This window comes from Micromys minutus (assembly GCF_963924665.1).
Source record: "Micromys minutus genome assembly, chromosome: 16".
NCBI classification, from domain to species: Eukaryota; Metazoa; Chordata; class Mammalia; order Rodentia; family Muridae; genus Micromys; species Micromys minutus.
In genome coordinates, this window is record NC_137985.1 from 35,297,489 (window position 1) to 35,585,846 (window position 288,358).

General features: G+C 45.0%; 1 protein-coding gene across 1 annotated transcript; it reads right to left on the minus strand.

Annotated features, from left to right (window-relative positions):
* Positions 1-12,695: 12,695 nt before the first annotated feature.
* Positions 12,696-163,080, minus strand: SORL1 (sortilin related receptor 1). The gene is made up of 48 exons (XM_080930526.1): positions 162,781-163,080; positions 146,342-146,458; positions 139,432-139,557; positions 132,316-132,477; positions 130,268-130,335; positions 122,585-122,765; positions 113,704-113,805; positions 112,547-112,716; positions 109,049-109,241; positions 105,679-105,796; positions 105,409-105,482; positions 99,624-99,712; positions 88,970-89,148; positions 86,109-86,295; positions 83,064-83,192; positions 82,496-82,581; positions 77,967-78,139; positions 76,508-76,639; positions 74,645-74,736; positions 72,817-73,063; positions 71,621-71,759; positions 64,695-64,868; positions 62,624-62,737; positions 59,411-59,533; positions 55,844-55,963; positions 49,506-49,631; positions 46,908-47,015; positions 45,213-45,344; positions 44,065-44,196; positions 43,115-43,249; positions 41,858-42,013; positions 39,095-39,244; positions 34,705-34,836; positions 33,991-34,117; positions 33,682-33,851; positions 31,655-31,767; positions 31,010-31,114; positions 29,941-30,013; positions 27,899-27,981; positions 26,758-26,857; positions 25,248-25,432; positions 23,039-23,158; positions 21,603-21,767; positions 19,828-20,002; positions 18,729-18,835; positions 16,309-16,501; positions 13,987-14,199; positions 12,696-12,839 (listed from the first exon to the last, which is right to left on the minus strand). The coding sequence occupies exons 1-48, from the start codon at positions 163,063-163,065 to the stop codon at positions 12,772-12,774; spliced, it is 6,648 nt and encodes a 2,215-aa protein (XP_080786652.1). The 5' UTR covers positions 163,066-163,080; the 3' UTR covers positions 12,696-12,771.
* Positions 163,081-288,358: the final 125,278 nt, after the last annotated feature.

Consider the following 288,358-nt stretch of genomic DNA (forward strand, 5'->3'; position numbering starts at 1 on the left):
AACACATCTGTGAGATCTAGCAAGGTGCACTTGAGCTTGCTCCACTTGACCTACCGATGACATTTCTTTCTACCTGTGAAAATCTCCTAAGTACTGTGACCTTGAGACATGAAATCAATGGAGGGTCAGGACCCTTGGAGATGACGTAAGAACCAGAGAAGCAAAGTCAAGATCTTCTGAGCCCAGACAGCCTTTCTAGGGGGCTGTGTAAAGGCAACCAGTTCTGCTGGACCTGACAGACTTCCACATTTCCAAAAAGACTTCTAGATTGGTTACAAGTTAGCAAGTCACATTTCACAGGCACACCTGGGTTTCTTCTGGTGTAACACACAAAGGGAAGACAACACAAACCAGCCACAGATTTCTAGGGACTTTGGATTCCTAGTCACTGTAACAACCTTTGTTACCTGGAAGGCTGGTGAAAGGAGGAGGACACATTCTTCCCACAAAGTCCCTTAATCCTTCTGACTCATCCTGAATTCCTAACCTTTTCTTGCTTACATGTGTGACTGGCAGTCAAACCCAATCTCTACACCTGCTACCAATCAACACACACACACCACAACACACACACATATACATACACACACACACACACACACACACACACACACACACACAGATACCACACCACATGCACGCACGCATGCGTACAAAGGCTTGCTGGATGCTGGGAGAAGCCAAGGCGAGGCAGGGATGGAGAACATCTGGCTTTTCTTTCCCACTCTCTGCTCCATCAGACGCTGCTGTCTAATCTCCTTTGTGCTGTCTTTGCTCAAGACCTGATGTCTGTGTTCCCCACACATGTATAGACTGAGATCGTGCTCCCACAAAATGATAGTATTGAGAGATGGAGCCTTTGGGGTCATGAGGTTGGAGCCTCATGAATATGATCAGCTCCCTCATTTAAGAAGATGTACCAGGGAGCTGCCACTCTTTGTTTGCTGTTTTGTTTTGCTTTTTTTTTTTTTTTTTTTTCTCCATTCAAGAAAGAGCAGGGAGTCTGTGAAAGAAGGAGGGGCCCTGGCCAATCGCAATCTCCAGAGTCTGGATTTTGAGCTTCCAGCCTTCCAGTCTGTGAAAAACAATATGGCTTACAAACCACCCACCTATCTTCTAACATTTTGTTACAGCCACCCTACTGGGCATCCCCAGCTGGCTTTTAATTGTTTTGCATTCTTAGCTGAAGCAAGGACACAAGTGTCTGTCTGGACCCGTCTTCCAAGTCCATGAAGCACTGGAGAAATGACATACGTGAAGATGGAGTGTCTGTGGCAGATGAATATTAGCAGCAGGACCACACATTTCCAAGCAGCAAAGGACCGGAGAGCAAGGCTGACAACCCACTCTCTAAGCACACCCAATCTCCTTTGTCCATTTCTACCAAGCACACTCCAGCCGCCTCAGACAGCGGGAGGTGGGGTGGGGGTGAAGGAACCTGACGTCACTTCTCCTTTCCCATTTTTTGTTCATCGTGTATCGATCTAGTCTCCAGGCATCCTGCATCCTGAAGATCAGGGACACCTATAACTTCCTCCTCCATAAATAAAGCATGCCTCTCCCAGAGCTACAGAGGTAATGCTGCTAGCAATAGATGCATTCTCTAGTGTTCCTTGACCTGCTATCATCCTTACTGTGGCCAGTTGATATATCGACAACTATATAAAACCTTTATATCGACAGGGAAGAAACAAGGGTGGGTCAAAGATTAAGATGCACAGCATCAAACTTCCTGAGCCAGGATTCTGCCCCGGACCCCCTCCCCCAAACCAAGTGTGATTCCACAAACAGACCACGGAGAAGTATGCCAGGCTCACAACTGAGCTCACAGCCTTCTTGGGCAGAAGTTGTTGGATGGAGCTGCATAGTGGTGAGTTTGTCTTTTACCCTCACTGTGGGTAACCCTGTAACCCCTGGGGTATGGAAAGCGCAGAGGAAGTCCTAAGAATAGTACATAAAGTCCTGTGAGTGTGTAGTGTTTGACATGGGAATAGCCATGTCAAGGACACAATGTCTCGGACCCATGGGAACAGCAAAGCCTTCCCCAGGTGGGGTTCAGAGGGATAGTTAGGCCTCCCTCAGCTCCCTCAGGACCAAGTGTAAAGGTTGACAGTGTGTACACTTTTTTTTTAATGAGCCCCTAACCAGTGTGTGCAAAATCTAGCAACCACAGCTTCCTTCTCCCAGATGACTACAACCTGAGGATGTTAGCCTACTAAGACCTCCAACAGAGACCAGATAGCCCCTCCTGCTGTGCTGCACATAATACATGCTGTGGTTCTGGCCTGTTGTTATATATCAGGTGTCTCCCTGCAGAAAGAACACATCTTATTTCATGCTCGCCTTTCTGTGTACTTGTCTCTGTGTCTGTGTGTCTGTCCTTTCTTCATCTCATCACCACCCAGCCATATTTTCAGGACCAGGCAATGCTAGATGTGGCACCCGACCTTCTCCTCTTTGATGCTGGGCCCTCAGAGTTGATGGTTGGAATGTGAGCTCCACATAGACTGCGGACTAGAAGGAGAACAGTGCCGGGGGATGGTGGAGCTGAAAGATGGAAAAGCTGGAAAAATTCAGTGTTATTTCTTAAATGTAGGTGATACATCCTTAAAAGCAGTAATGGTGATGAAAAATGATTATATAAATTTGAAGGAGAATGAGAGAAGGAAGAGATATAACCAGAACCTCAAAACAAAACAAAACTCTTTTTATAAGTAGAGGAAAATTAGGTTAAGCCATCCCTTCGTTCAGTCACCTTACAAACTGCCAAAGGCTGTCCCAAGCTTCCAAGCTTTGTGGAAATATAAGCATGAATAAAGCTCACCATGAAAGAGGTCTACATTTTCTACTTCACCTAGGATGCAGGGATGATAAATGACAGCGTTCATCTTACACTTTGGGTGAGTTCAGGGGTGTTCACTTTTGTGTTATCCCGTCCAGGTTCACCAAACTCCATGGTTAGAATGACTTATGCTCTTGAAATGGAGAGGGTCCTGCTAGTTTGGATCTAGAATGTTCTCCCAAGGGCCTACATTATTAAGTTATTAAAGACCTTGCTCCTTAGCCCTTGGTGCTATTGGAAGGTAATAAAACCCATGGGAAGCAGAGATGTTTAAAAGAAAGTTGGTTTGTAGTGGTGGTGGTGGGTTCTCCTCTGTGGGGAATTGAGAACTCGGTCCCTTCTTCTCTCTTGACTTCTGGGCCGAGCTTTCTTCTCTGCTGCATTCTGCATCCATGACATACAGAGATGCTACATTGCAAAGCATCAGGGCCAAATGACCATGGATTGAAACATCTGAAATTATGATTCAAACCTTTATTTTAAGTTGGTTTCCCTCAGGTATTTTGTCATAGTAACATAAAACTAAAGAACACTATCATACACTTGTAGCTCATGCAGGAAGAACTATCTCACATGAGCCTGGAATGCCTCTTAAGGAAGAAGAAGCCCCCAGAGGTCTACCAGCTCCAAGTCAAGCCATATGAACACAGGATACAGCTCTTTGTACCAATATTCCCGTGACTATGTCAAAGATAATGCAAAGGGGGGAATCCTATGATGGGGTTCAGCACGAGAAGAAAATAGCAATTTGTTAATTTGTGTTTTAGAGACTGTATTGCATGTTGACTTGCATTTGAATTGAAGACTAAGGGAAACATACCACAGATGCTTAGAAGGAGAGCCAGAGGTCTGAGGGTATAAACTAGTAGTAGAGTTCTTCCTTGACATGTACATGGCCCTGGGTTCAATCGCTAGGACCTGAAGGTGGGGAAGGGATGAGCTGCTACTGTTTGTGTACTTTATAAAGCAAGAAGAGTGGCTAGCTCTGTACATTTTACTGAGGTTGTCCAATCAGCTTTCAGCTCTTGAGCACAAAACAGAATAGTCCTAGGCTATGGGACTGTATTGGGGCACTGGACTTCTTTTATTTTTACCTCCCCCCTCCTAGTGAGAAAGACTGTACAATAAAATGGGTGGTGGTACAATCTGTGTAAGCAGCTGGCAGCACACTCTTCTACCCCAAGGTAGAGTTCAATACACTGGAGCCAGTGTCTTCACACCACAGAGTCGGGGACCACAAGCGTAGCCTCTGTCTGCTTCAGGACTTTAGGCTTCAGAATACAAATTTGCTGACTAACTGAGCTCTTAGGCAAGTCACAGAAGATCTTCAATCTCTATGTCTCCTTTTACAAAATCACATGGAATTCACAATGCCCCCTCGGCCCTCATGATTTATTTTAACTTGTCGCAGGGGGCAGGAACCATATCTGTCCTGTTCTCGATATACTCTTAGGTTACTGGATAGAGAATGCTCATGAGTTCTTGGATGGATATTACCATGGCACCCATGACCTTGGCTCTACCACCCAAGGGGTTTAATATCTTACCAATTAGAGCTTGAGACTTACTGGACCTTCATCCTTCCTTTCCCTCGTGGTTACCCTAATCTTTGGATTTTCTCTTCCCTTTCATACCTCTCTATCATAGAAACTGTAGGTCTTGAAGAGATTCTAACAGGGGATTCAGCATCTATTCGAGCGGACCGTGCACTCTATTACTTCCAATTCTGGCAGAAGCTCAACACCACACTGGAATACTCAGGAAAACCATCTTACTAAGTCCCTGGGCAGTTGGCACGAACAATATATTCACCAGCCAGCACTAAGTACCTACCGAGCTCCTTCCAATTCCTCCTCTCATCCCATTAGATAGATCCGTGGAGAAGGGCCCTCATCCAGCTGCTAGTATCTTTTAGGTAGTTCCTGTCTTTTCTGTAGAGTTGTGATACAACCATGGCTAGAGAGTCAAGTTCCCTTTGTACTAAAGTGACAGTGACTACCGTGCTTGTGACCCTGTGTGTGTGCTCATGCCTTCCTTATTCTTACCTGTCTGCTGATGTTCCCCGTTCTCTTTGATGTGAGGAATTCATCACTGACCCTCCTATCCTCTGAGAAACCAAATGAAAGTTTGTGGGGCTAGAAAGGAAAAGACTCAGAAGCTTCCTCCCGTGAGCTCCTCAGTGTGGGTGGCTATTCTGGCAGAAGAAGGGCGATGTGACCATAGCCTGACTGCCTGGTGAGTGACAGTCCCCTGGCTCCTCTTGTCTTCAAAGTAAGTCTGTATCAAAACTGCTTGTAGAAACTAAGGGGGAGAAGCTCTGGCCCTGCTTTGGACCTCTGAGCTCAGACTTGCCTTTTAGTTAAAGCAAGAGTAAGTAGTGGCAGTGTGGCCTTCTCCCCTGTGTGAATGTTTTCCGAGCAGAACTCTAAGTGCCTGCAATCACTGCAACTGAATAAAGCGACAAAAAGACACACACCAGATGTTGCCAGTGGTTATCTCCGGGATTACTAGGAAATCTCATTTTCTTCTTGGTGCTTTTATTCCCCCCACATTTCTATAATGAATACAAATTCCTTGTCTAATCCCCTTCTTACAAAGGAGCATTGCTTAAAATGGTAAACCAGCTGGTTAAATAATTTCCTGATGTACACACTCAAATTTGCTATCAAAAGGGGTCACGTGGAAGGGCCCTGTAGTAAGGAATGACATGGAGTCTGGAGCCAGGCTTCCTGGACTCCCATCTGGATTTTGCTTGTTACCTGATGTGACCACAGGCAAATGTTCTTTAGATTCTTTACTGCATGAGAATATCAATACCCTGGTTACAAGGTTTTGAGGGTTAAATGACTTTAAATAAGCGACCCTCAGAAGAATGCTTGGCCCTTGGCAATTACATATTTAATGCTGCTCTTCAGAGTAGCAGCATTGTCATTGATCAAAAGATTTCTGGCTCATGTTGGGAGTATTTTTTTTTTTCAGTCTTACACAAATTCCTTGCCACTATCCATGAACAGTTTCCTCTATTGCGTTAATGCTTGGAAGTAGTAGCTCAGTTTAGAGCCTTCGGTATACTTCTGAAGCCAAGAGCACGCTATTCTTGCGTTTCTTTACACTCCATGAAAACCACAAATGTTCAGACACATCCAGACAGCTCAGCCGAAACCAGGACCAATCCATCCCTGGGTAATTAATTGGCTTGGCCTCTACCAGAAAGAATCGAAAACTAAGTCTTAATTACAAATCCTCTTCCTCTGATCAGCCTTGAAGGCTTTAAGGAACTCACTACAACCAAAGGGCAAATTATAGAAAAGTCTGATTTACATTTAAATCTGAGTCCTCACCTCCCCCCTCAAAGTTTGCCAATGCCAAGTTTTAAATATGAAATAGCACTGTTTTCATACAGATATTACCAAGCATTGCCAGTTGTCATTTTTGGCCTTCGATAGGGTTATGATATTACAATGGCAACATTAGCATTTTCAAAAGTCTATCACTGTTGTTCTTATGTAAATTGTTGCTGGCTCAGATTACCCTGCACATAATCTTTTAAAAAAATAAATCAGTGGGTGCTAGTATCAAAGCCAGTGGGAAGGGTAGTCACCTCCTTTGTCTGGGACACTAATGGTCACATGTTCGCTTTGTCACTGCCCCAGTGGGAGATGCAGCAGCTCCGGGTGTCTCTGAGCCCACACTAGTGAACAAACCAGACACTGAAAACCACCCACCATGCAAAGGGGTTTGATAAAATTGTACTGACTTGCTGCAAAGCCAAACAATTTTATATCTTTCTAATCATGAAAATACCTACAAAACTACCCTTTTTCTTTTTTCTTTTTCTTTTTTTTAAGGTTTCATTGCTCTACTATTAATTGTGTGTTATATAAATAACTTGCAAAGAAGTCTGGGTCTGTTCATTTATTTATCCCTCTGAGTTGAAAACTTTCTAGTTGAAATGTTTCTAAAAATGCGTGACTTGTGACTGTTAAGAGTGTCCAAGTAAAGTCAGGCACGGGAGCACATCCCTTTAACCCCAGCACTCAGATGCACAGGTATATGGGTCTCTGAGTTTGAGGACAATTAGGTCTAGAATGTGAGTTCCAGGACAGCCAGGACTACACAGAGACATCCTGTCTCAAAAGACAAAAGCAAAACAAAGCGATAACGAAGAAAACGAGAATCTCTATAGACAGCATCACCCTTATGAGTGGGACAAGATAGCATGGCCAGTAACAGCGCAGCTTAAGAATGGAGTTTAACTAGCTCAACCTGACTGTCATGTTACTATATGTGACAGCTTGGGGAAGCTAAGACTGTCTTCTTTAAAGGAAAGATTCATACCTAATTCAAAGAGTCACTTTCAGAATGAAAAGCCTCTTCATGAATGGTTTAGTATAGTAACTAACAAATATAGATTCAAAAGAAGAAAATCAGGCTGGAGAGATGGCTCAGTTGTTATATCACTGGTAGCTCATCTAGAAGACCTGGGTTCAATCCCCAGCACCCACGTCACAGTTCACAATGATCTGTAACTCTAGTTCCAGGGGATCTGTTCTGGTTTCCTTGGGTATGCATGTGATGCACAGACATACAAATGTAGGCAAAACACCATACACATGAAATTACATCTTAATTTAACTATAATTATGCTATAAGTAGATGGGATACTTAATGTGTGAGACTGTCTGTCTATGCTAAGTGGCTCCAATAAGCTGTGTTGACTGGAATTCCCTTCTAGGAAACTACTGTCATTCTAAGGCTTTTTGCCCTTCTATTATTGTCATGGTTCTTGCATTTCTCTAGCATTACTTTTTGGTTTCAATTTGCTGTAGGCTCAGTGGAGATGGGGGCCAGCATCACACAAGCACAGCTGACAGATGAAATCAGAATAGGGCAGGAGTGTATAGAGATGTGTCCCTAAGAGTCAGAGAGTCTCTCCTCAGAGTTAAAATTTAAAATCAATGCATCGTGGGCAAGGTAATCTAGACATGAAATGACTCTCATGCCTTTCTATTCTAACACAGTCTGGATGTATTTATACCATCTACAGTGTTATACGGGAGGGAGGAACTGGCTCAAGAAGAAAGCAGACGAGTCAAAGTGGCAGCCATTGAGAGTATCCCAGCTCCATCAGCTTTAGTGCCCACCAGCAAGACCTTCCCAATAGAAATGGCTGCACAGAGCTACAACATTAAGGGTCCCAGACTCATGTTTGAAAGCTTGGGTTATAGGGAGTGACACTATTAGGATGTGTGGCCTTGTTTGGAGGAGGTGTGTTACTGTAGAGGTGGGCTTTGAGGTCTCATGTATGCACAAGCTATGCCAAGTGTGGTACAGTTTCTCCCTGCTTTCTTTGGATGAAGACAAGAACTCTCGGCTCCTCCAGCACCATGTCTGCCTGCACGTTTTCATGCTTCCTGCCATGATGATAATGGAGTAAGCCTATGAAATGTTAAGTCAGCCCCAATGAAATGTTTTCCTTTATAAGAGTTGCTGTGGTCATGATGTCTCTTCACAGCAATGAACCCAAACTCAGGCAGCAGGATACCCTTTGGAATTTCTTGGTACGATGTGTTAAAACATTGCCCCCATTCTGTCACTGAATGGCAGCTACATGATACTTGGCGTGGAGTTGCAGACTTACGGTCTAAGGTCAGAAGAACCTAATATGGAAGCTGGCTTAACCATTCACTCTGCTTTCCTCTAAACCAACTCTCCCAGTGCTGTGACTCTTGTGTGTAAGATGCATTCTTCAGCACCCAGCCCATCAGCACCGCTGTGCTTTCTTCTCTAAGATACAAAAATCACCTCCTTGACAGATTGTCCCATACACTGTTACAGTTCCCGGCGAGGCACTTGAGCCAACACCCCTCTGGAATAATTCTATTTACTTCAAAGCAGCCGCCACCCCCCTTCCCACTCATCAGTCAGCACAAGACACTGTGTGCTTCAAGGATCCGCCATCTGAGACTAGCTCCTTCATAACAAAATTATCCCAGGTCTTAATGTTCTCTCCTCTATGACATAAATACCCCCTTCAAAGAGACAAATCGGCTGCTGCTTTGGAGACTGTGTTAAGCTATCTTTATTGCACTCAAAAGAACAACTTTATGACACACACAGTGGATAAAATAGGTGATGGTGGTGTCTTTATTTATTTTTTATTGTTTTTTTTTAACCCAGTTAAATTTTTATTCAGTGAGAGATTGACACCAAGACAAAAAAAAATTATTTTAAAATTGTGCAACAATGCAGTAAAATCTTCAGCAGAAATCGGTGACTTGGAAACCTAGCCCAGGCGATCAAATTTATATAAATGACCTAACTTTACTTTGGAGAAAAGCACGTACCCAGTGTTTTGCTTTAGATGAGAGCAGATCGGGCCTTGATTTTGCCGCAGAGCCTTCTGAGTTTGCCTAGAGTATTTAGTGAGTCTCAACAAGAGTCTTTAAACGAGGAGTGACGTGGAACCTCTGGGTGTAATGATACTCCATCTGGTGTTCATGCTCAGCCCATTGCAGTCCTCACACATGAAACCACTGCCACCCTTGGGTTGTCACTCAGCTCCGGTGATTCAATTTACAATATGGCTGCTTGAAACGAGTGGGCGGAACCACATGCGACTGGTCCTCCCTCCGCTCTGATCAGCGACACCTTTCTGACTGTGCACTTCTTGTCTGTGTAGCCAATGGTGCTCGTTTCCTGCAACCTAGTCCATATCTCAGTCTTGCATAGAAAGTAGTCTATATAAACTTAATGCTCTGGCTTTTATTACACAAAAGTTGTACCTGAAAGGCAGCGCATACTCCAGCTAAGAAAAACGTCACACGGATGTTGAGATACAGTCCGGCAGAAGGAAGTTTCTGCAGGGAGTAGAGTCAATTCTTACAGTTGCTGTGAGGATGGTATTCAACTTAGATATATGTCTGAGTCGTTCCTGAGTGGACCCCCTCACCTCTCTGCTGAAGGAAAGAGAATTCTCAGGAACTCACCATGGCCCTGTTCGTGGGGCAGAGAATTAATGTATGAGATGGGTTTGGAACCATGGGACTAGGATCTTGGTAGTTGTGCTGACCACCAGGGACATCTGAAGGTAAGGTGAACAAAAGAGACACTGGTACTTATCTATCTGTAAGGGGTTCAACATACCACTGGCCTTCCTAGCTCACTTCCAGACACCTAGTGCCTTCTGAAGGGCCTACTCTATACGTTGGAGAGTATAATTCAGTCTAGCACACCTCCTAAAGTCAGAGTGTCAGCCAGTTAGATGCCCGGCAGTAGGCTGAGCTCTCTAGCTTGCCGGGCATCAAGCAGTGATGGAGATGTGGCCCCTCTCCAACAGTCCCTGGAGGAACTCTGCTCTGTCACTAAATCCACGTAGAGCCATGTCCCACAAATCTCAAAGGGTATTTATTCAATATAGACAAGAGAAAAATCAGTTTCCACACAGTACACAGGGGACCAAGTACCCGGTGTTCCCGTGTGTCTCACTTCCTGCGGGGTGGGAGCTTTTCAAGACTGCACATAGCTTATATTTTCATTTCCTATTGTTACCCCCACCTCTGGACTCTTGCAGATGACAGGGATACATCAAAACCTTCACAAAGCAGAGGGAAACAGGAGTTGCGTGCTTGAGAAGTTCACAAAAATATACAATTTACACATAGCTGCATCTATCTGCCTTGGTCTTCAGGACCTAAGCTCTTTTATTTATATAAAATACTCTAGCCTTAAATGGCTACATGTTTTCAAACAGCACAGTGCATCTTCCGGGGAGAGGGGTGATGGTGGGTCTGTACAGTACTATGTTTCAGCATCAGAGGCCCTGGAGACTGGTTTTGATGCTTAGCAACAACTTACATTGCCTGCCGGAGACATATGCTCCGTGAAAAGGCTTCACTGAGGAATAATAGAAAATAATGCCTCATAGCCTTGTATACCAGCTTCTACAAATGCCACCAAAAACTTGGCAGGAAAAGAAAAGGAGAAAATATACTTTCCTAGTGGTTCAATTCAATGGCTTGCCTCCCACAAGACTGCTAATCCTTCAGCTACTTAAAGACGTTATTTAAGGGGAAGTGGTAGGAGGGGAGGGACATTGAGCAAAGCTTCAAAGCAAGACAAGATAAAGCTGAGGAAATTCCAGTCTGGGGAAAAATAGTGAAAACGAGGATGAGGGAAGAGGAGAAAAATAATTGGTAAGAAGACTCCTTATTCCTAGCATTTGACACCAGGAGCTATGGCCACACGCACACTATGTATCTACAGGTTAAAACGCTCATTTAATATGCATATATATCCTAAGAAAAATTGGCTCTTGTTTTCCAAACAACCCTCAGGTAAACTGAGACCCTATTACCACCCAAGAATGATGCTTCTAGTTAAAAGAAACTAAGCACTTAGGAGGGACACATTGCACAGGAAGGAGGCAGGTTTCACAAAACTTGCATATAGAAAACGTGTTCAGAGGCGTAACTTTGGGATATATGCAGAGCCTGCTGCTTTTCCGCTGGGAGGATATCCTCAGTGAGGTTGTTCATACAGCACAAGTCATGACAGGTTGGACGTAGATGCCTAAAAGTCAGGCTGAAGGATGGGTTGAGACCACAAGGAAGTCCACAGGACTTTCAAGTGGCCACTGACATGATCCGAAGGGGGTGGAGAAAGGGGAGGGGCTTGTTTAGACAATCATGGAGTTTCACAGAGAAAGTGAATAAGCAAAGCTGCTGATGGAGAAGTCAAATGTTTAGATCACCTCCATCCCTGGCAGTACCTATAAACTCTCTGTGGATGACTGGGGGCACAGGCTAGGGAGGTGAACGGAAGGGGAAGGGATCCAAAAGAAGGCACAGACCAAATGCAAAATGACTGCATATATCAGAATGGACTTTTGTGAACGAGTCAGTGGTAAAAACCCAATATAAAATTTTACATTTGAGATTCTTTGGTGGTGAGTAAAAACAAAAGGAAAACTCAAATTTAAAATGGAGACACGGTATACATTTGCAATGTATATCTATCATGGCACAGATCTAGAACTTTCTCCCACAACCACAGTAATTTTTTTTCCCAAGTGACAATGATACCAGTGTATAAGAAAGCAGTGTTCAAGAAAGTCACTTGGCAGCTTCCAGAGGTACACTTTGTACAGAGACATGCACAGTAAAGGACCACGGGTTCCTAGAAGACAGGGGGCTATGGCTTGCAGGGTCTCCCGGGCTACAGGGCATTTGAATTAGAATCTAGCAGTAACCTAGAATTCTCTTCTGCCAAAGACCTGTCCCTGACACATGAGCAATAAAAACAGATTGCTCCTGCTCCCGACCCCAACCCTGTTGGGCAAGGGGCCCTTCACACATGGGGTTTCAGACAGCCACTAAAATATGGCCTTAAACAGAGTCCCAATAAATTAACAAAAACAATAGCACAGAACCTTCCCCCACAATTCACCCACATACTTATGTAAACTGAACTCAAACGAGATGTAAAATCTGAGCAGTTTTCAAGGAGAATGGTCTCCATATCCGAATCCGTTACTCTCTCTTGAAGGTTTAATTAAATACATTTCTTTGTCTTAGCAAAACAGAAAGGATGGTCAACTCGATGAAGCAAAATGATCTCACAGACTTAAAAGCATGCCCAGCGAGCACAGCCCTGTAAGACAACATCAATGTCAAATCAAATAATGTGGTTACTGAAATCAACCCGGTTTCAAGTTCACAGTCGATACTACAAAGTTTATTCATTCTGTTCTTTTCTCTTTTTTTCCTTTTTCCTTTTTTTTCTTTTTTTTTTTTTTTTTTTGTTTTTGTAGTTTTGACCCATATAAAAATAACATATTGCAACTCAAAGTGCATCTTTTAAAATAAACCATCAACTATCTTTATCAAATAAAATATTTACACCATTTGGTTTCTAATGAGAAAAGCTCTTCACGCTATCACCATGGGGACGTCGTCTGAGAATCCAGTAATCATGGGAGCATCTTCATCGTCCTCTCCTGAAGATAAAACAGTCAGATCTTGGTGAGTTCCAGCAGAGTTTTAAATGGCCCATATGTCCCCAATCTGCCCATGCCTGCTGAACCCCAGCTAAACTGACACTAACTAGTTCTAAACCCCAGAGGGGCTTACCTCCACCAGGTTCAGGTCACCCTCTCCCCATCCCTAGGTGACCACACTCATTTTAATAGTCATTTCAAGTTAAACCTGTGGAGAGATGACTCTCATCTCCTACAGCTAGATGGGATCTCTTACTGATCTCTGTCCAAGTTCTTGAATTTGAACTGCTCTGAGGAAATGGAGACAGGGGGAAGGGGTGTCTTAAGATTTCTGAAGGCAGCTTCCCAGGCTTCATGGGTGTCCCTTTGAGACTCCTGGTGATTACCCTCTAGTGACTATTGAATGGCAGCCTAATATACCAACCAAAAGGAGCCATGCTATCATTCAGGGCACTTCTGGTGCTTGCTGATTATCAAGAAAGGAAGCAGAGAAGGCACAGGAATACAGGTGACCTCACAGGATTGCTGGAGCAGAAAACACACTGCTCAATAAACAAAAAAGCAGCAACAACAAGTCTATGGGAGAAGTAAGCCCACAAACTCACGGCCGGTGCCTTGATGTTAGGGGAAGTCTTTTCCACACCCTCTAGATTATATGGCCTGGCTCCTAGCTTGTCAGCTTAGGGCTGGCAGCATGCAAACTTCTCATAGGGATGCAAAGATTTCCCTTCCCCTTACTGTGCAAAATCCCAGCAGAGTAAGAAGCCTGTAACAGGTTGTGGTAGTTATGGAGACAGGGTGTGGTTGACTGAAGGGTTTCACACAGAAGTTGACCACAGATGTGATCCTTTTGTTTTGAAGCTCTCCAGAAGAAGGATTAGAACCGGGGTCAGGTGAACATACCTGAGGATTGTTTTGAAATTTGGGGAGCATTCAAACCCAGGACCCAGCACTCCCTCTCACTTCTCCCCTGTTTGGTGCCGAGACTATACAACCACAGAGGATGTGGTGTTTTGATGAAAGAGCAAGAAAAGGCAAAGATGGCAGGATCGGAGACACCTGTCCTGAATGGATGGACTGAGTCTTTTCCACTTCCTGATGCTCGTTTGCCCGGCCCCACCACCCCCTGGGACCCCTGGTTACCTACCTAGGTCATCCCCAGAGGAGAAGATGGCTGAGCCCAGCCTGGAGCTGTAGTGGCTGTTGGCAAAAGCAGTGAAGCTGCTCTGTAGGCGGCGGTGCTTTGTATAGAGAATGGCAAAGCCCACACCCAGGCTCAGCAGGATCAGGAACAAGATAGGAACCACCACAGCTGCCACGTCGGTAGACCTGGCAGCCTGGACCACTGCCGTATCTCCACCTGTGGAGGTAACAAATCCTGGCCAGTGAGCCTCCTACCGGAGGGCCAGCCAGAAAAGGATGGACCAGGCAACTTCTCTGTGCCCCGCCCACCTGCCTAAACAGGAAGAAAGAAAGAAAAAAAAAAAAAAAAAAAAAAAAGCCCGGTGTTTACAAGGGTTCCAACAAACCAGTTTGCTTTTCTTGTGTGGCATGTTCCAGCACATGCATGAAGGCTGATGTTTCCCCAAGTACTTACCATGAGCCGGTAGACTGTGGGCCTTGCACATGCAAATACAGTAATTACATTAGACTCCTAATCACTGCCTTGTTGGTTATTTAGATAATCTCTTGGAAGGGAGACCTTTGTTGGGGCATCAACGCTGATTTCATTAGCATTATTACTTAAGGCCGCTTGCTTGCCTTACATAAGAGGATGTGAAATCAGACCACTAATTAACGAGATTGCAATTATTTCCCCTACTTGGCACCAAAGTCACTCTACATTGCAATTACCTGAAGCTCGGTTAAGTGATATAAACGAGATTCCTTTACTGCAGGGACTCAACAGCTCATGAAGTTTTATGGGTTACCCCCCTCTTCTCTTAAGTAAAAAAAGAGAAACAATGTTTCCATATACAGCTGACATTTTAAAAAGCTGGCTCTTAAGCTGCCCAGCTGTTTATAACCTCACAAGGATGCTGCCTTCTCAAGGTCGGAAACAGGGGCCAGCTTTGGCTTTAGATGGCTCACTGATCTGGTACCCACGCTTCAACTCCACACCGGGTATAGCAGGGGCCATTGTCTTGAGAGTGAGTAAACTTCTCTCGTTACAAATCTTGGGGCTAGCCTAATCTTGGGGCAGGGAAGTGGAGGTTTGGAATTGGTTCTAGCAAAGGGGACAGTCTTTGCTTAGGCATAAGTCTCTATAGACCTTGGGGTTGTTTTCCTGGTACGGTGGGAGATCCCATAGAGAAAACAGAGATTCGGGCAGACAGAATGCCCATTAAAATGGACCAGAGAACAGCCATTTCTTGTGGGTATAGCAATTCAGTATGTATGGTCTCTAATCTTCTTTCCTTTTCTAACCGGGAAACTAATACTAATATTCTCCAGCTTATCTCAGATGGTAAGGTGGTTAAATTAAAGAATCCTCCCCAGGTGGAGCGGCTAGATCTCTGAGATCCTGATCAGCTTGACTCCCTAAAAGCAGCTGTTGGGGACCTCTCGACTGCTTTTCCACGACTGCTTTTCCAGTGTGTATTGCACAGACTAATAAATGGTGTTGCTTAAAGCCAGGGCTTATTAAGGAGAAAGTCTATTATAAAGAGTTTTGCTGTATGTTTTCTACAGGACCTTCCCAGAGCCTTGACTGTGCCATGACTCTCCAGAGGGAGGTGAAGGAAGTATCCATTCTCTAAGAGAGCTTACTCGGGAAGTGCTAACAGTCCAAATAAGGTGAGCTAATTACAGGTGGAGAATTACACGTCTGCTAGCACTCGGAAGGCTCCAAGACGAAAGCGGCCAGCAAAACCCCTGTTCATCTAGTCCGATGGTTAGTCTGTTGGCTTGACTGAATTTCCTCTACCCCATGAAAGACTGAAACATATTTCTGGGTGTTTCTTTCTGTGAGGGTCTTTTAGAGGAAGTAAGTGAGGGAGAAAGACCCGCCTTTCATGTAGGTGACACTGCCACCATGGTCCTGGGGCTTGGATGTAATCGAGGAAGGAAAGGAGAGAGATAGCACCAACAGCCCACTTGTGCTTCCTACGTGCTAAATGAGCTCTAGGCAGCTGCCTCAGGCTCCTGCTGCTGTGCCTTCTTCTGCCTGATGGACTACATCTCTCCAAACCACCAGCCAAATCCATCCAGTCTTAGCTTGCTTCTTATATCTAGTCCCAGTAACAAAGTAACTAACACACCACTCAGTGGGGTACCTTGCACAATACCACTGGAGGTCAAGAAGTATTTATCAACTGCATCATTACCCAGCTAAACTGGCACCTAAGTGGCTTTCTCCAGCACACAGGCAGTACTTGAAATGTGTTTTAGAAAGATTATCAGAAAAGTCATCACATGCCTCTCCTTCCTCAGAACTGGACCCAGGGAGGACAGCCACATGGAGACTTACCCGAGCTCAGTTCATCGTACAGCAGCACGGCAGGTTCCCCACAGATCTGGCTACCAAAGAGACATCGTGCTTGGACCGTGAAAGTGTAATTATGACCCATCTTCAGGTTGGACACTTTGAAGAAATTGTCAGTAGTATTCCCAAGGTAAGCAGTGAGATTCACAGCACTGTCAAACATGTGTATCTCGTAGCCCTGTAAACAAGCACACGCTGGACCATTCAGAGGTTTGAATACCGGACCCTGATGGTTTCTGTTACCAGCTGCAGCTATAGGCGAGGCCTTATTGCAGGCTTTTATGGGTGCTAATTAATATACTTTGGTTTTCTTGCTAGTTCTTTTGATGATGTGATTATGATATTAAACTCAGAAAACAGGACTTACCCTACTTACAAAGTGCGGAAGGGGAAGAACAAGGCATGGCCAGAGAAGAACCATTTTGACCATCACATACTCAGAGTTCGGGGTGGCGGCTGCTTGTGCAAAGAGCCTGGGCATCTCTAATACTTTGCAGTAAGGGAATCTGACTAGTGACACCTCCTGGTGGCAGTGGGTGCAGGCAAGACTGGAGGTGGTGGTGGCGTGCAATCAGAAGGGGAGGTAGATGTCTCCCTACCATGGATTGTTGGAAGACCCCTGCCATTCATTTCCTGTCTCCCTGCTCCCTAGCTCTTTCTAGCCTGATCCCAGAGCCAGACAGCCTGATGCACTTAAGGCACAGAAGCACTTAAGCAGGTTGTGGGCTTAGAAGCACTAAGCTTTTTTTTTTTTTTTTTTTTTCTGATGATCTTTCTAAAACACATTTCAACCTGCTTAAATGCTTCTAAGGAGGACAGGATGAAATAATCTCTCCCCTCCTCACCTCAGGAAATTCTGACTGCTGTGCTAGAAAGTGACAGGCCAGACCCCGGATGCCAGCTGGGGTCAGGATGTTGGCTAGCTCCTCTCCAAACACTCCATTGCCAAACTCTGTCCACATTGAAGCCCACCACATTGTCAGTCTCTGCTCCTACGCCATGGAACTGTCTCTTATGCTAAAGCAGGAGGAGGAGAGGCGATAACATACACCCTCCACTAGAAATAGAACCCTGACCTGTACTCCCAACCACAGCTGGGCTTCTGCTGCTCAGATAGGCTCCCCTAGTGGCAACTGGCTGCCAAGCTGGGCTTCCCAACACCTACCTGGCATCCTACACCAATACCTCTTCTTACAAGCTAGTGATCAGTATTTATTATCTGGTGGGAATCCAGTGTGGAATGTTTGTAAAATGCATAACAACGAAACAATGAAAAATGATACAATGTATACAAGCCACCTCTACTTCCCTTCCTGCTAGGCATTTATCTTTCTTCTTCCTATCATGAAGTAGACTATATCAAGTTTTAATGCATTGCTTTTTCAGAGTAAGACCTCAGAATAACTAGATCAGAGAATGTGAACTGTTCAGTGTTTCTGATAAGTATTACCAAACAGCCTTCCAGAACTTTCAACTCACTTATACTCCCAGAGGGTCATTCCCAGCTGCTTCCCACACTAGCGCTACTCCCCCAAAGACCTTTGCAGGTTCCATGTCTTCCCTGTTAGCTTGCTAGGGGCTGTTCTCTTCCTGCTCCTTACTGTTCAGTACGCTTTTCAAAACTGGAGTATATCTGGGTGGATCTGATATTCTTAAGGAAATTTATCACATAGATATCACAGATAGGGGAGCTGTGATGCTTCTCCCGGATGGTGAGGACTTCCAAGGCCCTGGCCATCTGAGCCTGGCTCTCCTGTTACACTGCTTTAAACCTTTGGGCTCTTTGCCTGTACTGTTCCTCCAGGTAAGGAGCTTGATCCCCTCAGCCCTACTGTGTTCACACTTTGCTTTTAAGGGGATCAAGCCAGCTCCACTCAATAATGAGTCCACTCCCCTAGGTAAATTGCTTGGATCTCACCCCTCCTTCTTTCCCCTGCTGGACAGAGTACTGGCCCTCCCGATAGTAAAACAAAGGTACTTTTTTTTCATAAGCCACCAGAGTATCTTCAAATACTTCTTGCTCTGGAGAGATAATGACAAGGTGCTAGGTTCAGAGTGTGGCTCAGTTTCCTGGTGCTGGAACCATAACCTAGCTGTCCAAGGGTCAGGGAAGGGAGGGGCACTTGGTTCTAATGCTGAACACAGCCCAGTTTCAGGAAGCACCATGAGTCCCCCACCATTACTTTCTTCCGAGGGTGAGTGTGTGGCTACTGAGTGCAGGCATTCTTGTGCTTAATAAAAACATTTCACTCATCAGCATATGGTCCTTGCATTCCCGCGTACACTACTGCCTGGTGCACCCTTCCTTCTTCAGGCTTTCTGCTAGCCTGCTGCTAAGGAACCCATCTCTGAAGCGGAGTTACGGCTAGGGGTCCAGAGTCATTGAGGCTGTGTGAGGAACTTACCCTGGTTTCATTGAACTGCTTCTCCTTTAAAGCCAGGCTTTTCCAAAAGAGGAGCACATGATCGTTTTCGGTTATGATTTTTAAGGCGTCAGGTGCTGATAATGAAACTGAGAGCGAAAGAATAAGCAAGTCGAAGTCAGTAGGCGTGTATCAGAACCTTTGTTTCCTCATCTAGAAAAAGGCTAACGTTGTGCCCAGCGTCCAAGGCCTGGGATAACGGGGATAAAACACCGATGCTGCTCAGTATAACCCCAGTTGGTCGTTGTTATTAGTCCTCTAACCACGAGATCTTGGACCGTAGCTAAAATTATAGCCCCTGGGAAAGCAGATGGCGGGCAGAGGCAGCAAGGAACAAGGAGGGAGAACACGTTATATCCGGACACAGGGCCTTGAGGAGGACATGGAGACTGGTCTTGGTCCATCGCGTCATCACCAGGCTAACTGGGCCTGGATCCTGTTTGCTGCCGTGGAGGCAGCTGAGTTCACGACTCAGTCATCGGATGGGAGCCTAACCGACAGTCTAGCCTGGTCACCCTCCAGCCTAGCTGCCTGATCAACACAAGGGCCACTGGCAACTGGAAAATGCTTTGGGTTTCTTAACTCTCTTGAGTAAGCCTCTCCTAAGACACACTAAGGGAGGGTGTGAAAAAGACTCAGAGGTTGGATGTAGTCAGTGACAGAGTGGTGCCTAGTACTCTAGACACTCTGGGTTTAAGTCCTTGAAGTGCATATATAAAAATATATATGTATATATAAATGTATATATAAATATATGTATGAGACTATATGATGGATGTGTTATCTTGTTTTCTGTATTCTTGAAGTCTTTTGTAAATATACATTATATATTTATCATATATGTTACATTGTATTTAAATAGATGTATATATATTTACATACATGTATTTATATATATTTATACAATGAGTCTTTCTCAGCCCACTGAGCCATGAGCCCCTTACCCAGGAAAACCCACATCCTTGCCTGGGTCTGCGGTAGCAGGGGCAGAGAAGGAGAGCACGTGTGTGTCTTAAGATGCTATGGCCCCCCCATGCCCAGGCTGCAGTACTGTGGTCGCTGACTGTGTAGCAAGGCTTACCTGTGGTGATTTTTATGCTGGAATCCTTGCTCATGTTTCCCAGCTGGACAATGATATGGTATTTGCCTCCAGGCTCCAGCTTGCTAAGGCTGTACTCCACGGTACTGTTGCGGGATCTGACTTTGTAGCTCCTGTCTGTCTTTCTGATCAGATCTTTCACTGCAATGGCATAGAACTGAGACAGACAGAGGGAGGCCCTAAGTAGCAGTCAGAAGTGAGGTCTGGTCCTTTAAATCGGCTACTGATTATTCACAATGTTTGTATACAATGTGCCATTCTACTGCTGTGGAGAGACAACATGGCCGAGGCCAGTCTTATAAAAGAAAGCATTTACAGCTTCAGAGGTTAGACCATGATCATCATGGTGGGAGCATGGCTGTACAAACAGCGCTGAAGCATCAGTTGAGAGCTTTACTTTTGGGATTCCCAAACCTCCTGACCTCAAAGCTCACCTGTAGTGACACACTTCTTTCAAGAGGCCACACCTCCTAAAACTTCCAGTCCTTTCAAACAGTTCCACTCCCTGGTGACTGAGTATCAAATACATGAGCCTATGGGGGCCATTCTTATTCAAACTGCCACATCCACGGAACAGTTGACTACCACCTTGCTCAGGGAATAATGAGACAGTGTCTGTATGTGTTCCGTACGGATACAGTTCTCTTTCATATCCTTCCAACATGCAGTTAGATGTGGAACTCAGGTGTGGGGCTGACTATTCTAAACCTCATAGTTTTAATGCGTTTTGGAAGAACGTAATGCCCTTTGGAGTCTTTAGGATAGTCAGGGTTCATTTTATAACAAGTATGTATGCCCAGAGGTATGTGCATAAGCATCAGCTAGATGAGGGGTGGAAAGGGAAGGGGGGGAAGAAAGAAAATAAAACAGAGAAAGGAAGATAAGAAAAAGGAATAAAAAGGGAGACAGGGAAGCAGGACTGTGTAAATGGAGGAAGAAGGAGTGAAAAGCCGGGAAGAAAGTAAAACACCCTAGGGAAAGCCACATTTATCGTGGTGTTAGAAGCAAGGCTTCTGTCCCTTCATCCTGTCAACAACCTCTGGAAGGCCATGTTCAACCCAAGCTCTAAGGCACAAAGAGCCCCACCTGCTCTCTCCCAGGCTGCTTCTTATATGGGAGTGCAGAGGGCAGGGCACACACAGGGCGCACAGGAAACTTGATCACTAGGAAGAATATGAGGCTCAGCAGCCAAGAGGGAACCACACTGCTTGGGTGTAGGGAGTGGGGGACAGAGGTCACAGTAGTCCAGAGTAAGGAACAGTAAGGGTATTTCTAGGACCAGTGCCTTGTACTTTTATATTTAGCAAGGGATAGCAAACTCTCTGAAAAAAAAATCTAGATGGTAGCCATTTTAGGCATTGAAGGTCTTAGGATCTCAACCACATATTGCCAGTGGCACAAAACCAGGTCATAAGTAGGCAGATGCGTGTGGCCTGGTGCCAATTAAACATTAATTAAAAAGAATCCATTCATAGGCTGGATTTGGCTCACGGGCCTTCCTGCTGAGCTCCAGTTAATGAAGAAGACATGGACAGGTAAGAAAAGACCAAGAAATATGGTGGCAGACAGGGCCAGCTCAGAAAGGGTCCCTGTGAAGTCTGTCTTTGGCCACACAGACATGGGGACATGGCCTGTTGAGCTGAGCTACTGTGCCTGTGTTACCTGCTGTGTCACCAGACACTCTCCACCCTGCTCCCCTCCCCCAAAGCAAGCCAACAATAGTCACAGCAGCCTATATGCCTTGCCGGCTGGCTCACCAAGTCCTGGTCAGGAGAGTCATAGGGCGATTCCCACTTGATGACTGCTGAGGTTTTGCCTATTTGGACCGCGTGCAGGTGCCGAGGTGGAAGCCTGCTGTCTGGAATCATCTTCACTACAACGTAGTCAGAAGATGGCCCTTGGTAAGGGATCAACACCCGGACCTAGGGTCCAAGCACACACAGGAAAAACCATAGCACACCGCTCACACCACCACGGTTAAACTGTTTTTCAATAAGCTAGTGACACATGATCACAAGTAGAATTTGATTAGCACAAAATAATATAAAATAGTTCCCTGACCAGAAATGCTCTAGACATATATAAGCAGAGACATGCTACATAGGTACACACCTACACACACACACCACACACACATCACATATTCACACACACACACATCATATATTCACACACATTCACACCCATCACACACACACACACATACCCATCACACACACCCATCACACACACACACACACACACACACATACCCATCACACACACACACACATCACACACACACACACACATCACACACACACACACACACACACACACACACACACACACACACACACATACACCCATCACACACACTTGTGTGTAGCCTATCTTGGAAAAATCTTTTTCATACAACTATGCTTTCCCTCCTAAAAATTAATAAGAATTTGGATTTTTTTCCCATATGGGTACAGTCAGCACTACCTTCTTTCAGACAGTTATTCTATATTCTTCTACTCCATGGATAAGCCATACTTTATTTTACCAATCTTTTCTTGAAAGATTTAGGTTGCTACCAGATCTTTTGTACTCATAAGTAATCCTGGCCAATGGGCGAGCTTCATTTGTATCCTGATCTTTGCACATGTCAGAGTTGTCTGGGAAGAGGAAATGTCAGGTGAGTTATCTCCACCATTTAGCCTGTGGGAAAGTCTGTGGGGCATTTAAGGTTGATAATTAATGTGACCAGCCTGGGCAGGGTTCTATAAGAAAGCAAGTGTCAGGAGGGGAGCCTCTGTGACCTCTGCAGCGACTCCTGCCCCTGTTTCCAGCCTCAAGTTCCCTCAGTGACAGATGTAAGATGAAACCACCCCTTTCTTCTGCAAGTTGCTTTTGGTCATGGTTGTTTTTCATCTCAGTAGAAAGCAAAGCAGGACAGCCCATATCCCTTTCCCCACATTGGCATATGTGCAACATTGCTAGGAGTGGGTTTGACAAAGGCATTTTATTTATCTGAATCTGTGATCCATTTGCCTAGTGACCAATGCTCCACTGCTAAGCTGCACTTGGGAAACTGCTGGTGGGGACTTATGCAGAAGATGAATCCAGGTCCCCCAAGTCCCCCAGTCTAGAGTGGAGCTCAAGAGCCCTGAGGCTTAATAAATCTCCTTTAAATACTGGAACTCATGTTCCCCTGGTGTAGAAAGCTTACCAGAAACAGATACTGCTCATCCTTGCTGACGATGACTGTCTTATTGTGGAGTGAAGTAGTTAAGCTCTTGGGGTTTCGGTAGAGGTCAAGGAAGGATGTGGCATAGAAAATACCATACACCTAGTAAAGGCAGAGAAGGGGAAAGGCCATCAGCTGATGGGTCGGTGTCCTCGAGGTTTGAAATTGCTAACTTAAAACTTTGGAAGTGCTTTTTAAAGTGGCCAGAAAAATCCTCCCTCAACCTTTATTAAGTTGACAATGCTTAGGAACGGGCATGCCCACTTGCAAATGCTCCATGAAGCAGCTCCTGTTCACACAGAGCTTCTGCTTGAGGACGGATGGGCAGAGAAGGGAAAGAGAACCAATGCAGCCACAGGAACAAACAAGAAGCACTGGATGTTGTCCCAAGGCATGTCTGAAGGGTCCAGAGAGGGACTCATCAAGGAGAGGTGACATCATACAATCAAACAGCAGAGACAGGGGAGCCGAGTGACACTGTGGGGTGGGAAGCTGGGGAAGATGTCACGTGAGCATGGGAATCTCAGCAGCATGTGGACCGGACACAGGAGGAGAGATGTGGCCAGCCTTCCCAGCACCCCCATTTCCCTTTAGCAGAACCCTGCTTTCTCTAATACCAGGGAAACTGGAAGAGCCAGTAACAAGGTGTCTGCTAGTGAGATACAAGCCTCAGTGCCCTGAAGGTTCTTTGAATAGCAAGACAGCCTATCTTCCGGCCCTCCTGCTACCTGGAGAGCAGAAAGTGAACTGGGACTCCAGCAGGCCATCTGCCCATGAGATGACCTCGAAGATGCACACCATTGGCTGGAGATGGCAAGGCCTGTGCTCCCTCCAGGGTGACAGTGTATTGCTGAAGTAGAGGCCTTGCACTTCATGCGACCCAGGGTATGTGTAAAACACATTCTACGGGTCCAGGTAGGAAGCTGAGGGAATCTCACACAGGGGAAGTGGGAACCGGGCTAAGCATACAGGCAAGGAATGGCGGCGGAGTTCATTTACACGGAAAGGAAGGAGCTGAAGGAGATAAAGTGGGATCAGAATACTTCCTCCCCTGAGTGTATGCACAGGAGCCCAGGTGCCTAAAGAAAGGGAGCACATGGCTGCAGGTGTCCTGGGCACAGAGAGGGGACTGACAGAGAGAGACAACAGAGCTACTTCCTGTAGGGCTTAGCAGCTGAAAGTTTGGAGAAGGGAAAGCTTAGGTAATGAAAGAGGAAAGGCGGCCTCCAGGGGGATCAGTTAACTGAAAGGAGCCGAGAGGATAGAAAGATAATGCACCTGGGAGACCGAGAAAGGAAGAAGTGAGCCACATGGCTTAAATGGGAGGCCTGGTGATCAGGTAATCGGGAGGAGAATCTGATTATAATAGGGCCTGTGGAGCATGAGGTAGAGTGATTAGCATGGGGTCCCAGAGCCATGGGAGTTGGAGGAGAAGAAAAGTCCCTCACAGATGGTGAAGAAGACAACCGTGAATGCTTGCTCAGGGGCAGGACATAGGAGCAGGACATGGCCGCCCATAGCTGGCCTCACTCACTCATCACCTATCAAAGGTGGCTGTGTGTGACCAGTGAATGCACAAGCTGGAGCATGGCACAAGCAAGTCCACTTTTGCAAACAGAAATGTAAGAGAGGCCCTGGCTCTGTGTGCTACTCCACTGTTTTGAAAGTTACACCTTATTTATTATGGAGGGCTGCTCGTCCGGACAAGTGGGCTGGCACCAAGCTGAGCTTCTTAATAGAGAATAGTGACTGTTTGTGGGTTGACTCTCCTCAAAGTGCAAGGGAGTGCAGAGGGGGGGGGGCTGGGGATCTTTGTCACTGTCTTTTGGTCAGTATCACATGGTGGGCCATACAAAAGAGCTGAGGCTATTAAATTAAAAGATGTGACCAAGCCTACCACTGAGTTCCTTAGTGCATAAAAACAGCACTCCAACGCTCCAACATGTGTGGTCTACCCAGTGACAAACGTTGGGGATTATCTCTGAGGACAGCAGAGTGAGGTCAGGGATGCAGGGGGATGGCTGGGATGTCCGGTCCCTTCAGAGGGCAAGCCCATGCTTTCCTGAGCAGGGAATTGTGTTTGGAGAAAGAAGCAGAGCAGCAGAGAAAAAAAAAAAACCCTTGGCTGTCTGGGGGTTTAGGCTTGGGGAGGATGCAGACTGCCTCGCGATGGTTATTCTTGTCTACTTACCACGTTCTTGGGGCCAGTCCAGATGCACTCCACTGCAGTCTGGTTGATGGCCTTGGCTTTGAGACTGGGAGCAGGTGGACTGATGCCTCTGGTCAAGATGTGTTCAAAGGCCAGAGGACTATCCCCCAAGTCTGTCTTGGCCCAGGCAGAAATCTCATAGGACGTATGAGCTGTCAGATTGCTGACTGTGAAAAGAAGGAAGGGGGCGATGCCATGGCTGGATGGATGCGGAGTGACAGCCAAGGATTTGGTTGGGTTTACAGGCACCCATTTTTCAATAATTTCCAGATTCACTTACTATTTACTAGTATTTAGTGATGTAAGCCCTAGAGACTGGATAACGTCCAAAGCTAACCGTGTGGGCATACAACCCGTGTAACACCACAGCAGTTATTTGGCCTTATGTGTCAGGAGGCTTGAGACTCACACCCATCAATCCAAACATCCCAAGAAACTAGAGAAAGTCTCAACATCAGTGAACAAGGACATCCATGGTCTGCTACAGTAAACACCAGCTGGGAAATGGGGAGTCCTTTTCCTCAGTGGTGTAGCCACTGATTAGTTGCCCTTGCCCCAGGAAATGATCAACCAGTCATGTTCATGAGAGCAATCCTAGTTACAGTCAAACTCAAGCACCCAACTGGTTAAGACAGGAGAACTGTCAACAAGAGGTCAACCTGAGCTATATGGTATATGAAAAACCAAGGGCTGTAAGCTAGCTCAGTTGTAGAGGATTTGCCTAGCATGCCCAAGGTCCTGGGTTTAATCCTCAGCACAGACAAAATGTAATAATAATTAATAATGATGACAATGACAGTGATGTTTGACAGCACTCGTGTGATTTACTTCAGAAGGCTGAGGAAGAGGGGATAAGCCTGTGGTTGACAGTCCTTTTCAAACAGTCTGGAAGAAGAGGAAGGGAGAAAGCTCCCAAGCCATTTACAGCACCCACAAGCAGCCTTTGGTATTGAAGGTTTTCTCTTAGAAATACACTAAAATCTTCCTGTGAGACCATCTTCAGACTAAAGAATTTTAATAGAGCTCACACTTTGCACAGAGTAGAGCAAGGACTGGAAAACCCTGCCTTTCAGTTGTTTGTTATGTGTCGTTGACAGATCTCTGTTGAATGTCAACCATTTAGCAAGGCTTGTGCTAGCTGAGGACGAGTCAAACAAGAAAGGAAGCAGGTAATGGAATCTGAATGGATTCTTACACAGTGCAGGATCACCTATTGGAGTCAATCTGGCTCCTTAGAGGTTCTTCCTCTTCTTGTTCTAACTTTCAACTTGTTTAGAAGAAAGCTCAAGGAGCCAACAAGTAAAGACTCTCTACCTGGCTCAGGAGGATGCAGATGTTATCCTCAATGGGCAAGGATTGCTTATATAAAATCATTTCCAGAGAAAACCTTCTCTCATTTCCAGCCCCACCCCACCAAGCTCCACCCCAGGAAAGCACTGATCTAACCTACTCCTTCCTGCCCACATAGCAACAACGTAGCTCAGGGTGTTACCTTTGTGTGACAGTGAACTCCCTCCTCGGAAGTTCAAGGTTATCTTTTCTTGTTTGTGGGCATCAAATGACCAGAAAAGGTTCACCACATAGCCATTGACCTGCCAAGAACCAGAAAGTGTAAGACGTGATCAGCTGACACAGTCAGAGGACATGTGACTACACCAGGCACAGCTGGCCTCTTGCCTTGTCTCTATCAATGGACAGGTGTTTCTTCTAATTTTTTAATAAGGTTCTATTTATGCTACCATTAAATACATTCAGTTACTTATAGTAAGATGAAGTTAATGGGATATCTCAGTTTAGGTTGTCCTCTTAGTCATTTGAGGTCAAAAGGTCAATATAAAGGCCAATTTATAAGAGCCAACCCCCCAAATCAGGAAATGTTACCTTCCCCAAGTTCTCCATTAGAGAAGGGTCTGAACTAAAAATCATTACATATGGGAAAACAAGAAAAAGTCTTGATGACCAAACACGAGTGACAAAGGTCCACTCTAAGGCATCTGTTCTATTAGCCCTCTTTGAAAACCAAGAATAGACAGGATTGTAAATGTACTTAAGTGAGTGGCACAAGGACTCTGAAGACCATCCTCCCACAACATCATAGATGGAGAGAGGAAACAGCACATGGGAAATGGGTATTATTAAACCGGGTTTCAAGTCACAAGATCACAGGGACAAATAACCGTGGTGGAGCGGGTTATGCAGATGGGTGCTTCAAGGGACCAGTGGTAGCAGAGGAGGAGAGACACAAAGCATGTGGGTTTCCAAAGCATCTCATTGTCCCCAGAAGCTTGCCCTACTGCAATGGGAACTTCAGCATTAGTGCGAGTACCAGGAAATCCAATAAAGCTGAAAATTACAGGGTACACATATTCTCTTAACACCAAGTCTTTCTATGCACTGGAGCTGTGAACCATTTAATTATACGGTTAAAGAAGAAAGGCACCAGGCTGAGGCAGAATAATTACATGTGGAGACTCAAGTTGTATTTCGTTGGGGAAAGAAAACAACCTAGGTCTGGTATTTCAGCACCACCAGATGAGGTCCTTCAATGTCTCCTAATCTCCCTGTACTAAGACATAGGAGTTCTGCACAAAGGAGAGCCCCACCCAGCTGCCAGTCTGAGAACTCTGAATCACCTTGATGTCACCATCCATGGTCAGGGTAAAGCTCAGAGAATTTTCATCGTAGCTGTCAATGTGGATATTTGGTGCTTGGATCACTGAAAAGAAACAAGAGTCAGAGAGAATCCACGCCGTGGAAAGGAAGGAAGGCGGGACTTCACAGCTTCCATCTCAACAGACAAAGTGGCCTTTCAGCCAGGGAATATAGGGCACCCCAGCTGCCTTTAACCGTCTATCTCTTTTACCACCATGTCCCTGACTGAGGCTGGGCCTACTGTTGCTTGGTGAACACACAACGAACTTGGCTCGGTCAGAAGGCCTGGTAATTAGGGTGAGCAGATAAATTTCATTGTACCCATGTCCCCACATAGCCTGGCTCTTGAAGAGTTAGGACCCCTGTGAGTGATGCCTCTGTGGGGAACAATGTTGCAGCCCCCTTTGTGTCCTTTTTGAAGGACAGCACGTGGCGTTGTGGAAAAGTGGGCTTGGACTATAATCGTGACATTGGGTACCTCACAACTCTCCAAAGCCCAATCCCTCAGCTAGAGGATGAGGACAACATTCCACTCCCAGGAGTCACATGTGTGTGGCAAGAAATAAGCATACCACACATGGCAGCCTGCTCACTGGTGCCAGTGCTAACCTGTGCCATCCATCATGAATGAACCTGGCTGATACATCACTGTTCTTTGTCCTCCATCTTTCTTCCAAAGTCACTAAGACCCCAGGTCACAGGTATCTCATGACAATATTCTTTGGTGCAGTACAGAGCTACCCTCTACACACTGCCCTAGCAAAACACACAAGGAGCTGAGACTTGGCCGAATCACAGGAAATGAAGGAAACCACAACTCAGGTTAATTTTCAGAGTCAGATTTGACTTGTGTTAATGAATTCGGGAACAGGGTGGATGGTCTTCCAAACTCCCTTCTTTTGGATTTGGATAGCCTCTATACTTTGGCCCGGATTTTCTTAGAGAGAGAGCTAATAAGACATTAGGCTCTCAAAAACAGTAGATTCAGCACAGCCTCTTTATAACCTGCCAGCATTCTGCCTGCTGATTGGCCGGCAGCATTAACTCTGACTCTTACCCTGACTGTCACAGTCCCACAGAATTTAGAGTAACTGAAGAGTCTCTCAGAACTTCTTACAGATTTGTGAGAAACTGAAATCACCCAATAGCATCCCATGACACAGAGATCACTTGGTTTTAATATCTGCCAGGCCATGGGGTGGAAGTCCACTGGGCCACAGCTATGCTAAGAAAACCACTCAGGAGGATGAGCTTCCCTCCAGGGCTCAGTGGGTACCGGGATCCTTCATCCAGGTGCTCCAACCCACTGACCCTCCAACTGAGCTTTCTCTTCCCACTAGATACCAAGGATAACTGAGATTTCTCGTCCCACTAGATACCAAGGATAGAGTAAACCAAACAGCAAAGATCTCAGTTCCCATAGGCCCACATGCAGGGTGGGGAACAACCTCTTGGCAAGCAGTGCACCCCAGCAGGCCCAAGGAGCTCAGCCCGGGGAGGTTAAGAGCCCAGGCTTTGGAGCTGAGCATGTACAGCTCTAGCCCAAGTGTTGCCATGTATGTGTGTCCTAGGGCAAGTGACACATCTCATCCCACTCCCTTGTCTCAAAGCAGTTCTGAGGGACCAATTAGATAAACTCATTGGTGTCGAGGGTCACCCCTAGCCCTGGCATAGCTTGTGTAACCAAGGGAGGGGCCACAAACATCATCAGTGAGGTGTCTTAGCAATTCACAAATGAGTGTGAAAACTGTGTCCAGCTTTAGTGAAAAGGGACTCCTGTGTTAGAAGTTGCACAAGCTCACAAAGGGAGCTGGCATAATGACTTCTGTCAATCAATGTTTAGAGGAAAAAAAGGCTGCCCCCAAAAGATTTCATGTCTTTGTGACCCCAAAGGGTGCCTGTGCCGGGGAAGAGGAGGCCCCGAGGAGCTTTCTAACCTATGCTTCTCCTGTCCAGCTCAATGAAGGTCATTCCAAAGGGCTTCCTTCTACCTTCTATAAATCCACAAGTGCTGGAATCATACCTTTTCCTCTCATGGTGGTGATGGATTTGGAATCGCTCCAGTTTCCTATTCCGCGACTAGTCACCGCAGCCACCTTTTCCAGTCAGAATGGGAGTGAGTAGGAAATAAAAGTAACGTACCATACAGCAAGTATTCTGAATAAACTAAATGAATAAGACTTTAGCAGTGAGGGCAGAAAAAAATATATAGACAGAGTGACCTGTGGGATGTACAGAGGTCCCAGCAAATGATATAAGAGGGCCACAAGGCAAAAAGAATTATAATAGTCCTAAGAATATAACATTTCCGTTTTATATTTAATATATCCTATTAATATTCAGATTCTTCTAAAGGGTGTGTGTATGTGTGTGTGTGTGTATGTGTGTGTGTGGGCATGTGTGTATGTGTTTGTGTGTGTGAGCTTGTGTGTGTGTGAGTGAGTGTAAGCATATGAGTGTATGTGAATGTGTGTGTATAAGTGTATGTAAGTGTGTATGTGTGTGTAAGAGTGTGTGTATAAGTGTGTGTGTATATGTATGTATGTGAGCATGTATGTGTGTATGTTTGTGTGTGTATGTGTGTGAGCATGTGTGTTTGTGTGTGTGTAAGTATATGTGTATGTGTGGGTGTGCCAGAGACCTTTAAGCTCTATACCCACAGACACATGTACACCCACATGAAAGTCCTAGAGATATTATCAGTACAGGGGGTCTCCAGAGGGTGTATCTTAATGGATTTAGTAAATACTCTTTACATAAAATCTTCCTCCTTTCTGCTAAATATATTAATACTGCGTTTCATAAGAACCTTACAAAATTGGTTTATAAATGCCACTTAGCACCGTATCGCCCCACAGCTAACGATAAGCAAAAAAGAGGCATTCACAAAAGTACAGAGCCCAGAGGCAGCAGAGTGTCTGGTTCTTGATTATCTCAGAGGGAAGCTGGACTTCCCTCTAAAAGACGACAAACTAGGTATTATGAAGAGCACCAAGACTCATTTCTTAAATGTAATCGTAGCGATGACAAAGGGGGGCCATCTCCCTGTGCTTTAGGACTGGCCAGTGGCTGGAGGGGATGTAGACACTCACTCTGATGGTATAGAGGGCATTGAGCAGTAAGTTCTTTATTTCTGTAGAGTTTTTGGCAGCTCTCTGGGAGGCCCACATCTTGGATCCACTCCGGCTGTATTCCACCTACAAAGAGAAGTATCAGTGTAAGGAAGAGGTAATCAGAGGTCTGGCCTGTCTACTACCTTGTAAAGACGCACACAGGGGAGGGAGAGGTAGGGCGCTGTGAACACTGGTGTTAATTGACAACTTTCGAGGATCTAGACTCTCCTGGGAGAGGAGGCTGTGGGTATCCCTGCAGGTGTTTATCTTGATTAGGATAAGTGAGGTGTAGCTAGCACATCCTTTTCCCGGGCTGGATGCTGGACTGTACAAACAGAGAAACTCAGCTGAGCACAGGCACCCATTGCTGCTTCCTGACCATGGATGCAATGGAACTGGCTATTTCTACTCTTAGGTCCTCTGCCATTGTGGACTGCATTCCTGAACAGTGATTAAATTTGCTCCCTTGAGTTGCTTTGTCAGCATATTTTATCACTTCGACGAGAAAAGAAGGTAAGAAGTGTGCAGTGACCTAGCAGATGGGGTCATTCTCCACAGCACCAGATCATATCCTACTGACCTGAAGCTCTCTGACACCCACACCAATGTCTGGATAGTACTTACAATGTACTCACGGATGAGGCCATGGGTGTGGACAGGAGGAGCCCAGTGCCCAAGAATCACACCTTCCTCTTCACTGTTCAGGGAGAGCTGGAGATTTCGAGGGGCATCCGGCACTGGAAAACAGCCAAGCCAGAAGCCACGTTTCAAATTACTTGGTCATGTGCTTAAAACAAAAAAGAAAGACTCTACCAACACGCAGTTGGGACTGATATACAAATTCGGGAAATTAAATGACATAGGAATTAATAGGTAAATGATGAAACGAATAGTTTAACATCATTAATCACAAGAGAGGTGCAAATCCAAATGATGAAATATCCTTTAACCCAACAATGGCGGCTAGCATCAACCGGAAGGACAAGAAGCCAACAGGAGCTTTCATGGTGGCAGAGAAGAAATCTACTACTGGTGAGATTATCACCTGCTACAGTGTCGGGGTTTTTCAAACTCTATCATTAGTGCTACGGTATAACTCAGCATCCCTGCTATGACTCAGCATCCCTGCTATGACTCAGCATCCCTGCTATGACTCAGCATCCCTGCTATGACTCAGCATCCCTGCTATGACTCAGCATCCCTGCTATGACTCAGCATCCCCAAGACTGGAACCATATATCTAAAGAAATCTGTATACCTATATTCCATGTTTCTGCAGCAATTCACAGTGGCCAAGATGCGAAATCAACACAGATACACCTCAGTAGACAAACAGAAAATGTGGTACATATATAAGGTATAATAATATTTAATCATATAGCATGATACCCTGTCATTTGTGGCAGCATGGATAAACCTGGAGGGAATTATATATCAAGTGAAATAAGCCAGGTCCCAAAAGATGAATCCTGGCTCTTCTCACTAATATGGAGAGACTGTAGAATGATCTCCCAGCAGTGCAGAGACCGTTGGTTCAAGGGTGGACTGGTAGGAGAGGGTTGAGAGATGGGTGTAGTGGACAAATGGAAGAAGGCCTGGTGTTAAACAGCACAGTGGGACATTTAATATTTAAATGCTCACTGGATATCTTAAAGTAGATAGTGGAGAGGAATTTGCTTATTCCTTATACAAAGAGCCATCTATTCTGAAGGAAGGAGCAGGTGGGAAAGCCTCTTAGAACCCGTTAAGTTTTTGAAAACGTAGCAACAAACCGCTCACATGCTTGTATTTAAGGGACAAGGACAGTGCAACTATTGGGTACCAGGAAGTACCGAGAAAAGGAAAACAGAAGCAGGAACTAGGCAAGAAACAGTGAAAGGAGTGGGAGTGACGACAGGAAGCATCTGAAACTCACTTCACGGGTCAGAGCATTCTGAGCCGTGGTAAGGAAGATTAGCTTCGACGCCTCACACCAGACTGGGAAGCCTCGGCCTTAGCACGACAGCACAAGTAAGGAACGGGTGTGCATCCTCACACACGTGGAGTGCGGAGCTGCACTTGCTCAGTCCATAGGATGTTCTAATGATTACATCCTGGGGGCTGGGGAAATGGTTCAGTGGGTAAAGCACTTCCTGCGCAAGCATGGGGGCCTGAGTTCAGATCCCCGGCACCCGTATAGAGGTTGGACGCGGTGGCAAGTGACCACGGCCAGCCAGCTGAGCCCAAACAGTGAGCTCCACGTTCAGTGAGAGAGCCAATCTCAAAAAAGGGGGAGAGCATGACAGAGAGACCCCAGTTGGCCTCCAGTCTTCACACAAGCATATAAGGTGTATACACATGTGAGCATGCTCACTCACGCCTCCGCACACCCCCCAAATACCACGAACTTTAAAAATGCATTATAAATGGGTGTGACAGCGCCCATCTGTCATCCCGGCTATCTGGGATGGAAAGACAGGAAGACTGAAAATTCTGGGCCCGCCTGCGCTGCAGAGCAAGTTTGAGGCCAGGTGCAAATTAGTGAGCCCCCATCTCAAAATAAAATTTAAAAAGGACTCAAGGTGTAGCTCAGTGGTAGAGCGTTTCCAGAATTGTGCAAGGCCCCAGGATCACACGTTCATACCTAAGAACAAGTCAGCTGTGATACTTACACCCCTCTGGAGTCCTCAGGGTCACGAAGTCATTGGTGTTGTGTACTTTGCTGAGGCAGTGCACCTGGACCTTAACCTGGTATGTGGTGTCTGGTTTCAGGACCTTCAGCACAGTGCTTGTTTTATTGCTGTGGGTTTCCAGGGTCTTCCATATGCTCTCCCCGACCACCCTGCCCAAAACAAAGAGCACATTGTCACAGAGACGCAGTGTGGGGTGACAGAGAGGCATGGGCCCACTAAAGAAGAGTTCTCCATGCACATCACAGGAGAACTCGCAGGGCATCCGTGTCTGCGGCTAAAGGGACCCACCTGTAGTAGACGTTGTATACACAAGAAGCAGATGGCATTTTTTTTGGCCTCATCCAGGTCAAAGTCACATCCCCAGAGAAGTCGGCTGTCCACTGAAGATTTTGGACTTTGTATACAGTTAATTCATCTACAGAGAAAGAGAGAGAGAGAGAGAGAGAGAGAGAGAGAGAGAGAGAGAGAGAGAGAGAGAGATCTAAGAAAGTTGTATCTTATATATCCTTGAGGTTCAAAGATCTCCTCTGAGGTGGCACCACCACAGACTAAATTGTTAAGAGGACACAATCATCATCTGAAAAGATAGCCCGGAAAATGTGCCGGCACCCATAGTCCCTCTCCAAGGCTCTCCTAAATTTCCCACCGTATTTCCCTACGCCTTTTACGGCCCCTGAACCTGATCAGTTTTAGGCTTTGTTCCCAATAGAAGATACTACAAGGTGAAGACTGTCATGCGCTCTACACTACAGGCTCGAGTTAGCCCCACCTGCAGCACAGGGCTCTGTGGGAACAACGGTGTGTACTTCTGTAGAGGTAGAGATGGTAAGGAACACACACCAAGGCTTCACTGCCAGGGACGAGCTGGCTGTGTGCTCTGTCAGAATCTTACCACACCTCCCCTCAGCTGGTGCTCCTGGGTTGGGCACAGTCTCAACTGGAGACAGAGTTCTGAGGGTCCCAGCTAGAAGCCCCCACGTGTAGAGCGGGGCTGTGACTCACCGCTGCAGGCCTTCTCGTCGCTCTCGTCGGAGCAATCCAGGAAGCCATCACAGCGCTCCGAGAGCACAATGCAGGTCTCGCCGTCCTCACACTGGAACTCCCTGCTCATACAGGTCAAGGTGCTGTGAGTGGCTGAAATACAGAGGACCTCCTTCAACCCAGAGGCAAAGGATATGCTGTGTGCCCTGGCTGGGCCCAGGGTCACCACATTTAAGGAAAGTAGGCTGGCTCCTTGGAACTACTGGTGTCCAAGATCCTCTGGAAGGAGAGGCCGAATGGTGCTGGGCATGCAGTAGCTGTGTGTTTAATTCCTGCATCTCCCGGCAGGAAGACTGGGAGCTTCGGAGTCAAATAGACCAGAAGAAGGTTTTGCTTATGCTTGTTTTTGAGACAGTCTCAAGGATTTCAGCCTTCCCTGAGAATGACTTTGAACTTCTGACTGTCTTGTCTCCATCACTTGGGTACTGCAATTACAGACATGTGCACCTCTGCCCTAGTTTATGCGGTGCTGGGAATCAAGCCTGGAGCTTTTTGCATATGAGGCTCCAGGCTTGGAGTTTTATGTCAACTGGAAAGATTGTGATGGAGAATGTTCAACCTATATTATCTACTATCAAACTGGGCTAACGCCATGAGTCCTTCAAAGCAGAGGCCTTGACTGTTGCTGCCGGAAAGAGAGCCAAAGGCAGAGGACAGACAGATGCAAAGCTGTCGGACTTGAAGGTGGGGGAACCATGAGCTTCTGGGGAGGGGTTGCCCAGATGCCGGGGAAAGTAAAGAATCAGCTACCGCAGGAGTGCCCAAAGGGATTAGCTAGTAGAATTGTTCTTTCCTCCCAGTTATCTTAACCTTCCTAATGCCTCTGCCCTTTAATATAGCTCATCAGGCTGTGGTCACCCCCAACTATAAAATTATCTCATTACTACTTCAGAACTGTAATTTTGCTACTGCCGTTAATCACGAGATATAATAATATAATATATATAATCTGATATACAGCCCTGAAGGGGTCAGAACCCATAGGTTGAGAACCACTGGCCTCTGGAGCTTCCTTTGGACTAGTGGTGAGCATAGTGTGAGACCCAGGAAGAAATGGGCGGTGTTCCTCCAAGCAGTCAAGAGGCTCAAAGGGAAGGCAGAGAGAATCCTCAGAGATGTTTCCAGATTGTATAACATACAGGATGGGCCAGGGAGGAAGGGAGTAGCAAAAGAGGTTAAGGATATTTGCATCAGCTCTGTTCAACTACTGGTTCTTCACTGGGAGGGTTCATTGTCTTTACAAGGGTGTCTAGGATGGAGGAGCAAATTTGTTTGGTACTTGGAAAACGTGAACTGATGTAGGGAATGGCTGGCTCCAGCATCTCTGCGACAGGGTAACAAGCTCTCTCGTTTCAATATTGAAAGCAAAGCATAGCCTATGGGCCTCTGCACATACTTCAAGTAATTTCTAGATGACTTACAGTGCCAGTAGGGTATAATCTGTGTAAGTAGGTGTGACACTGTTTTGTGTTGGGGATGATACAAGAAAAGAGGCTCTACATGTGCCATTCAAGGGCAGTTTTGAAAGTTTCCAGCCCACTGGAATGCATAGGCACAGAATCCATAAACACACAAGGGAAAGGGAAGGACCAGAACCCTTTATAAAGGTGTGTGTGTGTGTGTGTGTGTGTGTGTGTGTGTGTGTGTGAAAGCGCTAGTATTGGGTATCTTCCCCAATCAGTCTTCACTGTGTTCATTTTGGTGGGAACTCTCAGTTGAGCCCAGAGCTCACTGATTGGTGGAGACACTAGACAGGGAGCCTCCAGATCCCTCGCTCCGCCTTCCAAATGCTGAAATTACAGAGGAGGCTTCCACACCTGCCAGCTTTTGTGTGGGTGCAGAGGATCCAAATTATGATCCTCACACTTTCGTGGAAAGTGCTTCACTCATGAAGGTGTCTCTCTTGCAACCCTCGTGAAGTTTTTACAACTAGAACCCCCCATCCCCAGGAAGTGGGTGATGTTACAGACGTCTGTTATACCCTGAGCAGAAACTGTTCTGTCTTGGGAAGCAGAAGGCCATGTGTCCTATGCAGGTGACTTAAGAAGAGGTTTAAGAACCGTTGCTGCCATCATCTCAGCAGCTCCAGAGGGACTCGCTGCATCCACTCAGTGAGCACGGGCACTATGTCTATGACAGTGACATGTCACATGGCCACAGAGGACCTGCCCTCACAGGCTAACCTCCAGTGAGGAACTGCAAACACACGTCACTCTGGGGAGTGCAGGAGACAAGGCAAAGGACATCCTTTTGTAGTAGGGGGTGCTAAAGGGAAGGCTGGTGACACAGCGTTGCCAAGCTGTTCTTATGGGAGTTATCTTGAAAGACCACAAGATTCCTGCCACAGAAATCTCCCACCGGATGCTAACTCGAAGCAACCTCGGAGGCGACAGTGAACGGGGCAACAGGGAATCTGAGGCGGTTTTGTGAAACGTGTCTTGAAACTTTAGGAACACAAGATAGCTTTAAAACCCGAAAGTAAGACTGCCGTTAGTATTTGAATTGATTAACAAACACGTGACTGCCGGGCACAGAGCACAGAATATGCTGGAAACACGTTTTCTCTTTGATAAGGCGATCACAAGAGTGGAACAAAGGAGGTATGGGTAATCGTACATTTGATTTTTTAGGACCCTTAACTAAGAAACACCCCTGTGAGTGAGATAGATTTGGAACAAGTTGAAAACAGCGATTTAAAAGGATGCCAATTAGCGAGTTCTGATCACCCGGGTCGTGGGGGGATGAAGGGAGGCGCAGCTTCTTTTCTTTCCTGTTAATTATTTTTAACATTCACCTGATGCCGCAGCTTGCTCTTGGCTAAGCTGTTCCCACTGTGGTTTTGGTGAGTGCGAGTATGAGGTAAACCCGTCCTGCTATCAGAATGTCCCAGGGGTTCGCCTTCTTCACTCTTTCCCTGCAAATGTAGGAGTTCCCACTGACCCGTATTTAATTTCTCTGTGTTGGGCTTGGTGTATTCTCCCTTGATGAGAACATTGAACTTGGAAGGACAGCAAAGCCACAGATAAGGCCCCAGTGCTACTTACTGACCGGGGGAGGCGAGGGGTGAAGGGTGAGGGGTGAAGGGTGAAGGGTGAAGGGTGAGGGGTGAAGAGTGAAGGGTAAGGGGTGAAGGGTGAAGGGTGAGGGGTGAGGGGTGAGGGGTGAAGGGCAAGGGGTGAGGGGTGAAGGGTGAGGGGTGAGGGGTGAGGGGTGAGGGGTGAAGGGTGAGGGGTGAAGGGTGAGAGGTGAAGGGTGAAGGGTGAGGGGTGAAGGGTGAGGGGTGAAGGGTGTAGGGTTGGGTTCTTCTCTTGAAACTTAATCTTCCTTTTACTAAACAGGAGATGATAGCAATATTACAATGAGATTTGGACTCTGGAGAAACCTAAGCACAGGAAGTGAGAGTGGAGCATTACAAATTAAAACTCAAGACAAACATGTTAATGTGCCTTCCCTTTTAGGTGTGAGCACATACATGGGTGTGGGCAGGAGAGTCAGGGGACAAACCGAAATATCATCCTCATGAATGCCATCTGTCTCCCTTGAGACCAGGGCTTCCACAGGTTCAGAAGTCACCAACTGGGCTAAGCTGGCTGATCGGAGATCCTCCTGCCTCTGGCTCTCCACTACCAGGAGCAGAAGCAGCATCTGTCTGATCTCTCATTTCTCATGGCTTCTGGGCACTGGTGTTAGGTCATCAAGCCTGCATATCCAGGCTCCCTACTTTCTCCCCTGGCCCCTGAGCATCAGTTAGCAGGACAGCCCATGCGTCTGTCCATCTATCATCTACTCCATGAAGCTTCCCTGGGTACATCAGGGGAGCAGACAGGGGGACAACTGCCGGTTCAGAACATAGGCATCACACCCGTGTTACTTCCCATGGAGGTCAGGTCCCTTGTGTGGCTTATTGTTTCTCCCTTGGGATAATTAATCACTCCAGGGCTGAAGCCTGAGGGTTAGGGTTAGGGTTAGGGTTAGGGTTCTGACACAGGACTACAGGTGATCTGCCCAATAGAATATTCTACATGCCAGAGATGCTCACTGAATATTTCCGAGAGGCCACAGCTTTACCAACAGGTGCCTTTAGGACTTAATGTATGTTCAGCAAAAAACAAAAATAAAACCGACAAATGACAGCAAACCTCAGTGAAGATACTGTTCTTCCGCTCAGAATCTTTCTACATGTTCCTGGTAGTTAACACTCAGGCAGCTTATGAAATCCAGCATCACCATCATATACTGTGACGTTTGCCCTCATAGACAAGGCAGTAGACATGGTTACCCCGGATGCCCACAGATGAAGCAGAGGAATAGGACCCAGGGCTCTGGAAAGTGGCCGCGAGAGGATACTCACGGCAGTTGGCTTCATCCTGGCCATCTTGGCAATCTCGGTGACCATCACAGCGCTTCCAGTTGGGGATACATTTCTTTGGTTGGTGGCACTCGAACTCAAATCGGTCACACTGCCCAAGCTGGGTAGGAGTGGAGGCAGCAGTGGAGTTTGCTAGGAAAATGTTTTTAAATTACTTTTTGGTATGGAGGAAGCTTGCCTGTAAGAGCAACCATTCAATGTGGTAGGGGCGGGGCACACCTGCCAGCTGAGGACAGAGAAAGCAAATGGGGGCGCTAATACCTTATGATGCTCCTCACAGGGTCCCACACAGTCTTACTGGAGATTCCCTTTAAAGACAGACCCAGGCATGGATATGAAGGAAAGCATAAGTCCAGGGAAAGTGACACGGGGAGTCTGGAGGGGCTGCATCCCACCGGGTGCTACTGGAAGAGAACACACTGAGCCAGCCAGCTCAGTATCACAGGGCCCTCCAAAGGCTCAGAAGTCATCTTCTCTGAGGGAAGCCCATATCTGAGGAGGGCAGAAGCCTGGGTGACTGTGCTTTGCAAAGAATCAAAACAAAAGAGCTGTCTAAGCGGCCATACTTGAGAAAGAAAATGCTACGGTCTACATAGCTAATTGCAGGGCTGCACGGTGAGATTTTGTTTGAAAAAATACAAACAAACCAAACCAAAAAGAGCATGAGGAAAATTAATCAACAGAGAGTGACAGACAACAAGGTCACCAGAAGAAGACTGAGGCTTGCGTCACTTAACCAAGCAGCTCCAGGAAAAATCCCTCAAACCCCAACACATCTCCACACCAGATGGAAAAAGGATGTAGATCAAAGAACGTCCTAATAAAAAGTCAGAACATGGGAGCCAAGTGGAAGATCTGATAAGCGGGTGGAAAATTTAAAATGAAACCACACACGGACCATTAGGCCAAGCTGGACCTGGCTTTCCTAAAAGCTACTCCAAGGACAACCACAGACGCCCCAACAATTCTAAAGAAAAGTTATTGACACGCCAGTGTTCTCAGTCCAGCTCCGACGTCAATCGGACCCGAAGATGGGACAAAACTGTTTCAAACATGTCGTGTCAGTCCCCGGGTATCTTTTCTACACATTCTCTTCCGGGAACTTTCAGTATTAAATGGGAGAGAGAAGAGAAAGGAGAAAAATCGAGACATCGTTGTGGACAGCTTTACAAAGACAACTGTGCTGGAACATGGAGGTAGGAACCACAGTAACAGGGCCCGAAATGAACATGCTGAGATGCTCCTACTGTGTTCTCAGCCGCTGCAGCATCAGCTCCACCCAACACGGTCTCTGCAGGCTGTGCTACAAGCTCCGAGGCTGGCCTGGGATGCAGACCGAGGGCCTCTCTCCAAAAGAAACTAAGAAAGAGGGGGTAGAAGCAGAGGAACAGGAGAAGCAAAAGAGAAAAGAGAAGGGAACGGGGTGGGGAGAAGAGGAGAGGGATGGGGAGAGGGATGGGGAGATGAGGAGGAAGGACAGGAGGAAAGAGGAAGGGGAATGCTGGGTGTTGCGATTTGCTCTCCTGGCCTGGGAGAATACCTCAGTGGATCATGTGCTCCCCTCACAGATGTAAGGCCCTGTAATCCCGGGGTTCCCAGGGGGAGATGAAAATAGAGAATTCCCAGAAGCTATACTGGTGTATGCAGAGCAAGAGAGCCTGGCTGTCTCAAACAAGTTGGGATGCAAAAATCACTGCTGTGGTTGTCCTCTGACCTTCACACATGGAAACATGCATGAACACATGTGCGTGCGTGCATGCGCACGCGCACACACACACTCATGCACACTGACATACACACAAGGAGGATTAAAAAAATTACTGATCTTCTACAAGACCACTGGGAGAGAGCAAGGCGGCAAGTTGAGAAATACTGTGGGTGGCTGTGATCAAGACACATGGTCTACATGTATGGAAATAATATAATAAGACCCACTGTTTTGTACAATGAATATACACTAATGCTTTTTTAAAAAACAAAATTGAAAAGATGAATTAGCAATTGTTAAGATATCACTTCTCGACCTTTTGGCTGAGATCAAGTGTAGAAATTGCTAAGATATTTGCCTAATAGTCACAGAACACCCCCCCCCCCCAAACCCTTCTCTGATTTCTCAGGCAGGAAACCACTGGTGAGTTTTTTAAACGGGAACAGTAGGACGGCACAGAGGGAGAGGCTCTCTGCAGACCCAGAATGGGCTCTGAAGAGCACTGTGCAAAGCATCCCAAACAAGTCTCAATTCTCCTCTCAAAAGCAAGCTTGGAACTGCTTCCAGTTCAGGGAAAGCCCCAGCCTCCCTCACCCCAGGTCTGTCTACAGGACAGGTGACTTCTCAAAGGTGGACCTCCAGCATCACAGTGGCTGTACAGCCCTTTTAGCTGTTTCTGTGATCAACCACTAGATGGCAGTGGTCACCCTTCTTTTAGAAGGAATGCCAGTCAGCCAGCGAGCATAAAAATTGGATCCTCTCCCTTAAGTTTTACACACACACACACACACACACACACACACACACACACACACACACACACACACACTGCCTTACTACCCCAACAGTAATTCTCCATTGCAAGGGAAACAGGGTTGGCGGGCAGAGTAGCTGGCCTTTTCAGACAGTACGCACACAGAGCAGTTTTCAAAGCTCAGATGCTTCTCTCGGGTTGCCACATGGTCTTGGTGCTCAATGCTTCCAGAGTCCCCTCCACAAAAGAAAATGCCAACTGAGCAAAGAAGGCCAGGACTCACCTAGAGAGGGGCAGGCTTCCTCATCTGAGCCATCAGCACAGTCCCTGTAGCCGTCGCACACCCAGGTGCCCATCACACAGGCCCCGCTGCTGCAGCGGAAGTAATTGGGTAGACATGTGGAGGGCCCGGGGGTGGGGGAGGGAAAGACATGAGAATCTGAAGAAGAACAAGCAAGGAGATCCTAGGTGTTAGTAGAAGCTTGATCTCCAGTGAAAATGTGTCCCAGACCTATGCCGACGTCCCTGTTGCACCCAGCTGAAGGAGACCAGTGGCAGACACAGCCCTGAACATCGGCCCACGTAAATTGCATTTATATGTGGGCAGGGAAAAGGGTTTCTGAAGAGATGGCAGCTTTTCCATACTACTTAGCAGATTTAATAAAGCACAACGCCTGCAACAATGTAACAGTTGCATGCCTTTGCCCTTTGCAAGGGCTCCTGACTGCTACCAGAGGAAGCCAGTGGACAGACACCCAGGAAGGCCCAGGTGGCTGGAGCAGTCTCAGGGAAGCCTAGCATGGCTTTAGCTAAAACATCACAATGACCCAAGACAAGAAGGCAAAAGGCAACAGAAAGCACATGTTCTAAACCAGGGCAGAAACTTATCAGAGCGCACTGGTATGGGGTCCTCTGACATTTTAAGACATTACAGAAAAATGTGGGGGGTGGGGGGGGGACCAGGGGGCTGCTGCTGACCAAATGTTGAGAACCAAGGCTCTGGGCTCCTTACCCCCAAGAAGCCCTTCAGGACCAGGAAGGGGTAGTCTTGAAGACAGTGGAAACCACACACAGATTGGAAAACGGAAAGTGGAGAACCCGGGGCTGAGGGCCTGAGTTCAATCCCAGAAGCTACACAAAATGCTGAGCATAGTGGCTTACACTTTTGAAACGCTAGTGAGGGGGAAGGCAGGCAAACAGGCCTCTCTGGAGTTTGTTGGCTAGCCCGCTCAGCCTAATTGGTGAGCCCCAGATCCCCAGTAAGACACTGTCTCATAAACCAAGGTGAAAGGAGACTGAAAACTGACAGAGGAGGTTGACCCCTGACCTCCATAAGCACCTGGACAAACATGCAGAATGAAGAGGAAATAGGAGGATGACATCACTGAAGCACTTGGTGTCTCTCACACACACAAAAGCCAAACCATAAGGATTAAGCCAGGCACTCTAAAGAGGGTGGGAGTCTTCAGCCAGGCGGAGCTGTCCTACTGAACAGGTGGCAGGGTGGGGCTTGGGATGACACAGTCCCCGGGGTTCTCACCTCCACAATCCTTCTCATCAGACCAGTCCCCACAGTCATTCTCTCTGTCACATTTCCACCTGTTGGGGATGCAGTGACCATTCTCACAGTGGAACTGAAAGTAGCGGGAACAGTTTGGGGCCTCCGTGGGGTTTTCTGCAGAGATCAAACAAGCCTGTCATTTCCACTGCACCCGATGTGAACCCGAGGCTTCACCTGTGTTCATCTCCCCAAGGGTACCTGCCCGCCTCTCCCAGAGAATATATGGTATCTTCACAGATCCGAGAAGAGACAAAGAATATCTGCAAACTCAGCAGCACCCCATCTTCCAACTCCCATTTCTCTGACCTATTCTGGCACCCTGAGAATGGTCACTTCAAGTTCTAATTGTGACACTTTACCAATAACTTGTGGAGACAGCCCAAGGATGCTGGTATGTTCTGGACCTGCTGGAGCGAGGTACACTCCTCAGCACTGGCCGTCAGGACAGTTCATCTCCACTGTCAACATACAGTGGACTCAGAATTGTCATGGAAACATGCCTCTGAGTGTGCCTATTAGGGCTCTTCCAAAATGTTTAATTGAACAGGAAAGACCCATGCTAAGCCAGGGTGACATGTTCCATGGGCTGCAGCCACGGGCTGGATACAAAGGAGGAACTAAGCTGAGTATCCGCACTCATTTCTCTCAGCTTCCTGACAGTGTGGCTGTCTCGGGTTGCTGTTGCCACGATTCCCTCGCTGTGGCAGATTACACCCCTACACTACGTGCCAAAAAAAAAAAAAAGTTTCTTCCTAAAGGTGGCTCTCTTGTGCATTCTGCCACAAGGTAAGTCACCAAGACACCGTTCTCCCTTACGCATTATCTCCTGTACGTGGGCTGTGGTCCTCGATGCTGAGGAAGTGTGAGAGGCCCCTGAGCATCCCCATCACTGTAACTGGAAGGCTGGCTGAGTGAGGCGGGCTTCTTACCACAGTTGGCCTCGTCAGAGTAGTCCCCACAGTCATCCATCCCGTCACACTTCCAGATCAAGCTGATGCACACGCCATTCTGACACTGGAAGCCGAACTCATCACACTCCTTGTGGAACTCGGGGTCTTGAGCTGGAGGGCAAGAAGTATCGGTCAAGGCCAGGGCACTTCCAAGCTGGGGAGCTCAGAGCCGCAGGGCCCCGTGGTAGCGAAGGTCCCACACGTAGAGCTCAGGGAGCCCTGAGAAAGGCGGGGCCCAGTCTCAGCAGAGCACTGTGTTAATGAACCGGATCCCCGCACTCACATGGGACACTAGGATCCTTAGGAAAGGATTGTCACTTAAGCCCAGGTTTTTGGTGCCAACCTGGGCAACATGGCGGGACCCTGTTCCTTTAAATAAAAATATACAACAGTGGAAGTTTAAACATAGATACGTACAGGAGAAAGATCGTGGGATTAGACATAGATACGAATAGGAGAAAGATCACGGGATGAGAGAGGCCCCAGACCATGCTCCTAAGACCTCAAGAGTGGTCAACAGAGTTTCTGTTGGCTGAGGCACCCAGTCAGTCTACTGGATTTTGGAATATAGCTTAAGACATGCACGGACCAAAGCTATGCTTGGAATATGAAATGCCCCTAATAGGCTTATGTTTGAACCCCTGCTACCGCTATTCTAGGGGGCTATGGAAACTCTGGGAGGTGGAATGTAACTAGGAAAAGTAGCAACTGAGGCTGGGCCTTTGAGGGTTTGCACTGGGTCCGCTTTTCACTCTGCCCTCCGTGTGTCATGCGGTAAAACAGTCACAGTGACACAGAAGCAAGGACTGGGGAGATTCTGCAGCAGGGGAGGCTGGCTGGAGAGTATACAAAGAAGGGCTGGCTCTGTGCTAGGAAGACCACTGGACTGACGCTGTGCCTCAGAGAGATTAGCCCGTCAATATAAAGGGGGGACCAGTCTCTCCCATAAGGTGACACTTGACAAGGCCCTGGTCACTCCCCAGCCTCATCACATTCATGTATAACCAATAGGGGCAAGGTGTTGGTGCTTCTATGAGAAAAGGAAAAGGACCTGCATCCAAGTCTTGGGTGCCCCACAGAGTGGCCAACTTCCGTGTACACTCGACCTCCCCAAGCCGCGCACTCACAGCATCCGGCGAAGGCGGCATCCTCGTCAGAGCCATCTCGGCACTGGACAATCCCGTCACACACCATGGAGTGGAACAGACACTGCTGACGGTTCTTACACACAAAGTCCATGAAACGCGTGCAGAAGGGCTCTGAAAGGGAGCGGCGAGGAAGGGCCGTGAGCAGCTGCGGCTGGCAGGAGGGCTCTGCAGCCCTGAACAAGTGCTCCTGGACAGGATCCATGCACGGTGATGGTGACAGGCACTAGGGGTGGAGCACCTCTTTCTGCAAGGCCCTGAGCCACTGGGGGTGCAGTTTATGCCACTGAGTGAAAGCACTTGTCATAAAGAAGACCGTGAAAACCCCGAGACAATAGTAAACGGGGCATCGGAATAAGAGATTTTACTGTCTCTGCATACATGTGGAACAAGGAAATGAGGGGGGCCAGCATCAAGTACTCTTTGTGCCTAGGGCACAAGGCTAATGAGCAAGAAGCTCAGACTGCACCCCAGAGGTGCCTGGCACAAAGCCCACACCTTAGCCATGATTAATAGGACACCGACTCTCTGATACAAAGGTCAGCAATTATTCTCTACAAGAAGCCGGCATTACAGGCCGAATCGCACTCGCCCTGTTTCCAACTCCTCTGTGGAAACCCTGAGACCAATGTAACTAACTCTATCGGGAGACCAGTCCTTTAGAAAAGCCAAAAGCCACTGGGGTTTTAAAAACAAGGTCACTAGAATGAGAGAAATCACAATAGGTTGTGTCCCTGTGAGGAGAGACATTGGAAATGCTTATGAAGAAGAGATCATGGAAACCCATAGCAAGAAGGGATCTGGATGTGAGAAATAACTGCCTTTTAATAGTTTTCATACTCTTGTACACCAATTCCTTATCATATGCCCTCTCTCTAACTTGTGTGTGTTTAAACATGCCAAACCTAAGATGTTGTTCCCATGAGAACCCCCACACCTTTAGAGAGAGGTGTTGGCCTTTGTTTTATAGAAGCCTAAAACACAGTGTCTTCTGTGTGCTCAGTTTCACCACAATAGCACAAGAACAGCCACATGCAACACACAGTGTGTTCAATGTGACTTCAGAAGAACTAGGATGAATCTGGCCGTGGGCCAGTCTGCCATGCCTAATACTAACACACGCTTTTGAATGATGGGCCGGATCCTGCCTAGGGGCCAGGTCACACCTGTACTAACACATCTGTTCTCAACCTGTACTGCACATGAGAATCGTGTGGAGCACTGTAAAAACAAAACCAAAACACCAGAAAGATCTCAACACCCAAGCCACACTCAGTGCTACTCAGAACATCTGAGGTAGCTCCCAGACACTGTGGCTTTTAAAAGCCCCCAGCTATTTCCGGCACCACCACAGATGTATACTACAATCTTTTTAGGATTGAAATGGGATAGGAAACAGTTCCAGTGATATCCAGTGATAAGCTTTAATGAAACCAGGCAAGTGGAAAAGGTAAGTGCCCAGGCGAAGAGAACCACGCGGCTGACGGTACACACGGCAACCAAATGGCCACGTTTACCTAAGTGTGCTCTAACGCCCCAATCACCCTGCTCAGCTCAATGCATCCTTTCTCCCCCAGCCTTGTATCCTTGCCTGACCCATGCCCTTAGGTCGAGAACTCTGGGGCCAGGTACCAAAGAAGAGGTTGGTGCAACCACCAGGGCAAGGACTGGACTTACCACAGTGCTGCTCATCGGAGCCGTCGGGGCAGTCCCGCAGCCCGTCACAATGCTTGCTGGATGGGATGCACGTGCCGTTTGGGCAGTGGAATCCGTTGCATTTTTTCTCTGAAATTCAAGTCAATCATAGAACAACAGTGAAGAAACAGGCAGGTGCTCACACTTGTTGGCCAAGGGCAAGGCCACACCACCTCCAGGGTGATTTGTTACTGGCTAGCAAAGTTACAAACAGACATATATATGTATGTATATGTAAGATCCTGCAATTCCAAAAGCAGATGTGCATTCTGTTTACACAACTCAAAAAAAAAATGCAGGAACAAAACTACAGCCTTAGCAGAAGCACAAATGTTACATTATAACACATTGTAGTTATAGTTAATGCGTTGTAGTTACATTGCAACACATGGTAGCAGGAACCAGCCACTTGTATGGAGGGACTGTTGAACAAAAGGCTACATGAGTCTGGAGAAGACTATTATTTTAAAAAAATCATCTAGGATATACCACTATGTAAAAAAATTTACAAGGTACAAAATACCATTCATGGCACATTGTGTGTCTCTGAGAGGTATAAAGAATATATGTGCCTTTAAATTTATAATCATAGTTCATATAACAATGGGGTATGTGCTAAGAAGTGTGTCAGTGGTTAGTTTTGCTACTCTGTGAACATCCCAAGACAGTGGTTAGACAGACCAAGATGGCATCAGCAGCTCGGTCACTTTACATGCTCTGGAGAGACAAGGTAAACAGGAGAGGCAGTGGCACCTGGTGAAGTGGCCCGCAAGGATGGCAAGAAGGATATACATAGCAAACAGGCAAACAGCAGCGCAAGTAAGCGTTATCACCTTTGCACCACACATAGTGCTCAACCGTGTGTTGTATACAACTGGCAGCACTAAAAGCTGATTGACCCAAACACCGCCACAAACCCACAAGTGACACATCCCACCCTGATGTTAGGAAGCTCGGAGTCACTGCCCAACAAAAACTTCACATCTCCTGTGTTATCTGTAGGACCACTGTAATCAGAGCCCATCACTGACTGAGACAGCCTGATACAGCTATGTCTGCCCAGCAATATTCTTAATCATTTAAAAACACTGACCAATATGTAAAACCATTAAAATATGGTTTTCTACAAGAATGGGGCAGAAAGTATGCAGATGGGGGTGTGGGTGTGGGTGGGAGCAACTTTTACTCTAGACCCCTTTGGGCTTTTTCTATTTAGGCTTTTTTCTCCCCGACTGTACTATTAAAATAACCAATATAAAAAGGAAGAAAGCAAATGAGTTTTGTAAGATAAGACTCCACAATTTGGCTTCTTTATTAGACATAAGAATTAAGGATCATCCTAGATTAATAGCAAATAAATTCGGAAAGTGCTGTGAATGTTAGTGGATTGTTTATTTAAAAACACCTAGGAAAAATTCATTATATTTTTATAAGAAAAGTTTCAGCAATAGGAACAAAAAAGGATGCAAACTCTTGAGTTATTAAATCCAGGATTTTATATGCTCTAAAAATGCTTAGCACCTCGATTCTTACTCTTCGGGAATCCTAAGGCAAAGAAAGCCCCTTTGGAGTATGTTTGCTTAGAGACCTTGAGAGTCTGGTGTCTCACAGCCATTTCTGGTGAAACTGAAGCCAGAACTAAAGCATCCTGGCGCCAAATCCTCACCGAGTCTCTCTGCCTAAGTGGCCAGCACTGCTTGGAAGTGAGGGAGCCAACAGGGCAGGCGCAGTCTTTGAGAGCCCAGCACCTTGCGGACGGTTCACTCTACAGAGACTAGATTCTAAGGCAAGGAAATGTGCTGCAGTTGGTATTCCTGGAAAACTAGTCAAAGAGCATCACTCAGATGGAGGAAAGGTCCACACGTCTATGGCTTGGGAAAAGGCTTAATGCCGCTATGTAAAAACCATGTTGGAGAGAGAAGGGAAGAGAGTCCTGAAAACAAGTGCGATGATGACGTCATCAGGGGAGGTGACGGGGAGTGTGCAGCTCAGGATGGGCAGAGAGCATTTACGACAATCTAGCAGCAAAAGGGACCATGGGAAGGCATGGCAACCTCTGCCACCATGAGTCCATATTGTACAAAGTGTCCCCCAAAATAGCACAAAGGCGAAACAGGCCTTCTAAGCATCTTGCTGCTTTAAGAGGGAGAGCAGAACATTCTCAAATGCCCAGCCAGGATCAACTGGATAAAGCAGATCACAATTTCTATAAGATAAACATGCATCTTTCATTAAAATGCTCACTACAGGAAATGCTGGCATATGGGAGAAGCTAATTTTAAGCTTTGGAATCTGAAAGGAGAAGTGTGTGTAAGGGCTTACAGAATGATATTTGACCCCAGCGACTCCACATCTACGAAAATTCAGAATGTCCAGCAAAGGAATGTTAGCTATCTAATAGAGAAAGCACTGTATATACGGTTCTATGTGTGTTTGTGTGTGTGTGTGTGTGTGTGTGTGTGTGTGTGTGTGTGTGTGTAACTGCTAACACATAAGAACAAAGTTTCACCTCCTGCCTCATTGGCTGCCCCTCCCCTTAATGACAGACCCCAGGGAAGGGCCAGGGAATCTGAATTTTACCACAGCTGACAGGATCTTCATCAGAGCTGTCTTGGCAATCGGCATCACCGTCACATGCCCATCGCTGGGGGATGCAGTGGCCGTTATGGCACTGGAAGTTGGAGGCCTCACAGGTGTGGTAGATGGCTGCCAACAAAAAGAGGGACAAAGTCATTCTTCCTTTTCCACTTTCCCCTGTTAACTACCAGAAGGAAGTTCTCCACTAGATGTCAAGGTGTGGACTTAGGGAGCAGCTGAGGTACAAGTACTTTTGTCCCTTAGTAATATCTTTACTGCTAAAGAGACAGGTGAGGCCATGAGACAGGAGACCGGGGGGCCACTAAGGGTAGGGAGCACTCAGAATTTGGGGAGCACTAGCTCTCTCTACCACCATGTACCACCAGTGAGATAGCATCATGTCTACCACAATCACTTAGAGGAAAGAGAAGGCAGCACTAGAGGAAAAGCTACCGCTATACAAATGGCTCTTTTGCACAAGGGCCAAGGTCACCAAGAATTAATTCAGAAAGATCTCAACCAGCACTGGCGGGTTGCAGTGTGGCAGAAGTTAGTGGACAGATCTAGTCACCTACAGAAAAGACTCCTCACAACACTGGAGCATTTCACACAGGAGGAGTGGCTGGGAGAGACGGTGTCTGCAGTGGGCCCTTCCTCTTCAGAGTGCTACCACTGAACACTCTCACAGAAGTCTCCTCCCTACAGATGCCACGAGATAAGAGGCGCTGTGTGTTCTGGGGGAAGGGTTCTAGACCTTCCCCAGCAACTGTCTTCAGAGTTCTGCCAAGTTATAAAGTGACATGATCCTATGTAATTTTAAGTAACACCACCCCATTTGAAATCCAGAAACTTCCAGACCCACAAAACACAAGGAATTCAGAATCTAAAAGAAAGCAAGCTGGGAACCAGGAATGATTTAAATCTTCTACAAAGGCAAGAGCGACACCTGACACACTCAGCATCCAGGGCAATCACCTAAAACAGTGATTCTCAACCATCCCAACAATGTGACCCTAACAATGTAACAATTCATGTTGTGGTGACCCCCAATCATAAAATTCTTTCATTGCTACTTCATAACTGTAATCTTGTTACTGTTATGAATTATAACGTAGATATCAATTATGCAGGATATCTGACATGGGGCCCTGTGAAAAGGGTCATTCGGACATCTACGGGCTCACAGGTTGAGAGCTGCTGACTTAAAAGAAGGCAATGAGACAAAGAAATGCAGTTTCCCGTTTGTTTTTGGTTTACCCATTTATTTGTTTGCTTGTTTAGTTTGAGTCAGGGTCTCGCTGTGTATCCCTGGCTGCCTTCGAACTCACTGTTGACCGGGCTGGCTTTGAACTTGCAGGGATCACCTTTTCTCTGGCTCCCAAATGCTGAACTTAAAAGCATGCAGCCCTAGAGGTGCTGTTAGAAAGTAGCGGCTTCATTTGCATACAAAGTCATTAAACTTAACTCCAAATCTCAAAGGTCAGCCCAAGCATATAACACTTTGCATGAGCCCAAACCAACAATGTAATGTTTCCATGAAGAAAGAGGAAGTTGTTTTTTATCTGTTCACTGCTGAAGGAATGTTCAAACCTGTGTTGTTCACAAGTAGCATAAATAAGTACACAGAGAGCTCCTGATTTACAGGGAGCACACCTTAAGACATTTCATGGATATCTAGAACTTTAGAGACTACTGAACACTACATACATATGTTCTATGTTCTAACATGCATTTCTATAACGTCTGAATCATAAAAATAGAAACCATAAATCATAAAAATAAATTAGTTAGTAATAATAAAAAATAAATTAAAAATAAAGTCATAATAAATTAAAAGTAGTTAATAATAAAATAGAACAATTAAAACTTATTTACAATGTAAAAATTATTTATTTATGAAATTTTCTATTTAACATTTTTGGATGGGATAGGCTATTGGTAGCAAGTCAAACAGTACAAAGCGAAAATATTGGCAAGGAAATATTGCAACCTAGACAAGTTCCTGTGGCTCCTGTAGTGGGAATAGAGATCCTCCCAAAAGAAGGAGAAAAACCAACCAGAAAGAGCTGTTTCAAGCAAGCTACAGTGTTTTATTCAGATCAGATGACTGGAGAATTAGAAAAATGGCCCATGTCTGCCAGAATCCCTACTGAACTGAAGGCCACTCTTTCGCAATGCTCAGAAATACCGAGAACCTGGCTCTTCAAACCATTTTGAAACACGTACAATCCATTATCTGTCTTTTCATCTCTGAAGACCAAAGAAGTAGGCATGTGAGTCCACAGGGATCTTTCAATGTTTACAAGCCAGGGCACTTAAGAGTCCATTAAAGGTTTTTTAAAATATACTCATGCTGAAAAGAGGAATCTATGAATGGTGCGTGTTACGTGAGTTTCTGTCTAGTAACAACCATTGCCTATACTCTGATTTATCAATGCTGAGAGTCCGGCGTCCTCTAACCAATTTCAGCCTGGCTCCTTTTCACAGAGCGTAAACTCATTTAAGGCTCTTATCTGGAGGATCTACTTGTTATTCGGCTTGTGCACTTTGTTTTAATTGATAACAATTTCAAAGTGGGGTTTCCAAATGACAGTCTAGGAGAGTGTGTCTGAGATCCCCAGATTTTAGCCCAGAGGCAGGGATCAGAAGGATTAATCAGCTTTCAGAATTTTACTCAACTGACCAGGCATGCCTAGAATGTGTAGCCTTTTCCTTTTCTGGATTAAAAATAAATCTTCTGAGTAATTCGCTAGTCATCTGATTTTAAGTGTCTGAGAAATAATATATGCTCAAAAATAATACTTCAGCAACCCAGATGGAGAGACTGACTGATCCAGCATTTGAAGACTCAGGATGACGGGATTCACTGGAACTGTGGGGTCAGTTGGGTGAGTATCAGTTTAACAGAGGCGTCCTATTACTTCCTCTCTGGCTTTGATTTTTCCCAACTTATCAACATCAGTTGGAACGTCTGATTAGAATCATTACCACACAAGTGGGCTTAAAGAGATGGATACTAAAATCTACAGAGGGAGATCTCTGTCTCACTTCTTACAAAGCACTGAACTACTGTGGAGTGCACTGGAGGAAAGACTTGTGACTGGAACTAAATTTGAATAATTGATGATATAAAATTAAAAAAAACATAAAGAGAACTAGGAAGAATTACAGGTTATCGCTGGGAAATGACTAGATGTTTTAGATACAATATTTATTTTAAAATGTATTTATTTAAAAATAGTTGTTTTACAAAAAGTATCTATAGCCCTAGAAACCAGAATTCGATTTAGATGAAAAGAGAATTTAAGAACTGGAAGGCAGCTCTAAAGAAGTAACTCAGAGTTTAGTTAAGAATCCAAAGGAATAAATATAAAAACTGGAAAAGAGATCAATAGGATGATGTTGCCCAGTGAAGGGCTGAGAGTAACTGGTGAGTACCAGGGACCTTCACGAACTACTCAACTGTAAGATCCAAAACCAATGAAAAGCATAAATTCTCAGATCTTGAGAAGAAAGCAAGTCTCCAAAGGAAATAAGTGAAATTTCATAACAGTAAAAACCATAGAGACAAGGATGTCAGTACTACAGATACTCTGAGAAGAGAATTAAAATGGGCACATGAGTCTATAAGAACTAGAATAACTCCATCAATAAAACTACAGGAACAGACTTTAAATGAAGAAATCCAGACTCAGCTGGATCTGAGGCTAGTGACACATTAATACTCACAAAGCCCTGAGTCGTAAGAACAACTGAAGGGACACAAGACAATAGCTGGTAAAGTGACATACTGGCAAATGTTTGGTCACTAAAAGTAGTAAGTTGGGGAGCAGGCAAAAGTGTTCAACAGGTAGAGGCACCTGCTGCCATTCTTGACAACCTGAGTTCACTCCCTGGGATCTACATGCTAGAAGGAGAGACTCCTGAAAGTTGTCCTATGACCTCAAAACATCTTCACAGGTGTGTGCACTCATGCTGCACACATACTAGACAGACAGACAGATAGTCATATAGACAGACAGACATATAGTCAGGCAAACAGACAGACATATAGTCATGTAGACAGATAGATAGTCATATACACAGACAGACAGACATATTAGTCAGGTAGACAGACAGACATATAGTCAGGGAGACAGACATATAGTCATATAGACAGACAGACATATTAGTCAGGTAGACAGACAGACATATAGTCAGGTAGGCAGACAGACAGAGTCATGTAGACAGACAGACATAATCAGTAGACAGACAGATAGATAGGTCATCGATAGGTGATTAATAGAGGATAAATAATAGATAAATAGATGGTAGATAGATAGGTAGGTAGGTAGATAGAAACAAGTAATAACTGATTAATTTTAGATATTTACTATTTATTTATTCATTAATTTAGAGGTGATGGGAATCAAACCTAGGGTCTCAGTCATGCTGTGCAAAATCACTGACCTACATTCCCAGCCCTAATGTTTAAGGTTTTAAAAGAAAAAACTAGAATATTACCTATCCAGTGCTTTAAAACACTCAATAGTTTACTAAGCATTTTAATTTTCTAGTTGTGGGCAAGAATTTAAAGTGCTTAAACACCTATGAGAGAGGAAGGATGTTATGAGTACAAAGAAATTCTTTCTTAAGTGAACATCAAAACAATTAGGGTATTTTCAAAGGAATAAAGACCCCAAACGAACCCTAGGTAGCAACACAGAGGATGAGAATGAGGAATACTCTCAACTCAGAGAGCACAGTGACACCAGGACACCAGGGCAGACAGCCCTGACCCATCTCTTTGTCTGGATTCAGTAAATCAGGAAATGAAGCGTCACACCTAGGGCAGAATGAGCTGGAATCCACCCTCTAACTACTCCGAGATGGCAAGAAGGAGAATCAGTCTTAAAGGGCTTTGAAGAAACACTGGCTCAAGGTACAGTTAAACGGCAAAATGGAGTTCCATCACTGTCAACAGGAAAGTACAGGCAAAACCTGGAGTTTATGACACGCCCACCCATGGTACTGAAGTGTTAATTCATTCCAGAAGTCTGGCGCAAGCTGCTGCAAGCTGGGTTGGTCTAAAATGGCAGTATTAACGAGGTGTTCGACCATGCTGCAATTTACATCCTGGATGCCTGAGTGCACCCTTCTAAGAGGTAATTAATTATCTATCCAAACTCAAGCCTACAGACGGCCTGTATGTGCTTCTTGGCTCCTAGCAGCTCCTAGGTTTCCCTCTTTAGTAGGCCACACACACTGTAGAAAAGAATTGTCCTGCACCCTTCGAGGGGAGACTACACCCCCAAAACGTGGCCTTCTTGGAGCTGAGATTGTGGGGGCATTACTGGGCATCCTAATAGTACACAGGACCATTGTTTTGGAGTGCTTAGGACCAAACTGAATTCCAGCTTCTAGAGGAATCTGGGAATTACGAAAATTTTCTATTCTAATTTTAGTTCTTGAAAAGTTATAGTCACATAAAAACATAGGGTCAGCAGGAAGGATAGTAAAACAAGACTTGTTTTCACAACATTCCCAACATCTTGAACTACCCAGTGTTCACCATTCCCATAAACTCTGCCAATCACTCACAAAAATAACGTAGGCATGCGTGAAATTAAGAGAGGAACTGGAACGTAGCCCCTGTCTTTTAGCATCTCACACTCCTCTCCCACCCATGATGTTCCCAAGGATAAAATCTTAACCCAAGAAATGCAAGCCCAGCCTGTATTTTAACCCTCTTAGAGAACCCTTAATTGGTTTAGTGCTACTCCAACCATGGATTTGACAGCTCACATCCATCTGTAACCAGTTCTAGAGGATTGGATGCTCTTCTCTGAGGGTACCACATACATACGGCTCAAATACATACATACAGGCAAAATGCCAATACACATAAAATAAAAATAAATCTTAAGAAGACATGGTTCTGGGGCTGGAGAGTTGGCTCAGTGGTTAAAGGCACTGACTGTTCTTCCAGAGGTCCTGAGTTCAAGTCCCAGCAACCACATAGTGGCTCACAACCAACTGTAATAAAATCTGATGCCCTCTTCTGGTGTGTCTGAAGACAGCTACGGTGTACTTATATAATAAATAAATAAATCCTAAAAAATGACATGGTCCCTAGACCAACAGTCTATCTATATGAAAGGTTTCTTACTAACTGGTCCCAAAGAATTAAAAAGATGGATCTAGCATATAGAGCCCCCAGAACACTGTGGAGTTCTACTCACAGCTCTACCTTGTTACACACAAGCTCTGAGGAAGGCTGACCTGGCTCTTTCTAACACTAATTCTCAGCATCTAATTTCTATGCTCGCTTAAGGCCCAAATGCTAGATAAGCCTTGCTTACCAGTACAGTTGGCTTCATCAGACCAGTCCCTACAGTCGTTGTCTCCGTCACACACCCAGGAGGACCGGATGCACATCCCGGAGCTGCAGTTGAACTCGTCGCTGCGACACTGGTGCATCTCTGTGGGGAGAAAAGCACAGCAGGGATTGGAGGTCAGAGACTGGGCATGCTCAGAATTCTGCCTCTGACATCCCAGAAGTCAGAAATGGACACACGCCAACCATTTTTTTTCAGACTATGTAGACACAGAGACCTTTACTAGGAGCCATCTATCCTGGATCATCCACAGACATGGTGGAAAGAAAGACCTCAAACCAAGGATGTAAGGTCACCTAGAACAGTTCCCATCATGCATGATGCAAATGGGTTCTAGATGTGCTAAGATACTGACACCCAGAGACTCTGAAAAATAAAAAGCAACCTCTCCCATTTATCATGACATTTGCTATGGACTCCACAAATATTTCTGCACCTGCTATGGCAATGAGACTGAAGTTAGGACACAATGATGAGAGAGGCCAGAGAGCAGAGGTTTCGAGAACCGGAGATCCTAGACACACAGCCCAATGTTGAGGGAGAGCTGTGGGCTGCTCACTGGAAGATGCTCACCTCAAAGAAAGTGGCTCTAGTGTTGAGACTGCTGAGGAGAAGATAGAGCTCAGGGATGCCCATGGCTTTGCTCCCCAGAAGGAACAGTTCCTAGAGCCAATGATTCAGTGCAGCTTGGCCAAAAGAAGCAAGTATTCCCCATATCATCTTTAGGTCTTGGGGAATCACAAAACCCCATGGAGGCCTGAACATACCCCTACCTCCAAACCCCTACAAGGAATTCACTGATGCGGCAGAACAAGATAGGACCTTTAAAAGGTGGTTAGGGGAGGGATCTATGACCTCACTGAGGGAGAAGGTAGGCTCTCTTCACCACTGCTGCCTCCTGGGGACACAGAGAAGGTAACCATATGATAGACTAGCCTCTCACGAGATGGCAAATCTTCTGGTACCTTGATCTGGAAACTCCAAGACTCCATAATGAGGAGAAATTAATCTCTACTGTTTATAAGTCATATGTTTATAAGTTTATTTTATTTTATTTTTTACAGAAGCCTAAAAGGACTGAAACACAGAACTTCCAAGTGGAATTATCTTAAGCCTCAAACATACAGGAGGAGTGGAGTAGCTGACCGGCTTAGTGCAGCCGAAGAAGGTACTTGCTGTGTAAGTTTGCATATGCTTAGCCCAGAGAATAGCAGTATTAGGAGGTGTGGCCTTGTTGGAGTAGGTGTGTCACTGTGAGGATGGGCTTTGAGACCCTCATCCTAGCTGCCTGGAAGCCAGTCTTTTCTTGTCTGCCTTTGGATCAAGCTGTAGAACTTTCTGCTCCTCCAGCCCCAGGTCTGCCTGCATACTGCCATGCTTCTCACCTAGATAATAATGGAACAAACCTCTGAATCTGTAAGCTAGCTCCAATTCAGTGATGTCCCTTGTAAGAGCTGCCTTGGTCATAGCAATGAAAATCTTAAGACATTGTGTAAAAGTGGAGGGAGAGAACTCATCAAGTTGTCCTTTGACCTTCACGCGTGTGCTATGGTGCATATACACATACACGAAAACACACACACACACACACACACACACACACACACACACACACTATTAGAATAATTTGAAAAATGAAAACAAACAAGGATAGCCAAGCATGGGACCCAACACAGATGTCCAACTTGTTTTCCTCAAAGACCTGCTGATAGCAAAGGTGATGAATGAGGTGCTCATGAGGAGTCGGAGGCTTATGAAGCAGCCCAGCATTGAAGAGTTGCAGTAAGTAGGATCTTGTGATGGTTTCAGGGCCAATGAGCAGGAGAGAACCATGAACCAAGAATGGGGGTGGGGAACAGAGGTGCTGAGCTGTCAAAGATTCAACTGGTACCCAGACAGGGAGCTAGATGAGCACAGGGACTTGGAAACATGTGGGGTTACATTTCTTCCAGGGGAAGGTACACTCCTACTGTACCCACAAACGTCATCCTCTGAGTTGTGGGGCAGAAAGGAAAGAGTGCTAGAAAGAGTTGTAGATCCCAAGGCCATTTTGATGGCATTTGATAGAAGAATTATTATGGAACAAAAATAAATAAATAAAACAAAACCCCATTCCCTCTCTAGCCAGGCCAAGGTACACCCTATACAAAAGTGGCCCTAAGTGTGTTCAATTATTTGTTTGTGCTAAAATGATTTGTGAAGAGCCCCTGTTCTGCTAGGTCTAGCCCCTGTGAGTCAAACCACCTGCTCATAGCAAACAAAGCCAACCCTGTCCATGTGCACACTCAACAGCTTGCCTGCCCTGACCTTATAGACAGAAGGGAGGGTCGGCAGGGTCTCAGCAACTCATCACCATGTCTGGGTTGGCGTCTGCCCTCCAATTTTCCTTTCCCTCTAGACTGATAGGTCCTCGGGGCTTGTGCGCTACACACACTGATAAAATCTTCAACAGTAGGTAGCAGCTTCAGACCAGTGCCTGCTCAAAACATTGGCAGGGCAGTGGGATACAACAGAAAGGAATTACAAAAGAGGAGGTGGGAGCCCTCAGCTCCCGGCTCTGACATAAAGTGATCCTGTCATATTGGATAATCCCGCTAAGGAGATCATTAAGGTGGATGCCAGTCAAAGAGTAGATGAGGAGGCCCCACTAGTCCCGGCGATGGCAGCGGATTAGAATTCCAGACACAGACACCTTCATTTAGAGAGCCAGGGTTACCTCAGTGCGGCCAGCCGGCTCCTGACAGAGGGTATGGCATTGGATTGGTTTGAAGAGAACAACGATACATCTGTGCAGCAGGGCACGCATCTGTAGCCCCAGCACGCAGGAAGATGAGGCAGGAAGATCTGGAGGACCAAGCCACCCTAGGCTCTATGGTTATTAAGAATGCAGTGGGGTTTGGGGAAGCATAAAGATGGCTCAGTGGGTAAAGTGCTCTCCATGCAAGCCCAACAATATGAGTTCGATCCCCACAACCCATGTAAAGGTGGGAGGGTGAGAACTGACTCCACATTTATTCCTCATCCATACCCACACATACATGTCCCCCACTCAGACAAACTATGGTGCACACATTCACATGTACATCATGGCCACATATAATAATGATAAAATGAAAAACAAAAGGACTAATTGAATCCACTCAGAAAACACACACCCTTGACTTCACATCTCAAGTATACATTGTCTAAAAGAGAATAGAGGGCCCATTTTTTTTTTTTTTCTTTTTCAGATTGGAAAACAAAGGCTGATCAAGAATAAGTGGGGGTGGGGTCTAGATGCCACCTCCTGACCATTATCCAGAGATCGGTGATTCCAGAGTAACTGAATGCTCGTGTAAAACAGTGAAGTGGTCCTACAAACCTGAGCAGAGGAGAGAAATGGCAGGCCCCTGATATGAGGGTAGAGGTGGGCATGCAGGTGGGAGATGCCAAGTCCCAAACTGTCTAACAGCAACGCTTGACTCCAGCCCACCCCTCCATTAGCAGAGCCCTGTGAGCAGCATGAGGACCCTCCCAGGAACACCCCCTTACCACAGTGTCTCTCATCACTGTTATCTCCACAGTCGTCTTCAAGGTCACACTTATAGGACAGTGGAATACAGGTCCCCGACTCCTGGCACCGGAACTGGGTGTCTGCATCACAGACTGTGGTGGCTACCATGAGAAACAAGCTACACGTTGATACCTTTGTTTGGTCCAGTTCAGAAGCGACACATTGATACATTTGTTACGTCCAGTTTATCCCCTATCCAGCTACAAACCTCCCCACCAAAATAGCAGTTAAAACTAGAGGGAGGCAGACTTTAATTATAACAAGAACTACACCCAGACCTCATGGCAGAAACAATCACACAAGAACCTGAAACACCCATCCAAGGTAGAAAAGAATGTTTTCCAAGGCTGGCTGTAGATAGAAATGGGGCTCAGAGGGTGAGACACTGCTGTCTGGATGGGAGAGCAAGGGCAGGGCTGAAGTAACCCCTAAAATCCTTCCAGACTGTCAAGCACTCTTCCCAAGCAAGCAACATAAACTCCATTGTCTGCAAGGGATGCCCCTTCGCCGACCAGCAGCTGGCACACATCGCACAGGTGACCCAGAATACAGACAGAATCCTACAGGCAGAAATGACTATTACATCTGCACCCAGTGAGGGCTGGGGTTTAAATCCTCCCACTAACTCCCTAAGCTACCTCTGTTGTAAAATGAAGGTAAAGTAACTGTGGTACAATCAGCCAGGACTCTCTCTCTCTCTCTCTCTCTCTCTCTCTCTCTCTCTCTCTCTCTCTCTCTCTCTCTCATCTTATTCTTTACACCCTCTTCCCTCTAGTATTGACAGAGATGACTATCCTCTGGTACATTATTATGGGTACAGAAGAGTTCAAGGTTAGGGCCACACCCTATCAAGCTGACTGTAGAGGTAATGGACTCCCTTCTCCCTCTGCATGCCTCACCATCATAAGGATGGGTCTGAAAATCGATTAACTCGCTCTCCTGAACAGAAACGTCCTGGCTGACCCAGAAACCTGAGGCCCAGGGGAAAGGCCGTCAGGAGAAATGAGGGGAGGAAGACTGTTCTCCAAGCTGCTGAGGCATCAACACAGAGCAGAGCAGCGTCCTGGGACAGAGGGTGGAGGCTCCCGGTATAATAAAGCACCAAATGTCAACCTTGTTGCTGGATGTCCCAGCAGCTCTTATTTGAGCTTCCGTTTCTTCTCTGTAACCTAGCTCATGGTAGGAGGCAGGGAGTGAACACAAAATGACAGGGCCGTAGGGGATTCACGTGAAAACCTGGGTTCTGGCGCCCACCCAGCTGGAGGAGTCTGTTTAACAGGGAGGAAAAGGACTGACAGCATCTTTCCCAAGTTGCCTGCAAGCCCCCTCTGCTCTTCTCAGCAGTCACCCCATGCCACGGCACCCTACCACACCTGCCCTGTTCTGCAACCACGCGGACAGGACTTTGCTCACTATCTGGATAGGCAGACCGGACTCCTTGATAAGGAGAGGCCACGAGAGACAGATCTGGCCCCTCTGTTTGGTTCCCAGGGGAGAGCTTTCAAATCCCTGGCATTCTTTATCACTTCACCCCTGTCATATGCGACATGGGGAGACCTAAGCCAAGTGGGTTCAGACATGTGAGAGTTGGGGAAACAAAGGTTGTCTAAGGGAGAGATGGGGGTGGGGGTACTGTCAACCTCAGCTGACAGACACCAAACCAGGAGGACAGAGCCAGCCCCACATTTCACCCACTGCAGGGGTTCACACTGTGCAGAAATCTGTGAGACCAGTCACAGGGCTAGGGCTGTGGGAGGCCAGTACTGAGGCCAGTAGCCACCTGCGCAAACACAGAGGTCAGGACTTCTGTACACATACAAAGCTGTTAGGAGACCCTGAGTGCGGGGCACAGGAACACTAGCTCACTTTTCTTTACTTCTGCTTCAACTAATGTTTGAACTATTTCCTACAACCCTATATGGAATAACCATCCCCCACTGTCTCCTTTATGTACTGGATAATATTTATTAATGTTGTAAAAGAGCTTTGCCTATCCCTTCACAAGCACCACAGCTTCCGGCAACAACATAGATAAATGGGAAAGGCCTATTTAAAAATAATAATAAGGACAGCCAGAGGTACAAGCTTTCACCAACCTGCCTCTCAAGATACTCCTGTGCACCACTACAACACGGCCCACAGAGTCAGTTAGCCAGGGCACATAAGGGCTCACAGAGACTGAGATGACGGTCAGGGAGTCTTGTGCATCTGACCTTGTTCCTCTGAATATATGTTATGGTTGTACAGCTGGGTGTTCTGTGGGACTCCTAACAATGGGAGCAGGAGCTGTCTCTGACTTTCTTCTAATTTGGAGACCCTTTTTCCCCTACTGGGTTACCTCTGCCACCTTTACATGAGGTTGTGTGCCTGGTCTCCATATAACTTGTTATGCCCTGTTTGGTTGATATCCCTGGGAGGCCTGCTCTCTTCTGAAGGGAAATGGAGGAGAAGTAGATCTGGGGGAAGAGGGGAGGTGGGAGGGACTGAGAGGACAGGGGGTGGTGTGGAGGAATCTGGTGTTGGGGATGTAATCTAGGAGAGAAGAATTAATACAGACAGTTTTTTCCTCGAATGGGGAAAGCATACACTGAGGTCAAGGGAACATGGGAATATATATAACGACTCATACGAAACTTCCAACAAGCCAAAGCAGGCAGGGAAAGGCATTGCAAGGTCCACAGGAACCTAATGAGTCACACTAGATGCAAACTGGATAAGCTTGCTGTAAAGTTGCTGCCCGTGTTAAGGCACTTGGGGCCCCAGCATGTGCTCCATGGAAGGCCTACACACATCTGTCAGAGCCCACAGGCTTCCCTCTGTCCTACAGTGCTAATGGTGAGAGAGCCTCTGGGTAGCCAGGGGTAATTGGTTTGAAAGACAGGTCCACCGTGGTCTGCGTTCCCTTCTCTCAGCCAGTTCATTCTGCTCACTGTCTATCCTTCCAAAGGCCAGTCCTTACCACAGCACACGGGTGGTATAGATGTGACTTAAATTTACATATGGAATGTTTACATATGGAATGAACTGATACATAACATATGTTTACATGTGATTTTCCAGCCCAAATCCCATCCATTTAGATAAATACCACAGTAGTGTCCAGCCAGAACCTCAGACTACAGGCTACAAGCCAGAAGGACCAGCCTGGCCCCCCAAGCAATGGTCTGCTGTCCTACGCCCGGATGACTCACGGCAGTTTCTCTCGTCACTCATGTCCCCGCAGTCATTGTCGAAATCACACCACCAAATGCTGTTGATGCAGTTGCCGTTGCTGCAGCGATACTGGTTGCGAAGACAGGTGTTCTCTAAAGTGGGGGGAGAGGGGAGCCAGCATTGTTATTCTGACCACCGGACCGAAAACCTTTGTCTCCTCAGTTTCCTCTTCTCTTCCCTCAACTGTGTTCTGCAGCAGATGGGATGGGGGGAGGGGCAAGTAGGTCCACATGCATAAGAAGCAGGAAGCACACACGTTTGTAAACACATGCACACATACACACACACACACACACGTACACATACCCACACACACCCCTCATGAGCCTCTTTCTTTCCTCTTGAAATTAAAACTGAAGATGAGGCAGGCTGCAAGTGTTTAGAGAGGACTACTATGAAGCAGAGGAAAAGGCCGACGCTGGCCGTGTCGATTGGGAAACAAATCTCACCATCAGCAAAACTAGAAGCCTTCAAGAGGCTGTGTCCACAGAGCATCAGACACACCCAGGCCATACATCTACAGCTATAATATGTACCTGGTTGGCTCTGTGTACTCGTGGCTTCCACGTTCAAGATTCAGCTAACCAAACACCAGAAATACTCGGGGCACGAAGGGGGGGGGATTGCATTGTACTACACGCAGATGAACTTTGTTCTCTGTGATATCACTCCTCCCTGAACTGTAGAGTGTAACCCCTACCTATGCAGCATTTACACTGCAGTAGGAATTACCAGCAGTCTAGCGGTGGCTGAACGTATACAGCAGGTTGGACATAGGTTACATGCAAATCCTATGCTCTTCTATACAAAGGAAATGTATACAGCAGGTTACATGCAAATCCTATGCTCTTATACAAAGGACTTGAGGATCCATGGAATCTATTATCCACAGAAGTCATGGATTTGGCATGAGAAAGGGATGGTCGCATGTAGTTAGACAATAGTTATAGATCCATGTAGTTACTAATTTAAGAAACTAGCAGCTTACTAAGATTTCATGATTTTTTTTTTTTTTTTTTTTTTTTTTTTTTTTTTTTTTTTGTTTTTGGTCCATAGCTTCTTTAAAGCAAGGACCTATAGAGGACATAAAGGCATTGTTTAGCACACTGGGTCAAGGACACCGGTGGCCTGTGTGGACAATTGAAAGCATTCCAATGGTGACTGGAGAAACCTTTTTGCCCTCTTCTTATAATTTACTGTTGACTTTCTTTCCAAATAGCTTTAAGACGCCATTGAGGGCATGAAAGGAAGCCTCCTGTTTCTGAGGACGGGAGAGTCATCTTTTCCCCATTTGTATTCTTAGGGAAGCTGGCCCATAAAGCTTCCATTGTACACTCTCCTGCCCTGGCCTCAGACAAGTGTGGTTAGGATTGCAAAGTAAATATGTCCTAGAGAATAAGGAAAACACAGGAATTCAGCCATCAATTCACAGACTTCATGCCAGACCACCTCTCCTGGGCCCTGGCTGATAGGACTATGAGGCTAGAAACTAGGGGGTGGGGGTAACAGGGTGGAGGATCGGGGAACCTGCAGGAATGAGGGGGACAAGACAGATTCTCTCTCTTTTTTAAAACCATTTATTCAAGTTCAAACTGGCTAAAGACAAGGCTCCTACTGTCATTGACTTGCTCACAGCTCAGAAGTCAAGACTTTTAGACCTCTGCCATCCCTGATCCCAAATATCTGGGCCATGCCAAGCTCTGTGGGGGCAGACAGAAAGCAATCTGCCCTGACAGAGTTTGGACAGCTATGTTTGGAAGGCAAGCTGCTCGGTGGTTGCATAGAGAAATACACAGAACAAGAGGAAGGTGGCCCTGAGGGAAGCTGTGTCATTTACTATCAAACCAAGGCCACAGCCATGACCTTTGTGTGAACAGCCCCAGGTCTGTTGTGAAGAGCCAGAGGCCTTACAACCTGGACCAGAAAACAACCTCTCAGCATCTAACCAGTATCATTTCCACCTGGAATATTTCCTCATAACCAAACTTAGCAAACACTGAGATCAGAAGGGAAAGAGGAAGAGGGTAGGGAAGACCAGGGATGCACCACCTTCTTTGACACAGGTGTTGTTCTTCCTCTGATAGCCCTGAGGGCAGTCACACATCAGGTCCCCAGAAGGAAGGACACTGCTTGTCACACCTTCTGGACACCTGCAACTTTTACTGTTGTTGGCCTTAGGGAGACACAGTAGACTGCAGGGATGAGCAACGCAGGCATTGCTTCCTAGAGAGAAAACACAGAAGGCAAAGTTAGGTTAAGATGTGCCATAGGTAAAGAAAGAATTGAAGGAGCTGAAGGGGTTTGCAATCCCATAAAAACAACAATAGTAACCAACCAGAGCTCCCAGGGACTAAACCACTATCCAAAGAGCACACATGGACAGACCCATGGCTCCAGCTGCACATGTAGCAGAGGATGGTCTTGTTGGACATCAGTGGGAGGAGAAGCCCTTGATCCTGCCAAGGCTTGATGCCCCAGTGTAGGGGAATGTCAGGGTGGGGAGGTGGAAAGGGGTAGGTGGGTGACTGAAAAAAAAAGTAAAAAAAGAAAAAAGAAATGCAAAATAAAAATCTAAACAAACTAAAAAAAAAAAAAGTGCCACAGGGCAGCCAGAGAACATGAGCCACTGAAAGTCATCTTACAGATGAGGCAGTGGGGAGCTTAGAAATATCTCTGAACCATCAACCACTTTGACAAACCTCTGTTCAGAAGCCAAAGTAAAAGCCTAATCCTCACAGTGAGAGCTTTTCAGTGGCTTGTCTCTATAAGATTTCGTGGGCCTATGGGACTGAAGAAGATGGCTTAGCAAGTAAGAGCATTTGTTGTTTTTTTGTAGAAGACGCAGGTTCCATTACCAGCACCTACATGGTTCACAGTCAGTTCACAATCATCTGTATCTCCAGTTCCACAGTTTTGACCTTCTTCTGACCTCTGTGGGTACCAGGGGCACACATTTTTACATGCAGACAAACACTCGAACACATAAAAATAAAGTTAAAGAGATGGCTGGGGCCCAAGGCAGGTGCTGTGAAACTGAGTTACTGTTGGCTTAGAAACCACCTGTTAAGTTTGAGCGGAGAAGCCTAACCTGTAGGTAAACCGCAGCTGTGGTGGATCTGCAGTTACAGTCTGCAGAGTCAGGGTGCCAAGAGAGACATGGAGACTCTTCCCCTTCAGGAAAGGTGGCTTTGTAAACCCATCAGCAGTCACCTGAGGGTTTAGGCAGATCTTCCAATTTAGAGATCCTTACTGTTAAACTGAGACAAACTGCTGAGGTGCCTATTTTACATATCAAAGTGGACACTGGACTCAGGTTCTCCCTGCTGGATTCAGGTTCTCCCTGCATCCCCTTCTGGCCACAGGGTCCTCCTGGCTGGTATAGCCTGCCCCCAGTCCTGAACTCTGCAATCCAGGGGCTGGGCTGTTCTCCCTATATAATCTAACCATTTTGGCTACCTGCACTCTTTATACATTTGGGCCTCTTGGCTGCTGCGGCTTGTCCCCACCCTCTTCCTCACCACCATTTCCTTTCCCTCCTCCTCCCCTCTCCAGGCACAGTTCAATCTGGTCTACTGTGCACTCGCCCAAATGTGTCTGCCTCTGGCTGTGCTTTCCCACCTATCTACCGGGAACCTTCTCCTCCACCATACCTAGGACCAGTCACGTTCCTTTTCTTTTATTTCTTTTCTCCATTCACTTACTACCTTCCTTGTGTTTCAATAACATTTTTTACCCGTTCCAGCTCGAATGGGATTTTGCTCTTCAGAACCGGAAGGCCCTTTCACTGAAATATATACCTAGATAATGGTCTCTCCTTCCCAAGTCCTTTGTGCCACAGCACAGCTAACAGGCTGAACGAGAGACCACACATAAATCTGATTAGCCACTATCCTGCAATAAATCCACAGAAGGGCCAGGTACTATACTGATCTAACTACTATTCTGATCTTTCCCTTGGGTCAGCTTAGCAAAAAGAATGCCAGAGAAGATGCGCAAAATGCTACACCACACATGCACTCGGGCTCTCACAGACTGAAAAAACATGGCAGAATTGCTTTCCTGCCCTTCCACCCTTCTCCCGGTAGAAGTAGAGGATAGCACACTTATTTTGTAACAATGGGAAGTATGACACAGCCATGGAGAGGCATAAGGCACTGAAACTGTGAAGTGTATACATCATTTTCTTTTGCTCATGGGTGTTAATCATGAAATGGGAAAATAGAGGGCTGGAGAGATTGCTCAGTGGTTAGAGCACTGACTGCTCTTCCAGAGGTCCTAAGTTCAAATCCCAGCAACCACATGGTGGCTCACAACTATTTATAATGACATCTGATGCCCTTTTCTGGTGTGTCTGAAGACTGCTACAGTGTACTTATATATAATAAATAAATCTTTAAAAAATGAAATGGGGAAATAAGCATGAAAATATTGTCTGGTTCTTTTATAGACATATATCCTCCCACACCTCCCAGAAATCCATGTGATCTGTTTCCTTGCGTACAAGACTTAAGCTAGGCTGGGAAACGAGATTCATAGATAGTTTAGCATCTTTTTCTGTTGCTGACAAAAGCAACTTAGAGGAGAAGGGATTTCTTTGTATTCATCCACAGTTCCAGGGCACAGTTCACAGGGTAGGGAGCTGAGGAAAGAGAACTTGAGGGAGCTGGGCCTTTATGTTCACAAAGACCAGAGAAGGATGGAGGTAATATTGATGGTCCGTTCCATTTGCTCATTTATATGACCCAGGACCACAGCCAGCGTATGGTGACATGCATCCTGTGCAGACTCTCCCATCCCAACTAATGTGAAGAAGATAATTCCCCACAGATATGCCTAGAGCCCCATCTGGAATGAGATTCCAGATTCTGTCATGTTAACAGTTGACACTAACCATCACAATAGATGGCCATTAGTATTGCCTGGGGCTGCAGGTGTTATTTAAGGTGGTGTTGCAAATAAAATGATTTAGTGATGATATCATCTTGATGCTAAGAAGAAGAGAATAAGGGGCACTGTACATACATACATATATATGAATGTATATATGCATTATATATATGCATGCACAAATAAGCATATATATGTATACATACACACATGTAAACACATGTGTGCTCACCCAGAGGGAGAAATTCACATAAAAAAACATTCAAAAAGACTCCAGCAAATGACTCAGTCTACCCTAAGGGCCTCATTGCCAACTTTCCAGAGCAGAAGCCTTAGATACCAGTTTACCCTGACATCTGTGGCAATCAGGGGGTCCTTTACCTCAAATCCCACATCGCTCACTATGGGAATCGACATGGGTCCATTCCCAATGACAAACAACTCAAATTGTGCTGTGTGTTTAAAACACTCAGTGTTCCAAGGAAAGGGAGGGTTGATGGACTAAACATGTGCAATTACAGGATGATGTGCAGAGGAACTGTGTCCATAAAACAACAGGACCAGCATTTTCACATGCAGAATGAATGTCCCTAGGTAAACTAGGACACATGTGGGTCCTATGTGAGGCTGATCCAGGCAAAGCTGTACGGTACTGCGGTTATGAAAGCTCATACGGGGCAAGACCAGGCAAGTCACCAGGTCTGAGGACGAGAATTGGGCGGGGAAGAGCATTCCAGCTGCCACAGAGACACAGAAGAGAACATGGGTGTGCCACATGAGAAAGCACAATGGAGATGAAGGAAGAAACCACCACAGACCCTTTACCCAGGAAGCCAAAAGTATTTGGTGTGATGACCATTATCCCAGATGAAGGAAAGACAAATGCCCACTTAGAAGACGAAGCCTACAACTTCCTCACAAGGCACACTCAGGACATTTCTTGATTTTTCTCTTTGGGAAGTTCTTCTGGAATCCATTTGGGAACCCCAAACTGCTACCATCTCACTTAAGTGTCTAAATATTTGGCAGTTACCAAATTCCTGTTTCCTCAAGTAACAGATATCCACACCCACTTTCGCAGGTGCTTGGAAACCTGTATTTCTGACAGGCTCTGAGGGAGAATTAAAAGAATTCCAACATGCTTCAAGCCATGGCGGCACCAACTGAAGAGACTCATAATCTTGCAAAATGACCTCTGTAACTGAAGAAAGAGAAACTTCCTACTCGGAGAAATACTGGTGGCTCTGCCTAAAAACCTGCCAGATAGCAAGAGCAGAAATGCCTTCACTAACAACCAAGCACCCCAACACCCCGAATTTTCCATGCAAACCAATTTTTTTATTACATTCTATTACAGGTCAGCACCTGTCAAATTGTCATATCATGAGGACACTGCTATTCAAGGCATGGCTGGCTGATGGTATAAGGTCTGATGGCTGCACTGAAGTTGAAGTTTCAAAGGCAACCTGACTCAGATTCTTAGCAGTAAGCATATCACCAGACAAGCCGTCGAACCTAGCTTTCATGTAGACAGGGAAGACCATGGGAGTATGGGGAGGCACATGGGCTGGGGAAAGATCAAAGCCTGTGAAATACATAAGTGTGGTGTGGGTGACAGAGCTATCCCCTAATAAATGCACCTACCATTGTTTCATGCTTGGCTGATAGAAAGTCCTACGAGTGTTGGGAGTGAATAGCAAAAATAACAAAGGTGGATGGCCTGGCTCGCGGGGTTCCCCATATGCATCCCACACTGGGTGCTACAGAGCCAGGGAGGTTAAAGTCAACAAGCTTATGGATAAGGGGTCTGAACATCACTGGTAACCTCACCACTGGAGCATTAACTGAAACAGGCTTGTCTGAGAGACCGGAAGCTTGCTTTTGTCACCCCGGAAAAGTCCTGCCTGATCCTGAATTGAAATAAGAGGATCCCAAATGTGGAGAGAAGAGATACATTAAGTGCCCCTGCAGGCCAAAGTGACATTCACAGCTGATTGTGCCTCCCTGTCTGTGTCCTTTCCACCAGTACATCCCCCTCAAGACAGCCCTTCCTCAGGTCCAGGCACCACCGCACACCCCTGAATCGATCTCTAGCTAGTTTAAAGTGACAATCACTCTTTGGAACATGAAGGGGAAATGACACCTATGCTGAGAATCTATTGAGGGTACAGAGTATAGGGGTTCAGCTGCAAACTGCACCTCACTGCTCCCCACTGGGTGTGACTGCCCCCTCGGTTGTGCTTGAGCTGCTGGCCTAAGAGGCAGGCAAGGTGGGAAGTGGGGAGCCTGAGACAACCAGACTCACTGAAACGGTGCTACAGAAACGGCCGGGGTACACACCCGACATGCTATGCGCACCCAGAGAAATGGAGCCACACTCTTCTGGACGAGGTGGCATCTTAGAGAACATTCAGCAGCCTGCAGAAGTGGAGCAGCAGGGGTGGTGTCCCTCCTCACAGGCCCAGAGAGAATGGTGCTGAGGCTGAGAAGCAGGGCCCCATCACCCTGTCCTACTTTAAATCAGTTATCTCTCAAGGTTAGCTGGAACTAATGTCCTATCTCAAAACAAAACAGAACAGAACACACACACACACACACAATAAACCAACAAAAATGCTAAAACCACAAAACCATAAAAAATGGGTGCCTCCTCTTTAAAAAAAAAAAAAAAAAGTAGCTTCTCCATTTAGTGGCAGCTCTCACACTGGTGGAGAACCTTTGGGAACACTAATTAATATCTAGGATTTCATTCTTTGATCTGCAAACCACAGATCGTGATACCAACCCCCTACTGGCTGAGAAGGCATACAAACAATGCTGACTTGGATTTGCACCACACTCCTTGAGGGAGTTCTCAAGCTATCTTCCTTAGTTCCAAAGGGATAACAGTGGTTATCTATGACTGTATTATTTTCCTTGTCAATTTTCTCCTCCTGCGGTGAGCCAAGAACTGCAAAATGGTGCCTATCAACCCTATAGTCAAAACAGGAAACCCAGCAATGTGTCAACAGAGGGGAGCCAGCAGACCTGGGGAAGCTATTTAATCCATAGAGATAAGGAAGGTGTGCTTAAAGGGACTATTCTTCCCAGCAAAGCCTTGTCTTTCTCCTAGAGAATCACGAGTCTCCTTCAAGATAAGCAAACAGGCAGCCAAGGAAGAAAGGATGTTCCCATAACTACAATCTCAGCCTGCAGGACTGGCTGACAGTAGGTCCTAGAATCCTGAGCCAATAGTTTTAGAAAAAAGACCCTTAGCCAGGAGTAGTGGTGCACACCTGAAGGACTACTGCTCAGGGAGTTGAGGCAGGAGGATTGAGAGTTCTAGAACAACCCAGGTAACACCACAAAACTCTGCCTCAAAGAGAAAAAACAGAAACAATTAGGCATGATGGCTCACACCTGTAATTTTAGCACTTGGGGGGCTGAGCAGGGGGATGGCTGGCTTGGGCTCCTCGGGAAGTTTCAGGCTAGCCTGAGATGCAATGTGAGATTTTTTTTTTTTCTAAATATAAATAAATTCTGTTCATCCCTTCTTTCTTTCAACAAATAAGAACTAAGCGCCTACTAAGTGCTAGGCACTGGCAAAACACTGAGAAGAGAAAACAAGACATTCATTTTCCTGAGGTTCACACATGCAATGTGGTTTATGAATAAAAACCCTGCCCAAAGTGTGGCCACAGAAGTAGGTATGTTCAAATGGGCACTGAAGCATCTGAGCATGCCAGCATCCGAGAACCCAGCATGCACCATTCCTTGTGAATGTTCCAGAGAGGGATGAAGCACATGATGGGCCTCTCGCAGCTGTTAGCAGAAACCCATACCACCCATCACCAGGAGCCAAGGGCAGGAAGAGGGCGTAATCACCCACTAAGCACCAGCACTCCAGCAGGCAGAACTCGCTGTCTTCCAGCTGTTTGTGTATCATTAGAAAAGAAATTAAGATGCCATTAGGAAGAAATTAAATAATGTGCATGTTGTCGTGACAACAGAGAGGCAAAATGCCAGCTCTTGCTCTGTGCCGAGATTGCCCACACACAGCCCCTTTCTGGAGACCAAGTCTGGGGAGACAGAAGAGGACACGGCCTTACCAGCATTCTTTCCTTTGTAGAAAATCTTCAAGTCCATCAGGCCCGTGAGCTGGCTTGCTAGGATCTCCATCTGGGATCTGCTGTACTTCGAAGCTCTGAAGATGCTGAGCTGGGACCAGTCATCCCAGTAGATTTCATTCTAGAGAGAAAACCCTTGCCTGTTAATCTAGCTCAGTGATCCGTTGGGGACACTTGAGGAGGACAAGGACCATTCCGTCCTACCACTATGCAGGGACAACAAATAATTACTGAACAACAGGCCTGGTCAGAATTTCACTCAAATGCAAGTATCAGTGGCTTTTTATTGAAGCCTCGCCGACAGGAAGCAATGGCCTAGAAAAGGCTATCTAGTACCCATTTAGTGGGACCACAAGAAGGTGACTCAGTTTTGAAATATGCTTTCCCATTGTACTGGCTAGTTTTGTGTCAACTTGACACAAGGTGGAGTTAATCACAGAGAAAGGAGCCTCCCTTGAGAAAATGCCTCCATGAGATCCAGCTGTAAGGCATTTTCTCAACTAGTGATCAAGGGGGGATAGCCCAGCCCATTGTGGGTGGTGCCATCACTAGGCTGGTAAACCTGGGTTCTATAAGAAAGCAGGCTGAGCAAGCCAGGGGAAGCAAGCCAAAAGTAACATCCCTCCATGGCCTCTGCATCAGCTCCTGCTTCCTGACGTGCTTGAGTTCCCATCGTGACTTTCTTTGGCGATGAACAGCAATGTAGAAGTGTAAGCTGAATAAACCCTTTCCTCCCCAACTTGCTTCTTGCTCATGATGTTTGTGCAGGAATAGAAACCCTGACTAAGACACCCATTCTTGGCAAACACATTTGCTCCCTAGGGGGAGAATAACTGGAAGGCTATGTAGGTGGTACACAGCCTCAGTCAGCAGGGAACAAAGCAAGGGATGGAGATACTGAACTGAGACAGGGCTTTTACAGTGAAAAGCAAAGAGATTCACTCGGAGGAGGAGACCTCAACCTCCAACCTTTCGAAAAGTGAGCAGTGGTAGATAGAAGGCTACATCTCTCCATGAAGGAAGCAGACAAGTTAGTGCAAATTTGGAAGGCAGAGAGTTTTCAAGACCTCAGACAGGCTCTGCAAAAGTCCAACAGGCCTCAGCTCTGCGCCTACCCATATTCTGCCCCTTCTCTGGCAGACTTCACCCGAGAGTATGGCAGGCCAGGAAGGACTCACCTTAAAGACAGCAATGGCGTAAGGGTGTGGGAGGTTGTCAAGGATGACCGAACGCTGCTGGCCGCTGAAAGTGACGCGCTCTATACAGTCCAGGTAAGCATCTGTCCAATAGATCCACTGGCTGTCCACAGCGATACCATTGGGCCACTTCACGTCCTCTGACACAAGACGATAGGCAGCAGACCCATCCATGTTGCTCCGGTAAATTCCAGGCTTCAAGTCTCCCCAGTCAGTCCAGAACATCACCCTGGTCAATACAGGGATCACACGATCTCATCAGAATGACACAGGACAGCCTTGATTCTACTTCTCAGAGATAAGAAACACTCCCCCAGAGCAATCATTATTACTATCATCTGTCATAATGTTTGAGATTCATTCAGAAATGTAGTTGAACTTGACTCAAAAATTCACCTACTGAAGTCTGCCTGTAATCACTCTATTCCAATACTATACACGGAAATGCACATATATGCATGTTAATTTAAATGCTAATTGGCAGAAGAAGTGATCTGTAGTATTCTACACCAGAATATGCCTATTGCAGTGCCTCCCCCCCCAGAATATTGTACACAAAATAGTTTAAAATCTGTATATTGCATGTGCTAATTAGTTTTTGTCAATGATACAAACTAGAGTCACCTCAGAAGGAACAACCTCAATTAAGGAATTGCCTTCATTAGACTGGACTGGAGCAAGTCTGTGGGCCATTTTCTTGATTCATAACTGATACAGGAGAGTCCAGACCTCTGTGGGTGGTACCACCCCTGGGCAGGTAAGGAAGCAGGCTGGGAGAGCCACTGGGAGCAAACCAGTAAGTGTGGTCTATGTTTCAGTTCTTGCCTCGGATTGACTCAGTGAGAGACTATATATAACCTGCAAGAAAATAAACTCCTTCCTGCCTGCCACCTCAGTTTTCAGCCATGTCTTTATCCCAACTAAACTGCCACATGGCTTCAATGCACATGTCCACTGATGGGCCGGAAATCACAAATCCACTATATTCTATCTGACAAGTCATGGGTGTCACTAAGGGGCACATATTTAATGATCATGATCGAACAGCAGTAAAACAGACTCTGAATAATGCAAACAAAGAATTAATAGTGGCTATTATACATGACTAACGGTGACTATTATGTAACAGTGATGTGATTGTGACCCTAGGATGTAGGAGGATAATGGGTAAAGAATGAGAACAGGGCGGACTTAAGCATCCTTTCAAGGTCTTCTGTTCTTTTTTTTTAATATCTCCAACCAAACCCATAGATTTCTTTTAGGCTGTTCTTTTTAAAATTTAGTTAATTCTCAATCATAAATACACATGGAGAGAAAAGTTAACGCAGTTTCTTTCTCAGTAAATGTTGGCCGTGAAGAAGCTAGTGAATAGCAGCCATGCATACCCCGAGTGCATATTAATTTTAAATAAGATAATTTTAAGAAATAAGAAAGCCTGCATATGCTGGGAGTTCTGTGTGTGATTGATTGAATTAAATGTTTGGGAGATTAATGGAACTCAAGATAAAAAATATCCTTACAGTTTATTCGTGGCCTTGCCTGGTTTACAAAGACTCTCTTTCATGTTACCTTTTCTGTAGAAACATGACACAGATGTGAGACATCTGGAGACCATAGAGAGTTGGATGCTTTCTAATCAAATACACTCAGAGTTATCGGACCACAACAAGCAAGCTATGGCTTCAAAAGCCTCAGTCCACCGGTTATCTCGCCCACGATCGCTACAAGCAGAAACTTTGCCTCAAGCTTTCAGTTTTATGTGCATCTTGTTGTAGGCACAGCACTGACTTCCCATAGGGAACACACTTACCCCTCTTGGGGTACAAGGACTAGAGCCCTGGGTCGATCAAGCACAGAGGAATTGACGATTGTCAGTCGGAAGTCACCATCTGGATTAGCTACCTGACAAAACAAAGCAGGAGTGGAGGAGACAGGGAGGGATCTAAGTTCCTTACAAAGCCCGCACACCCAAAGCCCTCCATGGGCCCTGCCCATAGCACACTCTCCACGTCTGCCCTCTACTCTCGAGTCTAAAACCATTGGGAAGCCTGCCTTGATTCCCAGTCAGAAGGCACTGATCATGTTCCTAGCTGAGATAATTTCCACAGGGGCTGAAGGGGAAGCTAGAACTGTGTGCTTCCTGACTCCAACCCCAGGGAATGACAACTTGCACAAAGGTAACTGTTGTGGTTCCCCGGAGCCCATGAAGCTCCGTATGTGTCCTCAGTGCTTGCACATAACTCACACACATCTCCCTGACTGCTTTAAAACAATCTCAGGTCAACTGTAGCTTCCATGATAGCACAAAGTAAATAGTTGTTCAGGAAACGGTAACAAGAGAAGACATCTGAACACTCAGTGCTGTCTTGATTTTTTCTCTCTCTCTTTCTTTCTTTTTTGAACTATTTTCAATTCATGCATGTGAAACCACAGGTTTGGAGGGGCGACTGAACTATGCCAATCACTTCTGCCAGGGTTCTGAGAGGATTCCACTCCAGCCTCCGGCTCAGCTCAGAGGCAGTAAATTTCTCACTGCTCTTCTCCACACCATCCATTCCCCAACCAATGATCGCATGACTTGCTTCATGTTCTTAGCAGAGGGACAGGTTTCTTTATCTCCTTTCCACTGAACTACTTCCTTTGTGCGGTTTCTATTTGCTTTAAGAAATATCTCTGTATCTGCAGCTGATCTTTTAACTTACTATGTAGCCTAGGCTGGCCTCAAAATCTTGATCCTCCTGCCTCAGCCAAGTGCTGGGATCATAGTCGTACACAAACATACCCGGCTCCTCTAAACTAGAAGCCAATCAGAAAGAGGCTGTGTATGTCCTTTCCACCCCTCGCTCACTGTATCATTGAACACAAGACCAGGATTGGCATATATCCTGTACCAAATGGCTCTTGTTTAATGTCTAAGTAAATAAGATTTGTTCTCGACTTGAAGAAGAAAGGTTTCAGGAAGCCCCCTGATGCATGTGCCTTGGCCAACAGGATGACACATGGATCCAGGGCAGCCTCCTAAGCCTCAGTCTCCATCTCTCTACATGTCACAGAGCTCTCTGTGTCTCTTGACTTTGTGCTTTCCCATTAACCTGCATGTCACATCCCCATACAGTGCCAGTACCAAGAGCTACTGGGCTATATGCCAGGGCCTCGGCAATAACCTGCAAGGTAGGGTGAGCAGGTAGTTCCTCAACACGGTACTTTGGGCAGTTCATAGGCCCTTCATCACCCTCATGTAACCATGGCTACACAAGTTAGAACAGGTTTCTGGGAAGCCAGTAGGTAAGAGATCCATACAGATAATCATTGGGACATTGTTGGTTCTGGTAATAGAGAACTGTTATCGTTATGATAATGGCAACATTATGGAATCAGAAATCATCATCACTATTGTTAGCATAGGATGCTTCTGTAACCTGAAGTACAAACGCTCATATATCTTAAATGGCACCTCGGGACTTGTGTCCTCACATGGGTTCCTCAAGGCTGTAAACATCTTGACATGACTCCCCTTTCCTCCCTTCAGAGGTTCGGCCAGCCTTGGCCCTGAAACCCCTGGGGAAATTTCCAGAGTGATATGACACACTGCTTCCTATGTTTGAGTCTAATCTGGCTCAGCGCCCAGCTGCTCCACCTGCTTGCTTAATGAAGAGCACAGGGATCTTCATACCTCGATCTTTTTAAAGCCAGCATCCACCCAGTAAAGTAATTGGCTGAGGGGCTCGAAGGCCAGAGCCTCCACGGTCTCCAGGCCGGAACTGATGATCACCTCTTGTCCGGTGCTCCCATTCAAGCAGAGACGCTAGGAAGAGAAAGGTGTAATCAACACCTCGAACCATCCAGCTGACTCAATGCTAGGAGTCCCTCAGCAGGAACCCTGCCTCTGGCTAGCTGCTTTGCCAAGGTCACAGGGCTTTATAGGAGTAATGGTGCAGATATAAGATGATGTGTTAACAGAGTGACAAACAGAATCTAATCCGTTTCTATTACTGTGTGCAATTACAGATTGCTAAAGTATGGCCCATCTCAGAAGAATGATCTTTCTACTGAGACACAGGAGTCTGCTGTTTTTAAAATAAAAGGGCGGGGGGGGGGAACTAAAACTACTTTTTACTTCCTCTGTCTCCTTTTATATAGCTTTTGTCCCTTGCATGGCTCTTGGAAGCCCGACCCTCTTAATGTAAAGCTTACATATGGATTTTGGAACTAAGGATTCAATGAGTAAATGTGATAGAGCTCTCTCTCTCTCTCTCTCTCTCTCTCTCTCTCTCTCTCTCTCTCTCTCTCTCTCTTAACCTATGACACCTGGCTTGCCAGATAAATGATCTAACCTACTGAGCAACATTCCCACGTTCATTTTCAGATGGAGTGATAGCTCAGTAGTTTAAAGTGCTCCCTGCTTTTGTAGAACAAAGTTCAGTTCTCAGCACCCACAAGGCAGTGAGCTAAGTGTCTATTCCATGGTTACAAAGGATGCTTCTCCTGACCTCCCCTGACACCATGCACGCAGACAGCATACAGACATACATGCCAACAAAACACCCATCATACACATAAAGTAAAATAAATTTGAACGTATGAGTGCGCAGAAAATGACTAACCTATCTACAGATCTTTAATACCAATAGCCTTAACCTGGTATGTGTGTGATTCTGTGTGTGTGTGTTTGCTGTTGTTGTGTGTGGTTGATTTTTGAGTCCTGATAATTGATCCCGGGGCTTTATGTACACTAGGCAAACATGACCCACACAGCTGTATCTGGCCTGAGTATCTGGGCTCAACCAATTCTCCCACCCCAGCCTCCCATCATGACCAGACACTTACTGCTTCTTTTCTAAGTTCAGGAGAGCTAGGGTGTGTAGTTATGTGGACCGAAGGTACCTGGATTGTCGTCACACTTTCGAATGGAAGGGAAGATGCTCACAGGGAAGGTGGCAACTGACAACCCCATTTCACTGGCCCCAGAATCTTTCTAGCAGGAAACTAAGATCTCAGATGCAAAGATTCGAATTTGGGGCATCCTTTATCTTTCTCAGAGGAGCAGAGGTAGGCAGGGAAAGAAAATTACAACAGAACGCTGCAGTCAAAAGACACCGTCTAAAGACTTACCCAAGGGCTGACAGACTTACCTGGATGGTGTCCAGTGCCAGGTCAGACCAGTACAGGCAGTTCCGTTCATAGTCAAAGTCCAGGGCCACAGCTGCCCGCAGCCCCGAGAGAGGGAGCTGCTCTGTGGCTCCAGAGGCCAAGTCGTAGCGGTAGATAGACTTCCGCATGGCATACAGGATGAACTCATTCTCCTCTGCAGACATAAAGCAACCAGGATAGTCAGCGATGCTGAAGATTGCCAAGCAGGCCTGGCCTACTCCTTTCTCATTCACAAACCCTAACGCACTGTCGCAAGGGTAGATCAAATGCCAGAGCCTAGCAATCTAGACTCAGGACATAGAACAAAAAAGCATCCCTAACCCAGTAAATGTGTTTCTTTATCTATATTTTGTTACAGTCCAAAAACAGCAACAAAAACATTTCCACATCTACATTTGTGAGCTCTGCCTTCAGCTTTCAGTCACACTTGTCAATGTAAGTGACAGATCATTCCCTATCATATCATGTGACTGTCCCATAGCACCATTACCTTGGTGACTACTTGGTAACTACTAAAGCTTTCTAACCCAGTTTCCCACCCAGTATGCCCACTCATACATACTACTCACAAAGGCCTATTATGCTTTAGGCGGACCTGATAAGTTTCCAAAGCAACAATATATTTCTCCTGGAGTGATTACAAAATGTTCGACAGAGTAATTACTGTTCAGTTTCTGCTGAACAAATGTTTGCACAGTGTACTTACTATGCACCGGGCATGGTTTAATCCTCAAAGCTCTCGTGAGATAGAAGAATGAATATTAATTTGTTTAAGGACACACAGCTAGGAAGCGAGTAGTCCAGATCCAGGGTCTAGGCTTTAGCCTTCATACCACGCTGCCTTTAATGGCGTGAATACTCACGATGCCATTTTTGAAGGTATACAAATCACAGTGCTTTAGAGTTTTACCTAGTATTGGACAACCGGTAATTTAAGGCCTAATACCCTCACTTTCTAATTAGAAAATAGCATGGAAGTCATCAAGACTCTTCCACGGGAGGGCAGATGAGCAGTGAGTGTCTCTAGCCATAGCTCATGGGACCTCTGGGTAGCTGAACACACAGAGGTATGCAAGGGTGGCAAGACAAGGAAGGAGGTGTAAGCTCCACGCCCTTCAGCATCGTTTACACACCACTGTCTACTGGCTGTCCACCTGTATTGTTTGCAATGCCTTGTGTAGCAAGTAGATTTAAAAAAAAAATCTAGATGCTGGGGAGAAGACACACAGTGTCCAGATGCTGTCCCTTGAGTGTAGGACTGTCCAGGTGTTTGTTACTTGTGTCATCTCTCCAATAGACTAACAATAAAAAAAAATATCTTTAAAGAATTTAAAGAATCTACTGATGCTACGCTACATGTGGGATCCTTTGATTTGTGCTTGAACTGGTTGCTGGTTTTTGTTTGCTTGTTTTCTTCCTTTGTTTTGTTTTGTTTTTTGGCTTGTTTTCCCCTGTCTTTCTCTCGTCCTGTTAATTCACTGAACTCACATATCCATATAACCTGCCTTATATGAACCTCAATACTGGGCTGGCAAGACGGTTCAACAAAAGGTACTTGCTACCAAGCCTGATGAAATGAGTTCAATCCCCAGGGACCTACACAGTGGAAGAATAGAATCAACTCCCAGAAGCTGTCCTCTGACCTCTTCACCTACTCTGTTATACAAATGCTGCCCCCCTACCCCCACATACACACAAATAAATGTGATTTTTTAAAAAAATCCCAATACTGATAACACATTGAAAGCAAACCCACTAAGTCTGAGTAGGCAAAACACTTTGTTCACTATGTGGGACATTCTGTGCCTGGTTCCTAGCATTACTCCTCAAAAGCTTCAAATAATAAATAAATCTACATAATCTTGAAGAAGAAAGCGTTTGTTTCTTTTTCTTCATTTTCACTTTGTTTCAAAAATATTCAAGGTACCATCACATGGTAACTAAAAGTCACCTTTGGGCTGACACTAATTCCAAGGCAGGAGGCAGGAAGATACAGGTCACAAGATGCAAGTCACATCCCTCAGCAGCCCCCAGAACCTTGACTGACCCTTTGTTTCTTCTAAGAAACTAGTGCCCTTACAGCACAGTACAAGACCTGAGAAGTTTGTGTGGGAGGCAGGCGTGGAGTAGCATGCAGTGCTTCCATGTGTGAGGGTTTGGCTGGCACAGTGATGTAAAAGCCAGCCTAGAAAGATACATTGTTACCATAATCATAAAGACATGAAGACATCACTACATTTTACAAATCCCTCCAGATGCCTACATTACCTCATCTGTGCAAAGATGGTGTGGTTCCCATTAGGCCTAGAAAACATGTTTCTCTGAGTATGTCCCTGCTCGCAGTTAGGGGATGACCTACTCTAAATGAAACTTTTCTATTTCATCCCTTGCTCTCTCCTTTTCTATCAGAAGAGAAAATAGCTTTCTTGCCTGTTCTGACGGCTTTAAACAGCAATCTTATCCCTTGCTGAATTGTCCCTGAAGTATTTATGACGAAAGTCCCTACTCTAGGCCCTTAAGAGCAACCACTCAAACCCCCCTTACCCAAGCCCTCATCACAGCAGCTCTATGAAGGGAGCACTATCTGCTCACTTGTAGGAATATGCTGAATTAGTGGTTCTTTTTACTTCTCCGCTGTGAGGTATGTTAATTACTCTGGTAATGATGGAAGATTAAATTAAGGGACTAATGAGCTTAGCAGCACGGCACGCTGACCAGAAGTGAAGGGTGGGAGGCTGCCCTGCTCTGCCTGCCTGTGGAAGATGGAAGGTGGCATGCCTGGGTCACGATTCGCTGGTTAGCTCATGCCACTTTCACCAAAACAACACTGCTGATGGACACCATTCATTGGCCTCAGGAAGAGGAAACCTCAGGGGAAGGAAGGAACCTCTGACTGAATAAGTCCCAGAGGCCAAGTAACTACTTTTTGTGGTGTGTGTGTGTGTGTGTGTGTGTGTGTGTGTGTGTGTGTGTGCATGCATGTACATATTTATGTAAAGGTATGTGGTTGATATATATGTGTGTGTGTGTGTGTGTGTGTGTGTGTGTGTGGTGTGGTGTGTGTGTGTGTGGTGGTAGGGGTATGGGGTATGTATATATGAATGTGCACATGTGTGGATAATTGTGTAATTGTATTATATGTGGGATATATGTGTGATGTGTATGTCTATTGTGTGTTTGCATGTATATGTGTATACATGTATGTATAGTGTAAGTGTGCTTGTGTGTGTTATATGTGTACAAGTGTGCATATGTGTAGTATTGTGTATGCACATGTGTGTATGTGTGTATATATGTGTGTGGTGCATGTATGGTGTGGTATGTGTGTGAGTGTGATATATATGAATGTATGTGTATGCATATATATGTATATGTGCATGTGTGTATATTTGGTATGTGTGGTATGCATGTGTATATATGTGTGTATATGGCATGTGTGTATATGTATGTATGCAATATGTGTATATGTGTGTGTGCTGTGTATGTGTGTAGTTCATTTATGTGTGTATGTGTGCCCAGCGGAACACCACATGTCCCGCTTTATTGCTCTCAGCCCTACTCCATTAAGACAGAGTGCTCACTAACTTGGAGTTATGCTGGTCAACAGCAAGCCCCAGCTTGCCTCTTGTTTTCACCTGTGCACAGCACACATGTGATTGTGCCTTGCTTTAGCGTAGGAAACTTGAACTTGGGTCTCCATGCTTACATAGAAAGTGCTCTTGTCCACTGAGCCGTGTCCCCAGCCCAATCACATTTTTAAGGTATCATAATTTTGGGCCTATATTACAAATAACTCATATTACACCACTACCGAATAGCTTTAAAATGTCTTTGAAATACAATTATATCTTTATAATCTCTCCAAAGAAGTTTTTCTCCATCATTAGGCAAAGTGACTATGGGAAACAGAACTGACACTTAGATGCCATTTGGATCCTGGACTTTCAGGTGTGAGTTACTAGATACATGATTTTAGGGACATCTTTCCCCTGGAACCTGCTTGCTTCCTCATATAGATGCACATACAATATGTTGTAATGGAGCCGATGATCTCTGAATCAGTGGGCTATAGAGGCAACTAAACTACCACCACATGGGCAAGTGAATTGAGATCTATAAAATTCTAATAAAACTAGTATTTATTATCAAACCAAGATAGAGCACTTATCTTAGAAGGAGCCCCGGTCTCTTCACATTCAGCTTTGACAACTGACAGACACACCAAGGTCTGTGGCTGCTCCTCAACCCCCAGTGACAACATTCAATAGATACCAAATAGACTACCCTCCAAAAGCTGACCTACCAGCAAACAGTTTGCTTTCCCTCGGGATGTGAAGCTACACAAAGGCTCCATGTGCCTGTTGAGCTTAGGGAAGGAGGCGCCTTCGTGACACCTAAACTCTCTGAGTTTACCCCCACTAAGTAAGAAGAGCCATATGCCTAACTGGATGAGACCAGAATAACCCAACCAGGACACAAGAAGGCAAAAGGAAGAGACCACCTGTCTTACCTGCCAGGGGGCAGGGGACCAGCTCCCCTTCCAGACGTGCTTCAACGTCTCCTCCACTGCACGTGTCCCCAGAAATCTTCCGATAGCTGTTAACACCCCCCACCAAAGCAAGAGGTCAGAAATGTGGAGCAGATTCCTGGGTCATGGAGGCACCCCAGTTGAGCACATATCCCTGACTATGGACAGCATAGTTGGAAGGGTGGGGTTTGGCTGCTCTGAGTCAGGTTTGCTTGTGGTTATTTAGAGCAGGCAGACCCAGGTGGTTTCGTGCACTGCCCGGGGAAACACTTAACAATCTCTCTCTCCCCTAAACTCCTCCCCCAGCCAAGGTTTCTTAAGAGGTTCTCAGCCTTGCAGCAAAGCTTGCAGACTCTCCTCTCTCACAGGGAATAGGAGACTGCAGACGCCATTAACTTAAAAAGCTGTTCAACCACCTGCAGCCTATAACTTGGGGTTTGAGAATTTAGGGTGTTGGCAAAGTTGAGTGGTTCTCACAGCTCTCTCCTTCTCCATGCATGCCCTTGTGAGCCTGACTCAGCCAACTGTATGATACGATACATATGCATACCCTCTTGTTCTCCTGTATGAAGAACCCACAGGGCAAGGCACCGGAGGGCTGTAGGGCTTCCCAGAAAACTCAGGGTCTGGAACACAAACCTCTAAGGAGAGGTCTTCACTCATCTTGAAGCCAAAGTCACTGAAAAGGCAATTAGAGTCCATCAGGGGGCAGATATGTACCCTCCACCCCAGAGCCGACCCTGCCTCCTCTGCACATAGCTACTGCTTACATTCTGTGGGCTACTCCACAGGACCTTTAAAAAACAACTACTCTGTCATCCTAAGCTACACCTACAAAAGAAGCCACGCGTCAGAGCCACATCTGGAAAGACACTGCTACGTCCCCTAAGCAGACAAAAGGGATGTAAGTCATTATGCCAAAGCAAAAACTCATCTAGACTCAGCTGCCTATCCAGACTCTGGTCTTCTTGGATAAAAGGGAAGGGTGAGGTTGAGGCTACAATTCCACTGGTAGAGAGAGTGCTTGCCTGGCATGGACAAGTTCAACAGCAGCACTAGGTGTGGTAATACAAATCTGCAATCCTAGCTCTTGGAAGGCAGACACAAGAACTTCAAAGTCACCTTCCACTATACAGTAGTTTTGAAGCCAGCCTGAGGTATAAGCCTCTATTTCAAATAAATAGACAGACAGACAGACAGACAGACAAATAAAATGGAGGTGGGGCAATGAGTAGTAAAAGCTCCTACCCACAGTGTGAGTACCGTGTGAAATGTCCGCTGCAGTGGTACCCAGCTGTAACCCTAGCACTCCTGCTGCAAGGGAGGAGCCAGGAGAACTGGTTACAAGCTGAGTGAGTCAGCCTGGCATAGACAGAGCAGAAACAGGAGCCTCACCTCAGAACCAAGGTAGGAAAAGAGCCAACTCCCTGAAATTATCTTCTGACATCCCACATATGCCATCACAGGTACACATACACATGCATACACACACATACTCACATATACACTCATACACATGTACATACAAACACACACACACACACATATATACATACATATATATACATACATGCACACATACATATAATGGATTACCCAAAGTTTGAGAACTATGATACTTTTTCTTTAACTCATCAGAAGAACTATAAGAGGGATTTAAAAAGGAAAAAAAAACCAACATGTTTTTGTTTTTGTTTGTTTGAAGTACTGAGGATTAAACCCAGGACCTTGTCCATGCAGGGTAAGTAATCAACCGTTTCCTAGCCTTAAAAAAAATCATTATGACTAAGAATTCAGTGTCACTTAAGAGCCTGGCCCCATACTATCTAATGTGCCTCATCCTGAACCTAGGAGATGACAATTTCCTATAATCTGGGGACCACATCAGCCAAACTCACAGCTTGTGGGGTAATGCAGGCAAATACTGGTTAAACTCTAAGTCTTTCCCTCACTCCATGGCTTCTCCAATCTACATTCCCCACACGGAATCTAAGATATTTGCACTGTGTTTCCCAAGACTTGATTCAGGCTACTAGTTCTTTAAGCCATAGGAATTTTTATACTCATGAGCTTGACCCAAAAATCTTCACCTTCAGACACTGAATTGAACATTTATTGAATATTTCCTAGAATCTTTCCCTGGATGAAAAGTTCAACCAAACCACAAAACAACGTAGTTTACACTGCGTGATCCTCACTTAGCGGTCTGCAGAACCGTCCCAAAGGCACCCTGCAGAATCCAGATGTTGGATTCTACAATAGAAACCTGCAATAGGAGTGAATGTTAGTGACCAGGCTCTAGCCCCTGGAGCCTGGTAGAACTCCTGGGGCAGCATTTGTGTTTTGTCAAGACTCATGAGCATTTGGCCAAACATAGCCGGCTGCTTTTGTAAAACCAGGATTTCCTGGCCCAAACCAGATCCCTTCAACCAGATCTGCAGGATGTCTTCCAGGCATCCGAGGAAACTACCGTGGGTGTAGCTGAGCATCACCGTCTGAACCATATGGCTTACAAAACCTAAAATGTGTGCCACAGGTCCTCTTCAACCTCTGGTCTATCATGGATCAGAAGGCTCTGGCTTCAGCTGGCCAAGGACAATGGCACCAAAAGTAAAAAGTCTCTGGTGCCTCAGCAACCACTGAGACACATTTCCTGTGTGGGCTGAGGGACCAGGCTCTAGCTGCACCTGACAGAAGAGACTGGAGAAAGCTTGATAACACTGTGTGCTTAACAGCAGGAGCCATTTATGGCTAAACTCTGCTCAGCTCAACTCTCCCCAAAGGCCTGTGAGGCTCCTCCTGCCTCCAGCACGAATTCCCTCTCTCACAGAACCTCCACTTCCTTCCCTTGCCTGCCATGTTTTCCTCCTCATCTCTACTCCACATCCCCAACCCAGTCATCATAAACACAGGCAGAAACAGTCATTCCCCTGCAGTGACGTCACCACGCCATGCCACCACAGCACGGCCTGAAGCTTCCCTGGCCACATAGCTGGATGTTTCCCTATGAACCGGCGCAAACATCTCTAGGAATCCCGATTTTCCTCCTGCAGATCAAGGTTCACCCTAAAGGCAGCCAGATCTCCTGTCACTGGGATTTGTGCAGATGTCATTCCCACCTAATACCCAGACACACCTTGGACAGTTTCCTCAAGAAATAATAAATAATACAAAAATTGGACATATGAACATCGCCCCATTTCAAATTGAAAGAAAAAGAAGTCCTCTCGGGTGAAGGGGAGGCTCAGATCCAAGCCCATGAAGGGTTTCCTGTCTCCCCACCCTCAGTGAACCTATAAAAAACAAGTTTCCCTAAATGGAGCTTTCAGTGTATTCCCTTCAGGGGTCCTCCTAGAACTAATAAACCCTGAGCTAGGAGTTCCTACAGAAATGTCTGCACCTCTGCTGAACTGCACAGCTGGGATGAAGATAGCATGAGTTGAGGGAACCTCACACAGTCCTGGATCGTACAGTGTGCTCAAGGAATTCTTATCCCCTTCCTCAGAGAAAGAGAATGTGTTCTCCGTCTTTTCACCTCACACTACAGAGCAGATCTGACACAACTCAAGAGCCTGGGCCTGGAGGAAGAACAAACCATTCATAGTCCTCCCGGGTGCAGGAACAGTTGGACACGACCACCGGCCGGTCAAAGTCTTCCCCGTTAAAGCATGTTGCGTGAGGGGTCCTCCTTTTGAAAACCGTCTTGTGTCCTAGCAAACACTCGTTGCCCCGCTCATCAGATGGGGACCACAGCTTGTAGTCGTTTTCTGTGCAAGGAACCCCTGAGAAGAGAAAAGGGCGGGACGATGCATCAGATCCAGGCCAGTGCAGGGTTTCCTGTCTCCCCACCCTCAGTGCAGCCCTCTGCTTCCGGTGCCTCTGTAGCCAGACAGCAAGTGTAAGGGCTCAAAACAACCCATCTCTAGTAACCCGAGGAGATGTAGGACCACGAAAGGCACCCAGGTCCCTGGTTGAGATGAGGCTTGAGACTCTGGTGACCCTAAAAGGGGATAGTAGGAGTCTCGCTTTACTCCTGAAACCAGGCCCCTGTCACTAGCCACAGCCTTCCATAGATTTGTGGCCATCAGTCACGTAGGGCAATGCCCCAAGCCCCTCCACAAGTAAGGACATGACAACAGGTCACATAGGCTCAAGACAGATCTTCATTATAATGAGGCACCTAAAAGGCCTGGAGGCTTAGACAATAAACTTTCCTTCCCAGACACTCCTCCCTGCAAAAGGTATTTAACCTCAGGCCCACCCTGAGAAGTGGGTATGGTTTGACTCATCGACTTCCCTCCATGACATAAAAGTCTCCAAGAGCCTGAGAACCAGATGACCCCAACCTCATCGCAGGCCCAGGGACCCCCAAGTGAGCTCCGGCTGACCATCCCTATGCCTCAGAGGAAGTGGTCCAACTTCCAGCATCCTGCCTCCCCCAGCGGCCCGAGCCCTGTGGCGGAATGGACATGAAACCCCCAAATTAACCCAACACTGAGGGTGGGCAGCACCCCTGTAACACAGCTCCTATGAGAAAGCTGTGAAGGTGGAAGTCACATTTGATACCATCAACTTCTGAATTATAAAATTTGAGGCACAGGGGTGTGGGGAGGACTGCTGTTTATTTCTGATGATGCACTGTGCACGCGTGTGATGTGCCAACCCGTGTGCACAATGTCGGTCATTTTCTTTGGTTTGAGACTGTGTATTTCAAACTTATTTACTGTGTGTATGTGGGGGGTGTTGTGTGTGTTCTTTTATTATTTGTTTGGTTTAGAACTGTATTTTAAACTTAATTATTATATTACATATATACAGACTTATGTTTGTTTGTATGTGTGTGCTGATGCACATTTGGAGGTCAGAGGAGTTAGGTCTCTCCGTCCATCTTTATATGGGTGCCCAGGATTGAACTGGGGTCTCCAGGCTTGGCCATCAAGCACATTTACCTACTGAACTGTCATTTCACTGGCCTGGAGTTCTGGGTGGCTTACTGGCCTGCTTGCTCATGCTTTATAAATGAGAAGATATATCTAGAGTTCTGGTGAACCCCAAACTCCTGATTCCTCTGCCTCAACATTCCTAGTACTGAAATTCCTCCATATACCATAAAACTCAGCCAAGTCTCTAAATTATTAGGGGAGTCAGTAGGTCCTTTTACAAGTAGGTACCAGAGGCAGGGGGTGAGATAGGGCTGGGTTGGGGCTAGGGTCTCTCCTGGGCTACTTTGGTAGTGATGCAGGGATGCTGTTGACTCATCCTGCTTTATTAAGAAGGGAAGCCCATCAGGTAGTATGAGCTGAGAGCACTGAAAATGTGTTTGCCCTACTTGATGGTACAGGATCTTTACATAGAGAGACTGGAAATGACAAGACAACTTCACACTTCTCTCACCAGCCCACATCCACTTAAGATGTCAGCAGCGTGCCTATGGGAATTCTCTGCTTACATCTAATTGGTGCCTCGTAACTTCTTTTTATATGTGTGTCGGATTAAATACTACCCAAAGCTGATGCGCACCTGTCAACACAATGCCACTCAAATTAGCAAAGGATCATTAAAACCCTACTGTCTATGAGGCAATAAAGGTGCTCTGTGGGTGCAATGAAGATATGCAAGAGCCTTCTAATCAGGGGGTGGGACATGGTACCTAATAATCTGCAGGCACAGATCTATAATTCAAGGTGTGATGGACAGAGGAGAAACACCCTCCGGCTGAGATACCAGCAGCACATCCTGAGATGCTAGGTCCTGAGGCTGAGGTTGAATGGCTCGGGTAAGAAGACAGGGGAAGCTTCCTGAGCCTGAAGTACATCATTGAAGGAGAAGTGAAAGGGCAGAAGTCAGCAAGGCAGTCTGAAGGAGCATTCCGTGCCCATCCATCCTCCGGCAGGCAGCCTCGAAAGGACCCAGCACCAAAGCTGTGCTATTCTTTGGATCATTAATGCTCCCAAAGACCCATGTGCTAGTCCCTGGCCCATGGCACTATAAAATGGTGGAGCTTTTAGGAAGTAAGCTCTAGAGGAGAGAAGTAAGGTCATCAGGAGTGTGACTTTAAGGAATGCATTGGGGTCCCAGACCCTCCTCCCCTGCTCTCTCTCTTTTCTTTGAGTCCTAGACACCATGTGATAAGCAGACTTCTCCCATCATAATTCCTAGTACAGCTACAGGAAGATGTCAAGGAACTATGGACCAAAACCATGAGCCAGAACAAAGTTTTCCTCTTTTACCCTAATGGAGAGCTAATACAGCTATACCCATTTGAATAGCCCCCTGAGGAACCTCTAATTGGAAAACTTGCTTTCACTTTCATCCACCTATCTATCCATCCACTCACACTTTTAACATATATATAGATATGTAATAGACATAAATATATATCTAAGCTGCCGCTCTGTCCACTCCAGACAACCAGTCATTATGTCTGCAGGCAGGGCTCAGGACGCAGTGGCTTACCCAAGGCATCAGTGGCATTGACCTGCAGGATGAGCCAGCTGTGGACACTCTCCTTGTTAGAGCCAAAGATGGTGAAGACAGTGCTCTTCTCGCCAGGTTCTGTGAGAAGTCCATACACAAACACAGGCTTTTCAGAGAAGACGAACGTCTTCCAGGTCTCCCCTTCATTGGTGCTGTACCTGCCCAATAAAAGCAAAAGGAGCCTTGAGGTTACAGTCCTAGAAGGCTGGCCTTAGTTTCTACATACATCACTAGGGGCCATAACCAGCGCTTCGGAAAATGGTGACCGCACAACAGGTATTATGGTTGTGCCAGAAAAGCAAGGAAGTGTCAAGGACCAATCCTGTCACCTAAAAAGAATGCAAACAATAGAGTGTCACTTATTGCTAGAATCAATCTCTGACCTTCCCTACTGAAAAGTAAGATGTAGGAACTAGCTGATAAGACTCTGAACAGCCAAATTTAGAAAAAAGTTGACAAGGAAGAAAAAGATAATGGTACCATTACATAGTGAATAAAAGTAGGGTATGGATTACTTTCAATGATGAGATGGATGGAGAGAGGAAAGAGGGAGAGAAAAGGAAGTCTACTATTCTTATACTGGCACATCACCAAACACCATTAACAAGTAATAACAGAATTTGAGGCGTTACCATTCTGTAATCCCCACTGTAGTAATCAAATCAGACAAGGATCATCACTGAATGCTGAGATTACCATGTAATGTTAACGGACTAGGATGCCCATGTGGTCTAAAGATATGAACCTACAAACCAACCATTCATTGGTAGGGAAATGCAATTTCATGCAGGACAGTGAGCCATACCCTCATCCACACTTAGCACCATCAATACACACCACAGGCATCTGGATTCAGCCCAGTCTCTCAGTACCATTTGATGCAACTGAACAAATCTAGAATGTAGGACAGTATAGATGACTACACTGTCATCTATATGTCATCCATAGTGTATGTGTGTATATATGATATATATTATATACATATACATATAGAACTAGACACGAAACTTTTGACCATCTCATTGAATCCCAACACTTCTTCTCATCCTGAGATTTGTGAAGTGACTTCTGTACACCTAGTGATGGATACTAATAACAGCCACCCAGGCCACTGAAGGACCAAGTACCTGCCCCCTACCCAGCACAGGTCATATGTGGAGGCAAATTCTCAACCAGTTGTCATGCTTGGAGTTTAAGTGAGGTTTAAATCAAATATGATTAACCCATTCAGTCCCTTGCTTTTTACCAATGTTAAGAAGCTGAAGGCTCAATACTACTCCTAATGATACCTTTTGAGCTACTCCATTAATCAGACAAGCTTGGAATGGCCCAGCTGTTCAATGGTGATACAGGAAGTCTATCTATTTTTACATGGACTAGCTAATTTCATTTAAGAGAGCATCCAACCAAAGATAACCCCAGGAAATGAATCATTTCTCTAAAGATTCCCAGAAGGTGCAGACAGTAAGCCATTAATGAGACGAACCAGCAGGTGTGTGGCCAAGCATAGCCTTGTACCTGAGAACACACTGCTCATTTAGAACATGGCATTTTTCAGGAATATTGAAGAAAGGATGTTCATCTAACAATAGCAACAGCTAAGGGAACATCCATGTTGGTCTGATCTCAACACTCTGAAACTGAAAAGAAGAGTCACTAGTGAAACTAAAATGACAAGAGGCAAGACAAAAGCAAATCGGAATCTTTTTTCTTCCTTTTGTATGTCTCTCTCCGTGTGTGTGTGTGTGTGTGTGTGTGTGTGTGTGTGTGTGTGTGTGTGTGTATGTGTGTGTGTGTGTGTATACCTACTAGGGAACAAGAAGAAATGAAGATAAAATTATTGGGTCATTTTGGTAATTTCTCCAAGAGTCAGGCAGAATAGATCCTACAAACAGAACAGAAACAGTCACATGACCTATAGGAGAAAAGGTACTTTTGAGAATAGATAATAAAAGCACTCAGGCAGAGTGAAAGCCAGCGCTGAGAACCCAATGGTCTCTTGTCACAACACACTAGCCCATTTCCTTTCCTCCTGATTATTCTTGATTTGAACAAGAGATTTGTATTAGTTACTTATGTTGCTATAACAACACACACACACACACACACACACACACACAAAAAAAAAAAAAAAAAAAACAAGCAACTTCAGGGTGGATTGTTTTAGCTCCCATTTTGAAGGTATAGTCCACCGTGGCAAGAAAGTCATGCTGGTAGAACTTTGGGGCATCTGGTCACATTGCATTCTCAGGGAGCAATGTTTGCTTATGTCAGATCACTTTCTCCTTTTGATTCAGTCTAAGACTCCAGGCAATGAACCGGTCCTACCTACATCAATTACCCTAATTGAGCTAATCCCTCTTACATGCTCAGAGATTTGTTTCCATGGTGATTCCAAATCCCATCAAGTTGCTAACCAAAACCAACCGTGAGAAGGATAATGATGTGAGAGATTTTTTTTAAAATGATATCCTTGAGGACCACATATATAAACATTTATTCATTGTTGGTGAAATAGTATGAAGTGGCTGATATATATTTGATCACTAATCAAAATAAAATTTCAGTTTCTCACCAAGCTCTACACTCCAGTTGGCAATTTAGACAATGAACTTGAGACCCATTTGCAAAGGGCACAGGGCAGTTGTGCACACATATATGCATACGTAGATGTGGATATAAATGTATGTGGTAAAATTAAATTCAAATTCAAATGATATTAAATTAAATTCAAATGTTTTCATGCATCCAAAGACTAGGCAAAAATGAGAATATAAACAGTCACATGATGTTTCCAAGACTTAACCTACTGGAATTTAGGATACAGGATGCCTGGGCATGTGTCCTTTAATAAGAGCTATCAGATAGTGGACTTCTGAGAGTTTAGGTGAGCTGAACTTAGCAATTTACAAAAGTATACGGTGAACAAACCTGAAATGCTGGGCCAGGGAAATGAGTCAGTAGTTAAATCTCATGCCATCGCAAGAGGACAAGTTTGGATACCCAGAACCCATGTAAATGCCATGTCTGTGTGGTGTCTTTCCCATGATCCCAACCTCAGAAGGCAGTGAGATGGGATCCCTGTAGCAAACTGGCCAAGGAGATGGACTGTATTGCCAAGCTCCAGGGTGACCTGAGAGACATTGCCTCAAAGAACCAGATAGAAGCACAGATGAGGAAGATTCCTGCTTCTGACCTCGAGCCTCCATATGCACAGGTACACATGCTTACACACAGGTTCACACAGATGTGCACATGAATACATTCCATACATGTGAACACACATATACAACATATATATACACACACACATATATATATAACCAAAAAGAGAAGAAAAATAGAAAATTCTATATGTCTACATGAGTAAAGGAAACCAAGTATAAAAAAGAACTGCATAGTTGCAAGTCTGGAATAAACAAAACTAACCTCATGGCAATAACAGGAAAATCAAACCAGCAGCTGCATGCAATGGGCAGGAAGACTGGAGTGAGGCACTGATGGGCTGGTGCCTGCAGGGGCATCTTTGGGGTCAGGGAAAGCATCTTGGTACAACTCCCTAAAGACTGCTTAAGATCTAAAGATCCCATGCTATGTAAGTGGTTTCTCAATAGATAAAAATATTAATGGGAGTCACCAGTTTGAAAAAGCCAGGCATGGTGGTGCACATCTGTCATCTCAGCACTGGAGAGGATGAGGCAGGAGGATCTCAAGTTGGAAGATAGCCTGGGATACACATCAAGAAACTGAATCTGGGTGGGGGCAAGGGCAGAAAATTGCTCTTAACGTTCTCATCTGTAGAAACGGTGTCCAGAAACAGTAGGTATTAATCCTCCTGCACGGTTCACACTGTGGAGGTCAGATGTGAGACCTGCATCCTAATGCAGTGATATTATAAGGGGGACCTGGAACAAAACCTATGTGAAGATTGGGCAGCAGATAAGGGAAGGAAACTGGGGTATTTGCCATAGAATGGTAGGTACTCAGTATTATAAGCAGGAAGCCATCAGTGTCTGGATGACTTGTCAAAAAGGAAGAGTTCCTCTTACCAGAAACCTACACTCCTCAATGAACAAATAAACACCCAAGCAAGCGAATGAATAAATAACCAAAGGAGTAAATCCAACTTCCCAGAAGAAAATGGCCCCCATCATAGGTGGCAGAGGGCAAAACCACACTAGACACATGGTCAACCACATGTTGAGCTCAACCTTGAAACCTAAAACTGCCACCTGGTCCTCCTTGACCAAATCTGCCTTGAGGGACTGGCCCTGCTCCACGCCTCCTATGCCTCTGTTTTCTGTGAGTGGTAGAATCACCTTCCAGCTAACCAGATACCATGTCCTTTTCACACAGGGTGCGCCCTTGAACCCACGAGCCTTCACTTCCAATCTTCTGTGGAATACATGTATCCCCCTCATTCTTCCAAAGGAAGCCATGCCATTCCTCCATGTAAAACCCTCAAAAGCAAAGTTCCAGTCTTACCCAATTATGACTGGTCAAACTACAGTTCCGACCTGCAGAGCAAGAAGTGCCCACTGGTGCAATGATGGCAGGACCGTTATGAGGGCAACCAATTGCTTTCTGATTAGATTTGAGGCCCCCCTGGGGGTGGGGGAAAATCCCTGCCTGACATTGCAAACCTTCTCAAATACCAAAGACCATAGGAAGAAACCTTCCAACCTGCCGTTGTCTTGCTAAATGGGCATGATGTCAAAGTGCTTTAAAAATATTGATGTTTATATTCATAGGTGAGTGCTGCTCTCAGCCTGGGCCAAAAAAGGTTCTCTTTACTATGGGCAACAATCAATACAGTGACTAATATGTCTTCTAGTGCTGAGAGTGCCCAGGTCCCCCAGGAGCTCTACATCACCCCTCTAAAGCCCAGGGGACAACAGCAAAGACATGAGCGAAGGAATGTAGGAACTGTGACTGCTGTGGAATACTATCTCCCCGATTAATACGGCCATTTTTTTATGGACTACCAGCTGCTATGGATACATTTACAAGACTGGGCCCATGGAGATCTCAACTGAGGGACTAGTGAGGCCACGCCCCTCCGGAAGAAGCTATTGGCAGCTAATTGGTAGCTTGAAGAAGGGGGTGTTGTTTCTGTCTTCTGTGGTACCACCTCTGGTAAGTTGTCCGTGCTCCAGAAAATAGCCTCACACCTGTGTTCATGTGTCATCCTTATTTGAACTCAGGAAAAAAGCAAAAACAAACAAACAAAAAAAAAAAAACAAAACAAAAGAAAGGAAGAAAAAGACCTATCTGTAGAAGAGCCATCTCTCAGAAGAGCAGCTTAATGTGAACGAGATAGGGTGAGAGTATAATGGGGGTAAAAATGGCCAAACTTCATGACACACATATATGAAATTGTCAAAGAAAAGCAATAACTTTATTTAAACACACAAACAACAATCCAATCTCTCCAGTGAGAGCAAGGAAAGGGCCCACAGGACTGGTGCTTGTTTAATGCCTGTCTCAAGCCTCATTTCTCACCACTGCGTTTCTCAGTGCATACTGCGTTCACGAATGAAGGCCTCAGGGACCGCAGACTCACACTGCCCCCTTTGCTCAAGTTGTGTCTCTTTTTGTATGTGTATGTGAGAGTGGATGCCAAGCCTGCAAGGGTACCACTCCCCCACCCACCATCACAATGCCACCCATCCCCGACTCTCCCACCAAAGTCAGAAGAAAGCCTCAGACCACCCCGGAGCTGGAGTTACCAGCAGTGGTGAGCCACCTGATGTCAAGGCTGGGAGGTGAGCACAGGTCTTCTGGAAGCACAGCAAGCTCTCTGAAGTGCTGAGCCGTCTCTCCAGCCTTGCAGACTTTTTCTGACACTGGGACTGTATGGCAACTTTTTAACCTCACCTCCTATTTCACCTCTCTTGGGAAGCCTTTCCCGACCTCCCAGTTGGCACTCTCTTCGGCCAGCTCAGACTAGGCCCTGCACTAGACTTCACACCCTACCCTGCTGTGTTTACGTGACCAGACAGATCCATGAGTGTCTTCTACACTGTGTCTACACTGTGGCTCGTCAGTAATAAAACCTCCACCCACTTCCCTGTCCCCGAACCTCACACCTCTTCTACCACCGGAAAGAAGAATGATCAACATGTGCTGCAGGAAATTAAACAACCCACACTGAGTTTCTCTTTAAAAAAAAAAAAAAAAAAAAAGCCTGCCCTAGCTATGCAACAGTTAAAAGGAGATAAGGACATCTGTTGCTTCTGCCTCAAGGAGCAGGGGAAGCCACACAGGGTGAGACAGGTGGAAATGGCTCTCTGTAACTGCCTCATGTTAATGTCACTTAGCCATGGTGTAGAAGCCATGGAAGAAGCCACTACAGCTCCCTATGATCTGGAACCATGAGGCTGCACCTAGAAGGCTCCAGAAAAGACAACTCCCACTGAGCTGCTGCATGCAGCCTCTGCAGGAGCCTGGGGGATTCCCAGGGGGAAGCCCTGTGAAATTGGAGATCCCTTCACGGAAAAGATGCTTTGGGACAAGTCCAAAGTATTAGTAACTATCAACATTTCATCACACTGACAGGCAAACTGCCAAGAAAAAAAAAAAGGAAATTGATCTCAGCCCTTGGGATCCAGCTCACAAACTGGTGCTTGGATCTTCTCTGGTCAGGATCCAGAGCACAGCAGCCCCTTCTCGGTAGGATGTGGTGCATCCTTAAGAACGGAAACCGCTACTTGGCATTCTCCAGGCAGGTTTCTGGTCAAGCATGCTTGAGTGGATGCAAAAGCAAATCCCTAGCCCCTTGGGCTCTCCTCTGCTCACTTCAGAAAAGTGGACACAAAGGCAAACCAAGGCTTTATACTTCTTGCTTTTGGTTAACACCAATGATATAGTCTCAATGGAAAAGCAAAGCAGAAGGCAAACAGAGGCATCTTAGTTACTGTGCTGATCAGAGAGACAATGCCACAAAATAGTAAAGAAGTGGAGGGATCAAATACCCCAAATTCTGTCTTTGACCACCATTCCTGTCTCTACCATCTAGGTGTCTGGCCTCTGATTAGAACAAAAGACTCTGCTCCATTTGACCATCTTTGCCTATGTTACAAATAAAGGGTAAGATGCTTAAAGGCGAGGGACCACATTCTAGTCATCTCTAGATACACAGAACCTCCTGTTCTCCCTTCAAAACAAGCTCCTTCCTTCTCCCAACTAGCTTAGATGTCCCAGCACTACTGAACCAGGCCTCACTTGCCTCCCATCAATGATGTCTAGCACAACATCTGGTTCACTGTAGTTGTTCAGCAAATGTTTGTGTAATTGACCTGAAATGATTCCTAGCAGAAATCTGTTCATGTTCCAGTGTGGGCGCTAACTCCCACAAATCATATCATGTCCTCGTGTGGAAGATAAGGAGGGTGGATCAGATCTTCTCTCTGGCCGTCTGGCTGCACACATTCAGGAAGCCCCCACTGCTCTGGGGGTTGTTATTTACACAGAACACAACAGCAATGGTCTCCCTGGGAGCTGTGCAAATAGCACCCTACCCAGATCACTTCCTGATTTTTAATTCGGTGTTTAAAAAGGAAAAAAAGGAAAAAGCAATCTCAGATGCCCAAGTATGCATGACCTATTTATTGATCAATCAAATATTTACTAAGTGCCTGCTAACTTAGGCATACGGGCCTGCAAAAGCCTTGCTAATGAGTTGAAGAATGCAGCCATAGAATGAAACGCAACTAAACCATGAAGTCTGAATACAATCGATCTAAATGAATAGGATGGCAGAGAAATTCTGAGGTTCAAAGGACAGCGCAGTTGCTACGGTTAGGGAGGTCAGAAGCCCAGAGCCTGAGGCCAGTTTTGGCAGCATGAATGGAACGGCTTGGTGCTCTCATGATGGGTCCCATCACTGAGAGGCGACCATATCATGAGGGCTCTGACTTTAGTCCCTTCCTGGGCTCTTACCATGGTAACATTATCTATCAGGAGGTGTTAGAAAGAAGGGGGTGGGGCTTAGCTGGAGGAAAGATGGGCTGCTGAGGGCATGCCCTAGAAAGCTATACCTAGACAGCTGCCCACCCTGCTGAGTAGCTCTGCGGAACCAGGAGCTCCCTGACAGGGTGCTTCTGCGTAGCCTCCCAAAGGCAATGGGACAGCCAAGTGGGACTGAATCCTGTGACACTATGAACTCAAAACGAACGCTGCCAGCTTTGTCCGGCGTCTTTGTATTCCGCACAACAATAAAAAGCTTAGCACGCAGCCTCGCTCACACCTGCTTGGCACAGGGAATCGTTGTTCGTCTCTGAGGACTATGGAATAACTTCACTGTCATCCTCTGCTTTTCAGAACAGCAGAAGGATGAGCGAACACCTCTGAGAACAACACACTCAGTCAATACCAGGTGGCGGGCGGCACAGATCCCAGCCGGGTTTGACTTGGTTCTTGGGACCCGTGCAGCTGTCAAAAGGAGGCCAGTCCACATTTATTTGAACTATGTGTTGCATACTCTCCCAAATGATTCGTGCCGACAGAAGAACACGGCCATGTCCACAATGTCCACCACCAACTCCCCCAAACCATTACAAAATGCCTGGGGAGGACATTGTGGTTTTCAGTCATCAGGTTTATTTTCCTGGCCATGTTTTGCCGCAGCGAGCGCAGAACAACTCTGAGTTCCCTGAGCACATATGCACCGACAGATGGTGTAAGAGGACTAAAATCACACTAGCTCCTTCAGAGGAGCCAGCTTGGAATGCTAATGTCATCGGCGGAGAAGTTAAACAAGGAAAATTGAGAACCGACTCCCAAATCTGAAAACTAAAACCATCCAAAGAATGAAATCTATGCCCAGGAAACCAAGCCCCGGGCCCTGTAGGCCTTCCTCACATAGCAGTTTACATAACCAGGACAATTACCTCCTCGCCTACCTTACAGCCAGAGCTCGTGGGGGTGAGAGAGGACCACAGCATCCTGTTCCTCTTTAAGACTCCCAGTACCTGGCGTAAGTATCACTTGCTCAGTGTGTGTGGTGTAAGTTAAATGACTAGACACACAAACACCAGCAGATCTGGGGAAGCATCCTCTGTGAGCATCATCCTCTGAGCAAAAGCTAACGTGAACATGGATGCAGGTACCGTGTACAAACACAACCACCCCTGCCTCTAGGCTGTAGAGAAGCAGCTGCCCCGTGCCACCCAAGGCCAAGAGCAGCCAAGTGAAAAGCCAAGACTAGACCTTTGCCTCTCTCTACCTCTTGGAGGCTCAGTACATGCCCAGTTAAACACAGGGGGGGTAACCAGCTGTTAAAATCCCCTTTCAAAGCACCTACTTCTTGCCCCTGGCCAGTTCTAAGAGGATCAAAAGCAGGGGAAACTTCTTCCCACTGCACAGTGTGATTGCGGTCGCCCTCTCTGCCTCCCACAATCACCCAGCTAAAGGGTTCAGGGCAAAAATAAGCAGAAATAAGGGTCAGTCTGGCTTATCCAGTGGTAACCGTGGTTCAATAGCTTCGTGAAAGGAAGCAAAGAGATTATTCTGGATAAAATCAAGCCAGAGGGGGAGAAAAGCTACAAACTCCCGACGGTTTGCGTTTTTCTTACACATAATCCAAGACTCGCTCTCAGGAATGGCTCTACGAGCTAATGGTTACTTCTTCCTGAGCCTCAGTTTCCCCGATTGTAGAATGAAGCAGTTAACCCCTAACAACCCTTCCAGCTCCATCAATGACAACGCCCAAGATGAAGTGCAACATAGCAGAAGTCACCTGGTTACCAAGTGACATACACTCTACACCACTATTCACCTGTCACTGTTTCCTGTCTCTTTAACTATTAGTCATCTTATGCACAAACCTTTGGAAACGCCACCTATAAAAGCAAACACAAGTTCAAAGCTCTCTAGTTACATGTAATAAGGAAGTAGAAGGAGGAACTGTCTGGGGGAAGGAAGAGAAGTAGTCAGGATGAGAAGGAGACGGCAGACAAGGCAGTAGGAAATGACTGGTTGAACAAAAAATGATAATGGTGAAGATGTTGATAATAATAATAACAATAATAATTAATATTAATAGTAATAATAATATATGTTAAAAAGTAAATGAGTAAAATTACCATAATAAAATTCTTACTTTATATGATAACCCAAAACAATTAATTAAAAGAAAGACGATAGTTTTTATTCAAAGAACTAAACATTACTTCACTTGTTTCTCCTAACCCCCTCTAAGACAGAAGGAATTAGTTATGTCATAGACATAAAAAGTTTAAGTGATTTGCAGAGGTCTCAGTTCTCTGTCCTGAACCTAATGCTGCAGAGAGCATCCAATGGCCACCACAGACACCAGTGTGAAAGAATGGTTTGATGTCCAAAGAAAAGGAATAAGCAAGGCACAGTACCTGACGCCTGCAATCTCAGCTCTTGGGAGGCTGAGGCAAGATTGCCAAGTTCTGCACCAATTGGAGGTACATAGTAAGTTTCAAGACAGCATGGGTTACATGGTGAGACCTTGGGTTTTGGGGTTTTTTTTTTTTTTTTAAGAATAAGAAAGGAAGGAAGGAAGGAAGGAAGGAAGGAAGGAAGGAAGGAAGGAAGGAAGAAGTAGAGAGAAGGGTAGAAAAAAATTTATAAGAAAAAGAGAAAGATAACCAGAAGCACTTACTTCAACTCGTTGGTCTCCATGCCCTGGGCAATAGCCATGATGATGCCTCCATGGTCACCCCAAGTATAGTAATGAGGTCCAGGAAGAGCCTAATTAGTAAAACAAACAACAAAAGAGAGGTGATGTGCTGCTGTAGAGGCAAATGTGGAAACAGTGCACTCTCCTCCCCCAGACACGCACCACCACAGTGGCAGCCACTGCAGGTTCTTACCCATCTTCTCAATCATGCCTCACAGATCTGGGGTCAGAGAGAGAAAGCTAAGTTCTACTCCTCAGAGAGAGAGAGAGAGAGAGAGAGAGAGAGAGAGAGAGAGAGAGAGAGAGAGAGAGAGCACTCTTCACACGCCTAACACAAAGTTGCCTCAAGGGAAGGCCATTTATGGAGCACCTCATTTCCAACCAGGGATCTTAGAATTCCACAGAAAGTGTTTTTTACAAGAGGAACTGGTAAATGACCCCTTGCAGGCTGGGGAAGTGTGGGAGGAATCCCAAAGCACGAATCCCTTCATTGGACTGTACCTCTCTACATTAGCCCCCAAACTACATTTGAATGAGGGGTTTTGGACAGAACCTAGAGGAAAATGATGTAATACACATACATGAACAGATATGCTTGTGTGAAAGCAGGCTACTACTTGTGCAAATTATACAACTGAGGTGGTCACGGGTTCTTCACCCGAGCCTGGGGAGACAGAGGCCAACAAAGCTTATGAAAGGTCCTATAAACCCAGATGACCACTGGCTGAGATTTCAGCAGTAGAGGAAGCATGGAGCCTGGGAATAAAGAAGAAATGAAGGATTCCCAAACAAAGGAAAGTCAAGGGAACCCATAGCCAGTGGTGGCCTCTGCACCAAATGCTCAAGGTATCTCTTTAAGAAATGTGTATCTACCCAGGGATCATTAGAAGCCACAGACAAGTAAGAGAAATTACAAATAGGTCGGGAAGGGGACACAGACCCACATGATAAAAACGTTCTGTATTTTTATTTTATGTGTTCAGTACCAACTCAGTAAAGGTTATGAAAGACTAAATATGTACGTTCTAATTCTCAAAGAAGCCACTGAAAGAAAAGAAGGTAAGAGAGAAATACTAAAAGACAGAGTCTAATATATCTTGTGGATAGGGAGGGAACTTAATGGTAGAGCACCCGACAAGAATGCTCAAGGCTTTGGGTTCAATACCCGGCACTGTCACAAAACAAAAACCTAAATAACGCAAAAGGAGATGCAAAGAGAGAAACAGAAGAATGGATACAGAGGAAATAAGTAAACAAACATTACATTAAAGGCTGAATTTTAATAAATAAAGGCCCACAAGCAGAGCCCGGGGCCAGTGAGACAGTTCAGTGATAAGGGCACTTGTCTCCAAGTGACAACCTGAGTTTGCTCCCCGGGACCCAAAAGGTGGAAGGAGAGACCCAGTTCCCACAAGTTGTACCCTGATCTCCACATGCACCTACCAGCTCCCCCCAAAAGTAAAATAATAATAATTTATAAGAAAGCAAGAATGTGTATGTTGCCTTCATAAAAGTCTTTAAACACAAAGACACAGATAAGCAGAAATAAATGGACAGCAGTAGATGTATCCAGAAGAAATTTTAAAGCCTTACATGTTTATACTTAGAAACATCTAAAATAAATAGCTATGGAAACACAGAAAGAGCAAACAAATGAGGAAAATCTTAATGACATAGCAGAGAAAACAATCAGGTCATTCCTACCAGGAATGAAATTATCTCTAAAGCTTCCTCAGATGTTAAGACGGTAGCAAGAAAAATTCACTAAATTTGAAAATCTCAAGAGTTATACACCAACTGGAGAAATTGAATTTCTTTCCAAAAATATTCTAAGAAGAACATTCCCAGCCCAGTGGTGAATTGCAGAAGACATAATGCCAACTTTTAACACAGGCAGCCAGAAACAAAGGGAGAGAGACCGAAAATCAGCTGATCTTATGAGACCAGCCAGACCCCCAGACTGACACTCGCCAAGGACACTGCAAATAGAATACTAGTCTTTCTCACAAAGAGGTGCCTATCACTTTTAGCACATCAAACCTACCTATATTAAATAGGACAATGTATCATTACCAAGTGGGACTTATTCTGTAACTGAAAGTTAGCTTAATCTTCAAGAATAAATTAATACAATCCATCACAGTAACAGAATAAAGAAACTCTGTATCATTACATTGATATAGGAACAGCATGTGATAAAAAAATCAATATCTGGAAGTGATTTTTTTAAGGGTTATCAATAAACTAGGATCAACAGGGATTTTTCTCCAGGCTGATGGAATATGTATACATATGCATATACATCACACATAACCAAGAGCATATTGTTTGGACAGGTGCACACCTATCATCCCACTATTCAAGAGACTGAAACAGAGACGAAAAGACTAGCCTTCCCAGATTACAAAAGAGAGATGCTGCCTTTAAAACACAAACAAGGAGACTAAAATGTGTATCTTTCAGACAGGGAACAGGCTGGAACGCTCACCCTTCCTACATCTATTCAACAGTGTTTGGAGATCACAGTCACCACAGTAAGAGGAAAGAGAGGAATAAGAGCGCAAAGGGGAGAAGCTGTAGAGAGAAGCTACCTCCCTTTGCATCTGTTATGACTGTTTATAATAAATGCACACACAAGCTAACTGAAAAGAATTTGCGCCTTTGACAAACTCATTGAATGCAGAAAGCATTGTTATATATAAATAAGCATAAAAATCTAGGAATGAATCCAGGCATGGTGACACATGTCTTTAATCCCAGCATCAGGAGTCAGAGACAGGAGTATCTCTGAGTTCAAAGCCAGTTTGTTCTTTATAGCAAGCTCCAGGTAAGCCAGGGCTACATAGACAGATTCTATCTCCAAAAAAAAAAAAAAAAAAAAAAAATCATCAACAACAAAATTTTAGGGATAAATGTAAAAGAAGATTTGATTTGCAGTAATAGCAAGCTCAAATATTTCAGAATAACACACATATACATGGACATTTCTGAGGTTGTAGCTCAGTGAAGTGCTCGCCTAGTATGTTTAAGACCCTGGATTCATTCTTCAGCATTAAGGAGAAAAGTAAGAGAAAAGAAAGGTTAGGTCAGGCATGGTGGTATATGCTGGCAATCCCTACACTTCAGGCAAGACCATGAGTTCCAGTCTGAACAACTGAAGGGAATGACTTACAAGTCTACATTGGAAATGTGAAGATACCAAGAGAAACTAGAGAAGGCATGGAGGGTCAGCTGTGGTCAGAAGACTCAGTGTTGCTAAGATGTCAATTTACCCTGACATCAACTTAGGAATTTAGTGCTCTCACAGTGAGAGTCCTGCAAGACTGGCAGGATAAGCAGCCACACAAAGGACTTCGGGTAATGTGAGCAATTTTGAGAAAAAGCAAAGGGCTTACCCTAATTGATTCCAACACTGGCTATAAGGTTTTGGTAATCAAGACAATCTGGTAGTGGTGAATACAGACACTTAGCTCAAAGGAACACAACAGAAAACCCTCCCAGATACACACACATACATGACAGATTGATTTCCAGAGGGGACCAGGGCAACTCAATAGAGGGAAGAGAACTCTTCTCAATAGATGGATAGAAGTAGATATCAAAAAGTGGTTCAAGCAGATTAAAATATGAAAACCAGAGGGTGGTGACCATTCTCTTAAGACACATCGAGAAACTAACTCTAAATGGATCACATGTGTACACACAACTTAAAGATATAGAACTCACACATGCACCAAGGCAAACACACACACACACACACACACACACAGGAAAATAAAGTACCAGACATTAAAACAGCTTAACTGTTCCAAGCAGGTAGAAGCATTAAAATTTGATCAGATAAACAAAAAAACAAAAAACAAAACAAAACAAACAAACAAAAAAAGCCACAGGCAACGAAGCCTCTTAAATGAGCTTCAAATTCTCAAGAGTGACAGAATCTAGGGGAGTTGAGTAAACAATCTATTCATAGAAAGCAGTCCTTACAGAGAATCCTGGACATGCTAACACTATATGGAGGTAGATGCAAACAGTGAAGAGAGGAGTGGACACCACAAGAGTATTCAGAGATGCTCGTGGGGATACTCAATATTTTGAATGTATGGAAATGAGGGATGGCTCTCATCCACGGAACGCTGTAGCAGAGATTTGCTGTGGTTCACAGCTCTCAGTGACGTTATGGAAGTAACAGAAGAAATGGTGGGGACCAAAGAATTTACATAACTAGCTAGTTGGAGGGAAACCAGAATCTCAGTCACCACTATTCCCTACAACAATCCGTCACCTGTATCTTTCATCCCCCAGTGCAGGTGATGACTGGTCCCCTTCCTACATGGGGCCTCTGTGGTGAAGGCCACCCACAGGGACTGTGACCTCCCTCACAGGTAATCTCCAACTCTCATCCCCAGCTGCTTCTCTGCTAGTTCCCAAAACAAGGTCCCTTGGGTGCTGAGTACTTCCTGGCAGGTATTACGTATGTCTGGAGAGAGTCTCCAACAGCTACCCTGGCAACAGCCAGGCAACGCCGCTCTAGTGGAGGAGGAGCAAGACACAGCTCTCCACCCAGAGGAAATAACTTGCGGATGTTCCTGTCCCCGTTGTCTCCAGCAGCAGAAGGTACTAAAAGCCCTCCGGCCTCTCTGCTGGTGAGAGGATGCTGGGCTCCAAAGGAAGCAACAGCTCTGTGGATGGAGAAGCAGCTGTTCCATCTTTCCCCTGGGATAGGATAAGGGCGAATTCCAAACCTTCAACTCCTATTTGACTATGCTGTCCTGATCGCTTCTTTTATCTGAATACAGACTTGTATTTTCTGCCATTGTGGGTAGAACCCTTAACTTATGTGCCTGTATGCATATATACACACGTGCATGGAAACACACACACACATGCACACATGCATGCATGCACAGACTTTTCTTCTATCTCTCACTTAGAGGGATGATAAGCCTCGGTCACATAAAGTATAAGAGCAATGTTTACAAATTTCCCAGAGCCAACGGTAACATGATTGCTATGCATACTGCAGATTAAGTGTGGAAGCATGCACACTACATTCTCCACAGGAAACACTGTGGGGCTAGAAGCTAAGGATACTGAGTTTTCAAGCCTGCCTGTACAGTGATCTGCGGGATGTCAGCACCCATCCTCAGGGTCAGCACAGACCAACTACCTACAGAATAAGACCACAATTTAGGCTGGAACAATAGCTGACTCTTGAGAGTGGGTGTGGTCAGTGTTCAAGATTCAAATGGGTTACACAGTGTTAAAATAATCCCCTCCCATAGCACAGGGAAGATGAAAAGGACCAGCCAGCAAGACTCAGAAAAATGGAAAATGAGCAGTGTCAGACCCACCACAACTGCATTGTAATTCACTGACACATTCGCCAAATTTTACTGGGCATTTTCTCTATGCCAGACACTGTTACAGCCCAGGGCTGAAGAAGTAAGCAAGACAGACACTGTATTCTCCCCCTCATGGAATGCATTATCCTGAAAAACTTGGTGAAATTCACAGTTGTTTCTAATAAAAACTGAAACCGTCTGTTTTTTATTTAAAGTGATATTCTGGCAAAAATCGCAAGTGCATTATAGGGTGTGAAGACACGAGGGTGCAGCTAACTCTTCTGTGAGGCCCTGGGTTTCTGTATACACATGCGGATCATAGAGAGCATCACAGACCTCCACCAGGGACCATTGTGTCCCTGAAACGTTGGTTCATGGCTCACATGCTCACACTAACAAAAGCTCCAGGACCAGACACTGACCTCTCTCCACCTGGCCCCGGCACTGCTAGAGATGTACACGTTGGTCTTGCTGGCCAGGTTCTTTCCCACGGAGCCTGAAACACAAAAAGGAAGAATAAGCCAGAGAAACATCTGGCCCCACCAGACATCTCGAATAGTAGCTAGTCACTAGGATAATGTCATAAAGCCACGAAGAGGGGTCACTACTGGAGGTGTAGATGATCACTGAATATCTCTCTGGCTGCATGTGACCAGCCCACCCAAGCCCCTGGGATAGCAGGGTACACTCACCGGTGGCAATAATGAGGCCAGGGGCTGATTCCTTGGACAGGATAGGCATCCTTCGAAGTTGGAGGTTGAGCAGTTGACTGAGGCGCTGGGCCAGGTGGAGGGAACAGCCCTGAGAAAGCTTCAGAAGGAAATTTCCAGATTAGATCAACATATAACACATGCCTAGGACTCAAACCTAAGGGTCCCTCTGAGGACCCCATAGCAAGACCTAGAAGAGGGTCCGGTCCAAAAGAAACCAGACTTACCACCCAGTGGTCTCCAAATCTCCCTAGACAGAGCATATCTGCTGAACCAGCATAAACATCTATCATTGAAGAAAAGAGGAAGATAACTTAAAGTTCTGGGACTCCCAGAAATAACAACTCAAGCAGAAAAGAAAGGCAGTCCACTACTGGTGCCAAGCAGGGACTCAGAAGAACAGAATTGAAATGTCCTGTTGACTTTATAAGTCAGAGTGCATGTGTGCAAAATACGATGCTAGAAGTTTTGTCAGGAGAAAAAGAATCGGAAAGCCAAAAGTCTTGCTGTAAAATGACCAGACGGGTAAGACATGTGATCAGAATGCCACAAGAGTCCTGTGGAAACTAAATGCTCATCCATGTTTGCAGAAAAATGCAGGCTTTAGTGGTGAAGAAACTGGCTTGTTCGCTGTGAGCAAATGCCTGCCATTCCGTGGACCACCACAAATGCTTCTGCCTTAGTCTCCTGGCCAGAAAAAAATGATGTCTAAAGTATTTCAGACACATCAGCCGGCAATCAGAACAGGGGACTCTGTGATCCTAGCACAGGGAAAAATGCCAACCGATCTTGCTAGCACCCCCGGTTTGGTCAATGAAGAACAGGAGGAAATTAGGTTGGCTTGTGAAAGGTTTCAATTCCAACTTCCTCTTTCACTCCTTTTACTCTGCCTACAAGGATGTCTGTCCTTACAAGTGCTTTCGGATCCTTGAACCATCATGTTTCAACCATATGCATTACTAGACCCTCCTTTCTTCACCTCATGGTTTTGGACTGAAATATTCCCCAAGGGTCCTATACTAAAGATTTGAGTACAAGGGTTTGGTACTTCTGGGAAGTGGCAAAATCTTTAGGAAGTGGGGTCTAGTGCTAGGAAGTTGTCATTACTCGACGACCTAATGCCTTTGAAGAGGACATGGAAACCTTGGCCTCTTCCTCTCTGGGTTTCTTCTATCTCTTCCCCCTGTCTGCCATGACCACTCAGGCATATTCTATCACATGTTCAGCCTGGCCACTGGCCCAAAGCAGCGGAGCCAAGCAAGCGCAGACAAAAGCTACTGACACCTCTGAAACCACGAACCAAAATCAGCCTTTCTGCCCCATAAACTGATTTTCTCGGGCATTTTGGGATGGCGACAGAAAGCTAACATACCACATACGATGGTTAATGCTCATGGTCAATTTAATTGGATCCAGAATCATCTAGAAGATATACCTCTGGCTAGGTCTCTTAGGGAGCTTCCCGAGGGACTAAGCTGACGGGGAAGAGCTAGAGCCCCCATGACTGTGGCAGTATCATGCCCAGGTCTAGGGGCTCCAACCGAATGAAAGGAGAAAAGGAGGAGAAAATAAAACTAAGCATCAGCCTTGAGCCTTTCCCACCTTGAGTGGATTGTACCCTCCCAATCTTGAGCCAATGAATAAACCCTTTCTTTCTAAAGTTATTTCATATTCGCTACTTGATCCCAGCAAAAGGAAGAGGGACCCAACTACCACCTAAACTAAGAATCAGAAACTAAAAGCTGATTGACAACCCTGCAGTTACAAGCTGATCAGTCTGAGAAATAGTAATGCCACTGAATCTGTTTCACCAACTTGTCCCCTGCCCCAAGGCATGTTCAAAACTGCCTAGACACATCTACATCAAGATGGGCCAAGCTTCTGAGGTCCTAAATACTGAGGAAGTGGAACTGTCTACGTGTTTGCCCATGTCTGTTTCTAGCCCGCTTCTTTTCAAAGTTCGATTTCATGTGGTAAATCAAGGCCTATGGCCAAAAAAGAAATATAGGGAAGTATGTTCTAGGACAAGACTCTCCAAAAGGATTTTTCCAAGGGGAGAAATACAGATATGAAATGCAGGGAGGTAACATAGGTTAACATGAACAAACAATTCAAAAGTCCAAAAGATTAGGTGACTGACTAAAAATGATTGCACCCAAAATTAACACTAATTTCTTCTGGTTTCTTTCTGCCCACTCAGGTGAAATAGAAATACAAGTGTGGCTGTCCCAGATGACCAGGGGACACAGCAATCAATCCAGAAGAGCACTTAGTGGGACCGAGCAACACAGCTTTAGATGCTTGGCTTCTCAGACAGGCACATAAACAGGGAACACTATACTCATTCTTAAACACTGTTGGCTTAAAGTAAAAATTGGTGATGTCATTTTTATAGTAGTTCCAGACCAGAAGAAATAAAATACCATCATGTATTATTATTTTAGAGTTGAAGACTAAACAGTGTACGTGTGTGGGGGGAGTGGGTGTGTTCTACTAAAAGAGCATCAGTTTGAAACAGTTGTATACATAAAGTCGGGGGTGGGGGGGAAGACATGTCCATTTCATGTTTGATTCATCCCCAGTCCTGCTAATGGAGTTCATGTACCTACTGGGCAGAACCTCTCAAATTTCAGAGGCCCATGTAACACTTCCACCCTTATTTTCTGTCCCACCCTGATTTTCCCACTGTGTTTTTCTCATCAAATTTGCTCACAAAACTTCAGCTTCCCAAAGATGTGATATCCTCAGAGGACATGTGTTACGCCCTCCTGTCAGAGCCGTGAGCTAGCTCAAGCTCATCTGTCAAGCAAAAAACGTGATGCCAGGCAGATGTTGTACATTGTGGTACTTCCTTCAAAACTTTCAAATTAAGCTGGGCATGACAATAGAGGGCATAATTCTGGCACTCTGACCACTTAGGAGGCTAATGTAGAAAGACTGAAAGTTTGAGACCAATTAGGGCCACATAAATTCTAGGCCAGCCTGACCTACATAGCAAGAGCCCATCTCATAACAAAACAAAAGTTAAGATATTAGGCTAAAGGTATAGCTCACAAGTCAAACAAACAGGGACCTTATGTAGTTCAATCTCCAATACCTAAAAGATAAGTTTTAAATATCCCGTGGTGCCTCTTTCTAAGCTGACCCCAACCCCCACCATGCCTTGGTGTGGAACCGGAGAACTGAAAGGGCAGATGTGCATATGGAAGTTTGTTCCCTGTGTTCTTAAGAACGTGCTCTATCTGCTTGCATGCTTCCTGTAAATATTGAATTTAGAAAACTTCCCCAGACCACAGCTCTCTGTTTTGTATCCAAAAAAAAAAAAAGCCAAACAAGATTAAAGCTGCTGTACCTCACAATTGATTTTCTCTCCATATCCTGTGAAGGCTGGGGCCTGAAGAAATTCCCAGGTTCCCCCTTTGTCAAAGGTGATGACCGACCTCATGTTCTCCTCATTCATAGAACCATTAATCAGGGTGGCAATGTAGACTCCTTGTAAGCCTTCCACTCGGTGGAAATCGGCAAACGGCTCATTTGCAAAATACCTGCAAGCAAAGAAAAGCAATCGCCCATAGCCCAAGATTGGCATTTGCTTGGCATTTTACATGTGTGCTGCATAATATTGAACCATCTTAAAGCACACAATATCATGGCATTAAGTACACACACAGTGGTGTGAAATGTGAGTTCCAGGACATTTTCATTATTGGCAGGCACTGTCTCTGTCTGCTTTGCTTTCAGTTCCAAGGCCTTGGTAACCACAGATCTGCTTTCTGTCTCTACAGATCTGTCTCTGTGGATTTGCCTGATCTGGCTGTTCTGCGTAAATTGATTCATGCAATACCCTTTTATATCTTGTTACTTTCACTTACATGTTTACAAGGGCCACCCATGTAACATGCATAATACCCCATTTCTTTAGAGTTAAATAACTTGCTCTTAATACACACACACACACACACACACACACACACACACATACACATGCAAAATGGTTTTTAAGGGCCAAGGTACTGAGCAAACCAACAACTCCTCAAAGGACGTTTAGAATGTAGAAGATGTCTTAAAGAAGTTGACAGAGCTTCATCCATTTCTTTACCATGAATATTGATCCAAATCTTTTAAAAAGCCTAGACAAGGGCTAGAGAGATGGCTCAGTGGTTAAGAGCACTGACTGCTCTTCCAGAGGTCCTGAGTGCGATTCCCAGCAACTGCAGGATGTAATGAGATCTGATGCCTTCTTCAGGTGTGTCTGAAGATAGCTACGGTGTACTTATATATAATAAATAAAAAACAAACAAATAAATAAATAAATACATCTTTAAAAATAGAAAAAAAGAAAAAGAAAAAAACCTGGACAAGTGGGAAGGAAGCCTTGAGCCAGGTGTGCAAGACACTGGTAACAATGCTGAGGCTACCGGTCTAATCTGGTCTCTAGAAATACAATTATTAAACACTAAACGCAGGGTCCCCTGTGAAGAGTTCTAGCAGCATCCATTGCTGGTTCGCGGTGACTCTGTGCAGGCAGTGAGGACAGCTCTAGAAAGCCTGAGGCGCTCTGGCTAACAGGACAGTTTCAATTGCTACCCTAAGAGCCCACTGGGAAGGAGGTTTTCGCTAACCCCGCACACTCATTGTGAATATAAGATCTATGAGAAATGGTCACCATGGTTCATATGTGGCTTTTAAAACTGAACGTGTGCCCTTTATGTCAGGGTTTCAGAGCCATGGGCTGTACAATAAAGCTCCCAAGTCCCCATCATTTGTGGTAGGAATCCCCTGAGTTGGGTGAAGGTTGTACCACTTCAGACAGGGAGACACACAGCAGCCTCTGCTTTAGGAATGAGAAGAAATACGGAGTACCAATGAAGCTGTTCTTGCTTGGCAGGATGAGAAAGGCACCCCCTCCCCCAATACTGGGATGTAGATTAAACCTTCTGATGTGAGATTCCTTGGGTCTCTATTGGGGAATGGGGTAATGGGCTCTGGCTTTCTGCACTGCTCACCTCAGCTCTCTTGCCTCTGTAACCTACCTGAGGCTCACTGTTTGCTATGCCTGTGTGGGAGGCCTAGGTTTCTCTCAAGACCTGGTTCTTTTTCCTATTATCTTCTGGAGGTTTTAGAATTGACTTTCTGTCAGCTTTTGCCTCACAATCCTCTGCTCTAATGTCAATCCACGCCTTCATTTCCCTCTTCACCTTGCACAAAAACAACAGATCCCATGGCTGCACCCTCTTCTGAGAGCTTGTGCCCTCCCATCGTCACCACCAGCCCACTCCAAAGCATTTCTCCCCTCCTTTCCCAGGTGCCATGGGCTGAAACTTGCCAGAAAGTTCACGAGGGTTCCACTTCAGCCATACCCTGTGCAAGCTACACATTGGCAATCATCCCCACGAGCTGAGCCAAGTGTTCCCTCCTAAGTTGTCCCTACGGGTCTACCACATGGTTAGCTCATTAGTTCCTATAAGCATCCTACAACTAGCTATGGCTTCCCATGAGATTCCTCCAAGCACAACCCACAAATGCCAGAGTGAGTTCCTGTTAAGAGTTCCCAGTCCTCATTTTTAAGGTAAAGAGAGCCAGTTTGTCAACATGACACTGCCCTACTCAGTTCAGAGTCATTTAGTCTAAGCCAACCTCCCCACGTATCTGATAACTCACTCTTAGCCCATTTCATTTGGCTGAGAAGGAACCATGAATGGTAACAGCTCATCGAACTAAACACATTTGAACTCCCTGTCACCCTGAGATAAAGCCTGACAATATAAAGAAAGCTCAACAGGATCTTGGCCTACCATTGTTAACATAAATCTCTTTTCAATATCTCAACTGGATGACACATGGCAGTCTCAGGCACCCCAGGAGGAAACTGTCACACGTCAAAGGCAGTTTACAGGTGTGAAAAAGCCGTATGGTCACATAACTGAGGGCTCCTTTCTGGGTAGTCCTCTCCAGGTGGGGCTCCCACTCTGTCCTACCATGAGAAATTCATCTGAATATCTGACAAATGAATAAGATGATAAAGTCATCAGCAAGCTGTGTTAGTCACTCCATAGCCATGGGTGTTCCTGAGGTGGGGGCAAAAATTAAAGTCACTGAAAGACCTGAGGGACATTGGCTCATGAATCTTAATTATTAAAACATGTAAACTATATTATTCACCCAAAAAGAATTAAAAAAAAGAAAGAAATGGGATACTAACATTCAGCCAACGGGATGAACCTTGAACATTATGCTAGATGCCAGACCCGCATGGTCACATACCATTGTATGATTCCATATATGCCAAACATCTAGAAATTTAAACCCAAAGTCCTCAGCTGTACCCAAGCCCCTCTGAGAAGTTAGCATTCAAGAAACACCTAGGACGACAAGTACCAAGCAGCCCCACATTTATGATTGCCAGTTAAAGGGGCAATGACATTGGGGCCTTTTCTATCACACACCACCTTATAATTACCTCTAAGAGAGGGTGTCAATCAGTCACTTGGAAGCAGAGTCCCTGTGTTCCCTGAAGTGATGGTATCTTCCAACTGTTCTTTCCCATTGGCTCGGATACCACAAAACCCAAGGGAATGGTTAACTAAGTAGCTGAGGTCCTAAGTGTCACCTAGAAGAGTAGTTCTCAGCCTTGGCCACACACAAAAGTCCCATGGGGGACAAACTGAACCATAAACCCAGACCAATTCAAATGCAATCTGAGGACACCTGATCCAGGGGTTGGGGTGGTGCACACCTCGAAAGCACCTCAAAGAAGGTCATGTATACAACTAATATTGCAAACCACTAGGGTAAGAAGTGGCAGGGGGCCTAGCTGGCCCAAGGGTGGGGGGTTGGGGGTTCTCCTTACCTCACCAGGGTGTCGCTGCCAGCTCCTCCTGGGCTATAATACAGCACATTCTCCAAGGATAGGGAGAATTTCAGCCCCTCTGCCTCTGAGATGTATAGATTAGTGCTGTTGTTACTGTGACTCACACACACGAACACCTGGTCCTCGGAGGCATCAGCGATGTAATATTCCTTCAGAAGCCAAAGTCAGAAAATAAATTGTCAACAACACAGTTATCCCCGTGGGTTTTTCTGCACACATGCAGGCAATGACTCCACAAGTCCCAGTGATGAAAGTGGGTATAAAGGCAGTAGCTAGGGCCCGACCTGGATAAAGAAGCTGAAATAATATTCCCTTCCAAGTATCTATGACTGGTCTATGTGTAGAGCTTGCTGGTAAAGTATAAGAAAAGAATGGCCCTCTAACCTCCATAAACGACCTAGAAACCTCTTTTTGGCAATGATATCTCCTCATTTCCCCCAGCAGACCTTTTATTAGCATAAGGCACAATATAGATTAACACACCTTTCATTTCCTCTTCTTTTCCCTCGGGAGACTAAGAGAACCCATAGAAACTAGACAGAACTGATCATGATTCCTGTTGCATACCTGCTGAGTTATCAACCACAGGCTGATGCCAAAGCCTACCAAGGCAACCTCCTCGCTGCCGGCTATACCTTGGTGGTCCACTCTGCCCCTTCCTAGCAATGGGTATGTACTAATACTGAATTCATTTGAGGTATGTACTAAAATTGAATACTTCCTCCACTCTGTTCTTGGTCTTTCTAACATGTCTGTTTCTACAAAGCAGAACTCAAATATATCTCCTTTTGGAACCTTAGCTATTTGCAAGGAATATAGTATGTGGTTAACAAGTAAAGGTCATACACATTATTTCCCATTGCTTGAGGGCTGGCATAGGAAGCCACTGACGGGCACTGACCCTTCTGCCAATCTCACTCCACTTAAAGCAGGCAAAAGATTCCCATTCAGCTCCATTTCCAACAGTGAAGTGCACAACAGCAGACCAACAGGCCCAGAGTATAACAGGTCTCTTCAGAGGCCTCTCTAGAGGGTGCCCACGGGGAGAATGTAAAATGCTCACACCAGCAGGACATTCCCATGATGCCTGGAGACAAGCATCCTCCCCCTCCCAGCCTCCAGGAGACCTCACTCACATTAATAGGATGCTTTGTAACAAACTGGGCTGCTCTCATAGGCTTCCGGCCAAAGGAGACCCAGAGCTGGACAGATGACTGCTGCTGGCTGCCCGGAAGATGCTGCCAAGGAAGAGGAAAGGAGAATTAACTGTGCCAGATGATAGTCTCTCAAAACATGGGGGAAAGAAAGCAGGTCAAACCCCTCTGATTCTGCTGAGAACACAAAGCAGTCTGTGACTCCGTTCCCTCTTCTGTTTTTACAGTGTCATCCCAGAGCTGAGCTGTTTAGTTCAGGATGCTCAATTTACAATTCCTACAGACAGTCTGAGGGTATGAGAGGAAGAGAGACAGTGGTATGACAGGGGAACTTGGACACGGGGGCAGGGGGCACCAGTGTGTGAAGAAGAACAGTAGGAAGGAAGAAAGCCATGGAGTTCAGACAGAGCAGAGCCTGCAAAGCTAAGCCTGCACAAGTGAACTCAGCCATACATTATGCAACGCCCAAAAAGGCTTCAACTTGTAATACTTGGCAGAATGCTTGGTAATTCTATGATCCAATCTCTGATTATTTCCAATCATTCATATATACATGTATGTGTGTGTATGTATGTATGTATGTATATATATATATATATAACATATATCTGTGTGTGTATGTATATATATGTATGTATGTATATGAAGAGAGAGACTGATAGAACAGAACAATGCTGGGTACCCCACATTGCATTAGAGATTTTAAGCCATTGCTGGGTCACGAAAATATTAAGGTGTCCTGTGCATACGAGATCTTCATAACTACCAAAGAATACCCAAGCCCATAAAATACATATATGCTATGTTTTTCTTCTACTATTTTAAACTCTGTTCCCAAAACAAGACAATTTCCAGTAACACCAAAAGCCCAACGTCAGCTGGAAGTTTCAACAGAAGAAATACAACACCCAATAAATAAATTCAAAAGGGTCTTTAGCCATCAGGGAGATGCAAATTAAAATTGCTTTGAGATTCCATTACACACCATCAAGAAAATAAATGACAGCCAGTGGGGGTAAGCCTGGGGAGAAAGAGCCCACCTGGTGCAGAAGTGTGAACTGGGGCAGTCAGCTACTGCTGTCAGCATGAAGGTTCCTTGAAAGTAAACATAAACCTGCTCTGGCCCTGCAGAGATCCTTGCACATCAAGTTTATACCACAATAGCTAAGAAAGGGAACCAGTCCAGATGTCCATCAGCAAAGGATCAGATGAAGAAGATTTGATACATTTATACAACAATTTTTTATCCAGTCCGACAGAACAATTAATTATTTGTAGAATATACACAGCTGGAGATAAGCCTCACTCAGAAAGACAAATACCATGTCGTGTGTGTGTGTGTGTGTGTGTGTGTGTGTGTGTGTGTGTGTATCTGTGTACACATATATTTGCATGCCACTCTTATCCCATGAATCCAAATTCATAGACTACTATACATCAATCTCTTTTCAAAGCCTCAAAAGGCATTCTTTCCCTGGTTCTGAGAGAATTATTCCTTACCGAATTCAGGTTCAGCCTAAGGTCTTGTGAAAGTGTTATTGTATTGTTTTATGGCCATCAAGAAAAATATTAGCAATTAACTCATGAAAAAAATACTGACTGTGCAGGGCACTGTCAGGCTCTGATGCTTTTCTTAATAAACCACAGGGTTTTGTTAGTTCGCCTTTTTATTTTTTAACTCTTATTAGTAAGCCCCGTGGATCAGATGTAACAGTACAAATCAGTAAGAGATAAAATAAAGAGTTTTGTTCCAATTGTCCTTCCCTGTCCCCATTCCACCTTCCAGAGTCCACTGGCAGAAGCTCTATGCACCTGCGTGGTCACACACAAACATCCTAATACACTGACAGACAGCCTTCCCTTAACCCTGAGCCTCCCTTTTGCCCTAAACAACAGGGTCCAGACTACCAACTGGAGTAAAGATCTCTGTCTTTATCTTCTCTTCAGCATAGGCAGTCACACAGTCAAGCACTGGCTAATGAGATGCCAAGAAAGCTATCGTGTTGGTTTGGGGGGAAGCTACTTGGGCAAACCAAATCAGCTGCTGGACTTACCATTTTGGCCATTCATGTTTGCCTTAGCCTTCCTACCTGGGTAGGAACTCAGAGGCCGGTGAGCACATGTTAAGAATAGAAATAATTCTACAGGATATGGGATTGGAAAGACACCACAATCACAAGCTTGCTTGTCTACCTGAGGCAGCACAAGAAAGAGACACAATGCCCATGGTAGCTGTCACTTTGATTTCTACTGGCCTTCTCGGTGGCCTAAGACAATCCCAACCTGACGTGTGCAGTCCAATCTTTGGCACACAAGCTGGGTCACGAGAGAGAAACTACTGAGCAACTCCCTCATAAATGGTGCGTGTAAACCTTGCCAAAGCACAGTTCAGCCTCTCTTCATTAATCATACATCGCAGACATCTTTCCATTTCCTCATAGCTGATACTGGACACTGGTGATTCCCAGAAGCACTTTCTAATAAAACATGTGGGAATAGGCTGCCCCCTTCACACATGCATGCCATTTCTAGGCCGCACAGAATCTCATGTAGCTCAGGCTGGCCTCAGACAGTGTCTAGGTAGAGATGGATAGCCTTGAACTATCCTCCTGCTGTACCTTCTAAGTGCTGGGGTTGCAGGTATGAGTCGCCACGCTCAGCTTGCCAAACTTTCATTCCGCATTGACATCCTGACAGGCTGCATCCCTTAGTAGACCTACCAACGTGTGCAAACACTGAGGGCTTATTTAAATGTGTTCATGTGGGTGCATGGTACAGAATTTGATATTCATGGAGAGGGTGATTTCTTTTCCTTTTTTTCTTTTCTTTTTTGTTTTTCAGTTTTGTGTTTTCGGTTCTGATAAGCAAATGGTGTGGATTCCAGTGTATGTCTGAGAAGACAGCAAAGCAAGTCATGGACCATCAAGGAGCATCTGGGAAATGGTATATTCTCAGCCACAAAGGCCAAGGATGCAGTGTCGAGATCTTCAACTTCAAGTCTCATAATGGTAGAGCTAGAATGGGAGGCCTCCCAGGGTGTGGGGTGACCTGAACAGTAGCTAAGAGCTGCAGTCTCCTCTGGATCAATGACAAAGCTTCAGCCAATCATCACGGGTGTTCCCGGTAAGGAACATCAGACGTAAAACACAGAAACCCAGCACAGGGCCCAGGCCCCTCCTCCCACTCAGTGACTGATCCCCATCAAATTGATTGCACTCGGAAACATCTAAAGGATCAGGAAAGCCCATCTCTGGGTGTGTCCCTGGGGCACCACCAAAGAGAATTAACAAAAGGAAGGTGACCTACTCTGAACACACGGAGACACTGTGCTGCTGGGGACCCAGATGGAATAAAAAGAGGGAATGGAGCAAGCCCTGGAGTGTAGGCTTCTCTGCTCCAGAGCTTCCTGCGGTGAAGTGAGCTACCCTGCCCTGCCCCACCCTCCGCAATGTTACACACAGAAAGCCAGGAAGTCCTCGGCCAAAGCCAACCTTTCTCTTTTAAATTCTTTCCCTACCATAGTTTGTCCCTGGAACAGCACTAACCAGGTTGACACATTCCAGCTACTCAGGAGGCTGGAGTAAGAGAATCACTTGAGCCTAGGAGTTAGCGACCAGCCTCGGTAACCTAGCAAGACCCCATGTAAGGAAACAATAAATAAGTAAAGCACAGACAAACTAGGACCAGCTTTCACAGTACCAGAGGATGTATGACAGTCGCTAAGGAGGAAAAGTCACCCCACAGTCCCGTCTGGCTGTGACCTCTGTGAGTTAGAAACTGATCAACATGGCAAGAAATGCCTGTAGGTGCAATGGTGGAATGAAGGTTATCACAGTAACCAATGGCTTTCTGCTTAGACTTAAGAGGCCTCCACCATTCAGGAAATGCTTACTTGCCTGATACTGTAAACATGACCAAGAACTCATAGTGGGAAACTCACAGGCACAGGGGCAAACCTACCTACTATTATGTTGCTAAATGGATAGAGTATTAAAAGTGTCCTACAAGGAGGCACTTCTACATCCATAGAAGTTGACATAGAAACTCACAATTGGTTAAAGTGCAGGAGACAAGCATCAGAGGAGCATCAGCCATAAAGGGCACTGAGCCTCCCCAAGGTTCAGGGAATGTTGCAGAAAAGGGGCAGACAGATTCCAAGAGCTGAGGAGGACCTGGGCAAACAATGCCTTCTGGACATAACAGGACCAAAGAATTCATGAACTCAAATAGTCATGACCATATGCACAAGCCAAGCACCACATCGAGTCAGCGGACGGTCCAGCACAGGGATGAGGCGCTCATGAGCCTCTGTCTGTAGAGGTGTGGATGGCTTCTGGGAGACAATTGGTGTTCTCCCGGAGTGTGGTTCCTGGTAGGTCAGCCATGTTCCAAGGGGATGGTCCAGCACTCATGGCAGTGAAAATTGGACTCGGTGAGTTAAAAATTAAAACGAAACAAAGAAAGGAGATGAAGTTATAGGGAATGTGGAGGTGGGGAGGAGGATCCAGAAAAAGTTAGGGGGAGGAGCAGGGAAAGACTATTACCAAAATACATTGTATAATGTGTATGAAATTATAAAGAAATCGATAAAAATGCATAATTTTTAAGAAGTGAAAAATGATCCCGAGAAAAATAGGTTAAATGTAGGAAAGGTAGGCAGCAAGTGGGACTGGCATCTGTAAGGAATGCTGAAGACAGATGAGAGCAATGAAGAGTTTGCATCAATATGAACCATTCTTCTTTATAGACTAAAAAAGGACTGAAAAAAACTATAAAGTTTATGAAGTTGCTACTAATTAAAAACATTTCCTAAAGAGCAAGGTAAGGAGCTCTAAAACTCTATCCCAAAAAACAAGAAACACATAAACACTCTCAAAAAATCAACATTTTCTGGTTTCTGGGGACTACATAAAGGTTTGGCAAAACTCCAAGCAGCATTTATTGAACAGTGCCTGGGTCTTGGTGATCGTGGTGAATTTCAGTGCACTTTCCCTTGCCGGACTCCTATCTGTCTCTCAAACGCCGAGGTAGCCTTGGAAGCCCATAACCTCATAGCCATAATGGCTAAATGGCCACTAGATAGGGCAGCCCCCCACCCCCAAAATCCAGTCAGAAAATTGCCAGTACTTCATCTACCTCAGAGAAAAGGGGTAGGTCTGGGCTCATCTTCCTAACACACACACACACACACACACACACACACAAGTCTAATGTCCAATAGCCAGTCAGGGTGTGCCTGGGGGACAGTAACTGACAACTGGCACTTTAACGTCAAGATTGCCAGAGGCAGCATCCACAGCTGGGGCTAACCAAAGCTTAAAAATAAAATCCAGAAGGAAAATAGCCCTAAGAGGCACTGTTTGAAAAGCTCTGAAAGATTTCTAAGAATCTTTAAGGCTGAGCTCATAAGGCTCATTTCTAAGAATCATACGGCTGAGCTATGAGTACCCCCCAGGAAGAACAAAACAGAGTCTGTCTCACCTCCAGCTAACCTGGAGGACGCCAGAGAAGGCAGAAATAGGGGGTAAGGGCAACTATAGCTTGCCAGGCAGACAACAGGAGATTTTACCCCACACCAGAGCCCATTAGGAAGGGCAGAGACTTGCTACTTCAAAGTACCCAAGGAAATCTAACAAACACTGGCTGTCTGTTAAACTAAACCACAGACAATCCTGTATATGTGCAATAAAGATCACATCACAGAATAATAGCACAGACCCAGAAGTAGTTATCAAGAGGCACAATGACTGTGTAATTTTCAACAAAATGTACTGGTGGGCTTTAGCTGTCAACTTGAAATGGCCCAGAGTCATCTGAAAGCCTTCATTGAGTGGCTGAGGAACTGCCTCAATTACGCTAGCCTATGTGCCTATCTATGGAGAATTGTCTCGATTGTTAATTAATATAGGAGGGGCCAGCCCACTGTGGGCAGTCGGCTCTCTATTCTCTAGGCTCTATAGGAAAGCTAGCTAAGCCTAAGCCTGTGAGAAGTAAGTGGACAAGTATTGTTCCTCATTTCAAGTTCCAGCCCTGACTTCCCTCAGTGATGGACTGGCTGTATCTTGGAAGTATACGCCAGATAAACTTTTCTGTCTCCTAAGATGCTTCTGGTGAGAGGGTTTTATCACAGTAAAAAAAATTAGTCTAGAATAGAGGATGAGCCAGGCATGGTGGTACAGGCCTGCAAGCCACCACTACAGAGGCCAAGGCAGGAGGGCTAAACCTAGGCTGGACCTATATAGTGAGATGTGCCTAAAATACACGAAGCCTTGGCTTCCAATTGTCCCCAACTCCACTTCCCCACACCCACCTTAACACAAAAAGAAAATCAAAGGACAAAAAAGGAGAGCTATCCATGTAAACTATCCATGGGAGAGTACAGGTATTAGAATCAGCAAGCCAAAATCAGGTACCACAAATACGGTTAAAGAACCAAAGAGTATTAAATAATGGCTCAGCAGACATGACAAGACACACCTATCACCTAACACATGGAGAGTGAGGTAGGAGAATTAACAAGTTCTCAGTGAGCCTGGGCTATATAGAGGCCTTGTCTCAGAAAAAGATTTTTAAAGGGCAGGTCATAACTCAGGAAAATTACCTCCCTGATCTGAAGGAAACCCTGGGCTCCATCTTTACCATGTGGGCCTGCGTTCATGCATTCTATAGGATTTACTTTCCTGTTGTTGTGATAAAATACTCTATCCAAGGTAGGTCCCAAGTCTATGGGTATGATGGGGGTCCCCATACCTTCTCTCCCATTTAACCCTTTGTGGATATGTCCCAGAGTATGCATCACTATCTCCTAGACTTCTTAACATGATCAACAAGGCAGAACTATACACCCTTCCAAAATTTAAAAATGCACTTGTCTGGGTTTTCTTGCCCTTTCGTTTTTTTAGTTGTGTGGTTCCAAGGCAGCATATGTTTAACTCTGCTTCATACCTGCCACTGGGCCTAACATCAGTGACTATCAAAACAGACATGACCCCAGGAGTAACAGGAACTCCAGATTCTCCTTTGTGCCTCATGCTAGACCGCCGTGGAACAGACAGCTCCCGCCATTAGTACAGGCTGAGAGCAGGAACAACAGCCATCCCCTTCTGGCCCCACATAGGCAAATGCAAGAGCAAGCCAGGGCATCACCAATGTGTGTGAGAACTGAAAAATTAAAGGCGCACATTAATTCCAAGCCAACGACTTCAAAGAGAAAAGGCCCATTGCCTCTAGGGAGCCTGAGATAAGATTGCAGGCTGAGAAAGAACTCAGGGTTATTCGATCTGGGTCACATAGCATCAGTGCTGAGGCCTGGTTTCTACTTCTGCCTGTTTTCAATTTCCCTACTCATTTCCAAGGTAACTGGGGCAGGGTAGGTTCTTGAGCTACTCTGAAAGCATGTATGTATGTATGTGCATGTATAGGTGTATATACATACATATATATGTACATATACATATATATATATATATGTACACATACATATGCATATAAGAAAGCCAAATAAAGCAAGAAAGGGATGACCTAGAAGTCAATGTAAGCAGAAAAAAATGGCCACAATTCAGTGGTTTTAAAAAATCATTTGTAGGGGCTGGAAAGAGGGCCCTGAGATTAATAAAGTAAGAAAACACATTTCTGCAAGGTACATACTGGGATACTGGGGACTGTCTATAGCTTTTACCCATCTGTCCTGTTCTTCCAGCCCTCTTCCCTGCTTTCCCTGCTTGTGAGCACCCTAGAACCCTATCAAGGAGGTTGGTTTGCTTCTGCCCGCCTGCTACCCACTGCAGAAATAGGTGAATGAGAATCTGGAGACAGACTCTCCCTGGCTTCAGTCTCTCGGGAACAGTGACAGAAAGCATCCAACCTCCTGGGTACCAGAGGCCCTTCCGTGGTCAGTAAGCAAAGCCACAGCTCTCAGGAGCAAGGATTCAAGGTGCCCTTGCCAGAGCATGCTCAGTCCCTTAGAGCAGAGTCACAGAGTCCCAGCTAAGTTCTGCTCTGGACTGAAGCTTCCATTTCAGCAGCTGGCTCTTGCACATCAAACCTCCTCAAGGCTGAGCATTAAGCGACATGCTGACAGCTGGAAGCTTAATTACTCCTTTTCTTTGAGAATTAGTTTCCATTTGGGAATGACAACATATCCTATGAGCCACGTAAATGAAAGTATCCAAAAGTCTCAAACAGATGAGTCTAAATTGAAAGAAAACCAGGTAGTGGGATTTAAAGAACAGTAGCTCCCAATCACCATGGCCCCTGTCCATACTCTTTTTACTGTGAGTACAAAGAAATGTGCTTTTAGGAGATGAGGAGATGGCTCAGTTGGTGAACATTTGCTGAGCAAGCGTGAGGTCCTGAGTTCAATCCCCAGTACCCACTGTGGGGTGAGGAACCAGACACAGTAGTTCTGGGGAAGCTGAGATGAAAGGTTCACCAGAGCTAACTGGCCAGCAAGCCTCTAACTGAACTGCAGTAGGGGGGGGGGGGGAACATAAACAAACAAAACTTGCCCAAGGTCAACCTTTGTCTTCTACAACACACAAACACCCCCCCACACACACATACTGACATATACATTCAACCACACACACTGAACAAGAAAACTGTCTTTGTCTGGGATGCTTGGCTACAGGAAGACAAGCAGATTTCTAGATTATCTGATACTCTGAATGCCTGCTCTCATTTTCTCCATTCTGACCTTCCCCTTCCGGTGCCCTTCAGGCATGTTTGCTGACAACGGAGATCCTTCAGCCAAGCTACCTCAAGTATATCATCAGGCTGACGCCATGCAAGCTCGCCCAGATAGACGCCAGACCCAGCAGAGGAACGGCTTGCAGCAGCACACTGCTGAACATCCTCAACTTACCACCACCTTTGTAGCAAACATGTACTTGTCTCGAAGCTGAAAGTCTCTCACTTCCTCCAGGATCACTTCCTGGTTTTCCCGGGACTGGAAGAAGTCTGTACTGCGGAACACTGTGGAGAACCCAAAGGGTTCATGGCGCTCAATGTAGATAGTGTTTGGCTGGTCATAGGGGTCGATTCCCCTGGAAGGAAGAAGCAACTGTTACCATTTCCTACTTGATCACTAGCACGGACATTTCGCTGTGTGGACAACCAGGCAGGTTCAACGTGGTGCCGGTCGTCTACAAACAGCACTCTGCCTCAAGCATGTGTCTTTGGTTGGTCCGTAGGTGAGAGACAGAGGTTGGGGTTCTGACACTCACTTACAAGGTGTTTTACTCTGCTGTGGCTGTTTCCAAAACGTCCTGGGATTAGGACACAGCCATCTCCGGCCCTACTGTAAAATAAAATGGGTAAAGCGAAAGGTGGAGAGGCTCTGAATAAATAAGCATTGGGTTCATGGAGGTAAGAGGCAAGTTCCTGGTGCCAAGCTCAGAACCTCGGGTGAGCCTCCGACTCAGCACAGACAGTACAGCAGCAGACAGGGAACATTAGAACCTCAGAGCCCAGTGGCCTGTCCCTCGGGTGTCCCTGCCTGTTCATTGCAAGCATCACTAATCCATGCCATCTGGAATCCTACCAGCACATTGCAGATCCCATGAGGCACCTGCTTAGCTATCATGCAAGACATCCTTCAGAGAGGTTAGGCACTCTTGTCCCCTCATGCTTCTGTGAACACCTCTGTGTAGAGGCACCCTTTGTACAAACTCAGTCCTCCCACCTACACCCCCCTCTCCTCTGAAATTAAGTTCAAACCACCATCCTCCAAGAACCCTTCCCAGTGCTCCTATTTCTCCTCCCAGTCTTAGCTGCACACTCTCTCTGAACACTAGCTATCAAGGTTTTCATAGGAGAGTCTTTAACCCAGCTGAAAGTATGAAGGTACTGAGGGTGGGTGAATGTGGAATCAGTCTCACTGCACTAGAGTGGGGCCTCTTACCCACTGTGCCACACGCTTTTGTGCAAGCTTCTTGGGCGTGTCACATGGCCCGGGGAGACTGAGATAACAGGATCCTGGCTGAAGAGATGCTCACTGTCTTAGATGCCCAGACCACCACTTTAGATACTGGCCCCAACAGTAACTTAGGAGTAAGGCCAAAACACAGTGGAGATGCTCTAAGCTAGAGCTCTCAAATAAAGCCCCAACAAGAAACTGGGAGGACCACTGATGTGCCCAGGTTTTCTCACACTCACAAGACATATGCCAAGACTGGTGAACCAGCAAATGAAAAATTAACTGGGAAGTCAAGAAAAGAACTCCACAGTAGCCATGCGGAGATGTCTTGGGCATTGAGCTGAGGGTGTCATTTCTGCAGCTGCCCCCACATGGTTTCACAACGCCCTGTGGTTCTCAGCATGATGGAGGTGAGGAGCATTTCCAATTCCAAGGCCACGTTCGTCCAAGAAAACAGATGCTTTTAAGAGGAAGAAATAGAACTGGGAGCATGGTACAGCCAGGAAGGCGGCTAATATACGAGCGTGAGGAGCTGAAGCTCTGTGTGAAAGGCATGGTGTGGCCTCCTACAATCCCAGCACCAGGGAGATGGGAACAGGATCTAGCCAATGAGTTCCAAGTTCAATGAAAGACCCTGTCTCAAAAACACAAGATAGACACTGATACACATATGACAAAGAAAGATGAACAACATCAACATCCGGTCTACACACACACACACACACACACACACACACACACACACGTGAACACACACAGAAAGCTGACAAGAAATAGAAAGGGGACAGACTCAGTTCACACTACTGGAAGGCGTGATGCCGGCCCTACAATCTGGACTCCGAGCAGAGTGACAGAGAAGCCAGCAGCCTGGTCCCGGCGTGGGAGAAATCCATTCTTCCCGATCAGATGCTCGTGTGGGGGCGGCTGGTGACATGTTCTTTTCTCCACAATTAGAAGTACTGATTAAAGTACTTCCTCTAGCCTGGAGGATATGCAAATGACAAGGAGACTGCTGGGTATTTTTAAAAGACAGAGAGGAAGCAACCCTTCTTGACATATTTTGAGATGAACTCTATTTCTATTATCCCTTGCTCTAGCCAAAAGAGGAAGCCGAGGTCTAGAGACAGAAGGCCTCATACCTCTACCCCAGTTCTCTCCTTTCATCCATATTTGGACCTCCTAATTCTGAAATTGGCTCCACCTACAAATCCATATATTCTGGCATCTCCTTGCCTTTCAGCTTCTTAGATACTTTTTGTTCTGTCTTCCATAGTAAAATTCCATCCATTGGCTAGTTCTAAGCATAGTCACCCACTGGGCCCCACCTGCCTTGCCCACAGCCCCACGAGGAAGCTGCACAGGTCACCTTTGAATGTGCTCCCCTAACCCTGTCTGCCAGTCTCTTAACACTGCAAGGTCTTTACTAGCTTTCTCTGCCCAGGCTCTTTGCCTCCTGGCATGTTGTTCCCAGGTTGCCAAGCATGGTGGATCAAACTTATGCTAATTCTCTGAAAGACTGGTTCTCACTGTTTCTTACACTGAGGGAAATTTATGAAGAAATCCCTCCAGCCACCTTAAATCCCAATCCTAGACATCCAAAGATCCAAATTAAAGTGGGCCAATCCCTTCAGCACACCCGTGTGCCCGCAGAAGCTGCAGAGCAAAGTCCTGTGCTAAATAATCCGGCATTTAGTTATCCTGCTGACTTGTCCTCTCAACATGCTGCTCATTCAAATAGTAAAAGATAGATCTGGGGGTTTAGAGTACTGGCTGCTCTCACAGAGGCTCAGGGCCCGGTTCTCAGCATGCATGTGGTAGCTTACAACCATCTAACTCCAGTGATCCAATGCTCTCTCTGTATGTACCAGGCATACTTGGGATGTATGCATATGTGTGCAGGCAAACCACTCTTACATATAAAACTAAAATTGCTTTCAACCGCTACCTCCTCAGAAGGCAAGAGGAAGGCTATGGTACTCCTGGATGGAAGTGTTTCTTTCATGGCAGAATGATCATAATTTTCCTAAAACACCCACAGCCTCTGCCCAAGGAAAATCGAGAAAGGATCAGGAAAGCTGCCCGCTATGACAGCCACGTCCTTGTGAACTTGGAAGACACTTGGCTATCCTCTTTCATCACCAGCCTTAGTAACTAAAGAAATAATACCAACTCGAAAATATTCAGTTTAAACGCACGGCCAAAATAAACAAGGGCAGAATCTACATCCTCTTGGCCCACTATACTTAATATATACTAAAACTAAATGCTAATCTCAGAAGACAAATTATAACTGACAAACAGAAGCATACATTCAAACTGTCTTATATGACACCCAAAAGGCCTAATCTTAACTATATAAAGAGTTCCCAGAAATCAACAAGAAGATTAATGATCAGAAAAGGGACATTAGTAGACATGCCCCAAAAGAAGGACATTTTACTTTGTTCTTATTTACTTATTGAAATGGAATTTCTCTGTGTAGTTATCGTAGCTGTCATGAAACTTGCTAAAAAGAACATTTTTTTTAAATTCATGCTTGATTAGGAGTTCATGATCCTTACCAAATACATAAAGAGTTCAAAGCTATCCCATATTACATGAGGCTTATATTACGGGAAGGGGGAGTGTTCGTAAGCAGACAAAGACATTCAGACTCATTCATACTGAGAAAAATGCAAATTAAAGCTAAATGAGATGCTGTGCCCTTAGCTGTAGATAAAGACACTATTCTATTCTACCGAGATGAAAGTAAATTTGACAATGTCCATGGAAAATTTGGCAATGTCTACCCAAGTTACAGTTTCCCCAGGGACTCAGCAGTGCACAAGCCTAACAAAATCTCACCCCTGTGATGTTTTCACCCTATCGAAGGCAAGCAGTTAATATGCCAGACAACTGTATGCTAGAAGGTAAGAAAGGGTGACACACAAAAAGGATGGTATGCAGCTGAACTAACAGCAGTAGTTGCCATTCTAAGTAGAGTCTTTAGAAAGCGCCCTACAGGAAAAAAAAACAGCTATCTCTTAAAAGACAATAGACAGAGGTGTTGGGAGAATGTGGAGAAAGGTGGAATCTGTGTGTGGCAAGCCTGGGGAGGATCCTGAAGACACTAAAAGTAGTACTACCATGACTGTGCAGTCTGGAAATGAACCCCAACAGAGATGAACTCACTGCCCCTGAGGTCTGCACCCCTGTGTTTACACGTTTTGAGAGAGCTGAGATGCCTAAGTGTTCACAGAAAAGAGAAATGCATGAAGAGGCCGTGGCATATAGACACAGTGGAATATTAGTCAACCGTTAAGTGAAGCCACTGCGTGACAATACGGAGAGACCTAGAAGATATGCATTAAGTCAAACAGGCCAGACACACGAAAAACCACAGTAATGTTCTCACTTCCAGTTAAAAATGAAAAAACTCACATGGGGGGGGGGGTGGAGACAGAAGAGGAAAGTAGGAGGAAGTAAAAGGAGAAGGTTCGGAGAAGAAAAGAAGTCTAGAGAGCCAGTACGCAGTGGATTGGGCTGCGTAACCGTAGCTGGTGTTTGGGATTTTTGCTAAATGAATAGATTGCAGCTGCTCTTGCCATGTGCACAAGGACAACCATGTGTGACCAGACTGATAATCTGCTTTGCTGTGGGCATCACTGTACTAACTACATCTCTCCCACGGAACATAGTACATACTCTAATAAAATGTAAGTAAAGAAGTAAGATCTGGTGAGCAAGTCTCGGGGGCTGATAAACTCAGAGGGAGGGCAGGAAGGACAAATTGGGAAAGAGGAAAGAGCAAGTGCAAAGGCCCTGTGCCCTGTGGTCCATACACACTTCATCTAAAGGATGTGGTGATGCCCTGTGGTCCATACACATTTCATCTAAAGGATGTGGTGATGCCCTGTGGTCCATACACACTTCATCTTAGGGATATGATGATAGATGCAAAGGCCCACAGGAGGCCTGGGGAGATGGTGCGGCAGGTGAGCTGCTTGCTATACAAAGCTGAGGCCCTGAGTTTGGTGCTCATGTAAAACATGGCTCCTGTCTATAACACTAGTGTCAAGGAGGGTGGGGTGGAGGAGACTCTGGCCAGCCAGTCTAGTCAAATTACTGAGCTCCAGGTTCATTGAAAGACCCTGTCTTAAAAATACAGGGGAAGGTGATGGAAAAAGACAGCCAGCATTAACCTCACACGAACACGTACTTGTGCACATATGTGCACACAGACATGTGAACATTACGTGCCACACATACACAAAGGTTAAAAAATTAGATACGATCCAACCTGGCTTAAAAAGATGGTTCTGCCTGGGTTTCTGGGGCTGAACTGCCGGAGGACAAGAGTGACCCTGGAGAGACAGCTGAGACCGTGCGCTAGAGGAGCAGCTTCGGGGAAAGCCGTAGTTGAGGCAGTTCTGGGTATATAAAGAAGGTCACTTAGGGGCTGGGGAGGTGGCTCAGTAAAAGCTTAAGGACAGGCATTCAGATCCTTCACAGGAAAGGAAAACACAGGCAGCTGTGGAGCTCCACCCTAATCCTAGCACTTCCGGAGGCAGAGAAGGTTCCCTGGGGAAGGAGTGCTTTGGGGACAGGCCAGCCAGGATGGTGAGCTCTGGATCCATGGAGAGCCTCTTTAAATAGATGGTGGAGAGTAATGTCGGAAGACATGGATGAAAAGTTCGAGCCATTTACATGTACATACACCAAAACAAACATGTCTACCCACACATACATGAACACACACCACACATATATATGTGGGTCATTGAGTCCACAAGATATACAGAAAGAGAATGTGTGGAGCTTAAAGCAAATGTAGAATCAGTTATTGCTATATCTCCCCCTCCCCCTCTCCCTTTCTCTCTCTTTTTTCCCTCTCTTTCTTTCTTTCTAAAGACAAAGTCTTACTATGTAGCCCTGGCTATCCTGGAACTGGCTATGCGGCCAGACAGAATTACCTCAAACACAAAGATCTGGCCTCCTATGTAGCCTGAGTGTTGGGATCAAAGGTGTGCTCCACCACACCCAACCACAATGTTTTTAAGCTGATCCTAGACACTCTGGACGAAGTGACAAGGATCCCAGCAAACAGGACGATCAAGAGTCAGTTCCATAGACATCTCTGGTACTATCTCTCTGCTATCCATGGGAACAGAATGACCAAATAAGACAGACCCACTTGCCCTAGAACCCAGTCCAAAGATTCTGTTCCCACTTTCCATACATGTGCAAATACCTGTGGTCAAGATCTTACATTCCACTGTGGCCACAGTACAAGGTGACAAGTGGCAGTACTTAGACACAGGAATCTTTGATGGGCAGTCTCTCTGCCTCACTCTCTTCAAAACCCACAGTGGTTACCTAGTGTGCTCAGAATTCCTCAAACGTTGCATATTCTTTAATTTTTGCTTTATATCTTTGTGTGTGTGTGTGTGTGTGTGTGTGTGTGTGTGTGTGTGTGTGTGTGAATGTGTGCAGACCACAGTGAAAGCCCTGTATGGAGTTCAGAGAACAACTTATAGAAGTTCTTCTTCTACCTGTGGCTACTGGGTATTGAACTCAGGTCAAAAGGCTTGGTAGCAAGCACCTTTACCTCCTGAGTCATATGGCTGTCCCTCAATACTAAAGAGTCTTACACAATTTCTCTTCACAAGCATGAAACAACACATTGTCCAAATATGAAATTTAGTATTCCCCATCCAAGTACCACAACAATCAGCAGCTGCTTCCAGCCAGCTAGCTCCTGCTGTGAAGTCCCATTCTCTACAACTATCTACAGCCTGCTATTTCCTGCTTCCCACTTGTCACAGCCTGGATCAGGGGCAGCCAGAGCTGCCTGGTTCTTTCAGGCTTCCACCAAAATGTGCAGTATGTATACCAAATGCCTTTTCTGACCTCATAAACTACATTCTCCTCCACAACTGTATCCAAAGATTTTGTTTAGCTGGCATTGCAAAAATAAAAAAATAATTTTAAAAAAATCTTTAAAAATGTAATAGATGAAACAAAGTCTGGACTTTTATACCATGGAGAATCGCTCTTGTGATACAGTGCCCTGAATGCAGAAGTCTTTAGGGACTCGAACACATCCAAGAGCCTCAAAGTTACCCCAGGTTTTCTAACCAACTAAAAAGCATCCCCTTCCTCACCACCACCAGGTAAATTTGTTCCATGTTCTACTTCTCAGGTCAGAACAGCATATTGCTGGGTCCAAGTGCCCCACACTTCACATGAGAGCAAAGTACCCATCCGCTGTCCATTGGCACAATTTAAGTCTGTTGATTCTGAACACTGTTCCCAGCTGGAAGGGAGGGCCCGGATGGCAGAAGAAGGTGACTAGGATCAGAACTTTGAGGGTCATACCCTGTCCCTAGTTCCCTAGTTCCTTCCTCCCCTGTCTCCTGGTCCACTGTGATGTGAACAGCCTTGTGCAGCCTGTCCCACTGCCATGAGATGACCTGCCACCCTTCCCCAACATCACAACCCAACACCTCTGACACCATGAGCTAAAATAATCCTCCTGTTCCTGTCAGATATTTTGGTCACGGTCATGCCAATGAACTAATCCAAGCTGAAGGAGCTAAGAGACAGGAGACTTTCTTTGTATGCCAGGATTTGCTATATGGCACAACTTACCAAGAGAAGGACTTCACATGTTCCTGAATCATGATCCAGGTCTGACCAAAATCATCTGACTTCCATAGCTGTGGAGACCAAAGTGACAAGAGACGGCCATGATGTGAGAAGAAATGTGTGTCCCATCATACATTGACATCCCCCCCCCCCCCCCGCACCAACTGAAGCCCAGCCCTCCACGGGTACTGTAAAGACCTGCACTCAGGCACATCACAGCAAACAGAGCAGAAGGATGGACAGATCTGTTTTCTAGAGCGGCTGGGAGGAAAACTGCCACGTGTGGGTTGTCTCACTGCTTGCCTGAGAGGGGAGGTGTCAGAACAAGGGACTTGCCTAGCATGTACAAGGCCCAGGGTTCCTTCCCTAGCACTGCAAAAACAAACAAACAAACAAAACACAAAGCAAAAAATGGGGAAACATGGCATGTATCCACTAAGGGACAGATGGAGAGATGACATCCTTGCAAAAGGAGGGCGATCCTGGCACACAGTGGAGACATCTATCCCGGACATTGAAAACACTGTGCTCAGGGAAGTCAGCCAGACACAAAAAGACAATCCGTGTGGCTTCACTTCTCTGAGGGATCCAGGGGGAGCCAAGATCAGAGACTGAAAACACAATGGTGGCCAGCAGGGGTTGGGGGGGGGGGGTGCGGGGAGTAGGGATTTAACATAGGCAGAGTTCCGGAACTGGGTAGTGAGTGTGGCTATTGCGCGCCATAAAAATGTGACCCATATCCGTCAACTGAACATACAAAAAAAAAAGTTAAGGTGGGAAAACGCTCTAAAAAAAGAAATATACACTTAAAAAAAAAAAAAGAATCAAAATACAATCTGTAGACTGTGGGAAGGGCTTGACAGCAGAATATTCATCAGCCATGTAAGAAGCCCTGGGTCTGGTACGGAGCATCAAATAAAATACCTTGGTCACTTCAGCTGACTGCAGAGGGCACTGGCTGAGCCCAGAGCACAAAAGATCAACTGAACGTATGAATCTGGTCGGTGAGCAATTAACCAGTTCATCTTTATCAAATCCCCACAACCTATAGACACCAGAGGCTTCCAGGGTCCCTGGCAGAAAGGATTAAGAAGCCTGAGACCAAACCTAACAATAGTCCACCTCTACTGGTAAACTGACCCTGCCCCTAAGCTTAGGTTACTCCCTAAGGCTTGCAAGGGTAAACAGACCTGTATTTTGGTTAAACAACCACAGAGCAAAAGAACTGTTTCAAGGCTCTTCTGAGAGGATACATTCAAGCCTTTCCAGCCAAAACTTATGCAGGACCTGCAGAGCTCACAGGTTTATGCCCCACCAGAATTTGTAACATGACCCACTTGAGCCTTGAGACAAAAATTCTCCACAGGCTCTCCCTCCCCTGTTGGTTCCCTTCAAACTCCATTCAAAGTGGGCGATAAACATCATTCACTTTAGAACTCATGAGCATGCGCAGACACAAAGGGAAAACTATCGGCGTTTGATATACTATTAACGTTTATAATAACTTCAAATGCAAGAGCAGTGTGCCTAAGGTGGGGCCCGGATGAAGCTGAGCAAGAGGCAGGAGGGCCTGGGTTCAATTCCAGTTTGCCCAAAGTCAAACAAAAATGGATGCCTCACAGAACAGAGAAGTCAAACAGGAGTATGCACTAAAGCCACAAAGGAGCTCAGGCTCCAGACTTCTCATGTGACTCTCTCTAATCAAATTTCAGGGCCCCGACTTATTCCAAGGACTTGCAAAGATGCATATACACACCAAGGAGGGCCTGCCTAGTGTTGAAGTCAAAGGACCTGCCAAGTGTTGGGCCCTGGGTGCTGGCAGGGACCAGGAGAGAGTGCCAAGAGAAGTATACCTTTCCTCAGCTGTGGTAAGTGAAATAGTAGCTAAGACGGCTAAGCCAAGAGGCGGGAGGAGGTAAGGTCACGAAAAGGACACGTAATCCACCCAAGCACAGCAGAGGATTTCAAATGATGTACATGTATGTATGCATGCACGCGCGCACACACATACATACATACACACTCCGGTCTGTACTCCAGAAGGCTCTTACCTGCTTGTTGGGGTGGGACCTGTCAAAGCCCAAGAGGAGATTGGAGGCCTTGCTGTGGAGAAGGAGATCAGCTGCTCGGAACGGGATGGAGAAGCCATGGATGGTGCTGCAGAAGTCAAACGTGATCCAAAGGTACTGGGCATAAGCATCTACAAAGATGTACTGCAAGACAGAACAGGCAATCTCAGAGCAGCATCCGGCCAGAGCCACCAGACAGGTCCCCAAACCATGAGCAAGTACCCTGTGTCAGGGCATATGGCACTAATAGGGTTTCATCTTCTTTCTCTATATCGCCTGACAACTAAACGATGCTGCTGGGTGCATTAAACTGGGTTCAGTCAGGATGGGGGCAGGGCAGGGAGATAGCTCAGATGGAAGGTTCATGGTTCCTGCCTTGCACACATCAAGTCGTATGTGTGAACAGTGCCTTCGAGCCAATACCAGAGGTTGTCCCCTGTCCCTCATGTGATACACATGGAAAGGATTGCAGAGACAGACAGGCCAGGTAAGACCACAAAGGAAGCTTGTTTAACCAGGCCATGAGGCTGGCAAACTTTTCTGGTGGGTTTTTTTTTTTTTGTTTGTTTGTTTGTTTTGTTTTGTTTGGTTTGGTTTTCCTTCTCATTGACTTAGCCAACTTGGCTACTCTTGCTCACTGGCAAGCCACTCATAGTCAGAAGGTGGCTACTGGCAGCCAGGACACAGATATCCTTCTTATCAGATTAACTGAACCCAGATGGAACTACCATCCCTCCATACATCCTCTGAGCAGCCATAGGTCACACCTTTCCAGAAAAAAACATTATAATCTCTATATCTAAGATAAGCTCCTCCTCCTCTTCTTCCCCTTCCTCCTCACCCTCCACCTCCTCCTCCTCTCCCTCCTTCTTCCCCTCCTCCTCCCCCTCCTCCTTCTTCTCCTCCTCCACCCTGCTTTTATGCCAGGTGACTGCATGACCCCCAGGAACCAACAGTGCTGCTGAAAGTCACTGTGGGAAGCAGGGACCATGCCTTATTTTACTTCTTCATAGGTCAGTGACTTTAAACAAGTTCTCCTTGGATGGCAACAGCTGCCACCTTGAGACTCGGTGAGGACCAGACTAAGGTAGTACAATCTACCATGTGAATACTGCAGACGCCATCAGCCATATGTCAGGTGTGCTGCAGCCAAAGACCAGAGTCCTTTCCTAGGTGGCAGAGCCTATTTGAGAGGTGGACATGCCCACAGTTAGCCACACCCACAGTGACCGGTGACCCAGATGGACCACTGTGAGAGCCTGTCATTAGAGGTAACAACATAGGAGTGCTCACTGAAGAAGAGTGCTTGGGTATATATATTAGTATGCTTTCTGTTGCCATGGTAAAAAAAAAAAAAAAAGCTTAGGGAGGAAAGGATTTATTTGACTTACACATACATCCCAATCATAAGTCATCACTGAAGAGAGTCAGGGTAGAAACTCAAGCAGGAACAGAGGCAGGAGCAGAGGCTGGAACCATGGAAGAAAGCTGCTATCTAGCTTGCTCCCCATGGCTTGTTCAGTTTGCTTTCTTATACAACCCAGGACCACCTGCCTAGGAATAGCATTGCCACTTATAGCCGGCTGGGCCCTTCTGTATCAACTTATTAATCAATAACATGCCCCGATAGACTTGACCATAGGCCAGTGTGATGGAGGCAAATTCTCAGTAGAGGTTCCCTCTTACCAAACAACTCTAGTTTGTGTCAAGTTGACCAAAACTCACCAGCATAGAAATAACATCTACTGCAGGTCTGGAGGAATGTGACTTTGGGCACAAAGTAGGGTTTGATGACAGGCTCAGAGGCCTAAGAAAAGATTGGAAAACAAACGTGGGAAGTTCAGGAGATGAGACAGGAGCCTGGGGGTGGCAGGAACAGCCATGCTCCCAGAAGAACAAGAGTGGCCCCAAGGACCAGACAATGAATCAGTGCTAGAGTAGAAGGGACCTGGTACCACCCACGACCAATTCTTCACATTCTACAAGGCAGCCAATGTAAGAAAATCAGTCCAAGGACATTTTCCTACATGACAGATGAGCTTCCAGCTTCCAGTCCCTCCCATCAGCCTGCCCATGAGAAGCTGCCCTTCACCAGGCCCCTCCTTCCCTCTTCTCTGCATGTCCCTCCTGTGTTCTTTTTCCTGGACTTCCTCCCCAGCATCTGATGTAAATTTCACACTCTGCAGAAGCCTCATTAAATCTGAGAAAAAAGGTAGTAAATGTTTTGAGAGCAAGAACGACTCTAAGCAAACCCCATGCAATGAAAACAATTATGAACCTAGCAAGAGCATCATAATTTGGCCATGGATGTCTTCTCTAAAAATAGCCCGCCTCCCTGCTCCCAAAGCATCCCGGCTCCTTGGGAAGGTGGTGCTTTTGATCAGAAAGAATTGCTCCAGAAGTCATGCCTTCCTACAATATCACATTTGTAAATGTAAAATACCATAATGATTATGGTAAGCTACATTTTTTTGTTTGTTTGTTTGTTTGGTCTGGTTGTTTTTGAAGAACACTTGCTCCACGATAGGCAGAGAACTAGAAGTTTCCCAGGCTGTGTCTTGTTTAGACTGTTCCTCATTCACAGTGACTCAGTGTTTTGGGTCATCTAGTCACACACCCCCTTTTAATAACGAGGACACTGAAGCTCATGGCAGCTAAATGCCCGAGATGACGCAGGAGCAGAGTCACATCCAGCTGGTGCAGAGCCCAGTTTTTAATAGTCCATCAATCCTCAGTGTTCTCCAAACCAGAGGCAGCATTGCCTGATCTCAAAGCATTTCCCTGTGGGATTTAACTCACTTATGTGCTTCTTCCCCTCAAATGCCCCTCAGGTTTTCCCTGAAAGCTCATCTTCTTTCACCTTCTGTACCCCCTCCCTCTAATGCCCCCATGTTTCTCCCATGACAACCTGGACTTCTATTCTTTGCAGATTCCTCATCCCCACCTCCCTGCTTGGATGCTTAGAGTCTCCTGTCCTTTACCAATGCATTATTTTTCCACACAGCCTCAACCCTGCCTTTACTACTAGATGCTGGATGCTTGCTACAGTTCAGATGTGGTTGGTCCTATCCAGGTTTACAGATTTGAAGTTTTACCCTTGGTGGGGAAATGTTAAGTGGTGATACCATTACGACACAGCTTCTCTGGACTGGGAAGATGAGTCAGTCAACAAAGTACTTGTTGTGCAAGCATGGGGAAGCATCGGATCCTTAGCAACCATGCAAAAAGCCAGGTGTCATGGTTCCTCCCTCCAATCCCATCATCGGGGACCAACAGTGTTTCATTTTCCAGGTATTTCTCTGTTCTTTCTGCTCTAATTCATCACTGATATTAGAAGGAGCCACACTTCCCAACACATTCCTGCCCACCACTCTCAGACTCAAAGATTCTCTCAGTGTTCCCCACAGTCCTCAAGGTGGAAGTCAATCCCTTCTACCTCCAAATGGCAGTCAGGGTGGGCATGCAGAGGATCCTGCACAGATGCCATAAGCCAGCCCCTGGAGTCTCTTCACCCATACCTTCCTCCTACACATAGGGTTCTACCAACTCCGCTCCCACTTCTGACACCAAATGTTACCCTAAGCCCCATTCCTAATCCGCAGCACCCCAGTGGGCCTTGTCACCTCAAATAATCCCCCTGTTCCACCTAGAAACAGGCTTCACTCAGCACCCACAGCATCTCGTACAGCTTGATGCTTGGGCACATGATAGGAAAGAACAGACTGTCCTCCCTTAAGTCTTATGAGGGCTTAAGAGTCTTAAGTCTCTAAATGCCTGGCTGGTAGGGTCCATGGTGAACAACCACATGGAACGGTCAAGGGACCTGACCTACTTGCTGCTTCCTAAATTGAAATCTCAGAAGCATCTCCGCCTACTCTAAGTTCAGCAGCCTGTTTGTAATCTCTTGACATCGCAGAGGTACTTTTGCGAAGATAAAGTAAGTGTACTGGATAGTTCTATATCAATTTGTCCCGAGCTAGAGTCATCAGAGAGGAGGGAGTCTCAATTGAGAAAAATGCCTCCATCAGATGGAGATATAGGCAAACCTATGGAACATTTTCCTAATTAGTGATTGATAGAGGAGGGCCCATCCCATTGTGAATGGTTCCATCTCTGGGCTGGTGGTCCTGGGCTCTATAAGAAAGCAGGCTGGCTGAGCAAGCCATGTGAGCAAGCCAGTAAGCAGCGCTCTCTGTGGTTTCTGCATCAGCTCCTCCCTTCATGTTTCTGGCCCACTTGAGTTCCTGCCCTTACTGTCTCTGATGATGAACTATTATTTGGAACTGTGACTAAGATAAACCCTTTCTTCCCCAGGTTGCTTTGGTCATGGTGTTTCGTCGCAGCCATAGAAACCCTAACCGGAGACAGTAAGTTACAGGCTTTATTTACACAATGGACTTTCTCCAGCTTTGATGCAGGAACCCAGTTATGATGAGTTGGAAGCACAGAGAAGGCAAGCAGGCAAAGAAAGTTTACTACTGTCTCCCTACGTCCACCTGGAAAAGGACTGGACTCATTTGCACTCCTGATAGGGTTAGACTGTAAAAGCCAACCACATCTCCATGGCCCCTGTTGAAGAACCCAGACACCGAAACCAACTGCCGGCATGACTGTGGGTGCCTCCAAGGCTAGGAGGGCTTCCAGATGGCCAGATCAGGGAGCACACACAGGACCAGAAAGCCAGCAACAGAATATGTGCTTGTGCCTCCATCACATGGCAAAGGCAAAGACGATCCTCCCTCCCGTTGTCACCTCAACCCGTTCACATTGTCTCTTCCTGCCGTGCAGGCCTTCCATAGCTGCTGCTGCTAACCACCTGAGACACTCTCAGCCCCACTGGGCATTTTCACATAGGTGATGAGCCTAGGCTCTGCACTGTACTCTTGACACCAAGGCACCCAGCCCTGTGTGGCTTTTCTCAGGGAGCGGTAAGTCTGGTGGGGCAGTATTTGCCTCCCAGGGGACAAAGGTAAAAGGAGCCCCACCAGTACAGTAAATGTCAACACTTCCTTCCGGGGCTATCTGGGGAGTGTGACAGCTTTGTCTGGGGAAGTAGACATGCTAAGAGAAGTCTGCTTGCCTTCCTCCTCCCTCCTTCCCATCCCCCCCCCATCTTCGGCTATAGGTCTCACCTCCAACTGTCATTCAGAAAGGCAACTCCCCCCTGCCACCTAGTCCACATCCCTGACAGCTCCAGAGCATACATGGCGAGCTTACCATGAGAAGCCTGAGATGCACAACCATGCACCTGAACTGTAGACACCCCGCACCCCTACTTCTCCAGGCAATGCTGAAGTCTCTTTACTGTGACCACCATTCAGGTACCCTGCTTCCCTCTTAGCCCAGTGTGTCAGGTGCTCTACCCCTTCCGCAGACCGAATGCTTCAAAAGCTCAAGTCCCCCGTCTGCTGTGAGCGTGTTCACAGGAACTCAGAGCATCCTTCCTGTCTTCAGCATTGTGGTCTGCCAGCTGTGGTCTAATCAGAAACAGGTAGGAAGCTCAGTTCGCCTACATTTGGACCCTAAGCTGGGGAGGGGGGTGCATTCTGGCACTAAAAAGAGGAAGAGTGCAGGGTGGGGAGGAAGGTTTCAAGGCCAGAACTTCAGCCAGAGCTGTGAGATGAGGTGGAGATGTAGCGGCGACAATCATCGGGGAAGCCCAGCTTGGTGACATAGAGAACTATCTAGAAAAAGCAGCCAGCCCCTTAGCATCCTGGATATAGCATCTCGCTTCTTACAATCCCATAAGCTGGCCACTCCCCACCTCTAGAACCCTCAAGACCAGCCTGATTCATCATAAGGTTGGGGCACGAGGGAGAAATGTAGACCAGAGCCAGTTCCACCAATTTCTCCTTTGCTTTCCCCTTGGGAAGTGTATAGCTAACTTTCCATTTTCTTTGAGGTCACCGGGCAAGACTGTTTATTTATCCAGCAGGTACTAGTAACAACTACGCAGGTAAAAAACCACTACCTGGAAACATATCAAGTAAGCACTTCCTCCTAAAGCATGGGTGGCCAGGCCCCCAGGAAGGAGGGAAGGGCAAGTGGGGTGAGGGGGACTGGGAGAGTGGAAAATGACAGGACACCTTCTCCACAAATCCAGCAACTAAAAGGACCCTCCCAGACCCAGCTCCCTCTAGAAAAGGTGTGTTCTGATTGATCAGGGAAACCACATGATGCGTTAATTTTTTTTTTTTTTTTTTAATGCAGCCTCTATTAAGAGACCCAAGGCAACCTAAGAAACCAACAACAAGGCCTTGGAAGGATTCTGTGGCCTTGGCCCAAGTGGGTCCTTTCTGGACAGGCAGAACGCAGCAGCTCCCTTTACCTCAAGAAGCTTTTACTACCTAGAAGAAGCCATGAAATCTCCACCTCTAGAAACATAGGGTCTAATATAACTCCCAGAGCAAAGCGATACCAATGGTAAGGAAGCCTAGTAGGCTGTCAGGTTCCCTTCATGCTCTGCCAGCTCCGTCTGCCTATGGCTCAGGGGAGAGGTCAAGACTTTCTCTGAATACAAATGCCTGGGGCTACTAATCAAAGAGGCAAGGCAACTGGGCTAACAGGAGAAGATATGAGGTATTCATACCGGCTTCTTAGTTTAAGTTCCAAAAAGGATGTGTGTGTGCCCCCGCCCTCCTCCCCCACGCTCTTTCTGTGTGTGTGTGTGTGTGTGTGTGTGTGTGTGTGTGTGTGTGTGAGTGTATGCACACATACACACACACACACACACACACACACACACACACACACACGGTGAAAATGCCAACAAAAGCAATAGTTCAGTAGCCACTCTTGGAGGCCCCAGGATTAGCACTGTGTACCTAGGAAATCCTCCAGCCACCAGTGAGTCAGGCAATTTATTGGTTGGCAGATTTACTGTGGTTGAACCTGCCCTTGTTTGTCCAGAAATCCTGCCTGACCAAGTACTCTCTCTGATTATGCAAAGATCTACCTTGAGAACTGTATTGTCACCAACTCCCAGGTCAGACTGAAAACAGTAGCTGGTGACCCATATTTGCTGCAAAAACAGGCCCAGTGTCCTTCACTGCAGCCATCTTCCCAGAATGCAATGCCCCAAAGCCAGAGCCTCCTTACCCTCTTGTTGTCAGCAGGGCTGTGGTAGAACTGGGAGATCACAGCTTCACTGCTGTTTCCCACGCCAAAGTTCAGCTTCTCTGTAATCTTATTGAATGATTTCCCATAGTCATAGGACACATACACCTGGAACACACAGACGGGGAGAAAGAACACAGGAGTCAGTGAGGTGCTGAACAGAACAGCCTCTACCCGCACCTCCACGTGCTCGCTTCTTACTCCCGATCCTGAAAGCATGGTCCCTTGGGGGAGTCCCTGATATCACAAACTTCTGATGAGCCACATGACCCACAAAGGAGAAGCAGGTGACTTCTGTGGCTGTCCTCAAATTTAGGGTGAGCCAGGGCAATAGAAAGCACGAGAGCTCTGCAGGCACCCCTGCTCCTGGACCACACAGCCCTCTCACAGTGGCAAACACTGTCACTGGGACACCCTCCTCCTGCCAGTTGAAGGGTTCCAGGCCAGACGCAGGCAGAAGGCACTCTGGGAGGAAAAGAACTGGAAATCCATTTTTGCATCTGCTGACATGTCCCCCAAAAGGTAATCAGGACAACTGAATTCTTCATCCTTTGGCCAGGAAGTTGGCATTCCATACCCGAAGAGAGAAACCCACCAACGGCTTCCAGTGAGTGAAAATGGAGAAGGTGCTGAATGATGATGAAACATGCACAGAGGCTATAATGCCAGCAGGCTGGACGGGGAGGCTTGGGGGTACAGCGTCTATCTACAATACACGACCCCCAGCACAAGCGTCTACACATATGCACCATCAGTATCAGAACCCACCAGTGTTTTGTGACTCAATAGCGTGGGAGACCATAGCAACAGCAGCAGGAGCAGCAAGATCCTGGACCCTGCCAACAACTTGCTTTTCCACTGACTCCTAGCTTCTAATAGCATAGTAACCACAGAGATACAACATCAGAACAATGGTCATGTGCACGCTATGCTGCACAGAGGCCATGTTGATCAAGTCACAGGGATGAGCACAGGTCAGCTGCACGGCAGCACTACCGAGAGAGTATAAAATTGCAGAGTCAGCACAGAGAAGACCACAGGGTTTATGAGAGATGAGGGACTTGCCTAGGTATCAGCAGAGGAAGTCAACAGGCGCGGGGGGAGGGGGGGGCTGAAGAGAAGGCCCAGTGGCTAAGCTAAGGGCACTTGCTGCTCTTCCAAAGGAACAGAGTTCAGTTCCCAGCACTCACAGAGAGCTCATAACCAACCACTTAGAACTCCAGCTCCAGGGATCTAATGCCCTCTTCTGGCCTCCACAAGTACCTGCACATGCATAGGTATACACATAAATAAATTAATAATATAATAAACACAAAAGAAAAATATTAAGGGAAAAAAAAAAAAGACCCAGGAGAGAAAAATCCTGACCCAGGCTGTTAGTGATCTGAAAACCACTATTACCTCGGGTCATGAAGAGTAAAATGGAAGTTGTGAGGTATTTGTAACCTAGACTTTACTGTCTGTGAGATATGAAATATTAATATAATCAAGGGATGAAAAACAAACCCGACAGATGAACATCACAATGTTTTTTTTTGTTTTTTTTTTTCAGTTACTTATGGGAAAGGTAATTGAGGGAGGCATGAAAGAAAAACAGCAGGCAGTTTCCAAGGAGAGACTGGCTGGACTCAACCCGGGAGCTGAAGTGTCATCCCCACCCATTTGATTCAACTACAAATAAGCCTTGAGGGTGTAACAGGAGCCAAGTCCAGTGCTGGGCACCAGACACAGATAGACACAAAAGACACGGTCATCAGACAAGGATGGGCCTGTAAACGTGTGAATGCTTGCTTGTTAATGAAACCATGAACATATAGTTAAGGACCGGAGCTTGTACACAGGAAACTGAGAACGAGGGGTCATTACCATTTAATACAGGTCAAGGTGAAAGGAGGCAGGGAATCTCTGCCTCTAACTGGGTGTTCATGGTGCTGGCACGGGGCCAGCTAGCAAGTACCTAGTTCACAGATAACCTGAGCTATCAGTGAAAGACCAAATGGGACCCTCTTACATACTGCTTGCCAAGAATGGCCATGGGCTTCCCAGAAAGGTTGGGAAGCTCAACACTGCAAATGAATGGCTTCTTAAATTGGAAACTAAGCAAGGACCCTTCTAACTCCAAGATGCCGTGAGGTAATAATCCACTGTGAGAGGCACAAACAGGGTCCTGTGTTTACATCAAAGCAGGAAGGTTTAGTGTGCAATGTTCCCTCCTACACATTTGGCCTCGGCCTCTGCGTAGCTCCGGGGTAGCTAGTGCACTCAGCTTAGTCAACAAAGACTTACGTAATGAACAAATGTGATTATAAACCAAAGAATGAGTAAATGGATGTGCAGAATCAATGAACAAAGTGAGCTGAATTAATTGGTGAGTCATGGAGAAGATTCTCAGTATCTGCAGTGGATTGGTTCCAGAGTCCCCATGGATACTAAAATCCGGTGACACACGAGCCTCTGAGAGAAAATAGCAAAGAACCTACACAGATTCTCCCACATACTTGAAACCATCTCTAAACAGCTTACCATATCTCAGATAATATTACATCTTATAATATATGAATGGGTACTTGTTCTTACTGCATTGTTTTAACAATGACAAGGGAGGGGGGGAGTCTGTTGGTGTTCAGAATGGATACAACCTTCTGCCCTCCCATTTTCAGCTCACAACTGGCCGAACCGTGGCCACATAGCTCACAGACACAGCCGATCTGCTGTTACTGTTTCCTTCTGAGATAATAAAACCTAAGCTTCCCAGCTGCAAAGGACTAGCCCAGGGTCACACTGGTAGTCTCTTAAGATGCCAAGCCTGCTTGTCTTTTCTCTCTGCAAGTCACTCTCATGGAGATGGTCCCCTTCTCCATACTAAAGCCAGAAAGTCTAGCTAGAAGGGAGAAGAGACCTAGGCAGGCAGAATACAAAGACGTCCTGAGATTCTTAACAACAGGGCTGTCACGGCACATGTGGTGGTAAAACGCCCGCCTCATGACACCTGCAAACAAGCCGAGCTGTCTCCTGAGTCTTACACTTAATAGAGGTTAAGAGGAAGTTGACAAGAACCCACCCTATCTCAAGACACTCATCAACCTGCCTCGCCATGTCTGGGTTGAACAATTCAAACAAGCTATTTTTATCCTGTCCTTGTAACTTCTTCCCTTCTCTTTGGCCGACATAGAGCATTCTCAGGGCTGAGGTACAGTTATCCCTCCACAGTGATGGCCCACAAAAGGCCTCTGAGGGTTGGGGTAGTGCTAAGTGAGATGGTGGCTTTTCAGTTTCTGTACTGTGCCCCAAATTCTATCTGGGACTGTCTTCGGCTCAGGGCAGCATGATGCCAACTACACTGCCATTACCAGATGAACCTGGGCAGACCACTGAGCTTGCTGTCTGAAGCCTGCACAGGGTTTTCTCTCAGATGCAGGTTTCCCCACTGATTAGTTCATCTCTGACCTCAATATGACACTGTTCCTCAAAGAGAAAAAAGAAAAGAAAAAAAAAAAAAAAACCTAACATCCTAACATTGGAGGGTTACTAAACTGCCCCAAGGTCCCAAGTAGATCATTTCCTTACTCATAAAGATGATCCTTTGAAGTGAATGACGTTCCATGTAGTTCAAAATTATATAATGATAATGGAAGGGAGGAGGAGAAACTGAAATGTCAGAAGGCATCCCCTCCCCTGGCACTGTCCCAAGCCATTTAGAACAGGACTATAGTCTTAGGGAGTGTAACAAATGCCCAGGGAACACTACAGTCTTAGGGGGCATAACAAATGCCCAGGAAAGACACTGGCCAAGACCCTGTCTGAGTGAAGTCTAGGCCTGGCCTAGCAACTCACACCTATAATCCCAGAATGAGAGAGAGGAATGTAAGAAAAAAGGAGGAGTTCAGGGCTAACCTGGACTACATAGTAAGTCCCAGGCCAGCCTGTACTACAATGTGAGAACAAGTCTCCAAGAAAAAAAGCAAAAGAAAGAAAAGACAAATTGCCATAAATTTTTAAAATTAAAAAAGGAATCTGGGTGGTACCTGGCACTGTAGTTTTGAGCAGCTCCCAGAAAACACTCATGCGGATGACCTACAGACCTTGTTTGATCACCGTTCTAGTTTGCTTTCTGATGCTGTCATAAAAAAGCATTGGCCAAGAGTAACGCCTTAGGGAAGAAAAGCTCTGTTTGGCCAATAGGTTATAGCTCAACATCCAGACAAGCCAAAGCAGGAATTCAAAGCAAGAACCTGGAGGAAGGAGGCCATGAAAGAATGCTGCTTACTAGCTTGCTCCCCATGGCTCCCTGAGCATGCCTTTCATACAAACCAGGAACCCTGTCCTAAGGTGGCTCTACCCACAGTGTCCTGGGCTCTCCTACATCAATTATTAATCAAGAAAATGCCCCCACAAAGTAGCCCAGAGGCCAGTCTGACTGTGATTTTTTTTTTCTCTCAGTTGAGGTTCCCTCTTGCCAAATGACTCTAGCATGTATCAAGTTTAGGAAAAAAACTAACCAACAAAGACACCAATGTTTGGGAATCAGGGAGCTGTTTGTTTTTGCAATACTGAGGATCGAACCCAGAACCTTGTATGCCCAAGCAACTATTTCAGTAACACTGTCTGCTGTTACTGAAATTGCACTAGGCTGCTGTATACACAGCATCCAAACCAGAGAACCGAATACAATGGGATCAATAATCATGAACCAGAACATCTAAAGCTGTCAGTCAAAATAAACTTTCCTCCTTATAAGCTGACTGCCTCAAATAGTTTAATATAGTAAAGAAGAAGAAGAAGAAGAAGAAGAAGAAGAAGAAGAAGAAGAAGAAGAAGAAGAAGAAGAAGAAGAAGAAGAAGAAGAAGAAGAAGAAGAAGAAGAAGAAGAAGAAGAAGAAGACAAGGATAATGTAATTATCTAATTATAAATGGCAGAGCTAGGATTCCAGCCCAAGCATTCTGATTACAGAGGTTCTCTGTTCCATTAGCAAGGATGGGAGTTCTGCAATTGGTTCCAGGAGGGAACTAATCATAACATCACACTGGTCCACCCACAAGGAGAATGAGTCTTATTGTTCACAGCATCTCTGGTGGATAAGGTCCCTAGATAGCATTTATGGTCAATTACATTGCACCTGAGTCATTTGTGCCTGCTGAGTCTTTGTGTCTGCTGGTGCTTGGTTGATTATTTGTTTTGGGGGATGGGAGGTACCTTATTTGTTTTTTGAGACAGGAACTCACTCTGTAGCCCAGTTTAGGCTGGAACTAACAATCCCCTTGCCTCAGCCCCTTGAGTGCTAGTATTGTTGCCTATTACGGTGGCACATGAGTACTTTCTGAAATGTATCATCAGAAAGCAAAAATGAAGAACTGGGCAGAGTTGGGATGAAGTGCCCCCCCCCATGCTTCAGTTCTTCATTGCGGAAACAAATCACCTTTGCAGGAGACCATCCTCAGCTAATGATGCCTGATGGCGGTGGTTTGGTTTGGTTTGGCTTTTGCTTAAGAGCAAGCCATCTGGGATCCCAGTATCCAGGCCCAGCCTTGTTTACGTACAGAATACTCCTGACCTCAGCCATCCTCTGCCCTTCAGGCAGGTCCTTACCTGCACACAAGCTCTGTGCCTTCAGATGCGGCCTTTCTGACCCATGCTTCCAGACCTCTTTAAGAAACGTTCAGATGTTCCCTTGCCAGCACCACCGACTCGGCCTCTGAGTCACAGTTTATTTTTGCACTGACTTTTCACATCCGAACATCTCGAACATCTCCTTTTCGGTCTCGGCAGCCAGTTCCTTAATGCAGTTTGTACATGGACAGAGGAACATTCTGCCGTCTGTATTTATTAACTCTGGACATTAAGTTTCCTTTCCATTTAATCTTCTCTCATAGGCCACTGTATAATAATGGCTTCAATAAGCCCTTCAAAACACATAAACATTTCCGCAAAGAGAGAGCTGAGTTGAACAGGCCAGTGATACTTGGGTGGTCAACACTCCTGGTTCACTTAAGACTGAGAGGGTCTCAGATGTGACCTTTCAGTGTTTGGCACAGAAAAACAGGTCTTTCTGGTGATTTTAAGTCAAATCCATGATAGGACCTCCATTTTCATGATGCTGCTCCCCCACTGAATGACCCGTTGTGAATTCATGTGTGTCCTAAGCCCCTTTGCATGTCTAACCAAAATAGAGATGTTGTTAGATATATGGACAGACAGATGATAGATTAGATGATTAGGTTAGATAGACAGACAGACAGACAGATGATAGATTAGACAGAGGTAGGTAGATAGATAAATGATAGGTAGATGATGGATGGATGGATGGATGGATGGATGGATGGATGGATGGATGGATGGAGGGACAGATAGAAAGATAGATGGATATGATAGATGTTAAACAGAAAATGAAGAGATAGATGATACAAGATAGATGATTGACAGATACATAGGAGATATATATAGAGAGAGAGCATAGATTTACATGCAGAAAAAGGAATAGTATATGATGAGCAAAGAAGAAAGAAACTGTCAACAGCTCATCAACCTTGTTGGCATAAGAGAAAAAGAGAAGTTTAACTTGATCTGGACCATCTCCAAGTCGTTCAGCCCTGGAGTCCTGCTCTTTGGCTCTTTGTGGAGCTATCAGTTCAGACCACCTGTGAGTTTTGGAACTATCAAGGCAGACTACCTGTGACTTCACAAAAGCCACCCTACACCGTACGCATCTCCTTGGATGCCTCCACCCTGTGTTCACAAGGGGTGCACTCATTACTTTTCGTATCTCTTCACTGTAGTATAGTTCATACCATCCATCCCCTAACTCCCCGCCATTTTTTCCAACATGACAACCTAGATGATAGGAGGGGGCAGGTCAATGATACCAGGAGGCCCCAGAGCCACACAGATACTCACATCACTGCTCTTGGGCCTGGCCAGTGCCAGGCTGTCTCGGGCTAATGCCACAATCACGTTGCTTTTCTCTCCAGCCCAGTGCACCACCATCTGATTGTGGGAGTCATTCAGACTGACCTGAAAGAGACCAAAGGGAAATAAAGACCCGTGGTGAGTGACAGTCACACACACACACACACACACACACACACACTCCAAATGGAGACTCTTGGTCCTCCTCTGTCACTCACACTCTGAGGTGTGAAGTGTGGGGCCCAGGGAGACTCTTCTTACTTCCCTGCAAACTCTACCATGTGCACCTTCTCCGACCCCGAGAAGAAACACCAACCCCTTCTGCAATCAGTGACCCTGTGGATTTAACCAGACTACAGAAAATCTTCCTGGGATAGCACTACCCAAAGGACTCCTTTGCTTTGTTTCATCTTTGCTGACGTCAGTCCCCAGCTACACTGAACTTACTCTGTTTGTGTGATGTGCACCTGTAAAACTGTAAAGGAAACACTGTTCAAAAGAAATTCCCCATAGGCTAGGAATAGTGGGATAAAGGGGCGCTAGGTGGTTGAGAATGGGCAAGGGAATGAAAGGAATGACTGATCTTTTAAATTCTATATTTGAATACACACACACACACACACACACACACACACACACACACACACACACACGTGCTCATGAGTATACTATAGAGCATGTTTGGAGGTCAGGGAACAGGACAACTTCCTTGGAGTCAAGACCTCCCCGTTCAACCATGTGGGTTCTTCCAGAAATTGAATTTAGGCTAACTGTCTTGGCCACAAGCACCTTCAGTCACTGAGCCATCTGAAGGAATACCTGATGTTCCACAGCACAGTAGGATGGCCATCCTCGGCAACAACAGTTAATCAGATTCAAACTGGAGATTTTAAATCCTCTCAATGCAAAGAAACAACTGACTCTGTCTCTCAGTTCCCTGACCATTACCTGGATGTACTGATTATCTGACCATCACACACACACACACACACACACACACACACACACACACACACACACACATGCTGAAACAGCTTTACACTGCACCCCAGGAACACAAACCCGTGTGTGCCAATTAAAAATAAACATGCAGTCCTGTTTTCGTTCCCCATTCACAGGTGGCAACTCTGGATCCTAATGACCCAGATGCAAGCAGAGAAACAGGGCAGAAAAAGATCGGATCCCTGATTGATGGACAGGCGGGCCACTGATCAGGAACACCCCCTTTGAACTGATCAGAACTGATAGAGATATTGACGACAGAGCTTTCAGGGTGTGTCTGTGAAAACTCAGAAAGGTAAAAGGGGACTAAAGAACCATTCATTCTTTCAGCTCACTCTGACCTCATGGAAAGCTAGCATTGTGACCTTTTTTCTTTTCCCCATTGTGCCTGTGGCTGCATCACTCTGAAAGCATGTGCGTAGTTCACCACGAAAGGACAGACGTCAGCTCCAAGGCTCACTCCAGAACACCTGAGCTCTACATGTCCCTCAACTGATGGGGACACCGACAAGCTCCAGGTGCATCACTGAGAAACAGGACAAGGCCTCTCCAAACCTGCAGAGTAGTCTGAAATAAGCCTAGTCTACCAGCCTCCAGAGCCATCTCAAACCCACAGGCTTGGGGGTGGAGCTTAAGGGGCTCAGCTCCAGGAGAGCCCCGCACCAACACCAGCACTAGGACTAAGGAAAAGTACAAGCTGAGTGAGCCCACACTTCCGGCTGCAGAGCCCTAGCAGAAAACCCACCCCTCCCCACAGCTCCACCCTCTTCCTTTCCCTTCCTCCTCCACCTACTCCATGGGGGTGCTCTCAGATGTCACAAGGGAGAAGAAAAACACCTGGGCCACAAACTTGGCAGCCAGCTCCACCAAGGAGCTAACTAATCTGTAAGGGCCCTGCTTTGCCTTTTAAGCACCTGCATCCAATTTGATCCAAGAACCAAACGTTTAAAACCCCCTGAAGAGAGACCGCTTCAAATAAAAAGACACTTGAGATATACATACATACATGCATACATACATACATAAACACACATATACACATATACTTATCAAAATCTATGTCATTCTGAACTGTACTTCTCATTCCCAGTAGATAAGTCCAGGCAAGCATCAACAGAAATGTGCAAACTAAAAACAAGAAATAAATTAACTAAAAAAAAAAAAAAAAAAAAGGACCAGCTAAGAGATTCCCCCATGCCCTCTCCTGCGCCCCCAGCAACTCAAACGTTCCTGTATCTTTCTCATCTCTTCCCCCTCCCTTCCAACCTAGGCTTCCAGGAAATTCTGATCAGAAGCCCACCAGCACAGATGCCACAGATACTCAGGCTAAAATCCACTCACCTACAAAGCCATCTGCACCCTGGGAACCAGAGAAGAACAAACGAGGCACCTATGTAAATGGCACCCAGAAAGGGGGGTTAGGAACCTAGGAGAATGGCCAGAAGTTCACATGAGGTCTAAGATGAAAAGAGCCATCATGAAACCTGGCCTCAAAGACCTGGGGAAGCCCTCCCTCTGGCAGGTTAACAATCAGAGGACACTTTGAAGAGGTTACAAAGTGTTACAGGATCAGAGTGGGGAAGAGGTCTGACAGCACTTGCTGGGGCTTTGTAGCAGAGGACATAGGTTTTGTTCACTGGCCCTAAGGGATGAGGGATGAAATGGGCACAAAAGGAGGCATCAGAATATTCCAGGGTGTTCTTAGAAAGAGAGCCTCTGAGTGGTAAGCTTGGTAGAGCAGTGTCTTTTTAAATCCTTTCTGTCTGACGTCCCCTTTATTCCTAAGAGCAGACTGGGAAAGGGCAGCCCAGCTAAGGGAAAGGGATGGCTCCCTGGCAAGCAAAGGCTTGTCCAAGGGTCACCAGGCACTCACACAAACAGTTCAGTTCCTTGTCTTGGCAAAGATGTCGAACATACGCAGTCATGAGAATAAGTCCCTGGTGAGTCACCACTACTCTTCAAGGCTGCCCATCCCCCTTCCCCAAAGCACAGGACCCAAATCAGTTGCAGGAATCGATGCACCCCCAAGGACAAGCAAGGCAGCCAGGAGAGGAAGGCAGGCAAGCCATAAATTTTATTAAGGTCATGACACACACTCTCTTTTCCTCCTGTCCATAGCCACACTACAGAGAAAGGCAGGATGCAGTCCCCAGAGGACTGTGACCAAGAAGCCAACAGCTCCGCCCCCCCTCCAGGGCAGCCCACAACACTGAGAACCCACAGATTCCTGTGGCTGGATCCCCTTGGTGATTTCTGGTGTGCTTGGGTCCTTTGCCAGACTCCGTTGCCAGCCCTCCTGGTCACCTGCCCTCTATAGCAGCTGCGGGCTTGGCAGACTGGTTCCACCAGCCTCTCCCATTTAGTTCCACAGGCTGATCTAGGAGACACCAGCCTGCCAGTGGGTGGGAGAAGGTGGGAGTGTGACTTTTCCAGGAACATAACCTTGATGTGTAGTCAGTCATAACCATAACCCCAGGGTGTGAACAACCTTCCTTCTCTCGTCTCTGGCTCACAGGGCATAGCTGGAGCTGATAAATGAGGCACGATTAATTGGGGCCGTAAAGGCAACAGGGAGGAGCTGACTGCCTCTGCTGGGAGGAGGGGGTGGAGATATGATTGCATGCTACAGGGATCTCTCCGAGTAAAACTCCATCTTAGATGACAAACTAAATCTGTAGGCCTGTCACACCTCTGCTAGGCTCATAGGCAAGGATTTAAGAGAACCCCAAGAGGCCACCTGGTCAAGGTTGAAAGCCCTGGAGGTAATTCATTCAGGATCAGACCTCCAGAAGCTTGATACTTACTCTAGTATCAAACCCAGAGGTCACCTGGTCCATAACCAAAACCCTAGAAGCCATGTGGCCCTGGACCAGTATCCCAGGATTCACCTAGTTAAAAAATAGAGACCTAGAGAGCCACTACCCAAGATCAGAAACCCTGTAGGTTCCATCCATAGGTACTTATTTAGAAGACCTAGGAAGGTAACCCACGAATGACCATTTGGAAACCACAGAGAAGTCTATAACTCATTTGGACTATGATGAATCTGGCCTTCCAGGTAGCGAGAAGCAAAGAAAACACTGTGTTGGTGGGTTGAAGAGAAACCAGCAGTCTTTGATGGGGAGGCTGTCTTTTGGAATTTGGCATGGTTGTTCATGAAGACTCTATGCAATGCTAATTCATTGCTTTAATACAATGTGCCAGGCACAAAAGGTCACATGCTGCATGACTCAGTTTATATAAAATATCCTGGGCAGGAAAATCTACAAGGACAAAAAGCAGATGAGTGGCTGCCAGGAAGCTTGGGGAAGAGGAGAGGAGGGAATATCTAATTTTCCTTGGGATGTGGAGAGCGTCATGAACCCGGACAGAGATGACAGACGCACAATGCATGGATGTACCGAATGCCACTGGATTTTCAATGTCTGTTATGTAAATTCCACCTCAGGTAAAAAGCTCCTCAAGTGCAGATCCAATACCTGGGAGCTCCTACTTGTAAGAAGTACTTATTTCCTTTCAGCTCACAGTGAGCCCTGATGCTACCAAAATATGAGTCAAATGAGTCATAATGGAGGCCGGCTGGGGACAGGGTCTCTGGCCAAAGCAATACTTCAAAGTGCTGTAAACAGCGTCTGCCAGAGCACAGCATCCACATCAACCTTGCTGTCCCCAGCTGAAGTGACAGTCACAGGCTCCCAGACCATCAGCCACTGCAGGCTCTCAGCAGTCACCCACTCCTTGACATAGCTCAGAGTCTTTAATATCACCATCCCTTCTGGCCATCTCTCAGTACCTCAGTATGACCTAAGGATCCAAGGGATATGAGGAGGTATCTTAGGGATATGAAGATTCCATTCTTATTATTCAGAGGGGGGACAGGGCAGAGGAGAATCTTCTGTTGTCTACTCCTTGGGCTCTGAGTTGTTAAAAATTGAAGGGAGGAAATGAATCACTAGGTTTGCAAAGGGAGTGTACCACATCCCCGTGAAGTGTGCACTGAGGTCTGCTAGATGCCAGACCCCCAGTAGGCTCTTTACTCATATCTTACCTCTGAGAGCATACCAAGGGCTTCTGGGAGAAATTAGGGTTGCAGGCCTGAAGGCGGGATGAGGGATTGTCAAGAAAGCCACCAAACTCTGTATGGTCTCGGATGCTTACTCTGGAAGATGGAGCCCCTTCGTGGAATGGGCCCCACCTCGCTCCATTCATTTCTTCTGCCATTACCTCCTTCACATTGGCCAAACACAAAGCTGAGCGGGTCCTAGACACCCCCAGCTCAACAGCATCATACCTCCTACATGCTTCTTTCTAGAACACATCTTGAGGTGTTACAAACAAGACGGCCTGCTTCCGTTCTCTGCCTCACTGGCCATGGAATATAACAAAGTGGTGGGGGTGGGGTAGAGGTGGGAGTGGGGGGTTATTGTTGTTTTAACTGAACAGTGATATGAAACCAACACCTTTATCCTTCAACTCTGAGGACTGAGTCAGTACTCCCTGAGTCTCCCCTCCCCCCAACTGACCCAAGTACTTGATAGCACAGGGCCCTCGGAAACCAAAGATGGACTGCCCATGTCCAACAACAAGGTTTTTTTCCAACCAGGCGACCTAAATGTGAGGTATGCAAATCAGCTTCCAGTGTCCCCTTTCCAGACCAAGTCTCCACTATATTTAGAAAGCTCATTACACTCCCTGGACTTCCTACCTCAGGAGAACTGAAATCCAGCGTCTGAGTGATCCCTGAAGACAGCCCTGTCTGTGGGGTCGGCACACTCACCTGACCTCGGAGCTGGCTCAAGATGTGGCCTGTACCCACAGAACTTGCTAACCACTTAGCTGACAAAGTCATGCGGTACATTTTTTATAGATGAGGCAGCAAAAGCATGACCTTGAACTAATACCTGACATTTCATTGCCACCTTCACTAGACCGAGAAGGTTGCCATAGACAGACGGGAAAGAGAAACAGGAAGAAAGTGTTTCCTCCTACCACGCCAGGACAATAACCACATTCTTACTAACTTGCAGGATCATCCCTACCTGTCATTCATTGCCACACACCACACCCTCCAGGTGATCACTGTCACCAGACAGTGGTATGTCTTGTTCCAGGAGCGCTCCAGAGGAAAATGAACCCAGAGAGGAAAAAGCTGTCCCTTCCTTCACTTGTGGCTACGACACTAGAGGAAATATTGGAGCCAGAAGGAAGCTCAGAGAACATCCAGCAACTGCTGGCTGGAGAGACTCTGCTCTGAGGTTTACAGGGAGCATTCCATACTGCCTTTAGATGTGACATACAAACACAGGAAACATCCCCAAAATATACAACCAAAGCCATGGTTCAATGTCTCCTGTGAGGATTTCCCAATAGAACCCAAAGCTATGCACTTACTCCTTTAGAGGTAAGCATCTACCTCTGTAACCCAAGCTGCCCTGAGACTTACAAAGCAGTTCAGGCTGACCTTGAACTATCAATTCCCCTGCTTCAACTTTCCTCAAAGGCATTTCTACTGCTCTCAGGGGGATTCCAGACCACCCACTTTCCCCAAACTCTCTTATTTGGCTCCCACAGCTTTGCTATAAATAGCTGCTTACTTTGCTCATTCAATAAATGTTTATTGAGCATTTACTGTAACCCAGATGCTGTACTAGGTGTTCGGAAAGCACCAGATTTCTCTGTCTTGCCTCACTTCTCTCAAATTAGTAGAGAAAGAAGCACCAAGTAAGGAATTTAATGAGTGCTTAAACTCCAGTTGTCAAACAGAGGCCTTGACTTCACATGGAGAGGACAATGAGGCTTCCTGGAAGAGTTAATAAAACCAGAGATGGGGAGGGAGCAGTTAGGGATGAAAGGCCAGGACAGAATGAGAGGCACACAAACCTAGGAAAGAATAAGGGATAAGGCTCAGGGATCGAAAGAGCCCTAAAATCCACCATCTTCTGGAAAGTTAAAACACCAGTGCAGCCAGAACAGCCTAGGAGAAGAGGGGATTATATGAGAACTATAGGGTTTGGGGAAGGGAGGGGGAGGGAGAGAGGGAAAGAGGGAAAGAGGGAAGGAGGGTGTGGAGGGAAGGAGGGTGGGAGGATGGATGGGAGGGAGGAGGGAGAGAAAGAGAGGGAGGGAGAAAGGGAGAGGAAAAGAAGGGCAAGGGGAGGGAAAGAGGGGAAAAGAGCAAGGGGAGGGAAAAGAGAGAAGGGGGAGGGAGGAAGGAAGGAACAGAGGGACTGAGGGGTGGAGGGAGGAGAACTAGAAAGCAGCTGTGACTCTCAGCTCAGAAGGACCCCCTACGTATTATGTATAAGAGACAATGGTGTCACATAAACTGGAAACAAATCAGAAGCTCAGTTTGAGTCTTGGTCTCCACAATTCACTGGCTGTCTAACCTGGGGAAAGTCGCTTCTCTTTCTGAGCTATAGGATATTCATCTGGGAATGGAGAAGAACAGTAACTCTTCCCAAGTTCACACAGGACTGCTGCAAGAAGCAAACAAGATAAAAACCGCAGATGCGCTTCATAAACCTACACATCTAAAAGTGTCATTTATTTTCTCGTCCCAGTGACTTTCTGCCCAATCTAGCCATTCTTTATAGCATGGCTCCACATAAAAACTTAACACTGGCATCACCGCGCCTGGAAACTAAGAGCAAGACATGCCGAATGTCACATGGTAAGACAACACATACTACACTGACTTTTGGACTAGTGGCCATTCACAACTTGCCCATGCTTGACAACAAGGCTCAGAAAGCTGGGGAAGTCCAAAGTCCAGGTCCCAAGTTGTCACCACAGGGGTGACACTACTCCCTAACAAGGTTCTCACCGAAAAGACACAGACGGCACTTGAACCTGTCATTCCAGAGCAGAAGACCCCGAGACCTCATTGCCAGCTGCTTTTCCACACTGAGTGGGAAACACACACAAGAGAGTATCTTGTAATCCAGAGGGCACATTGCAGCTCAGACCCCCAAAACCAAGGAAGGCCAAGTTCTCAGTCACAGAATTTGGCATGAGAACTCCCAGAGGCTCAGTCTGGTGACAGGAGCTGGCCACACCTCTCTGCTCCTTGCCTAGCTGTTTTAACAGCCTCTCCCCAACCCAAGCACACCTAAGGCTTCTCCTCCAGCTTGGTCTCTGCAGTAACCCTGCCATCTCTGCCCCAGCATGCCTTACCAACTCCAGCAAACCCCCGTGCACAGTAAACTGCAAGATATATTTTTATAACTACTCACTATGGGACTTCCAAGGAACACAGATGAGGGAGATTTTAGGTATGGTGTCACGTTACTCAATTAATTGGGCACAGGTCTCAAATATTCAAATTCCTTCAAACAGCCTTAGCTTCCAGATAGCTTACCCAGCTCTGCTCTGTCCCCACTACCTGGAATTAAGGGTCCCTTCTTCTAAGATCTTGGACCTGGACCCAGGAGGCCAGTTTTGACCTTCCTAAGTCTCAGGATTGACAACTTCAGCTGTCAGCCATGAACATCTTAGTTAACAGACAAACAAGGTTCCATGGGGTTCAGGTCCAACAAGCATCCAGGATAACAGACTATGAGCCAGTTTCTTTCCCAAGTGGCTCCTGAAGTGTGTGTGTGTGTGTGTGTGTGTGTGTGTGTGTGTGTGTGTGTGTGTGTGCTGTACTGTGAAATTTTATGTGTGTTTTGTGTGTTTTATGTATGTGTGCATATACATATGTGTGCATGTGGACACGGGTGTTCTCATGTGTGTGTGTTGTATGTATAATTGTGTGTGTACATGTCTGTGTGTTTTGTGTGTTTTTTTCATATGTGTGTGGCATGTATGTGCACTTGCATGTATGTGGTTCCGTGTGTGTGTGTGTGTGTGTGTGTGTGTGTTTTAGCAGGACATCATCCCTCAGCTTACAAAGGGGGATGAAAGATGAAGCATGTTTAGAGCCCTACAACCCTCACTAGCTCTTAGCCACTTAGTCCACATAAAAAAATTACTCTAGCCACTTCCCCAGGTCTCCCTTCGGTCAGCAGTAAGGGGCAAGCTGTCCACACCACATATAAGTCTTCTTTCAAAATAAATAAAGGCCTTGTCATCCTCTTCAGGTGTTTTGTTTTTTTTTTTTTCTTTTTCTTTTCTTTTTAAGGGAAGGGTAACATTGTACATTGGTCTCTACATGACACAAAACGCGTTTGATACCCTACGTCTTTTTATTGCCCTTGTCTGCCGCTCAGATTTGGGATATAATCACATCAGCCTGCCTTTCTGAGAATTCGTAGCTGTGTTTTTAATCTAATTCAGGGGCCTGGAGATAAATCATCCTGAAGGGTCCCGATTTTCCAAGCCAAGAGCCTGCAGCGGCAGCAACAGCAATGGCATGCTAAGTTAAAGGGCCAGCGAGGAAGGAGGGGGATTTCAATACAGTGATGAAGACCACACACCTCCATTGTTTGTCTTTGTGCCAGCCTGCAGGGTCCAAGGGATGAAAGGCAGACCCAGATCCACTGGGCTAAGTCAGGAAGAGCACAGGAAGTGAGGAACAGGGACAAAGAGGCTGTCTCACTGCTAACATCTCCCTGCTAGTAGGACCCGAAAGATCTGCACACCTCTGCACAGCTGGGGTAGCCCTGGGCTGTTTGCACGAGCACAGTACAAGAGAAGAGACACACAGGTTTAAAGAGTTTGTCTGAAGGGCCAGCCTTCCAAGGGTCTAAAGGAAGGGGCAACTGTGCAGAAGCAAACCCTCCAAATGAAGAGTTTCCACTTGTCTTCTCAGTGGCCCATGCAGCCTGCCCTAGCCACTGCAACTTGGCCATCAGCAGCCTCCAGGACCTAGGGTTTGTTCAAAGCACTCAACTCTTGTTTTAACTTCCCCTGCCTGTGATTAGCCTCTGTCTTGGGTGAAACAGAAGATGCCTACAGCTCAAACATCTAGGACCCCTTCCACTTAACAGAGGTCTGCAGGCAGGTAGGACAGCAATAGCCTGGGCCTCTGTATGGGCATTCAGCTTTAAACTCATTAATGCTATGTGAAAAGAAATTCAGCTCTTCAGTCACACTACCCATAGTTCAAGTGTTCAGTGGCCACATATGCCTAGCAGACATGCTGAGCACACAGATGTTCAGCACCACTGAAACTCTTACTCTGTAAGAAGACCGGTTTCAAGGCCAGAACACAGGCTCAGATAGCAGATAGCTCTCTGCTAACGGTAGTGATGGGGTTTGGAGTCACCATTTGATTTAATAGTTGCTGAGGGTATATCTCTTATCAAAGCATGTGTTTAACATGCATCAGGCACTGGGTTCAATCCTCAAAAACACACTCACACACACACACATACATACACACACACACATATACACACACACACACAAAATTACCAGTGGACACTTGAATTTTGTAATTACTCTTTATTTCACAATTGTAGTTAGGACTGTTACCAAGTCCCACGCTCATAAAACCCACTCTACTAGGCACAGAGCATCGCTGTCTTCCAATTTGAACTCCCAGCATCTCCCAGTAACATGGGACACACCCCATGTCTTGACCCCAAGCAGCAGCCCACCCTGGTTTTCCAGCTTTTTGGCATCATCAGCTGCTTTGTTGCTAAAGGGCCACCCAGGCCACTTCTTCGAAGGCCTGAGGTTCGCAAGTCGATAAACCAATAAATTAGGTCGAAATTAACTGTGACTCATTTTAAACTGGGAGAAATTGATTTTTTGCATGTACGTGGCTGGACTGAATAGACCATCTGCCGGCTGCTCCTGGCCTACCTGGAGAATGCACAGGAAGGCTGTGTTCTCATTAACACCTCCTCCCTGGAATTCCAGACAATTTCCAAAGAAATACCAATCCCCAAATGTTCACACCAAAGGAGATGGAACTTTCCTTCCCATCATATAACTCTAACCCTGGGGGGAAACAGAAAAGAAAGGTCTGCATAACACCCCAGGTTGAAAACAGCTCTGTGCAGCCAACCATCGATTATCCGTAATTGTCAAATATTGTAAGTGTTACACTGGCTTTCCTGGAATACATTTATGGGACCATTTCCCCTATCGGTAACACAAAGAATGCAGACTCATTTCATAATCACCTGAGCAAATTTTAATTAAGAAGGTAAACTGGTGCTTTAAAAGGGAAACTAAGTAAATATGCAAAAATCAAATAAAATTAGTTTGGCTATTTCGTGCTTTTCAGAATGTTAGACGACCCCTGCATCTCTCTACAGTGGACCGGACAGGGCTGGCTTGCTCTATGGCTGTCTGGAATAAGAGGGACACCACAAACATGTCTGCGAGCTCTAGGGAAGAAGACTCCAGTCGGCAGAGCAAGGCTCCCACAGCAGCTGCTCTTTGCTTCGGAATATGCAGTGCTGTTAGGCGCTGCCTTGTGGATCCAGGTCTCAAAGCAATTTACTAAGCAAAGCAATGACTTCATTTTACATAATATGATGGTAAGAGTGTCAAAAGGAACACAAAGCTAAGGTTTGTAACGGGCCCCCTGTATTCTGATGTCCTCACAAAGTGGGGTTCCCCTCGTCTAGAGGCTGTTGCATCCTCTGCAAGCTCAGAGGAGGCTCTGCAGTGGTGCCCTTCTGGCCCAGGGGAGAAAAGGGGGAGGTCGCTCTCACACCTGGCCTGAAAAAGGAGTAATCATCTATTTTATATGTAACACTTCAGGTGACATCCTGACTACCCATGGTCACCACCCCACATATATATTTAGAGTTTAAATTAACCTCATTATTCAGGACACCAAGGGGGCTACAGGTAACAAAAGGCAGCTGATATCTTAGTTGTGTGCGCCTTCATGTTATATGTCTGTTAGGAGCTTGTAACAAACACGTGGCAACAAGCCTTACCAACTGAGAAGGGGCCTGTGATACATGGGACCTCAAAAAGATTCACCTGTCTCCACACATTCCTTCATATCGATGGCTTTGTTAGCAGGCATTATCTGCTGAAGGTAGCTCAGTGGGTAAGTTCTCCTCCCATCCCTTGGGCTCCTTTGCTCCATCCTTTCCACCTCAAAGCCTCTACTGTTCCGGGCTCTAATCTACCAATGACCCAGTGTCAGACACAGCCCAGAACTCAACAGCAGGGATTCAGGTGCACCCAAGAGAGGCATTTCAAGGTCACATCCCTCCCCAACCCAAGAGGCCAGCCAGGTCTTCACCTATGCAGGACTCAGCTTGGCACAGCCAACATGCTGCCTTCTCAGCCCACAAGTCAAGCACCCTAACTTCAGACTCAACCAATCAATGCTTTCCCAAGCAAGTATATCGAGTAAGAATCAACACGAGTGATCTAAAGCCAAACAGTGTTCTTTCCCCAAAGGAGGCCTTTTGTCCAAGGCCCTTGTGCTGTAATGGACACTTTGTTTTTAGTCTCAAACCAGGACACTATATCCTCTCCGTCCTCTGAAATGCAAGAATTATGAACAAAAAGCTTGTTGCAAGCAAAATAAACCTGAAAATCCTGTTAGGCTTTGTGCCTCATTCCAAAGGATCCCCCAACTCCCCATCACCACAAAAAATAAAAATTAAAAAAAAATTGCAAAAACCAATATGAGAGCCCTAAAAGGGAGAACGCTGTAAAAATAGAATCTTAGGTCTTTATTCGAATTACCTCCCAGATAGCACAGGAAAACCAGGGCTACACTCCTAAAGGGCCATCCCACTTGCTTCAGCACAATGGAGTGAGCCAAAGCGTTTTGTCAGTTCGTGGGCTCCCCTTGCTGCTGCTTATAAATTAGTGTGCTCCCTACTTTCTACACCTCTATTCCAGGTAGAAAACTGGTCCACAGGTGGTTATCAAGGGCCTCCCATACAGTGCAGCACAGGAAAGGAGCAAACCCAGACCCCCAAGGAGCACACAGGGAGGCATTAATTATAACCCAGGGTGGTAAGGGGTGGAACTAGGCATAGAGCTGTTCCCACAGAGCTAGGAATATTAGAGGCCTGGGGGGACTGGAGAACAGAAAGGGGGGGTCTCTCAGCAAAGAGAGGAGTTGAGGAAGACCTTTGAGGAAGAGCACAAAGCAAGAGTGATTGCAAAGAGCAGGCAAGATGTCAGTGTGGCAAGAGCTATGGACTAAACTGGGCTTGGCCACACACTTCTTTCACCCCAGAGACAGTAGGAGCACCAGTTAGAGGCTAGCCTGGGCTAAACAATTCAATGTACAAATTAATTAGATATATTTAAGTATTATTAAATCACTAATATGAATAATTATTATCAATAAATTCATTAATGACTATTGTCAATAATAATTAAAAATCTATTTAAAAGCCATTGCTTCCTCCATCTTTAATTTGACCTTTTAAAGAACAGGCCTTCCTTGTAAAATTTGAACTTGTATACAAAAGCCCTAATATGTGATCTGTTGGTCTCTACTATTACAAATGTGTTTCTGGGTGACCATGTCAGAACCAGTCTCCCCATATTAGAAAATCTTCCTAAGAAGAAAAATCCTAAGAAGGAATATTGTCGAAGTAACAAAATCCTTACCCCATGAAGTGAGGAGGGTAAAAGAAGAGACACTCCAATGTGACATGCCAACACAGGCTCCTTTCTTGGCCAAATTTTTCCTGGCAAAGTCTTCCTTCTGTCCTCTCCTGAAGCTAATGATCTTCCCACCGCCTCCCTGGCTTCCACTTCCATCCCTGACAAGTGTCCCCCTACTCCCTTCCTCTCACCAAGGCCCAAGGACAAGAAACTGCAGAGCACCTAAATCTCCCTGTCCCCAGCTACCACTGTGTCCAGAGCCACACTTAGCCATGTAAGCCTGCCAGTGTGGGGTAGGGGCTGCCTGAGTGTGCACAAGTCTGCTGTTACCAGCTGTTCGTCTACAGTGATCTCTCTCACCCCCTACAACTGTTTTCTTATTGGCTTGTTTGTTGGTTTGTTTGTTTTGAGAAACACATCCCCTTGAGACAACTGTTAACTGCCATTATTCGGGTTTAAAAGTCAAACGGAATGTGTATAACTTAGTGCAGAGCAAGAGTTCAATCGAGCCTACAGATTAATAACACAGTTGCATTTGGGGGTGGTGGAAGCACTATTCCGACCTGGGTACATCCCAAAAAAAACAGAGGCACGTGGCTGCCTTTGCTACAGAGGTGATTCCAAATAGACATGCATTACTCCAGAGACCCAGAGACGAGCCCCACACCATCAGCCACTGCTTCCTGAGCCTGTCATCTGAAGGGCCTGCACCAGGTTAGAGCTTGTGGTCAAAATGCCAAACCATAAAGTTCTTCCTCCTGTCTGAGTCCACTCAACAATGAAGGTTAATGCTATTTTTCATTAGCCTGCAGCAACAGGGGCTGAGGGTGCAGGAAGGCAGCTCTAGAGAGCAAGGGCACAGGAGGGATCCTCACTGTTCTGTGGGAATTCCTCATTCTGAGTTCAACTGTTGGCTGGATCTGCATCCTTCAATGGAACCAGTCTGGCTGGCCTGGGGACATGAAAGCGAAGCTCGGGAGGGGGTGCTGGTGGTGTTTGGAGTGGCTCCCAACAAGAACAGAGTTCATCTCTAGCTTGCTCTAAATCCCTGGGAGAGTTTCACACAGCAAACCGAAAGGGAAGAGAAAATAAACAGTACCTGCATGAGTAGTGTAGAAGGTGTCTCTTTCCACCAAAACTAGGCTGCAGGGGACCTGAGCATCCAGGGTCATTGTCCCCTCACTCCTCCCACACCCAGCAGACCTCAGCAGGCTGGGGAGACCCATCCTCAGCAGTTCCAAGCTGCCATGCTTGCCAAGAACAATCTCCCTGACTTCCAAATTACAAAAAGAAAGTTTCAGATGGGGGTAAAGAGGGGGCCACAAGGATCTGGGCCCAAGAATGGGGCAGGTGGACTTCAGTAGTCTGAGCCCTGCTCGCGCACGCGCGCGCGCGCGCGCGCACACACACACAGGCACGCACACACTGGTGTGCACACGCCCACACACATGCACAAAAGCATAAGCACACACATACACCATCAAGCAGTTTCAGGTCATCTGGTATACACTCCTGCCCAGAAGCAGGTGGTCCGGTAGCGGACAGATGTCAGCTACTCCCACCCACAGACCACCATCCTCTGTCTTCATAACCACGAACATTTTATTTCGGAATGGAGATGTTTAGGAAGCACTGAGCAGAGACAAGATGAAACCCCCCCCCCCCCCAGCCCAAAGGTGAGACCCTGCAGGTGAGAAACTACAGCACTTACAGCCCTTCCCTGTGTGACCTTGGACTAGTCACTGCACCTCTCACCGCTCCGATTTCTCCGCTCGGAATATGACACAATAGGGTGGCATGTTTCATGCAGTGCTTGCTGGCTTCAGGAGTTGACGGTTTAACTCTGTACATGGCCTGAAGAAAGACTTCGCCATAGCCAAAATTGGTGAAGACAGGCAGAACCCAGACTAATCGCTTAATTTGTACTTTAGAAAGCAATAGTCACCCTGGGATTGTGTTGGTCGCCTCCATTGGGCCCACCTTTTCTCTCCCACCGACCTTCTAGTTTTGCTGATGTCAATCTTAACTGAAGGACAAGGGAGTTTCTGAGTAGACAATAACACAGGGCAAATTAATTCCACCATCGCCGATACTAAGGGACAAACTCGGCTTGGCATCCCTAGCAGTCAGCGGGAGCCATGTGTGAAATGTATGTTGCTTGTGACCTAATAAACCCATTGCCAGGATAGAAATAAATCCTTTAACGAATATTAAGCCCAGCGAATATCTTGCAGGACTCTCAAGGCCTGAGTGTCATAAGAGATAGTTTCTATCTAAAATAAAGCCATCACCCTGAAGGGGTGGGAAGGAAAGGGGGGTGGGATGGTATGCCATACTCCCAATGAAAATAATCCAGCCTTACACACAGATATCCACGAGTTCACATGCACACATACATCTCCTGGAGACACAAGGGGCAGTGGTGGCGCTCTGAGAGTTGCCCACCTTTATAGGGGTTCACGAGGATATCCGTGGAAAGCCATCCTCTGCAATTCCGTTTAAGCGCTTTACAACCGCAGGGTTCTTGCCCCAGCTGCCAAAGGATGGTACGGGGTTGGGGTGGGGGTGGGGTGGGGGGTATGCTCGTTTTTATCCAGACCTTAAAATTACGCTGTACCCCTCTAAAACCTGCCAGAAACTACATTGGTCTGTCGGCATACTGGCTAGGGAAGAGAGGCGCTGCACCCTTCGAGTTACCTGGAATATATTTGCTAAAATCGACAGGAAGAAGGAAAGGACCTATGCGACCAGAGTGCTGACGGCTGTACTCATGTGATGTACGGTGGGGAAAGGAGAAGAAAAAGAAATGAAACAAACGTGCCAACGGGGAAGTCCCCAAGCGGTGCCAGCACCTGGGAAGCGACTGCAAAGGATGGGTGCGGGGGTGAGGAAGTGCTGGGAGAGAAAGGGGCTGGAAGGAGGTGGCTTGCAGAAGTGCTCACCTGCCCATACACCTGGATAGGCTGGGGCTGCAGAGCAGCGCTCCGCCGGGTCCTGAGTGGCTTCCTGGCCGCCGGGCTCGCCCCCCGGGCATCCCCGTGCGTTTCTAGCCGCAGCTCGCGCGGGTCGCCCTGCACCACGTAGAAGCCCCGGTCCTGGGGCAAGGGCGCTCGGCCACCGTGCAATCTCTGCGTCCAGTCCCCGCCGAGAGCCCCGGGGGGCAGCAACGCGACCAGGGCGAATAGGAAAGGGAGTCTCGACTCCCTCCTGCTGCTCCGTGTCGCCATGTTCGGGCGAACGCTCCCGCAGGTGGCGCCGCCGCCAGGAGAGAATGTGCAGCGCGCGCCGGGACAGCGCGGGGCCAGGGCCGGGGCCGCGCGCGCCGCTCCCGGGGCTCCAAGCCGTCCGGGCCGCTCCGCTGCGCCCGCCACCGCAGCCACCGCCGCCGCCGCCGCCGGGTCCCGCTCGCTCGGCGCCGCGCCGTCACGTGTGTGCTCGCAACGCGTCCCCTTCGCGCACTTTCTCCGCTCGCCCGGACTGCGGCCCCGCCCCCTGGGATGGGGAAGTCAAGGCAGGGAGCGCCCGCCTGAGGGCACCGTGGTCCCCTGCTCGCACCTCCGTGCTGCAGTAAAGAGTTGCGTGGGCGCCGTGCTCTATTTCCATGGGTTGAGTTAGCTACTTCCCGGGCTCCTGGGGTACCCTGGTTGCCCCAAACCTCCATCAACCACTGCACCTTGTGCAGCCTCTCGACCACCTTCCTGGGCCTTGGCCTCATGTCCACTTCCAGTGGAAAGCAAACCACAGAATTAGCCCTTAGCACACCAACAACAAAAGTCACGATGAACGTGCCGGGTTTGTGAAACTTACATGGTTTCAACTGTGGCACAGAAATGTGTTTGAAGTGGCCACAGCTCAAACTACCCTTGATCGAGCTGAACTGTCCCTGTGTCCAGCAGAGTACAGCCCACAAACACCCTGCCCAGAAGAAGTAAAACTTGGGCTACACTTGCCCCACCTGGCTGACTACACTAGGCATGGCCCAGGGCCCTACCAGTCTCCTGCTTTGGTCCCTTAAGGGGACCAAACTCAAGGACAACATTGAGCCATTCTCGGTGTTGAGTGTGTGTCCTTCCTTTTCAGCCAAACACTGCTAGTTGCAAAGGCTGGAAAGACTGAACCTATACTGGAGGGCAGATGCCCAAGGAGGGCGTGCACTTTCAATGCACCTTAAAATCAGCTCCGGGAGCCGCATTGTAACTGCTTTTACACATTTTTCCCCAACTGGTAGGAGCAGTTAAGTATTTACCCTGCATTTCATCCTGTCTCTTCAGACTCAGGTCATAGTTATTCAGACAGCTGAAGGCAGAGCTGGGCTGCTGAATCCATTGGTTTCCAAGAACGGAAGGGCTGGTCTCTCTCAGACCCCGCCCTCCCGTGCAACTTTCTACCTCTTCAACAAGCTAGTAGCTTGGTTCTGTCTCTTGTTCAACTGTCACTCAACTTCATTCTAGTTCTCTTGCTTTAGTTCCGCCCTCCAATCTACACTACCTTGGGCAACCTGCCAGAACCTGTCTTGATGTGAACTGGGTTTGTCCCCAGGGTAAGATGTATTGCCACTGTGGTAGTGTCAGGAGGTGAGCGCCTTTAAGAGTCAATTATACTATTGAGTGGGCCATGGAGTCAGTTTGTTCTCTCAACAGCAGCTGGTAGAACAGTTGAGCTTTAGCTCAGTCTAGAATAGTTCTCATGAAGCCAGACCACCCTCCTGTTTTATCTCGGAAACAGCTAACCCTCCGGCTACACACGAGCTGATGCAGCATAAGGCTCTAACCGGAAGCTGAGAAGGTGCCAACACCACGGACATAGACTTCCCTCCCAGTCTCCATAACCATGGGCTCAAAATGAGACTTCACTGTGAAAGGTGGCCAGCATCTCTTCGCCTCCCCCAATCCAGCATTCCCCTGCCCTGCTCTACCCCCTAGGACTTTCCCAGAATCCCCAGCTCAGTTTCTGCAGTTTCCCACCCTCCCACAATCCTTTGCCTCCCCCGGTCACGTGTTGTCTTTCTGCTCTCCAACTTGACCTCATTGTTGAGCGACCTAGCACAAAGCCACTAAACCACTACCACCTCCCACTGCCCTTCAAGACCAGACCTACCTATTCAAGTGTCACCTTCCCAGATGTGAGCCCACTCAGGGGTCCTCAGTACTTCTGCCATCTCTGACTCCCAGGAGAAAACTAAAGAAACGGCCTCCAGTCAGAACACCCTGCATGGGATTTGATCATTGGTTGTTTATCAAGCTATCTTTAATGAGAACCGTCTTGTATGAGTCTCGGCAGAAAACAACCCCGCGTGTCTTCTAATTGTGTGGAAGACAAAGCAGTCTGCCCCTGTGAACTGCTGCTGGCTTAAGCTTCAGGTGGCAATTTTTCGAGGAAGGATTAGTAGGGCAGGACCAGCTACTTGCTCATTTTGATTTGGATTTGTAATTTCAATGCCATAAAACTGGCAAGAATGCTCGAACACGGTTAATTTACTCCTCGAATGCCTTCCTCTCTAATCATTATCTGCATTCTAAGCCATTCTAGGGTGGATAGTCTGCTCTCCAGGAGACTGTGGGCTGCGGAACCACGGGGCACAGGAGAAAGAAAGCACACTGAATGTTTAAGTCAAATAGCCAGTTCTAGCTATGTGAACTGGGCTGAATGCCCTCCCTGGAGCTTCTGCCTCCTCATCTATAAAATAGAGATCTCAGTTCTTACCCTCCTCTCTAAACAGTCAGAGAACCGGGTGAGATGGTGTCTGTAAAAGAGCCTGGAATATTTCCCACAGAAAAGGACTGTGTGCAGGCAACATTTGAGGCCTGAGACATGGTTCTGTCTTGCAGCAAGTTTCTACATGGTTTTTGGTGAATTTGTTTTTCTTTTATCTTTTGTTTTTGCTTTTGGGGGTAGGGGTTGGGGGTGTTTCCTGGTCAGTGAGATCTTCCATTCCTGATCATTCTCTACCTTTGGGACTCTTACTAGAGTCTGAGAGTGGAAAAGCCTTAGAGCAAGCTCACACAAAACAGGGTCAGAGCTGAGTTGTGCAATACAAGTGGAGTATTTCTCCTAACTTCAAAACCACATCTGAGTTCTAAACAAGCTTGCACTTCCTCCATCCCTCCAGGGCTATAGACAAAGGGGAGGCAGTATTCTAGCCCTCTCTGCCCTACCAGTGGCCTTGTTCTGATGCTGTACAACATCACTACAAAAATCAATATGCATTGATCTATACACAGATGTCTTCAAAGGTTAAGGTGTGGTGTGTGTTCCAAGACTAATAACCAGAGTTCAATTCCCAGGACCCACGTAGTCCAAGGAAAGAACCAACATCTGCAACAAGTTGTCTCTGATCTCTAAATGGGGGGTGCGGGGCGCACTTGTACACAAATGTACTCAAATGCACATAGTTATATCTTTTGTGTGTCCATGTACATAAACAAACATGCAAACACACCTATGTGTGACAGCATATACCACACATACATACATGAATAAATGAAATAGCTAGCAAAAGCTGAGTGTGGTAGAATATGCCCGTTCTCCAGCACTAGGGAGACTAATACTGGAAAGGCTAAGGCAAGAGGATCATGAGTTTAAGATAAGCCTATGAAACTTAACAAGTCCAAGGACTCACAAGCCAGCTCAGGGAATAAAGGTGATTGCTGCCAAGCCTGATGACCTGAGTTTGATCTCTAGGACCCAGGTGGTAGAGGCAAACAACCAAACTACAAGCTGTGTTCTGACATCCTCATGGATATAGCTCATGGGTGGAGTGTTTACTTAAAATAGTGGAGACCCCAGACTTAGGTCCCCACTGTGAGAGAAAGAGGGGAAGGACAACAAGAAAGGAGGGATTTTGAAACAGCAATAACTGCAGCTGTAAAGACAAACAGGGGTGGTGGGATTCCTGAAAACATATTTTGATTCCTTTCTTACCTGGTGACCTTTGGAAGTACCCCCACCACTCCCTGGACCCTGGTTTGCCTCTCTCTGCATCTAGGTAAATGGTGTCTTACCCTCTCGAGGCCCACTACGAAATAAGCTGATAATGGTCAAATCAGCACAAGAGATGCACAAACTTACTCTGGGCACTTTCCATGGGAGCCACACAATATACAAGACTTAAGCAAGGGACAGATTTGAGGCTTGTACGGCCGACCCCTCTGAGCTTAGGGACCTGTAGAACCTGGGAGGTGATAGCAAGGTTTTAGAAAAGAGGGGTGGAAGAAGCAGACTGCAAAGGAAATTCTTCTCATTCTGTAGCAAAGGAGCCCGAGCTAGCATTTCCCAGAATTTGCACAATAGGCTGTTAGACTGTTCCTGTGAGTTTATCTGCTTGCTGAGACTCCAGTAAGGGTGTTAAGGACTCTTACTTGGGTTCTTATTGAGTAACTTCCCTTGGCCAGATAAGGGAACTAAAGCTCCTCTCAGGCTTCTGTGACTCTAGTGGGGGTAGGGGGTCAGAAGTCAGCCAGACTTTGGTTCTCAGGCTGCTTCTGAGTCCTTTCCAACCCTGCAGCCCAAAGCGCTCAGAGTGCCAGGTCGCCATATTGAGCCTTCAATTTTCTGATCTCCATCAGATGAATGGAGAGCAGAGGTGATAATCCCAGCACCTGTTTCAGAGGCAAGCCTGAGCTACATAGAAAGACCCTGTACCAAAACAAACAAGCAAAATTAAATAAACAAGGAAACACACAAGGCAAAGCCCAGGAAAACAGACAAAGTTTGGGATACAAAGGCTTTTAGAACACAGCCAGCAGCTTAGATTCTCACCTTTGGAAAACATTAAGTTGGTAAAGAGGCTTCTAGAAATAGCAGTAACTTACCTTTGCATAGCAGCTCCACATTTGCATATCATTAAGAGGATTCAGTCCATCCTAACTCACAGTGACTCTTTGAACAGAGCCAAGCAAATCCCACACTGTAGCCAGTAGCATTTGAGAAACTGAGAACCTGGCAGGCAAGAGCACCTGATTCAAAACTACGTGGGGCTGTGAACTCTGAGGTTTGCAGCCAAGGTTGACAGTCCTGCTACAAAGGGAAGCATTGGGGTTTCATGTTGTAGAAAAAGAGGACACAGGAGTCAGGAGGGGGAGCTTCATAAGCCCCGAGAAAAATGCAGGCTGGGAGCACAGTACCTTAGGGCTGAGGCCACCACTGGGCTGTAAGGTAGCCAGGTGTCCTGTGACTGTTCAACAGTCAAGACACAAGACCAAGTCAAAACATCGAACTGTACTGAGCTCCGTTATCCTGGAATTTCTGTCATTATCCTTGCAAAATTGCCTGTGGGCATTAAGCAGGTGACAACAGTGACACCTCTGGAAAAGCCCCATATAAAACCAGAAAATGGAAGTAAACACTATTCTGGGGAAAGTCTGGTAGGATTTTCTGCCTTTTCTCATTTTACTGAATACCCCCACACACCCCAATACTGTAAGGCACCCAGAAACCTGTCTGTTCTACAGCCTCCCTGACCTTCACCTGCAGTGAGGCAGAAAGAAGCGCCAGTAAGTGGTTCACTGCTCCCCAGGCCTCAGTTTCATCCTCCAAGTCACCACTGTCTCTGTCACCAGGCATCCAGTGTAATGCTCAGACACTTGGCCCCTCATTCTTGCCTGAGGGATAGATTAATCTATGTTCCCATGTTCAGTCTTGAAAGATTGCCATTGACTTCTGGTTTTTCTGTTTAGTCTCCTCTGGCTAGATGGCTCAGTACAGAAAGTCAACTTTTTTTCCTGTTTTTTTTTTTTTTTTTTTTTTTTTGCATGACTTTTTCAATTAATTGATAGGTTTTGTTCTGCCATTTTTATACACATATATGATATTATTCTTTATTTTTTTATTTGTCCAAGAACTAGAATTTTGAAAATAAAATTTCTTGAGATAAAGACTTGCAGTGTGGCTTTGAATGTGAGATCCTCCTGCCTTGGCTTCTTCAATTGTATAGGACAAGGATGTCTGTGTCACCATGTAACCTCTTGACTGTCTAGAAGGAGTTGCCATTTACTCTTTTCTTTCTCAGCCTGGTCAAGATTTTACTTCAAGATACTTCCATGTATGTCCTCCACATTGTCTGCCACTTGATGATAGGGTACAAATGTCTGCAAATACACAGCCACTGTCTGCAAGGGACCTGAAGAAAGAGACTAACAGAAATATGTGAAACCAGGAAGAGCTCTACTGTGGGTCTTGAGGTGTTGAGTATTAAGTCAAGAGCCTGGTGCATGCTGGGTAAGTGTTCTCAGCTAACTGAGCTCTATCCCGGGACTCTAGAGCTCTAAGATCTTAGCTTGCAAGTTCAAGGTCATCCTGAGCAACTTCATAATGTGTCAAGTCAAAGTAAAAGACATTTGGGGGGCTGAGGTGGAATCTCATTGGTAAACGGTGCTTGTCCTGAAAGTGCAAAGTCCAGAATCCACTGACAGAAAAGACCTTGGACTGGGGATTTCAGGTGTCAGGTAGATAGATAGATAGATAGATAGATAGATAGATAGATAGATAGATATAGAGATACATAGATATAGAGATGCATAGATAAGGATAGATAAATAGATACATAGATACATAGATATACAGATAAATAGATAGATAGATAGATAGATAGATAGATAGATAGATAGATAGATACAAATATACAGTTATATGGATATATAGATATCATGGGAGGGAGGGAGGTGTGGGACACTGCAGTACTCCATTTTTTAGTGCCTGAGAGAGTAAAGAAAGTTTTTAAGAGATAAGGAAGTATATGAAAGCAATTAGCTAGGGTCCTGCCTGCTGCAAGAGGCATAACCACCCCATGATACCACCTCAGTCCACCCCCAGGCAGAACACAGGGCATCATAACCTGTTTGCCTTGCGTATGATCCGTGCAGAGGGAACTGCAGACTGATCAGACATCTGCCATCTCTAAGTCCGTCACCCTGGCAATTTTACACGGAGTCATCAGCTGAATTAACACCTGTTAAAAGCCATCATTTCCCACTGGACTCAAAGCTGCAAGCGCCTTTAATGAGGACCTGCAGAAAAGAATACATTTCCTCAGGGCCCTTAAATAAATGACATTAAGTCCTCCATGCCAAATAAATTATTGAAACAGCGATTAGGGTTTGGATCGTACCAACAGACCTGCTCAGAGGCATATATAATCTCATTTGGGATTTGAATGCCACGCCCGAACTAGCAAACTGCCCAGCCTTCTCCATTGATGGGTAAGTGGGAAAAAAAAAAAAAAAAAGCTTTTCAGTGTGTATTTAAACAAAAACTTCCGTGCTAAATTAGCAGTGGTTTTCTGTATGAATTTTCTTTGCATTCTAACATTATGTAAATGAAAAACCCAACGAAGTGCAAATTAGGACTATTCTTAATTCGAAAAGGCTGCTATTCTGTGATAATGACGCCATGGAACACTTCACAGTCTGCCAAGCACGGTGTGCAGTTCCTGCTCCCCATCTACCCTGTGAGACTCCCAGCAGGGGGACACCCACTGTGTCCTCATTTTTCCCCCTTGCCCACTAACGTCAATCAGATCTAACCCACACACCCTCTTCCCTTCCTCCTTATAATTTCATCTCCCAAGGATCATTTCCCCCACTAAAAACAGAACAAAGGGTTGAGAAAGACTCAATCTGCATGGGCAAAGGTATTGTAGGATAGGGGAGGCCTGTCACCAGGAAGTAGCTCCCCTGGATTTTATCCCAGTTTCTTCTGGACGAGCTGCCTCATCCCAGGACCCTAATTTTCTTCATCTGGAAAATGAATTACCGACCTCTGCAGGTTTGAAAGATTATGTGAGCTTAGATGCCTCGAGGTTTAAATCTAAGCCTGGCATAGAAGATGTGGTCATCAAATGATACCTACTGTCGTTGGCAAAGCTCAGCTTAGATACAGTTGTTACTTCAGTTTGGCCTTTCAGCAGCTGGCAGGTTTTTATTCAGGTTTGTTTGTGTTTTCTTCTATCTCGATACCAGGCAATAGGTTACTGTGTAAACAAAGAAAAAAACAAGAAACATCTAATGGAGGTACAGAAGTATAATTCAGTGTTGGAAGCCATGCCTAGCACTCATGGGGTCCTAAGCTCCATTCCCAGCACTTTTCTTTAATGACCTTTCACACACACACACACACACACACACACACACACACACTCGTGCACACACCAGCAAAAAGACACACATAGCTTGGGTGGAACAGATCCAACTCTCAGGTCTTGGTTTTTTTTTTTTTTTTTTTTTTTTTTTTTTTTTTTTTTTTTTTTTTATGTTTCTACGTGGGTTTCACATAGGTGTAATAATGTTCCAAGGGCAGGATTCTGGGAACTCTAGAAAAACAAGCTTCAATTTCCTATTAAGCATGGGGATAAAACCCATAAGAATTCTACTCTGCGAGTATGCTCTGGAGAACTGAGCTTGCCAGGCCTGCTGAACAACAATAATAATAATAATAATAATAATAATAACTAATATTATAATAACTACTATAATATTATAATAATAACTATTATTATTATTATTTACTTAACATGTATGGGCATTTTTGCCTGCACTATGTGTGCCACATCTGTTTCTGATATCTTCAAGAAGCCAGAAGATGGCTTTAGATCCCCTATAACATGAGTTACGGATGTTTGTGGGTTGCCATACAGATGCTGGGAATCGAATCTAGGTCTTCTAGAAAAGTGGCCAGTGCTCACACCTGCTGAGCTATCCCTCTACTCCCCTGACTGGACTTTTGTGCATCACGCATGCAAACCCTCTTAGTTAGCCACATTTCTTAAACAGCATAAATCTCAGGAAGGAAAGAGCATATTTCTACTACCCTTTATATCGATTTATCTCGACTCAGGTTTAGTTTGTGATCGCTGATGTTCTTGTCTAGCATGGATTCCAGTCCAAGATGCTTCCCAGGCTAATCCCACCTAAAAACATGCATTCCTAATGAGGGCGTTTACATGTGCTCTCAGTGTGGGTTCTGCACAGTGCTGTTTCTCTTAAAGCATGTTCAAGTGGATCACAGACAGCAGAGCAACTGTGGACCAGGAAAAGCTTCCAACATCACTGAAACTGGAATAGAAGTGTAAAAGCGTGGAGTCCTGGAATGGGATTTTGTGCCATCCGTTCTCTGATGCCCAGAATCTATGTAGCATGCTTTAACACAGCCAGCCAGATAACATTGCATTAGTTTAGACATTACCCTAAAGGAGCCATTTACGAAAATAAAAGAATCCTTGCCTCCACTGTGGTCAGCTGGATAAGACAGGCCACACTTCGGAGTATCTATTACAAGTGCTTTGGGTATCCTAATCTCAATCAATACAAGTGATTTTTTTTCACAATTGGCATAACAATAGAGAGAATAGCTTTCATTAGTGGTTAGCTAATTGGCCGGGTGAGTGTTAGACACCTGTGCTCCGTAAATCCTAGAGTATCCGAGGCATCATGCCTGTCAGAATGGCAGGGAGGACACACTGTTCCACTGCACGGCCACACTCGCACAAGCACAGGTCCTCTAGTCTCAGAGATAGGAACTAAACCGGGTTCTGCCTGCAGTCCTTACACTTAAGAGGCAGAGGCAGGGAGATTATAATGAGTTTGAGACCAGCCTAGACTACACAGTTAGCTCTTAGCCAGCCTAGAATAAGAAGACCTTGTCACAATAAAAAAAAAAAAAATTAGGCTAGAAGTAGGTACAGTGCTTATTTCACAAACATAAGGATCTATATTTGATCTCCAAGACCCATTACAAAAGGCTGGTGTGGTTGCATGCTGTTGTAATGCCAGTGCTGGGGAGACAGAGACAAGCAGGACCCTAGCTCTCTCTGGCCATCCAGCCTAGTCTTCTTTACCCTGCACTGTGCTGCCTTCACATGTGAATGCACACATGCTCCAGGACAAAGGTTCACATGCACATATACACATACCCACAAAGAAAGAGGATGGGGGGGGTGAGTTGGCTACATCTTACCCCTCTAACCCACTGCGCTTCCTTGCTTCTAAAGATTCTGACAGCCTGCTACAAGCTGTGATTACAACTGCATGCCAACTCTAGAATGTTCTTTCTGCATCGGATAAAACACATTCAAGTAAGGTGTGATGAAAATATCTAAGACAGAGCCGGGGCTTCAGATGCCCTGTTGCTAATAATGTCTAATTAACATTCACATTGTAGCGAGGGGTCTGGTGTGAAGTTGCTACCGTTCAAATGTTTCAGTAAGGGTCTCAGACAGCAATTAATCCTGACTATTCTAACTAACCTAGTTGCTTCCTTTATCTGTCAAAAACAGGCATGACGAGGCTAATCTAGGTCAACTTCAATGTGTGTCATTGAGTGACCGTGTTGGAAAACTGGGTAGGGTTGGGGTTACAGGGAAAGGATTTTAAGGATTATTGTCTAAGCTGGGAGAAAGCTTCAGCCATGTATCATGGAGACCCAGCATGCTAATGCTTCTACAGGAAGTATGTTTCTTTCTCTCCCACATCAGTTTCTCTGCCGGCTCCATGGCTGCCAGCAATTCAGGTTCCTTCTGGCTAATTGCTCTGACATTCTGGTTGTCTGTTTTGTCTTGTGGTCCACAGTGGCTCACCAGCTCTTCCTCAAAAGCCAGAGGGAAAATGTGGCACAAATCCATGTGTCTGCATCCCTTCCTCTCGCATCCTGGTGCTCAGAAGCTAGTCCTTGACTACTTACATGTAAGGGATGCTGGGAGACAGAGGCTAACTCTAAGTAGCTCTGTGCTGGCCTGAAAGTCAATGTTTCTCTTCCTGTTAGAAGTGGGAAACAATACTGAAAAGCAGTCACTGATCGGTTGCTTCGAAAATCATCAGAAAGTGAGAATAAGCAGGGTTGTTAGCTAGGAAGCAAGTCACAATGACTGTTATTCTAAAACACTGCTGTGTTTATGTTCTCAGTGCTAACTTTTCACTCTCAAACCGCTGAGTGACCCTACGCCACTACTTAAGCCCCAGCTATCCGGCCCCTCTCTTAGGATGGTTTGGACTTCTAATGCCCATCAAGGGTCTCTTTTACTCTGACTCAGCCCACTAGATTGTACCCTTTGTAATGATTTGCCAGTGCCTTTGACCTACCCAATTTTTAAATGTTGTACATGGAAGTTAGCAATGATATCTAGAAATAAGAATGTGTGGCCCTCGTGAAGAACTGGATGCATTTAACCGAGAGCAGAAGTGGTAGCGGCAACTCCACCATATCATTTAAACATTCATGGTAACCATTGCCTTTTTAAAAATTCCTTTTAAGTATCTAAAATGTGCCGAGACTAGAATTGGGCTCTTAGAACATTTACGATCTCTTAGAAGAGTGGTTTTCGCCCTTCCTAATGCTGTGGCCCTTTAATAGTTTCTCATGTTGTGATGGCCCTCCCAACCATACAATGATTCTTGTTGCTACTTTATAACTGTAATTTTGCTACTGTTTGGAATCATAATTTAAATATTTGATATAAGCAGAACATCTTTACAGGATGTGAGCCTTGTAAAAAGTCATTTGGCCTCCAAAAGGGTTGAGACCCACAGGTTGAAAAACCACTGTTTAAGACCCTCAAAGCAAGCCTGTGAGCTGGGAATTCTTTTTACTGTACCAGCAAAGTTGTTAAAGATCAGAGACATTGGATTATTGTAAAAGATACACAGGTAGGTCTGGGAAGACCTCAGGTAGTAAAATGCTTGTCAATCAAGCATGAGATATCAATTCTAGCATCAGCCCCAGCATGAAAGTCCAGGCAGCTGTCTTAGCATCCTAAAACTAGAGCTGCAAAAAGAGTCTGGTCTCTGAAACTCAGCAGCCAGCCAATCTAGACAATTAAGTAAGCTCTGGATTAAGTGGAAAACACGGTCTCAAAAAATGAATGACTAAGGAAAATATCTTACATTGATCTCTGCCTGCACTATAGCGCATGTGCGCGCCCCCCCCCACACATATGAAGAAGACACTCAGAGTCAATATGCAAGCCCCCACATGTTTGACTCCAAGCTGAAAACTTTCTCCACTGTGCCAACACACTCACAAACAGAATGTTTGAATAACCAATAAATCACTTTTTAAATAGGAAAAAAATAAGTAAACACCTCACGAAAGAGAAGGCATACACACACAGCCAAACCGAGCATAAAAATGAGGCTCAGCATTGTTGGTTATCAGGGAAATGCAAATTAAGACCACAACAACTATTGCCACACACACACTGGGGACTGAGAACAATAGAGCCTAGAAACTCAAAGTGACACATGTTGGAGTAGTTGTGGAGCAGCTGAGACCTCATACAGTGTTGGTGAAAAAATACCTAATTGTTCAGCCATTTGGAAAGCCCAGATTTTCTAGTTTGCTTTCTCTCTTTTATTTTGTTTTGTTTTCTTTTGGTTTGGTTTGGTTTGGCTTGGTGTTTGGGTTTGTTTGTTTGTTTGAGATAGGGTCTCTTGTAGTCAAGGGTGACCTGGAATCACAGGCATGTGCCACCATGCCTGATGTGTGCACTGTTGGGGCTCGAACCCAGGGTTTGTGAATGTGAATGCATTAAGCAAGCACTCCACCAAATGAACTACATCTCCAGACCCAAACTGGCATTTTCATATAAATACTATTAGTCTACTTTATGATTCAGGGTTTGTAAGATAAATAAAATCATAGTCAACTCTAGAGTCTCATTAGACTTCTGCAGTAGCTTTCTTTCTCAAAGTTCAGCTTTGGAAACAAGACAAATGTCCATTCACAAGAGGAAAATGGAACAAACTGAGGTACTTTCATTACAAAGAGACAGAGTCCAACCACAAAAGCAACAGATTGTTTTGATATGTGACAGAGACTAATCTCAGAGACACTGTGTTAAAAAAAAAAAAAAGCTAGACACACCAGATAAAGCATACCAATTACTTCATTTGTGTAAAATTCAACATGGAGTTCTCATCTATGGAAATGAAAATAAGAATATGAATAAGAATAGGAGCTGCCTGTCAGAGGGAGGTAGGGGGACTCCAACTAGAGAATGTTATCTATCTATGATCTACCTGTCTATCTGTCTCTCTCCCTATCTATCTATCTATCTATCTATCTATCTATATATATATATGATCTATCTGTAATCTATCATAATCCATCTATTTATCATTTATCTATATATCTATAATCTATCCATCTATCTTATATGGTCTATAATCTATTTATAATCTATCTATAATTCATCTATCTATGATCTACCTATCTATCTGTATATCTGACTATCTATCTATCTCCTATCTTTCTATCTATCTATGATCTATCTGTAATCTATCATAATCCATTTATCTATAATCTATTTATATATCTATAATCTATCTATCTATGATCTATTTATAATCCATCTATAATCCATCCATCTATCTATGATCTATTTATGATCTATTTATATTTCTATAATCCATCCATCTATCTACCTATCTATCTATCTATCTATCATCTATCTATGATCTATCTAGCATGTATATGGGAACAGGATGGTTTGAAGACAGATTGTAAGAGTTGGCCCTCTACTTCAACCATATAGGTCTTGAAGACCAAACTCAGTTCTTCAGGCTCAGTGGCAAGCACCTCTGTCTACCTAGCCATTTCACCAGCCCAGTTTTTTACTTTTTGATTGTGTCTGGATATGCAAGTGTATCCATTTAACTCATTGGACTATATAGCTCAGATCTGTATATTCCCCTGTGTTTGATTATATTTTGGCAAAAAATTAATTTAAAATAAATAAAAGAATCAAAGGAATGGCCCCTCCCACTATCCTGTTCCTTAGCATATACGTTTCTAAACTAAATTAGTGCTTGTCAGAGATACCGTTGAGAGATTTAGGTCGAAAGTTAAAATTAAGTAACTAAAAGCAAAATAAACAAACAAAAACCAAGCTCAGACTTTAAACTTGCAAATTTTAAATGTGCAGGATCCTGAACTAACAACACAAAACTGCCTTTTTCAGCTTCTGAAAATTCAGCTCTCAGAATTACCAAAACAAACTGGGGCTGGGGAGATGGGCCAATTGGTAAAGTGCTTGCCAGAGCAGTTAGAGAGCTTAAACTTGGGTTTGTGCCAAAAGCTGGGTGTAGTTCATGCTTATCCTATGGCACCAGGGACATAAAGACAGGAGCATCCCTGGGGCTTTCTGGCCGCCCGGTCTTGCCAATTAGTGAACTTCTTGTTCAGTGAGAGACCCTGTCTCAATAAGCAAAGAAAGAAATAAACAAGGGAGAAACCAGCGTTTACCTCTTTCCATTACATACACAAACATGTATGTGTGATTTGACCCAGGAACCTACACACAAGTGCCCAGCTAAAATACATTCATACATAGGCACATATGCAAATATATATGCACACAAACATAACTATTTAAGGTATATTTCTTTTCTGAAGCTTTCTTTTTTTTATAGAGTGGTCAGGTTTAAATTTTTTTCTTGCTATTTTTAATTATGTGTGTCTGTTGTAGGAATATGTGCAGAAGTTCATGGAACGAGAGGAGTTGGATTTTCTGGAGGCGGAGATACAGATGGTTGTGAGCCATCTGATATGAGTAGTGAGAACCAAAATCTGGCTTGTTGAGAGGACAATGCACACTCTTAACCACGGAGCCTTCTTTATGGCACCATCTGAAGCTTCCTTATTGAGAATTACATTATTTCCTTGTTTTGAAAACCAAGCCTTCTGTGTTCCCATATCTTTAACACATGTGGTATTTACACATTTCCTTTGTCAGCATCCTCCCATGTCCCACCAACTCCTCCCACAATCTGAAGGTCTTACACAGAAGCCACAAGCACCTATAAGCTTCCTTTATACTCCTCTGGTTAAATAAGAGTTAGACCCTATGTTGAGTGACTTTGTCAAGGTTTATATTGCTGCACTGAAGCAACATAACCAAAAAGCCAATTGTGTGTGTCATGTTCTCAACTGAGGCTCCTTCCTTTAAGATAACTCTAGCTTATATATCAAGTTGGCATAAGACCAGCCAGCATAACTTTATCAACTTGACACACAAACATACCACTATTCAGCCACACCTTTCTTTATTCATCCCCAAGATCTCGAATTAAAAAGATTAAAAAAAAAAACTTTAAAAGTCCCACAATCTTTACAATTACTAACACATTTAATTTTCAGTCTCTTTAAAATATAAATATCCAAAACATCTTTTTAAAAGTTCAAAGTCTTTCAGCTGTGGGCTCCTATAAAAAAAATCAAAATTAAATCCCTTCTTCAAAAGGGAAGAACCAGGACATAGTCTCTCTAAATCAAGCAAATCCCAACAGTATAGATAACATGATGTCTAGTTATCTTGGACTCGCTCATGATCTTCTGGGCTCCGTCAAGAAGCTTGAGCCACTTCTCCTGCTCTGCCCTCTGCAGCACATTAAGCTTGTCTTCTAGGCTCTGCTTGGCTCCAGCTCCCCCGTTGCTGCTGTTCCTAATGGTTGTCCCATGATACTGGATTTCCAAAAGTGCTAGTTTCCCTTGCTGCAACTAGGCTGTACCTTCACCAACAGCTCTTCATAGACTCCCTTTATGGTTCCAAACCCCAACATCTCTTCATGACCCCTTCAGTCTTGGGTCATCATCTGTCACTGAGGCTGAACTTTCACCAATGGCCTTTCCTAGCCTCTAACAGAGCCAATCCTCAGATGCTCTCTATGACCCTTCATGCCTTCAAAACCAGTACACTATCTAAGTGATTCTCACATATTAGCAAGTCCAGCTACCAACACGAGGTACAACCTTGGTCATTTTTGGAACACAGCTTCTCTGTACTCTCAGGAAACACTTCTCAGAGAATTTCATTTCAGTGATTCTGGTCTCTTCTTAATCACCATTAATTTCTTAGCTCCAGCTGAGTAGTATCAATTGTCCCAGAAATGCAAAAGTTTCACTTCAGTGGTGTTGGTCTTTTGTTAAACATGACTGACTCTTCAGTCCCAGCTGACCAGAATCTCAATTCAAAATAGCAAATGGCTGATGGAGTCTAAGTTTCCCTCTGGAACTTCACAAGCCAGGCCTTCATCTTCTGCACTGTTCTCAACATTCTTATCTTTCAAGCTCCTCAAGAGCAGTTCACTGAACTCTCAACACTCAATGTATCTTTTAGCCCAAAGTCCTCCCACAATCCTTCCCCAAACATGGTCAGGTCTGTTAAATCACTGTACCACTACTGGTACCAAATGTCTTAATTAGTGTTTATATTGCTGTGATGAAACATCACGACCAAAAAGCAAGTTGGGGAGGAAAGGGTTTATTCAGCTTATACTTTCACATTGTTTCATGGTTCATCACCAAAAAAAGTCAGGAAAGGAATTCAAACAGGGCAAGAACTTGAAGGCAAGAGCTGATGCAGAGGCTGGGTGTGTGCTGCTTACTAGCTTGCTTCCCCTGGCTTGCTCTGCCTGTTCTCTTATAAACCCCAAGACCACCAGCCCAGGGATGGTACCGCCCACAGTGGGCTGGGCCCTCCCCCATCAATCACTATTATATTAAAGAAAATGCCCTATAGTCAGATGGAAGTATATACTCAAGTGAGATTTCTTTTCTTTAAAATAACTCTAGTTTGTGTGTCAAATTGACATAAGACTATCCAGCACACTAAGTTGGCCTGTGGCAGAGCATTGAGCCCAGGATAAATGATGCTAAGGGACCTTCAAGCTGAAAGACGCTGGCTCTTTGAACATGTGATCCTGGGCTTAAAGAATGTAGGTTAACAGCCAGGCCACCATTATCTTCATTGACTTCTACTTGAGTTGCATCCAAAGACAGGGTCTGACTTGAAGACGGTGGGAACTGCAACACTTAGAATAAGGCTGAAAGTCTCATTTTCAGCAGACAAAAGAAAGAGTTGCAACTGTCAAACTTATATAGAGCTGCAGTCTTGCAGTCTTGGGGCTGGATGGGCAGACACTGAATAACTCATGGCTGGATAATGGAGCTGTGTGGATTCCATGGGCATGTGGCTTGAAAGAATCAAATGACTAGAACTCAGGCCTACCTGTAGAGGAATGCATTTACTGAGGGCTTCTTATATCATATCGTATGCTACACATTTTGTGTCCATTAATCTTACTTAAGTCCTATCAAAACTCTGGAGAGAAGTTAACTAGAGTGTTCAGAATTTTCTAGCTAGCGAGTGATGGAACTGAGTCCCATTTCCAGGTTTGTTTAACTACACACAATTAATCACTAGACTGCACTGTGTCTTAGAAAAGAATTAGTAAACACTGTGTTCTATTGCTTGGTTAGAAGTTGGCCAAGCAGCCCAAGCTCAGATGCACCTTCCCATAGCCCTTGCAGTAACCTTCCAGTGTCTCTAACATCTTCACCAAGGGCATTCTTCATGCCTAATCCCATAGCTTACTCTTTTATTGTGAGCATCAGCCTTGATACCCAACAATTTCAGTGACAGAAGGAGGATGCCAAGTGGCTGAATACAAATTTGACACGTTCCAGTGCATCTTCTGATCATCCGAGGTCAGTCGGGTCTCTATAGTCTGGAATCTGGAGGAATATTAATGAGGGATAGAGTGGGCTAGGAAGCAATGGTTCGTTAAAGCGATATATGCTCATTAAGGTGCCATTACAGCAGACCAAAGGGCGTTCAGTTCCATGAGCTGTGGTCTAGCCAAAGAAAGCACAAGGAACAAATCAGAAAGACAGGAGAGGTAGGAGCTGGAAGTATTAGCAATGCCGTGCTGAAATTTTGAAATAGTGTTCAACTTTTGGTCACTTTGGGGTTTAACAAAGTCTAAAACTGCATCTGGAATATTGAGCACTTGCTAGGAACTTGTTTCTCTCTCTTTCATCTCTGAGGATGATGGTCAAGGTTGTTGTGCAAGAAGGGCCTGTGTTGTGGGTTTTCATGTTCCTGCTTTTGAATATAGTGATTGTCCCGTAAGGCAGTGCAGAAGAAGAGATGGAGAGAAGTTTATTTTATAGAGTCAAGAAGCAGTTCATGGGCTGTTTTCTGGAAGAGCAGAGATGAGTCAAGCATGCTTTATAAAGTCAAGGGGAAAAGCATGGGACTCCATGCAGGTGAAGGCATTCTGCCTAATTTAAGTGTCAAGGGCTTTAAAAGGAATTAAAGAGAACTGTGAACTGGGCCACCATGCTTGACACTTCCTCCTCCTCACCTGATGCTCTGAATAAACGCATGGTTTCTTACACAACAATCACCTGAGCTTGCAAAAGCCCAGAAACAGGAACCCTGTCTGTCATCTGGGCACTGACATTGTTTACATGTGTCACTATGATGATCCTACCTCAGAATGAAGGTCTAGTGACAATATGATAGTGTGTGTGTGTGTGTGTGTGTGTGTGTGTGTGTGTGTAAGAGAGAGAAACAGAGACAGACAGACAGACAGACAGAGACAGAAATATAGAGACTGAGGAAGAGAGACCTAGAGAGATAGAGAGACAGAGAAAGAGACCAAGAGAGAACAAGAGGAAAGTTAAGGTAAAGGTAAACTTTAATTTGGCTTAAAAAGCAAGAAAGCCCTAGAAGTCAAGGCCAGATACAAATGCTGAGCTTGAGTTTGAACTGGGAGAGGCATTCAAGGCAAGAACATACAAGAGACCAAACGTGTGGACTGGCCTATCTGCATGAGAGTCCTCTTCAAACACAGTAGAGATTGAGAGATTGAGAGAAGATTACAAGATTTTCGCTAATCAAATGCATAAAGTGCTCCTGGACTACACTTGGAGGGACTTGACAGAACCATGAGCCAGATCAAGGATCTGCATGATCCTGGCCACCATCAGCTTTCTGGACATTGTTCATTTACCTATAACACAGTCTTCACCCTTTTTCATCACTGTCTGTGTTTTGGGAGGCTGAAGGTATTTGTGTCACTGGTATCACAGGAGCTCTGGCTTCCAGTTGGCTGTGGCCAATTTGAGGCACTGGAAAGGGGCACCACAGTGTGCCAAGATCAGGGCAGTTCCCCAGTTTTCTGCATCAGGATAGCCAGGGATTGGCCCTGTCCCTCTCCAGATGGCCCCAGCTCCTTTCGGGCTGTGCTTCTACAGACAGATACCCCTTCTTGGCTCCAATGACTTGTCCAGAATGGTGCCCAGTCCATACAATGTTCCCCATGCTCATTTGATGCAGCGTCTCATGGGACCCAGGCTGACCTTAAACTTCATATGTACCAAAGATAGTCTTAAGGTAAGAATCTTGCTATTTCTATCTCTTAAATGCTGAGATTTCAAGTGGGCACCACCATGCCCACAAAATTCTTACTAAAATATCTGATCGCATATGTCACTGAGGAGCAATTTCTGCGGTGAGATTTCATGTAGCAATGTATTTCATGTAGCCTCAAACTCCCGTGTAGCCAAGAATGACCATGAACTTCTGACCTCCTTGCTGAGATTCCAGAAATGTGCCAGTATACCTACCCAGTGTTATGTAGTACCTGGGAATTGAAGCTAGGGTTTTGTGCATGATAGATAAGTGCTCTACCAACTGAACTACATAACCAGCTCTCAAAATGCTCCAATAACAATGACCCGCCAAACGGACAGCATTAAAATTAAGATCTGAATAACTGTCCCAAAAAACAAGTTTCTATCCTGACTATGACCTTGCCCTACAATTTCATCTGTGTGAATTGTTGCAAAAGGGAACTTTCCCAAGCTCTTCTGTTGTTCGCGTGCTCTGTCTCCAGTAGGAATAAGTGAAGATGGATAGTGGTACCTGGGAAATACTCCTGTTAAATGTGCATAGGTATTCGATACACTTGCTTTTTTCCTCAACTGTGTAAGAATGTAAAACTGAAGTTGTATTGAAATGGTGAATTATTGAAAGTAACTAAATATTAATAGATTAGAGTGCAGTAATTCAGAGCACAGGCTTTTAGCTCAGACATGTGGAGACACAAATCTTTTAACTCTGTGCCCTGGGAAGTTACTTAATCTCTTCAAGTCTTAGTTTTTCTTTTCCATAAAATAGTCATGTAACTGGGACCAACTGAACAGTTTGTCTTATGTTCTTACAGACGTCAGATGTCACAGGGGAGCAACAACTATTACCACCTTGATTTGGGTCCTACTGTGATTGCTATCTATACTTTCCATTATACAATGCACAGTGTTGCTTTGTGAAGCATACAGAATGGTGGTCCAGGGCAAACTTCCAAAACCAAGGATGATTGATGTTCTTCCAGAAGGGAAGTGTGTTGTTATGGAGTCATGAATCCTAACCACCAAATGGCTATTGATCACTTAGAGAATGTTAGCATTAGATCTGCCCACATTTGATGATTTCCTTATAATGGACAGTTTGCCCTCCCAGCTACTGCATAATCCCTAGATAACATTCCTCTTCTTAGTTCACAACACGCTCAAGTTAACTGTGATGATCCTAGCTTGCAATTCCCAAGCACCGTCTTACTGAAACAAAGATAAAATAAACTTTGAGATCAGAATAGGAGGAGGCCCTGACGTGAGCTGAGCTCACCTTTGCCTGGCTTTATTAGTGCAATTGAGTTTGAAACAAGGCTCTGGACTCCCTCCCCCATTGTTTGTTTGCTTCTTGCCAGCCTCACACATGTATAACTAATGGCAATGTCTTGACTTTGGGTTTTAGTATCAATATCCGGGAACAAATTCTTCAGTTGACTACATCTGAGACACAGATTGTTCAGCTGGTCCATCAGAGGCACCTGCTTGTTGTGTGTATTGTGGAGGCTAAATGAGATTCCTATGGTGTGACTACAGGAAGCACTTGAAAAGTGTTACCTGCCATTGTTGCTGTTAGTTTTCATTTACAGCCTCTTAGTCAAATGGGCACCTTTTCAAGCATATCTGCTATCTGCCTATTAGTGATGGCAAGGTGTCTGTTCAGATCCTCTGCCCATTTATTAGTTGGGCTCTTCACATCTTATTGAAAGAATATGGATTCTTTGCAGTGTTTGGGCAACCATACTTTACCAGATATGTATGCTATTTGCAAATAATATGCTCCTAGCTACTTTTTAGTCCAGCATCTTGTGCTCTTGATGGTGTTGCTATTAGCAAGACACTGCTAAAATAGTAGTGCACTCTGAATTACCTCCTGGATTTAGTATTCTAATGTTTTAAAGGGTTTAGAACAGTTGCTGGCACATGAGTGTCAGTTAATATACAAGTAATATTTAAGTATAAATGCCCAATTTTACCACCTCCTACCCAATTAAAAATGATTCCTAGTCACTTCTCAAACTATGTTCTGACTTTCTTCTGAATGTTTGAATTGAAGACCTTCCTAAGTACATGCCTGGTTTCGTTTCTGATTTTTAGCATCTGGTCAGCTTATAGGCAAAAGCTATTTTAAGTAACTTTCCCTAAATATTTTATTTCTTACATGCTTACATGGGAGCATCCCTATCTTTTCAACATAGTGGAAGGTCAGCTGAAACAATATTTCCTAAGCCAGTCTCTTCTTTTGCCTTTACTTCAATGACAGAAAACAGAAGCAAGCCTGGAGCTCTTGATTTTTCCTTAATTTAGAGATTTATGTCCGTTCGATTGGACAATAACTCAGGACAGTGAAGGCACAAATGTTTTCTTTTTAAAATGAGTCAGAATTACTGTTCTCTGGTGTCAAATTCATGATAATGGAGAATATGAATTTCTTATTTAGATCAGATAAATGCTTTTATGACCAAATTAATCTTTGATTTTGAGGCCTATCACTGGTTACAGAACAGAAAACCTCTGTGGTACAAAGTGAAAAATATCTCTTGCCCATCCCTTCCCTGTCCTTAGAAGAGATAACGCCTCCTGTCCTGTGGAATCAAGAGACACTGCCTGACACTAGGACCATTGTTGGAGCTGCAGAGAAGCCTCCTGGGTGGGTGAACAGCTGTTCTGACATCACATGAAGACTGACAATGAAACGCTTACTCTACAGAAGGAAAATGTAGGACTGAAGTGGACAATTTCTAAGGATGATAGTAGATTCCAAGAGACAAAAAGGATTGATTGGGGAAGCTGAAGAAAGTGAGGTTAAAGAAGGACCAACAAAACTGAGATGACCAATAGGAGGCAAGAAACAAGGGCGTATGTGTCCATGAGCCATGTCCCCTGAATGCCTCAGCATTCAGACCGACTGTGTTTAGATGGTTCTCAGATACGCATGATCCTGAACAGGCACAACGCTTGGTTTCCCCCATTCCCTTCCTTCTGTATTACTCCTCCAGCCATGAAAACTAAAAGTAAAAATAGCTTCGGTGATAAAGCAAATTTTCTGACTCAAGTCATCAAGAAACCTAAGAAGCTAACTGACCTCAGGCTTGGCTGGATCCAGACATTCAAAGCATAGCACAAAACTGTCCCCTCTTGGTTACATAAACTCACAATTCTGTTTGACGAAGGATTTTGTTTTGTTTTGTTTTTCCATTTGACATCATGGCTGATCACTGGTTATCTCCAGCTTAGAGAAAGAGAGAAACAGAGAACTGTCTTTCCTCAGTGACCGTTCTACTTATCAGACCCTAAAGAAGTTGCTGCTGGTGCTGCATGTCCATCTTTCTAGTTCCAGGGGAATGACATGTCCAATTGGTCAATTGGAGACATATGCTCTGGCTACGGAGTATGGCCGGAAGCCATTTTTCAACTGGAAGACTGCCAAATAGCCGTCTTAATGAAACACTTTCCTAAACTCTTCAACTCAACTGTTTTCACATCTGTAGAGTCTGGTATAGGTTCTGACTGGGAAAGGAGTTTGACATCATCATAGGCAGTATGGACAGGTTGGCGATCATCCTTTCAGAATTCTCTGCCCTTCATGGTGGTCGATGATAATCCACCTAGATGCTGTAATCTAGATTTAAATGTGTAAGGGTGGACTCTCAAACTGACTAGGAAGTTCTCCCCCAGTTGTCTACTGTTCACAGCACTGGGAGGTGCTATGCATGCTATCGGGGGAGGAAAACCATCAGTGATCTTAACCTTACCAAACCTTCCAGGAAAGAGGTGCCTACTGGAGCATTAGTGATTTAATGACTATGAGGGTAGCAAGGGCTTTCTCATTAGATTTGAGGTCTGCTCCAAGGGGAAGGATTTTGTACTGCAAAACCATGACCAAAAAAAAAAAAAAAAAAAAAAAAAAAAAAAAAAAAAAAAACTGACAACAACTATAATTTGGAGACTCATAGGTACCAGGGAGAAACTTCCTGCTGTTTCATTAATGGTCATGTTGACAAACTACATTCTCCTTATTTATATTTTTACTCATAGATTTGTCTGATCTCAGCCTTGGTCAGAGAGTAGTGGTTCATGCAGATAAGCGTACCTGGTCAAAACGCTAAGAATGAGTGATCAGCCATAAATGCGCCATCTGTATTCATCTCCTAGAAGAGAAGAGATGGAGGATGGGAACAGAGCTTCGAGACGCTGTCTACTGGGTGTGACGTGGCTGGTGAACACATAAATGCACAGCAGCTGTAACTGCTCACACAAGGCTTGTACAAGATCAAGTCGGTCAAAACCCCAAAATGGGTGCAGAAGGAGGTCCCAAGGCCTCACCACTAGTAAAGGCGGCTCTTGGTGGTTGATAGCTCTGCTAGGGAGGGAGAGTCACTGTTCTTTGGGAATGTGGCTGCTGGCAGGTTCTAAGCCTATGCACGGGTTAAATAAACTAACTAGACTCGGGTTGATCACAACAGTCATTTAATAATAGACATGAAATCCCTGGGAGAGCTGGATGGAGTAGTGGCAGGGGGTGCAATTAAAATATGTTATAGTTTTTTTTCAAAAAATAAATTATTTATTAGAATGGGTGACTCAATCACACCCTACTTCACCAACTTGCCTTTCTGCCTTCCTCAGCTAGTGGCTAAAGACACACCTGAGAGGAACAAAAAGTTCCCCCACAAGTCACGCCCCAGCCTTTACTGTATGCATTTGTTCATGCTCTCAGTTCCCCAATCTGTTTTGGGGTACAACCACAAGGATAGAATAAAAAGAAGCTGTATTGTGCTGTTTAGAATTCCTCCGTGACAATCCAGTGACAACCCCTTTATTTTCCAGGGAGGGGTTTGACAGCTTGATTTTGAAAATTCATCTACAAGATAGCCTCAATTTAATGACCAATTTCTCTTTAATAATCTCTGCGGGCCCCCTGGAGTTTTGGTCATTTAACCAGAGCATAATAGAATTTTCTCAAGAAATAAAAAAGTGATTTTTTTAATGGCTTCTCCGGTTCAAAGACATTTACATACTCAGCTCATCTGAAAAGCTAGAATAAATGCAAGTCTCCTATTCTCAGAACCTCTCCCCCACTCCTGTTGGATATTTCAGGAACCTAATAAAGAATTACTCCTTTCGGGAGCTCTCTCTTGACCAATCATTCCTAAATCTTATTTTATAATTTTTTTTTCTTCATGATATAAGCAAGAACTGTGAGTAGTTTCAGTCAGGCTCACAAACTGACTGGACTCCAGTTTATAACAACAGCAGCTGAAGTTTTCTGAGCCTTAGAATATGAATGTATTCCTGCATCCTTAAGTTCTGTGCCAAAGGTTCTTCTGTCTCAAAAGAAAAGATCAAGGTGGGCTGTGGGTGTTCCTCAAAGATGACCACTTGCCTGGCATGTGCTACACTGTGGCCTTAAATGTCAGTATCACATATGAGAGAAAGGGGGAGGGACACTAAGGCTACAACCTGACATCTTTTGTGTAAGAGAGCTCCTGAAGTTTTCCACTGCTGAGGTATAATTTCTGTGCCACTATTTACTGGCTGTCTGGGGGCAGGGTCATTTTTAAAAGCCTAACCTTTCTAACATATATGCAGAATCTGTTGGTAAGGAATACACAAAACATTCTTCCTGGCATAGTAATACCCACCGGTTATTCCAGCATTAAGAATGGAGGCAAGAGCTCCTAAGTTCCAGACCATTCTAGTGTCTATAACAAGACTCTGTAATCTGTTTGGTTGGTTGGTTGGTTAGTTGGTTGGTTGGTTAGAGACAGGGCCTCTCTGTGTAGCCCTGGCTGTCCTGGCTGTCGCTGTCTAGACCAGGCTGACCTTGAATTCCTAAAGATCCACCTGCCTCTGTCTCCCAAATGCTGGGATTAAAGGTATGGGCCACCATGCCTGACAAAACTCTGTTTTTAAAAACACCCAAAGAATAAAACAAAAGGAAAAGATGGAAGGAAGAGAAATGTGTGTTCAGACCTCTTAAGGCTGCTAGCTGAGCCTCTGAAGCACATTTGTTTGATGAGTGGCCTCAATTATAGAAGCTTCTGAGTGTATGAAATATCTTTCTCGTTCTGATGACATCTGAAATTGTTTTCCAGAAGAACGGAGCCCTCTGTTCTAAATTAGAAATAAAACTGAAGCTACAAATGATAGTGAAGCAAGTACCGCAGAATTTAAATGTATTCACCCTGCCTCACAGGATGGGTGTCTGGTGCTGCATTTTGTCATGGCTCTCACCATTACCTATGACTGACAGTGCTAACCAGGCATCCCTTATCCATGATTGACAGTGTTAATTGGTCATCCCCACTCAGTCTGTGGTGTGCCTCAGAACTGTCCATACGGGGCTCCAGACACAACGAAAATTAATTGGGGTGTGAGAGGTGACATAAAAGTCCTTTTTGTTCTGTCTGTGCTAGGACAGATGTTTCCTTCCTTCCTTCTTCCCTTCCTTTTCTCATTTTCATTATTTTGGTTTTATGTGGGGAGGTTGTTTTGTTTTCTTTTGATTTGATTTTTCTTTTTACGACACAGGATCTCCATATCCATCAGTGACTGGCCTAATCCTCACTACAGCCTAAGCCAGCCTTTAAACTCACAGTGATCCCCCTGCCTTAGCCTCTTGAGTGCTTATAGGCCTCCACCACCATGCCCAGACTAACACTGACTTTTTTTTGCCCCCAAAGAACAAAGTTTGACTGAAGATTAAGGCTGAAGGATTAGAGGAAGAGAAAGAAGCAGGAAGCAACTATTGCTGCTTATGGAGGAAAGGATACCCATTTCCTAGGCTGATATTTCCTCGAGATATCGCCATTACAACAGAGCCATTGGTCCGCCCACAGTTCCCAGTGAAATGACTGCCCCATGGGCATGATGCTTCATCCAGTCAGAAATTTCGTCCTCATTTCTTGGTTGGTGGAATTCAGTCTATCTGCTTCTCCCAACCTCCAAGCATCAGCTAGCTTTGAAAGGAGAATAGGAACTTGAACGGTGTCCAGGATCCTCAGAGGCCCTAGCTCCTTGGCTTCAGGCTTTCTCTTTCCACCTCTCCTCCCCGCTATGGATTGAGAACCCACAGGTGATTTCCCAAGAGTAACCCAGTGGGAATTCCTTAGAGCTTTCCTTCTTATGTGCCGATCCAACAGAATCCATCTTCTTAAAACTGTGTGTCCTTAAACCCCCACCCCATATGAGGTTACAGAACTGAACTGAGAAGGGATGGTCATAAAAGTTCGGCAACAGTAAAAGGTTTCTGTATGCTCGGGCGCCAAAATATTAATTCAGAATCAGATATGTAATGCTCCCAGGTGTTACGCTGGCCATGTTCCAGCTTATGATGTTGTTGAAGCTTTGGTTTCCCACACAACCTGTTCATTCTGCACTGCACCAGCCCTCACACAGCATGCACCAAAGAATGGTGCCTGAAACACCTAAGCTCAGATCCAAGTTTATTTTCTGTTATGAATGGCATTTATTTTTACTGTACAAGCCAGGTTTTCTGTTGTCATAGAAACCTAATGGCTTAACTGCCAAAAACAAAGACATTTTAATATTTTCCTACCATCGTTCCTCAGGTGTGTCAAGTTGGTACATCTCTGGGTTGTTTTGTGTTAGAGACTCATTAGTATTAAAAAATGGTGACATGAATCTCACAAGAAAAATTATGAAATGAATTTTGGCTTGAGATTAGGATGGAATTCCTAATAATTTCTGAAGTGCCCCTAAACATGCTTTTGCCATTTTGTACTATGCATTTTTCAAAGTGGTTCTTATTACAGACAATAGGTAATTATATCACAATATTGATCAACTCTGTCAGCTGATAATGCCCTGCATCCCCAACATCAAGTCTTCAGCCAAGATTTCACTTTTTGTGTGTGTGTCTAAACAAACAAGCATATGCATCTCATTATTATTTTGATTTTAATGACAAACTCATATATCAAAGCATTGTTTTAAAATACTCTTCGTTATGGTTTATTAACATTATGATCAGCAAATGTTTAATTTGCATACCTACTTTACACACCTGCATTTTCAGGGCTGCATGAAAACTTCTCAGGCACTGGGGACGTGGAGTGCAGTCTGCTCTGTGTGGGATTACACAGGCTAAAATTGTGAGTCTTATTGCTTTGGTTCTACCTTTACCACATAGAAAATGCTGTCCCGGGAGTGATCGTTAAACACCTCGATGTCAAACGAATCTAAGGATGCTATCGGTCAGGGAAAATCCTTACCATACAGTTATGGCTTCCCTATAAATTAGCTGCATCTGCCAATGTTTGCTCAACCTGTGATTTAACTTGATTTTCTATCCTGACCAAGGACAGGAACTAAAGAGTTACACTTTCAAAGCCCCTGCTTTGCTGGAGAGAATAAAGAAGCTGCCGATGAGTGAGCTGCATGCAGGGTGGCATACAGCTTTAGATAGCAAGAGTTTTACCCAGCCTTAGTTGCCACCTGATCATGTTCAACAGGCACAGGTTGAGTGACCCTAGTGCAGTAATCTGGAATCCAAAATCTGAAAGTTCCAAAGGGCCACAATGACTGTGTGTGTGGAAAATCATACATCATGAAAATCAGTTTCATGTAAAAATATTACTAAAAATATTATGTAAACTTACCTGCTGGCTATATGTAAATGTTACAATTTTCTGTTTAGATATGTGTCCCAAATATCTCATTATGTATATGAAAAAAATCCAAAATCTCAAACACGGTGGTCCCAATTGTTTTGAATAAGAAGTACTCAATTCATACTAAGATAAACATAGAGTTAGCTGCATATACACAAATAATCTTCCCCTCATTGGCCCATCAATCAATCTGTCTGTCTTCATTCTTATTGTCTGTAAATATATGAGTAATATCTATACCACTAGGCTACAGTAACAAACAATGAGATATAAATAGCACTTTAGGGGTCTACAGATTAATTGTGAGAACAGACAGTAGGGAAGTAAGCAGTTACATATGGTGATTTTATGCAAAGTCTCTAGAGAAACAAACAGGGCTGTAGGATAGAAAATGACATGGGGACAGACTATGAATGGTGGCATCTAGCTGGTGTCCTAGCATGCCCAGAATAGCTCTTGCAATGTGGAACTAGGCTTGGGGTAAGGTGCTCCAGATTAGTGGTCGTTCCCAGTGAGATGGTCAAGTAGCAAGCAGAGCCAGGTAAAGGTATACATCGTGCCCAGGGATGTGGTTTGCACAGACATGGTCTGTGGACCAGCTGGCAGGCTGCTTCCTGCTGCACTGTGGACTCTGCTCACAGCAAGACTGCACCCACGCCTTGCAGCAGGACCCCTCCTGCCTCATTTTATTAGACAAAAGCTGTTTTGCCTCCTAGAAACAAGAGTCCACATGTCCCCAGTTCAATTCTTGTCTTATGTCTCTATGGTCTGCGTCTGTTGAGAGTGGAGCCACTACATGGCACATTATCTAGTATGATGTATCTGAGGCTGACTGGAGTTTTGGGACATAGGTCGGCTTGTGCACAGCGGGGTGATGCGGCTCGTATTATTCTCTCCTGAATGGGAAGCTGTATTAGAAATTGAAGGAGGGAGGATACCTGAGGGGGGAGAAGGAGGAGGATTCTGAGATTACAGTAAGCAGCAACACTTAAGGAGGATAATACATGAACCTGGGGAAAATCCAATTTCTAGAAGTTTAAAAATCAAATAGACCTTGAACCAGAACCGACTCTCAGCCAATAGTCAAGGGACTGGTCCCATCTGGATTCCTTATGAAAGTATTCATTAAGAGTTGGATGCTGCAGACTGTCCCTGCGGTTCCAAGAGAAACTCTGAATTCTAGGTGGCACATGAGTTGCTGAACTCTCTTATTAGTCTGAGTGGGGTTCAATAGGGGACCCCTGGCTTGTATACCTGAGCTGAATAACACCAAAGCCCAGACACACAGAAGTGCATATGGAAACAAGGTAAAACAGATGTGACTTAAGGGCAGCCCCTTAAAGTCATGAAAACGTGTCATCAACTTGTAATTCTCTCTCTTAATGGCCACATTAATATAAAGAAAAAATGACCAAATGACAGAATATTAAATAAATTTTGATAAAGATTAAAAGGGAAGTAAAGGAAAGAAAAAGAAAGAAGGAAGAAAAATAGAAAAGAAAAAGAAAAAGAGAGAGGGGGAAGGAAGGAAGAACTGGAAGGAGAAAAGGAAGCTAAACTACCCTGGAGGTGAGGCAATGTGTCTCTTAGCTTACTTGTCACAATGACAGATACCCAATGTAAACAACTTACAGCAGGCAGAAATCATTTAGCTCACGCTTCCAGAGGATTCACGCCATGGTTGGTTGGCCCCATGCACTTACACAGAACATCACAGGAGCAAGGAGGTGGCACAGAAGAGCTCCTTCACTTCCTAGAGATGGAGAGCAAAGGAGGAGGGAACTGGAGCCATAATCTTCAATCTCCTCAGTGGTTTATTTCTTCCAGAAATTTCTAGATCTCCTAAAGGCAGTGTCACCAGCTGGGGACCTGTGAGCCTGTAGGAAGCATTTCATATTTAAAGTTTGTCTTAGTTAGGGTTTCCATTTCTGTGAAGGAGACACCATAATCAAGGCAAGTCTTATAAAGGACAACATTTAATTGGGGCTGGCTTACAGGTTCAGATGTTTGGTTCATTATCATCAAGGTGGGAACATGGCAATGTCCAGGCAGGCATTGTGCAGGAGGAGCTGAGAGTTCTACATCTTTGTCTAAAGGCTACTAGGAGACTGGCTTCCAGTCAGCTAGGATGAGGATCTTAAAGCCCTTACCCACAATGACACACCTACTCCAGCAAGGCCACACCTCCAAACAGTGCTACTCCCTGAGCCAAACAGATTCAAACCACCACAAAGAATTAACAGAGATGTTTCATTTTTCAGACCCTAACTGGCGCTGTCTTAGTTACCATTCTCTTGCTGTGAAGATACACCATGAGCAAGGCAACTATAAAAGAAAGCACCCAATTAGGGGCTTGTTTAGAGTTTTGGAGGGTTAGATCATCAGTGGTGGGGAGCATGACAGAAGGCTGGTACAATACTGGAGCAGTAGCTGAGAACTCATGTCTGACCCATAAGTTTCAGAGAGAGGGAGAAGAAGGAGAAGAGGAGAGAGGGAGACAGAGACACTAAGCCTGGTGTGGACTTTTGAACGTCATAGTTCATGACCAGTGATACAAGTACTCCAACAAGGAAACACCTACTTCAGCAAGACTACGGAGCATCCCCCACGTACTGTATGGAGGCATCATATGTCAATAAAAAAGATGATGACTAATGAGCTAAAGTAGAAAACAGGAAGTGGGAGTTTTAGTAGGGAGAGAAAAACTCTGGGATAGAGTCAGGCAGGGAAACAGACTCACCCCAGACTCTGAGGAGACAGATGTATGAAACTGAGAAGAGGTAATCAGCCATGTAGCACTCATAGAATAGAATAAACAGGTTAAGTAAGTCATGTGTTAGTCAAGGAACAAGCTCAGGCTTATGGCCTAGGTGTTTATTCATAAATAACACATCTCAGAATTGTTATTTCAGGAACTGGGGCATGGGTGGAAAGCTCTTCATGACAAAGACCATACCTCCTAATCCTTCTCAATTTGTTTCACAAATTGGGAACCACCAAACATCTAAACTTATGAACCTATGATGGCAATTCTCATTCACACCATCACTGATGTCTTTATAATAAGGTGGGGTTTGGGCCAGAACCCTAAGAGTGGTCTACAAAGAGGGGAAGGGGCAAGCAGGTAGGAAAGCTTCAGACCAGAATGAACTCAGGGTCCTAAAATGTTACATACACATTAGTATGGCTAGAACACAGGGGCAAAGCAAGACTGACCAAGGAGGAGTTAAAAGTGATGGGGTGAGGGGTTTGAACAGAGCTCTAGAGACTAATATATGGGCTGTGTGTAAACAATGAAGGACTTGTAGGCAGGATCGCTGTTTGCTGTTGGATAGCTTGCTTGTTCCATCCCTCTCTGGCCAGTGCATGCAAAGAGAGTGGCTGCCAGTGGCAGGTCTAGGCAAGGACAACAATATATGTCTTAGAGGTTGGCATGGTGGGGCTGTCTAGTACAGTGGAGGAGGGGGTGTATTAGGAAAGAGGAGTGAGAAAGTATATATAGGTGTCTGAATAATGGTGCTGTTAGCCCAGGAGAAACACTGGGCTTGAAATATATGGTGGTTTGAAAGAAAATGGCCACCATAAGATCACAGAGAGAACACTGTGAGGAGGTGTGGCCTTGTCAGAGTAGGTGTGGCCTTGTTGGAGGAAGTATGTCACTAGGGGTGGGCTTTGAAGTCTCAGATGTTCAAGCCAGCCCAATGTGGCATTTCCCCTTTCTGCCTGCTGATCCAGCTGTAGAATTTTCAGTTCTTTCTCCAGTGCCATGTCTGCCTACGTGCTGTCATGCTGTTCATGGTGATGATGGACTAAACCTCTTAAACTGTAAGCCATCGCCAATTACATGTTGGCCTTTATAAAAATTTTGCCACGATCATGGTGTCTTTTCAAGGCAATAGAAACCCTAAGGCAGATAACAAAAGGAACTAAGACAGGTTTATACCTTTTGTACAATAGGTCTCTGTGTCTTTCGGTGGCCAGTTTCTCTTACCCACTGAAAATGTTTAGTTTGCACAAAAGAAAAGAGAAACAATGCAATTCTAGTTGTATTATTCATTCTTTCAACAGATATATGTTGGACATATGTTCTAGACAGTCTTTTGTGTTCTGAAATTGCATAAATTCTTATCTTCATACATCTTATTTTTACTTGATGTGTATTATGCACATGAGTGTAAAGGTTCACCATGCTGGACTCCAAAAGCAGAGAGACAGACCTTGATGAATTCAAGACCAGCTTGGTCGAATAGCTGAGTTCCAAGCCAGCCAGAGTTACACAGCAAGACCCTGTCTTAAAAAAGAACAAAAGGTATGTCAGTGTAAAAATTTAAGTGTTTATGAGAAGAGAGTAACTTATTATAGTTTATGTGGAGTTTACACAAGCTATTTTTGATAAGCTATCAGGTGGCTGGAAGTTTTAGACAAACAGCAAGTCATGGATGTGCACAGTTACTCCAGCCACAGGAACAGTGAGCAGTTCTCACAGTTGTCTCCCAGGAGCTGTAGACAGGCCTGTGTCAGTTCCAGGGATTGTTATTTTTTCTGCTATCATGAAAAACAAAACAAAACCCCGATAAAAACAACTTATGGGAGAAGAGGTTCACACTTCAACGCTGCAGAAGCTTGAGGAAGGTGGTCTCATGGTGTCTAAAGCCCACCTTCTCTTATACTTTCTGCTTTTGGGAAGTCCAGGAGTCAAGTCCAGGAAGCAGTGCTGCCCTCCTTCTGGGTGAGTCTTCCTACCTCAACTGCTCAATGACGATAGCCCTCACAGGCACCCCCAGAGGCTAACCTAATCTAAATAACCACTCACAGTGTGGCTAGCCTGCTAGATGAGTCCAGACTCTGTCGAACTTATAACCAATGTTAACCATCATAATGATAGGATGTACAGTGGAGGGTGATGTTTGAGAGGTATTGGGGACCACATTTCTTAGGGCTTTAAGGAAGGGATTTGGATCTGACTATAAGGTTAGGAACTACTGGATTGTCTCTGCCTCTCTTGAGGACATTTGAAGAGTCCCATTTATACCCTCTTCCCCCATTCTTATTAAAGGAGGGGAGATTTTATCTCTAACTGGTCTACGGCAAAGCACAAATAGATCAATACCTCACAGCCATCAGGAGGATTCTTATAGATCTTTTAAAAAAAGCCTTTGGTTTCAATTACACTATAATCTAGATTCCTATTTCAAGATATGTGTTCCAAAAGTATTGAAGGCAAGACCTTGGAGAAATGTGTGTACACCATATTCATATTTCAGTCCCTCCTAGTAGGCAGAGATGGAAAACAATACCAAATATCCATCAATGTATAATTAAATAAATAACAACCAGTGGAGTATTTGACCTTGAAAAATAAAGGAATCTATTTGCAAGATCAAAACTGGATAAACCTTAAGGTTGTCATGGTGAATGCAATAAGCCAGTCACAAAAATTTAGTATTTTGTGATTCCACATGTGTGGGTTACATAAAAGTTATCGAGTTCATCATGGAGACAGAAGAATGCTGGATGCCTCACTAGAGACTGGGGTGGGAGGAGGGAAGGGATTGTCAAACTAATAGAGTTTGTTTCAAACGTTGGGGAAGTTCTGGAAATGTAGATGCACTCACTGCTCACCTTCATGTTGGGAAGTACTTAAGTAGAAAATCTTGCTGGGGATATTTTACCACGGTAAAAACCCTTATTATATGTGCCTGTCTTCCCTAAATTGAGAATCTCCTAACAAGATGCCATTCAAAGACTGTGCAATTCAGAGGAAAGGATCAGGAATAAAATGATAGCAGAAGCACATGTATCCTAAAGAGTTTCAAAGCGGGCAGCCATCTTCCAGTTAACTCGCCAACATGCCGAACACAAAGGGAAGAGGAGAGGCACTTTCTAAGTTCCCTAGCCCTTTTAGGAGACATGGAGTTGTTCCTTTGGCCACACACATGTGAATCCACAAGAAGGGCGATATTGCAGATGTCAAGAGAATGGGCACTGTTCAAAAAATGAATGACCCGGAAGTGTTACCACTGCAAACCGGAAGAGTCTACAATGTCACCCAGCATGCCATGGGCATCATCGTAAACAAGCAAATGAATGCAAGATTCTGGCTAAGAGGATCAATGTGCGGATTGAGCACATCAAGCACTCAAAGAGCAGAGACTGAGGTGGGGGAAGGAGAACGATCAGAAGAAAAAGGAAGCCAAGGAGAAGGGCACCTGGGTTCAGCTGAAGCGCCACCCAGAGAAGCGCACTTTGTGAAGACTAAGAGAAAGGAGTCTGAGCTGCTGGAGCCTGTTCCCTGTGAATTCATGGCCTGATGTATAAAGGGAAATCAAGGACCTGGATTGCAAAGTGTTAAAGAAAAAAAAGTTTTCAAGCGGTCAACAACCTTACCCTCGTCCCTACCCAAGTCAAGGTATCCTTACCCAAAGCATTTCATTATGAAGCAGCTTGAGATACGATATCTTAGTTGGCAATTTCTGTTCTTGCGGATGGCGGGGGATAGGGAGGGCGCACGACTGTAGGAAAATGGGGGAAAGCTCAGGACTCTTCCAAAGCATTTCAATCACTTATCTTTTATCCATCTGTCATCAACTTAAACTACAGTCCTTTTAGAAAGATTAATCTCAACTGAAAAGTTATTTGTAAAGCAAGAAGTAGAAACAAAACCAAAGAAGCTGGCTGGGTGGTAGTGCACCCTTTTTTTTTTTTAAATTTTATTTTATACATGTATATTTGAATAATATATTTGTGTGTATTTTATGTAATCATATATATATACATATACTCTATTAAAATAGATTTAATCAAACATTCTTTGTCATCTCAGACAAAACATGAATAGATTTTCTGTTGTACAAAATTTAGTTTTTTGTTTTTTCTTATGATTTTTGCAATTTATGTTAAAATTGAACACTGAAGTTATTCAGGAGAGAATAATTTTAGGATTAATTTTCATGAGAATGATTATTTCTGGAATTCGTTAAGAAACCCTCAGTAGGTGCACATTGTTGTGATTGTGAAAATCATCCTTCTTCTCTAGATAATTTGAACTTTCAGACAATTGTGCATGTTCTGTTTTGTTTTTTTTAATTGAACAACTTTATTTTAAAAAACAAAGATAAATGTACAGATTTTAAGCATTTTTGCATAAAAGTATACGAATACATTTTTGTCAGTACTTGGTTTGTTTTAAAGGTTTGATAGTATGCATTAAGATCTTACTAGTTACAATTAGCATAAAGTACATGTAAAACAAGATGTAACCTGGAATTAGTCAAAGTTTTCTTGGTATGTAAAGATTAAGCATAATGTTTTTTTTTTTTTTTTTTTTTTTTTTTTCTTGAACTTCGTATAGTCTTTGAGTTTTTCTGGGGTGTTCAGAGCTTTCTTGGGTTAGAATCCAATTATCAGTGACTGCATATTATGTCTGTTCTTTTGTGACTGGGTTATCTCACTCAGGATGATATTCTCTAGATGCAACCATTTTCTTAAGAATTTCATAAAGTTATTGTTTCTGATAGCTTGAGTAGTACTTTATTGTGTAAATATACCACAATTTTTGTATCCATTCATCTACTGAAGGACATCTGGGTTCTTTCCAGCTTCTGGCTATTATATATAGGGCTGCTATGAATATTGTGGTGCATGTGTCTTTGTTGTATGTTGGAGCTTCTCTGGGGTATATGCCCAGAAGTGGAATAACTGGGTCTTCAGGTAGTACTATGTCCAATTTTCTGAGGAATCGCCAGACTGATTTCCAGACTGGTTGGTAGTGCACGCTCTTAATCCTAGCTCTCAGGAGGGTAGAGGTTAACGGGTCTCTGAGTTCAAGCCCAGCCTAGTCTACAGAGCAAGTTTTCAGGACAGTCAGTGCTACACAGAGAAACCCTGTCTCAAAATACTGAGTGTGTGTGTGTGTGTGTGTGTGTGTGCTGTGTATGTGTGGTATGTGCTCACAAGAGCAGGTGCCTGCAGAGGTCAACAGAGGGCCAGATCACCTGGAGCTGGAATTGATCGTGAGCTGCTCACTCTGGGTTCTGGGAAGTGACCTCAGGTCCCGTAGAAGCAGTAAGTTCTTAACTGCTGAGCTATTTCTGTAGCCCTCAAACTACAAGCATATAGACAGAGAATACATACAGATAGAGAAGATAAATCTTAGAATGCTCTCTTGTCCTCCCTACTCCGAAGAAAACATTTTCTCCTTCCCTATTGTTCATTGCCTATTTTCCCCCCTTTCCCTCACATGTGAAATAGGCTCCCTCTGTTCACTCAGTATTGGTCTCTGCTTTCCTGGGCCTTTGGGACTTAGACAGTGGATGTGAGAGGCTCTATTTAAGGTTCCTTCCTTTGTGAAACCATCACTATCCTGCAGAAAGCTCTCCACTTTGCCTTCCACACTGCTTCAATTCTCCTGATCACCAGTAAGCCAGTATGAAAAGCTGAACTAGCTTCAGGCCATTGCTGCATCTCAGAGAGCTGGTTCTGTTGTATCCAGTCCCGTTCTGGTTATCATGGTTTGTGTCTGAGAATTACTGTTCTTTCCTCTGTGTGTGTGTGTGTGTGTGTGTGTGTGTGTGTGTGTGTGTGTGTGTGCGCACGCGCACGAATGTGTTCCATCTGCCTGGGTCAGGCTTTAGTGATAATTAGAAAGGAGGTGACAGATATGGGAATTTGATAGTCTCACTTGTTATGAGTTATATTTTTGAAACTGCTAACTTATATGACAAATCTGAAGTCTCTGTTGGCTAGCATAACTTAGTTTATTGAAGTAAGAGATGGTGTTTTCCCTGATACTTTAGACAAGCTCTCTGACCTGCATAAACTCTGGAAACCCTTCTAATATTGTTTAAGCACCTTATGGAATCTAGGCCAGTCACCAGTGATGGAGTTCAAGTGTTTGCAATAGGTACCCTCTGAATATTTATATCCAAAGCCAAAACAGCTAAAGAGCACCCAAATACAATTTGATTCACATTTTTTCCCAACTAACAATTCGAACTAAGCATCTGTCTTTCTCTCCTGGGAACGAACCTACTGGAATTGCCAGGTGCTCAGCCACTGGTCCTCATAACAAGACAAAATTGGTGACTTCTCTCCATTGTCTTTTTCAAGTCCTCCCATAGGGATTAACAGGCAAGGGTTTGGGTTCCACATTGGGCTTCAACCTGGCTATTCTGTTTTCAGACAAGGTATGTCTCACAACATAGATCCACTGAGCCCACTCCTAGTCTTCAGACATCCTAAAGAAGCTCCCTGTGTGGCACAGAGAGGCAATCTGGTTTTGGTCTTTGTGGTCCCTCCCTCAGAGCAGCAACCACAGACCAATCTCTCCATCTCTCTGTACTGCCCATGAGAGTGGATTGTAACAATTCAGGCTTGTCTTTTCTAGGTCAACTAGCATTTCTCGGAGTATTAGCAAACCTAGTTTCCTGCTATGCTGAAACCTTCAATCTTGCTGGCAAATCCATGTATCCTCTTAATGAGGCATTCTGTTACTGAGGCACTCTTTCCCCAGTATTAAAATCAACTTCTTCAGTATTCTAGCAGATCGCCTGACGGACTGAGCAACTGAGCAACTCCTGAACTGTTTCAGTCTGTTCATCTCCAGTTCAGTTTATTTAAAGCAATAGCTAACAGATTCCCAATCCTGCTTTTACCCCTGGAATAGAATGTATATATGTAGATGTATATGATGTGTGTATTACTTGTATAGGTATTTCTGAGGAAGTGTCAGATCTCCTGAAACTGGAGTTCCACACACTTGTAAGCCACCTTTGGATACTGGGAATTAAACTCAGGTTTTCTGAATGAACAGCCGGTGCTATTAACTGCTGAGTCATCTCTCCAGCCCCATTGTCACAGCTGTTGGTGCTCGATATTATAGGTCTCACTGCGTGAATTTTCCTTTCGGGGTGTAAGGGGAAAATCATTCTTCACTTCAGAGGTGTCACTGCAAGGCCAGAAAAGGAGGAGGGAGAGACTGTCATTGGTACATTCGCTAAAAGGAAAACTGCAGGCTATTAACATCAGTTGTAGAGGGAAACAGGAACTGGAAGCAAGGAGAGCAGGCTTTCCACCCTGTAGATTTAGGAGAAATCTAAAACAGGCATCCATTCGGACAGCTGTGGAAGTTGGCATTGTATATCTGCAACCTTGAAACACAGCATCAGACTGTGACATTGGTCCTCAACTTGGTATCAAAATATTTGAGGGAGGGACATGAGACACAACAGCATGCTCCCACTTGAAAGGCTTTCTCTCCATTTCTTAACAGCTTTGTAAAAATCTGTGGGCTGTGGATGCTGTTCAACCCAACTCTTGCCAGCCTTTCACAGGACTCACCAAAAACTCAAAATCAAAACAAAAGTCATACATATAAAGTTTTGATATTTTTCTTTTATTTTTTTTTGAGATTACATAACAGCATCAGTCCCCTATTCCCTGTTGGTATCAGGAACCTGCTTTCATCTCCGAACCCACCACAGACCTGTTTCCACGCTTCCAAAACTCCAAACCACTGCGGAAGTTTCTTCTGACCAGGCTACAGCAGAGCCTCCTTGCTGGACCACTCTAGACCTCTCTCCTCCTCCTGTGCCAGCGGCAGGTCACTCCAATCACCCCGCACTGGCACTGACCTTCACCCCACTCATCATCAATTCTAAGATTATAGCCAACCCCCCAAGTCCTTCTCCCCCAGTGACACCTGACCCAGCATTGGCCCTTCTGTTAAGGGAAGTTGCTGGGGTAGACAGCCTTGTCAGAGTACATGTTCCTTTCTTGCTTAATGAACTTTCTCAAATAAAAAGCTAACTGGGTTCCTAGTCCTCTAGCTCTTCCACCTTTATTAAAGAGTTTCAATACATTACTCAACCTTATAGCTTGACTTTTCACAATGGATATATGATCCTTACGCATAATTTACTTCCTAACAAACACAGGCAATGCAGACAAAATTTATCAAACAGATCCAGTTGGATCTGAGGCAGTACCTGACCAAGATTCTTGATGGAATTATAATTCTGTGGGTAGTATTTTAGCCAGAGATAGATTCATAACCTGCCTCTTGGCTGGTCTCCATAGGGCCTTAAAACAAGTAAATTTTTAAAAACTCCAAGAGGTCATTCAGGACAAACTGGAAAACCCATCTCACTTTTTAGAATGCTTCACAAAGGCTTTATTATAATACATTAAATCTGGACCCTGAAAACCCAGAAGGTAAGCAACTTCTGACGACCTACTTCTTTCTCCAGAGCTACCCAGACATAAAAGCCAAACTTAGAAATCTGGAGAAGGGGCCCCTAACTCTACAAGCAGAAGTTTTGGTGCTGGCCTTCAAAGTGTACCATGAGAGAGATGAGAAGGCATGCAGACAAAAATATCACATGCCAGCAAAAGCTGTCCGACCAGCCCCAACTACTGCCGCAGACTCCTGGTCTTCTAATGCTCAAAGACCACCAGGCTCCTGCTACAAATGTGGTCAACAAGGTCACTGGGTGAGGGCTTGCCCTAACTTCTGCGAGCCAAATGGGCCATGTCCTAGGTGCCATCAGGAGAGACATCAGTCTGTCGATTTCCCTCATGTTGCCCAGGACAGAGGGACATCACTCCCAGATAACCCTCCAGCTGATCTCCTAGGTTTGGCTATGGATAACTGAAGAGGTCTGGGCTCTCTTGACCCGACCACTGCCATCATCAGCAGGGAGCCCCAGTTAACCATCATGGTATGTGAGCTGCCCTTCTCCTTCCTCTTAGACACTGCGGTCACTTACCTGGTCCTGATGGAGTTTTGAGGACCCACTTCTTCCTCCTGTTTTCCTATTGTCAGGGTAAAGGAGGACAACCTTACCTTCCCCACCAGACCCCACCACTTAGTTGCATTTTTAGAGGTATAACTCTCATCCATTTCTTTTTGGTAGTGCCAACATGTCTTGTTCCCTTATTGGGAAGGGATATTCTAGCTAAGTTGGGAGCTTCTATTTCCTTTGCCCCCACATTCTCCTAAACCCAAGGTTACCAGCAGTGCCTCTGCTCCTTCAAGCCAGTCAACCTACTAACATTAACATGTGTCCTTTACCAACTTCTCTGGGACGTCCAGCACCCCTCTGTTGCTAAAACATCATTCTCCTGTTGTCATCCAGTTACTGGACTCTACCAGACAAAAGATGATTGTAAAAAATGGCCAGATGAATATAGGAGCTGCCCATATTGGTCTTGTCCAATACATATTCTAGGATCATGGACCAGTCACTTCTATCAACAATGCTAGACACTCTTTTTCACATACAAGACCCATAGAATCCTAGGTGGGAGACAGGTGTTGTTGGTAAGCTCTGCTATAAAAAATCAGGCTGGGTCCTTAGGAAGTACTACCCACATCCAGAGAAAATCTGTTTTGGTTGCCCAACCTCTAGATATCAGAAAAGTAGGGGAAGTAATCAAACACTCCTCCAAGGTCCTTACCTCTTTGACATCCCCTCTTAGAAATGGCACTGGCTTGTCATTTTGCCTTTTGTTTAAGACCATGACCACATCTTACCAACTCCTTAATGTCACCCAACCTGCTCTCTTTAAAGATTGCTGGCTATGTGTAACCCCTGGAACTAGTTTGCAATTTCTGCTCAGAGCCTCTCCAGTGACACTGCCAAGTAACCTTACCTCACCTCTTGTCATTTTCCCCGACTCTGATGTCACCTTGACTCCATACTTTTCCTCTATCTCTCTTTTTAGCATGGCAAACTGTCTTAAGACACCTGGGACACATTCTGTAGGAACACTGAACTCCCTAGACCGCAATAGAACCACACAATCTTTGATATCTCATCTCTGCCACAGTGCCCTGCAGTCCAAATCATGTGAATTCTTTGTGGCACACAGGTGTATCATCACCTACCGGCCAGCTGGTCAGGAGTCTGCACATTGGTGCTCCTTTTCCCCAAACGAGGAGTAATCCAGGGAAACAAGCCCCTGCCAACCCCAGTGGTAGATATGACAGCTGCCCAACATAAGAGGGCAGTTCAGGTCGCGCTACTCTTGGTCACTACAGGAATAGCCATAGGTGCTGGTATGGGAATTGCAGGGATGGCTGCTTCCACGACCCAGTATAACATTTCACTTCTGAGCTTGACACCAGTTTTCAAAAAAATGTCTGAAACCATGCTTACCCCAGAAGCAGATCGATGCTTTGGCAGCTGTAGTGCTTCAGAACTAACCAGGGCTGGACATCCTGACAGCTAAAGAAGGTGGTCTTTGCCTGTTTCTTCAAGAAGATGCTGCTTCTAAGTCAACCAATCTGGGATAGTGAGAGAGAAAAATCCAGGAGCTACAATCAGACATGCAGAATTTCAAGGAACGTGAGGCCTCTAATTCCTGGACTTTCAAAAACCTTATATGGTAGTGGATACTCTCTTTCATAACACCTTTTCTAGTCATCTACCTGGAGATATTATTTGCTCTCTGCCTCATTAATTTTGTTTCTACATTCCTTCAGTGACAAATACAAAAAAATTTCTAACTAAACTATTAATTAGTGCATGTTACACAATTACCAGCCGCTGTCCACAGAGGATCCTGATGCAAATGTTTACCAAGTGGACCCCAGTGGTGAAAGTCAGCTATACCCCAAAATTGACAATGGCCCAAGACAGCAGGAAGCAGTCTAAGAGACACAACACCCTATTCGCCTTTCACCATTGGCTTCCCCCTCCCCCTTTTTTCTTCTCTTTGTGATAAGAAAAAGGAAGATATGTTGGTATCAGGAACTGGCTTTTGCCTCTGAACCCAGTGATGATATCACCTATAGGCGACAGGGAACCACTGTTGCCATGGCAATCACCATACATTCCCAGTATCCATTTGGTTTACCTCCCACCTTTACCTGCAAGCAGTTACATCACAGTCTAAGTAAAAAGCAGACCCTTCCTGACCTTTGCTCCTTCTCTCTCTCTTTTCCCCCTTTGGCCCCCTTGCCACACAATAAGCCTCTCCCATGTGGAACTATGTTGGCCTGATGTGGTCTATCCTGACAAGAGCTGGGATTCTATTACAACACACACCCCCAACCCTCCCATGCACCTCTCCCTGTTCTCTTTAAAATTCATGGCCTCTTTTTTCATTAGTTGTTGTTACATATACACATATGTATATGCATACATTTAAACATATTCCTAAACATGTACAACCTGGTCAGTCTACATAATGATACTGTCTTAGTCACGGTTTCTATTCTTGCAAAAAACATGACCAAGAAGCAAGTTGGGGAGAAAAGGGTTTATTCAGCTTACACTTCCACATTGCTGTTCATCACCAAAGGAAATCCACACTAGAACCCAAGTAGGTCAGGAAGCAGGAGCTGATGAAGAGGCCATGGAGGGATGTTACTTACAGGCTTGCTTCCCCTGGCTTGCTCAGCTTGCTTTCTTATAGAACCCAGGTCTCCTAGCCCAGGGATGATTCCCCTTGATCACTAGTTGAGAAAATGCTTTACAGCTGAATCTCATGGAAGCACTTCCTCAACTGAAGCTCCTTTCTCTGTGATAACTCCAGCTTGTGTCAAGTTGACACAAAGCCAGCCAGTACAATTGACCCCTTGTCAACTTGACACACAAACACATCACTATTGAGCCCATACTTTCTTGTTCATCCCCAAGGTCTAAAGAACCTTAAGAGTCTGACAGTCTTTACAAATTCTTACATATTAAAGTTGCAATACCTTTAAAATATCCAGTTTCTTTTAAAAATCAAAATCTTTTTATAATTCAAAGTCTCTTAACTGTGGGTTCCACTTCTTCCTTCAAGAGGGAAAAATATCAGGGAACAGTCACAACCAAAAGCAAAATCAATCTCTAATCATTCAATGTCTGGAAATTCACTTACAAAAACTTTTGGGCTCCTCCAAGGGCTTGGGTCACTTCTCCAGCTCTACCTTGTGTAGCACACACCTTGTCTTCTAGGCTCCAGCTGCCTGTTTTCCACTGCTGCTGCTGTTCTTGGTGGTCATCTCATGGCACTGGCATCTCCAAAACACTACTGTCAGTCCTGGGGCACTAATTGCAACTGAGGCTGCACGTTCACCAATGGCCTTCATGGCCTTTCACAGTGCTGAGCCTCAGTTGCTCTCCATGACTCCTTTTCTTTCAAAATCAGTACCACCTGGGTGACTCTTACACATTACCAATCCAGCCATAGCATGAGGTACAACCTTGGCTATCTCTGGAACACAGCCTCTTTGTGCTCTTAGAAAACACTTCCCAGAAGATTGCACTTCAGTGATGCTGGTCTCTTCTTAATCACCACAATTTCTTAGCTCCAGCTGACTAGCATCAATAGTCCCAGTAATGCAAAGGTTTTGCTTTAGTAGTTCTGGTATCTTGTTAATCACAGCTAATTCATCATCCACAGCTAACCAAAATCACAGAATCTTCACAATTAAAACAGCTACAGCCCTGACAAGAGTTTAAATTTTCCCTCCGAAATTTCATTAGCCAAGCCTCCATCTTCTGCACTGTTCTCAGCATTATCTCCCAAGCTCCAACAGAACATCCCACAGAGCTCTTAACATCTCAATGTACCACCCCAAACCAATTTTAGGACATTTCTATTCCTTGTCCTTACCCTCAGCATGGGGAACACTGTTCATCCACTTCATCTCTGCCTCTGAGAGATATGCCTTGAAAATGAAATCTTAGGTTAGATGATCTTTCATCTGTGGTGTCTTTCACTCAGCACATGGTTTGGACACTCCTCCACAGGAAAATGATAATCACTACTTCATCCCTTCACATGGCCAGGTAATAATCTATAAGATGAATGTAGCACAGGCTGGTATCCCTTTGTCAGTTGATGTGTTCTGGGCACATTCCAAGTCTCTTCCAAGGCCATTATAGCTAAAGCTATAATCTATGGACATGCAGGTATGTTCACACGAATGCAGTGCACACAGAGGCCAGAAGACGGCATCAGCTCCCTTGGAACTGGAGTTGTCGGTGGTTCTGAGCCACCAGATGTGCGTTCTGGGAACAGAACTCAGGTCCTCTGCAAGAGTAGAATGCACTCTTAACCACTAGGCCATTTCTTTATTTCCTTCTTATTCTTTTCTTAAACCAGAGAATACAGTCCCCAAGATTTTCTTACCCATTTTTACCATGTCTTTGCAATATCAAAAGAATGAACCGCAGACCCTGGAGATGAAGGCCAAAGAAAATATTTGATAAGATGACTTTTCACTCACACATCACCATTGGCCAAACAGCATGATCTCCGGGCACACTTGCTGTGAGAAGAAAAAGACATGAGTACACTTAGGCATACTGTTTATAAGATGGAGAATCTCTCCTGTACAGTTTAATCACAACATCCTGGAACTGACAACGGCTTAATATGACACCTTGCAGGTTGTTAGCTGCCTGATAAATATTTGCTGATTGATTCAGAAAATGCCCACCAAGGTTCATTTCTGGAAGGTAAAATAGCAAAAAAATTCAGTGTTTAACAGTAGCTCTCCATTTTGTGTAAGCAGTTAAGCCCTCTGAGAAAATACAACAAACTAGCCTGAGAGGACCCCCAAGATACTTGTTGGCAGGTTTATTGGTCTTCCTTGGCTCAGAAGGTCCCAGTAGAAGCAGTTGCCTGAGGGCTTGGTTGGGGTTTGTGTTGTGTCTTTGTCCTTGTTTAGTGGACCGAGATCTGACCTTTCTAACACACAGGGAAGCAAGTCTCAAGTCTCTTCTAGCAAGCATCAGAGCCTTGTGGGCACATTTTCCTACAAGGTAGATTGGCCTGCATCCAGCATAGGCTAACTTCATCTCAGTCACTTCTTTGCACTCTGTTCCAAGCTGGTGTGGTTACATTTGGGCTGTTAACTTCACAGATTCCAACCACAAGGAAATCCAATTCTCCCTGTGGCCTTTCTTTGGACAAATTAGCCACCATATTGGGTCCCAGATGCTGCTAATGCTTTCTTGCCTGTGGTCTGAGGGCACTGAGGTGGCTTTCAATGGAAGCCATCTCTAATTAGGCAAATGATTATCTTTCTTAGAGTTTTCCCAGGGCTCAAGAAGACAATGGATTAGACAAGCATCTTACATGCCTGCCTGTAGTACCTGCTCTGTGGTCTGGCTCCCAGGGTCAGAGATGAACAGGACCTTCCAGCCAGGCTGGAAAACTCAACAGCCTCAGCCAGCTCATCTCCACTATCAGATGATTGATATCCTTAGTTTATTTTCCTATTCCCACGGTAAACCATTGATAAAGACAACCTAAGGGAGGAAGAAGGACTTATTCTGGCTCACAGTTTAAAGATAGGGTAACCACGGTGGGAAAATCCAAGCTGTAAGAATTTATACCAGTTGATCAGACCCAAATCAGAAATCAGAGAAGGATGAATGTACACTACAGTTCAGCCCAGGATCCCAGCCAGGCAACGGTGCCACCCACAGTCAGTGGGCCTGCCCACATCAACGAACACAAGATGATACCACAGAGATGCGAACAGGGCCTGTTGTCCACAGGATTCCAGATTCTATCAAGTTGACAGGTAACACTATAGCAATGATCAAAAATACTTTCTAGTTTAACTTTCAAAACATACATTCTCATGCATCTGTTTATCTATCAGGAATTCCGACTTTCAACTTTATTAAAGATTAGATGAAGGAATTCTGTGGCACACGGGTGAATCCCAGGACTCAGGAGGCTGAGGCAGAGAATTTGAGATTAGCTTGGTCTCCGTGGTGAGTTCCAGACCAGTAAGGGTTACTAAACAGGATCCTTTCTATAAACAAACAAACAAGATTATCATTATTTTCCCACAAAATGTTGAATGTCTTAGCAGATATCAATTTAAAAACATACTCAATATTTCAACATTTCCTTGTTGCTCAGTTGTCTTCCTTAGGAAAAGGAAAACAAGAGCTGAACAGACTGTTTATAGTGTGTGGATCTACACAAATGGAAAGATCCGATCAAAAGACCCATATAAATACAGATACACAGGTATCTGTACCCACAATGCAGTGGGGGTTAGGGACAGAAGAGTTGCCGGGGCGGCTGACAACCTAGCTCAAGGTTCAGTGAAAGATCCTGTCTCCAGAGCATGTCAGAAAAGATGATCCAGTAGGATACCTTACATGCCCTCTGTTCTCTGTGAGCCAATGGTGTACTCATGGGCACATGCACAGTCTGTGTGCACACACATGTGCACTGTGCACACGCACAAGAGAAAGAAACACAAAAATCTAAACATCAGGGGGGACAAAACAACCATAACAAAAATAATATCAATACCCTGAGTACCCAGCTGAACTCCAGCCCACAGGAAGCGATTAGGAGTCTGAAGCCAGCTTCTACTACAGAAAACAATAAACAAGAGACAATAAATCTTTTTTTTTTTTTTTTTTAAATTCCAAACAAGGCCACAGCCTCCGCTTATCCTCAGCATCACATTCCTCTGCTTTGGTTTCTTACTATCTGCTCCTGTCTGAAATACTAAATGGAAAATTCCAGCATAAAAGGAAAAAGATCCTTTTTTTCTTTCTTTTTTTTTTTTTTTTTTTTAAGTTGCACGCTGTTCCGTGCGGTATGCTCACACCTTGCACTGTGTGGTTTCACTCTCCCAGGGTGGACATCATTCCATTGTCAGTAAGATGCTGCTGAATCACCTTCACCACAACATAGTCCTGTTTATGACTTATTGCTGTTGATCGTGCTTATAGGGGGATGATATATGTAAGGTTGGGCAACACAGTGTCAGGTGTCTGTTAGAGGTCTCTGGTAGCAGGCCTTTGGATAAAAGTGGCCATGGGGACCTGTCCTGTTAGGCGATTACACTTCTGGAATTACTGCTGTCCAGTCAGCTCTGTTATCATGTAGCAATCTCCACTTTTCTTTCCCTTTCAACAATAATCCTCTTCATTTTTCTCCAGCGTTTGACCTGCCCCCTCTGGAGGGCATTTTCACTTTTTGTTTGTACAGCATTCTTTCCTTCTGGGAGATAAATGCTTCTCTCCTCCGCTGTGTACTCCAAGGGCACTTTCTTTTTCTTACCCAGGGACAGGCAATGATCCAATTGGCCAATCAGATCCCTTTCCAACACAACTGAGAAGGAATGGGGTTCTTTGCTTTCTGGTGAAAACATTCTCTGGCTTAAGCAAGTCCCCGACGGCTTTTTTCAATTGTGACCCAAAGCCTTGGTTTCTGTACTTATCCTGGGCTACGCCCCCACCATTATTATTTTGTCCTGGTTTTTGTGGTTGTTGGTTTTTGGTTTTTTTTTTTGTTTTTTGTTTTTTTTTTGATTTTGGAAATTTATTGCTGAATTTTTCATTAGAAAAAAATAATTTTTTTAAACATGGTATGAAGCTAGAGAGTTGAGTCTGCCGTGGAGAAGGGCTTGTTATACCGTCATAAGGACTAGAGTTCTAGGTCCCAGCGCCCTCATAATGAGCCAGACATCCACATAGAACCCAGAAGCCTAGCTGTAAGTGGGGCGGAGAGAGAATCATAGCAGCAGCTTGCTGGCTTTCCCCCCAACTGAGGACACCTAAGCTCCGGACTCAGAGAGAGACCCTGTCTCAAAAACAAGTGGGGAGGATAGGTGAGGACACATGAAACCCATGATAACTTCTATCTTTGTGTATGTGTGCCTGGGTGCATGTGTGTGCATGCTCTTGCACACACATACACACACACACACACACACACACACACGCACACACACACACACCTATCTCTATCAAGCATACACATAAACAAGCAAACCTTGTGAACCCAGTGGTATGCACCTGTAATTCCAGTTCCTGGGAGGTGGAGGCAGGAGGGTTAGAGTTCGAGGTCATCTTTTGCTACATATCTAACATGAGGCTAGCTTAGACTGCACAAAATTTTATCTCAAACTATCACAATACTACTACCAAAAACAACAACCACCACCAGGTGGGTTTTTTTTTGTTTTTTTTTTTTTGTTTTTTTTTAAGCTCAATCTAAAGGTTACCAGGGCCACAGATGAACCCAGGAAGTGCTTAGAAAATGAAACGCTGCAGAATATGAAGACAACTGGTGCTCAACTTTATGGGGTTAAAAAATCACTCTCTGGCTGTGAGGGTTTCTCTAGATTAGATTAGTGGGGCAGGAAGATCTGCCCACTGTGGGTAGCATCAGACCTTAGGCTGGAGTCCTGGGCTGAATAAAGAGGAAAGGGGGCCTGAAGAGCACCATTCATTGCTCTCTGCCTGTAGATGCAATGTGGCCAGCTGCCTCAACATCTTCCTCACCATGACGGACAGTACCCAGGAGCTGTGAGCCAAACAATAACCTTCCTGCCTCGCTTCATGTCACATATGTTATCTCGGCAATGAGAAAAGCAATACTGCAAAACTAGAAAATATAAAACAAAACCAAAACAGTAGGCCAGCCCAGGGTAAAGGATGGTGGGTATTAAGTTATTTGCAGTTATCTGCAAAGCTGGACAGCAACTTGAGGCTGTTGCTTATTATCAGGAAGGACATGCATTCTCTTGTTTCAAGTATGATGCTAAGAGGCAGATTTTTATTCTTTATAAAAGGAAATGTTTCCTGACAGCTGAGATGTACCAAAAATGAAGTAAGACTGTAAGAAACATACAGGTCATCTTTTGGTTACAGCACATATTTGATGTACAAAATAGCCGAATTCATTACAGTCTTTTCATATGTATGTGTAACTTAATTTGATCAGATTTTTCTCCATTACCTTTTCTTGTGGTGGATTTTGTCTAAGGCATGCATTGTGTTATTTGGGTTCCCAGAATTGCACGAGAACCTGTATGTAAGATGCTGAGGGTCCCTGACCCCAGTTGGTTCTTCTTGGTAAATAAAGTTGGCAGCAGCTAATGGCTGGGCAGTGAGACAGAGGCAGGACTTTAGGATTTGTGGGAAGGGGGACAAAAAGAAGAGTCGCCATGCTGGAAAAAGGTCAGGCCTGAGAACCGCAGAAGTGAGAGCACGCCAATCATGTAGGAGCCGGGGAAGAAAAGCCCTCCCCCATTGAGTCTAGGGTAGCAAAGATGGAATATAGATTTTAGTAAGTAATAGCTCTGGAGTATTACAAGCATTAGCAACACAGAAGTTTGGAAGTGGCTCAGCTATTAAGCTGATTAAGGCATATTAAAGAAAAGGGTGTGTGTGTGTGTTTGTGTGTGTGTGTGTGTGTGTGTGTGTGTGTGTGTGTGTGTGTGTGTGTGTGTTTCATTAGAGAATACAGATCATTGGGACAGGTAACAAAGAACTTGCCCACTGCCAACAGGGCAATGTGAGTAGTGCTAATAATTACATCAACAACATTTTCTTGCTTCCCAACCCCCACTGGCTCCTTTTCCTTCCCCACATTTATTCTTATGTCTCTTGTGTGTTTGTTTACTTATTTATTTAAATGGAGTCTCTCTGTACAGCTCAGGCAACCTTGAGCTTCTGACCAGACCCCACTTTCTTTCTTCATTCATTCTAGAACCCTAGCCAAGGGAATGGTGCTACCTATAGTGGGCAAGTCCCACCTCATCAACCTAACCTAATCACAGCCTCCCAAGTGTTAGCATTATAGGCATATATTTTTAAAAATTTAGAGTCTTCATATGGAGAAAATACTTGACATTTGTCTCTATGAATCTGTTTCATTGCTTAACACCCACTTCTCTGCCAAAGGTGTGATTTTAATCTTCAATGTGACTGAATAAAACTTCATTGTGTATACATAATATACTTTTTTGTCTGCTCACTTGTTTGTAGGCACCTAGGCTGATTCTACAACTTGGCTGTTATGAAGAGAACTGCAATAAATATGGGTAGGCAGACTTCTTAATTGTTGGTTACTGTTGAATGTGTGTGTGTGTGTGTGTGTGAGAGAGAGAGAGAGAGAGAGAGAGAGAGAGAGAGAGAGAGAGAGAGAGAGAGAGAGAGAGAGAGAGAGAGAGAGAGAGGAAGGAAGGAAGGAAGGAAGGAAGGAAGGAAGGAAGGAAGAGAGTGTAAATACATGTCATGTGTGTGCAGGCACCTGAACATGCCAGAAGAGGGTTCTGGGACCTGAACTTGAGTCCTCTGAAAGGGTGACAAGCTCTCTTATACACTGAGCCATTTCTCCCGCCCGATATTTGGCTTTTTGAAGAATCTCCATTACTAACTTCTGTATAGTTTGGCTAATTTAAAGTCCCAGCATTAGCACCTAACAAATTTCCTCTCTCCATATTCTATACCATCTCCATGTGTTTTTCTTTCTTTTTTTTTTTTATGACAGATATTCAGCCCAAGCTAAGAGGGAATCTCAGCATAGTTTTGGTTTGCACTTCCCTGGTGGCTAAATATGTTGAATATTTTTTCAGGTATATATTGGCCACTTGTACTTCACTTTTTAGGGAGTGTCTTACTGTTTCAAGAGACACCATGACCAGTATAACTCTTATATTAAAAGTGCATTTAAATGGGGACTTGGTTACAGTTTTAGAGGCCTAGTCCATTATCATCATGACAGGAAGCAGACAAGCATGATGCTAGAGAAGGAGCTGAGAGGTTTACATCTTGATCTGCTGACAGCAGGCAGAAAGACAAAGACATTGGACCTACCATGGGCATTTGAAACTTGAAGCACATCTCCAGTGACATACCTCCTCCAACAAGGCCACACCTACTCTGAGAAGATCAAGTCTCCTAATCCTTCCCAAACAGTTCCACTAACTGGGGACCAAGCATTTAAGCATATAAGCCCATGAGTTATCTCATTCAAGTTACCGCAGGAAACGTATGTTTGGGAAATTTTCCATTTATTGGTTGTTCTATTTGTTCTTTTCTTGCTTGAGGTTATATATATATATATATATATATATATATATATATATATTCTGGACATTAATTCCCTGTTCAGCGAGTAACTGATAAATAAAGATTTTCTAACATTCTGTATGATGCTTCTTCACTCTGCCCTTTCTTTTGTGGTGCAAAAGATTTTAGTGTCCTAAAATCTAGTCCTTGAAATTATCTCTTGAGCTGTTGAAGCCTTGTTTAGAAATTCCTTTCCTAGACCTCTACTTTGAAATGTTTACCTTATTTTTTTCTAGTAGTTTCAAGTCTTATATTTATGTCTTTGTCTGTACCAACTGATTTTTGTAAAGGGTGAGAAACAGGGATCCAGCTTCATTCTTCTACATGTGGACATCCTGATTCTCCCAGCTTTATTTGTTGAAGAATATCTGGTTGTTGGGTATACATTTTTTCACTTTTGTCCAGTATCAGATGTCCCTAGAAGCACAGTGTTACTTCTGGGTCCTGGGACCTCTACTCTCTTGCATTGTTTTATACCCATGCCATGCTGCTCTTGTTACTATGATTTTGCAGTATAATTTGAAATTAGGTGTTGGGGTACCTTCTATAATGGTTTGTATATGCTTGGCCCAGGGAGTGGCATTACTGTAGAAGTGGAGAAGGTGTGGCCTTGATGAAATAGGTGTGCTACTATGGGTGTGTTCTTAACTAAGATCCTCATCCTAGATCACTGGAAGTCAGTATTCTGCTAGCAGCCTTCAGATGAAGATCTCAGCACACCTTACATCATACCTGCCTGGATGCTGCCATATTCCCACCTTGATGATAATGGACTGAACCTCTAAACCTATAAGCCTTCCCCAATTAAATATTGTCCTTATAAGAGTTTCCTTGGTCATGGTGTCTGTTCACAACAGTAAAACCCTAACTATAACACCTCCGACACTATTATTTTGCTTGGGATTGCTTTGTTTATTACGTATATTTTTTGTATTTCTATTGGAATTTTAAGATTTTTGGTTTTTGTCTATTTTTTAAATCTGTGAAGAAAATCATTAGAATTTTGATGGGAATTCTTGGAAACTATAAAATCATTTTTATCAATCTGACAATTTTCAAGGATTTATTTAATTCATGAACATGAGGAAAAGCCTGTATAGTTTAAATTGTAGATGTTTTCCATATCCTTGCTTAAGTTTCTTCAAGGGATTGTGAATAGAAGTGTTTTCCTGGTTTATTTCTTGGAATGTTAGTTCATGGTACATGGAGACACTGGTAAGTTTTGTATGATGATTTTCTAACTTTTATGAAAGTGATTTTCAGACCTATGAGATTTCTGGTGGAGTTTTAGGCTCATATTATGTGTAGATGACAGTGGTTTGACTCCCTCCTTTGTTACTTTTATCCCCTTTCTTTCTTTTATTTTTTCTTTAATCTTAATGCTCTGAATACTTTGAATAAAATGGTTTCATTTTTCTCCCTATTGAAAATAGTGTTATAAATATGCTTGCCATATACAGATTTTATTCTATTGAGATACAACCTATTCCTATTACTTCAGTTGCCTCAGTGAAAGCAGCTCAGGGGGCTGAGCCATCCCCAGGGTCAGACTCAGAGCTTTCACCCTCAGACATCTTCAGACACAAAAGGGCTTGCTTTCCAGCACAGAGGATAGGGTCATCACATGCCAGACCCTAAATAGCCATAATTCACTGTTGTTCAAACCTCTCAGCAGTTTGCATCTAACCCTCCCCCTCTCTGTGACTGCCTCTCCTGTCTGTGTCCCACCCAGACACTGTGGCAGAGTGCTCCGAGGCTCTCTGATTTGTGCTTTTCCTTGTTTTCAGGTCCCCAGGGTAGATCTCATACAACAGGCACCCTGTCAACATGGTGCCTGGCTACAGCTCTCCAAGATATGGGGAGCAGTGCATTTCTCTAATGCTGACCTGCAATTCAGGAGGGTCACCATTACCTTAAATACCTACACTGGACTTAAGGCCTTTGAGAAATAGGGTTTCTCTAATCTCTCTCTCTCTCTCTCTCTCTCTCTCTCTCTCTCTCTCTCTCTCTCTCTCTCTCTCTTTCCCTTCCTCCCTGCTTCTCTCCCTCCCTCCATCCTTTTGTAGATTGAACCTGGGGGCTTGTTTATACTAGGCAAGGGTTCTACCACTGAAATGTTATGCCCCCTCCTCCCAGGTTACCTTTCTAAATAAAAGATTTGACCTCAACCACAGTGTTGAAACAGAGAGAAAGTTGGGAATATTGTAGTGAAAGAACAAAGAAAGAAGGCTGCATTTGAGACAGCAAAATTCTACATCCCACCTGCAGTCACCCAGGTCTTATGTCCTAGGTTTCATGCATTTTCCTGATTCTCTGTGTAAATTTCATTTGCTAGAATAGAAAAGGTAACTGGAAAAGAATACACTGGTTACTGATGTAGCAACTGAGGAATGTGCTTCCTTGAATCATGGTTCTCTTCTATGACAAATAATTTAGAAACAAATTGTCACAGAAACTTCTAGGCTTTCCTCATAGGAATTATACTAAGTCACAGAAGATATTCTAAAGCTGAAAAGATGAGAAACCACAACTCCTAGACTTCCACAGGTCTTTCTAGACTTTTCCAGGTAACAGAATTGACGGAGCAGGAGAGGTTCAAGGGGGAGGGGCATGGATTCTGTAGGGATCTGTGAAGCTTAGGGAAAAATGAAAATGTAGATGCCAACCTTCAAAACTATTAATAATTTCAACACATTAGCACAATAACATGGGTTCATGCCTGTCCTTCTATGAGCAAGGCTTTGAGCACTGCACAGATTGGACACTCAGAGAGCCAGTCATGGATAGATGGCAACACAGCATCCTCAGTGGGACCTACTTAAAATGGCAGGTTCACTCTGGGGATGTAGGTCAGTGGTAGCGCGTAAGCTTATTGTTCATGAGCATCTTGGATTCTCCACAGCATAGATGGATGGATGGATGGATGGATGGATGGATGAGTGGGTGGATGGATGGATGAGTGGGTGGATGGATGGTGAATGGATGGATGGATGGATGGGTGGATGGATGGATGGATGGATGGATGGATAGATGAGTGGGTGGATGGATGGATGGATGGATGGATGGATGGATGGATGGATGAGTGGGTGGATGGATGGATGGATGGATGGATGGATGGATGGATGGATGGATGAGTGGGTGGATGGATGGATGGATGGATGGATGGATGGATGGATGAGTGGGTGGATGGATGGATGGATGGATGGATGGATGAGTGGGTGGATGGATGGATGGATGGATGGGTGGATGGATGGATGGATGGATGGATGGATGGTGAATGGATGGATGGGTGGATGGATGGATGGATGGATGGATGGACAGATAACACAGAACTAAAGCACAAGGGAGTATCTGGGTCTCTTTTCAGAGCTTTATTTCACCTATCACAGGAACTGGGGGTTGAGTTCAGTGCTTAGCCTATAAGGTCCTAGAACCACAAAAATAAATAAGTCAATAAATAAATAAAGCCAAAGCTTCATGAACCGTGTACAGACTAAATGTTTGCTGAACTGTAAGTAAATATTCTGGGCATAAATAAATGCTCAATAATCTTATGTTTCTTCGAATCCTTCAAATTTATACTTTTGTGGCCTTAGCTCATCCCAACAATCTGTTTCTAAGAGGCCATCATCTACAGAGGAAACCTGCCTGTACTAGTTAAACATCCGTTCTTCCCTCATCTGTGAGATGTGTCCATTTACCCTCTCCCCTGAGATCGGAGTCAATGAAGCACTTCTCCCTTCAGATTTACCTAGCAACTACTTGGGAATGCTTGAAGAACATTTGGTAGGTATACCACACTGTGGAATTTACTAGAAGACACAGGCAGCAGGGTTTCAGCTGAGCATGGCTGGGAGTGTGGGTGTGGAGTCACTGAAGGAAGGGACTGTCAAAAGATGTGGCTGCATAAAGATTACAATGCAGTAAGGAGCTGGGTGTGCAGGGAGTGTCAGGGGTCTCTGGGAGCAGAGACTCAGGGGCTCATATGAACTGGGGCTTGGAACCAGCAAGGGGCATGACAAATTTGAGAAGGGTCTTTCTCTGAGCTGGGAACAAGAAGCCATTTGAAAGAGAGGAGAGCAAACAGCTGAACTGCCCTTTAAGAATCGAAGTCACAACACTAACAAGCAACAGCTGTTATCACAGTCATATTATTATTGTGTAGTAATTTGCATACCAGTTCTTAATTTTAGAAAAGTAACTGGCAGCCATGTGTAGCATGTCTAGTCCTGGGAGCCTCTCTGGAATGGTCCCGTCTGACTCTCAAGGTATATTTCCAGTGTTTAGGTCTTCTGGAATTTCCCAAGCAGAGGCATTATGCTCCATTCACTAACTTCATTCTAGTGGAATTTTCCTTACCCTTACAAGGGTAATTTTCCTTACCCTTGCCAGTTTTACTCTCTGTTGTTGCAATAAAAGGCCATGACCAAAAGCCTTGAGGAGAATAAGGGTCAATAAACCCTTAAATGTCTGCATTAGTCAGGGTTCACTGGAGGGACAGAATATATATATATATATATATATATATATATATATATATATATATACATTCTATATATATATAGAATGAACACACATATACATACATATATACATTCATACATACAAACATATAATTACATACACAATACACACACACACATATCCAAATAATCCAACAATGGCCATCTATTAGTGAAAAGTCCAAGAACCCAGTAGTTGATTAGTCCACAAAGCTGGATGTCTCAGCTGGTCTTCAGTATTTGCCAAATCCCTAAGAAGTATAGGCTCTGCCAGTGAAGGAACGGACTTGCCAGTCAGAGCAAGAGCAGGCAGGCAGGCAGAGAGCCAAAGCAACCTTCTCCCATGGCCTTTGTACAGGCAGCCAGAAGGTGTGGTCCAGAATAAAGCTGGATCTTCCTACCTGGGAAGATGCAGTTTAGAAGTAGATCATCCACCTGAATGATTTAATAAAGGAAAAGTCCCTCCCAGGTGTGTAGCAGTGAATAGTTAATCTGCTCGGAGCCCACAGCAGGTCATGTGAGCTGTGCGCCCACCAAAGAGCTCTGGATTCACGATTGAAACTCTCACACACACACTCTTTATATTTTTTTATATACCTTTATTATTAGCTCAATGGCTGGGCACTTCCAAACCTCCCTTCAGCTAGCACACACTCTCCTCTGGTATTCTTAATATCTGCTAAATCTGTATTTTATCTCTGCTACACACAGGGAGTGGCCCCTGGGACCACTATCCCAAATTCTTACATGTCAGAGGTCCTTTAATTCTGATCTTTCTGCTTCCCCATCATGGTTATGGCGATTCTGGTTCCCTGAATCAAAAACTCCTGCCTCTTTCCCCCTTCCCACTCATTAGTTGATGGCTCTTTATTGATTAATCAAAACCCAATTGGTAACAGGGACCCTCAGCATTTGGACATGCAAATTCATGTGTGATTTTTGGGGAGCTGAATTCAGACAAAGCATTAAAACCAATCCCCAACACAGGTGTATTCAGTTGCTTTGGTATTAGTTAATTCCAGATGTAAAACTGACAGCCAAGAACAGCCAACACATGTGTCCCAGTTCCAGACAATCACAGAAAGAAGTCAGGACAGGAACTCAAGTAGGAGAGGTCACTGAGGAACACTGCTTACTGGCTTTCCCCTAATGGCTTACTTAAGCTTCTTACTTACATGACCCAGGACCACCTGCCTAAGAGTGGCACTGCCCAAGGTGGGCTGGGCTCTCCCATCAATCATTATTCAAGACAATACTCCACAGACTTGCTTATAGGCTAACCTGGTGGTGGAGTTATTCTCCTAATTGAAGTGGCCTCTTTCCAAATGACACTGACTTGTGTCAAGATGATAAAACCCTAGCCAGTACAATCCTGTTACAAAAGGCTTCAAATATTATGTCAAACTGTTTATTGGTATCATATAGAAATAGAATTGATTTTTTTTTTTTTTTGGATGTTAACATTGTATCCTGTGACCTTGCTGAGTTAAATTCACTTACTTCCAGCAAGGTGAGCTTTGGGATTGAGGTAAAGAAGCCATTTCCCACATACATTACCACGCTGGCCTTGAATGAGGGCACCTTTCCACCTTTTCGATCTGTAAGCCTCTCTCTTGGTTTTATTCACTGATTAGTGGTAAATAAAACATAGCAGCAGCTGCTCTCTCTGTTTCTGATGGAGGCTTGAGGAAAGCACTCCATCTTTATGGTGAAATACGGCATCAGGCTGTGCTCCTTGGGGTTTTGCAGTCATGACAAATACCTGAGAGTCCTTTAAATTGTTTCTTAAGGGAAGGAAAGATTCTTTTAAATTTTTTTTTATGAATTCTAATAATGTGTTTGGTTGATAATGTTGTTCTTCCTATGAGGTAGCAAACCTTTTCAACTCCTTCAGTCCTTTCTGTAGCACCTTCACTGGGGTCCCCGTGTTCAGTCCTACGATTAGCTGCAAGCATGTATGATTCTGGCAGAGCCTCTGAGGAGATATCCATATCTGATTCCTGCCAGTAAGTACTTCTTGGCATCCTAGGTTTTCTATCTCCAGGACTGTCTTCTTTTGTGATTTCTTTATTGTTTCTATTTCCATTTTCAATTCCTTCACCTGTTTGGTTTGTGTTTTCCTGTAGCTCTTTGAGTGATTTTTGTGTTTCCTCTTTAAAGGCTTCTACTTGTACGAGTGTTCTGGTTCTTCAGTAATTGTTTAAGGAAGTTATTCATGTGCTTCTCGAGGACCTCCATCATCGCCATGAAGTATGATTTTAAGTCCATATCTTGTTTTTCTGGAGTGTTGGGATATTCACTGCTTGCTGTGGTGGGAAAACTGGGTTCTGATGTTGCCAGGTTGTGCTGGTTTCCATTGCTTAGGTTCTTGCGTTTGCCTCTTGCCCTCTTGTTATCTGTGCTGCCAGGTGATCTTGTTATCTCTGACTGCAGCTTATCTCTCCTGTGGGTCTGTGGGCCCACGGGCTCAGGAGGGATATTGCTCCTGGGTGTTCAGCTCTCTGTGGGCAGACCCCGAGTCCTGATGGCGGTGACCCTGCTCTGTCTCTGGGTGGGAACAGACCATTCCTAGAGAGCACCACCCTACCTGAACTTTGGATTTTTCACCTGAGTTGGAACTGTAAGACTATAGGGAATTAGATTGGATTAAAGTTGGATTAAAGGCATTCTGCATATGAAATAACTGTGAATCTATGTGGGTCAGGGGTGAAATACCTTGATTTGAATGGGAACTATTCCTCACATTGATAGTACTGTTTGGGGAAGGTTGTGAAAACTCTAGAAAGTAGAGCTTCACTGTGGGTAGTAGGTTACCAGGAAGGCCTTGTGACCAATTTTGCCCCTGAGTTTCTACAACGTCCTGGTCTGATGAAATGTAAGCAAGACATTGCATTCTTCTAGCACCACAGAGTTCCCTACACATCTCCCATCTCTATGACTTATCCACCCTCAGAACACTAGCCAAAGTAAAACCAGAGTCCTTTGAGTTCCTTTGAGTATTTTATCACAGTGCTGAGAAAAATAACTAGTACAGACCCACTGAACAGTGTCCCCATGATGGTGGGTTTTAACTGCCAACTTGACAAAACTAGAATCCCTTGGGAAGAGGATCTCCATGAGAGATTGCCTAGATCAATCAGGTTGCCTGTGGGCATGTCTGTGGGGGGTTGTCTTGATCATTTTAAGTGATTGGCATGACTCAGCTTAAATATGGGCACCATCATTCTCTGGATTCAGGTCCTTCATTGTATAAGAGTAGAGCAGGGTAGCTGAGCACCAAGCATGTTCTTGAGTATGGAGTGATATGGCTAACTCCCACCTTGACTTTCCTGCTATGATGTAATCTGAACAGTTCCTGATGGCTTTTTACAGTTACAGCTATCTATTATTTGACCCTGTGGAATTTGAGATTGGGGAAAGTGTAGTTCTCTTTTGAGTTAGGCCTCCACTGGGTAGCCAATGAACCAATGTATAATCACAGAAGCAAACCACTTATAAATATAAAAACCAGTGCTAGAAGAAAGAAAAACTAAAGCCAGTTCTTCTGGGATGGCCTTCTGGACAGGAGTTATGAACAGTTGTGGGCTGCCATGTGGGTGCTGGGAATCAAACCCTGGTCCTCTGGAAGAGCAGTGCATGCTGTTGGCTGTGGAGACATTTCTTCAGCTCTGGGAAAGGCTCTACAGCAGGAGTGAAAGGCAGCAGCTGTTTTGTTTGTCTTTCCCATTTAAGTTAAGCATACTTAATTGCTCTGTAGAACTAAACATTAACTTTGAAAACTCAGTTATTTTGGGCTTCTCCATAAGTCCCAGTTTCAGAATCTATTAATTCTTTCTCAGATGTCATTGCCTAATATTTTAAAACAGGAAGGGGAAGATAGCTTTTCCCCCTCACAATATAAAACTGCCTTTGCTATGCAGTTATCACTGTGTCAGAAAGATAAATTGCACATCACCCTCTGGTGTCCTATTGTTATGAAATGACAGAGTTAATGCAATTTATTCTGTACCCTTGTTCCATCACTAATGTGTCACTCAGAATCAGGCTCTAATTTTACAAAATGATTTAATTTTTGTTCTGGATTTTTTTAAAAAAAAAATATCATTCCTGCCAATTTGCTTAAAAAAAAAAAAACAGCTTAGTGAGAAGTTAAATTTTAATTTCCTAAATTGTTTCAGTTTAGAGAGGAAAATAATTTGTTTTATAGTGAGAGGAATATATATGTATATATACATATATATTTCAGACTGTCTGTCTATCTGTCTATCTATCTACCTATCTATCTATCTATCTATCCATTTATCTATCTACCTGTCTATCTTATTAAAGGTCACCCAACCCATCCTATTTGGCACCCAGGTAAACTGAGGTCACAAGAAAGGCTAGAATGACATCAGCAGGCCAGAGATGCCATGACCTCATCCTTTTGAGGTGCTTTGGATCCGGACTCAAGTCGTCACCAAGCCAGCATCCTGTCCTTTGTGCCACATGCTATAGCTGTCTAATTTGCATATTTCTTTAGTCAACAAACCCTGATGTGCTTCTTTTTCGAGTGTAGATTGAACAAGTCTCACTTCTCATCTTAAAGAAGAGATTACAAAGGCTCTTGTAGGACCTGGCCCATTGCTCAAGTGTAGTAGCTCCCGACACTCCCTGTGCTCAGGACAGACTGAGGCGTGGTGGCCATTACATACCCTCCAGCCCCAGAGGAAGGAGACAGCAGCTTTTTTAGAATAATGAGTAATTATCCACAGAATACTCTCCTTTGTACAAAACAAAACTGGTGTTTGTGTGGGCCATTTTCCACGATGAACAGTCAATAAACAGTTTGGAACCAAAGATCGTCTCTCTCATCAAGGACAGCTGTGGGTAACATGGAGGAAGCCTGCATCTACAGAACCTTGAGATAAGTCTCCTACAGAAGGCTCTTCCATGTTTCTGGACGATCGATATTAAGCTGAGGACAATTGCTGATGAGTTAAGCTGGAGTTCCCTGTTCCCCGAGCCCCAGGTCATTCTCAGCCCAAGCCCCCCCCCCCACTCTGAACTCCAAGTGGTTTTCAATAGCAACTATCCAGTCGCTGGTGAGCTTGGGAACCCCAGCTTCGGACTCAGTCTGTGTGTTTCTCCTACCATCTGAGTGGTGCATTGGCGATTCCTGCAAGAATAGGTAACTGGATGGCAAGCATAGGGTAAATGCAGTGTCTTCCATTTCGCCTGCCTGAGTCACTTTCCCACACCCCAGAGGGTAGAGTTACTAAACCCCAATGGAGAGGTGGAACATGGGACCACAGGTACCGGCTGGTAGCTGCCAACCTGGTATCTTTACTAAGAATGAATTAGTGAGTTTTCAAAATCTCTTCAGCTTCCTAGCCTCCCGCACCCTTGCCAGTTTTCTGACACTGGAACATGGGCTTCATACTTGGTCACTCATATTTGGCTCTGGACTATATCACCTTTTATTCCCTGTAAGGTGAGAGCCCTATTTACATGTCAAAAGGAAATACCGAAGCTGTGTTTATAAAGCACCTTGACCATGGTGTAGAACTTGTAGACAGGCAAATGCCCAGATCAATGGAGAATTGGCGTTCTTGGAGAAGCACCTGTCTTCTAGCACTGTCGGTGACTCTAGACCCTGAGCAACCTAAAGACCCAGTTCTGATTCCTGGAGGGCCTGATTCCTAGACAGCCTCATTTTACTGTCCCTTCCCAGAGTTTCATGAATACCAGTGAACATCTCCCAGAGCTCAAACCAAGACTCCTGGGGCTCTTTCTTTCTGCCTGAGAAGGGTTTGTATTGTCTTCAACTGATGTTTGTTCTGAACCAAACTGATCTGCAGCTCAGAACCTCTTTCTTAGGTCCTTCCTTACTTCTTGTCTTGGTCAGGGTTTCTATTCCTGCACAAAACATCATGACCAAGAAGCAAGCTGGGGAGGAAAGGGTTTATTCAGCTTACACTTCCACACTGATGTTCATCACCAAAAGAAGTCAGGACTGGAACTCAAGCAGGTCAGGAAACAGGAGCTGATGCAGAGGCCAAGGAGGGATGCTATTTACTGGCTTGCTCCCCTGGCTTGCTCAGCTTGCTTTCTTATAGAACCCAGGTCTACCAGCCCAGGGATGGCACCACCCACAATGGGTCCTGCCACTCTTGATCACTAGTTGAGAAAATGCTTTACAACTGGATCTTATGAAGGCATTTCCTCAAGGGAGGATCATTTCTTTGTGATAACTCCAGCTTGTGTCAAGTTAACACACAAAACCAGCCAGGACACTTCTGTTCTCCCTCCCTCCCTCCCCTCTCTCTCCTTCCTTCCCTGTTTATTCACTCTTTTTTTTCCTCCCTTTTCCCCTCTCTTTTCTTTGTTGTGTTCCTCCCCCACCTTTTTAAACACAGTTTTTCACTATGCAGTTCAGGTTGGCCTTGAAGCCATAATGTTCCTGTCCCAGCATCTCAAATTCTGGGATTACAGGTATGTGCCACCACACATAGCTGATAACCTATCTTTCAGACCAACCACTCCTACCCATTGGTACAGCTCTCAGGAAGATACCCATGAGCCCAGCCCTTTACTATCTTTGTGCAGGTCTCTCCTTCCTACCCATGCTCTGTTTGGGCCTCATTCTTAAGATGCCCCTTTCTTCTAATTCATCTGGGGGTGGGAGTGGGGGAGCAGGAACATTTAACTCTAAAATAGATCTGATGCACCTTTTGATTTGGTTTCAGTGAGGTAGTAGGTGTTTCAGTGGTTGCTTAGGACGTTTGAACTAACACCATCAAATTTGTTTGCCTTCTTGTGGAAGTAAGTAGGATATATTCCCCTAAAATATAAGCTGACTTATTACCAGAGGCAAGTAATGTTTCTAGCCAGTGGTAGTTTGAATATGCTTGGCCCAGGGAGTGGCACTATTAGAAATTGTGGCCTTGTTGGAGTAGGTGTGTTGGATTTTGTGTGTCACTGTGGGTGTGGGCTTTAAGACACTCATCCTAGCTAAATGAATGTCCTTCTTCTCCTAGTAGCCCTCAGATGAATGTGTAGAACTCTTAGCTACTCCTGCACCATGCCTGCCTAGATGCTGCCATGTTCCTGCCTTGATGATAATGGACTGAGCCTCTGAACCTGTGAGCCTGCCCCAATTAAATGCTGTCCTTATAAGAATTGTCTTGGTCATGCTGTCTGTTCACAGCAGTAAAACCCTAAGATACAGCCCTTTCTCATGAGTCACCATATCCCAGACCCAGAGGTTCCCAAAGGCCCATGGATTACTTCCTAAGGTAGTACAATTAGGAAGCAATGGAGCTTAGAGGGGGATGGAGCCTAGTTGGAGGATTTTATGTCATTTGAGATATGCCCTTGAAGGGAACAATATCCAGTCTCCTACTTGCTGGCTTCCTGGCCATGATGTGGCTTTGTTCTGCCACCTGTTCCCACCACCATGGCCTGTGGACTCTGTAAGCCCAAAGCAGTGGGTCCAATACAGATCAAGGATTGACATTTCCGAGACTGTAAGCTAAGGCACCTTGCAGCTTTGAGAGCGGATTGTATTGGGTTTCTTATATTAATGGAGGCTGGGTAGATGGTCTAAAGGATAAGAAAACATGGAAACAAAAGGAATGCAAGCAAAACTAGGAGACATCCACAAGCCCGGAGCCATGTCAACATATAGGAATGCAGAACTCAGAAGGGGGAGGAGCCCAAGTTCAAGGGTAATTTGGGTCATATAACTGCAGCCTCCAAACAAAGAAAAGGAAGCCCCCTACAAATGAACACACAGATCTTCCCCCACACTCTGTCTGTCCCAGTCTCTTCTGTTTCTTTCTGTCACTGCACACCCCCACAATGTGTGTGCTCATGCGCACCTTTGAGCATTTATTTAGTGTATGCACCAGTGCAGGAGTGTGTGCGCATGCTTATGAAGTGGTCAGAGGTCAACATCTAATATCTTGCTAATATCGTTCTCTGCCTTATTTTCCAAGACCAGGTCTAAACCTAGAATTCACCAATTCAGCTAGCCTGTCTTGCTAATTCACCCTCTGTCTGGCCCTAGCACCGGGCTTGCCTGTGCATACTGCCATGCCTGGCTCTTTGTCTGGGTGCTGAGGATAAGCTCAGATCCTCCAGCTTGCACAACAAGCCCTTTGCCTATTGAGCCATATCTCTAGCTCTCCCCAACCCCCACCCCCACAAATGGATTCTTAATGGGCCACTCTGGAAGCTCTGTCTGGGAGTTACCTTGTATACATTTACATAAATTAACGTAAATTTACATGTATATAAATGCTTCCTGCCACTTATTTCCTTTGAGGGCAAAGTTTTTCTCTCCTTGAGATCTCAGTGGCATAGCATTGGGCTTTACACCTGGTGGGATCTCCATAAGTATCCGCAGGCCCTCTGATGCCCTTGGTGCCTTTGCCACCCTAGGTCTGAGGTAGTCTCAGGTCTCTTCATCCTTCCATGGAAAGCCCTAACATACATATGTCTATATCCCTTTCCAATTCAACTCCGTGGAAAGAAATAAATGCTACTCTAGGGTTATTTAGCACTTATAAAATTAGCCAGTTTTCTTGGCTTTATCCCTTAATTAAATGCACAGATATAAGAGCCTTTGATGGATTCTTCTTGTCTGAGAGTTTCTGTCATGGGCTGGAGAGATGGCTTAGTGGTTAACAGCACTGGCTGCTCTTCCTGAGGACCTGGGTTCAATTCCCAGCTCCCACATGGCAGTGTACAACTGCCTCTAACTCTGGGGATCTGACACCCTCCCACAACACACATGGAAGCAAAAACCACACCAGTGCACGAGAGGTGGGGGGGGAGGGGGGGAGACAGAGCACTCAGTCTGAGAGTTTTTATCAATCATATTTCCTAAGCACAGAATGACCTCTTTGGTGAGGTAAAACTCTGCCTACATAGCTTTAGTGAGATAGATAGAAGTCTAAGCTGCTAGCTGGCATTTCCCCAAGAATTATAAAGGTATACACTGCTGCTGTTGAGCAACACCTAAGTGCTGACCTCAGCTGCCAGGTTCAAAAGGCTCATGGTTCCAACAAACAGCAAGTGCTTCCTTTAAGAAGAGGACTAGGAAAGAAAGTATTTTTGCCATCACAAAGAGGCTCAGGACAAGGGTGTGCTTGGAAGGAGCCAAACAGTGAGGATCCACTTGAGTTAGCAAGCTCTGTGCATGCTTGTGGAAGAAGAGAGAAGTGCAATAGACTACTGTGGAAGTTTGAATGTGGTTGGCCCATGGGATGTGGCACTATCAGGAGGTGTGGCATTATTGGAGTAGGTTTTGCATGATTAGAGTAAATATGTCACTGTGGGGGTGGTCTCTGAGGTTTCTATGCTCAAGCTCCACCCAGTATGGAAAGAGAGCCTTCTCCTAGCTGTTTGTGGAAGAGAGTTTCCTTCTGGCTGCTTTTGGTTCAAGATGGAGGACACTCAGCTTCTTCTAGAGATGCTTGTCTGCCTGGACACTGCCATGCTTCCTGCCATGATGGTAATGGATTGAACCTCTGAAACTATAAGACAGCCCAATTAAATGTTGTCCTTTATAAGACTTGCCTTGGTCATGGCATCTTTTCACAGCAATAAAACCCAAACTAAGACAGCTACCTATGATGCTCTTACTAAATATGATCATTGGCTCTACAGTGCAATCAACTGATGAGCAGGTGTCCTTGTAGAGTGTGGAGGTTGTGGGGGCAAATTTGTAGCGCTGTCTAATTTTCGTGACTATTTCTTCCTTTTTCCATTCTTCCTTTCAAGATAGACACAGTGGTTTTATTTTAGATGTTTTGCCTGAATATGTGTGTTTACCATGTTCATGCCTTGGGCCTACAGAGGCCAGAGAACCATGAGAGATGACTCCCCAGACCACATACATTTGTGAGTCACCATGTGAGTATTGAGACTTGAACCTAGATCCTCTGAAGGTACAGTCAGTGCTTTTAACTCCTGAGCCATTTCTTCAGCATCTGCCATGTTTTATTTATTTTGATAGTGATTTTATGGACACTTCTAAAGATAACCTCTGCTTCGTCAAATTGCCTGCAAACATTGAATTGAAATCCCCATGGTCTATCTGGATTGAGTTCACCAGCCATCTTGATGCCTGTAATTATAAGTACCCTTTGGTTTCCTCTGTTTTCCAGGGTTTATATGATTGTTCCTTACATATCAGATATAACAAGATAGCCTTCATCCATCAGACCTGAGCATTCTTGCTATAGTGGTTTGAAAAAGAATTGTTCCTATAGGCTCAAGTATTTGAATGCTTAGTCATCAGGAAGTGGCACTACTTGAGAAGGATTTGGAGGTGTGGCCTTGTTGGAGGAAGTATGTCACCAGGGATGGGTTTTGAGGTTTCAAAAGTTCAAGCAAGGCCCAGTGTGTCTTTTTTTTCTTCCTGTTTGTTTCCTGTGGGTCCAGATATAGAACTTTTGGCTGCTTCTACAGCACTATGTCTACCTGCATGCCCCCATGCTATCATGACCATAATGGACTAAACCTCTGAAACTGTTAGCCAGCCTTTATTAAATGTTTTGTTTCATAAGAGTTGTCATGGTCATGGTGTGTCTTTACAGCAATAGGACACCGACTAAGAGACTCATGGTACCCAGGACTCAGCTTATCACAGTCCTTCACCCATCTTGGAATTGCTATACTCACGTACACATGAACATTCACCCTGTTCAATGGGAAGCCCATTCTCCCTGAGCCAGAACTTTCAAATAACAAAAAAGCTGAGAAGTTCCATTTTCCTTAGGTCATACCCCTCAGCAGTAGTTTGATGGCTTCCAGCAACAAAGCTCAAAGGCTCCGGCTTGAGCTAACCTTGGTAATGACAGATCACCCCCACCAGGGCTCACAGCTTCAAAAGCCACAGCTATTCTCTTCAGAAAGCTTTGAGATTCCGGTTTCTTCACAGGCTTCATAGCAATGGCCTAATTGCCTTTCAGGAAAAATGAAATGCCCACATTTCTGAGCCTCTGCCCCAAGGCCCTTAGGCCTTTGCTTCTCACTCCAGCAGTGTTTGGGGTTGCTAGTTACCAGAGCTGATATATCTTCTCAAGCTGTTTGCTTCCAGAGAAGCAGCCCAAGGGATGACAGCCAGGCTTGTGGGGAAATGAAACAATCCTACAGCTTTCAAGTTTCCGAAAGATGAGCACATTTTCTTCCATGGTGTCCCCTCACCTGCTCCTTGTCCTCGCTGCCAACACTCCCTCTGCCCCAGATTTGTTGGCAGTCCAGGCAGGAGCCGACTGCCTACCAGGCATCCTCATTAAAATGCACTGTTCTTGCTAATTAGGAGCCAAGATTCTCCCACGGTGGGTCTGGTCTGGGCATTGCCATTATCTTCATAAATAGACTCTTTACTTTGCAAATGGTGCTGTCATAGCCAGGCATTCTCAACCTGGCAAAGGCTCTGTGCATTCCTGAGTGGTGGAGGGAATGTGTCAGCAAGAGAAGGCAGAGGCATTCATGCCAAAGCAAGGCTCTGTCCTGAGTTCACCCCACTCAGTCTGGGCAGCAGGCAGCCAACACAATGGTTGAATCTGAGACTCTAGCCATGGTGTGTAGTAGCATATGGACCAGATCTTCTAGAATATTTTATTTCATTTAAAGCTTTACAGCAAAGGCAACCTAGTCAATGTAAAAACTGTGTAAATATTTTTAAGTGCTTTTTTTTTTTTTTTAAAGAATGTTCCAGAAAAAATTTTTCACAAATTGGATGGGGGTTTGGTGTGTGTGTGAGGGACAGATGAGTTCTTGGACTCCCAGATATGCCATATGGAAGCTCATCTATGAGAATTTGTTTATGTTTATAACAAAACTCTTTCTGTGTACAGTTTCTGCCTGTTTAGTGCTCGGCCGCCTTTTCCTGAACTAGCTCTGTCTGAACAGCGTCTGCTCTGACATACATTACCTCTGACATACATTCCCTCACATACCTTACCCCTTTTCTGCACCATCAGGGTGCTTCTATGTCATCTGTTAAGTAGTGCCCATGGTGCGGTGCTGGTTTTGTTCCTGTACCACACCTATGGTCTCTGATCTTCAACAATGAGCCTTACAATCTCATTTTGTAATGAGAACATTGAAGTTCCTCCCCCTCCTCCTCACCCCACCCCAACCCCCCCCCACCCCAACCTCGCCACACACACATCCATCTTATCCAGGATCAAAGTGAGGCTTGAAACCTTCAGTTGTAGTTCATGGTGATCCTCCATCCTATACTACATTATAGACTCCTGGGGGTGGGAGTTGGGGGATTCTGATCCTAGGTGCTCAATAAGAAATGAGTCAAAGAAACCGCTCTGTACCATAGTCTAATTAGTTCCCTAAGACCTGTTGTCAAGAAGGGCTGTATGAAATGACAGCTCAAAGTGCTAGTGCAGAGCACATGCTTTTTTGTTTTTTGCAAATTCACAGCTCATGAAATTTACCTTCAAAAGAGCCACATGGCTCGGGAAGGTTACTGCCCTTCCCTCTAACATTAGTGCAACAATGAAGCATTCCTCAAACTCTGAGGTACAGAGAAGGAACCCTGGCAGGGGTGATGCAGGTGTGGGTGAAGGAAGCGAAGCTGGGGTCTCTCTGAGCAACTAGACAAGAAGAGACTGCTGAAAGACCACAGAAGAGCTCCTGGGGGCACACAGTGCCCTAGGGTGTGAAGCTAGGGAGGATGGAGAGTAAGAGAAAAGGGGGGAGGATTTCACTGCATGTCTATCACATGCTAATTCATGTCTGCCCTTATCTCGGAAACTCCTTTCATATTCTTCATCCCACTCCCAAATTTTTATTTGTCCTTGAAAACAACTCAGGTCATTTCCAGCAAGCTTTGAGGCTCAGTTGAGTCTCTTCTCCACCTGGATAATGGTTGGCTCACATCTTAGGTTCTGTCTGTCTCTTGCCCCACCCCCCCAACCATGACTGCGCATCCCTCAAGGTCAGAGACTACGAATTAATGAAGATGCCCAGGAGAAAAGCATAAAGAACGTTATTAGCACAAGTCAAGCATAACACAGAATCCTCATAAAGAAAAGAAGACTCTCAAAGACCTGGAGTGGGAGTCTTACAGAACAGATGGGCCAAGGAAGAAGAAACCGAGAGCACAAAAACAGAGAGGAAGAGGCATCAATAGCAGAACTAGAGACAGGAAATGAAGAGGGGACAGGGAAGAAGTGATGGCCTGATAACCAGACCACAAAAATGCCATTTCAGGTACAACCATGAAACACAGCAGCCAAAACCAGCATGCATTTGTTGATGGCATGGGGCACAGACCAGGTAGACATCTAGACTCTCATGTCCCTGCCCTTATGGCAGGCCGGCTAAAATGGCTCTGTCAGACATCTAGGGCATCAGGCCCTGATGGGTCAGCCCAGGTCCAAAGCAGGATTCTGAGGCATTGGGGGGGAAAATGAATGAATGAATAAATGAATGAATGAATGAATCACCATTATTCATCTGATTGTCCAGATCAAGTCCACAATCACGCCTAGAATCAAGAGGTAAGGAAACGGATCTATGATTTAGTGACAGAAGAACCATAAGCCAAGCAAGAGAAGACAGTTACAAAGCCACCAGGATCAGGAATTTGAAATCCACAACATCAGTTTACATTACAAGGGACTCTGGTAGGTACTAGGTTCCTCTCATGATGGATGTGACTTGAAAGCTGGCATTTTCAGGAGGCACCTGGGCTGCAAAGCATGACCACTCCTCACCTGTGGCTCACCAGTCCCCTCAGGCAGGTGTCTCCCTGGACAAGTTTCCCAGCTGTACAGCTGTGTCCATGCATTTCAGACAAGACCTAAGAGTAGGGTGAGTGAGTAACCAGAGAGAGAAGTCTGTTTATAAAAAATAACTAAGTGAGTGAAAATAAGTTTGAGTTGAACTCCGTTCACACTACCAAGTTTTCCTCCGTCTGTTTAAACCCTTGAGTTGTCCAAGAATGCAATATCTTCTTTTTATTTCTTCCTTTTTAAAAAACTTTTATTTTCTTAAGTAGGGTCTCGTGTAGCCCAGGATACATAAACTCCTGCTCCTCAATCTATCATGGATGTGGGCCACTGTGCCCAGTTCATATTTCCCATCTAATGGTTTAAACAGGTGATTCATTAAATACAGCTCAAACAACTGTATATAAATCTCCCTTCCTCCCCAGTGAGATGGTCCATCTCAGAGGCAAATGGCATTACTTCAAATCATTGTCATCCAAAAATAAAGAAATTTGATATAAATAATATGTATGCTTTGCTATTGACAGTGTATTTTCACTTTACTTTTTCAATTAACATTATTTCAATAAAACACTTTCCAAACTAAGGCATAAAAAGTGTCCTCGTTCTTGTTTAGGGCTTCATGATTTTCCATTGTGTAAGTGCAGGAAGCCTTCTGTGATCACTTCCTCTTGGCAGCCATTAAATTTACATCCCTTCTCTTGGTGATATATAATTAGATCCGAAGAGATCCGAGGGAAGACAGCAACAGAATCCAAGTTTGGGGTGAGTGAATGGATTGATGACATGGCTGCTCTATTGTCTTCTGATTGGAGTCTTTGTCTTAATTGTAATTGAGAAGTGCAAGCGCATGTGCACGCATGCACACACACACACACAGAGAGAGAGAGAGAGAGAGAGATGGCCCATAAGATAGCACAGAAAATAAAGGAACTTGCATCCAAGAATGATAGTCTGAGTTCAATTCCTAGGTTCCATACAGTAAAGAGAATGGGCTTCAGAGTTTTGTCATCAGACCTCCACAAGAACATTGTGGTATGCTTGCACACATCCTTTTACACACACACACACACACACACACACACACACACACACACACAGCAAAAAAAGATGCAATTAAAAAAAGGAGCCCACAGAAAATTTTATGCAATACTTGGCATGTGTCTGTTACTTGGAAACTGTATGTTTTAACCTGTAGAGGAAGCCCTATGAGAGAGCAGGGTCCCAGGAGGAGATGGACAGCTATGATTCAAAATAGAAGCCAGTCTGGGAATGCAGCCCAGGGCTGGGCTGTGTGCTTAGCATGCACAAGGCCTGTATCGAACCCCAGCACCCGCCCTGAGTTTACAAGGCTGATGAGTACCATTTGGGCATCTCCTCATGCGTGGCAGTGGCTCCACACTAGGTAGTTGCCTCTGCTCTGTCTGCTCCCTGTTCCCTTCAGATCCAGAGGCTGAATCCGAGGTACACAGAACTAGTAACTTGGGGGGAAAAAGTCTTGGCTATGATCACTGGATTCATGGGGATCTGAGGTCAACTCAGACACACCAAAATGACAATCACCACTGAGAATTCAGGGAGGTGTTAACTTAGCCACAGTGTGCACAGGTTGTCTCTGAGTGGTAGCATGTGTACCTGCTGCCACAGAACTGCTGAAGAAACAGGTTAGGCCTCATGTATCAGACCCATGGAGCCAGTTTCTCTGGAGTCTATAATAAGTTCCCTTCAGGCCCCGTCATGTCTGGGAACTCTACCAAGACAACAGTATAAGTAAACATGACTGCATTCAGCAACTAGGAAGCTCAGCCCTTCCAGAGTCTATATATGGGACACACCAAATGTTCTGTGCTCTGGTTGCCTGGTGCTAAGTCATAGGAGGACTGAGCTTTCTCTCTGGCTTGAAAGGACTCTGACAGGGGTCCCTGCATGGATGGGACTCTGAAGTGGTAACATCCAGAGAAGGGTAGGGCAATACTTGTTAGAAGGCTGCACTAAATGGCCTTCAGCCTTCTCCACAAGCCCTTCCAGGTGTGCAGTAAACGGTGCAGGTGGAATGTTTGGTTGTGACTCTTGGATAGGTTGAATTGACAAGGAAGCTAGCCCAGGGTGTGGGGAAGATGCTAGAGCCAAGACTGGCCACAGAGCCAAGTGGGCAGAGGTGACTCCTAGGACTCTTGCACTTTCTCTAGAAGGTGTATGGGTTTAGGCCAGTGGATGAGCAGTAGGGGCAGGGGAAAATATTGTCTGGATTTAAAGTCTGGAGTCAATCAGGAGGGTTTCTATTTCTCATCAGGGAACAAGATATTCTCATTCAGAGTCCTGGTGATTGAGCTAGACCTGGGTCCTAACTGTAATCTGTTGGCCCTGGAGTGGGTCATCAGGGACTGCCATTCTTAGGTTTAATCTGACCTTTGATAAAGTTTTCATCTCCTCTGTAACTGCATTGCAGATTCAATCTCTAAACTCCAGCCAGGATTTCAGAGCTGTGGGCTATGACATGTTGTCCTTCCAGGATGGAGATGAACAAATCCACCCCCTTTCAGACATCGACGGCAGCTTCTCAAGGCCCTGACGACACCCTTCACAGAGTTGGCATTCAATGAACACCAATGTGTGGTGAGTTCAGGACAGTAAGGCAGCAATTATCCTGAAAGGAAGTAGCGTCTAGAGACAGATGGCCTCTCCTACTGCATAGAGACTGTGATGGTCTTGTGTTTTCCAGAATTTGTATCCATGTTCTGAGTCTGCACTAGAGTATTTGTACAGAATGGTGGGCAATAACCCTCTGTGATCTCAAAGTATGCCATTCTCATGAATGACAAAAAAAAAAAAAGTGAAGATCCGGACTGGGGATGGAGCTCAGTGGATAGAGTACTTGCCTAGTGTTTTAGCTTAGACTTTCAACTTGACAGCTATAGTCACCCGAAAGAGAAAATACCTACCCGAGGACTATCTTGGCTGTTAACAGTTGTAAGAGGGTCCGGCCTACTGTGGGTAGAACTATTTCCTGGTCAGTTGGTCCTGAGCTGTATAAGCTGACATGGGTTTCAAGTATTTGCTCATGGTTTACTGCTCTGCTTCCTCATCTGTGAATGAGTCCCAGCAGCAAGGCTCTGTGGAATAGCAAACTTGCCCTGAGTTCCTGCTTTTAATCCACTCACTGATGGACTGTGAGCCACAAGCAAAAATAAACTCTTTCCTCTCTGAAGTTGCCTTGGGTCAAGTTATTGTTTGTCACAGCAACGCAATGAAACTAGAATACTTAGCATGCAAAAGGTCCTGGATTTGATCACTAGTGCTACATAATCAAGTGTGGTGGTGCAAATCTGAATTCTCAACACTGGGAGAGAGGCTGGAGAAGCAGATGTTCAAGGTCATTTACAACTACTTAGTAAGCCTGAAGAGGTGTGAGACTCAAAACAAGTCAAAATCTAGGGAAAATGCCAACTATTTCTATATATGTATATGTATATAAAATTTTTGTTAAATTTGAGAACCTCATACATGCATACATGGTATTTTGATCTTATTCACATTCCACTCCTGCCTGCTCTTTAATTCCTCCAAGATCCATCCCTTCACCTCCACACCCTTCCAACTTCTCTCTCTCTCTTCTCTGTTCTCTCTCTCTCTCTCTCTCTCTCTCTCTCTCTCTCTCTCTCTGTCTCTCTCTCTCTCCTCTGTTCTCTCTCTCTGTCTGTCTCTCTCTCTCTCTTTCTCTCCCTCCCTCTCTCTCTCTCTCTCTCTCTCTCTCTCTCTCTCCCCCAGTAAGTAATTTATTCCAATTTGTGCTTCCCTTGTATGTAGCCATGAGCATGCAGCCATCCATTAGAGCACAGTCTACCTACCAGGCCACGTACATTAAAACAAATGGAAACAATTCTCAATTTTTATGCTTAGATTCAATAGAGAAAAATAGGCAGTCTTGTCAAAAGGCCATTATGTAAAAAAAGGTATGGATTATGCTAACAGACTGTAGGAAGGGGGGCACCCAGCAGGGCCTGCCTGTTCAGTTCCTTCCTGGTTTTCTTTGTGGCATTCTCAAATGCTCTAGCTAGGAAAGAACTCTTTCTACAATCAAGGTTTCACGGGCTACAAGAAACGTAAGACCATTTCTTTCTGATCAGCTCCTGCCCAGAAGGTAAAGGGAAGATTAGAATTATACTTCTAGGTTTGGGCTGGCTTTAGGAGAGTTGGAGAAGGTGTGTGTGGGGGTCTAGTTCTACAGTGTCTGTGGCCTGCTGGAAGGAAGAGGTGTTCTAGAGACGATGGGGGAGAAATGAGTGCAGGAGGAAGATCAGAAAGAGGCCGATTTGAGGCCTTTCCATCACCTTCAGTTCAAAGAATTCAGTGTGGCAAAGGAGTGTCTTTAAAAAAAAAGAATGTTTGTTTATTTATTTATTTATTTATTTATTATATATAAGCACACAGTAGTAGACACACCAGAAGAGGACATCAGATCTCATTACAGATGGTTGTAAGCCACCATGTGGTTGCTGGGATTTGAACTCAGGACCTTTAGAAGAGCAGTCAGTGCTCTTAACCATTGAGCTATCTCTCCAGCTCCCAGGACTGTCCTTTAGAGAGCCATTTCTCTGAGCCGCAAGACCATGTCCTCATAAAGTAATGACTTTTAGATGATTACTTGAGTGATATTTACTCTCACACAAATCCTCTTTAAATATCCACCCATGGTGACCCCAAGCTCTGAAGACCAACTCGATCCTGGGGCTGCTTTAGTTCACACTGAGGAGGGAGTGAGATGCCCAAGCAGGGCCTGGGAGGCCCATAACAAACTGTTGAATGGCTGAGAACTTGAAATGATCAGGATATAGGGATGGAGAAGAAGAAGTGAGGAAGAGAAGAGAGAAGATAAAGGCAGGCCAGAGGGAACTGACTCCTAACCATAGAGAGAGGAGAAGAGGGACACATGACAACTTTCTGCCAGGATGTACAAGAGTCAGAAGAAAGGGGATAAAATGCCATTGGTGGAGAATGGGGACAGGGAGAGGGGAAGGGAGAGAGTGGGAGGGAGAGGGAGAAGGAGGGAGAGAGGGATAGAGAGTGGGAGGGAGAAGGAGAAAGAGGAGGGGTAGTATGAGGAGGAAGGGAGGGAGAAAGAGGGAGGGGGAATGAAGGGTTGAAGAGGAAGGGGAGGACGGAGGAAAGGAGGGAGGGAAGAAGAGAGAGTTTGGACACTCTATGTAATAGACTGTCTTGTACTTCTGATTCCCCTGCAGTCATTTCCTTAGTACTAGGATCAGCATGCTAAAAAATAAACCACCAGTACTATAAGACTGAAAGTGAGACTTAACTTAACTTTCGGGACCCCACCCCCACCCCGCCCAAATGAGACATAAGAACATGACAACAGAGTTCAAAGCAAACACAAGAGGCATATTTTCCAGTGTGTTGAGGTCGACCCTCAATCAGCCCCTCGTGGTGAGTGACTAGAAAGCCACCTGAATGACTATAACAAGCAGTTTTTATACTTTTTAGGGGTACAGGTTACACCAGCAAGGTTACAATTCAAACCTTATTAGCTAACCATATTGACCTTTGAATCTATTGGCTAGCATCGTCAGATTATGACACGAATTCGATCTCTATCTGGGACCAGAGAGTCAGGTGGCTATCAATCAGTATATTCTGCGTTTCTTTTTTAGTTTAGTTTTTTTTTTTTTTTTTTTTTTAAGCATGTTCCTGCTCCTCCCAAGAACTGTGTATGGAGAATGGAACTTGGTCTAGTCTTGACCTGAGGTGGTAGGTGTGAGGCTGGCAAAAGCCCTTAGGGTCCTTTAGTACTATATAAACCTATACAATACCAGGGATCAAGCTCAGAGCCTCCTGCCTGCTAGGCCAGCATCTCCCAAGTAATCTACATGCACTGCTCAATAGAGAGATTTTTTTTTAAAAGAAAGTTTTACCTGAATTAATTAGCTTTGTCTCTGTAGGACTCCCTTCTGCCTTCTACCATGGCTACAGGATGGATCTGTGCTTTCCCCATGAGAAGTGGAGAATTCTGACAGAAGATCTCTAGATGAATAGAGGAAAAGTAAAAGAGCAGACCAAGAACATATATGGTGTTTCGGGGAAGCAAAAAGGGAAAGTTTATTTCTGACTGGAAATCAAACATGCTTGGTTTCTTTGCTCTTAGTAGATAAATAGAGGTGCTGGCTCAGTGAACTAAGGGTCTGCGTGCAAGCATGAAGACTGGAGTTGGGATCCCTGCAACCCATGCAAATGCTAGTTAGGTACAATAGCCAGCCAACATTTGGAGATGGAAGGAAACAAAAGATCCCAGAGGGAGCTGATAGTCTAACTAGCAGACTCTGGGTTCAAGTGCTAGCCCACCTCGATGCATAAGGTGAAGGCACAATTGAGGAAGATTCCTGATGTCAACCTTGGGCCTCCACACACCTGTGCATATACATACACACATGCACACACACATGTACACACACACAACACTTGCATGCATGCACATGCATAGGCATATCTCACTCATAGACACATGGAAATTTTTTTTTAAAGAGAAAGAAAACAGGCGAATGAAATCAAAGGCAGAGGCAGTGTTTTTTGGTGCACATTAGGCATCACTACCTGTTGAGAAAGCATTTGTGAAGCCTCCTGGAGCTCAGAGGGCGATGTAAGATGCCTGTCCTCAGAACTGTAGCTCTAGAAAACAAGGTTGTAGCCTGTTTTGAGTGACTGTCCTCCATGCCAGCCAACTGCCATCTTGGGGAGTTTAACATCTGTGTCCCCTTTCAAGAGGACCATCCCAACTGGGTCTGTTAACTTGTTTAGCCGCCTTCGTTGGGAGGATCGGTAAACCATGAGACCCACTGCCTGAATATCCAGCTGCTCCCTGCCACCAGCTAAGCAACTGTGCCTTACTTGCAGGTGGCCTCAAGGAAGGACTAGAGTATATAGGCAGGGGAAGACTAGGGAGAGGCTCCTCTATGTCACTAAGGGGAGTCCCCACCCATGCTGGGTGTAGGCTTTCTAGATATTGTCAGTCGGGAAGGAGGAGCACCCACAGAGCTGTAAGAAACCTCTCACTGACACTCTATAAGGTCCCTCTGAGTAAACACAGGCTGAACTGTACCTGAGTTTGTAGTTGGGTCCTTAGTGGGAAGGGGCAGACATGCTTGTACCCCCCTACCCCCCAAAGAAATTTTAGCAACACGATCTCTCACACATACCCCAAACTTAGCTGCAATTTACAGAAATCCCCTAATGACCCCATTTTCTTGAAGCTCGTCAAAAATGCATAGTGAGTTGCCAAGACCAGGATGGCCTTCATCAAGAACTTTAGAGAAGATAACACTTAATTTGCTCTTTTGTCAGCCTTGTTATGCAGATGAATTCCAGGGAGTGATGTATGCATTTTTTTTTTTTTTTTTTTTTTTTTTTTTTTTTTTTTTTTGTAAAGTCAGCAAGCCATTGTTGAGCAGAATTTCTGCAGATATTGTCAGCGGGGACATAATCTGGGTCAATGAATCATAAATTCTATTTTGGTAGTTTGCCGAAGACAACATTGAAGGCATAGCTGTCCTGAAGGGGAAAACTTGAGAAAGACACAGAAGGAGACAGCAATGTAGCAGAGCAGGAGAGAAAGGAGAGAGAGGCATCCTGCACAACAGACTGTAGGCTTCCCTTCAACTGTTTGTTTAGGCATCAAGCAGCGTTGGTCTTTCTCTTTCCCTCTGCATCCCGGGAGTCAGCAAAGCAGCGAATACAGCAGACTGCGCAATCACACGCAAACAGGAACACGACACTGGCAAAAGGTCCCTGGGGTCTTCAAATGACTGCCACGGCTCAGTTTATCAACCTGTAAAGAATGACCTTGTCCCTGAGAACAAATCCACAGACATTGAATGGCAGCAGCTGGGCATGGCTCACATTGTCCTCGTTTGTATAGGTTACAGAAAACGGCAAGGTTACACACTAACTTATCTCGCTTTTTGGTTCCTGAAGTTCGGGTGCTGCTCTTGCTGGTGGGGGTCGGAAGTACAAGAAAGTGGGGATGTGTCCATTAGACGTGGGCTTTCTTCCACAGAACTTTGTATGACTTTATAAATGAAAAACACAGAAGATAAACAATGATTAACAAGCCAGTCCCTACTGTTCTTACCACAATGGCGGCTGGGGTCTTCAACTGAGATGCCCTTCTGTGTAGCTCACTGAGATCGAGGAGGTAGAGTAATTACTGAGGGGTTTACTCACAGTCAAGGTTGAGCAACTGTTTACCCCTTATCACCGTCTCTCCACTGGTCCTCAGGGCTCCACAAGTGAGAACAGCTGTCCTTCGTTTCTGATAAGGACGACAAGAAAAATGAAGTTTCGTCCAAGCGGGAGGGATCTGGAGGGGATGTAGAAAAGAGTCACTGTGCTCCTAGTGTGGGACCCAGGAATGAGTCACAAGGGACAGTGGCAGAAAAGACAGGAGGATCAATCACAGAAACCCACCCCGAAGCGGACCATTTTGGTACTCATCCCTCTGGCTAATTCAGGGTTCTGCTGGTCCCCTCGTGAGGTCTGTCAGCCGTGACTGCTGAGGCAGATGGTGTTTGCCTCCATTGGAGGGTGCCTGTCTGCTCTCCTGAGACTCTAGTCCAGAGGGATTCTCTGGTTGGAGTTGGGAAATGAGAGATAAATGACCCTCTTTCAAAATGAGCAATTATCATTCCTCGTTGAGGGAAAAGGGCTTTTTGTCCTCGTGGGGACACGAGGGATGGGGAATGAGACAGAAAAACACCTTGTAAAGCTTAGGAGGCATTCTTCACAGCAGACCCCAAAACCGGGCCCTTGGACCTTATTGCCTGCTAGAATTACCAGGGATATTGGACCCCATAGTCCAATTAATCAGTTTGAATGACGCTGGAATTTTTTAAAACAGATTCCTAAGTGATCACTATATAAAATAAATGTATAAGACATGCTGTGGATTAGGTCACAAGTGTCCCTTAAAACTAAAGACTTGGTCCCCCAGGTAATACCAACTAGAGACAGTAGGATCTTTAGGGACCGTAGCCTAGTGGAAAGTGTTTAGGCTATGGGGAAACCTGGGCCCCTCCTCATTCCTTTGTTCCCTGGCTCGTGATTACATAAGATATTGTGTTCTATCATTTCCTATCTTGCCAGATACTTTCTCCTTTCATCAGGTGCTCCCTTGTCAAACCCCCAAAAGTGATGAAGCCACCCCACCAAGGCCTAAAAACTGCAAAAATGTTAGCCAAAAATAAACCTTTTCTCTTCATAAGCCAAATGTCCCAAATACTTGTTATAGTAACGTGATGCTGACTGTCTTAGTCATTGCTCTATTGCTGTGAAGAGACGCCATGACCACAGCAACTCTTATAAAGGACAACATTTAATTGGGCTGGCTTACAGTTCAGAGATTTGGTCCATTGTCTTTATGCCAGGAAGTATCCCAGTGTGCTGAAGTAGGGCTCTACATCTGGATAGGCAGCAGCAAGAAGTGAACTGGTTTGAGCTTCTGAGACCCCAAAGCAGCCCCTTATGTCACACTTCCTCTAACAAAGCCACACCCACTCCAACAAGGCCACACCCACTCCAACAAAGCCACACCTACTCCAACAAGGCCACACCCCCTAATAGTGCCACTCCCCTTTGGCCTATGGGGGCCATTATTTATCAAACCACCACACTAATTTCCATGCAAGTATACTGGTTGAGCTGAGCTCCCTTGGGAGGCCCAAAAGATTGAATCAAACAGGAACTATACTGGGGCTGAAACTCCATGCTGCTGGATCAAAATCAATTTATTTATCTGACCTTCTGATTAATCAGGTGGGGGTGGGGTGATATTCAAATACCCAAATAAGCAAGTGAAGGGTCACCTTGGCTTCATTCTTACAAAGACGTAGCCTTTAGCTGTTAGCCAATCAGTTTTCCCGAATTGTTCTATTTCCTAGATCATTCCTTACAAACCCGCTGCAGCATGGAGTATTCCCTCAGTCACAAATCAAGAATAAAAGACAATTAGATCTATAGCTAAGTTTGCTGTCATTTTGCCTTTTGACCTTCAAAAGGGCACTCAGGAACCAGGAGCAAGAACCTGGAAGCAGGACCCAAGGAGGAACGCTGCTTGCCAGTTCTCTCACGAAATGCTTAGCTTTCTTAATACAGTCCAGTATCCAAGGCTCAGGAAACAGGCCCACCCACAAAGGGCTGGGCCTTCCTAAATTAATAAAGGAAATCAGGACAATCCCTCGTTTAGATTAAATCAGTAACGGAATTATATTAGTCAGTTGAAGTTCTCTTTCAGGTGGTTCTAGGATGTGCCACATTGATGGGTCCCGGCTAACGAGGGGGGGTTGGAAAGACGGAGCTGATGAGCATCCAAAGAGGCTCATCTGCTCTTTACCAGAGGGCTTACACTGGGCATTAAGGAAGTGTGGTGGGGGTGGGGTTGCCCAGAGCACCAGTTGGAGCTCACAGGCTTCTTTCAAAGTCAAGGGTGCCAGTTGGCTGCTCTTCCGGCCCCAGCTCTTGGTAAAGAAAGGCTTCCAGGTTTGCCTAACCTTTAAGTGTCATTGGATCACATCCTCCTCTGCACCTGAAGCAGGAACCAAGGACTCGGTATTATTTTTCTTCCCCAAGAGTTCTCCAGATGATCTAGCTGCCAAACAGGTTTGGGAACAATGGTAGATCAGGCCAAGGTAACGAAAGAGGGTCACAGAAAAGATCTTCGGGCTGAGCTAGCTCACTCACTCTGAGTTCTACAGCCAGATGTCCCCAGCCCAGTGATTCCATGAGCAGACTTTTTGTGTGGCTTCCCAAGAATCCTCATTTAAAAGATTCCTAGACGTGAACTCACAGAGTCTTCACACTTAAAACTAAGCCCAGCAAATATACAAAATCGTGGAAGGGGAGGGTGAGGTGTTACTAGGGGACAGGGATTGATGTGGGAACACTAGACTGGGTAGCATTTGAGGGAGCTTCAAGCAGTGTGACAGGCAAAGGAGTCCCCCAGGTGATAGGAGAAAGGCCTAGAATGGGAAAATTAAAATGTCCAAGGACAAAATACCACTCTAGCTAGGTACAGCTTTAAGCTGCTGTCCTGAGAGCCCCTCCCCCAAGGATGACTGACATCTTGCCAAATGTTTCACCACCAATTTACTTTTCCTGGTAGAACTGAACAATGGTTCCTTCATGCCTGCCTTATAGAGGGAGGAATTCCATTACCTTGTTCAATGAGGCAGGCAGGTGGTACTGTATCCCCAATCCTACCGAGCAGGGCATGAGGTTATAAAGACAGTTCAGTGCTTAACACGTGTAACCCAAGAGTGAGAACAAGCCAGAGTTTGGATTCCTAGACAAAGCACACATCTGCTGGGTGCATTGGCTCATGTTTCCAAAGTCAGAGACAGGATTTTTGTAGCAATCTAGGTAGATGGACCAATCTGGGTTAGCTTGAAAGATTCTATCTCAGTAAACAAGGTAGAGAATTATTGGGAAAGAACTGTAGTGCTAACGCTGAGCCTCCACATAAACACATATATGCCATCCACAAACATATAGGCACACGTATAATATATGTGCACCTGCACACAGACAGACACATGCATACATCATACACACATACAAACTTGAAAAGGGAAAAAGAAAAGGTAATCGTCTTCAGAAGGAGCGTTGGCTGGTAACACTGGCCGGTCTCTTCTGTCATTTTTAGTAACCTAATTTTCCCAAACTCACCCAACAGCCAGCAAGTTGTTCAGCCCACTAGGGCCATGATGGAGGCAAGAATCACCCCAGGTGAGTTTCCCTCTCCTAAGTCTGGCAGCTAACTACCTCCTGCCATCCTAGGTCCCAGGCTGCAGACAGCATGAACACGAGGAGGCACAGAGAACATACTCCACGGATGGGATGCTTTCTACACTGAACCAGGAATTACCAATGGACCAGCCTTGGCTATCTGCTGACAGTCGCTTTTCTGACATTCTTGTCCTTGGCTTTGGTGCCAGGATTAGCTGATGTTATGTCAGTACTGCTGGAGCCTGGGAAGGCAGCAATGCCCAAAAGACTCTTCCATAGGAAAGAATACCTCTGAGCGCGTTTATGTTTGTTACTCAACATCTTCTTTGGATGCGGTGGAGAATCTTGATGCTAAAACCTTCCTTATTTCCTGCCTCATCAGAAAGAACTTTGTGGGCCATCTGTTTCCGTGGTTTTATTCTACAGAAATATAATTTACGGTCTAATTTGTTTTTTCCCCAAGAAAGGCCTAGGGTTTTAAAAAAATCTGTTTCCTGTGAGGTCCTCGGATCTAACTTGTGTCTAAGAAAATCTGGGCCAAGGCTGTGTCCGCTCCATCAGTCTGCCCGGTGCTACCCTGTCAATAAAGAACCAGAGAAAACTCCAGATGCCCTCATCAGCTTTTGCCAGGTTCCAACATGGGGGACTCGCCCTGTGGACAGTGACTTGTTGGCTTCTGTAGGCATCAGGATACTCTTAGCATACTAAGGATACTCACTGCCATGGCCCACCATCCCTTCAGGAGACATGGTGCTCAGCAGGCAGAGTGAAGCAGCTCAACCTCTCAGCCTGGCTCCCATCACCACCTACCCCTCTGCGACTCTCCATCCTGGGATCCCACATTCCAGGCAAACACATACGTACCCCTCTACAGTCACAGCGGAAATCCACCCTCCCCAACCTTCATCTTTCATGTTCGACTTTCAGATACACATAGGGAAAAAAAGAAACCTTCCACTCACATTGTCACTACAGCAGCACTTACAAATCTTCCCAAAGGAAGGACATATCCTTACTTTAAAGACAGAGAAGGAAGGGCAGCCCTTCAAAGTTCCTGTTATTTTCTTTTAATGATTTAATTTTATTTTATGTGTGTGAGTGTTTTGTAGTTAATTGTACAGGTATGTGTACTTCAGGCAGGCTTGGTGTCTATGGAACTGGAATCAAAGAGGGTTGTAAGCTGTATGTGTATGTACAGGGAACTAGACTGAGGTCCTGTGTAGTCACAAGCCATCTCTCCAGCCTCAAACTTTCTGTTCTTAACTATCACGGTACCCTGTGTTTCTTTATGGACAATGACTGCGGTATGGCAGAAACATAGAGGATCTGAGATTAGGAATACCCTGCCTTGACTGGTATGACACATGTGAACTTTAGCAGATCATACTGCTCCCCTGAGCCTCAGTTCCACTAACTAACAAGGGTGATTCTTACCACATACTAACGAGTAAATGAAGAACAAAGGCTTTCTTCTCTCTGACTAGAGTCACTGATACTTGGCCCTAAGTAACTCAGTCTCTATCCTTTTCTCCTGAACCTTTCCTATGTCTCTTCCCACCCCAATCTCAGTCCTCCAAAGTCATGTTCTCAAATTTTCAAGAGCTTCTGCAGGGCAGCTGGAGCCTCCAGACAGCTGTTTGCTAAAGTGCCCATGCTGGTCTGCACCCCCTAAGGAGAAGAAGAGCCAAGATGCATCAGGACTCTGTGAAGGAAAGTGCAGGAAGGACAGCATTCTGGTCAGACTGGGACATGAGTCAGACTGGGACATGAGTCTGACCAGAGGAAGGAAGTTGGGAAACATGGTAGAAACCCATGAGAGCTACAGGAAGCTTACAAAGGCTGTTGGGAGCCCTTGAGCTAATGTGGCCAGAGAGCTGCTTGTACCTCCCAGGAGAAGATCTCTCCTATTATTCACGCTCTGCTTAATGTTAGCTGGAAGCAGCTCAGGGGAGGCATTGATGGATTTTAGAAAAGAATAGTCACGATATGACTCAGCTCACTGTCCCCACAGCAACCAAGCAAAGAGGTGATAAAAGGAATAAAAAATAGAACATATCTCTTAATTCCACATCTAATAAACCTTCTTACTATAAAACAGTATGACTACTTTGGCTTTGTGTTTGACCAATTCTGTCTCTAGTCTTAGTGACGCCATAGTGAAGGTGATTCTGTGGTAGGATTAAGGGTTAGCTGGCTTTACTCTTTCTGGGAATGAAGGGATGATGATATGCTTTCATCAAATCTAGTTCAATCTGGTTTGGTCTGGTCTGGTCTGATCCATTCTGATCTGACCTTAAGTTCTGGATAAGTAGCTTTGATTCTCTTCTTACCTGAGACACCTGTGTCCTCCTCTCTGAGGAACTGGAGAAATGGCTTAGGTTCTGGTCTCCCACGGGGTTCTGCATCCTCCTCTCTATGGGGCTGGTTACCACCATAGTATCTGTTGTCTGTATGGTTGTCAGCCAATCCCACCTAGTAAAGCTGCACCACAGAGTCATCAAGGAGAAATGCAGCCTCACAGACCTGTTGAATTGGCATCCATGAAGGTAGGACCCAGTCTGCACTTTCAGAAATATCCTCAAATCATTGTTATGATCAACCAAGCATGGAAGCCAACACTTCTGCTAAGAAACAGCTGAGAGAAAAGAACTTGCCAGTTGTTGATGGATCCCAAACAGTACTCTGTACCTACCCTGTGAACTACCATGTATCTTGGTACCTATCCCTTATGTGCCTCTCCCTCTGTCCCATGTGCCTTTCTCAGCTCAGATTTTTTTTTTTTTACATTTCAATTTTTTTTTCTTTAAAAGGAGTGAGTTGTGTACAGGGGGGTTAAATGCTTTATAGACAAGAAAAAAAACTGCGCTAGAACCAACTTATTCATCATCATCTTCTTCTTCATCTTCATCTTCCTCTTCTTCCTCCTCCTCATCTTCTTCTTCCTTCTTTTTCTTGCTCTTTTCAGCATTGACCATCCCCTTTTTCACTGCCTCAGGTTTTCCTTTAGCTCTGTAGGCAGCAATATCCTTTTCGTACTTCTCCTTCAGCTTGGTGGCCTTCTTCTCATAGGGCTGCTTGTCATCCACAGCAGTGTTGTTCTACATCACTCCTAGTTTCTTTGCGACATCACCAATGGATAAGCCAGGATGCTCACCTTTGATTTTTGGGCGGTACTCAGAACAGAACAAGAAGAAGGCCAAAGGAGGCCTCTTGGGTGCATTGGGGTCCTTGAACTTCTTTTGGTCTCCCCTTTTGGGGGGATGTAGGTTTTCATTTCTCTTTCATAAAGAGCCTTGTCAGCCTTTGCCATATCTTCAAATTTCCCCGTTTCTTTAACAGACATCCGGGTGCTTCTTCTTGTGCTCCTCCCGGCAGGTTTGCACAAAGAATGCATATGAGGACATCTTGCCTCTCGGCTTCTGAGGATCTCCTTTGCCCATGTTTAGTTGATTTTCCTCCGCAAGGCACAGAGTCGCCCAGTGCCCGTCCAGCTCTCGCTTGCCCCGGTGCTGTCTCTATGGAGCTCAATGGACTGCAATGCCTGTCTCAGCTCAGATTTATTTGTATGCACTATTTCCCAGGACCTAGTTAAAGGGTTACATGGTTCTTCTGCACAGGTCTTGATAACCTCAGAAAGATCCAATCTGCATATCTCTCTTGTGTACTTTCTGGGGAATTTCACTGAAGGTTTATGTGCCCTGAAAGCTTGTCAGCCTCCCTTAGTAGATGCACAACAGATGGGTCATTATGTTGGTAGAATGTAAAACCCAAACAGGAGAGCACCATAGAATCACACACACACACACACACACACACACACACACACACACACACTCACACTCACACTCACACACAAATGCATGAATGCACACAACCACGTGCACATTTAAGAAGCACAACCAGCAATCTCTGCAACGTGCCACCATGTGTTTACACTTTGGTGACTTGTCTGTGGCAAGCAAATTCAGCCTTCTTACTGAGAGTGTCCTTTGTGTCAGATGCCTAATTGTGCTGACTGAGAATGATTCCCATGAGAGGGTGTGGCCAACTGTCCAAGTTCCAGGCAATAACATCTGGAAAACCTTCATCAAGGATCATGAAAGAAAGAAGAGGGGCTCCTTGTTCTTGGCCATGGCCGCTGCTAATGTATTGAGCCTGCTCAGAGCCAATACTAATTTGCTCTTGCAAATAAAGGAAATAGTGATATTAAAAATTTACTGCCAGGCCCAGTACAAAGTGCTTTTCATGAATCATCTAACTTAACCCTCCCAACATCAGTAGGAGGAAGACATTGAATTGACAGAGAAGTCGAAGGTTAGGGAGATGACAGTTTTGTTCAACCTGAAAGCTCTGAAGGGCAAGAGTTTACACTGAAGCATCAAGACCAGACAGCTTCAGGTTCTTCCTGGTCTCCCTCTTCACTTCTGAGATGCTAGTTTAATCTGGATAAACATACTCACTGTGAAGTTCTCCAGGAATGTCTCCTTGCCTGAACTACCTTATTTAACAAAAGCTCTTTGCCCTTTTCTCTCCCTCCCATAACTTTATACAAAGTCCTTCGAGACCACCAGAGTCATCAAACAACATATAATTATTGTTCATCTTAAAACTGACTCTTCCACTCATCTCCTTGGAGTCTTCCCCTGACTCTGACACTCTCCTCTTCTGATTAAGCATAGAGATCCTCCCCTATTCCTTGAGAGTGTCAGGTGGGTCTGAGCACAGGCTTTTATCTTAAGTCAATCTTTGGTTGTTTTCAACCCCAAAGATAGAGAGCACCAGGGCTCACAAAGAGCCTGACTTGCAGGACCATGGCTACTAAAGCTGAAGTCAGGACTGAGTCCTGAACTCAGATGTGTTTGGAAAATGTAAATGCTGTGCCAAGAGGAATCAATATCTGTGAAGAGACAACAACGGTATGTGTCGGACAGCTCTAGGTGACATGTCAGTGTGATCAAGTTGTGGATCTTCTGCGTCATTGTGCTGCCTTGACATGCGATAAGTCTGTAATCTAGACAGGTAGTCAGTGTTTAATGGATGCCTCATGTCTGCCCGAGACAGCATCATGAGGAAGATGCACAGGGTTCAGGCCATCACGGAGCCGAGAATCCGTAAAGTTTCGGTGCCACCCTTCCTTCTTGCTAATGTTGTTAAATGACAAAAAGCACAAGGAGTAATTTTTCTGTGTTCTGGGTGCCTCAAGATGAACTTTCATCTTCAATTACTGGTTATTTCTGCCCAGTGCTCTCCAGTTTGGGACAGCACAGTAGCAAGATGGAGAGAGGAGCAGGGGAAAAGGGATGAGCAGGTAGGCAGTAGAGCCTGCTCATCCTAGAGGCACGCACTGGTGATTGTGGCTATTGACCCCATATATATCACACACAGCAACTTTTGCTTTTATTCATGCATTCAGTTAGTCACTCACCAAGCATTCATACTGTGTTTATTATCTGGCCAGCATCCTGCTAAGTGCTATAAGCTCCATGTCAATTAAGACATGCAGCTGAATACTCTGTCATGGAAATAAGCAATTGCAGAGACTAAATTACAGGGTAGGGAATAGTGAGAGCCAAAAGAGGGATTGGCTGGCTTGGCCAGAAAATGCAACGTGTGTTGACTAGTTGTGAAACATAGGTATGGGCTTCCTGGGCAGACAAGAAGGAAAGACAGAAAAGTAGAGCGAAGGGCCAGACAAGATAAAGTGAGTATTGGTATGAAGCAGAAGTGATTAGTGCAGAGTGGCACTGCTTTTTTATTATTATTATTATTATATTATTATTATTATTATTATTATTATTATTAAAACTAATAATAGGGAAACTGTAATCAGACCATATGAGACTGGGACAGGATCCTGGCAATCTATTGACTCACTGATGGTTCTTAGACAAAGAAAGAGCAACTGTATTTGCATTGCATAAGCTGTGATCTATTCTCTGCAGTTCACTCCATGACTGTCAAGGAAATATGACTGAAGGAAGTAAAAGAAATGCAACAAGGAAACTGTATTCCGTAAAATACAAGAGGGAAAGCCCAGCATGAAGCACCCAACTTTTCTGGAGGCAGAGACAGGGACATTTCTGAGTTCCAGACCAGCCTGAACTACATAGTCAGACCTTGTAGAAAGAATGAGAGAGAGAGAGAGAGAGAGAGAGAGAGAAGGGAGGAAAGGAGGAAAGGATTGGGGAGAGGAAGGAGGGGATGTGGAGACAGGGGAAGAAAAAGACAGACAGGAAGCTGGGGAGACTCAAGACACAGATGGCTCTTCATGGAATATATTGCCCTGAACACGGGGAGTTCTGCAGAACTCACACATCCTCTTGCAGGATTATGCTAAGATTCCAAATAGCCTTAGTCCCTAAAATAAAGTAGATGCCATAGAAATGTGTGTTCTGCTTTAGAGCAGAGGAGGGTGGGCATGTGCTACATGTAGTTATGTAGTCAGAAAAATATGCACTGAAATGTTAGCAATGATTTTTCTCTCTGTGTGTATATGTGTGGTGTTTAACTTTTGGCTTGTTTTCTTCATTCTTGTTTTCTAACTTTGATGAATATCTATTACTTATATAATGATGGAAATATTAAAAATAAGGATAACAGAGACTCAAATCATCTCCCCACCCTAAGTCCTTTCCGGTGTAAGAGCTAAAACACAGTCAAAACAGGCCTAAGGGAAATGAACAAACCTGAGAGCTTTCCCTTGTCTCTCTGTTTCGCCCTTGGCCAATCTGTTGTCTGGAGTTTGTATAGCAAGTTGGAATCCAAACGTGTCTATGCATCTCAAAGAGACAGTTCTTTAAGTCTACCCCTGCAGGAACAAAAGAATACCAGAATATGACTCACCAAAGTCCAACTGAATGAGTTTATTGAGCTTTCTTACAGAGCTTATGTGAGGGGTTACCTGCAGGAGCAAGTAGTGCAGAATTTGAGAATTCTACTGGTGCTTGCATGTGTACATGCATGTTTGCATGTGAGTACCCATGCTCATGTGTATGTACTTATATGGAGTCTAGTGTTTGACACTAAATATCTTCTTCATTCTCTGTTTTATCAATTGAAGCAGGATCCATCCTTGAACCTCACAAATTTGGTTAACTAGCTAGCCAGTTTTCCCCAGGATACTCTGTCTTCCTCTCCTAAGCAATGGGATTGCAGGTAGGCTGCTATGCCCTTCTGGCTTTTGCCAGGTTCAGGGGCTCCAAACTATGTTGTTTACACTTGCAAGACAATAACTTTATTCAATGAGCTTTCTCTCTAGGCCCATAAGTAAAGTGTTTGCTGACTATGTGTTGTATGGTGCCCTTCCCCTGGGACCATGATGCTATCTTGGGTTTGATATGCAACAGCTATGAACACAGATTGAAACAACACTAGCCAGGTTTGTGGTGATGGAGCTATGGATGCTTGCTATGAGGTGGAAGGGAGAATTGGGGACCATCACTGGAGAGCCCCCCAACCCTCCAGCTGCTACTGAGCCTAGAAGATACTAACATATAAAAAATGAGAGGTTCACTGAAAATAGGAGTCTGTGATGCAGCTTCCATGAGGCTGCCATGCATATGGGTTGAAGATGTTCTGGTATCACTGTGCTCCTGTAGGTAAGCCCTCAAGTAAGTTCTGTAAGAGAGCTCAGCAAATTCATTGGTCTTGCTCAGTTGGACTTTGGTGAATCATACTTTGGTTTATTGTTCACAGCCATCTGTGCTGACTGGACGTTCATTGTATCTTCCCAAGAAAACTTAACACAACACCACATTGGCTAACTGGAATTTTCATACTGTGTTATCTGCAAACAACTCTCATAAGAGCAGATTCTTCTACTCAAATGATGCGAGATTTTCTTCCACTTGTTTTTCTTTCTGATTTGGATAGATCTCTGCAGTGTTCCCTGTCCACCTCCCTAGCCCCACTGCAGGATCGTAAACCTCAGCTCAAATTTGAGTCCTTGAGGTTTTTGGAGTCTGTCACATTGGAAGTGTGAGATACAGCCATCTGGCAGGCTAAAAAGCAAGAGGTTTTGAAATATTTATGTTTGTGAAGCATGAGCCATGATTTTTAACTGTGTGTTAGAGGCTGAGCAGGCACACACTTGGGGCCTGGGCAATGTAGCCAGAAGCTCTCAGCTGAATTCTTCCTGTAGGAGAAAGCAGGCATGAAGCCTGCTGCATAAAGAAAGAGAACACAGTATGGTTCTCCTCCCCCGCTTGGCCTTCTGTGTGCTTTCTGAAGGACTATTGGTCGAGAGAGAGCTGATGCTGAGATTAATGACCGAGAATGCTCTTGGAGACCCTATAAGCTTTAAAAATGCTTCCCAGAGCTGGGCGCTGATGAGCAGAAGAGCCCATCTTAATCAGCAGTGTGAGTTTAAATTTGGGGTTCTCTGGCAAAGTATCTGCAAGGGCCATTAGCTTTCATTAATTACACCATAAACAAAGCTCTAGTGGAAAGAGCCACTGGTTGCAGGAGGTTGGATTGGGAGAACAGCTCGGGTGTCTCCAAGTGGCAGCGGTACCCTGGTTCTGGGTATAGTTTTCCCCTGAGCACCTTCCTACAGAAGAGCCACATAGACCAGCCACATCTCTAGGGTTGGAGGAGGAGGAGCCACATCCCAAGAAATCACCATCTGTGACTTTATCAGCTCTGTTGCCAAGTACCATGGAAGGAATAAAGACCCGTCTCTGTTCTTTTTTTTTTTTCTGTTTTACATCTTCAGCTGAACTGGGGGGTGGGGGTGGGGGTATCAGCTCACTCATGTGAACGGTGTTCTTGGAAAAATAACATTTTCAGATTATTTTTAAGAAGGCAGGCGCTTGCTGAAAATGAACAGTCTGCTTTTGTATTAATTTTGAAGACCATCTGTGATTGATTTACTAGAATGCTAATAATATTTCACTTTCCTCTGTTTTCTTCCAAGGGCCTCCTAAATGCCCAAAATGTTCCTAGCCTTGTGCGATATGTATATATATATGTGTGTGTGTATATGTGTATGTGTATATGTGTGTATATGTGCATGTAAATATGTATATGTAATTATATGTGTGTGTATATATGTGCATATGTTTATGGGTATAAGTGTATATGTATATGTGTATGTGTATATATATATATGTGTGTATATGTTTATATATATGTATGTGTGTATGTATGTGCATGTATATGTAGCTATATGTGGATATGTAACTGTATGTGTGTATGTATGTGTGTATATTTTATGTATATATATGTGTGTATATGTGTATGTATGTGCGTGTATATGTGTATGTGGCTATATGTGAATATGTAACTTCATGTGTATATGTATGTGTGAGTATATGTTACTGTATGTATATGTGTATCTGTATGCATATGTCTCCATAGCTTGTCTGCAGAGGTCATTGTCACAGGTGATATATGATGATAGGACTTCATGGTGGTTCCAGTTACAGGGAGCCAAGCTAAGAAGGAATTGTTCTTTTTCTTAAACCTAGTGTTGATATGAGGGTTATCTTCTTTCTAAACATTACATCACATATAAACATATAAACAGCACATCAGCTTTGATGTTCTGGGGTGTTCTGGGATACCCTCTGTACCTCAGGAAGTAGATTCGGAGAAGAATTAATGACTGGGCTGCAGGGAAGCCATTTGGTAGCTACCGGTGACTGTGGAGCTAAACACTGTGCTGAGGTCTTATTTACTTCATATCAATGACGGTTGCATTGCTGTGACCATGGTACCTGACAGAAACCACCCAAGAAAGGAAAGATTTACTTGAGCTCAGGCTTCCTGAGAGTCTTAGTCCACCACAGAGCCATTCAGTCTTGTTGGTGGGAGCCTGTGGTGGGGCTGTTCACATCTTAAAGGATTAGAAGGCAGAACTCACGGTAGGGACGTGAGGCCAGGTGTAGCCTTCAAAGGCCTACTCCAAGTGGCTCACTTCCTGTAATTTGGCCCACCTCTTAAGGTTCCACAGTCTTTCACAATAGTTCTGCTGCTTAGAGAATTGAGCCTGGGGAAGACACTGCACGTGCAAATCACAGCATACAACTTAACAATTCTGTGGGGAGGTGACCATTAGAGCCCATCACGGACAGGAAATCTATGGGTTAGAAAGATAAACAACCTTCCCAAGCCTTTCTATTAATGTGAGGCAGATCATCTTATATAGTGTATTGAATTCTTATACTAAGAATTGTATTTTCTAGAAAGAAGTAGTTAGGAACTATTTGGAAACGAATCCACCCATGTAAGAAACCATCTTTTGAGTCAGAAGAACAATTTCCTATCTTTAACCCAACTTCAACTCCAGTCATAGAGCCCAGTTAGGGAGCCTTCTTGATACATTTTCAATGAGCTTGTGACTGAGAGGTTTTTGTGGCCTTAACTAGATCTAGAATCACCATGGAAACACACTTCTAGGTGTCTGGAAGGGATTGTAATAGGTTAGGTTGAGGTGGCATGACTCACCCTAGACACTGGCAGTTCTAGTTCACCAGGTGAGTCCTACATTGCTTGGGGGAGGGGCAGCTCCTCATCAGCACTCACCTGTCTGATTCCGCACTGGATCCATGCTCTAGCCACCGTGGCCACCAGGCTTGTTCAGCATGATGGGCTCACCTGAAAGTGTTATTCAAAAGAAACCCTTCCTCCCTTACCTGATTCTTCAGTTATTTTGTTGCAGCAACAAGAAAACTTACCGATATAGCAGCTCTTGGCATTAGCAGGACCCTAACTATTTAAAAACCAGAAGGGTTTCCTGACAAAGAACTTATCCCAAAGACCTGAGGAGCCAGGAGGGTGATTCTAAGTAAATAGATCTCTTAGATCGGGCCTATGTCTGCACGTCACCGAAAAGAGAACATGGAAATGATCTGGTATATTCCCACTCCCCTCTTGGCACTGCCATATCCATGTGTCAGATTCAAGCAGCTTGTGTAGCACACTGTTCTAGAACCATAGTAGGGGCACCCTCAGGGCTGCTTGTTTAGCTGGCCCACTTTCTCTGGCACTACCAGTTACAGCCATAGCCACCTACTGCTGGCCTCCCCTGTCCCTCCTGGTACCCACTGCCAAAGAGCAGGACTCTTGACTAAGATGGGATCAGAGTCCCTTCTCAAGACCAGCAGCCATCGAGGGGACAACGCCTATGGTTAGACCACTAACATGTGAATCTGTGAGCCGGTTACAGATCTAGTCTTCAGATAGAAGAGAGCTACCAAGATAGACGTAGAGATGAGTCGGGAACATAGACAGAGCATCTCTCTTCGAGCATCTTTCTTTTTCTGTTTCTAACCTCCTGCCTCCGGCTCTTGTTTCCAGACACATCCTGTTTGTCATTTTTTAATGAAATCCCTTTGTCTGTAGACTACCTATTGTTTCTGTGCTAGCAACAGAGGGTCCTGACTTTGTCGGAGCTCTGTGAGTGAGTGGTCCGTCTTAGCTGTTCTTTGAAGCCCCGGTGTTAGGTCCATTTTCCCTGTAGGCAAATTAATGTTGCACAGTCCTGAAGCAACAGTTTATCTCTGTATCTATTTTCACAAGGTGAGAAAGAGGCATGGATCAGCACTACCGGGAGATAAACGGCAGAAAAGCGAATGTTCTGTGGAGAGTGAGCATCTATTATCCCGGATCGTGATGGATGGCTTGTTAGCTGAGTCTTTTTTCTCTGCTTCCTGTCTGTGCAGCCTATAAACCTCAAGATGGGGGGAGAACAAATCTTGTACATAGCAGCAGTTGCTTTGCTTTATGTCTCCAGAAAGATGTTAGCTGAGAAGACAGAAAGTCTTTGCTGGTGTCAGACCAAATGGGAAGGAGAGTGAGCAGGAGTGAGGGCTGCACAGCGGTGGGGGTTGGGTGGGGGATGGGGGAGATAATGCAGCTGCAGGGCCAAGGGGCTTGCATGCCATACCAGTATTTCAGGGCATAGTGGGGCTGTGACCCCTACTCTCCTGATTGGTATTTTCTAAATGCAGTGCAGGGTAGGGGAGCAGCCATGAGGCCCATGTATGTCTTTCCTAAGCAGCTATAACAAAACACCACAAACTAGATGGTGTTAAAAGTAGGAAAAAAATTACCTTGTCTTACCTCTCTAGAAGCTCGAAGGTCAAAATTTAGATGTTTGCAAAGAGGAGGGGAAGAACTCCCCTTTCTCTCCTCCCTGGGTTCCAAGGCCATGACGGTCTCACAGTGTGCCGTCATCCCCCACTGTTCATGAGGCTTGTGTCCACCTTGCCCCTTCTTGTAGTAGCATCAGGTTTATTGGATGAAGGACTCACCCTGTTAGCCTATGACTTCACCTTAACTAATTATACCTGTACCGGCCATATTCCCAAATGAGGTCATATCTTGAGATACTGTAAGTTTGGTTTAGGAATCCAACAAATCTTCTGGGGCTGTAGAATCATAATCATTTGAGCTTACCTTGAAGCCATGTGGGTGTGCCAAGGAGTTCAGGTGAATGCAGTGGTGCTGATGAACCTCAGGGGAAAAAAATAATTGTTTTCAAGACAGGATTTCCCACCACAGGCTGAGCTGGTCTGGAATTAACTGACTTCACTCATGACCCTCTAGCCTCAGCCTACTAAGGTCTATGATAACAGGTATGCCATTTTGCTCTCTGCTGCTGTGCTGAAACATTCTCGAGAAAAGCTAGGGGAGAAAGGCTTTATTTCAGCTTTTCAGAGACCATCCATTATCACAGATGGAAGCCAAGGCGGGAACTCCACGTCGAAACCTGAAGTAAAAACCGCACAGAAAGTTGAACTGATTTGATTCGCCCAGGCTTGGACTCAGTGAGGCTTCATACACAGCCCCAGCCCATTCTGTTCAAGGGCAACATAGTCTCTATTGTAGGTTGGGGCCTCCATCAATTATCAATCAAAGGAAAGGTTTCACAGACACATCATAGGCCAGTCTGATGAAGGCAACTCCTCGGTTAATGTTCCCTCTTCCCAAATGACTGTCCTAGAGGGAAGAGAACCCAGCAGCCATGTGAGGGCTCAGGAGGAGCTAGGGCCTGTGGGGCCACTACTACAGGCGGGTGGTCAGGGATGTTTGGCAGGGGCTAGATGGGACTAGTCACTGAAGTTTAGGGCAGGTGGGAGATACGGAGCAAAGAGTATTGATAAGGGCATGCTTTTCTAGGCAGGAGATAGTAGCACCCAGCAATCATGTCAAGAAAGCAGGTGGCTAAGGAACAATTGTGTGTGTGTGTCTTTTGTCCTCAGAGTCAAAAGGACAATAAAAAGTAACCTGTTTAACAGGTCTATACTCTTGGCTTCCTTAGACATTTTAGCGAATTGACGGAGTAGCTAGTAATAACCATTCTGATGAGGAGCCACAGTTGAGAATTTCTCCCCAAGGAAAGAGTAGCCAGAAAGCAGCATGGAGGGTGTGGAGGTCTAGAGAGAATAAGGGGTTCTCCTAGCTCCATCTTATTATAGCCAAGAGAATAAAACAGGATTGGTTAGTAAGACTTCAGTGAAGGGAGATGGAGCTCAAGGAGGTCTACAATCCCAGGGCCGAGGCTGAAGAACCACCGAGAAATGGAGGAATCAGTCCCACTGGGTGGCTTAAGTCTGCGTGATTAGGGTTAAGAAACAGTGGATATAAAAGAGAATGAAGAACCAGACCCGGAGTTCAAAAATGGCATCCAATTGCCAGGAGCCTATTTGGCTCTCTGGCTGAGGAGGGGTTATAATCTCCCCATTTTCAGTTCTGTCACGCAAAAAGAACAGGTTTAAAACAAAGGACTGCACAAACAATGCTTGACCAAGGGAACAAATGCCTGCACCAATTAGTCAGGACTGGCTGTCCAGCACACAGGACTGGGTGTGTGTAATTACATCCTACATGGGGAGAGGCAGAGGGACAGGAGCTGACATGTTCAATCTTAGCATTTATACCATCGATGGCTGACATGGAGTGAGGAGGAAGAAAACTCAAAATAGAGAGAAGGAGTGAGGAGTCTGGAGAGTGTTCTAACTACTGTTGAACTGATTTGCTAATTAAGTTTCATCTGTGGTTTATAATAAATCAATAGGTGTTCCATATTTGAATGTAAGAATGTATTATCTCCTCGATCAAAAGATGAATTTGAATTATCCTTGTCATTGTTTCTCCCCATTCTATAACTGGATACATTGATTTCTTCTGTCTGGGAAGAATATCAGAAGCATAATTACCATAAAGTGTATTCCTGTTAAACTAATAGAAATATTTTTGGGACAGTTAAGTATTAAATGTTCCTGGAGGTGATCACTACCACTCTGTTGAGCACCTGGACTCCAATTGCTTCAGTCCCCTAACAGCAGAGAATTCAATGGAGAAATTCTAACCTCTATTCACAAACCAGAAACAATTTTAGAAGTCATACTAGAGAGGTTTTTTAAAAATCATTATTATAATTCAAACTAGCTACCAACAAAGGAATCTCTATTGACTTTGCAGAAATCGGATCATCCAGCCAGTACAAAAATATTTCTAGGGATGGAGAGCTCATGTGTTTGCCAGGAAGTCAGCTTTGTTATTGGACAACAGCCTGAGAGAACTGGGATGAGACCCAAGAACCTGTATTGTAATATCAATAATGTTGTGTCATGTTATCAAGTCACATCAATGCCTGAATGTGTTTTGGGATCAGACTAGTGTTTTCCAAAGTTATTTCAGCAAAGTAGCCTGTAGATGAGAAAAGGATCTTACACGGAAGCAGGACTTTCAGGAGAGAATAGAGAGTTGGAAAGGCATTAGGTTGAGACTCTGAATTCAAGGAGTTCTCAAAATGGCCAGCTGCCCAGTGATGAGGGTGAGTTCTGATCAAAACCTGTAACTATAGCTGTAGCTTACCTCCCTTCAATGACCAACTCCAGAGACTAGGAGAACAAGGGATATTATGAGCTTTAAATGGTACAGACCTGAGGTTATACAGGGTTCATTGTGAGCTTAATAAGAGAATCAAGAAGTAACTATGTGGGACGGATCTTTAAGACCTCTTCAGCCCTCCTCTGTGCACAATAGCAATGAACTTCTTGGTGCTTACAGTCTACATACCATTGCTAAAGAAATACTGGTCTAGAGCCAGCAAGATGATTGGTAGATGAAGACACTTGTCTTCCAGCCTGATGACCAAGAAGGAAAGATGTGGGCATTGTAAGGACTCATGAAATTCTACTAATCTTATTTGCTTTGACTTATATAAAACCACAATAATTTGGGGGTGGCCACTGCATCCAACTGTTTACTAAACAATTCTGGAATTTTGATGGGGGACTTGTCTTTATCTATTTTTAGTCACTGTAACCCAAAGCTGAGTCATTTGTAAAGAATGGAGATTTATGTGGCTACTTGCCTGTTGAGGGCATGCTTGCTACAACATAATGTGGCTGAAAGTATCACATGGCAAGATAGCATCAGGGTACCAGGTTGGATTCTCTTCTTCTTCTTCTCAAGTTCCCAGTTTCATTATGTGATTTCTACCTCATGACCTACCTCATCTACCCCTGACTCCTAAGAGCCCCACCTTTGAACACCATTAACCTCTGGATTTGTGGGGGTCACCTTTCCAATACACAATCACTTATAGTTTCCATAGCAGAACTGGGGTTGTATTTTAGGCCATGGTTTCCCAAAGCCACTTCTTTCCCCATGCTGGAAACTGGAACAGGATCTCTCAATGTCTTTCCTTCTTTTCCACGTTTACCCAGGTTGATCCTGAGCCTAGGCCCAAAGGTTCCCACAGCACTCCAGGGAGTCATCCAAATAGGTTGGAGACACAGACAATGGGTAAATTCTTTCTTCCACATTGCCCATATCTTCATCATTGTTCTTTTTTATGATATTTGTGTTATTCCTTTCAGTTGGAAGATCTCACTTGACAGAGGTGTATGGTAGCATCAGACTGGATCATTATGATGGCCAGAACCCCAATTTGAATACTTCAAAAATACAGCTCTAAATCAGAAGGAAAAGTGTGTGTGTGTGTGTGTGTGTGTGTGTGTGTGTGTGTGTGTGTGTGTGTCCCATATGCCTTAAACATTCATTTGTTGCAAGCAGAGGAGGCTCTGAGTTCTTGAAGATGCTAAGAGGATTCTGCCTCTCTGTCTTTGCTTAGTGTAGTAACTTGTTTTCTTGTTTTTCCAAAGCTCCTTGACTTAGCCACACCATTTAGCAAGAGGGGAACGTTTTTAATTTTTCAAATTTTATATATATGTATAAAATTATATATATATTGAGTGTATGTGTAGGAGTGCACATATACCACTAGGAAAGTGTGAAGGTCAGAGGGCAAGTTGCAAGGGTCTATTCTCTCCTTTCATCATGTCAGACCTGGGTGTCTTCATCAGACCATCAGGACTGGAACCATATCACCTGCTCTAAGATTCTCCCTGATGAAGATATTATCAAAGTCTTCAGGAATCGTTCTGTTGACCAGGTTCAGGGTATATCCCACTCTAAATCAATCCTTAGGAAATATGTGATTGCCACTGGTCAAGTTGGAAGTATGTGCCTTACTCAAACCACCAGGCCTATGAATGTTAAAGGTTGTTTGTTTCTCATAAGAGGATAATCCAGAATTCTCTTAGGAGAAGGGGTTGGATACTAATCATTATAACATACCTAGTGAGCCCTGCCCTCTTGTTTTGTAATCTCAAGTGTCATTGTATTACCTGTGCTCTTCCCCTATTCTCTGCTTCTACTATAGTTGTAGCTGAATATTATTCTTAAATTTTGTCCAGGTTGTTTGTAAAAGACTTCCAAGTGCTCTCCCAGGTCCTGCTTTTTTTAGCACAATCCACAGGACCCAACTGATATGAAAGTCTATATTCAGCGAAGCTTACTTATGGGAGCATTCCTGTAAATCCCAGCACTTAGGAGGCTGAGGCAGGAAGATCCCGAGTTTGAGGCCACCCTAGGCATCTTAGCAAGCCCAGGTATCCCCATTCCAAGTCTACAAGAAGATGCTGTACAGCTCTGTGGACATGACATTCTACCCCTACTATCACAGCTGACTCCCCTAGAATAATCTAGCATGTTCTTTCCAATGTGCTGCCTTCTGTAGAGGCAATCAGAGCAGGAAGAGAATCAGAGAAACACCATTTAGAGGAGGCATAGAAGCACCCCGTTTAATGGGTGGGAACTAAATTGACTAGAACAATGAGAAAGAAGTAAGTGAGATGTGCCGGGTGTCTTAATTAGGGTTTCTATTGCTGTGAAGAGATACCGTGACCACAGCAACTCTTTATTAGTACAATTTTTAAAGTGATAATTTTTTTTATCCTGACTAGCTCTCAAGTAAATGAAGCAGAGACTATTAAGATTTATTTAGTTAATCTTTACAGTACAATAGCTGAAAAGTTATTGATCTATTCTAGTCCTCTAAGCTAATCAGGCTCCCTCCCAGCCAAAATCCCCGAGATACTTGCATTTTCATGTTGATCTGGCTCTCTCTGCTCCAAGGGTGTTCTCATGGTGGCTCCTGGACCTTTTCCTCATGACCCCATCCCCTCTCCTATCCAATCCCTAGCTGGGATCAGAAGTCTAGCCCTATTCTCTCCTCTGCTCAGCCATAGGCTGATCAGCTTTAATTAACAAATCAGAGAATAAATGGGGAGCAATGTTAACACAACACTGAGACTGGATATTCTTAGTATAAGCATTACAAATGCCATGTCTGGTTTGCAACAAGAAATGGGAGCAGAGAAATCAGCACTTGAATAATACAAGGATAGTCTTTACACAATGTTCAGTAACATTATGCCTACAACTCATATCAAGGGCAACATTTAATTGGGGCTGGTTTACAATTTCAGAGTTTTAGTCCATTATCACCATTGCAAAAGCATGCAGGTAGATATGGTGCTGGAGACAGAAATGAGAATTCTACAACTTGATCAGAAGGCAGCAGGAGACTGTGACACACTGAGCATGGCTTAAGACCATAAAGCCCCACCTCCACAGAGACACACCAACACCACATCATGACTACACCCATGCCAACTAAGCAACGTCTCCTAATAGTGCTACACCCTATGAACCAAGAATTTAAACACATGAATCTATGGAGACCATTCCTATTTAAACCACCACACTGGTCTAGCCAATGGGAACAACACAAAGTGGTAGCTGAAGTAGACCACAAACAATTTGCACTATCGAAAAGAGAGAATGTGCATGCACCATTTATACTAGGATGTAGGAGCTACATGAGGGAGATCATTCATACATTTTATAGATAGCTCTGGCTGGACCTCTGAACAATAGTAGCATGCTGGAGACATTTGAACTGGCTCTTGAAGGATGGGCAAGATGCTTCTGGCTTAGAGGTAACAGGGATATGGGTGGGTCTGGCAAAGAGAACAGCTCAATGCCACGGCTAACTTATCAGGATGTCTGAGAACAGTGAGTGACTCAGTAACCTCTTTGTGCAGGATGGCTGGAAAATAGACAGTGGCCTGAGTTTTGGCTGGATTCTGTGTGGGGTGTTGATGAGTGTTGGAAGTTGAAGATGGTGGCTGTGATATATTCATCTAAAAGGGAAGTGTTGCCTAAGGCCAACAACTATTTTCTGTAGTCTGAAGGGTTGTCTTGTACGTTTCTAGAAGAGCAAAGTCCTGAGACTGGTGTGGCAAACCTCCTCCCCATTCCCCACCCCCACCCTTCAGTTAGAACAGGGCTGGGTTTTTGTTCTAAGTAACCAAGAGTAGACCGGCACTGTTGCAACCAGGACTTGTAATCTAGAACAGAGTTCATCCCTTGGGCCTCCAAGACATTTTGAGATTTCCTCCTAACAGGCCCCCTGCCAGGCTAGATTCATCTGGTGTTTTGTTGTGCAACAGCAACAGCTCTGGGAGGCTGTCCACAGCCTTAGAGCAGGCAGCAGACAGCATGGAGGTGTTAGCCTGTCCTGTAGGCGTGCCCTGTGTGTGGTGTGACTCCCCAGCTGGCTGGAGGGTCAGCCAAGGGAACGTGTTTGTGAAAATGGACAGCAGCCTATGTTCCTGATGATTGCTCCCTTTCTTCATTCTTCCTGTCTTCCTAAGCTGGGACTGGGATTCAGGTTTGCCTCTGACCAGGAGCTCTTCTTCATTTTCAAGGGACCACCTCCCTTTCTACCCCTCTGCAAAGGAAGAGATGGGTTTCTTGGTTGTATTTCTGTTGCTTTCCCAAAGGTCCTCAATGCTCAGCTGAAGCAGCAGCTTCAATGTTTTGGGCAACACGAGACTCTATGTATATGTAGATGTAGATGTATATGATGTATATGTATATGTACATGTATATGTCAGAACTTTGTTCCAAGGGGCTGCAGCCACAGACATCTCAAGAGTCCCTGGTAAGGGGACATAGGAGAGGACAGTGTGAGCCATGTTTGTACAAGATGGACAGTCTAGGAAGTGTCCCATTTCTATGAGGCCTATCTATTAGGGTGAGGTCACAGATGCCTTGCCCAGCTTCAGACTAGATTATAAGATGCAGGATGATGAGTAGAAGTCCTAGGGGGATAATTCCATTTTGGAAAACTGTGTCCAACCCCTCACCAATATATCGATCAAAGCCTGCCTCCTTGGTCTCTATGTTCTGTTGCTAGTGGTACAGTTAGGGCTGGAGCCTAATCTCTGCTCCAAAATGCAGGTGCCTCTAATCCAGACACCAGAAGAGCTGATGCTGATCTGTCGGTTTGAAACACTCCTGGGCTTTTACTGTGATTCACTAGAGAACATCAAAGCCTCCCTCAGGAAGGTTATCCATCCCAGCTCTTCAAGTATACTCTGAAAAGCAAGAGAGTACCTGTTAGAATCAGACAAATCTAGATGAGAATTCCAGTGTCCTTCAGGACTGGCAAGCCTGTCATTAGAGCACCAGTGTCTGTCCCTATTTCATAGGAGACACCCCATACTCACTTAGTGTTGATGTTTAGTGAACCAGACAAGGCACTACAAGGGCACGTTTAGCCCAGAGCATGGTGCAAGCCACTCAGTGGGATGCTATGAAGATGTTGATATTGTCATGACTGTTTGCCACTGACTAATCAGTTGTGGGAAATGGTCCCAAGGTGGAACCCTAAATGTTTCCTGCTGCAGTTGCTCCCACAAACACTCCAGGCAAGCAGTTAAACAACAGCATTTACAGAAGGGCTAATTTAACACAGTATTAATTCTAGGGTGCAGCTGGGCCACCACCCCATCTGGGTGACTTCCCACTTTCAACTGGCACACTGCCCTGCAGAGGCAGCCTTCTCAGTGACTTCCAGATTGACCTCGGGAGGGCGGTTGCAGCTCAGCTATCAAAGGGTTGTTAATTTTACACACATACCACATTAACACACAAGTTAACTGGTCTCATTAGCTTTTCTGCTGATCGCTAGCTTTAAAATTATCACTCTGGCTAAGGATCCCCTGCAGACAGGAGCTCTTATTATTTGGGGAGGATGGGGGGATAACAACCCCATTCACCCATTAATCTAGAGCAGCTGCTGTTTGGGTGTCTGTTTGTGGTTCACTTGGCCAGTTAGATTGGACAAGTGGTGTGTCAGAAACCAGCACTGTACTGAGCAGCTGGGACAAGTGCAAAGCAGGAAGAAAATGAGGGACCTGGGTATGTGGTTGAAAAGAACGGGGTGCTGTGACACAAGAAGGCAGCAATACACTCAGTCCAAAGGACTGCTGATGACACGTGTGCGGACATCTGTGCCTTAGACTCAGTCAGTTGTAGCCTCCAAAGATGAAGAAGGCTTAGACAGAAAAAGGGACTAGCACCTCTTACAGATAGTACAGATAGTATTTATTTATTAATAAATAAACCCTTTATTAAAGTCTAGCCTTGGGTTTGGCTCAATCATAGCTTGAGCATGTTGAGGTTTGTTGTTGTTGTTGTTGTTGTTGTTTCATTGTTGATGGTGGTTGCTTGGTTGGTTTTCTTAATCTCTCTACAGGACTCAGAAGTTGACTTTCTAGGAATATATTGTAAAACAAAAATGATCTCCTCTGTTTTGATGATTGAAGCAGTGACCGTTAGGGTGTTGGTTGGATTTCAAAGAGAACAGGCATGAGGACCACCAGATGTGAGAAGCTCCTGGGGCTCTTTTGTTTGCTTTGGCCAGCAGAGGTGGCGAGCAGAGGGTTCTGCTCTGCACTGTTTCTCTGGCCCACACTGCTGTCTGCTCCAGGGGCTGCGGTGGGGCTGCCTGAGTGTCCTCCCTTTCCTTTGGGATGATGCTCAATGGAAAGAGACCCTCTCCTGCTGATGGGACAACTTTGCAGGAGACTAAGGTCACAAGATCATTTGTCACAATCAGGCTTCCTGTCAGAAATCAAGGAGATAGAATATCATTGTGAAACATCTTTACGGTGTCCTTGACAGCCATCATCCATAAAAAGAAAACCCTTGGCTGATTATCAAGCCACCGTGCAGGTGGGTACCTGTGCAACCTGTGTGAGCCTCACCAGACACTAACCTCAGCTGTGGAGACTTTCAGTGGGTAGCCTCCAAGTGCCGCAGGATGGCAGAGGCAGTGTCTGACACGGGGTGGCATTTAATACCCATCTCCCGAATTGGGCTGGGTTGCAGGATCCATGTATTCAAGTCTGCCCATCACATGGGGCAAGCTCAGGACGCAGTGGGCACCGGTGAGTGTCAGTGAAAACAGTGATGGAGTCACAGGGAAGAACTGTGATCTGAACCTTCCCAGTGTGTCTTTGTGCATAAGAATAAAAAACACTTTTTTATCTGTGACTAAGCAAAGCAGATAAGCACTGGAACATTACGCACTAAGGATGACACATTACAGAGAGGGAAAGAAGATGCTGAGAGACTCGGGAAAATGGAAAAACCCAAAGACCAACCCCTAAACATTGTCATAGAGTTTGCTTTTCTTTTTGTATTTGTCTGTATTCTTTAAAAAAAAAGAAAGAAAGAAAACTTTATCACACACATAAATTAGAAACAATCTTTATTAAAGTCAACAACAGGGCTTGTGTGCTTTGAAACCCACACATTTTCACTGCAACAGCTCAGCAAACAAAATGTCACCTCCTTTGTAGAATCCCTTTCATCAGCCGCAGCCACCTTATTTATGCGACCTCCTTTCTTCTCCGGGATATAATTTGTATTTTAGTTTGAAGAACCAGATGACAAAGGAGAAAGGAAAACTCAAAAAAGCTCCAGGGCTATCTGGATGCTGATTTGCCTCCCAGCAAATGTGTCTCTGCGGGGAGGGGAAAGGAGGCTGTGCTGAATGGAGGGTGGGCTGACATCAGCAATAAATAGGTGTGTCACTTTTCCCAGAGTCTCCACAAGGATCAAGTGACATCCTCTACTGAAAAGATGCTGCTCTGTGGTTAACAGATACTGTTCTGAGAGGAACTGAGTTTCCTCAAGGCTTTGAGGCTCCTTCTATTACTGTCTCCTCTCTAGGGAGGAATCCCAGGGCTTCACCATGATGGGCACTAAACGGCACCCCGTGTCAGACACTGCCTCTGCCATCCTACGGCACTTGGAGGCTACCCACTGAAAGTCTCCACAGCTGAGGTTAGTGTCTGGTGAGGCTCACACAGGTTGCACAGGTACCCACCCGCACGGTGGCTTGATAATCAGCCAAGGGTTTTCTTTTTATGGATGATGGCTGTCAAGGACACCGTAAAGATGTTGCACAATGATATTCTGTTTCCTTGATTTCTGACAGGAAGCCTGATTGTGACAAATGATCTTGTGACCATTTTTGAGGTAAGGACTCTCACTGGAGCTCACTGATTTGGCTACTCTGGTTGTGTAGCAAGCCTCCAAGGATTCTTCTATCTCTGCCTCTCTGGATTTTGGATTATTATTATTATTATTATTATTATTATTATTATTATTATTATTATTTTACACAGGTTCTGGAATATCAAACTCAGATCCTAATATTTGCATGGCAAACACTTTGCCAAATAAACCACCTTCCTAGTAGTACTGGGTAGTTCAATGTCAACTTGAGGCAAGCTAGAGTCATCTCTGAGGAGGGAACCTCAATTAAGAAAATGCCTCCCTAAAATCAGGCTGTAGACAGGCCTATAGGGACATTTTCTTAATTAGCAATTGATATGGGGGGGCCAAGCCAATATGGGTAGTATATCTCTGAGCTGATAGTACTGGGTTGTATAGGAAAGCAGGCTGAGCAAGCCAATGAGCAGCACTCCTCCACAGCTTCTGTCTCAGAGCCTGCTTCCAGGTTCCTGCCCTGTTTGAGTTCCTATCCTGACTGCCTTCAATGATGAACAGTGATAGGGATGAATAAGCAAAGCAAAAAAAAAACCAAACAAACAAACAAACAACAACAACAAAGCCTCTTTTCTCCCCACATATTGGAGCAACAATAACTCTAAGATGCCAGCTCTCATGGATAACTATTTTACTGTTCAAAAACACTCTCTCCACTGAAGTATCCAGCTCAGGGTTTACGTGAGTCTACACTGGGTCCTCTGTGCTTTCAGTCTAATATTTTTATTTGACTCCTGAATATGTAAATGAATGGGTCTGTAATTCTTATGCTTCCTCTTAGAGCTCTTTTTCTTCCGTTGATTTGCCTTGTCCAACCTCAATGTGATAGTCTTTGTTTTAGCTTATGAGGTTTTATTTTCTTATATTTTGTGTTATCTATTAGAAGCCTGTTCTTTTCTCGTGAGAGACAGAAAGGGAGGGGATTTGGATGGGAGAGGAGATGAGGAGGAACCAGGAGAAGTAGAAAGAAGGGAAACGTAATCAGCATATAGTGTATGAGAAAGGGATTTATTTTTAATAAAAGGGAAAATAAAATTAAAATTAAAAGGAGAAAGAAATGAAAGGAAATCCTCTCTTACTCCCAGTGATTGGATAAATCTGTAGCTATAATACACAATTCTAGGAAAGACCTAGCTTGAGATCAGATGAAGGTGAATAAGAATTCTTCCGATTAGGCACGTCAGGTCTCTAGCCCCAGATACTTCTTCACACGGTCTTGCTTTAATTGTGCAATGGCTCATTCGGTCTTTATCCTGTGAGTCTTCATTAAATTCTCCTTTAGCAATGGTGGTCAAATCTACCTCAACAATCTCAGTTAAAGAATTTATTTTATTTTTAATTATGTGTAGATATTCTATGCTGATGCAAGTTTTCAGTTCATTTAGACACATGACCTGGATCATACATCCACCAAGGCTGTGACAGTTTGAGTCCCCCGCAGCATCAAATAAAAGGCCCCACACCTCTCTACTCTACACCCTTGGCTACACTGGTAGCTATCTGGAGTGTGACGATTTCAATAGCAGCCTAGTGCTGACTTGCTTTCCTTTCTTGTTTATACTTCCCAGCATGGCGTTGATTTTTCTCTGAGTAAGGGCTCCCTATCTTCTCCCAGGGAAGTCAAGACAGGGGCCAGTCAAGAAATGAACACAGTGAATTATACAAGGAAGCTACGGTCTGGACTAGTTTAAGGGAGAATGCATAGAGAATAGAGCTTGACCCAAAGGTTGTGGCTAGCAAATTGCAGAAATGAGATTCCATGGCCCGCACTGATGGGGTTAATCAGAAGAGGTAATCCCTGATGAGTGCTAGAGAGATGGGTCAGCAGGTAAAGCACTTAAGTATTAGGATTTGAGTTTGGATCCCTAGCATTCACATACAAGTTGAATGTGGTGGGTGTCCAGTGCTGAAGAAGCAAAGACAAATGGCCCCCTGACCATGGCTCACTGACCCGTCATTCCATCTAAATGAGCAAGCTCTAGGCTTAGTGAACCATCCTGTCTCAAAACTATGGTGTAGATGGGCTTGGGAGATGGCTCAAGAGGAAGAGGCTCCTGCTGTAAAAGCAAGACAATACAAGTTCAAATTCCCAACTCTGTTGTAAAAACCAGGCATGGTCAGATGTACAGATAACCTCAGCTTTGGGAAGCAGAGAAAGAGGACTCCTGGGAGATCCCTGGCCAGCCAGCAAGCCTAACTGCAACAGAAACCCTCATGTTCAGTAAAAGATTCTGTATCAGTAAGGTGGGGGAGGGTATTAGAGAAAGACTGACTGTTGTACTACTCTGACTTGCACCTGTGCACATATGACTACAGCTATCTATACACACACACACACACACACACACACACACAAACACACACACACACAATTACATGCTCTTGCAATGTGCATGCTCTTGGAGTGAGTACTGGTGTTCTGACCCATGGTAACTGAACCCATTAAAGAGAGAAAACAAAGGAAAGGCACTCAAAATTAGAGCACATGAAACAGTTATGCCTCCAGTGTGAGCCATAGGGACTTCCGTGTGCAGCTCTGGAGCTGGAGAGAGGTGGCGTGCAGTGGTGCTGAGGGTGCAGTGGTGCTGAGCAGGGGTCCGAAGTCCAGCAGCAATGCCAGTCTCAGAGAATTCCAGCCAGCGCCTTCAGCATAGAAGGTGAGCACCGCCATTGTGTTTGATGCCATAGGAAACTGAAGTCAGCTGGCCAAAAGGAAACCCTAGGCTGAATGTGGATGTCTGCTTAAGAAGATGGCAAAAGGGGAAAAGCTGTGGGCAAGGAAACATCACAGCAGTGGCCAGAGATGAAGGGGAGAGATGCCATAGACTGAATAAGAAACGGGCAAATATCAGACTTAGACTGGGGGCACTCACTGGCTTTCACCAATGGGAGGTGTGGGGTCAGAAGGCAGGTAGGAGCCCCTACATGAGTTTAAGAGAGAGGAGGTCATGACCCCATGTATGGGTGCTAAAGCCAAGACTCTTGACTGAGAGGTAAAGGAGAGGTCAGGAGAAATTTGCATTTGTACAGCCGAGATTTGATAGACTCAGGGTAGCAAGGCAGTCGGAAGCTAGGGAGCAATCTATTGAAGAGGGGACTATGGATGGAGCAAGATTCCAAAGATGAAAGTAGATTAGGAAAGAGAAAATAGCTGGTGTAGGGAGAAGGTACTCTGTGTCAGAGTAAGGTGAGGAAGCACACTGAACAGGAGAGATCTCCAATAAGACAGGACATTATATAAACAAGACAGAAATTTCTAGATTATTGATGATGATTTTAATGGAGGTGAGAGGAGGCAGAAGTTCATGCCAGTGGCCTCAAAGTTTGGCAGAATGAAAGACCAGGACATATGCTGAGAGAAGACTAGAGCTAACAATGACATGTCACAACGATTAGGCAGAACTGAAGATGTCAATCAAGAAGACGCAGGTTCAGTTCCCAGCATCCGCATGACGGCTTAAGACCACCCATAACTCCAGGTCCAGGGTACTGGATGTCCTCTTCTGTCCTCCATAGGCACCAGCCATGCATGTGATGGATATAGGCAAAAACCCTCACATACATTAAAAAAAAAAAAAAAGATCTTTTAAAAAGAAGTGTGTCCATCTGCGGTCTACTTAAGGAGCAAGAAGCCAAGAGGGTGCTACAGCCTGTGTAGACAGCAGGAAGGGTGGAGGATGGGTATGTTATGACATCCTCCCAGCAGCAAGCAGGGCCCCAGAGCAACAGAAAGCTCAGGGATCACCAGCCAAGACAGCTACCAGGCGAGTTCCCAGATAGCTTTCATGCGACACTTTTAAACAGCAAGCCGCTCTTGGACAGTTCAGGGAATGTTTCCACGGACATGTTTCATTTAGCCTTCAGAGCGATATCGTGAGGCATGGGTTATTCTTGCTCTTCTCTACAGACAAATGCACCCTGACTACAGGTCAGACAAGTCACAGGGGCACAGTGGATATCTAGGTATTGAATCTCTGGGCTCCATATAGATAGCATTTTGATATTTAAAGATACTGAGGATGAAAGTTGAAAATTAAGTATGTTCCAGGGGTTAATCATTCCGGTGGGGTGAGTCCCCCATTTCTACCAGTGCCCATAACCACAGTGCAGCCTCTGAGAAGAATTCACAGTCATGCCCTGGCTTTCCTCCTCCAATCCACCCACACAGCCCTCACAGGCCCCACACCCCGTGCTCGGTCACACCTCAATGCTTCTGCACCTGTTGTCTTTCTGCCTGGAAAAGCCTCTCCTCGCCTGTCCTCCTGGCTCGCTCCTACATTTTCAGGTCTCACTAGCCACCTTCCTGCAGGCTGAGCTGACTGCCCTACTTTATGATTTGCTCCCTGCTCCGGGGCCACCATCAGCTCTAGCACAGTGGTATTGCTGTTCTTACCCCTGTCTCTCCAGCTGAGCCCTGTGTCTTTCTATGTCTCTTTGTGAACGGCCGGTAGAGTGCTCGGTGGCTGAGTCACCTGTAAATGCAGGAGGGGCGGCTGCTCCTGTCTCTCAGTGGAAAGCAGCCAAAAGCATCAGCCAGCTGTCTTCAAGCCATGCCTCACCTCAGCGTCACCGTTCTTTAACTGAGGTGACAAGATGTGACAGAAGCATTGAGAGACAGATAATTAGCAAGAGCTCTCTTCCCTTCCAGAGGCTTGCCTCCCCGTTCACCTTTCAACATGGAGTATTTTAATATTTACAGAACCTGACTGCTTTCCCTTAATCAGTAGTACTCCAGGCCTGGGTGGTTGCAGGAAGCCTGGTTTCCCCGCTTTCTTCTCCCAGGGTACAGGGTAGTCCCTGTACTTGGATTTTAAGCCACAGGGATCTGCATCACAGTGCCCTTCAGATCACCTGCCTCTTTCACCTACAGCAAGCTCCATCTTATTCCCCCCGAAAGCCACAAATCTTCGTCCAGGGCTCTGCACAGCTGACTCCTGTCACCTCCAACCCCACCCTCTCTGCTCACACCCACCTCTGCCACCCTCTCACTGGGTTCTCTGCCTGATTTACTGCTGCTCTCAGCCTCCCTCGGCTCTCACTCAGTGTCTCCTTCTTGCTGGACACCCCTGGTCATCCTCTCAAAGCTGAGTGCTTCCTACAACAGCCGCTGATGCACCCCATCCATCGGCTTTGCTTCCCCTTGGCATCTTGCTTGTCTTCTGCTTGCTGAGGAGGGCAGTGATTCAGATCCCGCTGGCTTCTTTCTGCACCCCTGATACCTAGAACAGTATATGGGACACAGAGTAGACACCCACTAGACTTTTGTTGACTGGGTCCTGAGTTCAAGCTGAGCCTCTTATTTCCTGATTACACAGTGCATGCATCTCAATTTCTTTCATACACATCTGTTCTGTTTAATCAGACTATAATGTGTATACAATATATATTCTAATACACACTAAAGGGCGGAGAGCTGACACCCTAGGCCTGTTGATGAACAGAAAGCAATGGTTCTCATAGTTCAACAGCATCTGGTCCCTGACTTGGCCCCACCTCCCAACTCCTGTGCATCTTTTCCCCGCCCTCTCCTCCTCTTATTGCCTTGTCTTAGGACAACCTCATCACTCCTGGAGAAATCCTTCCTTCCTGCTGCTTCTGCTAATTTAATCCTGGATTTTTAATCAGCTGTAAGGGGCGGGGGATAGATGTGGGGGATGTAGGCAGGCCACCATACATTATCTTAGGAAAGAAAAGGCTTGGCATTTTCACTGGCAAATCAATCCTGAAGCTCTGGGACTGGAGAAGACTCCAGAGGTCAGTCCATTCATCTTCGCACCTCTAAGCAGCTCTGTTCTGAAAATCATCCCCCAACCCGACTGTCTGGCTCTATCTCTGGCTGTTCTCTGAGGGAGCTACCCTCTTAACCTCTCTTGATGGGTCGTTTTACTGTTTTAGTGGAAAATGTAAAATTATCATGAAGGCAGCGGCAGTGCTGTGGGGCAGAGAATTGGAGCTCAGGCGATCCCCCTGAAGCCTTAGGCAGAAGCCGCAGCTTGAAGATGAGGCTAAGCTGGGTCTTGAATTTTGAGCTGAACACTGGCTAGCTAACTCAGTGACTCTGTGGAAATAAATTCGCCTTAAAAACAATTCCCAAAGTAAGAAAAAGATAAATACAAAGTAAATCAAAAGTACTTAATCTTAAAAAATTATTTTCTTTTAAAATTTTAGGGGTGTGGGGGGCGATTGGTATGTGGTGTGTGTATGTGTGGGTTTGTGTGTGTGTGTTTGGTATGTGGTTGTGGTATGTGTGTGTGTGTTTGGTATGTGGTGTGTGTGTTTGGTATGTGGTGTGTGGTATGTGTGTGTGTGTGTATGTGTTTGGTATGTGGTGTGTGATATGTGTGTGTGTGTGTTTGGTATGTGGTGTGTGTGTGTGGGGGGGGGTTGTGTGTGTGTGTTTGGTATGTGGTTGTGGTATGTGTGTGTGTGTTTGGTATGTGGTGTGTGGTATGTGTGTGTGTGTGTGTGTTTGGTATGTGGTGTGTGATATGTGTGTGTGTGTGTTTGGTATGTGGTGTGTGTGTGTGTGGGTTTGTGTGTGTGTGTTTGGTATGTGGTGTGTGGTATGTGTGTGTGTGTGTGTGTGTTTGGTATGTGGTGTGTGATATGTGTGTGTGTGTGTTTGGTATGTGGTGTGTGTGTGTGTGGGTTTGTGTGTGTGTGTTTGGTATGTGGTTGTGGTATGTGTGTGTGTGTGTGTTTGGTATGTGGTGTGTGGTATGTGTGTGTGTGTGTGTTTGGTATGTGGTGTGTGGTATGTGTGTGTGTATGTGTTTGGTATGTGGTGTGTGGTATGTGTGTGTGTGTGTGTTTGGTATGTGGTGTGTGTGAGGTGTGTGTATGTGTGTGTGTGTGTGTGTGTGTGTTTGGTATGTGGTGTATGGTATGTGTGTGTGTTTGGTATGTGGTGTGTGTGTTTGGTATGTGGTGTGTGGTATGAGTGTGTGTGTGTTTGGTATGTGGTGTGTGTGGGGTATGTGTGTGTATTTGGTGTGGTGTACTAGTTGGTCCTCGTCTTTCATAATGTGGGTATTAGAGAATCAAACTCAGACTGTCTGGCTTAGTGGCAGGCATGCACTGGGCCATTTCTTTGGCTCCCTAAGGTCTTTATCCACATATTGATACACATATATGTACATATATGTACGTATATGAAATATTAAGTACACACAATAACTCAACAAGCACACAAATACACAATTAACATTTCCTCTTATCTTCCTTTATTTTATTGCTCCTTCTCCCCCACCCAGATGTGTTTCCTGATCAATAAGGCTCGAAGTTTGTGTACTCAACCTTCCTAATGTTGTGACCCTTTAATACAGTTCCTTGTCTTGTGGTGACCCCCTACCATAAAATAATTTTGTTGCTACTTCATAACTGTAATTTGCTACTGTTGTGAATTGTAATGTAAACGTTTGTGTTTTCCAATGGTCTCAGGTGACCCTTGTGTAAAGGTTATTCAACCCACAAAGGGATTGGGACCCACACGTTAAGAACTGCTGTTGTAGGCCTTCATGATAGAACTTCCAAATTCAAGAAAATCTGTCGGCTTCATGATAGCCTAACCTCCGTACAGGCTGCCCTCAACCTGAAGATCATTACAGCCAACTGAGAAAACAGACATGCATTATGAAGAGTGCATTCTGATAACTACAGATGTATTGGGTATGTGGATATGAGCTGTGATCACTGGAGTTTTTGGAATCTTTATGCCTTCATCTGCAAAATGGGTTAATACCATCTTCTCCATGGGGCGTATCGGATTGATTAAATGAGATTGTGCATGGAAAGGACCTGGTAAACAGCCTAGAAATGGTGTGGGCCTAATACATGGTGATGACACTAATGGTTGGTGTGTAGTATCTGTTCTGTCTATGGCATTGAGAAGTGCCTTCTCTATTAACTCATTCCTGGTAAATGGTTGTCACGTTCATTCAAGGCTGTTGCCCCCATCATTGTTACTATTAATACATTTTAAAGACCCAGGAAGGAAGGTGACAAGGAGCTCTTTCCTCTCAAGTACCCGTTCTTTGGTTGTGAAGGTCAGTAAGTTGTGCCCAAGTCAGTGCAAGTGACTGGTGCCAACTCAAGCAGAAAAGGCTAGGCAGGGCTCAGAGAGGAGCTATGGAAAGAGGAGCAGGTCTGCTGCCCTCCAGAGTCATGGCTATTCCTAGCTGCATGGTAGCTGGATGCCCAGGTTCCTTTCTCAAACAAAATGAAGCAGAGAAAGCTACCTCTCACCAGCGACCAAGAGATGGGTGACAGGAAGAGGGCATACTCTTTTCATGGCTGTGCTTCTTGGTGTCTGTGGCTGTTGGGTCTCCATCTTTCCAGAATTGGGGAGGGAAGAGAAAGAGTGTGTTTTTATTGTGGGGGCAGAGAACCTAACCAAACCCCCCAAAAAATTATCAGGTAAAACCGACCAACCTAGCTGGTTGAGATGCTTTTCAGCAGAAAAAAATGGAGATGTTTGGCAGAGCAAGCTGATCACCTCCTGTTGGCCAGGGCACAGAGATAAAAGGAGAGACTAGACTCCCATGGTGAACTGAAAAGCAAGCCCTCAATAACTCAATTTCCTCCTTTCTCCAACCAGTTCCCCTAAGTCAGAAGCTGGAGACCAAGTTTCAACATAAGGCTGGGGCTGGAGGATGGAACATAGGCAGCATTGATTCAAGCAATAGTGCTGCAAAAGTGCTGGGAAATTCTTTTCTATTAGGATTTTTAAAACTAGAAACAAGTTACAATCGTTTAACTTCAAAAGTGAGTGGGGCAAAGGGAAGTTTTGGAAGCTACACAATCCACCATGAAGGAGAAAAGCTGCCACATATTACCAGTGCCTCTACTCACTGAGCATCCAGATGGTTCTTAATGGGGAGCGATCTGAGGTGTAGCATTCTCTGAGGTAAGGGAAAACGGTTAGGGGCCATTTAGAAAGAACAGAGTGAAACAAATGACCAGTTCAGTGTCCCAAACTTGAAATGCCCTTCTGAACAGCTGCACTCCCAGTTTAATTTGATAACATATTCCTTTGTCATTTGTTAAGTGGGCAGATTGGGGCTTTCTCTGAGCATATTTGAATGGGTTTCTGAAATGCTCTGGAAGATTTGCAGAAGGAATAGGGTCATGTTTCTTAGGGAGAGCCTCCTACTCTGTCCAAGCAACCTATAATTGTTCTCTTTCTCTTTGATTCCTTCCACCCTCTGAGTGCCTCCACATGTATGTGTGTGTGCACTTGTAGAGGAGAGAGAGAGTATGAGAGAGAGAGAGAGAGAGAGAGAGAGACAGAGACAGAGACAGAGAGAGAGAGAGAGAGAGAGAGAGAGAGAGAGAGAGAGAGAGAGAGAGAGAGGAGAGAGTAGGTAGCATACACATGTGTGCACCTGTGGAATACAATGGTCTCATTGGGTTTCTCTCTCTCTCTCTCTCTCTCTCTCTCTCTCTCTCTCTCTCTCTCTCTCTCTCTCTGTGTGTGTGTGTGTGTGTGTGTGTGTGTGTGTGCAACTGTGGAGGACAGTAGTTAACACTGGATGTTATTCCTCAGGATGAAGTCCATCTTGTTTTTTGAGACAGGCTCTGTCATCTTTACTTGGCATGTTACATATTCTGTTTTAACTGGGCTGTCTGGACAGCAAGCTCCAGGAATCTTTCTGTGTCTTCCTCTGCAATACCAGGATCACAAACATGGGCCACCATGTCTAACTCTTTTATGTAGTTACTGGGAATCAAACTCGGGTCCTCACACTCACGTGGTTAACCCTTTACCCACTGAGCCACTTGCCCAACCCCAAAGTCTCTGCCTTTCTCTGGTGACTTCTCTCTACATCCCTTTGCTATTAACTTCTTTTTCTCTAGGCTCCCAGTCACCTCTCAAAGGAGGACTTTCTGAAACACTACTCCATGTAGAAAGTTCTCCCACAACTATTCTAGCTGCTCTGAGATAGTCTAAGCAACTTGTAGAGAAATCTTGCAGAACTCACACACGCCTCACTTCTCAAAACAGCTTCAAGTATCTAGCTGAGACCTAGTCAAAGCCCTGATACATATGGGTTTGTAAATTTGCCCTAAGATACCTCTGCTTCCATTTCCATTTATCTCAAAGGTGTTGCTGTAGTCAGGGATTCTATTGCTGGGACTAAACACCATGAACTAAAAGCAAGTTGTTGAAAAGGGGCTGCTGGGCTTATACTTCATCATTGTAGTCTATCACAAAAGGAAGCCAATACAGAAACTCAAGCAGGGCAGGAACCTGGAGATGGGAATGAATGCAGAGGCCATGGAAAGATGCTGCTTACTGGCTTGCTCTACATGGCTTGTTCATCCTGCTTTCTTATAGAAGCCAAGCCCACCAGCTCAGGGATAGTACCACCCACAATGGTCTGCTCCCCCCCCCCCATCAATCTCTAATTAAGAAAATACCTACAGCTAAATCTTAAGGAGGCATTTTCTTCTTCCTTTTAGACAACTCTAGCATGTGCCAAGTCGACGTAAGATCACCAGTACAGGTGTCTTCTTATACAGTGAACTATAACCTAACTTGAGGTGTTAGCAAGACGGTAACCTAGCCTTGTAACAAATAACTGAGATTTAGCCAACAGCAAGCAGCCAACTGTTCAAATTGCCTTCAAACAAGACAAACAGGAACTGCAAGCAATTGGCCTATCTCTATACATTTTGCTTAACCTCTGACTTTAATTATAACTTGCCTTACTTTTGGTCCATACTGCTGTCTGGTTCTATAATTGCAAATAATACTGTATAAAACTAGATTATTATATTTTTTAATAATTTCATTTGCAGAGGCTCAATTATTCTGTTTTTAAGAAAAGTAAATTTTCAGTACTTTCTTTCATTTATGACATACTTAGGAAATGTACATGTGCCCAGAATGCTAATCTCCTTTCGGCCATATTTAGTTCTAGGTGGGAGATTTGTGTGACTGATTTCAGTGTGAGAATGGATGACATATGACTTGGGGCTATTCAAGACTCAAAAAGGCCTGTCGTAACTATTAACGGAAGCAAACATCATTTGATTGAGCTTCTCTCTGGGTGGATAGCTGGACACAAAGCTCTCCATGCCATCTGAATAAGAAATGAAGTGCCTGTCACCTTTGACCATCAGTATCTACAAAGGAAACACACAGAGTCAGGGAGAGAAGCAGTCATAGTTCTTTTATGATTGCAATAGGCAAACATCACGTCTGTCTCAGACTCTGGCTAACAGCTACACTGAGGACTCACGGTTTGCCATGCATTGAATCTGTACAAAATGGGTTGCCTGCCCATCATCTGGGTAGTTTTTATTGACAGCCAGAGAAAGAAGAACATGAGGTACAATTCCTGCCTCTCTTGTGTGAAGGTACTCTGAACACCTGATGGAGGTAATTGGCTAAGACTCAGCTACTCCATATAAGAATAAGTTGCCATCTTGTTTCTACATCAAGTTAAGTTCCAGTCCACTGAGGCCATAGTATTCTCATCTTACTAATGGCAAAATGAGATCAATAGGAATGTGACAACTTTCTTAACTCCTCAAAGCCAGTAAGTGGCAAGAAGTGAGATCCAAAGCCAGGACTGTCCAGTGCAAAACTGACATCCTCCTCACTATAAAAGGCCAGCCTGGTTTAGAGTAACACTCTCTGAAGCTGTACCATAAAGAGACAAGAATGGGCAGGGGAGCCTAGGAAAGTGTTCCCCTAGAGTCCATCTCAGACAGTTACAAGAATAACATCCTTAGCATGACCAGGCACAGAGGAGCCTGGCATTTCTGAGCATTAAACAGGGGACGAGGGGCAAGAAAACAGGGACAACATGCAGGACTTACAAGGAAGCCCTCAGAAAGAGCAGACAGCTAGATTTTCCCTAGTGAATGAGAAGCTGGGAAGGTCACCAGTCATGATGAGGGCCGCCATCTTGGATGCCACAGCTGTGTCCTCCAACAATAAATATCTAACACCAGCTATCCAGCCTCTGGGCCTTGGTTTGAAATATCCCTTGGAGGGATGGGCAGGGTATTCAGGCCTTAGGATAGTCAAGATGAGCCTATGTGACTCAGGGTACTTGTGAGATGCTGGAAAGTGTAGACGTGTCTGCCTTGATTGTGGTAATACATCTAAAATTATCCAACTGTACACATTAAATACGTGAAGATGTCTGTGTGTCAGTGAGATCATAACTAAATAGCTGAGAACAAACAAGCCCATTAATACACAAATTTAATATGGTTTTTAAAAGAAAACAGAAATGGGGGAGATGCCTTGGTAGTTCCAGCTACCAGAAAGGCTGAGGTTGAGAATCACTTGAGCCCATGAACTGAGACCATGCTAGGTTACACAATAATACAATTACACCCCTGGATTTTTCCTTTGTGTGTGTGTGTGTGTGTGTGTGTGTTTATGTGTGTTGTGTATGCATGTGTATAGTTCATGTGCATCCATGATGAATTTGGAAACCAGAGGTTGACATCAGTAGGAGTTCTTGGCAAATGCTGCCAAACCCAGCCTTTTCCTTTCCTTCCCTTTCCTTCCCTTCCCTTTCCCTTCCCTTCCTTTTCTCTTCCTTTTCCCTTCCCTTCCCTTCCCTTCCTTTTCTCTTCCTTTTCCCTTCCCTCCCCTCCCCTCCACTCCCCTCCCCTCCCCTCCCCTCCCTTCCCTTCCCTTTCTTTTCTTTTCTAACATGGGTGCTGGGGGGTCCAAATTCAGCTCCTCATGTTTGTTCATCAAACACTTAACACTTGGACAATCCTCTAGCCCCAGTACTCCTGAGACTCCTGAGGAAGAGTGTTTGCATAGGATGGTGTGATTCAAGCCCCAACACAACGAGAAAGGCAAGAGGGAGACAAAGAGTGGGGGATGGGGATCAGGGAGGTCCAAGAAGGGAGGGGAGAGAGGGGTGAGGAAACTCCTTCATTCTCAAGCATTCAGGAAGTTTACCTCAACAGAAGACAATTGCTGGGAAGAGAATTCTGCAGATGATGGCAGTGGAGTGGGGTGGAGAACTGGATGGGGATTTTCTGTGGACGTCAAGCAGCACATTCTCAGTTTTCTTGTCTAAGAACCTGGCTTGGGAAATACACACACACACACACACACACACACACACACGCACACGCACACGCACATGCACACGCACGCACGCACAAAATTATAGTGTGAGCTATTATAAGCAGAACTCTAGCTCCTGCCTTAGAGGAGGCTTCCTGGTGCCTTATGGGTCCTTCTCAGGGAAACAAGGGCTCCTCCTCCCTGAAGCAATTCCACAGAAAGTGTGTGCTTTCCTGTGTCCTCCCCTCCCCCACCACGGGCTCCACATGAACTCTGTGTGATTTATTTATCTTGCTCAATTTCTCCAAATGGCATTAGCTCTATTTGTGGCTGTCCTTATTGGACCACGCTGTGATATTTAGTATACAGTTAAAGTAGATTCTGAGGAAGGCCGTCACTTACTGGCAGCATTTAATACAAGTATCTAATTAAGTTCAGGTTATTGTGTTGATTATCATCAGGATCTATAAAGTTTCTTAGGCCTCCTGATTGTCATATGATCCCCCTGCAATTAGTGGTTATGTATTCATTCAAGTGTTCAGATTCTCTTAGAAAAACATTAGGTCTGGTTGTGTCAGTTCACCTCCCCATTAGGTTTGATCATAAAATGTTTATTAGAGAAAGATAGGCAGTTTTTGCTTGAACTCTTACCTTTAGCACACCCGCCATCAACTCTCAGAAGTGGACCTTCCATGGTGAGAGGAATACTGTTATATCATCCTGCCTCAGCTGTAAATTCAGTTTGCCAAGATTGGTTTTAAAAGTATAACATTTCTGGGGGGGGGGGGAGTGGGTGGGTTAAAGGAAAAAATAGAAGGGGGGGTAACTGATGTAATTATATTTGAATTTCAAAAAATGTGTAGCATTTTCAGAATTTTCTACTCCCCACACCACTTCGTATATACTATTTAAAATAACCCACTTTAGTAAGGGCTTCAAGTTGTGCCTTGACTAATGCAGAGAAAGCTCTGCCCAGAACCTGTGATGCTTACACAGAAAATGAAAGTTTCCACGGGATGGCTCTCAGACCCTTGCCACTGTAGAAACAGATGCCCACACTTCTCTTCCCACCTCCCACAGCATCAGAAAACCAGTTCTCCTCTCTTCCACAGCCAATGCCTTCCTCAGAGACTGTTCAGGCTGTGTCTGAGACTTTCTCCAAGCCCTCTCCCCAGCCCACCCTCAGGGCACAAACATTCTCTGAAGTTCTCAGAGCACATCCTGTCTGAACCCCATGCTGTGTCACCCACAGACGGTGGGTGCTTCTCTCTGCCTAACATCTCTGACTACCTCTTGGCATCATTCACTATAGAGTTTTTTGCTTGGCACTTAGGGACCACTAAAGATGCTGGCCCTGGCCCTGTTCCCCAGCTCTCCTCATTACCTGGGTTATGGCTCCATATTGCTACCTTCAAATCTGTATCCCCAGCCACCTGGCCATGGGCATTTCTCACACCTCGTCTGATCTCCTCCCCAGATATCCTTTTCAGTGTATTCCCATGATCCTTTCCTACAATAAAACTACCTCTTTCCAGAGTCAACAAAGTCCTTTGGAATCCATCTTCACCTTCTTCTTCAGCCTCTGCTCCTTTCCAGCCTTCCAGAACTTGCCATTCAGCCATGCTGAATCCCCCTCAGTATCTTCAGTGGTCTATATTCTCTATAAACTCTGAACTTTCCTTCTGCCTTGACCCTTCTGTGCTGATGCTCCTGCCTGCCACCTTCATTCTCTTAGAAGTACCTGTAAAAGCCTTGGGGAGAGCGCTCTACCGGCTATGTTCCGTCCTGCTGACTTATGACCCAGCAGCACTTCTGTGCATCTCTTAGCTCTCTTAGCAAAATATTGAATATACTTTTAACATAGTCTTTAATGCTTCTTTCCATCACCTAGCTCAGCACTTGATAAATAGGAGGTTGGCAAATGCTTTCAGCTAAAGACTGAATCTAACTGACAGTCTTATCCAGGCTTAGGTGCTTGAGACCTATGTGGATGGAACAGGGCTGTTCTGTTTGCTAATTAACTATTGTTTCCAAACTGACCTGTTCCTTTACTGCTCTTGGGCAAATTTCTGTGCTGAGACACTGCTGTAAGACTCTGGATGAGGCATTTAACCAAACAAACAAACCACATCTGATTCAGTCAACTCCTAGATATTTTATTTTCTTTCAGATTTTCTGGGAACCCACATACATATTCTAAAGCCTGTATCATGGCCGATAGGTGAATGTGAAAAGAGTTACCAGTCATCATCCGAAATCATGTTTGTTGTATTTCTAAACATGGCATCATTAATTCTTAGATTTAGCACTTGCCTAACATATGTGAGGCCCCAGGTTCTGTGCCTAGAGCTGTAAGGAAAGAAAGAGCAAGACGCAAGTTAATTTGTATTGGAAAAAAATCAAAATTAGATATGAAGACACTTAACCTTCTAGAATTGAGACCAATCTTTCTGCAAACCTCCCCCTGGGTCTCTCCGAAGCTCTAAGAGACAGTGCCATTCCCTTAATCTTTGACTACTGCCTCTTCATCCTGCTGTTTAGAATGTTGCCTGCCTGGTGGCGTCCATGTTCCCTGCCTCCACCCGGAGCTCATTGGGAAGACTCCATCTCAGATAAACAGAATGTTCCCTGCTAAGCAAAGACATCCTTTTCTCAACCATGACTTTGGAGAAAGCCATTCTTGTGTCCTACCGCCCCACCGGAGCAATTCTGTCCCCAAGAAATGTGCGCACGCATACATGCGTGTTGAATTTTATGTGGGGATTTGTTGTTCCGCGGGTTTGCCTGTTGTCAATGAGCCAAGCATGGAACAGGGGGGCTTTAACGGCCTTTGAAAGGAGCGCGGCACAGAGCTGATTTAGGAGTCGGGTTTTCTAAAGACAAGAGAGGGAGTCGATGACCTTTCCGGAACCCTCCAGTCTGAAGGTTTTATGATTCCATTCACGTCCTCCGTCTAGACATGAAATGTGGACGCGCTTGCTTTTATGGCTACAATCTGAGAAAAGTCTAACTGCGCCACCTACAGTCTTTTGCTAGAAACTGCTCTGCTTCAACCAGGAACAGTACCAAACCGGGTTCTCCCCCCCCCCTCCCAAAGAGGGAGAACAATCCACTGAAAACAACACGTTCCAGAGACTATCTCCCAAGAATCCATGTGTGCTCTTAGCTTAACCTTTCAAAGAAACTGTATAATAACTCTCCGTAATTATTTATTCATATAGACGATAGAAAAATTGGCTTTTCCTTTGACTAGCAGAGACAAAGACCTGGAGAGGCCAGTTAGCCATCCATGGATACACAGAGACCACACTCAGACTAAGTGCTCTGACTATGAACCTGACACTGGTGTGATGCCCCTCCCACGCTGCAGTGGAATCACCAAGCTGTGCTGGAACGATTTCTCCGCTCACACAGGGGTCTTGTATGCACTGTTCTATGTCAAAGGCAGCCTGAACCCAACTTGTACCTTCTGGACTTATCTTTGTCCTTATAAATGCCTCCCTTCCACTTCTGCAACTTTCCAGCTCCAGCAGGGCTCAAGGCAGGCCAGCATTCTTCTTTTAAACATGCCGAAGAAGACCCACCCTGGATCCACTCTACGTCCCTGGACCTCACAGAGCCCATACTCTTCCTTTCCTCCCAGGAGTCAGGTTCAGCATTAAATCCTCAGAGAAGTAGAAGCAGCATCCCAAAAGCAGCATCCACAGTAGAAGCAGCATCCCAAACCCTGTCTTACTCATTTCTTTTAAAGAGCAGGGAGTGTATTTTGCAGATCCTTATTTATCTGGGACTGGAACATGACGTCCAAAGCTCCGATCAGCATGTTGGGAACAACGTTGTTGTCTCCCTGCCTTGGCCCCATTGGATGGCTTCAAGATTGAGTGGTTGTGAAAGAAGACGAGAGGAAGAAGGGGACACTTCCACACCATACCACGTGGAGTCGTCTTTCCCAACTCTCGCCCCAGTGAGGATAAGAAAGAACTTATTTTGGAACTAAATGTAAGTGACTATAGTCCAAGAGCACAGATTTGTGTTACCACAAATACCATGCCCCGATGTGGTAACAGTTTTATCGAGTTTCTGTAGCAACAGAACAAAGCAAGTTAAAAATCAAGAGCTTTTGGAATACGTTAGTGGAAGCATCAGGCAGGTGAGTCTTAGCCAAGTGGAGAAAGCTGTTATAGGTTACTTGTGTAATCTCATGGCATTGCTATACTGGGCTAGTGCTCTGTTTCCACATTACATAAATAATGTATGGCATTAAGGGGGCTAAAGATAGCCCAAGATAGTTTGGTTTGGACTGGTAATCTTCCAGCTCTCCACATTACAGCACTTCTAATTGGTTGACAATCTGGTATAATTAGCTGTCCAGCATTGCTGTGGTTTCTCCCCTGGGAACTCTAGTTCACTCTCTAAGCTCTACACCTGGGCCCATCATAGGTCCTGTCCTGTCCCCACATACCTGCCCTCTAACTACTGTTTGTCTTGGTTAGGGTTTCCATTGCTGTGAACAGACCCTGTGACCAAGGCAATTCTTATAAGGACAAAATTTAATTGGGGCTAGATTACAGGTTTAGAGGTTCAGTCCAGTATCATCAAGTGCCACTCCCTGGGCCAAGCATATACAAACCACCACATTCCATTCCCTGACCCCATAGGCTTGTTCAAACACATGCGTCTATAGGGGCCATACTCAAACATAGCACAACGCAAAAATACATTCAGTTCAACCTCAAAAGTCCCTACAATCTATAGAAATTTCAACAATGCTAAAAGTTGAGTCTTTCCTGAGATTCACTGAATCACTTAAGTGTAATCAACTCTAAAGTCAAAAAAAAAAAAAAAAAAAAAAAATAGATAGCATACCTTAAACACCATATACATTACTAGTCCAAAATGCCGTTGTAAGGAAACACTGGACCACACAAGACCAACATCCAGCTGGGCAAACTCAAAACTCTGCATCTCCATGTCTGATGTCAAAGCAGTCTTAAGATCTCCAACTCCTTTCAACTTTGCTGACTACAACAAACTTCTTTCTCCTGGGCTGGTCCCACTAGCGGCTTTCCTCAGCAGATATCTCATGGCTCTAGGATCTCTAACATCTGAGAATCTCCAAAGTAATGTCAACTTTACAGCTTCTTGTTCCAACGTATGGGATTCACACACAATCTTCTGAACTTCTCAGAAGGGATTGGGTCACTTCTCCAGCTCTGCCCTCTCTAGCACTCTAGGCTCTGGTTGACTCCAGTCCAATGCTGCTGCTGTTCCTGATGGTTTTTTTCTTGGTACTGGCATCTCCGACAGCCTGGGGGTTTTCCACTGCAAGTAGGCTTTACCATTAGCCTCTCACATAGTTCCCTTTATGGTGCCAAGCCTCAGCTTCTTTGCATGACCCCTGGACATCCTAGACTATCAACTGCAACTGAGGCTGCACCTTCACCAATGGCCTTTCTTTGGCTTCTCACAGTGCCGAACCTCAGCTGCTCTCCATGAACCCTTCATGCCATCAAAACCAGTACCACCTTCAAGGCACAACCTTGGCTATCTCTGAAACACAGCTTCTTTGTGATCTCAGAAAACACTTCCCAGAAGATTTCACCTCAGTGATGCTAGTGTCTTCTTAATCACTGATAATTTCTTAGCTCCAGCTAACCAGCATCAATTGTCCCAGTAGTTCCTTCTGTTCTTGACTCTAAATCCAGAGCCACATGGCCTACACTGCTGAGTTCTGTTTATTACTGGAGCTGGAACATGGCCTCTTTGTTCTATTACTTTATTCCAGCTCCCTCACTGTCTAAGCCTGACTGTCTGGAACTTGCTTTGTACATTGTCTCTTGAGTTCTGGGATTAAAGGTGTGTATCATCATGCTTGGACCTAAGCTTTGCTCTACTTGGAACTTGTTCTGTGCCAGGCAGGCTTTGAACACAGAGATCTGTTTGCCTTTCTCTCCTGGGATCAAAGGTGTGCACCACCAAGCCTAGGCCTAAGCTTTTCATGGCCACTATTCCTCAAGATCTGGATCACAGTTGATCTCCATTTCTGGAGTGTAGTTCATTTCAAATTAAAAGTCCAAGTGAAAACATTAGCCAAGTCCCTTGTTCAACCGCAAAAGCATGAACAATAAGCTTAGCAGGGTAGGATCTTGCCCCATAGTCACCACTTTCTTAATCTGTCTATCTCCTTGAACATAGGATTCAGCTTCATTCTTTCCTGGTGCCCCTTTATTCTTTGAACCATACAGTTTATATTTTCTTTTCTATGCTTGCTACGCTTCATGAAAAAGCTCTTTATGAGAGTAAACCAGAGGACAGAGTCTATCCTGGGCTTTTCTAAGACTTTCTTTGTCAATGAAATTAATTGAAATCTCTTTACCTTTTAGCTTCAGGTAGATACTTCAGACAAGGGCAAAAATCAGTCACATTTTTCACCAAAATACTACAAGAAGAGTTTCTAGGTCATATACTGAAATTTTTCTCCACTTGGGCCAGTTCTGCACAGTTCAAATCGCCTCATATTACCCTCAGCCCCAATGTCTTCCATATTTCCACTAGGATGGTCCATTAAGCCCCAATGGGAAGCATTCCACTGCTTTCCAAAGTCTCCAAATCCACAATCTTCCAAACAAAAGCATTGTCAGGCTCATCACAATAATATCCCACTTATGGTACCAACTTCTGTCTTAGGGTTTCCATCACTATAAAGAGACACCACAACCAAGGTAACTCTTATAAAGGACAACATTTAATTAGGGATGGCTTACAGGTTCAGAGGTTCAGTTCATTATAATCAAGGTGGGAACATGGCAGTGACCAGGAAGATGTTGGGCTGGAAGAGACAAAAGTTCTATATCTTGATCCAGAGGCAGACAGGAGAAGACTGGCTCCCACATGGTTAGGAGGAGGGTCTCATTACCTATACCCACAGTGATATACTTCCTCCAACAAGGCCACACCTACTCTAATAAGGCCACACTTCCTAATAGTGCAACTCCCTGGGTCAAGCATATACAAACCACCATACCATTCAAGTACATGAATGCCAGACTTCCTAAAAGTAGTAGGAACTTTGCAGCCAGCTAGCTACAACTCAGGATCCTAGGAAACTCTTTAGCTTCCTATCAAAAAGAACTTGGAATAAAATCATGAAAGGATTGTCCATAGCCACTCAGTGAACTTACTCAGGAGGGATTGCTTTTCCTACAGCCACAGAACTGCAGGCTAAGCTCACAGCAGGAGTACCGCCATTAGTCACAGTCATTTCATTGGCACTGTATTTAGTGACTTGTACCATTGCTGTAACCAAGCAGCAACTGAAGGAAAGAATATTTTAATTCTGGCTTCAGTTCAAGGAACTCATTCCATCATGGCTGTGGGGACTCAGTAGTAGTCAGAGAACCTATGGATCCAGGAAGGGGATGCTGGATGGTCACATTATATCTACAGTCAGGAAGCAGAGAGCCATGAATGCTATGTTTGGCTCTTTTTTTTTTTTTTTTTTTTTTTTTTTTTTTTTTTTTAAATCTATTTACCCCAGATCCCATCCCATGAAATGGTATAGCCAACTTAGGTGGGTCTTTCTACCTCAGTCAATCTAATCAACACTCCCTCATAGGCCTGCTCAGCAGCTTGCATCCTAGGTGATTTTAGAGCCCATCAGGTTGCCAATAGTTATTGACCATTGTAGTTTCTCTGCAAGAAACTGAGCCTCTCAGCATTTCCAGTTCTGATTTCTGAACTCACCACGTCAGACCTGAGCTCTTCACATTGCTCATGCCTCTGCAAAAAGATCATCCTTGCAACACCAGTGTCCCTCATGGATTTCCCGTGATGGGAATCCATAAAAGGTCTTTAAAGAGAGATGGAGATGCTAGTAATTCACCCCCATAACTGAGTCACAGGGATTTCCACATAAGGACAGAGGCTTGGAGTTGAACAGAGTTTGAAGGCCATCATTCCCTAAGCTTTTAAAAGTCACCTTGATTAGCAGATTAAATATGGAAAAAAGGGGTAGCCACTTACTGGGGCTGATATCAGATGACATGAGTGTTTCCTCTTTTCATTAAGTCAATGTGTCCCGATATACAACCACACACAAAAAGGGCATTTAGGGGAGTTACATGCAGTGTTGGAGCTGCTCAGTCCCTAACCATGAGCACCGAACCAATATCATGTCAACTGTATGCTGTGTCCTCTGTGGCCAAACAGTATTATCTCAAAGCACTGTTTCTTCAGTCTCACTGCTGGAAAGGAGTGAGCAATATCCCCAGTTTTATATACATTTGTCTGATTACATTATGCACTTAAAAATTTTTGCCCCTTCCAAATTGTTTTAGTCAGGGTTTCTATTGCTATAATAAAACACTGTGACCAAGGCAACTTATAAATGGGTTTATTTGGGGCTTACAGTTCCAGAAGGGTGAGACTATCATGATCATGTTGAGGAACATGTCAGCAGGCCAGCATATTTATTTGGTTAAGATTCTCAGCACTCTTAGGAGCAATCAACCAAGTCTGCCTCTTTTTTTTTCTCCCATTAAATTGTAATATCCAGTATGTGCTTGTTCCTCTAAAGCCTTTCCTATAGGTACTTTATACACATCTATAGGTGATCTTTAAAAAAAATCTGTTCATGTGCATGGTGTGTGTGTGTGTGTGTGTGTGTGTGTGTGTGTGTGTGTGTAGGTAGGTAGGTAAGTAGGTCAGGGGTCAACCCATGGGAGTTCATTCTCTCCTTCCACCACTTGGATGCTAAGGAGTAAAAAATCCAGGTCATCCTTCCTGATAGCAAGTATCTTTATCCACTGAGCCATCTCATAGGCTCTCCCTCCATAGGTGATCTGTAAATAATTGTTTTGCTACTTCGTAAAGGGTATGAATGACTTTAAGCTGGTCCACAATATAGGGAGGACCAGTTTTGAAGGTGCTGAACTTTGGAGCATGTGTTAGTACGAAACTCTTCCTCAGTGTGTACCAGAGGAGTGAGGCCTGGCCAAAGAAGTGGGAAGGCTCCTGACACTCATGCATTTGAAGTTAGGATCCAGAGACACAGAGCAGAAC

Excerpts from the sequence above, each read along its gene's own strand:
- SORL1 (XM_080930526.1), bottom strand. The coding sequence starts at position 163,065 with ATGGCGACACGGAGCAGCAGGAGGGAGTCGAGACTCCCTTTCCTATTC. Across the intron at positions 146,459-162,780 it reads CTATCCAGGTGTATGGGCAG|GTCAGTCTGAATGACTCCCA; the intron begins GTGAGCACTTCT and ends GGTCTCTTTCAG. Across the intron at positions 34,118-34,704 it reads CGACGAGAAGGCCTGCAGCG|ATGAATTAACTGTATACAAA; the intron begins GTGAGTCACAGC and ends CTTTCTCTGTAG.